At 35.6% G+C, this 261673-nt stretch overlaps 11 protein-coding genes across 18 annotated transcripts; 7 read left to right on the forward strand and 4 right to left on the reverse strand.

Annotated features, from left to right (window-relative positions):
- Positions 1-17243: 17243 nt before the first annotated feature.
- Positions 17244-54840, forward strand: LOC128996191 (probable cytochrome P450 303a1). 2 transcript variants are annotated; one of them, XM_054421331.1, is made up of 11 exons: positions 17244-17264; positions 29942-30027; positions 30567-30824; positions 31502-31764; positions 33715-33876; positions 36179-36287; positions 37193-37373; positions 38374-38491; positions 39446-39584; positions 39852-40050; positions 54785-54840. In XM_054421331.1, the coding sequence occupies exons 2-10, from the start codon at positions 29943-29945 to the stop codon at positions 40037-40039; spliced, it is 1503 nt and encodes a 500-aa protein (XP_054277306.1). In that variant the 5' UTR covers positions 17244-17264; position 29942; the 3' UTR covers positions 40040-40050; positions 54785-54840. The 2 variants fall into 2 exon arrangements, with proteins under 2 accessions (XP_054277306.1, XP_054277305.1); XM_054421330.1 differs by lacking the exon at positions 54785-54840 and having other exon boundaries at positions 39852-40539.
- Positions 41252-64511, reverse strand: LOC128996190 (zinc finger protein on ecdysone puffs-like). Its single transcript, XM_054421329.1, has 14 exons — positions 64486-64511; positions 59593-59869; positions 59094-59237; positions 58148-58329; positions 56513-56570; positions 56070-56141; positions 55311-55412; positions 54416-54562; positions 50634-50735; positions 49827-49920; positions 48808-49029; positions 48164-48300; positions 46437-46571; positions 41252-42932 (listed from the first exon to the last, which is right to left on the reverse strand). The coding sequence occupies exons 2-14, from the start codon at positions 59863-59865 to the stop codon at positions 42672-42674; spliced, it is 1929 nt and encodes a 642-aa protein (XP_054277304.1). The 5' UTR covers positions 59866-59869; positions 64486-64511; the 3' UTR covers positions 41252-42671.
- Positions 64512-68669: 4158 nt separating this feature from the next.
- On the forward strand, positions 68670-111628 carry LOC128996771 (negative elongation factor B-like). 2 transcript variants are annotated; one of them, XM_054422234.1, is made up of 14 exons: positions 68670-68791; positions 74886-75020; positions 77308-77406; positions 85368-85556; positions 87123-87305; positions 88733-88906; positions 100744-100842; positions 101232-101378; positions 101948-102022; positions 103723-103873; positions 108565-108746; positions 109252-109449; positions 110105-110245; positions 111243-111628. In XM_054422234.1, exons 2-13 carry the CDS (start codon positions 74895-74897, stop codon positions 110243-110245), a joined length of 1764 nt encoding a protein of 587 aa, XP_054278209.1. In that variant the 5' UTR covers positions 68670-68791; positions 74886-74894; the 3' UTR covers positions 111243-111628. The 2 variants fall into 2 exon arrangements, with proteins under 2 accessions (XP_054278209.1, XP_054278208.1); XM_054422233.1 differs by having other exon boundaries at positions 68708-68913.
- An 837-nt stretch (positions 111629-112465) lies between these two features.
- Positions 112466-122310, forward strand: LOC128996940 (juvenile hormone epoxide hydrolase 1-like). Of its 2 annotated transcripts, none has more exons than XM_054422481.1 (7): positions 112466-112582; positions 114933-115122; positions 116290-116535; positions 117379-117686; positions 118662-118864; positions 119186-119420; positions 122027-122310. In XM_054422481.1, exons 2-7 carry the CDS (start codon positions 114934-114936, stop codon positions 122259-122261), a joined length of 1416 nt encoding a protein of 471 aa, XP_054278456.1. In that variant the 5' UTR covers positions 112466-112582; position 114933; the 3' UTR covers positions 122262-122310. The 2 variants fall into 2 exon arrangements, with proteins under 2 accessions (XP_054278456.1, XP_054278457.1); XM_054422482.1 differs by lacking the exon at positions 119186-119420 and adding an exon at positions 121116-121350.
- A 3542-nt stretch (positions 122311-125852) lies between these two features.
- LOC128996732 (uncharacterized) lies at positions 125853-169702 on the forward strand. Of its 5 annotated transcripts, none has more exons than XM_054422179.1 (4): positions 125853-125943; positions 162952-163038; positions 167907-168159; positions 169002-169702. In XM_054422179.1, exons 1-4 carry the CDS (start codon positions 125918-125920, stop codon positions 169251-169253), a joined length of 618 nt encoding a protein of 205 aa, XP_054278154.1. In that variant the 5' UTR covers positions 125853-125917; the 3' UTR covers positions 169254-169702. The 5 variants fall into 5 exon arrangements, with proteins under 5 accessions (XP_054278154.1, XP_054278157.1, XP_054278156.1 ...); XM_054422178.1 differs by lacking the exon at positions 125853-125943 and adding an exon at positions 152106-152243; XM_054422182.1 differs by lacking the exon at positions 162952-163038 and having other exon boundaries at positions 125859-125943.
- A 740-nt stretch (positions 169703-170442) lies between these two features.
- On the reverse strand, positions 170443-183492 carry LOC128996638 (integrin-linked protein kinase-like). Its single transcript, XM_054422056.1, has 9 exons — positions 183289-183492; positions 180246-180411; positions 179774-179966; positions 179153-179233; positions 178808-179003; positions 177725-177968; positions 176819-176918; positions 175774-175904; positions 170443-175147 (listed from the first exon to the last, which is right to left on the reverse strand). The coding sequence occupies exons 1-9, from the start codon at positions 183375-183377 to the stop codon at positions 175001-175003; spliced, it is 1347 nt and encodes a 448-aa protein (XP_054278031.1). The 5' UTR covers positions 183378-183492; the 3' UTR covers positions 170443-175000.
- Positions 183493-185810: 2318 nt separating this feature from the next.
- On the forward strand, positions 185811-198036 carry LOC128997290 (protein lin-7 homolog C-like). The gene is made up of 5 exons (XM_054422920.1): positions 185811-185972; positions 190432-190473; positions 190829-190941; positions 192692-192937; positions 195714-198036. The coding sequence occupies exons 1-5, from the start codon at positions 185936-185938 to the stop codon at positions 195867-195869; spliced, it is 594 nt and encodes a 197-aa protein (XP_054278895.1). The 5' UTR covers positions 185811-185935; the 3' UTR covers positions 195870-198036.
- A 19153-nt stretch (positions 198037-217189) lies between these two features.
- Positions 217190-218248, forward strand: LOC128997514 (uncharacterized). The gene has a single exon (XM_054423154.1). It carries the CDS (start codon positions 217190-217192, stop codon positions 218246-218248), a length of 1059 nt encoding a protein of 352 aa, XP_054279129.1.
- A 15250-nt stretch (positions 218249-233498) lies between these two features.
- On the forward strand, positions 233499-251671 carry LOC128997225 (rho GTPase-activating protein 8-like). The gene is made up of 9 exons (XM_054422834.1): positions 233499-233720; positions 241238-241351; positions 241631-241931; positions 242980-243198; positions 243706-243804; positions 246061-246254; positions 247453-247653; positions 248415-248521; positions 249436-251671. Exons 1-9 carry the CDS (start codon positions 233669-233671, stop codon positions 249604-249606), a joined length of 1458 nt encoding a protein of 485 aa, XP_054278809.1. The 5' UTR covers positions 233499-233668; the 3' UTR covers positions 249607-251671.
- A 239-nt stretch (positions 251672-251910) lies between these two features.
- On the reverse strand, positions 251911-254679 carry LOC128997515 (kinesin-like protein KIF11-B). Its single transcript, XM_054423155.1, has 2 exons — positions 254469-254679; positions 251911-253103 (listed from the first exon to the last, which is right to left on the reverse strand). Exons 1-2 carry the CDS (start codon positions 254677-254679, stop codon positions 251911-251913), a joined length of 1404 nt encoding a protein of 467 aa, XP_054279130.1.
- Positions 254676-255971, reverse strand: LOC128997516 (kinesin-like protein KIF11-B). The gene has a single exon (XM_054423156.1). The coding sequence runs from the start codon at positions 255969-255971 to the stop codon at positions 254676-254678; it is 1296 nt and encodes a 431-aa protein (XP_054279131.1).
- Between the last annotated feature and the right edge of the window lie 5702 nt (positions 255972-261673).

Below are 261673 nucleotides of genomic sequence, written 5' to 3' on the forward strand. Positions count from 1 at the left end.
TACAATAGGTAAATAAAGTTATATTGTAAATGAAATTCTAGACTTGGTTGATTTTACAAGAAACGTATGTATTTAATTGTAAGTGTGTTAATCCTTTTAACACCTTGACGTGCCTTGTTGCAGGCTTATCACTGTGGTGTCTGCCAGTCTTAACAAAACCATAGCATGAGATTTAACGCAGCTGTATTCCGTCCAACGTCAGGATCCTCAAACACTTTCGTCCCAGACGGTAACTATCCTACACGTGATTTACTGTTTGAAACAAATAAGTAAATAGTTGATAAATACATGGACACTTTAAAAGGTCTCTTAAAGCTTTTTAAGGTTCTGGGCCATATTGAGCTGATCTTTTTCCCGTATGAGGTTCAAGAACAATCTTGTCAGTGGTGAAGCAAAACACCAAACTAATAAAATACTATAACCTGTTGGACAATATGGATGGAACATTTAGTAAGGATAGGTTTGGAATCAAGTTCTCCTCTATAGTTTGGCGATAGCTGTTGAGAAACAAACAATCATGGAACATGGTGGAAGCGTCAATTATATTTTACTATGTTTTTTAATACTATTACATTACTCATCATCCTATAGTTGTGGGACCAAAAAAACTATAGAATCATTAAACACCGGTAATTTAAAATAAATGGCTGTCAAGTAGGATACGTTATAACAATTCTTTGTAACTGTTTTAGATCTTTCTGACTGTCGTGCGCGTGTTACAACTTTTGCGAGAAGATCTTCATAGAATGAAATACACGCATGAACTTCCTTTGCGAAGATTTTGACATCAGGTTTTCGGTTGCTGTCATACCGAAGGTAGGAACTTTCCTTTTGCGTGTATTGTTCTGCCATCATTCATCGGATTGAGTCTTCACTTCACTGAAAAAATCCCCATCGTTTAGTTTTAGGTTATTACAAAGAGGTTAGGGATGGATAAATTGTATTTGGTTGAGACAATATTTTGTTTACAGATTAGAATTTCAAAATTCAAGCAAATAGGAGACAATTGCAGTAGGAGGATATCTCAGTTAACTAAATTTATTATTAATCAGGGTTAAATTTATATCAGATCAGGGATTTTCAGGTGTTTTTATTAGATAGTGTTAGGCGAAAATTTACTAATTTTTTTAATGAATATGTTAGCCATAGGCCTTTAGAACAGATTAGGGATTTTCAGGTTCTTTTTATCAGATAGAGTGTTAGGAAGATAGTTCAAAAATTATTATATTACAAACACATTATTAGTTATGATAGGTTAGTATCAGGCCCTCCTCTACAAGACATCTTCGAGTGGATCTTCAAATTCAAGATGCTTCATTTTGTGTGTGTGTAGTTATGTATTTCCATGCCCAGTTTCAAATCATCATATATATTGTTGCACGAACATACAAATGAATGTCGATTTGACGCGATTTCAGATATAAGTCATAAAGTTGGATAGTTGATTTGGTTGTTAATATAAGTTTAAAGAATCAGAAGAAGAAAAACAACAAGAAAATCATGCATAAAAAAGCAGGCGTAAGTTGTGTAGTTTTACATAAATTAAAATTTTATATTTGTTCTAATAAATAGGTGTTATTGATACGCCTTCTTTAAGTTAGGGGGTAGTTTTAGGATAGACATATATATTTTGTGCTAAGTGTATTATTAAGATATTTTTTCAGTAGCCTGGTAAAAGTTTTAGAAGTTTAACCATGAAAAGCAATAATATAACTCTCAAGGGTTATCTACTTAAGCAAAGCCAGTAAGTGGGGGGATATGGGGACATCAATTGACCAAATCAAATCAGTCTATATAGGTACCAGAGACACCAATCAACAGAAATCATTTAATTCTGTGTAGGCTGTGTCAATATAGTCAACAAACAATACAAATAATAAAATACTTTACATGTCAAAATATTCTATTTTAGGTCTAAAAACAGTGATTTAATAATAACAAATTCTTAACAGCTATTTTTAATTGATCTAATGGTAACAATAAACAGCAGACAGGCAATAGTGGAGGCAACTTGTTGGCAAGGACTAAAACCTTGATTGAATTGCCAAGGAGGTATTAGTAAGGTAAGTTAAAAGGGATGTAAAACTAGATTCCTATGTCAGGCTTTGCATGATTAAACTTCTAAGATTCTTGCCAGGGGTGGTAAGGAGGGTAAAATGGGCTTCGGCCCTTACAAAATTTCAAAACTCATAAACCGTGCGATATACATTTAATTAAATTCAAAATTTTTATTTTGAGTTTTGAAAACAGGTTTTGATTAGTAATATGCACTTTAAGCTTGTGTTACGGCCCTGCCATACTACGGTAACATTGTGGTAGAAACGGGAGGCCTTCCAACCGAACATGGCCGAGGGGGTCCTTGGGGTCAGAGAGAAGGGGTATTTCAAAAACATTTTGTCTAGGCTCCTCTCCCTATTCCGGGTGTCCTTTAACCAAAGTATCCCTTGCACCTTATTCCAACCCACTGACATGATTTCCTTACTCTCTTCTCACCATCCTGCGAGCTTTCATCAAGGCGTCATCAGAGAGGGAGGGAGCTGTATTCTGCTACCTATGTAAGTATCTTATCTACCCGAGGAATATAATAATCATAGGGTAAAACAATCTTTATGTAAATAGATAAACGGAATCTTTCTAAAGCACAATAATAGTAATTGCCAACATTTATGGCTATATTGCTACATTGATCTGAGACCACACATTTCTTTGCTCCATGAGATTAAATCATGGAATATTTTGAAGTAGTCATGCTGTGAGTTTACTACAATGGAAAGAATGGATATCAGCAAATAAGATTGTAGGTGAAAAATTCTATTTCATGTTTTGAATTACTACTCACAACAAGAACTGTCGAAAATTAATCTGTCTCTTTGGAAGTCAAGACCTTGGAATTTTTGAAGCAACTAATATTGATTTTTACAAATTATACTAATAGACAGACACAGATTGAATCACACAACACAGGTAAATAGAAGTAAGTTCTGGTCAAGATAGGATAGGATTCCATTTAATAGTTCGTGGGAATGTTTCAGATATTGCCGATTGTAGTGGGTGTGAACTTTTGCGAGAAAACCTCATAGCAAGTAATAGGACTACGTACTTCCAAGCATGAACAAATCCTTCGAGAAGATGTTATTATCAGCTGTCTTTTTTATCATTCGGAGGTAATTTTTTATATTTCTCATAACTAAATTTTTATATTGTTAAGTATACGATACACAATGAATTTACAAATCAGCATTACTAAACAGTAAACTTGTTTAGTATAAATATGTAGTATGTAAATACTAAACCCATGTATTATTTGGAAAAAATTTAACAATTAAAATAGACCTCATGATATATTTAAATTATCTAACCGAGTACTGGTGTTTGTCCCGAATAATCAGAAAAATCAGTATATATGTCAAAGTACAATAGGTAAATAAAGTTATATTGTAAATGAAATTCTAGACTTGGTTGATTTTACAAGAAACGTATGTATTTAATTGTAAGTGTGTTAATCCTTTTAACACCTTGACGTGCCTTGTTGCAGGCTTATCACTGTGGTGTCTGCCAGTCTTAACAAAACCATAGCATGAGATTTAACGCAGCTGTATTCCGTCCAACGTCAGGATCCTCAAACACTTTCGTCCCAGACGGTAACTATCCTACACGTGATTTACTGTTTGAAACAAATAAGTAAATAGTTGATAAATACATGGACACTTTAAAAGGTCTCTTAAAGCTTTTTAAGGTTCTGGCCATATTGAGCTGATCTTTTTCCCGTATGAGGTTCAAGAACAATCTTGTCAGTGGTGAAGCAAAACACCAAACTAATAAAATACTATAACCTGTTGGACAATATGGATGGAAAATTTAGTAAGGATAGGTTTGGAATCAAGTTCTCCTCTATAGTTTGGCGATAGCTGTTGAGAAACAAACAATCATGGAACATGGTGGAAGCGTCAATTATATTTTACTATGTTTTTTAATACTATTACATTACTCATCATCCTATAGTTGTGGGACCAAAAAAACTATAGAATCATTAAACACCGGTAATTTAAAATAAGTGGCTGTCAAGTAGGATACGTTATAACAATTCTTTGTAACTGTTTTAGATCTTTCTGACTGTCGTGCGCGTGTTACAACTTTTGCGAGAAGATCTTCATAGAATGAAATACACGCATGAACTTCCTTTGCGAAGATTTTGACATCAGGTGTCTTCTGTAGAATTCTGAGGTAATTTTTTATATTTCTTGTAACTAAATCTTTAAATGTTTCAGTAAATGATAAATAAAAATTTGATAAAAGATATTTTAAAAACATACCTAAGTAATACGACCTTGGTACCATATTTGAATAGCCTCTTCGGCTAGGACACCTGCTCAATGTAGACTTTTTTGTTACAAACAGCCTCATAGTTTTAGTATCAATCCGTACTTAATTTGGTTTCAATGGATCTTATTTCATGGGTTTTTCAGTGGAGAGTTCATGTTATTTGCAATAATGGCATGATTAATAAAATTGAGTTTGTAAATGCTAAATATATATAATTTAAAAGACAACATTTCAATATCTTTGTAAAATAAACTGACAAAATCTATCTTTAAACTGATGTTTTTTGCTTAAAATGGTTTATAATACCTGCGTATAGTAATCTTTTGTTGCTGATTTTGGCAACTAGTTTTGGTTCTTCTGAACCATCTTCAGGTCTAGAGGTGCCAAGTAATAACTTCATTAGAAAGTCGCTAAGAAACAGAGTTCAATAAATTAAACATATACAACACACGTTTTTTTGTAATGTGTGTCCGTTCCGTGTTATCGTGTTATTTTAATGATTGAACTCTGTTTCTTAACAACCTTCGAATGAAGTGATTACTCGACACCTCTAGGCTTGAAGATGGTTTAGAAGAACCGAAACTAGTTGCCAAAATCAGCAACAAAGGATTACTATATGCAGATATTGTAAACCATTTTAAGTATAATACAGTAATCCAGAGGCTAAACGACTATTTTTAAATTATGTTTTTTGCTCACTTGGACTATGCTTTTTGCAGGTTTTCGGTTCCTGTAGTACCAAAGGTAGGAACTTTCCTTTTGTGTGTATTGTTCTGCCATCATTCATCGGATTGAGTCTTTACTTCACTGAAAAAATCCCCATCGTTTAGTTTTAGGTTATTACAAAGAGGTTAGGGATGGATAAATTGTATTTGGTTGAGACAATATTTTGTTTACAGATTAGAATTTCAAAATTCAAGCAAATAGGAGACAATTGCAGTAGGAGGATATCTCAGTTAACTAAATTTATTATTAATCAGGGTTAAATTTATATCAGATCAGGGATTTTCAGGTGTTTTTATTAGATAGTGTTAGGCGAAAATTTACTAATTTTTTAATGAATATGTTAGCCATAGGCCTTTAGAACAGATTAGGGATTTTCAGGTTCTTTTTATCAGATAGAGTGTTAGGAAGATAGTTCAAAAATTATTATATTACAAACACATTATTAGTTATGATAGGTTAGTATCAGGCCCTCCTCTACAAGACATCTTCGAGTGGATCTTCAAATTCAAGATGCTTCATTTTGTGTGTGTGTAGTTATGTATTTCCATGCCCAGTTTCAAATCATCATATATATTGTTGCACGAACATACAAATGAATGTCGATTTGACGCGATTTCAGATATAAGTCATAAAGTTGGATAGTTGATTTGGTTGTTAATATAAGTTTAAAGAATCAGAAGAAGAAAAACAACAAGAAAATCATGCATAAAAAAGCAGGCGTAAGTTGTGTAGTTTTACATAAATTAAAATTTTATATTTGTTCTAATAAATAGGTGTTATTGATACGCCTTCTTTAAGTTAGGGGGTAGTTTTAGGATAGACTTATATATTTTGTGCTAAGTGTATTATTAAGATATTTTTTCAGTAGCCTGGTAAAAGTTTTAGAAGTTTAACCATGAAAAGCAATAATATAACTCTCAAGGGTTATCTACTTAAGCAAAGCCAGTAAGTGGGGGGTATGGGGACATCAATTGACCAAATCAAATCAGTCTATATAGGTACCAGAGACACCAATCAACAGAAATCATTTAATTCTGTGTAGGCTGTGTCAATATAGTCAACAAACAATACAAATAATAAAATACTTTACATGTCAAAATATTCTATTTTAGGTCTAAAAACAGTGATTCAATTATAACAAATTCTTAACAGCTATTTTTAATTGATCTAATGGTAACAATAAACAGCAGACAGGCATAGTGGAGGCAACTTGTTGGCAAGGACTAAAACCTTGATTGAATTGCCAAGGAGGTATTAGTAAGGTAAGTTAAAAGGGATGTAAAACTAGATTCCTATGTCAGGTTTTGCATGATTAAACTTCTAAGATTCTTGCCAGGGGTGGTAAGGAGGGTTAAATGGGCTTCGGCCCTTACAAAATTTCAAAACTCATAAACCGTGCGATATACATTTAATTAAATTCAAAATTTTTATTTTGAGTTTTGAAAACAGATTTTGATTAGTAATATGCACTTTAAGCTTGTGTTACGGCCCTGCCATACTACGGTAACATTGTGGTAGAAACGGGAGGCCCTCCAACCGAACATGGCCGAGGGGGTCCTTGGGGTCAGAGAGAAGAGGTATTTCAAAAAAATTTTGTCTAGGCTCCTCTCCCTATTCCGGGTGTCCTTTAACCAAAGTATCCCTTGCACCTTATTCCAACCCACTGACATGATTTCCTTACTCTCTTCTCACCATCCTGCGAGCTTTCATCAAGGCGTCATCAGAGAGGGAGGGAGCTGTATTCTACTACCTATGTAAGTATCTTATCTACCCGAGGAATATATCATAGGGTAAAACAATCTTTATGTAAATAGATAAACGGAATCTTTCTAAAGCACAATAATAGTAATTGCCAACATTTATGGCTATATTGCTACATTGATCTGAGACCACACATTTCTTTGCTCCATGAGATTAAATCATGGAATATTTTGAAGTAGTCATGCTGTGAGTTTACTACAATGGAAAGAATGGATATCAGCAAATAAGATTGTAGGTGAAAAATTCTATTTCATGTTTTGAATTACTACTCACAACAAGAACTGTCGAAAATTAATCTGTCTCTTTGGAAGTCAAGACCTTGGAATTTTTGAAGCAACTTATATTGATTTTTACAAATTCTACTAACAGACAGACACAGATTGAATCACACAACACAGGTAAATAGAAGTAAGTTCTGGTCAAGATAGGATAGGATTCCATTTAATAGTTTGTGGGAATGTTTCAGATATTGCGGATTGTAGTGGGTGTGAACTTTTGCGAGGTAACCTCATAGCGCAAGTAATACGACTACGCATTTCCAAGTATGAACAAATCCTTCAAGAAGATGTTATTATCAGCTGTCTTTTTTATCATTCGGAGGTAATTTGTTATATTTCCCATAACTAAATTTTTAAATTGTTAAGTATACGATACACAATGAATTTACAAATCAGCATTACTAAACAGTAAATACTAAACAGTAAACAGATACTGTCGTGTCCGATGAAGTGTCCTCTGTCTGTTGGCATCATTGGTAATATTGCTCGCGGACGTATTTGTCCGCAATACAGCCGGCAATAGATTTTATCGGGCGCGCGCACTACTTATTGTTGGTTTTACCCCCCATAACAAATCCCCCAGGTACACATGATGTTGATACTGTCGTGTCTGTTGAAGTGTCCTCTATCTGTTGGCATTATCGTTAATATATTGCTCGCGGACGTATTTTTCCGCAATACCGTACGGCCGGTAATAGATTTTATCAGGCGGGCGCACTACTTATTGCTGATTTTACCCCCCATAAAAAATCCCCCTGGTACATGATGTTGATACTGTCATGTCCGTTGAAGTGTCCTCTATCTGTTGGCATCATCGGTAATATTGTTAGCGGACGTATTTTTCCACAATACGGCCGGTACCTAATAGATTTTAGCAGGCGGGCGCACTACTTATTGCTGGTTTTACCCCCCATAAAAAATCCCCCAGGTACATGATGTTGATACTGTCGTGTCCGTTGAAGTGTCCTCTATCTGTTGACATCATCGTTAATATTGCTCGCGGACGTATTTTTCTGCAATACGGCCAGCAATAGATTTTATCGGGCGCGCGCACTACTTATTGCCAAGTTATTGCCAGGTTCACACAAGTCATGATCATACTTAATAGTTCTAGAGTAATTTGCATGCCAAAGTTACCTATTTTTTAGAAGTCGTACCATGGGGAGTAAAGTATGTTTAATCTATGGTCGTACTCACCAGGTTTCGATGTAGGCCTAGTTCTATTAATTAGGTTTCACTAGGCAGGCAGGCATAATAGGGCTTGCGCTAAGTACCCAAACTATTTTCATCACAATGTTTATCAGAAATGAAATGAAATGAAATGTCTTTATTGCTTTTAACATGATATAACATGCATTGCAATCGTCAAAATGCTAAATCTGAAAACAGAAATGCTACGGTAAATCTGTTCCCTATAGATTGATTTCCAGTGACATTCTTAAAAACAAACGCCTTTTACACTGTAGAAGATTTTTTAAACTTGTAGGTTAAGCCACCAATGTCATGTGGATAAAGTAGTATCTAAGTTGAAACACTCAAAAATGCTACATACCTATGTGTTGTACTGTTTGACGTTGCCTAAGTTATTACTGTACTAAGTTTAATGGCATTAATAAATTCTTATTGAGTCTTTTCCCAAAACGCTTTATTCTAGGTATGTTTGAATTCAATTTTCTTTTCCTATTAAACACTACCAAATAATAAATAACAAACACTTCTGCAACAATACAAATAACCAAAATCAAATATTGGATGAATAGGTTAGGTTTTGTTTTAGTACAAGTAACAGTAACAGTAACGTAATAACGTTGCAGAAACAGAAACAGTATTACGGTGATGGAAGTGCAAAGTGCAACAGCTGCAGCAGTGTTTGTTTTGTTTACAAACAATGATGCCAAAAAAAACGAATACAAAATGGTATTTTACACGATTACTAGAAATGTTAGATGCTTGTAGCCAACCACACAACATCTAAAGAAATGTTTACAGCGTTAGTAGCATATAATAGTTGAGGTATTTTTTTTTGCTGTTTCTCATAAAAATATCCTTGCATGAGTAAGGTAACCCCAAAATAAATTCGTATTTAATTTGTTGCCTTATAAATAACTGGTTTCTGTGGATTCGGAATTAAATGTAGAATTAAAACACAAAAATAAAAATAAAACTGAATTTTCTTTCCGTTTTTGAGTGCACCCCAGTGTTGCCACCACCACCTCGTTGTTGTGATTTTACCCTGTTTTAAATGCTTAAATGCGAGCTACAATTACCCGAATAATCTATACTTTTGAGTTGCCCTATGATAATTACCCTAAATGTCAATATTTTTTAATGCTGTATAACCAACATTTAAGTTTACTGTACATAAATGAGTTAATTATCCAGGGTTTCCATAAAATAATGGTGGGGTTTATTATGAAATAAAAATAAATACCCCCGCCGCAGCAAACCTGCAGACTAAGTGAATTTCCATTAACCTGATTGGATTTACACTAAATTGCCTCCATAAAAATATCACATTTATTTCCTATTTAAATAGAATTAGTTTAATGAGTACTTAGTACTTATAGGTTTGCTGCAACAGGGAGGGTAAAAGTGTTTTTGTTTTTTGTTTGTAAAATGTTAATAGTTTAGTAAGAAATTAAAGTATTATCCAAATTCGATCAAAATATGTTCATAAACAAACAAACTACAACAGTTGACTTATTCTCCACAAGAATAACATAGGAATTTTAAATTTACAATTTCTTGGAATTTTCTCCGTAACCATTAGGCGCACAACAAGCTCTACAAAATGGTTTGGGAAGCAATTGTAAAATTGTTTTGTGTTTTTAGAATCAAAAATGGGAAAACCCTATTTTTACCCCATAAAACCCCATGTAAAACCCCGTTCCCATAGTCCGATCATGCTGGTTTGCGAACTCGTTCGAATAAATGTAGCTTTACACGTAGCTTTATACCAAATTTCATGAAAATCGGAGGTCCGTGAAGTTAGCCCCCCCCCCATAAAAGCACTAACAATAAAACTAGTATTAATGGTTAGTGCTTCGTTAGTGCTGGTTAGTGCTTCAACTCCCATCGTTAGTGCTCTTACGGTTCAGGAGCTATGACCAAAAAACTGTGGGTGGGGCCAACTTCACGGAAGTTAGCCCCCCCCCCCAGTAGTAATATGTGAGCACTAACTTTCAAAACTGTACCAACGGTTAGTGCTTCGTTAGTGCTGGTTAGTGCTTCAACTCCCATCGTTAGTGCTCTTACGGTTCAGGAGCTATGACCAAAAAACTGTGGGTGGGGCCAACTTCACGGAAGTTAGCCCCCCCCCCCCAGTAGTAATATGTGAGCACTAACTTTCAAAACTGTACCAACGGTTAGTGCTGGTTAGTGCTTCAACTCCCATCGTTAGTGCTCTTACGGTTCAGGAGCTATGACCAAAAAACTGTGGGTGGGGCCAACTTCACGGAAGTTAGCCAACCCCAGTAAAAATATATACAGTACTAACTGTTTTTTGATAGGCTAAATGTACTAAAAATGAATCCTGGCCCCATGTGAGGAGGGGATAACTTCCCTGGGAAAATATTACCTTTTATTTAAAGCTTTAAAAAATGTGTGGAGTCTAGTTGATATAATTGAGTGGAGCTGTCTTTCAATCGCCTTAAAAATCTAACCTCGGAACTAGAGCTTTTCATTAAAACTCCAGGAGCATTCACTAACCAGCGCTGACCATTTACACTATTTTGAAAGTTAGTGCTCACCTATTACTACTGGTTGGGGGGGGGGGGCTAACTTCAGTAAAGTTAACAACGCAACAGTTTTTCTAGTTACAACTCCTGAACCGTAAGAGCACTAACGATGTGAGTAGAAGCACTAACCAGCAGTAACGAAGGACTAACCGTTGGTACAGTTTTAAAAGTTAGTGCTCACACTATGGGGGGGTAGTGAGTCGGTGGCTGAGTCGATAGCGTCACGGACTTCGGATGTCGTCGGGTCGGATCCTGGTCACTGCCACTAAAATTTATCAGTACGGTTCACCTTTGTACCGGCTCACCCCTTGCTTTGCTATAAACGTTCCACGCACGGGCGCTTTTAGTCTATGTGGACGGGCAAATGCAAGGTTAAAAGAGGCCACCAATCTCTTAAAAAAAAAAAAAAAAAACTTCCGTGAAGTTGGCCCCACCCACAGTTTATTTTTATAGCTTATTTTTTTATAGCTCCTGAACCATAAGAGCACTAACGATGGGAGTCGAAGCACTAACCAGCACTACCGAAGCACTAACCGTTGGTACAGTTTTGAAAGTTGGTGCTCACATATTATTCCGTGAAGTTGGCCCCGCCCACAGTTTTTAGGTCATAGCTCCTGTACCGTAAGAGCACTAACGATGGGAGTTGAAGCACTAACCAGCGCTTTTGATCATTTTTGCTCGAGTTATCGCGATAACGGACATATATATATGAATTTGAACGGATGGTGTTTTTGACCTCTAGGGACATCAAAACGAAAAAGTAAATCGGTCCCGGGTCCAGATCTTACCATGAGTACTACGGTAATAGCTTATTTGCTATATGGGAAATTCGCTAAAACTAGAAAGAAAATAAGATAGAAAAACACTATTTGTTTTGTTGAAATCCTGACATCAAAAAGATTTTATGCATAGCTAATAAACTCAACGTTCTTGCTCTAGAGGCATCCAGACGATGATCTATTTCAGCTCACATGTTGTGCAATATTTTTCTCGTTACAGTGGACGTTCTCTTACTGGGCCTAATTTTGAATCTTTTGAGGATAAACAATGCTTTTGACATATCTCCTCATAAAGAGTCGGGTTCGTGCTTCTTGGAGGCCATGCTATGCTATATAGGGCCACATCTGCCAATCCACCTGTTTAGGAACTTAACTTTAACATTTAAGGTATACTAAATATATTGGTATATAATATAAATATAATATTGGTAGTATTTGTTTTAGTGGTTTGAATACCAGAAAACAGGGAACTTTTTTACTGTTTTTACTGTTCAAGCTGAAAAAATACAACTTTAGCTTAATTCATGCCGGCTTTCTATGTTTTAAATGTTAAAGACACCCTGTTTTCTGGTATTCAAACCACTAACAAACAACAGAGGTGCGTTGTCCAAGGCGCGTCTGTTGCGTCTGACGCAGAGCGATGATCGCCGAGCGATGATCGCTGGGCGTCGATCGCTTAAGGCTAGTACTCACTAGGACACCCGGTCGCTTATCAACCGGCGACCTGGTTGACGAGCGACTAAGTTGATGATTGAACGTTTTATTGCTGGGTGGTACAGACTAGGATACCTAGCACTTTCAACCAAGCTGGAAATCAATCAAAATTTGGTGGGGATAGACAATTTGTTTTGTTCTGGTTCACGCTTAAGCCTATCAAAGTGTGAACCTCAATGACAACACCATGCCCCCGACGAAGAGGAAATAGCTGCCGAAGTTTTGATTACATTTAAAACTGTGGGAAGTAGAGAAGAAGAAAGAAATTGTTTAGAAGATTTTGGGTTAAAGGGTGGCTTTAACGTAGAAATAGTTACAGCCACATGACACTCCTACGAGCTTTGCGACTTGAGAATCCTCAGGATTTTAAGAACTATTTACATATTTCAGATGACAGTTTCCGTCATACTAAGCAACCAGTGACACCCGTAACACCTCACATAGAAAAAATGACGTCAGATTGAGATTTTAGCATGGTTTTGTTTCGTCAGTTCATTTTTCGTTGTACTGCGCATGCGCTAGCCGTCTTTAGTTGATCAACTTGGTCGCTGAAGCGTACACACTCTAGTTTTTTGAGAAATCTGATTGCCCGGCGATAAAATGGTTGATCGGAAACCCCCAGGTTTTCGATACATGTCCGAAAACCAAAAAGTTGCCTGGCAACCTACAAATCGCCGTCAACCAAATTGACAGACACGTACACACACGGCGATATTTGTGCAATTTGGTCGCTCGTCAACCAGATCGCCGGTTGATAAGCGACCGGGTGTCCTAGTGAGTACTAGCCTCTAGGCCGGGGCCACACGTGGCGGATTGTCCGCGCGGCTTATGATCGTACGATCATAAGCCGCGCGACGATGTCCCGGCCACACGGAGCGGATGAACCGCTTCCGGTTGAGGTTTCCCAGCCTGAGATTCTAACATGGTTTAATTCACTCGTTCTCGTTGTAGTCATGGAAGAAACACGTATGTTAGTTTGTGCATTAGAAGCGTGTGGTGAGCTAGAGCCTAAGGCAAACCGAAATCATTGGGTCCATCATTTCATAACCGATAAACCATTTGTGTTCCAAACCTTTTACGAGCACATGCGAAACCATAGTTCGGAGTTTTTTTTTTGTTACTATCGCATGTAGATAGCATCGTTTGACGAGCTACTTCAATTGCTTTGACCACATATAACTAAGGAAGATATACTCATAAGAAATGAACAACATGAGAAATCCCACATTGTCTTTAACAAGTTCTATTGATTTGTCTGTATCAAACATTTTACACCTATAAACCAAAACGCACAAGCACAAACTAAAAAAAACAACTACAAATGCTTGAAAATGAGCTCCAACCGCGCGGACAATCCGCATCGTGTGGCCACTCTCATAAGACTACGTGTGTCGTCCCCTACAACGCGGCTTAAGATCGCGCGGACAATCCGCGACATGGCGCGGACAATCCGCCCAGGCGGCTTGGGATCGCCCCGTGTGGCCACTCTCATTTGATTCAATGTGTTGTCGGACCACGCGTATCATCCGCGTGGTCCGTCCGCTCGGATGATCCGCGTCGTGTGGCCCCGGCCTTAGAGGTCCGTTGTCCAAGAACGCGTCTATTCAGTTCAACAGTTGGTTGCTGACTGTGTTAAATAAAATTTATTTTGCTCTAACTAAACTTATTACTGTTAAGAGCAAAGTGTTGAAGATCCTGTTCATCGAAGAGATAGAAAGCGAGAAAATTCTGGTCCTCAAGTGATCCTCGATTGTGTACCCACAGTGTTTTCAAAAAGAGATGTGAGGAAGGATATTTTAAAATACTTATCAAAAATCACTTAAATGCAGACGAGAGGCTGTTTAGTGACTTTTTAACTTTTAAAGGAAACTGTGTATGTTCCTTTAAATCCTTTAACGTTTAAGTTGTAATAATTTAATGTAACATTAAATTATTATTATTTTGAAATTTGTCTTTAGTTAAAGACACATATCCCCTATTCTAAATAACTCCCAATATGTAACCCATAGCTAAAATAAAAGTCAATACTTTAGTGCATTATTTAGGACTATAAAGAGTTTTGGGAGTTATTTAAAATTGGGGATATATGTCTACTAAGACAAATAAAAATAATTTAATATTAAATTAAGGTCTATGACTCATTTTAAATTTTTGTCAGAAGTGATTAATCAAATTAAAGCCAAACATTTACAGAAAATTTTAAGACCAGAAAGAACTTGGTGGCGTATTAACAACCCGATTTATAAATCTTTTAATAAATACAAAATTCTAAAAAAAAGTTAAATTTACATTTGTGTTTTGGTTTGTAGCTGGTCTCTAACTCGTCCGATTTTAATGATCAATAGTGAGCTACAATGGACATGAGCTACAATCAATGGAAGTTTTTACATTACTGAATAATTTAAGGCTAAAACGAACTGCAAGCGTTAATAAAAACTGGGGATATAAAAAAATAATTTTAAATTTAAATTTAAAATTTAATTTGAAGTATGAAACGTCTATAAGAAATGTGTGGGGGAGAGTTTTCGTTTGAATTTATCTTTAAAACAAAACAAAAATTTAAACTGATTTCGGAATTCAAATCAGCATGAAAATCTACTTTATAATGATGTGTCACAACACTATCATTACATAGAAAAATATGTATATCCAATATGGCGGATCCAAGATGGCAGCCATAAACGCGTTTTCTATCGAAATAAAGTACTTACCACCCAATAAATAGTGGTGGTGGTCCTAAGCCTAAAAAATGTGCATAATAATGCATGTGGAATCATTTTTTGTATTTGTCCAATGTTGGGGAAAACTGTTATTTTTTATCATGATTTTAGGGGGTTACCCATGGCCGATTTTTGTAAACTTTTAGAATGTCACTTAGCAGACCCAATACTACAAAATAAAATCATAAAACATTTTCTTGCAATTTTTTAAGGTCATATCCTATATTTATTTGACTATAGTCATTACATTAAGATACAGTATATTATGGGTTATACGGGAGAACACAGAAACAATAATGCAATAGACGCAATAGACGCTGGCCATCAGCGATCCCGTCTGCTCCTGGAGCAGTGCCCCGCGTCAGACGCTCCCTTGGACAACGGGTCCATTGAAATCAATGCTAAGCAGTCACCGAGCGTCCATCGCTAGCGTCTATTACTCAGCGTCAGACGCAACAGACGCGTTCTTGGACAACGGGCCTTAAACCTCAATAGTGTATCATATGGTTAGAAAGCTTATAAAATGGCGCAGTTTTAACATATTCGGACACTTTATTGCATACAGGGTGTGAACAAATAAAATAGACCAATGTTTTTTTAAACTTTTATCAAACATCTTAATTTTTATCTTTGAATCTATTTACAATGGAGGTTTTACAACTGATCCCCGTCATTTTCAATAATTCTTATTTAAAATTTAATGTAGAACACGAAAATGACATTGTCTACTCAAATCCATTTACAGGTAATTGAGAAATAGCTATATTAGGTTTGAAAACATAGTTATTTTTGGAAAAACATAAAATAATTCTTTGGGAAGCTAATTTTTGGACTTGGAACCTTTTATATGCTTTTATATGCACTGCATTTACTTTGTACTTACGCCAAAAAAATTTTGTCACACTGATGACCAGCCACCCTGTATAACGTTTTATTTTAAATGGAATACAATAGAAAATAGTATTCGCTACTATAGCAATCAATTTACCACTAAAGGCTAAACTGATCTTAAATTTACTATTACCCTGACTATAAAAAGGCCTGATTCCTACAAGTTTCCCTCTCCGCTCCGCATCAATGTATATTTGACCATGTGTCTACGTCCTGTATATATTTCCACGGTCGTAACAACGGTATCACGGTAAACACATCAAATGGTTATTTCAACAGATTATCATTGCAAAAGCCTAATAGTTATTTTACATAACTTACTATATAACTTAAACTTAAACAAACTAAGTTTATGTACACAATAACTAAACACTATTTTAAGAATGATAATGTTTTACAACAATATTTTTATTGCTGTGGTCGTGGTTAAGCTATGGTAATTATTATTCTGCGATAAGCAGAATCAAGCAGAACTAAAAGGCAACTGAGCAAACTTGCAAAAACCAGTAAAGATAAGAATTTTATAGCTTACTATAAGAATGACAGGAAAATTTTTAAGACTGTATGTGATAAAGCTAGGAAGATGTATAATTGTGAAGTAATATCAACTGCTGATAATAAAAGTCAAGCTGTGTGGAATGTTGTTAAGTCTGAGCTCGGATCTTCTGGTAATAAATCCTTAGATTTTCCTGACATTCAAGTTGGAAAGAAGCGCCTGAATGATGGTCAGACTATTTCAGATTATTTCAATAACAAATATTTAAATGTTTTGGGAGACAATAGATGCTATTGTAAAAACTAAACAATTTGTATTAAAGATGTTGAATGATTTTCCATTTAAAATACTTTTATTGTAATATTTAGTGTTGCTACAGATTATATGAGTACAAAGTACTCTTCAAAAGATAAATGTGATAATTAAATCATCTTGCATATCTAACACAAGAAACATCCGTTTCCGTAAATGTATGATTTTAAAATAATCCCCCATCGGAGGTGGTGGGGCAAATCATCATAAATTCTCATCACATCTACAGATTTATTTGACAAAAAAACAAAGTTGTTCACTGCTAAATTTGAAAATATTTTAGGAGAGTGCCCCCTTAAACCATATTAATTTTTAAATTTCCCCACCGCCGTTATAATTTCTCTGCAGTAGTCCAGTAAAACGGGGATCAATGTAACACTGCAGTATACAACTGCACCTGTTATACATATTTGGGAGTTTTTTACCCCCTTTACACAAGTTTCAAAGTGGGGAGAGTCTATATAAGAGACGGCACCGGCGGCCGCCGCGTAGTGAAAGTGCTTGGATAAACAGTGCATAACCATCAGGTAGGCTACCAGGTCTTATTTAGTAATATTTTGTACCTGGACTTTTTCAATTTTCCAAGTCTTCTATGACTACAACTCTCAATGCATCAAACTCCGAATTTAAAACTCGTTCAAAAGTGTGCAATATTTTAACAGAGTTTTATAGAAAATTGTTGCCAACATAATGTTTTCAAACCGGTTTCAGATCTGTCTCATACAATTGTAATATTGCCTTCAGTTGCATATCTTCGTTGACGTTATACACGCTATTTTAACTACGGGTTAATAGTATTAACAAACAATGCTTTAAATGCATACAACTATAGTATACAGTTATACTGTTCATATTCCTACTTACTTTACTTTCATGACATTTAACAATGTAATTCAATATGACAAACTCACTGAAAACATTCAACTTTAATAAATAAAAGGTTGAAATACCTGCTTGTCGCCTTGTGGTCCAAAGTATTGTCCCAGTGGATTATGTACATTTTGGCGCGAGCGCCATCGTCGGATCCGTATAAGAACTATTCACTAAACTTCCCTGAAGAGGTGCGTAAAAAGTTCACAACACAAAACACACATAAAAACCGGTCGACCGTTAATTAACACTAGGTGAAACCCGTCGAAATCGACGGTAAGGGGCCTCCTCGTTTATATGGTCGTGTGGCTTCATTGGCAACAAATAATGCAAATGAAATAGCAATGTGGTATTTTCAAAGAGAAAAACTGTAAATTGGCTGTTACGTAAATATTGACGTTTACATGCATTGTTAATCAACGTATCTTATAATGGATAATGTGATCTAGTTTAAAAGGATTATGACCTTTCTGTCATGACAGTAGCTGCTTAAATAGTATTTATTCTTACAGCCAAAATATCATGTTACTTTCAATAATGTTACCAACCCAGTGTGCCACGGATGGCCACGGTCCGTAATATAGACCACTGCAAATAATTTTGTCAAGATAGGTACCATTTAGGCAAGGTTTTTGTGTTTAGATGTTATTAGACACGATAAGAGCACACTGAACTTCTTCTGCAGATGAATAAATGTTGGAGAAATATAAGCCGAATCATGAATGTCACAATGCGAGTTTGAGCATTTTGTAACTATATGAGGAGGTTACATCGTATTTTTTAGGCTGCTGCTCAGTGCACTTTAAGAATCTACTAGGGGTTTTATAAAATATTAGTAAAGTTTATTGATAAAAGTATACTGAAATGAGTAGGCCCTATAACAAAATTACCCCCACCACTTTTCATTAGTGTTTGGGAAAAATAATATTAAAAATTGTATTTTTATTTGATTAGGAACTAAAATGCATTGTGAAATTATTTTTTTCAAACAATGTGGGACTTTCGAGCCTTGATTGAACATTTTGGGTGGTTAGCGTTCCGGACTTGGGTGCGGGAGGGACGGGTTCGAATTCCCGGCTCATCCTCTAAACGTGAATGTCTTTTGCACCGCAAACAGCTGTTTATGATTGACTTAACTTGCCACTGGCGTAGAAAGAAATGTTGGTACAAATTTAGAAGCTGGACTTAACAACTCTACAAAACTCACTCTACAAAAGTGAAAATTTTCAATTTGACCTATAGGCTTATCCTGCAATGCTTATCAAATAAAATTAAATCAGTCAAATAATTTGATTGCCTTCATCCATTGAACTAATGTATTATTATCAATTTCATGCACCCAAAGTTTTTCGTTTTAAATCCTACAAGTATTTTATACTCTCCACATATTTATAAATTATTTTCAACTTTTTTAGTTTTTAATGTGTGTGGATGTTAAATCTATTTCAGGCATCTAAATCAGGTTAAGACAGAGGCGTGTGGGAAATCTAAGGTTTACTTGAGTTTGTTTTCATATAATTATGCATTAGATTGAATGTATGACCTACCTACTAACTATAAATATATCAATATATTTAATTTATTGTTTACTTTATAGAATACTAAATAAATAACAAATTACATTATTAACAAACACCTTTATATCAGCAATCAGATTGTTTATCTTTATTTTGAAATGTTTCTTTGTGTATAAAGAATCTCTGCACAATTTTTATTTCAGCTGCAGTTCCTCTTTACCTCTGCTCTTCGAACTGTCAAATTTAAGTATTTACAGCTGACTTATATTAATTGATATATATATATATATTTTTTTTATTTATTTACTTTACAATCTGTTCTATTATATATTGAACAATAAGTAAATACTATGTAATACGAAAAATTGACTTTGGAACATTAAAAATAGCTGTTAAGCACTCTCAACAACAAATTTTTCAATAAAAACACTTTACAAAAATCTGTAGGGCAGGTCGAGAATTGATGGCCTCTTAAGTCTGTAAATTGTATCCATGTTGTTTAATAAGTTAAGAGCTGAATGACTTTGATGAGATTCCAATTTTGTAATATAACGTTCACTTATGGTCATGATTTCGTCCTTAACTGTAGGCATCTTAAGGTCTTGATGTAGTGTCCTATTGCTGACATACCATGGTGCATTTGTTATCTTCCTCAGCATTGTCGATTGGTATCTTTGGAGAATTTCTATATTAGAATTACTCACCGAGCCCCATAGTTGCACTCCATATAACTATATTGGTTTCAATATAGTTTTATATAGCAATAATTTATTTTCTAGACTAAGTTTTGATTTTCTTCTGATGAGCCAATTTAACTGATTAGATTTTAAATTTAGTTGTTGCCGTTTTCTCCAAATGTGTGTTTTCCAAGTTAACTTCCTATCTAAATGGATACCTAAGTATTTAACCTCAGTTACTTCGGGAAGTTGGGCGTTGTTTATTGTGACAGGAGGATAAGAATTTTGATTTAGAGTAAAAGAAATGTGGACAGATTTAGTTTCATTAAATGAAGTGAATCTAGCAAAGGCAAATCTAAATATTTCTCAACTGAAGCGTCTCTACTCTGCTACTGGAGTGTTAGAGAAGGTAGAAGCTGTTCAGTACGATGAGATAACAGCTCTTATCACTACCACCGTGAGATGATAACATTGTGAGTTGCATCAACTTGCACTGATACAAGCTGGATTTTACAAAGGATTTTTAATGTGTGTGGATGTTAAATCTATTTCAGGCATCTATATCAAGGTTAAGACAGAGGCGTGTGGGAAATCTAAGGTTTACTTGAGTTTGTTTTCATATAATTATGCATTAGATTGAATGTATGACCTACCTACTAACAATAAATATATCAATCTATTTAATTTATTGTTTACTTTATAGAATACTAAATAAATAACAAAATTACATTATTAACAAACACCTTTATATCAGCAATCAGATTGTTTATCTTTATTTTGAAATGTTTCTTTGTATAATAGTCCAGTAAATCTGTCAGAAAATATGGGGTTGCTGTGCAAAAGGTCGGGTAGTTCTGATTTTTGGATATGTTGTTAGTATTGGGCCCATAACATAAAATCCAAGTTATCCACCTCGAGATACTGCCGCTCGCCGCGGGGCGCGCCACTTGTTATCGAAATATCAAAAATATGGCAATTCCTATTGTTTTTCACTCAATCTCTCGAACCGTTGATTTTACCGAAAATTTTATATTATTACATTAAAGAACAATACATTTGTGACAGTTTAAGCCCAACAGCAAGTATGTAGCGTAAATAATGGTCAAAATACAGACCATCAAAATAAATAAATTTTCCAAAAACGTATAAAAATTGTGGTTTTTCCAATATTTCCACAATATAGTTGTTTGAAGCAAACACCGTATTGATTTAGAGAGTATGCCAGTTTATTTGCTATTAATAGAAAATAAATGAAAGTATGAATAAAAATACCCCCACCTCAGCAAACCTGCAGACTAAGCGAATTTCCATTTGCTTGATTTGATTTTCACAAACCTATTTAAATAACATTAGGTTTAACTGGTGCCTAGGTCTGATGCTACAGGGAGGGTAATATAGTATATAAAATAATAATAGTATGATAAGAAACAAATAAATTTACCCAATTTTATAAAAATGTGTCTATAAATAAGGAAAAAAACAATAATTAAAAATCTTCGCTCTTGGAATAACTTGAGGTTTTTTAATTTACATTTTTTTAATTTTCTCCGTAACCAATAACTGTAAACAACATTTTAATGTACTAAATTATTTCTTTTTAAGCTCTACAAAATTCTGTAATGATACAATTGTAAAATTGTATGTTTTGAGGGTTCAAAATTAAAAAAAATATTCTTACCGGCAAAATACCTATAAAGCAACCGTTCCTATGGCCTTATCATGCCGATCATGCTTTGCGAACTCGTTTTAATAAATAAATGTACGTGTGCATGATTCAATGATTCGATGACTTATATAGGCTATTAAGCAAAAGCAATAGGCTAAGTCACTTACAATACAAAGTAAATGATAAATAGTCCATCTCTTAAATTCACAAATAAAAGTAAAGTTTGTAGGTACCAAATTCCACTAAATCGGATGATTTTTGGGAATCATCGTGCTAACGGACGATAATAAATTTTTTTGAATACAGTTTAGTAAAATCTTTAGTTTTTTTTTTTTTTTTTTTTTTATACAGGTTCTCCAAAAAACTTACCTAGTTTGAAAATTAATTTATTTATTGTACTAGATACAAACTACTGTTCAACGACTGATACCATAGAGAAGGCTATGCTGATACATTAAATGAAAGGTAATAAAATAAAAGTTATTTTAACACTATCACACCTCAATATGCGAACCATTTGTAGTCCTGCAGACATGCAAGCTATTTTTACTCATTTTTATCATTAATATTTTATTATTTGTATTATAATTTATTACTAAAACTATGTTCAAGGTCAAATAGGTGTACGCAACTCATTGCCAACGTACGAAACTAAAACTTTGAAGTATACTCTACACAGCACGAAATGATTATTACTCATCCATTTGAACAATAGTATCGTGAGGTATGTTTAAAACTATGGAGTCTTTTTCGGACACCCAGTATATATATATTTATATATGTTATAACAATTTGAACCAACAGTATTTTTGGCCTCTTGGAATACCAAAATGAAAAAGTAAATCGGTCCCTAGTCTAGGGCTTACCATGAGGCCTACTGTAATAGCGTATTCCCTATAAGGGAAATTTGCTAATAATCAGCATATCATTTATATTGAATGGTGTGTGTTGAGGAAACCACTATTGAATATTTTCATCAATTTCGTTGTCTCAAGCAATGCGAGAATGGCGCACGTCAACATGTTGCTCACTTTTAATGTTCAACTGACGTCATTTTTTATAATATTTTTCAACTTCCTATCCTACAGATTTGATGAGGACGGATCATCAAGTTACAACATTTTGTCTGTTATCCCTCGTCCCCGAGTCAATCCACCAGAGCTTTTCATTGTCTTTATGAGGGCCTGTTCGATGGCCTAATCAAACCAAATTCCACACCAGAACTTGTCTGTACGTCTTGTAGTGAAATTTCCGATCTTTGTGAATTGTTTGTGTTCTTCAATATCAATCCTGTATTTCAATTCATATTCAGCATGTCCTGTATAGATGGGCGCACTTGGCGTGGAAAAATTACCCGCTGCAAGGAAGATCTGTAGAGTGATTGTAATTGAAGGTCTTATTTGCCTGATCTTTCAGCCTCAATAAACTGTTAACTATGTTAAACTGTTTTATTTTGTTTCCATGAGAAAGTATTGTACCCAAAGCTTAGCTTAATGTTTATGTATAAACATTTGACAGCTTTGGGAAGAGTAGTTTTGCCGTTGAAGGTATATTTTGAAGGTATGTTTTTCGGCATGTAAACCTACATTTATTAAAATGAGTTCGCGAAGCATGATCATTGAAGTATATGACAAAACTTAGGAAATTAATTTATGTTTTTAGAAACGTACGCGAAATTCTTAACATTAATGAAATAAAAATGTTATACTATGCATTTGTTTAATCGGTACTTCAATATGGAATTATAGTATGGGGAGGAGCTAGTAGCAATATTTTAAAGCCACTGTTTGTCATACAAAAACTAATTATTAAAATAGCTTTTTAATTCAACAGGCGTTTCCCTACAAATTTATTATTAAAAAACACTCAATTACTTTCGGCGCGTCAACTTTTTATCAAAACTTTACTTGTATATACCTACTCCAATCAGAATCAAGATTTGATAGTGACGCCAATCACACATAACTGTCCCACCAGAGGAGCTGTAAATGTAGGTATGCAGGTACCCCGAGTTTTCAAGTCTGCAAACCTTACTAATGCTTTTTATATTGCGAATGTTTTGTATAGGAATATACCATCAGAGATTAGAGATCTACAGGTATCTCTTCCAGTTTATAAACGTTCGGTAAGCAGTTGGCTGTCGGAGATTGGGCTCGATCAGTCTGAGACACTTATCAGTCCAGTATACAATACATAACAATAATAAATACACAAGTATGATCACAAGTGATCACAAGTATGAGTAAACAATATTTAGCGTACAGACATTAGTAACTGCAACTCCATTAACTCGACTACCTTTTACTTAGCACTAACTGTTCCTGTAGCTGTCTCATAGCTTAGTTGTAAATATTATTTTGATTAATTTAGTGTTAATTTTTAAGAATATTTCTAATTTGATTTGTAATAGAGCTCGTCCTACGCACATGTCTTTTACGGCCTATGCGGGACCATTGTTCGTATTTTGTATATGTATATATTGTAAACAATTTTGGAAATAAAACAGGTTTTGATTTGATTTGATCAGGCCATGGGAACGGTTGCTTTATGGGGTTTTTTGTTAAGAACGGGTTTTTCGTATTTTTGACCCTTAAAACATACAATTTTACAATGAATCTCTAGACCATTTTGTAGAGCTTAAATACAAATAACTTAGTACATTAAAATGTTTTTTTACAGTTATTGGTTACGGAGAAAATAAAAAAATGTAAATTAAAAAACCTCAAGTTATTCCAATAGCGAAGATTTTAAATTATTGTTTTTTCCTTATTTATAGACACGTTTTTATAAAATTGGGTAAATTTATTTGTTTCTCATCATACTCTTATTATTTTATATACTATATTACCCTCCCTGTAGCAGCAAACCTAGGCACCAGTTAAACCTAACGTTATTTAAATAGGTTTGTGAATATCAAATCAAGCAAATGGAAATTCGCTTAGTCTGCAGGTTTGCTGAGGTGGGGGTATTTTTATTCATACTTTCATTTATTTTCTATTAATAGCAAATAAACTGGCATACTCTCTAAATCAATACGGTGTTTGCTTCAAACAACTATATTGTGGAAATATTGAAAAAAACACAATTTTTATCGGTCTTTGGAAAATTTATTTATTTTGATGGTCTGTATTTTGACCATTATTTACGCTACATAATTGCTGTTGGGCTTAAACTGTCACAAATTTATTGTTCTTTAATGTAATAATATAAAATTTTCGGTAAAATCAATGGTTCGTGAGATTGAGTGAAAAACAATAGGAATTGCCATATTTTTGATATTTCGATAACAAGTGGCGCGCCCCGCGGCGAGCGGCAGTATCTCGAGGTGGATAACTTGGATTTTATGTTATGGGCCAAATACTAACAACATATCCAAAAATCAGAACTACCCGACCTTTTGCATACCAAAATGTCTTATTTTACTGGACTATAAAGAATCTCTGCACAATTTTTATTTCAGCTGCAGTTCCTCTTTACCTCTGCTCTTCGAACTGTAAAATTTAATAATTTACAGCTGACTTAAATTAATTGATATATTTACATTTTTTCAAAATGTAAACATGGATAATTTGGAAGCCCAAGGGGCTTGGCCCAAGGGAAATATGAAAATTGAATGATATAATATTGCATTGTCATCCATTTGTGAGCTATGTTTCAAGTTTCAAGTCTCTAGCTCATCGGGAAGTATCACAATTTGCAAGAAAGCGAGTTAATAAAAACAAGCCTGTGGGGCGTAGCCCAAGGGAAATATGAAAATTAAATTATATAATGTTGCATTGTCATTCATTTGTGAGCTATGTTTCAAGTTTCAAGTCTCTAGCTCATCGGGAACTTAGTATAAAATTGATTGCAAAATTTGTACCGGACAAGAAAGCGAGCTAATAAAAACGTTTTAAAAACTTGACCCTTTTGAATAAAATTTAAAACACTTAAGACACTAGGGCCTATAAGCAACTCCAAACCACGTGCGATTAATAACCCCAATAATCTGATTAAGAACCGTGTAACTTAAATAATGGAGTTGGTTATAGCAGGAAAACAGCTTTGTAACTAGGCCCTAACTGTTAATTAAATAAACTGACTATATAGATAAAGTACCCACTAAGTAAGTCCAAACTTTAGTCCAAATCCTTCCGCTGGACTCCGAGAAAATATATGCAAACAATCATGCCCACAAACACACATAGCTCGAATTAAAGTAAAGTATTATTTGCATCGTGTATTCATTTTATAACAAACTAATTAACTATAAATGTTAGACCGTAGCCAATTTTCGTTGCCTACTTAATAAACAAATTTACCAAATAGATTATCAACTTTTCTCCACAAACTCCTTAAATTGCTTTTATTAAATTGAACAACATGAACCTCAACAACATAAAAACCCACGAGTGCAAGCACGTATGACACTATACTATAGGTGGATTTTTATGGTTCGAAACTACAGTGGGCCAGTCCAAAGGTGCGCTCTACCTCAGCTCGGATTTCTCAATACGAAGTTGCTGAACGCCGATGCCCCTATATGCCACCATTGTATTGAACAGCGCCGTGAAGAGAGCTTGCAAGCCTTTCGAATCTGGTTGATTACATCGTTATTCTTAAAGTTTTTAATAAACTACCTGCAGATTCTTGTTTATAAGAATCTATTGCACTGTCCCCATGTTTTTATTTTTTCTCTAAAAATTATTTGTATGATTGTATGCGTTAAAACTTATTATAAAAAACCCGTATTTTAACATTTTTACCAACATTTGAGCCCCACATTTTTTTTCAATTATCAAAATAAAAAAAACTGCAAAACTAAAATAATATTACCGAAAAAATATGTCACCAAGATCTTTTAAATCGGCTCACAATTGGGCATTTGCGCGCAAAGATTTGTTGTAGGATGACGCTTGATCTATGTTATAGGTAGTTTATATTTTATACGTGTTAACTAATCTTGATTCTGAACATTGAAAATCCCCTGAAATAAAGTGTTTTTAATCAATATTAACCCTAAAATTAGTTACCTAATTAAAAACATTATCATTCGATGGTGTTTCTTTTCACATAGGCAAAATACCATTCTACTTCCGACACCTAAAGAGTTTCAAATAAAGAAAGCCTATCACCATTAATCAATACATCAAGGGGTACTTTATGTAACTAATAATTCTCACGTTAGGCTAGGTTATGCCTTTATAATTAATTTTATTTAGACCCAACACATTTTTAATCCTTAACCTAGTCTATTAATACTTGCTTTACCCATCAAAGATGAGTCGTAAACAACTTTTTCACCACACTATGATGTTTTTGGCTGTATTACATACGTTAATTGGTGGCTGAAACTGAAAGTTACGTTTTGCTGGCCATGCCAGCTGTCATCGTAATTTGGGGACCGAGCAGGTTTTTACAGGCCGGGCCGCAAAATCAGCTGTCCGCTTACTTACTTAACATGAATGCATTTTAAATACACAATCAAAATCCATAGCATTGCATTAGAATTGTGTTATTGTCACCGTTGCCTAGCAACTATTTATTTTTATTTTTGCTGATTCCTCAAATTATTTGTTCACATAACCTTAAAGTTATAGTTGTGTTGACTATCAGTGTGCATTATTATAGTGGTGAATAGTGGTAATAGGGTATAGTGTGGTGAAAAATAGTGTTCTTACCACGGACCGAAATGGTTTTGCCGGCTCGAGATAGTTTTTAAGTTCGAGACGAAGTCTCGAACTTAAAAACTATCTCGAGCCGGCAAAACCTCATTTTCGGCCCTAGGTACGAAATATACTATTTCACCACTGTATGATGTTTTTAGCTGTTTTACATACGTTGATTGGTGGCTGAAAGTTACGTTTTGCTGGCCATGCCAGCTGTCATCGTCATTTGGGGACTGAGCAGGTTTTTACATTTTACATCCCTAAGGCCGCAAAATCAGCTGCCCGCTTACTTTCTTAAAACATGAATGCATATTAAATTAAGTATCCATAGCATTGCAAGAGAATTGTTTTATAGCTACAGCTGCCTAGCAACTATTTATTATTATTTTTGCTGATTCCTCAAATTATCTCTTCAAATAACCTTAAAGTTGTAGTTGAGTTGAATATCAGTGTGCATTATAATTGTGTTGAATAGTGGTAATAGGGTATAGTGAGGTGAAAAAGCGTTCGTGCCACGGACCGAAATGGTTTTGCAGCTCTTGGTCGTTTATTAAAAACTATCTCAAGCTGGCAAAAACCTAATTTTTGGCCCTAGGTACGAAATATACTATTTCAGCTTTTTGCAACTGCACCAAACTGGATATTTCCAACAAGGAATGAACGAAATACAACATAGAATAGGCTATGAGTATGGCGGCATTGGATCATTCCATTCCCCTTTTCCCTGCAAACTCGACCCCATAACAGGTGCAGGTGAGGACGGAGCTGCGGTGTTCAAATTTGAAGGCTTGACCCACACCTTGGCCGTCACAGTTGCGTAATCTCTGTGTTTGAGAACCTCAGCCTCTTCCGGCCCAACCACTTTCTCTGACTTTCTTCGGTAACAGCCCAGGATCAGGCAATCAGCTGTTGTATAATCTGTGATGTAACACGGAGGCTGAGTTCCGGACTACTACTTACGTTCATGTTTAGTTGGCGGAGATAAAACTGGATATTATTTTTTGTAGTTTTTTGTAATGTTGGAATTTATTAATTAGTTAAGAAGCTTCGTCAGGGTCGGTTCTGCTGCCTCTGTCAAATTGTAAAAATTAGGCTTTTAGACGTTTTACCATACAAGAATATAAACGGTACCAGAAAACTGGACCCATGTTTTTTCCATTAGATTTTTGAATACTTAGTCGGTGTCCTCTTCAAATAATACGTCAAAAATTATTGTCAGTTATTGTGGATTTAAGATTTAAATTAACGGTATCAGCAATCTGACACATACTTTCTCCCATTAGCTTGTCAACAACCTTTTTGGGTCAAACTACAAAGGTGAGACTCAGATGGGAGTAACTATGATATTACATAGGGAAAACGAACCATAATTTTTACAGCAATTGGGGTTTGCAATATTTTGTTTGGAGTAAGAAAGGACCACAACATACTAATTTTAATCAAAAATCAAATTTTTTTCGAAAATCCGATTTTTTGTTATTTTATGGGAAAATAACAGAAGTCACAAAAACGTATATCTCCAATTGCTGTAAAAATTGCAGTTCAAACTGCAATTTTTACAGCAATTGGAGATATATACGATTTTGTTCAGAATTTCATGGGGTTTTATGGTGAAATCACCATTAAAAAACCTCTGTGCCTTATCCAAAACTAAGGCTAGGATTATACTAGGACGCTGGCGTCCGAGAGGCCAGCGTCCGGGACGCTAGCGGGGCATTGAATCAAATGGGGGCGATAATACTATGGATGCTAGCGTCGGATGCTAAAAAAAGCCACCGAAAGCTCGAAGTTATTACCGTAGGTGGCATGGTAAGACCTAGGCCCGGGACCGATTTACTTTTTCATTTTGATGTCCCCAGAGGCCAAAAACACCATCCGTTCGTATAGATTTAAATATTATATATATATGTCTGTAAACGCGATAACTGGAGTAATTTTTGTTCTATTTTGAAGAAATTTGGTTTTAAGGTGAAGGGTTGGACAAATTTGAATGAGTTCGCGAACTAGCATGAACATACCTTGGAAACAGGGTTTTATGTGCTAAAAAAAGGGGGTTTGTCATTTTTGACCCATAAAACTAAAAAATTCACAATTTCTCTCTAAACAATTTTAATGAGCTTAAAAACAAATAATTTTTAAGTGTTTTTGTAATTTTATTAGTTATGGAGAAAATTAAAAAAAGAGTATATTAAAAATTGCCATGTTATTCTTATAGAAAATGTTGTTAAGTGTTGGAATTTGCTTGTGTATGGATATATTTTGATTAAACTTGGCCAATTTGTTTTATACTAAGCTAATAACACAGTATTTTACTAAAAAACACACTTTATTAGCCCCTTAAAGCATCAAACCTTGGTACTCATTAAACCTAATGTTATTTAAATAGATATAAACAAAAAGTGACTAAACATTGAAATAAAATGGCATTCCGAGAGGCTAGCATCCCAACACAAATCACGTCATTTTTCGGCTCGAGGTGGGACGCTAGCCTCTCGGATGCCAGCATCCCGGATGCCAGCATCCCGGACGCCAGCGTCCTAGTATAATCCTAGCCTAACATCATGTTGACAATATTTAGGCGGTTGGGAAAGCAATTCCATCACCTCCACGTACCTCACCCTACCTTAGAAACCACAGCTGGCCAGATGTTAATAAGCCCAACCCCAATCAGCTGTAAAATGGATCAAGAAAACAAGTGGTGGGGGGGACCCAGGAAAACTCCCCCTCAACCCCCCTAAATATAATGGACTATGAATTAGTGTGTACATTAATCTCACATACATAGGATCTGCATTCAAAGTGTACATTCATATTTAAATATTTCAGGATGTGGATAGAGGCAACACTCTTCATCTTCATCCTGGGACTTCTTTTGTACCTAGATTCGAAGAAACCGAAGAACTTCCCCCCTGGTGAGTACCAAATATGTTAAAAATTGCGGGAAGAAAATGTCACTGACAATTCTAGTTTGTGGCTCTGTTTGCACACATAGTCCAAAAAGGTTTAATTTCAAATCAATCATCTAAATTCTAATTGATCGACATAGGTACTGTATGGGTTGTGTTGACTTGCATGGCGAGTGGGAGTGGAGGGAAATGTTACCAACAACACTGATATACACACTTCTATGTACGCTGGTGGTATTAAGTTAATCCTATGGCAATTAATTGTTGAGATGACTGTACAAAATAAGAAAAGTAACGGTGGTGGGGGAAGGGTTCTTGTGTACATGAGCATCTCACTCGTCACTATACTTGACACTGACTTTGACTTAGTATTTACTCCATGTTGGCGAATGGAAAAACGCTCATTTTGCTGGTTTGCTATCATTTTGAGGTATTTTATCATCATTTGTCTCTGTCGCCTACTTTATTTGGTTTATATTTTCAATTTATAATAAATCATATAAAACCAGTCAATTTACACATATACACCAATCCGTGTTTTCCAGGCCCAGTATGGTGGCCCGTGGTAGGCAGTGCGTTGGCCATTCATCGGCTAAGGAAGGAGATGGGAGGATATCTCTACCTCGCCTCTGTCAAGATGGCCGAGCAATATAAGACTGGCTGTGTGGGCCTGCGTATCGGTAAGGACCGAACTGTCGTCTGCACCAGCTATGAGGCGGTTAGAGAGATGATGATGAGGGAGGATTTTGACGGGAGACCTCACGGACCGTTCTACGAGACTCGTACTTGGGGAGTTCGGAGAGGTGAGCAAGGTTTAAATTCCATTTATTTACTATAATAAGTAGAATTTAACAATTAACTATGCATTAGAAGGTAATACACAGTATTATCATCAACCTGTAGGTATAGGATGAAACGTAGCCCTTTATGCTCATGAAAGATAAGTTCAGATTATTTTTCTGTTGATTATTTTATACTGTGTGTTTAGGTGTTAGCTATTTATTCCTATTAGCAAATTTTCCTAGGGGGAAATAGCTATTACCGTAGGTGGCAATGTAAGACCTACACCCAGTACAGATTTACTTTTTAATTTGGATATTCCCAGAGGCTATAAGCACGATTCGTTTAAATAGTGAGAGAGGCGAAGCCCTAAAGTAAATTACCTTTTTAATAAGGTACCATGCACAGTTGCACTAGATGATATAAGCTGTAAAATTACACCTGAAACGTAAAAATCAGTTACGTAGGAGGGTTGGAAAAGGGATGTTACAAGGAAAACACTTATTGTAATAAGTATATAGATAAGGGTTCAAATCTACAAATGAGGAATGTATCATTAAAAATCCCCATTCTTTTGCCATTTAGTTACTTATTGATTTTCTTATATGTAACCCCTAAAAACCTATACTAAACATTTTCACATTAAGTACTTCTAAACATTTTTTATTAATTGTTTGAAATATTCAACTATTTTTTTCAGGTTTGATCCTAACTGATGAAGAGTTTTGGCAAGAACAGAAGCGCTTTGTCCTTCGACACTTGCGGGAGTTTGGTTTCGGTCGTAAGACGATGGCTGGACTAACAGAGGATGAGGCTGCGGCTCTGGTAGAATCATTTGAGAAGAGAATAGCAAAGAGTGGAAAGAATGGGATCTTGGTGGAAATGTCCAACGCTTTCAATGTGTGTGTCCTCAATACTTTGTGGTCGATGTTGGCTGGAATCAGATACAACCCTGAGGAAAAGGTAAAGTTTAAAGTATAGGTTGAAATACAGAATTGTGCTTTTTCCATTTCAAAATCAAGTTTAGTTTGATTCGAAGTTCTTTGTGACACATCCAATCTAAAGGTTGATTTTAAAATAAAGGATGAGCTGGAGTGTGTGCTGTGTGGTGTTTCTGGCACTGATGTTCTCTTCAACTGATCGTGTCTCTTGCCAATGTAACCGTTGTCCAGTTTTACATTGTAGTGCAGGGCTCCAAGTTGAAAGATAACTTTTCCGATCTTCCAACCGTCTATGGAACGTACCAATATTCTTTTCCCCACTTTAAGATATTATCTTTTATGTTATGATTTAATTTTTTCCTTTTTCTTTTTATAAATAAAAACTAGCTACTATTAATAATTGGATTAGAACCCAATAACCAAAAAGTATTGGAAAATGTATTGTGTATGTCCTGTTCCAAGTTTACAAGTAAATAAATAAATTACAATTACAACTAAAACAACACAATATTCTGGTGACTTAAAATTTCTGTAAATTTAAAAAAAAAGTCATGCAAATGGGTCAATGTTGGCACATCTGATTTACAAATTTGATTATTGCAAATTGTTTGTATTTGTAACACCAACACATTTATTATCATTAATTGTCAGTAGACTACAAATACAAAGGAATGTGGCCACTTTTTTTCCATTTGTTTGCGTCGAAAGAGCCGAAGCCCCTCAACTGCAACCCGGTACCTAATAATTAAACATACCCGGGCCCCATGGTGCAGGCCAGAGCATACCTTAGGCACACCATGGGCGGATGACTTAAGGTCATCAGCCCGGCTGCCGAAGCAACCCTTCGGAAAGAGGGTTGCCCCTCAATCCTAACCAGGGATACCGGCTACTAGGTTAAGCGTCACTCCACCTGGAATCCAGCAGGTACGAAAACCTGAAGCCCCATAATGAAATGCCCTGACGCATTTAGTGCAAGCAACACTCGGGACCTATCCAATCCCTGACAGGCCGAAACCCGCCATCAAAGCCAAGAGGAAGGGGACCGCCAGCAAGCTGACGGGGGAACCCCAACCCCCTATTTCCACCACTACCCAGTTGAGGCCATCCCATTGCTGGGAAACCAGGGATACCCAGGGCGATAGATCCTCAGATACCCCTAGCGGGCTTGATTTCAACACCCGATCTACTTCGTTTGCCCATCAAGCCCAACGTCACTGTCAGGCCCTTAGGGTTTCCCAAAAGGAGGCGGGTTTAGAAGTGGGACCCACCTGGATGAACCTATCCACCAAAGGTGGCGACACCCTTAACTCAATTGAGGTTCCAGAGAAAACCCCCAACACTCTAGATAACCATACCTTCCGGGCTCAGAGACAGGGATTGGCTGATGGAGTGCGCCCAGCCGTTACCCTCACACTGCGGAAAGTTACGTTCCCCTAGAGTGTCCCCGTGAGCTTACGGGTACTTGCCCGATTTCACCTCCAGGAAAGGCTACTTCCAAAGTCGAGGATTTGCCCCACATAATGTTGATCGCACACAGCAAGCGGGCCGAAGCCCATAGAACCATAGCCACAGGCAGGTGAGAGATTGATGGCGCACTTCCTCCTCTCGCAGAGCTGAACATCCCACCAACCTGGATGGAGGAATGTCACTGGGTACTCTTCCCTTAGGGGCTAGCTTAGGAATGGATAGCAGGAATGGATGACACTAATGGGAAAGGAATGTGACCGAGTGAACATATTAATCAAATGTGTTGTAATTTTAGCTTACTAGTCCTCTTTAATGTGAACTCAGGGGCTGTAATAAAATACTGGCCATTGTACCAGTGAACAATACATAACTTAGAACACAGACTCAACCTTTACTTCATCATAAGCTGTTCAGAACTAAGTACCTTTTTGATGTTTAGCAAATTGCTCTCTACAAGTTGATGGTACTGCTATGCTATTTTGTGTTACATTACGCTGTGTTACAGGAGCTGCAAGACCTTCAAACTCTACTGACCGAGTTGTTCGCCAACATAGACATGGTCGGAGCTCTGTTCAGTCAGTTCCCTGTCCTGCAGTACCTAGCTCCCGAGATATCTGGCTACAACAAGTTTATGTACATTCACAAGCAACTGTGGAAGTTTTTGAGGGTAAGTTTTATAAAGGCTCACAAGAATTTCTAATGGCATTGCAGGGCAGTAAAGAATGTTTAGATGACAGTTTAAATAATATACCCCCGCCGCAGCAAACCTGCAGACTAAGCGAATTTCCATTTGCCTGATTGGATTTACACTAAAATGTCTCCTTAAAAATATCACATTTATTCAATATTTAAATAACACTAGTGGCTTGAAGGGACATAAGTCCCTGAAAAGCTCAAATGTAAAACAAACTATTGTAATACAGTATAAACAAACTTAAATAAATCTAATACATATATCAGATATATATCCCAGTACAACATCTTTAGTGTAAAAAATAGTTTGTTATTTGTCTTTGTTTGCTTTTGTTGATGTTATTTTTAATAAATAATTTAAATTACTCCAAAGGTTTAACTCTGCTAAAGGCAGCAACATGTTTGTGAATAAATATTAGTTTAATAAGGTAGCTTTGGTCTTTTGATAATAAAAAGGCTTTCCTGATTAAAATATTGGAAATTGTCTTCGTCATATATGAAAAGGCAAATAAAGGTGTGTTGAGATAAGCTTAGTTAAAACCGCTAAATTAGCACCCCGACCCAGTTATTATTTCTAAGTGCATGCTCCTTTTGTAAACACTACAATAAATCTCAAATTAAAAATGTTAGTAAGTATACAAAAGATTGTAGAATAAATCTTGAAAAAATTTTTTGAAATCAAAGAAAAGCAGAAGTTTTAACAATCTTGACTTAGGTTTGCTACAACAGGGAGGGTAAAAAGGTGTTTTTTGTAAAATGTTAGTAGTTTAGTATGAAATGAATGCATTTTCCAAATTTGATCAAAATATAATCATAAACAAGCAAACTACAACAGTTTACTTATTCTCCATAAGAATAACATGGGAATTTTTAATTTACAGTTTTTTTGAATTTAATTTAATCTCTGTAACCATTAGGCGCATAATAACGCTTCAATATACTAAATTATTTGTTTTTTTAAGTTCTACAAAATGGTTTGGAAAGAAAATGCTAATTTTTTTTAAGTTTTTAGGGTCAAAAATGGGAAAAACCAATTTTTGCCCCATAAAACCCCCATAAACCCCTGTTCCCATAGTCCGATCATGCTGGTTAGCGAACTCGTTTGAATAAACGCAGGCTTACACGTTTGTACCAAATTTCATCAAAATCGAATTATTTTTGCTCGAGTTATAGCGCTAACGGACACATATATATATATAAATATATTATATATGAATTTAAACGGATGGTGTTTTTGGTATCTAGGGACCTTAAAACGAAAAAGTAAATCGGTCCCGGGTCCAGGTCTTACCATGAGTACTACGGTAATAGCTTATTCCCTCCTATGGGAAATTCGCTAATAAATGTGGTAACCATTAATTTCTGATAATGATTAACCTAGAATTCGACCAAGAAGTTTGAGTAACACCTATCTGTAAACTATTTCAATTATCAATTATTTAAGATGGGGACGCCACTATGTGCGTATTTTAACCGAAATATGAATGAAGGATGAGTGGCGCGATCTTGTAGTCTTGTTAGTGACTAAGGCCGACATGTTCCTTAGGCACAGCTGTTAATTAATAGCCCATACAGCTAATGGAAACTAAGGGACCTACAGTTTATAGTGGAATCCGAACCACATTTTTTCCTTGTAATTTATGAATTGGTCTAGTTATCGGGATAGTACTGCGGATTGTCGTAGTACTCACTATAGTGCAGACGTTAATTCACACCAGGGAGCATCGCATCCACAGTGCATCCCTATAAATATCCACAATTCATGACCTCCTATAGTAGCTGGATTACAGGACGACGCCATCCGTCCCAGTCAAATTATCAAAGTTTCAACTTTATCAAACTTTAAAAAATTATCATACAACTTTATGTGGAGAGTATTCTACAATACAGAGTGTTCTCATAGTTTAAAATATATCTATATTATTATGCTGCTTATGGGCTAAGAATCCACTTTAACATTACCACACAGCTTAAAGTCACTGGTGGGATTGAATTGGAACCTGGGTTTTTAGAATTATTTTGCTTCAAGCCTTGCTTGTCTCAAAAATCTAATTTGTCTGGGTAGCAGGGTAATCTTAGTGTTCCCATTCAAATCTGAAAACTGCTGGTTCAACCTGTAGCAGGATGGATTTTCGATCCATAGATGAATTTATTTGTGTCTCAATATAAATTTGCCTGTTGGAGCATACAAAATGGAAACATCAATTTGTAAAAGTTACAGTCATTCAGAAAAAATATAAAAAGACAGTTTAATTTTGTGATGCATTTTTCCACAGGCAGAGTTAGACAGTCACAAAGCAAGTTTTGTTCCTGACAAGCCCAGAGATCTCATGGACGTTTATCTGCAAATGCTCAACTCACCTGATCGCAAACCTAGCTTTTCAGGTATATCAAGTCTGTTGTTACCTTTATTAATATAGTAAGAGAAGATATAATTCTAAATTTCACTTTGAACTGTACTAATTTCTTGTAACAAGTATTTATCCTTGGTATCCATTTTGACAGACAACTTAAGTTTATACATTTACTAGCTGTACCCGCGGGCTTCGCCCCGTTTAACTTCATAAGTATTCGCATGGCTCATTCACGTCCTGGTTGAAGTTCGTTCGCTACGCTCACTCACCTTTGGATTGGAGCTCGTTCGCTGCGCTCACTTGCCTTCAGGTTAGCTCGTTCGCTACGCTAACTCGCCTCCAGGCTGAAGTTCGTTCGCTACGCTCACTCACCTTTTGGTTGGAAAGTAGCTGTTGTCATAAATAAAAAAATAATAGTGCTGCACCCTGTTGGTAATACTTGTAACTTTTATGTTATTGAACATCATAGAACAGAACCAACTTGTTTAATTGTAACAGCTGTTAAGATTCATTAATTACTTTAAAATATGAAAAATCATAAGATTAACATGGGGAACTACAGAGCCACTGGGGCGGAGCCCGAAAGGGTTTTTGAGATAAGAATATGCTTTAATGTTAATCGGGAATGTGAGCTATCATCATGCCAAATTTCAGCCCAATCCGTCCAGTAGTTTATGCGTGATTGAGCAACACACACACACACACACACACACACACAAACATACACACAAACTTTCAGATTTATAATATTAGTAAGATGGAACTTAGTTTGAATTTAAAAGCAAACAAAGTAATTTGGCTTATATGGTCCAAAATTATCCATTGTAAAAATGGTTTTTGTACAAAATTATATTGAAACTAATTTGTGGCTAGAGTATCCAACTCTGGGGAGCCACTTTAGCCCTTAGGTTTTTTGTAACTTGTAATATTTTCCAGAGGACCAGCTGCTAGCTATCTGCCTGGACATGTTCATGGCTGGGTCGGAAACAACCAGCAAATCTCTCGCGTTCTGCTTTCTCTACATGTTGTTGTTTCCTGATGTACAGAAGAAAGCTCAGGAAGAGATTGATCGAGTGGTTGGTAGAGACAGGCTGCCCAACTTGAACGATAGGCCAAAGTAAGATTGTGTTCTTAAGTAATTCACCTACATTAGTAAATCTAAAAAACTTCTTTATCAGCCTGTCTTCCATAAATCTAAAAAGTCAAGGAAATTTAATTTTGAAGATAAAAATAATCCCTTGTGACATAAATTATGTAATGAAGTATGGATTATATGTCCCTATTATATGTCGTATGGATATCAGAAGTATTTTTTCAAGCGTCTTAGTCAAATCAACAGAAATTTTAAGAGAAACCACAATATGGCAAATTTAGTTAAAGAAAATTACTTGTTTTTATTGGGCTCCCAAGACTCCTTTAGTGTGAACAGCAGCATTAAAGGACCTGCTGTAAAACCAGTGAACAATACAAGGTACAGGAAACAGACCCCACTCTTTGGTCCATGACTATAACCACTGCATTTGATATAATTTATTTAGGCAAGCATGCTGACCAACTTGCTAATTTAGCTGTGTTTACATTCATATTAGCATGATCAACATATTGGTGACGTGGGAATAGTTATTTGTGCAACTAGTGAGCAAAGAGAGCAATTGCCTCACTCGAGAGAAATCCTTATTCACGAGCCGTAGGCGAGTGAGGAATGGTTTCTCGAGTGAGGCGATTGCACTTTGCACATTATATTTTTCCTACAGTTACCATAAAACAAATAAATTGGAGAAGAAACGTGCCTTCACGTTGCAAATCTGGAGTGAGATAAAGTAATTAGAGTGAGCGAAATGATGAGCGAATTGGCCACTTTTCTCAAATCAGTGAGAGAACATGTACATTGTTGGGTAACTGTAGGGAAAGTATTTTTTAGAAACATACTCTACCATTGAGAACAGTAGAAAATTGAACTGAGTTCTTTCATAGAGAAGTATGTTTTTTCCTTACTTCTCTATGGTTCTTTCTTATTCCAAAATAGCTACAACCTTGACATGGGATAGTATGTCTACTGCATGTAGATTATGTCCTCAGTGGTGAACACTGTTTGTAAGTAGATGTAAATGTTCCAGCATGCCCTACATGGAGGCAGTGGTGTTAGAGTCAGTGAGGATGTTTGTGGGACGAACGTTCGGCATTCCACACAGAGCTCGGAAAGACACCACACTACAAGGATACGACATTCCTAAAGTAAGTGGTTGGATTGGTCAGTTTATATGGTTTTATAGGAAATCTTACATAGAGAAAAAGACAACCTAATTTTATTCAATTTAAGATACCCCCACCGCAGCAAACCTGCAGACTAAGAGAATTTCTATTTGCCTGATTAGCTCGCTAAAATATTTCGTTAAACTTGGCAGATTTATTGACCAAGACAGATGTGGGTTTGGATCCTGGTACCTGCCACTTCTTATCAGTACACTTCACCGTTGTACTGTCCCGTCTCCCGCCTTGCTTCGCTATATAGGTTTCACTTACAGTTCCACAGTCTACGTGGACAGACGTAAGGTAAGGTTATAAGAGGCCGCCAACATCTTTTTTATAAAGAAAAAATATTTTACAGAAAAAAACTGTCAGCACCCTCATGAGATGGTGGTGAGCTAATTGTACTTATTACTTATAAGACATTACCTATGCATTTAGGGGCGGTTCACGAGCTCGGGACTTCATAGTAGCGACCAGACGTGGGTCCCGGACTATATAAGAGACAATAAAAAACTGGTTCACGAGACAGGGCGTAATGATGTGAAAGCCGGGCTTATCTTTGGTCAAGACCAAATCGATGCGGAGCCTAATGGCAGAGATTCGCAGGGAATCTTTGATGAGACGTTGGTAACAACAGCCTGGAAACACATGTGAAGCCACTGCTCCTGACTTACGCACTTCTATACAATAGAATGATCGTGAAAAAAGGCTAAATTAAAATTTCCAAAGTGATCATTATTCGCGTATGCTAATGTATCAATGTTTGTTGATTTACAAACACAAGCCTGTATGAAAAGTTTGTATGAAATCAGATAACTGAACCTGATTTTTTAAGTTGCAGCACAAATACCGGTTATTTCCGGCGGATTACGATAAACCCGAGCTTGTGAACCGCCTCTTAATGTTTTTCACATATTATGAACTCTTAATTTGTTTTAGGACACAATGCTTGTAGTGAATTTCAACTCGTGCATGATGAACGAAAAGTTCTGGGAAGACCCCCACATCTACAGGCCGGAGAGGTTTTTGAAAAATGGAGTCTTAGAAGTGCCTGAATTTTACATTCCATTCGGCTTAGGTAAGCAAGTTCCTTTATTTAGCCTACTATATGTTACACACTCTGTATTTTCTCTATTGATAATCATTTGTTCCCAGGAGTGACACAAACTGCTGTAAAATCTCCCAATCTCCCAACTCTAAAGATAGGTTTGGAGAGAAAGGGCTAATTGCCTGAGAATAGGTGTGAGAAAGGTCACACCTATTCAACTCTAAAGATAAATTAACGTAAATTTAATCAAGGATTTGAACAATTTTATGAGAAACTCCTCATCTATCTGTGTTGCAGGCAAGCACCGATGTATCGGCCAGACACTTGCTCGCTCCAACGTGTTCCTCTTCACGTCTAGTCTACTACAGAGATATGATTTCTGTGTCCCGCCAGGCCAGGCTCCCCCCTCCACCAAGGGGGTTGACGGGGCAACACCCGGCACCGGCCTCTACACAGCACTCGTCAAACCTAGAGTGTTTACTTAGATTGAGAAAAGGTTAATTGAGAAACAGGTTATTTTCCGATCCGTTTATACCGTTAAAATATTGCTAGAATAGTATTTTTAACTACCAAACTAGACGACTGAGTACTAGGTCTACCTTTCTAGTATTTCCAAGTAAAGTAAGGAAAAGGTAGAAGACAAAAAGAAAGTATTTGCTATTCTGTTTTTCACTAATGAGTTGATTGGAATGTAAGCGTTGCTGAAGTTTACACGTTGTATTTTCAGTTTCCGTTAGTTATTAAAAGTCGGTGTTCATAAAAGGGATACAGTAGTTTACAGCTGTATTTTCCGTCAGTTTTTTTAGCTGAGAACCAATTTTGTTGTTTTATAATAAAAATGACTAATACAGGAATGGATTGTGAGCCTACTACAATATAGCGTACTATACTGCATATTAATAATTTTATTCAGTAAATGGTTTTCTGAAAATGGAATAATTAGTTATTTACTTCGTTTGCACACATGGCAAAACTGTCTTTCTATTTTTCACAACATTTCAAAAGAGCTCTTATTGCTTCTCAGTGTTAAGAAAAGAAAATGATTATTTGAAGAAACCGCAACACCGCAAACACAATATATAAATAATTATAAAATAAATATATATAAAAAGTGTAACCTGGGATGTTAAGCTGTAAATATAGTTTTATTAATTGATATTTCTCAATTTCAAAGACTGTAAAAATAGTTTATTTCACTGTAAATAATTAAAATACTATTTTTAGAATTATGTTTTTAGGAAAAAGCATTTAGCTTGGATTATTTTTAGAATTAATATTTGATTATTTAAGTCTATAATTAAAATTATTTTTAGTTATGTTTAGGTAAATAATTGGATTTTGAGGAATGCTATTTTCATATAGGCTACATCATATTTACTTGTACCCTATTGATACAATATGAAATTTGTGATTTTTATCGCAAGATTGCATTTCCTTTAATACAGATTTACCCAGTTTGTTCTAAAATCTTTTGACCAAAAGAAGGATTTATTTTGTTCTGAACCAAATTTTGAAGAAACCTAAAATATTTCATATAAGAGGGCATATTTTTTTATAACTTCACAATTCTCTAATTTTCTTAGGTTGAACTTTCTATTCTTCACATTCCCATATCAATTTTCTATATTTGAATTTTTTCTAAATATAACTACAGTTTTTTTAGTGACACAACAAAAAAGGTAATAATCCCACAAACATGAAATTCATAATGATTTATTTAAAGTAAAAAGTATAATTGCCGATTATAAAATCCTTGGTTGTCTCAAATAAAATGTTCAATTATGTTGCTACAAACATATTTAAAATAAAATATACAACAACACAAAATAAGATAGTATTCTTCACTAGAGCGTAAAGTGACTCTTTTCGGCCCAAACTCTCAAGTTTCACGATCGAGGCAAAGCCAAAGTCGGAAATTGAGTGAGGGTTGAAAAGAAACTTTTTGACCATGTGCTGAACAATAGTTTTCGTCATATTGCATCATAATTTAAGCTAACTAAAATAGAAAACCAAATACTTTCATGTTAAGATATTTTTTCAAAACGACTTCCAACTTGGTTTTAATTTTGCTAATGCAAATAAGCAGCTGTTTAGAAAGGGGTTCAATCATTTAGTACATGATGATTTTGTTAGTGTAGGTACATCATCCTTTAGATATGTTAACTATTGAGAAGAATGCAAAATAAGCTACAACCAATTAAGTAAATCGATCCATGAAAATGATTCTGGAAGAATCAAATGTTTCAACTGAGTGTACAATAGCTGACTTACTCCCTAGGGACTAAAAAGGCTTTTAGGGAGTAAACAAGTTACTTTATACCCACAACGCATGTATTAAAACGGCTGTTTTTGCTGCAATATGACGAAAAAGTGATCTATAAGTTGCAAATAGCAATTATGTCTCCTAACCTAAAGATTTGGGCATTTAGTATTAATACATGGGAATTAATTTTTTATTTATAGAATCTTAAAACAATGCACTATACAAAAGAAAACAAAATGGAGGTTTTTATAAGCAATTTGTTTGGTCTTAGCTCAAATTATGATCTACACGAATCCTTCATTCATATTTGAATAAAATACACCCAGGGGCATCCCCATCTCATAATAATAATTCCCCATACATTTTTTTGTTCCTTTGCAGGTGGAACTTTTTAGGTATTGATTGGGAATGGTTCAAACTGTGGTCTTGTTACAATTTAAAGTTGAACTTTTGTAGAATAGCATCATTAATTGATAGCCAATGAAAAAATTTGTATCTGGGTCCATAAAATTATCTTGCTTGGAATCAAACCAGCGACCTTCAGATTCGGCTACATTCAAAGGGGTTTGCTGGTGATTTAATTGAAATTTGTCAAGAGATTAAAACAAAATTGTTACCACTAATTAACTTTCAACAGAAAAATTCTGAGTTAACCAAATAAAGATTTATAATGTGGTTTGATAATAGGACACCTGGTTCCCATTAGTGCTTCAAAAGATGATTAATACATTCTGCCCATTACAAAGCATACTGCTAGTCTTTAATAGAATCTGAAAACAATCTATGTATAAATTCTTAAAAATGATTAAAACTATGCTTCTAACATTGATTAAGTGGATATTTGCTCGTCACATTTATTTTCCTCGCCCTCTTCCGCGACGGCCTCCTCTACCACCACCTCCTCGTCCTCTCTTGACAGGAGCCGAGTCTTCTTCTTTAGCTTCCTCCGTCTCCTTTGTAGCTTCTATTGATTCATCTATATCCTTATCGACTTCTTCCCAAACACTGTCCGGTATGTCATCCTTCTCTTCTGTTTTGCTCTCGTCCACTTCCATAGATTCATCCTTGTCGCTCACTTTGCGCCTTTTCCAGTTCCCCTCGTCATCTTCGACAGCCTAATCAACACGTAAAAGAAAAATGAAAGAGTTCTACTGGATCTAGACGAGTGGTTTTTAATATTAGTAACACAGACTCAGAAAGCTACTTTCTAGAAATTAATATGGTGCTTCTAACAAGTTAATTCTAAATGTTTATAACACCTTGTCTAAGGTATTTTAATCAAAGTAAATTTTACGGGGGGATATTGTACAAGTTTTCTTGGCAAAACTCAATTTGGCAAAAATTAGGCGTAGATCACAGATCATTATTTAAGTAGTGAACAAAATAGTTCAATTTAGGCCTAATTATTCTTTACCTAATGGATATTTATATAAAATGTACATCAAACTACATTTAAATGGTGTTAAAAATTACTTATTTATATAGATTTGTTCAAGGAAGCCTCTAGGCCTGGATTTTGAGTTGGAGAATAAAGAGAATAGCAGCTATAGTTCGGCCGCTTAGAAAACGACCTGCGCACTAATGTTAAACCAATGCTGGAGGAGGTCGCTTTCTAAGCGGCCGAACTATAGCTTACTTTAAGTACAGGTAGGCCATAGAACATTATAGAAGGCACAAAAGACACACAATATTTCACTTCTCTACGCTTGACAAAAATCCCAAAGGGGACAACTTTGGGATTTTTGTCAAGCGTAGAGAAGTGAAACAAAATGACATGACATATTAGAAAATTCTCCCGAAAAATATTGTATATTCTGTAGGTGTGTTCTATGTTCTAAAAAGCATACTGTATTTCTTCAAGGTAATCCAACTGCTATCCTCTTTATTCTACAATACAATCGAAATAAAATTCCTAATATAAACTTTCAATCGAATTGGGACTTAGGAAAAAAATGGCAGATACATATTTTATTATTGTTGGTTAGTTTTCTCTAGAAATTCTTTTTGAGGATAAATGGTCATGTAATAAATGGCCGATAATAAATGAGTGAGTGAGTAATGGCCATGTTTATTAGGAAGTATTTGAATTATGTTGGATCTTTTTCATTTCTAATTTTTATGGATATATTTTAGAAAACTCTTACCAGCCAGGATTATGGTTATTTTCATAAAACTTCAATGTGTGCCTTTTTGACATTGACAGATTTTTTCCTTTTTCTCATGTTCACCTGTGAAGCACTCTACCTCTTGTCCTCAACCACCTTCTCCTTTCTCAGTTCAAACAAGCCTCCCGTCGATTTTAGGTATGTTTTAGTACAGTACACTACTGATTATCCTAGCCCCTGGGTTATCCAAGGTCGTTATATGACTAAATATTTTTTACATTTTCAGTTGGAAAACAATGAGAACTTTATTATGCTGTTCAACAAAAATATTATGTTTCTAGTTTCTGTTTATAGAAAAGTAAAAATAGCAAATATAATTTGGGATTTGTTAAAATGAATACTTTAAATAGCCACTTTGATGTTAGAGTGACCCGCAATACCGAGAAAATATATTGCAATATACTATACTATATTATATTGCAAACTACTGAACTAGATGGACTAGCCGTTTGCAAAACAAGAACAAAAGCAGTGTTAGTCTTTTGTCATTACGATGTTTTGATGTAGACATGATTGTGCCAAGTGATAGCTCAGGCCAAACTCAACCAAAATGAAATTTCATGCTTTTAGACTAGAAAGATCCATCTTATTGTTCTGGTTCAAATACTATTGTATCGGTTTAGCAAAGCTCTAATAATGCTGTTTGAAGTTTTCAAGACGAGACGACCGATGAAGTGTTGGGCATGTTTGAATTATTATCTTAGATAGCACTTTTGAAATTGTCGGTTTTTACATTTCAGAAGTTTTAGAAATATGTTTATGGTGAATAAATAAAATTAACTTTTTTATTTATCACCCAAAATGTGTAGGCTAGTTAGTTTGATTAATTTGTTTTTTTGGTTAGAAATAGCCTATTTATTACCTTCTAACACCACTTTATCAAAAGATTAATCAAGGATATTATCCATAAACTCGGTTAAAGGATGAAATCTATAAGAAAATGTCTATGCATATCAACACTTTAAGGTTAATCAATTGAGAACTCATGCATTGTGTTGAAATAATTTACTTTACATTGACCACCACAAAACATTTTTACAAGGAAGATGAAAATTTAACACACGTGGAAATAAGCAGATTACAATACTACAGTTTGTAACATCTAAAAAAATAACAAACTTTTAATCCTACTTAACAAAAACCACACATATTATCTAAAATGATGAGAAAAATATTACTTGTATGTTACCAAAGTATTTGGCAATTTAGAAACAATATAAAATAGAGGAAAGTGCAACACGGTAGCTTACATTAAAGGTTATAATGTACAAATAGTGCTATTAGCAGCTTAATATTGAACTCGCTAAGTTTTAAAATCTATGGTTGTCAGTAAACTCCCTAAATAAACAAAAACAAATATTTTTTAATACTACAATGGTTTCAAATTAAAAAATTGTTAAGAACAGAAATTAAATATTTCCTTCTGACACACAAGTTCTTAAAAACGGTTTTTCTGAGATTGAAACATGCAACGTTCTTATTAGTAGCCTACACCATCTCCTGAAACAAGGTAAAAATAGTAGTAGGTAAATAAAATAAATTACAAAAAATAAAATAAAATTATGCACTTTTATTGTTTTTATGTCATTTGAGAAGGTTTCAGGCCGGATGTGAAACTTTTTTAAAGCAAATCAAAGGAGGGGAACAGAAAAGCTGATAGAGATAGAGAACAACATACATAACACATCAAACTATTTAGTAGCAGTGGCCCCATAGTTGCATGCATGCTATTAGTATAATAGCACTCATGGCGAGTTAATTTTTTGTTGTAGTTAATTAACTTTCTTCCAACTCCATCAACAACCAGAATAATCCAAACCAACAAACTAACAAGTAACAAGTTAGTAACAACAAATTATTACTATTTTCTTTCGTATTTTTTTATACTTCTGTTTACAAATTTGTTTTCTCCAAATTTTAACCATAGTTCAATAGAAAATAACCTTATCGCTACACCACTGTGAAATTACCTGTTTTTGTTATATGTTTATCACCTGCAAAAATGCATCAATCCTTTGTTTACTGCTGCAAAAGAATGTTTACTCTCTTTTTTTGGATTTTGCCGACGTAAACAAAGCTTTGTTTTTGTTTTGTCAACAGTTTCAAATTTTCAACAACCAAAGTAATATACTGTATTAACTTAAAATTGAAGGAATAGCCTAAAAATTATAAGAGTTTTGTCAAGTACCTAAGTGTAATGAAGAAATATCCAATGTCTGATTTAATTAAGGAAATAATTAGTCATTGTAGTGTAGCGAAAAGCATCATTCAAGAGACAGGTGGAAGTGGGTCTTTAAAAATTCTCGGCCATATTTAAGGTGCTCGATAAATCTGGCACTTCAAACCTATGGTCTCAAATATGTAATGACCCCCTTACTACTCTTTGTTATGAAATATAGTATAAAAATAATATTTTAGTGATACACATAAATGTATAGAAAAGTCTTAACTTACATTATCATTGTCACCATCAACTGCTTCATCCCCTTCAGTTTTGACAGCAACTTTTTCATCTTCTTTATCTCCATCTTTAGTCGGAGACAATAATGATGAATCGTCATTTCTCTTCTTTCTTCCCATGATACGAGCCTAAAATGTAAAACATTAGAAATAGTATGTTTGATTAAAAAATAAACCATCCCATTTGTAGTTTTCACACTAACTACGTTGTAGTTTCGGAAGGTGGACCTATTTTAGAAGATACTTTTGGTGGGAAAATTCCTTGATGCGTGAAATATTCTATCTAAATATTAAATCTTAGCCATTTCCACTGCTAACGGAAATCGGGCAAAAGAAACATGATGCAACTCCAGCAACAGCCAAGATCATGAATTGAATTCAGTTTTTGTTGAGTGTCACAAAGGATTTGATACATCCATTACTATATCAATAGTTTTGTGGCATGGAACGTATGGCTTGGTTGTTTTGTTGGCAAGAGGTGTTAGCATTCCGTGTGACCTCCAAACCGAGAAGAGTGGGAAGTCAAAAAGAGCAGGAGGGGTGCAAAAACTCACATTTGTGAACACACTCTATCTTTCCCTGCCTTCTGTCAGTGGCGTAGGGTTCGGAGCGCCTCAGAGCAGGGATGGCCCAAGCCTTCCCCCATTACTGGGGAGTATGGATTACCCCCTAGGTAGGCGGGGGGTCCGGGAAAAACTTTGAAATAATAACGTACCGTAAACTAACGTTTTTATGCAATATAGATAACATAATAATTTTTAAACATAAATTGGTATTTTTATTGGTTATATTATATTTAACCTATTAGGATAGGGTGTTAGAAAATAAAAACATAAATTTAAATTAAGTTGATTGGAAGGAACTTTTCCTTACTTAGAATTAGACATCACCTCAAAACAGGATAGCTTTACCAAGTGCACGTTAACAGCGGGGACTGAGCAAAGTACAAGAATTAACTAATGGCGGGTAGATGTCCGTGACGTTTAAGCACTTAGTTTAGATAGAAGATAATGCCCGTTTGGGCATAATTGAACAGTACAAACATAAATCCTTTCCTACTTTTAGAGGATTTTTGACATTGTGTAATAACTAAATCGGGTTTTGGCTGGCCTAGAAGCTTTAACTCAATTCTCTGTTCAAAACTTACCACCTCACCACCCGCATACTTTGTAGAAATATTTTTAACCGAATTTATAGTTCATAATTAGCACTAAACAACACTTCTAAAGAAAAAGTGGTATATTAATAAATGAACAAGAATACCCCGAGACACTGCACCAAATCATCTCGAGCCATACCTCCCCCTCCCCTTCACCTTCCTTCCGCCCCTACCACGCTTGACAACATAGAAAAAATACTAGCCTGGCGCCGCTCCCGCCCACTAGTATTATTTCGCTCATTATTCGTCTTGCCTGCATGGAACTTCTCCACTGCCTGCAGTTATCACCACCTGGTGTAATAAGTCACATCCAAATTTTTTTCAATATTGGCAAAGTGCTCGGGATGAATTTTTGTCACATAAACTAAGTATTTATATATCAAAAGTCTTTGTTTGAAATTTAATTTTTTTCCTTCGGTGGTGACACAAAAATAACCGGTAGTTTAAATTGAACCCGACATACACTAAATTTTACACTACATATACACGGATACAATGTCTGAGGCTCTTTTTTAACTCATCAAAGTGACAATACTAGGTTAACCAAAAAGGATTTGTTTACCTTGGCTCGTACTGTGTTGCAGTAGTTGTTGTAATGAGACAATGTGCGACAGTGGACTTTACACTCTTCTTCGCTCTGAATGAAGCGACTGCATACTCGGCACATGTAACCGGTCACTTGTATCACCAAATCTTTTCCTGGAAAAAATATTGAATGGGTTATTATAATATCCACGACTTTTGAGATGGGGACACAATTTACAGAGAATTTCAACAGAAAGATGCCCTATCTAGATTAGAATTTAACACACAATGTCCTGACTCTACAACTATTAGGTGTTGTCCCATTATTCCTCATTACCGTTATTACTTTGTTTAATCTTTTTATTTTTATCGATTTATCATCTGAACATTTGCGGTTTTAATGTTTGTGAGTCTCTGTTTACATGTTGAATGTTAGTTTATGTGAATCAACCAACTTCTGATAAAGAGATTATGACATCCTTCATTGCCTGAAGAATATACTTCATGACAAGTTGAAACTAGTTGCGACACATCCAACATTTGTACGGCGCAGAATCGGGTATTTAAACCATTTTAAATAGTGTCCATCACACAAAACTTGAAAAAAGCGTTTATTCCTAGACAAATGTTTAGGCTTTTGATTAATTCTTCATAACCTAATATTTTAAAAATGTCAATTACCAACAGGAACTGAGGGGATGTACTTGGGGAGTTTACTCGGCTCTATGTCAATGCCCTGAGCCATTTCATTCTCTTTCTCTTCTTCCTTCTTCTCCTCTCCTTCCTTGCCGTCTTTCTTGGCGTCCTCTCGTTCCTTCAGCGGTTCTTCTTTCAACTCTCCAGTGATATCCTCCTCGGAGTGAGAACGCACCAACACCGGGATCTCCTTGTTCACCATCTCACCTGAGCAAGTAATCTCATCAAAGTTTGTGATTCAAATTACATTTTAAATTTACCCTTGTAGTGCTACTGCGCTTTACCCAGTACCTAAGTGCGAGGCCAGCTAGGCTTTTGGAACCAACATCGCAAGGTCTGAGAAACGTCACAACTTCTTTTGAAGGGAACCCCTACATGGGGTTTTTATAAGAAAAACAAGACTTTAACATATTTAACTTTATTAAACCAGAAAAAAGGGAAGCAAAATTGTTGGCTCTTCATGACTAATTTTATTTTTATACTAATTTCCAGATCCAAACTAACCCAATTCATAAAATGAATTTAGCAACAAAATTATTAACAGCTATTTATACACAGTAACAGCTATTGTACATGCTTAAGTCATGAAACTATCACTGGGATGAAACTGTATTGTTTAGACAGCTCTCATGTGTGATATAACTAGATTTTCTTGACCCAGTAAGCAGAATTTTTGTTTTAATAGTGTGGAAACACTGCTTTGGCAATTCATTATCCATGGTATTCATTTGCAATGATCTACGCCACGTATATATTTAAGGAGGAAATAATAATAAGGAAATAATAATTAATAATAAGAAGGAAAGGAGCACACTAATTTCCATTCACAAAAAATAAATTTGACAGCTTAGTTCAGTTCAATTCAATATCGTGCGTTTTAACAGGTCCCTGGGTATAAATCTTAACGGTAAAATAATTAATTGAGAGACTGTCAAACAAAGTCTGGAACGGTTATGCTAATAAAATACAGTATCCATTAATCCATCAAATACAATTTTTCTTACCACAGTTGACACTGTCAGGATTCACAAGCTCATCGATGTCAAAATCATCATCCTTCATGTTAGGTTTTGTAGCTCGACGGAACTCGGCCACTTTCTGTACACCAAAATCGTTATTGGAAAAAACTATGCGAAAAAACAACAACCAACTCCTAAGAACAACTGAATATAGTCTTGTATGTGCTAGCCTAGAAGTATTAAGTTAAATCGACAATATTGGAATAGAAAATAGGCCTACAATTTCTGTTGATGATATTGATCTCTAAACAACATCTCAAAATCATAACATCACTATATCCATTTCCCATTTACCTGATCTCGCTGGTTCGCAAATTCAATCAAGTTTATCCAGCCTTACACATTCATGTCAAATTTCATCAAAATCAAACCAAAATTAATCGAGTTAACATGTTTATTGAAGTACACATATAAAGATATGTACTTACTCTGGTCACAATATTTAGATGAATAAATAGGAATAAATCTATCAACCTTTAAAATAATAGCTTAACAGCTGAGGTTTGCTAACAGCTAGAACAATGATATAGGATTAAGCAAAAAAGTAGCGGGGGAACTTTAAATTTTGTGATTCAACTATATAAAAACATTTCAACGAATAGCGTTTTTGGTCTCAGGAGACATAGAAATGAAAAAGTAAATCGGTCCTGGGTCTAGTCTTGCTGCGCCACCTTTGGTAACTTTCTCCCCTATGGGAATATTCGTTAATAACTCGATGGGTTGGATGTTTCTTAAATTTCAATGTCAAACTACAAAGTTAAAAACCCCAGAATAATGATTCAACCTACTTACCTCGAGATGAGAGAACTGTAGACGATGCTCATCCCACTCCAGCCGTGTAGAAAACTCCTTGTTGCAGTGGGAACATTTGGGGTGCAAAAACGCCTTCAATTTCTGTAGAGGAAATAAGCCCCTTAATCCAATATTTATTTTATTTCAAAATCAACTAAAGTTACGTTTAAAAATCATTTTAGTTACAGATTAGAAATGTGGAATAAAACTTCAAAAGCAAAATAAATACAAAGCACACACACATATATATATATAAGTATTAATTTTATTCTATTAATTTTATACACATTTTAACAAAATAGCTATGCTTATAAAAAAATCCACAATTAGGCCTATGATATTTTTTTAAATTTTATTTACTAATTTATTTTTTTAACACATTCACTGCTAATGATATGTAATACTTTCATAAATGGCTAAAAAACATAAACATTAACATGATCATGTTAATTGAGTGACAATATATCTTTAATTAAATAAATTTTATACTATAAATTGTGGATTAAAATATATTATGTAATTATATACATCATGTATTATATATCTGCTAATATACTTATGACGCACAAGTGCGTCATTAGCAGTGAACGTGTTAAGACACAAGAGTTAACTGTTCTAAATTGTGCTTAAATGTAAAAGCTTTATTCCATGTCTTCTAACAATTAAATACCCAACATTTTTTGTGTGTAAAATGATTAAAATAACAAATAACTTCATAACACTTAAGAAGATAAATCCCTGTGTTTTTAATCAATCTCTATAGACTTATCTATTCTATAAAATAATCATACAATTTCTCTGTTTTGTATATTCAGGGTTGCCACCAAAGTGAGATAAAAAAATTCATGCATAATTCAAGGTTTTCATTGGTAGTTTTGAAAAATTCATGGGGTATATGCTCGCACAATTTCACCATAAAAGAGTGTTGCCTAGTTCAGAATTGTACATTAATTTATCGACAATATATAGTTTTGTGTGCTACTATCAAATAAAACACATTTCATGCGTTTATTTTAGAGTTAATAATAAGAATTTAATATAATTTATCCAGTCTAAAAAAGTAAAATCACAGATGAAAAAGGATATTAATAAAAATCTTGTGTGGGATAATACGATGTACGGTAATTATTTAAAAAAATTGAAACATCTGATTTAACAACATCATAGGGCTAATGATAAATTCAAACGTTAGAAGAAATAATAAATAAAAAAATAAGTCGGATTGGTAGTTAGGTCTAGGCCTAACCTAAAAAAACATTGCATCCAAACATAAAAGGTTTAACTTAGTTAATCCAGCAATGGCCTAGAACTTTACTGTCTAAACATCAAATTAAGATAATAGGCTACTATAAAAACAAATGTTAAGAACATGATCAAGAAACGGTTAACTTAGTAATGGGCCATATCTAGGCCTACTAAAACGCACATGCACTTTATTACTTTATACTGTAACACAGTAGGCTAGCCTACATTGTAATCCAAAGCTGAATCTAGGCTAAGTTAGGCCTGAACCAACTTTTATTTATTGAGAAGATTAAAGGTTACCGACTGACTGATAAAAACACACTAAAAAGGTAAGATTATGTAAATAAATATTTAGTTAAAGCTAAGAACGAAACAAAAGTTATGGAATGTATGTAAGTTTAGACATAGGCTAACTTACATTAAGTAATAAAAAAATAATTACGTTACAGAAAAGGTTAAAATAAACTTAGTTAGGAGGATGTTTCTTCAGATTGGATCAGATTATATATTATTTTTTGCCTACACAGGTTTAAATCACAGTTAAAACAATTATTTAATTAAATTTACATCTCATTAGTTAGATTGGTATTGACTGAAAACACCTAGTTATATGCTTCAACAAAACATTTACATTTACCTTCCTCAGAACGAAATCACCATTTTTCAGCACAACATTGACTTCTTGCAACTTAGGCCTAAATAAATAAACTTAATCTCACGTTGTAACACATTTACTCAACACTGACAGTAGTTTGAAATGACGACATATTTGACCAAAACAAACACAGAAGACGATTAAGTTCCAGCCGGCGCAAGCCATTTTGACCTTTATGGCAAGGCAAGGTACTTCTTATTTTAACGTTGTAAAGTATCGGAAGTAGTAATAAAAAATATTTAATCTGAACACTTGTTCCACTGAATGTTGGGTAATCAATTATAAGAAGCACAAAACTGAATCACGAGTGCAACAAGTGATCTTACTGTCCAGTGTCCACCACTACTTCAAACGTTTGACTCGTTTCTAAGTTTCAGATCAGTTTAAAACTTTTAGGTTATGGTTACTCTGTATTTCCTTCCACACGAACACTAGAGTAGAGAGTAGAGAACACGATTACTAGAAAAAACCCGGTATGGATCATAAACATCAACAAATGACGTTTTTGGCCCGAAAATAAACATGATTTAACATTGGTTAAATGGAACTGCTAAAACATATGTTCAATGCTATTAGTATAGGATTTAGGATTCGGGCTAGTAATCGTGGTAGAGAATGAGAGCGAGTATCAATTCCGATTGTCGATGTTTTCGAAACATCGATGTCTTTTCTATCGATGTTCGAAGTTATTTGTTTACATCGATGGTAGATTACCGAACCGATGATTTGGTTTGTTACATCGGTCTTTTAGGCCAACAAAAGTAATGAAATATTGATGTTTTCCGTAACTGAATTGTATTGGTTTTAGGTTAATTGGCTGTGTTAGTTTATTTAGACCAGACGAGAAACTCGGAACAAACATCGATGTGATCGATGTTTTAGCTCCGAAAGCATCGATTTTATCGGTAGATCGGTACTCGGTAGAGATGGGCGTTATAACATAACAGGATGAATAACAGTGTTGCGGCCACGGCAACGTTATCGCGGCAACACGTTGCGGAGAACTCCCTGTTATTATAATAACGTATCTATCTACACAATGTTGCAGGAAAGCCGCGCGACAACGAAAACGAAATCATGCATTGCCATTAGTGCCGTTGCCGCAACGCTACCAGAGCAACGATAACTTCTGAAACGAACTAGAATAACGCATCCTGTCTGGACAACGCGGCAACGCCCGACTCCCGACTACAACTGAAAACTGAACTGATCAACCGACAATGATAACTGAACGCCGCAACACCGACCGGCGGACAACGGTTTATAGCGGCAACGAGTTGGCAATCGTTATTGAAATAACAGGTTGCCGCAACACGTTATTGGGCAGCTGCGTTATCGTTATAACCGTTGCCGGAAAACAACGATAATTCCCATCTCTAGACTACTCGGCTGACGTCGGTTACGATCGGATTTGACCTTGAATAAACTACGCAATCGTTTCTGTTCGTGGCATGGCAACAAAACTTTTTATCTCGACACTCCCACTTTGACGTTTTATCTCGGTGTTCATTTCGAGAATGGTTTTAATACGGAGTATTTGATTCAGCACATTTAGGGGTTTTGGCTGAATTGTTAATAATGATTTTGAGAATTCATGGTCCAATGACGAAATTCACGCATAATTCACGCACTTTTTCATGGTCACCTAAATTCACGCATAATTCACGCTTTTCAAGGTTTTCATGGCTGGTGGCAACCCTGATATTTCTATAATTAGTAGAATAAACTACACCAGTTCTCCCTTATGGTTCTGATTTTGGGGAGATTAAAAATGATAAATTAGGGATAAAAACCTGTCTCAGATAATTTTAAACCTGTGACTTAATGACACTTTTAATGACCAATCCCTGTTAAACTAACTGACAAGTCAAACTCTGAATACCTGGTGGCGCACGTTCTTGCGGTGAGAAATCAGGTTTCCGTAGAAGTGGAGGTCGCACATAGCGCAGTATTCACGAGGATGGTTGTAAATCTTGAGTCCCTGACGCTGCTTGCGTTCCAATTCCATCTCGCGCTGTTGTTCTGCCAGCTAAACGGACAAAAGTTATCAGTTCAGGGTCCAAATTACACATTGCAAATTTACACATCAATCCTTATGGTTAAATCTTAGGTTGCCTCGTTATCAAAGATTTCATCTTCCCTGTTACAAAATGTTATAGTCTATTTACATTAAACACACACAAACAGGAGATATATTTTATATACATTAATCGCACAAAATATTTCAAATTGTTTTTGTTTGTTTGGCCAGCCAAGACTGAACGGGGGAGGGGGTGTCGATATGACTTAGTCGGCCAAGGACTAAACACTTCTACAACCAATGCCTGTTGGTGTCGGAGTGAGTGCAGCAGTGTGTATGTGTGTGTGTGTGGGTGTGTGCGCGCGTGTGTGGGTTCGGGTTAGTTTGGGTGTGCTTGGGAAGTACAGTAGCAGGTTATCTTTTGGGGGTAGGGTAGGGGGGGGGGGTGGGGGGCACCATTCGCTCAGTCCTCCAGTGTAACTTTAAACTTTCAACTTTTAACTTGTTCTAATTTCCTTTTTTTTCATAATTTAAAAAAAATCTCTAATAATATAACGACTCTCTCCCACTCACAGGATTAAATTATCCTTTGTGGGGGATAATTTCGCTTGATTTAAAAAGCTTTTATAGAAAATTAAATATAACCTAGGAAAATAAATAATATTGTAAATACTTTTGTACAGGGATCATAATATTATGTTATGTCTGTTTTTTGCGAAATAAATGATATTTTGATTTGATTTGTTTGGAAACTTACTCTCATCTCATGACGGAGCAGATCCACTTTCAGCTTGTACTTTTCATTCAGACCATCCATCATCAGCTGATGAGGTCTTCCTTTCAGATGCTTAGTGAAGGACTGAAAAAATAAGAAATACGAATATAACATTAGGCCTACATTAGCATTCATTTTTGAAAATTAGAAAATGTGTGTCAGTCTTACCAATGGGTTTTGAAAAAAATTCACATTGCTTACTAACAACAAAAAGAAACCCAAACTCTTCAACCCATTGTAAAAGTATTAAAGTTTTTAAAGCCGTTGCCATGTATTAATTAAATCTCTTCAAGATTAAAAAATATACCGGCACTCAATCATTTGCCTAAATGATCTAAATAATCTATCATTTTCTTTGATGATAATGATGATATGCCTGCCTAGAGGTGATATCTCGTTACTAAAAAAATATGTTTCTATTTGACTAATTACACACAAAATATTAGCTTTAAAAATGTATATTTGCCTAAAAAAGCAGCAGTGTTGTTGTAAGTGGATACTAAATGTAATTAAAACTTACCTAATAAACTAAAAGAAAATAAACAAACGGCTATTTGCTTTGGATTTTGTCAGTGGTTACTCAATATCTAAATTATAGGAAATCAGTCTCTATACAAAATTTATGGACATTTTCCAGTCATAAAAATGTACATACAATTTCCGATTCACCTGGTCGGCTAGATACCCAATTATGAGATTACTTTTGCCGACCAACACAAAACTTTGTCAGAATCAACTTACAATTTCATCCCACATGTTCTTAGAGCAAACGTGGCAGTAGAGCAGAGCTGCGGGAATCGGAATCGGTTTGGTCTGAAAAAAAAAATACAAATATATATTTAGCTTCAAAATGTAATGCATTTTTCATATTTTTGTCTGAACACATTAAACACTTAAATATTAATAATATTAAATATTAAAACATTAAATATTATGTTTTCTAGGGTCAAAGAGAAATATATAAAACTGAGTTGTTTGAGTCAATTAAATAAGACTTGCTCAAACTTTGCTTCAACTTTTAATTCTTTTCTACCACATGGACTTTCTACTATATCAGCTTATACCTTATTTTTTTCTAAGCCTTTGTACTTAAAAAGAATGTAAAAAAGTCATTAAGTTAATTATTTTTATTAGCCTACAAATTTTTAAAACCAAACATGGAGCTTATCTAATATTAGGCCTACCTCTTTTTCAGCCTCTTTGGGGTGGGAAGATTCGGTTTCTTCTTCCTTCTTCTCTTCCCTAAATAAATCAAGTACAGATTTGTTTAAGAAAGGGCATGTAACTTAAACATTAAACTGCTGCAACTTAGATTACATTTTGGAAAAAAAATATTGCTTCACAGATAGACTATCACGGACCGTGGCCTTTTGTGACCAGAAAGAAGTCAAATGTTTAAAAAAATTTAAAAATAAAAGTGTATATAAGTTTAGGAAAAAATCTTAAGATTACTGTTCAATAAACAGTAAGAAAGTTTTTTTATTTTTAATATAAATAAATAATTTTTGATATTCACATAAACCATAACAAATCTGCAAAACTAATGTATACAGGGTGTCCGAAAAATTTTGTTGTTAATTTCCATGACCATTTAACATTGATTTCCATGACTCACGAACTTTGCTCAAAATTTTCATATAACATACACACACGAATAATACTGCCTGGACATGTTATTTTGTAGAAAATACTGAAATATTTAATAACAGATGACAATGGAGTACAATAGGTACAACAATGAACTAAAACAAACTCAAAACTCATAAAATAATACAACTGTAATAAATTGAACTGTCACATTTGTGAAAAATCCTGAAAAATGCTACAACAGTCGGAGTTACGGCTGACTAGAGCATTGAATGGTCCCCTCAAATCCATCCATCATTGGAAATTTTCATGACTTCTTGCCTATTTCCGTGACTATCCCTATAGTACATGGCCAAGAGTACTTCTAACATTAATTTTTAAGAGCGGTGTTTATTGAATTAAAAAAACTTACAATCAATCATTTAAATATTACAGTCCAATACAAGTCAGAATGTTAGCAAACAGCTAACGCCTCTTATTTGTGAGTAAAGGTAAGCATACAAAGAAGAGTATTTATGACATAGCTTTTTTTTATACTTTATTAAATGGAGCAGATTGCGCTTACAGTCTGATTTCATATCTGATTTCTTATTGTCAAAAGATTTGCCACCGAAGCAGCTGTTTTGGACTCTACGACAATTGCTTTGAATGTTATTGCAGTTCAAATAATTTCAAGTTCATATTTCCTTCAAATACGGTTTCATTATTCTTATAATATAATTCCCTTTAAAACTACATACATACCACAAAAAATGTAGATTTCATCGAACATCAACTTCTTGTAGTGAGCCCAGACAGAATATTTACGCACAACGTAGCTCCAATCAAGAATCAATGGATTTTGGCACTTATTGATTTTAGCCAATGAATGATGAGTTTGGTCAAATTTCCATGCAACCCAGGAATAATTTGTTCTCAACAGAAATGGAACTGACGACAGCCTTCAGCTCGAGTAAAATAGCTTTGAAAGAAGCCAACTTTTGAGCAAAAAGGGCGGTTCTTAGATAAAAGCTTGTAAATGTATATAAAACAATTGAACATTAATTGATTGAGGGTTTTGATGTACAATTTTTTAACAGGAAGCATTTAATGGCCACATAGAAATCATTAGACACGCATATTTTGATTGGTGGACAGTTATTGGAAGGAGATAACGTAGAGAAAATGTCTTTGTTTTTCAAAGAAAAACAGAAACTTTGCTGATAGAGGGTGAAAATTCCCATCCGACTCACCTTTTAGAAACATCAGTGGGTTCAGTTTTAACATCTCCATTGGGTTTCTCAGCCTCTTTATCTTTCTTATTCTCTTCTTTCTGAGCTTTGGGAGATTTTGAAACAGGAGTCTTGCGTTCGTAACCTGTTCGGTTACGGCCTAGATTGCGACGGTCACTATCCATACGTCGGTTCATACCCGACTGGAAAGCATAGTGGAGAACCATACAAGTAAGTAACAACCTTTTAAAACAAACTTTAAGAAAATCAGTGACAGAAATGTATAATAAATATTGAAAATATGAAAAGGATTTGTATAGGAATTCTTAATAAACTGATCAAATTGAAAAGCGATTTAACTGTTTGCCTAAAGTTAAGCAATCCAGAAGAATGGACATGTATGAAGACTTAACTGTCTCAATTATGCTATTTAACATTTAGAAATCAGTTAATGCCTACTGAGATGGTATACAAAAAATATTTTGGAACAAGATTTCACTGAAAATGCATAATTTTATAGTACGGTAATAGCTGGATGAAAGAAGTCAACAGCAATAGTGACTGTTTCTTAAAACTTAAAATTTTCACTGAATTTCAGTAGAATACAACAAAATGTTCAACATTTATCTGCAAGAGAAAAGAGATTAAAGGAGGTCTAGGGTATTTAAGTAGGTTGATAGTTGAGAATAGGCCTACAACTGTGCTGTCAATGTTTTTCATCGAGGATTTAAAACAACTGACTTAAAGAAAACTAGGCTGTACTTTAGGGAAGAAATTCTGAAGCGATGTAGAAAATTATAGGGGGTCTAAATGATGAAAAAAGTTACCTGATCTTGTGTCATAAAAACTTTCTTGTAAAACCATATTCAACTAGACCATATTACGATCATTGTTACTCAAAGGTATTTAAATAACTTGAGAGAAAAGTAACAACTAAGCTGATGCATACCGTAATTCCATACTATACCTTATTATACGGCTCTGTTCTGCGCTGGTCCATGCGTCGTCGACGGTCTTGGAAGTTACGGTTGTTACCATAGCTATCATTGAAAGAGGACATGCCTCCGCCTGACCCCATGTTGCCCATGTTGAGCAGACTTGGAACTGACTGCTGCAGTGAACCGAACAACAACGTTAAATAATGTCATCGGTAATCAACTACTGGTAAGATTATAGCCTACTGCAGAAAGTTAGTAATAGCTAAAACAATTAGAAAATCATACTACAAAAGGTGTGCAGTTATTTAATAGTAGCACTTCAAAATTATTTCTGACAGAATGCCCAAGTAACTTCTGTGGGAGAATTGAAAAATTAAATGTGATATTGATTCAAGGTAATCTTTGGATTTAAGAGAACATTTTAAAATATTTTTAAATGAAGGATTTTTTTAAAGATGCAAATATAAAGATAGGCTAGAAGTGTGTGAAAAAGCTTAATATGAGAACAATATTGTAGGCTAGCTGTACCTGCTGGCTAATCAACTTGGTGATCAAGTTGCTTGCTAGAGCCAGCTGTGCCTCTGGTGAGGTCAGCTGAGATAGAAGATCGCCCTGCCCTTGGCTTCCAAGCATGCTGCTTCCTGAGCGGCCTGGGACCATTCCTCCCTCCCACGGATTCATATTGCTGTTATAGTTATCGTAGCTGCTCATGTAATTTCCACCTCCCCTACGGTTGCCTCCGCCGCCACCAAACTCAGATCTTCTGCCACTGTCTCGGCGCATCCCTCGATTGTACGACATGACTCTGTAAAACTACAGAATCAGATTAGCAGGTTTGCAGAACGTGTCTCATCTGCCTACGAGTTATCTGTAGACTTGTTACAAGTTTATGTTAGAAAAGTATGACCTGAAGTGAATCCTCAGTTTGAATTGTAGAGTATGATTTCAATGTTTCTAGAACCATTAAGTTGATTCTGACAAAGATCTAGACGTACTCAAGGCAGTTTGTAGTGGACAGAACAAAAAAACCTCAAAAACCGGTTGCAGTAAAATTTTTAGTCTCCTGCTGTCTTAGTGATGTTGTACAATCACTTTCCGCAATCATGGAAACATTCCCCCGCATTCCCCCTATTTTATGTATCTGTGAAACGTGTTTTATTCCCAAGCAGCTAATATATAAGCTACATCTATCCCTGTTTAATAAAAATCTCACCAAAGAGACATAGGATTTCTATAACTAAAGTTTTTTTTTTTTTTTTTTTATTTAGGCCTAATAAAGTTCAAATTTAAAATCTTAATGTTTTGTCCATTCTAAAAACCGGAAGAAAAAGAAACAATACCTACAAAAAAATCCCTGGATCACCCTAGGAGTTTCGGTTTCACAACAAAAAATAAAATATTATTCTCTGATGTATAAAACAACCAGCGATGAAAAATCCAAAATATTTTTTTAAAAGATAGGCTAGGTAGTAGGCTATAACTTAATAACGTAACCTTTCTAAGTAGTAGGCTATAACCTACTACTTAGAAAGGTTACGTTATTAAGTTATATACAGTACAGCAAAGGCTTAACTTATGCCATCTATAAGAAAATTTAGAATCCAGAGAACGTCTAAAACACAATAGGTATAGGCCTCATTTTCATTTCATTTCATTATTTGTCATGAGAGCCGAAGCCCCCTGACTACATACCCGGTACCTGTCGTGAGACTTACCCGGGCCCCATGATGTAGGCCGAAGCTTACGCATCAACCTTTTGCACATCATGGGCGGATGACTTAAGGTCATCAGGCTCACCGGCTGCCGAAGCAGACCCTTCGGAAAGAGGGTTGCCCCTCAATCCTAACCAGGGTTCCCGGCTACTTGTTTAAGCGTCACTCCACCTGGGTTCCACTAGGTCGGGACCTAGAGGACCATGGTAGAGCGCCCCGACGCATTTAGTGCAAGTAACACTCGGGACCTATCTAATCCCTGACAGGCAAACCCGCCATCAATAGCCAGAAGGAAGGGGACCGTCAGCACGCTGACGGGGGGAACCCCAACCTCCCATTTACACCACTACCCGATCGAGGCCTTACCCAGTTGCTGGGAAACCAGAGATAACCAGAGCGATAGATCCCCAGATACCCCTGGCGGGCTCGGACCCAGCACCCGATCTACTTCGTTTGCCCGTCAGACCCAACATCACTGCCAGGCCATCAGGGTTTCCCAAAAGGAGGCAGGTATAGAAGTGGGACCCACCCGGATGAACCTATCCACCAGAGGTGGCGACACCCTTGACTCAATTGAGGTTCCGGGAAGAACCCCCCACACTCAAGATAACCATACCGTCCGTGCTCAGAGACAGGGATTGGTTTGCATAAGTGCCTACAAACCGTTACCCTCACACTGCGGAAAGTTACGTTGCCCTTGAGTGTCCCCGTGAGCTACGGGTACTTGCCCGTTTTCACCTCCAGGAAAGGTTACTTCCAAAGTCGAGGATTTGCCACGCTGAATGCTGGTCGCACACAACAAGCAGGCCGAAGCCCAAAGAACCACAGACACAGGTAGGTTAGAGAATATGATGCACTTCCATCTCTCCTAGAGCTAAACACCCCTCCATCCTGGATAAAGGAATGTCACTGGGACCCAATGCCCAGTCGTCCATGTCTGTGGCCTACTTGAAAATGCCGATGCCAACACCGAGCATTTACCTCCCCTTTGGGGGCTAGGTATTTCACCTCCCAGGACGAGGCTACTTCCAAAGTCAAGGATATGCCTCACAAAATGTCAGTCGAACACAACAGGTAGGACGAGCCCGAAGAACTCAGTCACAACCACAAGCTACAGGCAGGTGAAAGATCTATGAACTTAATCAACACTAGCAGAGCTGAACACCCCACCACCCTGAATGGAGGGAATGTCACTGGGTACTCTCACTTTGGGTACAACCCAAAGAGGCTGGCTTGTCCAGTCGTCCATAGCTTGTGGCCTACCTGAAGTGCCGGTTCCAACACCGGGCAATTACCTCCCCTCTGGGAAAAATAGGTATAGGCCTACCGGTAACTTAACTTATATGGAGTAAGGTATTAAGTTATAAACAATACAAAAAGTCTAGCCAATTATGATTATGATTAGCTTCTGCCAGTGAGGTTGATGTGGCACGTGTCATTCACGATCTTCCAGCAAAGAAAATCTGACAATAGGCAATTAATAACATGTCAATGTGGACAGTAGAGGCTACAAAATTATATTCACCCAGGGTTTAAATGTTAAATATTTAGGCCTAACTTAAGGGTTTCATGTTAAATGTTTAGCCTAATTAAAGGTTTTTTTTTCTTCCGCCTCTTCTAATTTCTTATTAACACATTGAGTGGGGCTGTAAATATATCAGTGTCCTTCACCAGGACCTAAAAGTTTTTTGTTGTAGGCTACATGAAATGTTATTTTTTGTTGCCAGAAGTGAGGATCCAGGTCAGAAATAGTGTTTTGAGCAGTTTTTTTCCAATAAAAATGTTGCCCGAAATCGCCTGTCACAAGTGACCAGCCCGGCCAGTGCAATGAAGTTTGAAGGCAATATGACGAAAATACCTACTCCATTTTTGGTCTCACAAATGCTGTTTTTCACACTAAAAATGTTATAGCACTACAGTATAACTAATAACTTATTTACAAATTAATTTATATAAGTTACCTAGGTACCAACCCCTTTCTCCCACCCAACCATTGTTAATTTTAATTACAGTGGAACATGGAACTGCTGATCTTTATTAAAAGACACATTAAGTTAACAAAAATAATAAACTAATAAAATCAGTTGGAAAGGGCTTTTATGTCAAATAACTTAACTTAAAAAGCAATAACTTAACACAGAAGAAATAAGTTACCTAAGTAACGTAATAGTTATTTGTGAAACTAGTGAGAAAAGTGAGCAATTGACTCACTCGAGAGAAATCCTTACTCACGAGCCGTAGGCGAGTGAGGAATGGTTTCTCGAGTGAGGCAATTGTACTTTGAACTCGAGTTGCACATTATACTTTTCCTACAGTTACCATAAAACAAATAAATTGGTGAAGAAACATTTAACCTATTTTTACACAGAAGTGAACTTTTAATATAACATTTAATGTGAAGTGACAAATACAACAGTACAACAGCTGACCAGCTGATTTACAGCCAGTGCTGCCAATGTATTTCGCGCGCATACGACGTTGCCTGCATGTTACGCGCTCACTATTTCATGTCTTCACGTTGCAAATCTGGAGTGAGACAAAGTAAATAGAGTAAGACAATGTTAACATTGTCTCACTGATGAGCGAATTGGCCACTTTGCTTTCTAAAATCAGTGAGAGGACATGTACAGTGTTAGGTAACCGTAGGAAAATAAATGTGTAAAGTCAATACCAGTAACTTAACTTAAGAGGTACCGGTAACTTATGCAAGTGGGAATTTACGGGTCCCGGGACCGGCACCAGTCCGCAGGAACGGCGGGCGAAAAACACACAGTAGGCCAATAGGTTATATAAGTTTACCGCTAGCAACGCACATACAATCTCCACAATGTAGCGCTACACTGAGTGATCAATTTCAGCGGGACCTGGCTGGGCGCAGATGACCAGGCCAGCCTGGTCGGGTGTTTGGAGGCCAGCATGATAGAGGTTTGGTCCTTGGTGATCAGGCAGCACTCAATGTGTTAAGTTAGGCTATGCCTTCTCTATGACTTAGTCCTCGCCACCCTAACTTAAGGCAGCCCAAGGCTGCATGCCATATATCTAATGCGGCCTTGGGCTACCTCAAGTTAGGGTGGCGAGGACTAAGTAGCCTAACGTAGGCCCAAATATTTGCCTATTGCTTTCCAAAGGTTATTTGTTAAGTTTATTAAAAGTTATAAATTTTACATAAGTTAGGCTATGTTGTGCTACATTGTTATTGATTGCTAGGACAAGCTATTGTATTTGTAGTATTAAAAATATTAAGTTTGCTACACAATGTTAAATTGCATTGAGTTAGGCCTAAATAAATCACTGTGAAATCGGCTGCGTCTCCCGCGACCGCGGCAAAACCATGAATATCTCCCGTGATTGTGGTGAAATCATGAGAATACCGGTAGTCCGGTACTATCAAACATCCGTCACTTCTCACTTCTAGGAAAGGGGAAGCTTTCCATAATGGTTAATTTAAGACTACACTGCTGATGAATGAGATGAAAAATAGCCCATCTAGCTGCCTGCCTAAGCTTTTGAAATGGCTGGCATTTATGATTCTATTGCGTGTTGCGTGGAGCAGAACTCATAAATGCCTTATCCTATTAACATAGGCTACTTTGAAACTGATAAGCTGATTCTTAGTTTAATACATACATCGAAAATTTGCCCTTTGAGCAAAGTATCTTCAAAATAAATTAAGGTATAGGCTAGGGCTTATAGATAAAAATTATCTTACCGGTTAGCTTGCGTGTAACACGACGTACGGTTAGTGAAAAAGAAAATGGCTGACACAGCGTCACCCTCACCCAGGTCACCCACACTCCCCACACACCACAATCACAGATCAGGGGCCCTATTTTTGAAATGGTTGACAGTTGAGTCAATCGTCAGCACTCAACTCAACCAACAACATGATTTGGTATTTTTGAAACCCAACAGTTGGGAAGCGAGTTGGGAATCACTAGTTGAGAGACTCGTGGTGGAAATGTAGAGCATACGACCGTTAAAAATTCAGATGACGTCATTTTGAACCAATCACAATGCAGAGTTCTTGCGGACTTCGATTTAACCCTTTTCTTACTCTAAAATCTGGCAGCTAATCTCAATCTGCCATATTTCGAGACACTGAGGTAAACTGTCAACTCCGTTCTTGAGAGATTGAGATTGAGGTTATGTCTTGCTTAATCTTAGTGATTGCAAAGTACCTTAACTTAAGTAATAAACTAAAGTAAACTAAATAAAGTAATAAACTTAAGTATAAAAAATAAAATTTACTATGGATGTTTGTTTTAGGGTGTAGCTAATTATAAGTTTAGGCATAGGCTGCACTTTACTTTAGGTCATACACTCATCCTAAATACATTATTATTTGCTTTCTTCGTCTCTATTTTGGAACACATCACCTTATTTTAGTTTCCTTCATCGGTTTGTTTTATGTTATTTTTAATTGTTTTTTATTTAGGTTAAAGCGGCTATTTGCCATTGCACTGGAAGCATATCGTAACTTAAATAAATTTGATCCCTTTATTAGGTGAATGGTATTGAAACAAACTATGATATTGTTTCTTTCTACCACAATCTTTAATACTAAATCATAGGTCTAATAACAATAATTATCTTATAATAAGTTCAATTAGTATGCCTAGTCTATTTCAAACATTCCAACAAGAATAAAACCCTTGATTAAATAGTCTAGTATTGACACAGTAAATAAAATTAAAATGTGATTATTCTACAGAAAACAATCGCATAATTGGGTGCTAATACATTGACAACAAATACATAACCTCTAAATCGCAATTAGTAAATTAAAGCAATAACAAAACAATATGGCGTCGTCTCAAAAAGAGTAATTTTTTGCCGAAAAGAGGAAGAAGAAAGTGCAGTCAACCTCCACTCAACAGCTCGATAGGTGTTGAGTAGTTTTTGTTGTATAAGTCCACCGTCAACCGTTTCAAAAATACGAAACGATTGGAAATAGAATGACTCGACACTCAACTCAACAGTCAACCATTTCAAAAATAGGGCCCCAGGACAGAAACTAGTACAGTACAGACCAAGGGGTAGCGGATTTTCCCCCTGGAATTCTACCCCTGGGAAAACGTGACGCCACAAACCAGGGGCCCATTTCATAATAAACTACAAAATTTCCATTACATTTGCATTGGGCGATCAGCTGATTTATTAATAATATTAGTTTGTACTTTATTATGAAATGGGCCCCAGGGGGTAAAATTCCGGCCGCGAACTTTTGAGTATCGCGACATCAGTTCGATGGATTGAACGTGGAATCTATATTTTCACGGTTGTGAATTTAATCAGACCACATCAAATTGTAAAAACCTAGATTGTACGGGCCAGATTTTTACCCCCAGATTTTACCCCCGAAATTTTACTCCCCGGATTTTTACCCCCGGAATTTTTGGTCTAATATATAAATTAGGGAGAATGGTTAATTATCTTCATTCACTTTTAATTTAAAAGTAAACATTTTATTAAGACTTTCTCAATTTATTTTTAACAAAAACTAATCGAACAGGTTTTTTAATTTTAGTTTTGAGATTCGAGTATCAGGATTCGATATTTGAAGCCAAATGTTGGTTCATTATGATGACATATAAACAAACATCTGAATGGTTTTTCGAAGATTTCTTTAACAATTTATTATACAACCGTGGTAAAACAGTGTTTTTGTTTTGTGTTATTTTACAACAAAATAAATACATCGTTTTTCATGGTGGTAGAATAAAGTCGTGAAACGTTCACCCTATTGTTATTTAAATGAGCTACTGAGTTTACGTTACATAAAGTACTTATAACATAACAGTGTTGGCCCCAAACGCAAATCCCGAACATCAAAATAAAACAGAAAATTCTGTTTACTAAGTTAAGATTACAAAATAAATAAATAATGATAGGCTACTTAATAATAAAATGTTTACAATTGAATTAATACAGAAACAAGAAAATCAATCATTCTTAATTATAAGCCCGGGGGTACAATTCCGAGGGGTAAAAATATCCGGGGGTAAAATTCCGAGGGTAAAAGTCCGGCCCGTTCATATCTTCAGTTGTCTAAACGCTAGTTATATGTACAGGGGGTAAAATTTCGGGTTTTATTGATAGTCAAATTAATCACGCTCTGTCTATTTTCATTAGACTTCCGAGTCCGTGGGGGTAAAATTCCACCCGCGAACTAACTTTTGAGCACTCCGGTTACTACGTCGTAGTGACGTCAGCTTTGACCAGGGGGTAGAATTCCAGAGGGATAATAATCGGGCGACACCAGACCAAGAACCAAACAAGCACTGAGCTAAAATTATAACTGGAGGTAGCACTGCCATGGCAGAAGTCTGTCAAAAGCGTGTCGCTGATTTTGTTAGGTTGGTATAGCAGCAGGTTTTTTCATCCAATAACATGGCTTCTATAACTAGGTTTGCATAGCAGTGAGTTTTTTCATCCAATAACATGGCTTATTTATAACTCACACCTCACGCAAACATGGCGGCTGGCGACACGCATCGTTGACATTCAGTGCTACCTCTAGTTAGAATTATAGCTCAGTGCAAACAAGCAAGCATGTCGAGCTTGATTGTTTTCGTAGTAGTCTACCGAGTGTTACAGTACAGTACACAGTACTGTAGTTTATTTTATATATAGTAGGCCTATATTCATATGCACATTTTGCCAGCTTCTAAGGAATCTTCAGAGCGTCTTTCTTATGTTGTGACACTGTTACTTCTTTAATCTAATATATATATATATCATTTAGTAATAGACCAACTATACTATCATTTAGTATCATCACTATAATTTAGTGATGATCTTACAGTAAAGTATAAGAAGACGCCCTAAAGATGTCTCAAAATGCTCAAAAGCAGTCAAAGGCTTCTTAGGAATTTGCATAGTATAATATTAAAAACTAATAGTAGTTTTGAATATTATACTATGCATTTCGAAGAAAACTTCGACTGCTTTTGAGCATTTTTTGTTGTGCAGACAACAAAAGAACAGATAAAAAATAAAAAAGACAAATAAAAAACGGTGTCTACAAACTGAAAAATTGCAATAACTTTTGAACCGTTATTTTTACACCACTGGGAGGGGGCCATTTTGTATAGAGTTAAAGCTCCATTGAATACTCAATTTAATCAATACGTTTGAGTAGTTTTGATGAAAATCCCATTTCCGTAATTTTATATAGGGTTTTAGGGTTGAAATTAGTATTGAACATCTAAGTTAAAAAGAATCAAATAATACCTGATATTACCGACCCGCATACCAAATTTCGTTAAAGTTTTAAGAAAACTTTTTATTTGGTAGTTGCCTTATTTTTCTTATTTGGTATATCATAATCTTAACATTTGTTTATTTGACATTGCAGCGGGCAGCCTATTACTGTAAATGTTTGAATAAACAATTTGAATTTTGAATTTGAAGAATTGTAATGTTCTGGGTTATACGATGCGCATTTCACCTCACTGAGACATCCTTAGAGAATCTAAAATATTAAAACTAATTGTAAAGCACTTATTATTTATTTACATAAAACATTGATGTACATTTTATAGTGATGTAAATAAACAACAGTCGTTTCCAAATAATAAACGTTCAGTAATTAGCCTACTAACTTTCAGTATAGACTTTATATTTTATTTTTTACTTTTTATTTTAAGGGGTATATTATAGACGAATAAGTTTCCTCTTTGATTTATGTACTTCATTTTATTTTTTAATATCTGTTCACATACTAAGTAGTCAGTCCCAGTTAATAATAAATTGTGCAACGGGAAAAGTTATAAAATTCAGCGCTTGGTTAGGGCGGTAAAGGCGGCCATGGTGGTAGCCGTGGTTACTGGTTTGTTTTGTAGCTGTTGTTAGTTGGTAGTAGTGGTAGATCAGGCCATGGCATCAGGTTTATATGGTTTATGTTTTTGTTTTATGTTGTACGTCATTTGCTTTTGCTCACTTTTTGTAAGCGTTGTTGTTTTTAAATAATTGAGTTTTGAAGTCTCCTTTTTGGTTAGGTATTGGTTGTTGAAGTGAGTAAAAATGCTAAAACTTAAATGGTTAAAGTGATAATATGTTATAATTTCAGGTTAATTTCAAGGTCATTCCATTCGTGGTTATATTTTACATCTCAACTGAAAATTAACTATTCGCAGTGAGTATAGCCTACCAGGCCTTTGATACAAGCAAACTATTTACCCTGTGGCAGTTAGTTAGTGTTACTGTACAACATTTCTCCCTAAATTATTCGAAACGTATCATTAATATTTCTACAAGGGATCAATAATGAGATAAGTTAATAATTTAGCTTAAAAATAAAAATGTACAAAGCAGTCAAATGGCCTCTTTCAACTGAGGCCTAAATTCACATTTGCAAAGTTTACCTTTTGAGCCCTAGGGACATTTAGATACGTTATTACCTTATTATTACCTCCTCTTCGTCTTTGACCAGCCAGAGCTGTATAGACAGTGTCAAACATTAAAAAAATAAAACTTCTTGGATTAGGCTAGAACAAACATGTTAGGCATATCTACATCTTTTGGTTTTAATATGATGGCGGTGGGCAGTCAAGAGCTTGTGCCTCCTCAAAATACTCTTATTGGAGTAGTATCGGTTTCACAGGAGGAGCTTATTGATCCTTTCCTGAAAATTTTTGTCTTAACTTCTCTCAGGTGAGGTCAGCGCATTGAACATTTGCACTGCAACTGCGGGAAGCCATTCCTTGTCGGGGACGGTCTAGGCCTATATCAAGAATCAAGAATTTTTATTTCCACAAAATGCAGGGTTACATACATTACTGGAAAACGTCAGTACAACTACAGCTAAAATAAAAACTAAAATAAGAGAATAGTACAAGGTTTCTTACTTACTTACTTACTGCCAAGGCTCTTGGTACCCAAGGTGGTACTTTGCCTTGCCAACCCACTGCCTCCAGATTTTTCTATCCATTGCATTTCCTCCTCTTCCCTTCTTCCAAGTCTTCTTAGGTCTTTTCTATCCTGGTCTCGCCATCTCAACTTGGGCCTTCCTGGTGGTCTTCTGCCCTCCGGATTGTTCAAAAGGACGTTCTTTACTAAGGAGTCGTCCTCTTTCCTTAGTAAATGGCCAGCCCATCTCATTCCTCTCATACCTCTCACCTTGGCCACTATGTCTGGGTCCATATATAATTGCCTCAACTCTGCATTGTGTTTTATCCTCCACTCTCCATCTTCAAAGGTTGGACCATATATTTTTCTCAATATTTTGTTCTCAAATACTATCAAACGTTTTTCTGTTTTTTTACTTAACACCCAATTTTCTGAGCCGTAGAACTGGTCTTATAATGGTTTTATATATAGGCCTACGAAGTTTTGTTTTGTGTGATAGTATTTGAGAGCTTCAAAAATAGTTTGTGGGATGCTGATAAACTTCTGTGTGCTGCATTTATTCTTTGTTGTATTTCCATATCTTCTTCATTATTATTCGTCAGCATTACTTCCAAATAAGTGAAGTTGTTTACTTTTTTAAAGTTGTACCCTTCTATTTCTATATTGTTATTATTGTTTATTTGGGTTGCTCTCCCACACTCCATTATCTTGGGTTTCCCTTCATTTATTCTTTAACCAACTTTCTGTGTATGGTTTAGGAGTTTTGTGACCAGCGCTTTCAACTCTTCTTTACTCTCCGCTATAATTGCAACATCATCTGCAAATGCAAGGACGTTTATTTTGGTCCCTATTGTAATTCCAGCTTCTGTTTGTCTTCTTGTAGTGCTTCCTAAAGCTAAATTAAATAGCAATGGGGACAAACCATCCCCCTGTCTTAGGACTGTGCTTACTTAAAATTTTTATGAGATTTCGCCATTTATCTTAACCTTACACCTAGATTCTGATATGCTTAATTTTAATAAGTTTATTAATTTTTTGGGTATTCCATATTTTTCCATAAGTTAATCTTCCAGAGTCGTCGTCTACTAATCGATTCATATGCTTTGGAGAAATCCATAAAAAGGCAGAGAAAGGGTTTATTGAATTCATAGTATTTGGCAATTGCCTCCTTCAGTATGAATATTTGATCGGTAGTTGATCCACCTCTTGTGAAGCCTGCTTGATGTTCACCTATTATATTTTATACCAATTTTTTTTGTAAAATCTTTGATAGTATTTTGTAGGTGCAGTTAAGGAGAGAAATACCTCTGTAGTTGGTGCACTCTTTTTTGTCACCTTTCTTATGAATAGGAATGACTATCGCTTCCTTCCATTCGTTTGGAATCCCTTCTTTTTCCCAAATATTCAGAATCAATTTGTGAATCTGCTTCGCTAGTCTTGCCCCTCCTGCCTTAATCAATTCTGATGATACTGAATCCTCTCCTGGAGCTTTATTGTTTTTTAATTCCTTGATTGCATTTTCTACTTCTTGTACTGTTGGGTCTGGGACCATTGGTTCCACATTTTGATACACTTCATCGGTTTCCTCTTCCTCTTCTTCTAATTCTTCTACTTCCAAGAGATCTTTAAAATACTCTTGCCAAACCTTCGTACAATACAAGGTACAGTACAAGGTTTCTTACCAATATAAAATAAATTCAATTCCTGAAAGTCTCCATGCAGAGAAGAAAAAAAACAGCACACAATGCTCGGTTAACTAAAAAAAAACTACTTACATATTCCTCTTTCAGATAAAAAAATTCTTTATGTTATTTACAAAGGGTTTGCCAAAAGGAGCCCTTCAACCTCTTTTCTGAATTTTGGGTCTGGCAGGTTCTGAGCTTCAAAAGGAAGTTTATTAAAACTAAGAATATCATTCGACATCTGAACTTTACTTAACCTAACATGTGGTAAATTGAGATCATTTTTCCTACGTAGGGATGGATGTTGCCTCTCAGCTCAAGAGAATCCTTCTTCATTTTGATCAAAGACTGAAAAATATAGGGGTTACAAACCATCATTAAGCTCTCAGCTACAAATATGGGTTTACAATGACCCGAGTAATCAACACCAGCTAGGCCTACTACTCTAACTGCTTTTCCCCCCTCGTATCTAGGTCAGTGGCAATTTTATTATGAAGTCATTTCAAACACTTTTAAGTGAAAGCGGTCCAAACCCATTAAAGTTTTGTAGATGTGCCGGGGATTGAACCCGTTGTAATGGTCAAATTTTATTAGGGCCCTACCCGAAATAAACACCTCACACCGTCCCTCCCGCACCGAAGTCCGAGATGCTAACCACTAGGCTAGAAACACAACCAGTTGCTTTCTTTTAATAGCGCAGAACTCAGAGGATGTTTTCCAAGTAGTTCTAGGCCAGAGGTAGGGGGATTCCAATAGCGAAACGGGTCTGTTGGACCGAGTTCACAAAATATTCGCTGAACTCACTGGGTATTAGGCTGGTCGAGTGTTAAGGCTTTGTAGGGACCACTTCTCTCTTTACAACAGTCTCAGCTGCAGATTAAGGATTTTGTGCAGATACAATGAATTTAACATTACTGTCAAATCTGGCAAGCTTAAGGCTTTCTTCAAATCAAATCAAATCAAATCAATTTATTGTTGTAGACATTTCACAATGTTTTAACAATCGTCATAAAATACATAAATTAATACAGCAAATGAATACTTAGATGTAATAAATCAATATAATAAGTTCTAGTATTAAAAAAATATATAAATATATAAATACAGGCACAATTAAATAGAAATATTTTGACATGTAAACAAATCCTCCACTGTATATGTGCATTTTTGTATTAAATATGTTTTCAATTTTGATTTGAAAGTGTTCAAGGACAACTCCCGAGACTCCACTGATAAATTATTAAACAATTTAGCTGCCATGTATTGAATGTTTGTTTGACTCTTTGAGTATTTACAGAGCACTGTTTGCAAGTTGTTTTTAAATCTGGTTTCATAATTATGTCTATTTGAATTTTCTGAGAACATTTCTAAATGATTTTTTACATACAACAGAACTTGAAGAATATATATTGCAGGCAAAGTTAAAATTTTGAAATGTTTAAATATAGGTTTACAGTGAGTTCTAGAGCGTACACCACTTACGTAAGCCTTATCGCTCTTTTTTGCAATTTAAATAACTTTTTGGTATATGATTGGAAACCCCACACCAATATTCCGTAACTCAATAAACTATGTATCTGTGCATAATACACTGTTATCAAAACATCTTGTGTTACACAACCTTTTAATCTTCTTAAGCAGTATACACCTTTCGACATTTTATGACTTGGTATTTATTTTTGATTCGCAGATATCTTGCTTTAGCTTCAGGAGTTTTGGACACCTTGTACATATTATAGGTTAAAAGTTTCCACATTCTTAAAGTTAGTAAAGTGGGATTGTCTGTATAGGGCTGGATGGAGTTTTTTAGATTATTTTGGGGGTCGAGGGGTTTTATGGGAAACCACTCGTTAACCAACATTAGAAAAGCTGGTTAAAATTTTGGTTAGCATTACCACCTTGAAGTAGAACATACCAGTCTATGTTAAAAAGATCACGCACAAAGCTATGTATTTTACTTTCAGGGAAGGGCCTACACAACTTAGATATAGCACCATGCTTCGAGACGTTCCCATCTGCCTGCTTAACCCTTAAGGCCCGTTTTGCCAGAAGCGTCTGGTGCGTCCGACGCTCAGCGATGATCGCTAGAGCGATAATCGCTCAGCGTCTATAGCTCGTGCCTGTTTTGCCAGAAGCGTCTGTTCCTTGCGATTATTTTATCACTGATCAGTAAGTGGTTTACTTTGGTGGCAAAAGGAGTGTTTCTGGAAATGACCTGTAAAAAGCAAATAGTAAAGTATTGGTTAGCTGAGGAATTAGAAGATGATGAGATACCTATTAGAAATGTTGTGCAAACCTTGGGAAGAAGTGCGTACTATGTTTTTTTAAGAGGCCTGAAGAGGGATATTTTAAATTGTTAATTGAAAATCAATTAAAAATTGACTTAACAGTCGTGTGCTGAAATGGTTTCAATCGGTTTTTCATCTTCTTCACTATTGAATCCCCACTTTAATTGTGACATGTCACTAAACTTGAAAACACAACTTATTTAAGGAAACAAAAGTTAAGTCAACAACTAAACACGTGCTTATTCCAGTAATAATCGCTAGCGACTGCGTCTCCGTCTGCTCCAGGAGCAGTGGTCCGCGTCAGACGCTAGCGTCTCAGTTACAGACGCTGGCGGCTGTAGCGATAGACGCTTCTGGCAAAATAGACTAACCTAAAACAATGCAAAGCAGTGGGCAGCGATTGACGCGGAGCGATAGACGCTGAGCGTCAGACGCACGAGACGCTTCTGGCAAAACGGGCCTTTAGGCTAAACTTAATTTATTCATGATCTGCAATGGCATAGCTAAGGACCTCTGCCTTAAAACGATCATTAGATAAATCGGTGGCTACATTGTCCAGGCAGTGCCCCGAGTAGGCTCCCACACAGAACAATAAAGGTCAAGGGACTTTAAAAGGTGTAAAAAATCTTCGGTAAGTCTGTTTCTTACCAAGATGTTCACATTGAAGTCGCCACCTATGACGACACTGTTCGCAGATCTTCTCTTACTTAAAGAGAGGACTAACCTTTCAAGTCTATCTAAAAACCTGTCGGGATCACCGTCAGGCGACCTATAAACGACAATTATACTGCAACTGTGCAAATGAACGCAAACATATTCATGATGCAGCTCAATGCAAAACTCGCTAACATCAATAACAGTGATTGAGTTCATTATATTAGGTGTTCCAAAAAGAGCAACCCCACAGTGTTTCAAAGATGTTCTGCAATAGGCTGAAACAAGGCAGAAGCCACATATGTTTGTACACTTGAACCCTTTCGATGTTAGAATTTTTTTTTGTAATTTCCCAAAAATTCTTGAGTTATGAATTGCTCAATCGTATGAGGAATCAAATGAAACAATCGCTGTTTCGAAACAACAACCGAGTCAACCAATATGCCCATTTAAACTCGCACGATCGAAAGTCGCGCCGGCACGATATATCGTCGCTTAGCACTTTTTTGATGAAACACAAACAACGATATATCGTTCCATAGCACTTTTGGGAAAAAGATGCACAACATTTATCATCGCATATCACTGAAAGGGTGGCTATTTATACCCTGTAATTGAACCAGTTTTATTTTCAGGATTCAAAAATGAGTGCTAACGAAAAGAAGATGCCTGGGACTGGATTGGAAGACATCGGAGTGCCGGGACAAATGTTCCTTCGCGATGCTCTCACTAGCTGCACCGATCCGCTCAAAGCAATCGAGGAGTTTCAGGTAAAATAAACAAATCAAATTTATTTATTAAACTGGATTGTCCAACAAGGCAAAATTCACCATTTTTAGTCTGAGATGTTTGGGTTTCAGCAAATTCCTGTAAGGTACCAAATTTTAAGGGGGGTCAAAACGTACTGCGAATAAATGAACATCAGAACTTACCCGATTTTTATCCACAATAGCCTACTCCTAGGCCTATGTGTTGGCCATAGCTTGGGCTAGGGGCCAAAGAGAGTAGGCCTATTTTTATTCACAGTGAAGTACACAAACACATCCACAACTACATATTTATTCATAATAGCACTTCGTTTCACATAATAAAGCTAAACCGGCCGATTTTACAGATATTTAACGCCGCCGACAATAACCCCAAACTGGTGTTTATTTGTTGACAGACGACAGACGACAGACGAAACTAGACCAGCTCAACAAGTGAATTCGATCAGCTGTTATCTAGTAGTACTTAAGTTCGCCGCTTGAGCTCGTAAGCCTCGAGCGGGCAGGAATGAAGGATTTTACTCAAAGACAGGATTTTTCGTTTGAACGCCGTCTTCGAAGTAACTTCGTCGTTACATCTACGCTTGCACGATAATCGACAATTCGTTTACTGACGGTTAGATATACTAGTTAGGCCTTTTTTACGTTTTATTTTATTTTCGTTTCACACGGGCATTCTCGTTTTACGACTATTTTCGTTCCAAAATTTGATTCTAAATAACTTAAATTTCGCCAACTTGATTCTAGACCCGCCAGTTCCTGCTTGCCAGTGACTAGCGGTGATTATCGTTTGGTTTGATTTAAATCAATTACTTTCAAAATTATGATTTCTACGAATGATTATTATGTACGTTTATTCTAATTAATTCACCGTTTTAATACCCCGAGACTTGTCGTCTGAGTTCTAAACCCCGTCATTGGCGGGCGAGAGAACCTAGTCTTGGGAGTAGGCTGATTTGAATAATCAGCCACGAATATTAATATTAAATTTATTTCAAATCATATCACGATAAATTCTACGTTCAATTATAATAATTAGGCCCAACGACTCTGTAGGAATTGTTTTATTTACATTCAATATTAGATCAATTACCAACATCTTTAACTAATTAGTTTACAGCTTAATACGAGTATTTATTTCAAATCGGCTTATGATTGGATACTCGTCGGCCCTCCAGAGTCATTCTAAAAGTTAGGCAAAATTTACCAAAACACTTTAGCGAAGGCTGGGATGATATAGCTCCAACTGGGCGTCTGCAGGATTTCCGGAGCGCTTCTAGAGCTCTGAGCCTTCGATTAAATTTTAATAAATTGATCAGTCAAAGCCGAGACAACTTCGTATCGACCCCTGGATTTTTCTCGGCTCCTTCTGAGCACTCCAGGGAAGAAATATGAGTGTGGCCGGTTCTAGGGGTAGGCCTAGCCTGACTTAGGTGAATACTAGTTTATTCCCCCCCCTAGAATTTTGCGTCACATTCCCTTGTACGGAAATAACTGCAGTAGAACCTCTTTAATCCGAACTAATTGGGACCAGGGGTAGTTCGAACTATTGAATAGTTCGGATTACAGAACATATTGTTGTTTTTACATAACAATAGCTAAAACATGGCTAAAATTGATCAACATTATTTTAGGATAAGTGAAAAATGTTTTATAAAGTAAAATACAGTGTTTATTTAATCCAGTAGTAAACATGGTGAATAAACAGTACTGTAAATTATACAGTAAACAATAAAGAACTGCTGTACTGTGTATAGAGTACAGCAATGAGGGGTTCGGATTAGTGGATGTTCGGATTACAGGGATTCGGATTAAAGAGGTTCTACTGTATTGGTAGTTTCCAATAAGATGGTTGTATAAGAATTTTTCTCGTCTAAAAAGGTGTATTAAAAGTTCACAACAAAATACTTAAACACATAAAACACAATTGTTTATCATAGTTTAGTAAATTATAAACTATGCTAAACAGTTCACACTATGCTAAATGCCTAATCTCTTCCCAATCAACATGGTAGGACGATACCGTTGGTTGGTGTTTTATATGACTATGAGTTAATGAGTTTTGTTTCAAACTTTTGACACACCTCTTCAGGCAAGATAAGTTCCTTTACAACAATTTGATGATGGCTGAAGAGCCAAAATGCACATAATCTGTCAGGACAAAACTTTGGTGATAAGGCGACATCAGGTAATGAAATGTTTTTTTATTTGTGAGTTATAATTTACCAAATAAGTTGTGTCCTGGATCCTAATAGACTAGACTTTATGAACTATATTTTTACATTTTCAGTTGGAAAATGGAATTCTTCTGCCGTCTCTGAGACAAATGCTGCCTTTGCTGGACCTTCACGGAGTCAGGAGGTTAGACTTCCACACATCAGTAATGGAGGTAATTTTTTTTTTATTTATATTAAAAACGGTTTTAAATATTCCATTGTGTAGACTAGAGACCTATGTTTTGCGAACATATTTTTTTCAACGTAGTATACACGAACACCTATTTGTTTCCAGTATCAAAAATGTAGGATTGACTACCTATTGAAAAAATGTTATTTTTATCTAATAGTAGCCTACACGCTTATGATCGTCTCCTGAGATCACAGTTACATTGGGGACAATGAAACTGCCCCGATATTTTAGGTAAGTTTTAAATGATGAAACTGCCCCGCTCATTACAGAGTATCAAGAATGGTCACCTCGCCATACCAGAAATGCTGAAATTGCCCCGAGCGCCTGGCCAGGTAGCCGCTACGGGTCTGGGGAAAAGGGAATTTTTGTTGCCCCTACGTTATGTCAGTGACTGCAGTCTTCTAATAACTACCACCAATATCAGGAATTCACTAGCTGATTTTAGGTTAGGTATTGGTACAGAAACGAAAAAGAGGGAATTATTGTTGTCCCTGCGTTCTATCAGTGACTGCATTCTTCTAATAACTACCACCAATATCAGGAATTTCTAGCTTTTTAAGGTTAGGTTAGGTTGGGTTAGGTTAGGTTAGTTTAGGTTGGGTTAGGTTAGGTTGGGTTGGGTTAGGTTAGGTTGGGTTAGGTTAGGTTAAGTTAGGTTAGGTTAGTTTAGGTTAGTTTAGGTTGGGTTAGGTATTGGTACAGAAACAATTGGCTTGGTAGGAAAAGCAGTCGACGGCAGTTAACTGCAGAAGAACTTAGAAGACTGCAGTCACTGACAGGACACAGGGACAAAAATTATTCCCTTTTATCCCCATTCCTGTAGCGACTACCTGGCCGGGTGCTCGGGGCAGTTTCAGCATTTCTAGTCTTGCGAGGCGACCCTTGCTAATCCTTTTTAATGAGCGGGGCAGTTTCATCGTTTCAAAAGTACCCAAAACGTCAGGGCAGTTTCACTACGCCCGTTACATTTGTGATCATTTCTCTTGGTCTCCTCAGCGACACGGTGATTGTAACCCATGAACATAGTAATACTCATGAGCAAATGAGCATATCTCGGCAATACCTCGATCGGGATTTTTTACAAAATTAAAAGTGAACGTCGTCAAGAATAAAGGATTCCTGACATAAAGAACCAGCCAAACTTTTCAAAACTGATATAATTTTTAACCTAAACCTCAAGATTCCTGACATAAAGAACCAGCCAAACTTTTCAAAACTGTTATAATTTTTAACCTAAACCTCAAGATTCCTGACATAAAGAACCAGCCAAACTTTTCAAAACTGATACAATTTTTAACCCGAACCTCAAGACTCCTGACATAAAGAACCAGCCAAACTTTTCAAAACTGTTATAATTTTTAACCTAAACCTCAAGATTCCTGACATAAAGAACCAGCCAAACTTTTCAAAACTGATACAATTTTACACCTGAACTTCAAGACCCCTGACATAAAGAACCAGCCAAACTTTTCAAAACTGATATAATTTTTAACCTGAACCTCAAGATTCCTGACATAAAGAACCAGCCAAACTTTTCAAAACTGATACAATTTTACACCTGAACTATGTCGAAGAACAAAAAAGTTTCAAAATATCCCTGTGGTGAATGCAACATCGGTGTAAAATACTCCAGTATAAAATGTAGGGTGAAGTGGGGTAAGAGTAACCGGGGGGCTAGTGTAACCACGGCTTATCACTCAACTAATAAGATAATTTTGGACCTAAATACTATCATATCTTGTTATTTGGACCTTCCTTTGTTATATTTAGCCTTAAGAATGCATATAAAATATGTGCAAGTAATAGTTTTAGAATGTTCAAAAAAGGCTTACATTTCCACTCCATCGGCAAGTGCCGACCTCAAACTTTGACAATTTTTCACACTCACATTTTTAATGTAAATTTGACAGTTTTTGGTTTACAAACTAATTTTTGCATGTAGAATCTGAATATAATTTCAGATCTGTGCTATTTCCTATTGTTTAGATTTTACAAGCGTGGTTACACTTACCCCTGAAATTTTGAAGTCGGGCAAGTGGCTTTTTGGATTCGGGGCAAGTGTAACCAGGGTGTAACTCATATAATATTCAGTATAAAGAAAAAAAAAAACTTTGTTGTAAATATAAAATTAGGAATTTAGAAGATGGTAACATTTTACACATATTGTTACTGAGTTAAGTTGATTTGAAGAAAAACATAATTGTTTGTGAGTGAACTGCTTAAGGGATTATATAACTTTTACGTTTAACTTACCCCGTTTTATAATTTAGGATTTTCTTGCCCAAATGTAAATAAAAAAACAATATTACTGTGAGATTTATTCTACACATGTTAAACAACATTTAAAACCATGTAAGTACCAATTAATGTTGTGTTTTTTATGTTTTAACAGTAATCTTTCCGTTTTGCATGTTTTGCGTTTTTCACAAAACGCGAGAAGAGGTTCACGAAAAAGTTCGTAACTTGAGTAAAAATTAAGATATTTTAATAAGTCAAAAAGTCTTGGAATCAGCAAAAGATTTGGAATCTGGCCACTTGCCCCATGTCTCTTTTTCAATGGTTTATATATTTTTAACAGGCAGGGGTTACACTTGCCCCGAACCCTGGGGCAAGTGTAACCACAAAACGCAAAATTTTTAGTCATTTTTTTTTACCAAAAAAGATTTTATTTTTTAATAACAATGCATATTGTTTTAAAGCCCATTAGTCAAAGTTTATGCATAAAAAATTTCAGAACTGTATCCTGTATAACAAGATGGCAATTTGAGGTCAAAGCTGAACTATGCCAAAAACGTGGTTACACTTACCCCACTTCACCCTACTGGTCCCTGCAACTCCTGGTTTCATGGTGGATGTGTCAATATCACAGAAAAACAATTAAAAAACCTTTCTAAAGAAGACATTTTCCTATGGAGGTGTAACAATTGTAGTGATCTTTCCCTCACCTCTGGAAAGCCAGCGTTACAACTAAAAGAAGACCAAACTCCCACACCCCCAAATCAAATATCCTCTGAAAGTCAGGGTAACAAAATGGGCGAGGTAGAAAACAAAATTCTAGAACTAGAAAACTCAGAAGATCCCGATTTAGAAACTTCTCTAACACTTGCAGCAGAAGTTGGAAACGCACTTCTAGCACAAAATAGCAAACTAAGAGAAGAAGTACTCAACCTGACTCAACAAAACTCGAGTCTGGCCCAGAAACTAACAAACATACAAACCATCGACATCATGAACTACCACGCTCAAATTGAACAACTAGAAGATGAGAAAAATACTATTCTAATTAGAAACAACGACCTAATCGAAACAATAACTGAACTAGAACACCAATTGGAAAAGGAAGTAAGCCTGAGAAACACTCTCACAAAAACATTTGAAGATTATGACAAAGACAGGGAAGAAACTTTTTATAGCTTCAACACAAAAATAAAGGACATGGAGAATGAAATTAAATGCCTTAGGCAAAAAAATACATGCAGCAGAATAAACACCGGAGAAGAATCTACAAAATCATTCAGAGAGACAAGCACACTGGAGAGGCGAAGGACCTCACAAACAAAACCACAGTTTCAGACAACAAAAATCCAGAAGCATCAAACACAGAAACACTAATTCTACTTGAACTAAAGGCCCTAAAAGAAAAACAGAATAATATGGAGTCAAAAATGAAGAAATTAGAAGATAAAATAACAGTAGAAGATTCCCAGCAACTAATAACTGAGAAAAAGGAGACTCCTTGCAAGCCAATTAACACACCAAGACGAGTTTCATATAATAAAAACAAATTGGCAACTACTAAGAAAACCCATTTCAGTGTTTCCTTGCAAATAGCAAAGAGCAAGTTGAGGAAAGAAGCACCAGAACACCAAAGTCAACCACAACAAACACAAAATCAAAATATTAAAAAACCCAAGGCCATCAAAATTCCAAAAGGAGTTTGCTCTACTTTCAAGGGCACTATATCTCCCCCAAACAAATCAACTAAACCAAAGAACACAGGGAAACCCCCGATCACCGCCAAGCTTCTTAAGCCGGGAGAGACCATTGAAGACTTCTTTTGGAAAAATATAGACCTATATAAAAAGAATATTCTGTCACACACCAAGCGACTAAACATGACCGAGATGGACTGCCTCTCTTCTCAAGGAGAACAGAAACATGAGCAGCTGCAAGAACCCAATTCAAGTCAACAATCTAATAACTCTACAGTGCCCCATACTATAACCCCTTTTTTAGAAACAAACAGCCTGAAAAAAGCAAAAGAAAAATCTGCAAATCTCCAAATAATTCTTGTGTAGCAATAATGCACCAAAATATTAGAGGACTTGCTACAAAGACGAACAGACTACACCATATTCTCAATGACACAAAACCAAGCATTCTAGTCTTGACTGAACACGGACTGAAAAAAACAGAGCTAGAAGCTACAAAAATTCCCGGCTACTCTTTAATTACCCACTTTAGTAGAGAAGAACATAAACTTGGAGGTGTTGCAATATATTCCAAGGAATCCCTTGCTGATACAGTATCAGCTATTAACATATCAAACACATGCCAGGAGTTAATTTTCGAAGCAGCAATGATTCGCATGCAGACAACAAAGAAAAAGGATATCTACATTCTGGGAATCTATAGACCACCAATCGAAAATGCAAGAATTGCCCTTGACCTCCTATCAGACACGCTAGAACTACAAGAAGTACACAAGAAAAACCTAATACTTATCGGTGACATAAATATCGACAGGCTCACCCAAGATTCCAAAAACACCATGCTGGAAGAAGAGTTAACCACACAAAACATCTGGAGATTTCCTCTAGAGGCCACCAGAATAACCCATGACACAGCCACTTCAATAGACTGTATATGCTCAAACATACCATGTGCGTATATTACTGGACAAGTTGTGCATACTGGTCTATCTGACCACACTGCGCAGCTGTGCCTGCTGAAAACACACCAAGAAGACACTTCCCAAAGATTTGTAATGAAAAGAAGCCTAAACAACACAAACCTAAACAATCTGAAGGCCCACCTCCATCTACAAAATTGGGAACATGTTTACTCTTCACCCAATCTTGAAACCTCCTACAACAAATTTCATAATATTCTTCAAACAGCACTGGATTATACATGCCCATTAAAGAAAACTAAAATTATTAAAAACAAAAAACATATGAAGTACTACGATCCTGAAGCAAAATACCTTAAAGAGAACTTTTTGAAAGCTCTGCAAAAGTTTGAGTTAACGAACAGAAATGAAGACAAATTAGAAATGATTAATAGAAAAAGGATATACGATATGAAACTAAGAAACCTAAAAATGTCCTCAACAGCTAGCTTCATAGAACAAGCTGACAACAAACCAAAAGCACTATGGCAAGTTATAAACAAGGAAAGGAAAGGAAAATGTGAAGAGAAAACCCTTGCAGAATTAGAAATAAATGGCAAACTCACAAACAACACAAAAGAAATGGCCGAACACTTCAACACATTCTTCTCAAATATAGCAGAAAATACCCTTGACCAAAACAGAGCAATCGTTATAGACCCTGAAACAGTGCTGAATGGAGAGGAACCAGTCTGCCCAATACACCTTACCCTAACTTCAACATCCTATAAAGAAGTTAAAACGATAATAAACTCCCTAAAAGCCAAAACATCAAGTGGAATAGATGAGTTTTCCTCTAAGATGATAAAGCACTGCTCTCAAGAACTCATCTCTCCTCTGGTTTATCTTATAAATAAATCATTTAAAGAAGGCAAATTCCCATCCGCCATAAAAGTCAGTAAAATATACCCCAAACATAAAAAAGGACCAACTGAAAATGCTCAAAACTACAGGCCCATTTCTCTCATCTCCAGTTTCTCTAAAATCATAGAAAAAATTGCTCTGGCTAGATTAATGGCACATCTTAATCATAACAAACTCTTAACTGACAACCAACATGGCTTTCGGAAGAATAAATCTACATCCTCAGCTATAACAGCACTAATTGAGTACGTCCTAGACCAGATAGAAAACGAACAATACATTTCCGCCATCTTCCTTGATTACAGTAAGGCTTTTGACTGCCTGGGCCACGACCTGATATGCAAGAAACTTGAAAGACTCGGTATAAGAAACTCTGCGCTAGAATGGTTCAAAAGCCACCTAACAAGACGTTCACAAGTCGTGGAACTGAAAAACTCATCAAATGAAGTCACAGAAAGTTTCAAATCTTCAAAAAGCAAGCTGACGAGAGGAGTTCCACAAGGCTCTGTATTAGGCCCGATTCTATTCATCTTATTGACTAATGACTTCCCCAAACAAATTGAGAGTGAAAATGCTGTTGCAATCATGTATGCAGATGACACAACCATTTTGATCTAGGACAACACAGCCCAAAGCCTTTACCTTAATTCAAAATCGATCTTAAATAAAGCTATCCTCTACTCAAAGAACAATGACTTAGCAAAAAACCCCACAAAAACTACAACTCTGAATTTCAGTAAGAAAAAAGACATAGTCCCTCAATTAGAGGATGTAACAATAGAAAACTACACAAAATTTCTCGGTGTTATCCTTGATAACAAACTAACATGGAAAGAGCACATCAACCACCTAAGCAAAAAAATCAGTACTGGAATATATGTCGTCAGAAGGATAAACTACATAGGCGGACTCTCTGTGGCCAAAACAGCTTACTTCGCACTGGTAGAGTCGCATCTTAGATATGGCTTGACAGTGTGGGGAGGAACTTCAACAAAAAATATGAATCGAATTCTTGTCCTTCAAAAGAAAGCCATAAGAGCCCTCGCCAACCTTGTACCACCACAGACTTGCAGACTAGCATTCGTAAACCTAGGAATCCTCACAGTGGTGTCTCTCTACATACTTGAAACCATTAAGTATGTGAATGAAATAAACCCCCCAAGAAACCAAGACCTGCACCACTACAACACCCGTCATGGCTCCAAATTTGCACTACCAGTTCATCGAACAACTCTTTGGGAGAAAAAACCTTCCTACACCGGCTGCAAGCTGAGGAACCATCTACCTGACTACCTGAGAGACCTGACTGGCAACAAGCTACACCAGGAGCTGAAGAAGTGGCTAATCGCAAAACCCTTCTACTCAATAAAGGAATTTTATGAAAATTAACATGTACAATTCACTATTGTTTTGACACTATTGTAATTCTTGACGAATTAACAATAAAGAATATTGTATTGTATTGTATTGTATCAATCATAGTCATAGGGTAAGGGTTATTATTCTGGAATCCAAATTTAAGTTCATTTTCAGACTTTTTTTCTAGTAATTAAAATTCACCTACGATTCCAGGTTTTCAGGTCGGCTGGAAAACCTGTTTAAATATTAGTATCAACTTAGTACATTTCCTTCCTCCTTAGTACATTTTTTTCTTTACAAGTGAAAATTAGCTGTAAAGCTTTATTCACACAAACATGCAATCAATTTTAGTTCGCCAACAAATCACATGTGAGGAAAAGTATAGGAACAATAAATAAATAAATAAGCGAGAAAATATAAAAAACCACCACTGAACTATTGAATAAAAATTATTATATATGTATTGCTGGTTTATTGGGCTAAGATTTCTGTAATCAAATACTGCTGGCTCCTCTTTCCTCCATAGACATACTATATGGCCCTCCTCGAGTTAAACAATGTCCCTGTTAAACAATGGTTACCACTTTGGTTGCAATCTTCCTTTCTTTGTGATCAACAAAGTGGTCAGTGACCATAAAATATTTTAGTTTTGTGTGTGCAGGCCTATATGTGTTAATATTTTGAAGGACTCATTTAGGCATATGCCTGCTCTCCCTCCTACCCTAAACCAAATAAAACATATTCTGTTCAAGAGTCCTCTACCAAGAATTGTTATACTAATAAGCTGTTTACTGGTTGGTATTGTATATGATTTTATTATTTTGCAGGAAATAAGAGAAAGACTTATTCAGCACATCAATGACATAGGCCAGAAGGAAGGCAGGGAACGGGACAAGAAGTTGAAGGAATTGTTGTCGAAAAGTTTTCCCCTGGTGAAGGTGAAACCACTGAGACCAGTTGTAATGGCCATCCTACGTAACACAACACACATAGATGATAAATACCTGCGGGTATTGGTGAGTAGGCCAGTTGTAATGGCCATCCTACGTAACACAACACACATAGATGATAAATACCTGCGGGTATTGGTGAGTAGGCCAGTTGTAATGGCCATCCTACGTAACACAACACACATAGATGATAAATACCTGCGGGTATTGGTGAGTAGGCCAGTTGTAATGGCCATCCTACGTAACACAACACACATAGATGATAAATACCTGCGGGTATTGGTGAGTAGGCCAGTTGTAATGGCCATCCTACGTAACACAACACACATAGATGATAAATACCTGCGGGTATTGGTGAGTAGGCCAGTTGTAATGGCCATCCTACGTAACACAACACACATAGATGATAAATACCTGCGGGTATTGGTGAGTAGGCCAGTTGTAATGGCCATCCTACGTAACACAACACACATAGATGATAAATACCTGCGGGTATTGGTGAGAAGGCCAGTTGTAATGGCCATCCTACGTAACACAACACACATAGATGATAAATACCTGCGGGTATTGGTGAGTAGGCCAGCATCAGTCTTCAAGTTCCACTTCAGACTTAAGATAATTTACTCTTTTATCTAGCAGTGAGATTTTTACTTGTAGTTACAAAGGTCTACAAAAAACAGAAAGGGCTACCTAAGTAAATATTTTATGTATTTTATTTTGTCGTTTGTACTTGTGTAGGTAATGTCAATATTTAAACATCCACCAAAGTAGGTCTATATCTATCTTTGAAATTAGTGTAGGCCTAAAAACTAAAACTTTATCAATACGATAATTAAAAGTATTTATATTAATACCTCTGTAACATCACACTTTCAGAGTAAGTTGATGTTTAGTTGTTGAGTTTTTATTAAAACATATTCATAATAAAAGTAAAAATACACTTTGATATACGTTAGTCACAAATATAGGTCTCACTATGAAGACTATGGTAATATCTACTTTCCTTTACAAATGTTTGCTTATAGACCATTTTTAGATTCACTTCTTTTTTAGTTACTTTTGCTACCACATTCTTAGCGTAAAAAATTGCTCAAAGTGGTAGGCCTAAATAAAAACAGAACCAACCAAGAGATTCATATTCTTGTCAATAGATTTAGCAGCTCCGTAACTATCCTTCCTTTCCTTGCATTGTAATCATAATGTCTTGTTTTGCTTATAATCATCATTGTAATGTCTGTAGGAGGTAAAGCTCCTCCTCTTGCACTCACAGTTAAGTTGAGATTATGGCTGATTCTCGTGTAATGATCATGTATGTCGGATCAGTAACTGTACTTATCAATATTCTCTTTGACATATAATGGGCTTTTTTATATTTGGGGGGGGGGGGGGGGGTAAAATATAAACATGGAAGGGTTAAACCATTTAAAACCTCAACCTCAAAACCTGCTTTGCAATTTTCACTGAGCTTAGTTCCCCTTAATCCATATAACTTTTAAATGCATCTTGAAAACAGTTTTGACTTATGTTGAAATACCCTTTAAGAGATTAACATATTGTACATGGGAGAGGAAAATGCAAAATTATGAATGTAATGTCTTGGTACTACTGGTAGTGTTTTGTTCAATTTCACAGGTAAGGGACCGAGACTTGTACAATGACACGGACACCGAAGTGAAGCGTCAGATCTGGAAGGACAACCAATCTCTGTTTGGAGACGAGGTGTCACCGCTGCTGTCGCAATACATCAAAGAGAAAGAAAACGTCTTGTTTGACCACAACAACTTGACCAACCTGTTTTTCACACCGTCACCAAAGGTATGCTCTTAAAATTATGCTGTAATTTTTAGTTTAGAGACAGACAGTTTTAAGGGGCACTAATCCATTATGGCGGGTTTTCCTAGCTGCCAAATGCGGTGCAGGATTGTGAATGTCGTGCAGGTTTTCTAGTACCTGAGTTTTTTTCGGCAAGGACATTTTACTAGAACTAAAATATTCAATAGCAGTGTTGGTAAATGTTTTAAGGATATTCTTGAAATCTGAATGTGCGGTGTTTTTTTTCAAATTCATGTTTCATTTTGGTGTAGTCTCGAGTCCCTTAACATATCTAAAAAAGTCTAATCTATATAAGAGGTAAATTTTCCTTAGTTTCGTTTTGTGACTTATATACTTCCTCTAAGGTTGGATGACGATAGTTTTGGCAACATTTACCTCTTATCTACAAATTCATGTTCCGCAACTAGTTCTGGTTTGTTATGAATAAATAGTAAGAGAGAAAACATCTGAAGGAAACATCTGTTGCTGATGTACCGAGCCACAATTGCGTTGCTCAACTTTTATGCCTACCATTTTTACGACATGCAGCTACACGATCCAACACAAACAAAGTCTGTGGCCAATGTTATCATACTAGATTCACAAAGCCAGCTGGAGTGTGAAGGTGGACTTGGCAATATGGTGTTTGGACTTGAGGGTAACACCATTTGTCTCTTAGGAACCCAATCTTGTTATTTTATAGCCACACCTTATAGTATCGCTGAATCTTTTTCTCTTACTATATTAATCAGAAGCTTCTTCAAGCTCTTGTTGATTAAAAGTCTTTTTAACTGATGAAGGACAAGTGATTTGGTACATCTACGTGGCAAAGTATGAAGATCCTTAAACCTTTTCAAATAAGATACATAATAATATGATATATTTTATAGCCTACGTGTTCATAAATTAACATGTTGACTGCGGCCTACTGTTATAGCAGTAGCGCGGCACTGGCACTGCTCGTGGCCTATTGCTATATAAGTAGTGTGCTTGCCTGCCAAATATTGCGTCTGTCTAAGCCCAGCACTTGGCCGGCGACAATGTGATTGTTGCCACGCTGTATCTCCCCTACAAGCTTTATTTTGGTGTAGGTTGGTATTAAACATTCCCGTAAAATCCCGTCAAATAGTATAGTTCTATTTGAGCCATATTACTAAGACTCTGGATATTGATCAAGGCAATGCTGCTCCCTGCGTGTTTCGGTGAACTACGTCCACTTTCGGGGTAACGCAGAACAATCACCATTGCTCTTTTGTGATTCGTCTTACTGAGATTTTTCAATGTTAATAGCAACCGCGGATTCAGTTGCCTTGCAGCAGTTTAGGAGCGCCTGTGTAAAGGTTTTCAGCAGTCAACGTGTTAAAATAGTTTCTTTTCATATCCTATGGGTTATGACTATTCACTCATCGCCACTTATACTTTGTCCCTAGCTGAGGAGACAGGGAGACGTTGTTCAGAAGTTGGCTCACATGATCGGCAACAGTGTGAAACTCTACGACATGGTATTACAGTTTTTGCGCACGTTGTTTCTGCGCACACGCAATGTTCACTACTGCACTCTGCGCGCTGAACTGCTCATGGCTCTGCATGATCTGGAAGTTCAGGTGAGATATGATAATTATTATATTTTTTGTATTTCAAGTATTAAGTTTATGAAGGCGTGTGGCAGTTAGAGCTTTTACGTAAGGTAAAATTCTTGTTTTGCCAAAGTTGAATATCGAGCCATAGTTTGAAAATGGAATTTCATAGTCTTGTAACAAACAGCTACTGAACTACAAAATCCTAAATCAATTTGACCATTTTTTTAATCATTGGTATCATTTTGAAACATTATTGTTTTGAGTTAACTGTAGCCCAATAATTAAATTTGATTTTCAAAAGTACGAGGCTTGTCCAGAAATTAAATACCGTTTTCGAGATAAACAAACAGATAGTTTTATTTTCCAACAAAATTTATTACTAAAAGAAAGAGGATATCTTAAACTTTTTTACCTACGACCGTTTTTTAAAGTAGCCATTTCAGTTCAGTTCTTAGAATTGAAAAGTTTCACTTAACACCTGTTTACTTTCATATCAGCATAGTTTTTCTCATATCAACACGGGTAACGGACCAATGAGGTTCAAGGATTGAGAGAAAAGAAGTACAATTGTAATACTTCGAACGTCAACTAATCAGCTGATCAGCTGATCAGTTGACAATTTTAATTGTTGATCCGGCTTGTTCCTGTTGATACTCGCGTATTCTTAACCTAAGTTGGTGGAAGTTAAATGAAGATTGATTTTAAAATATCAGTTAGTAAAAGTGATGTTGACGAGATAGAAATGAGAGCACAAACTGTTTGTGCTAATCTTTTGCCACCAAAATCAAAACAAAGGTACCATATGCAATTACATACCAGCAATTCATTAAATGGACGAAACAAAATAAGGTTAAATTGATAAATGAAAATGTTCTTCTGGTTTATTTTGAAAACCTCTTAACCACTTTTTCACCCAACTCATTGTGGACCACATATTTGATGCTGAGATCTAACTGTAAATTAACTGTTTCACTATATTATTCAGTTGTCCAAAAATATATGCAATATTTCCCTAATTGTACCTGATACAGTATTTATGGTAAGAATGCTGCTAGCAGAACCTATTGCCTGAAAAAGTAATGTATTATTTACATACTACTATTTTTACTCTGTTGAGTAAAAATTTCAAAAATATTGTTATAGCTGGAGATATTAATATCAATGTTTTAAACAAAGATAAAACCTACAAATCCTTTGTGAATGTTCTAAAATCTTATAATATGGAATACAAAGTAGATTTTCCCACTAGAATTACCTCAGGAACAGAAAGTGCCATAGACAACATTATAACTAATATTAAGGATAAGAAATTAAAAATATATGGTATTATAACATGCATTTCTGATCATGATGCACAGTTGTTTGAAATGGTTGATGTAAATAGTTGTAAGAACTGTGTAAACAAAGTTTATACAAGAAGAAGCTTTTCGGATACTAATACAAACGTATTCCTTACACTATTGGCAAAAGTTAACTGGCATGAAGTTTACCAAGCAACAGTAGAAACAAAGTATGACACTTTCCATTCAATTTTTTTACACACCTTTGAAAATAGCTTTCCTAAAACGTTAAAAACTCAAAAGATTAACAACAACAATCCATGGATATCTCTTGACATTAAAAGAAAAAAACTGAACATTGTGGAGCTTGAAAAACAATACAGATTATTTAAAAATGATGACACTAAACACAAAATTAAACAGTAAAAAAAAGAGTTAAAGTTTGATTTAATAAATGAGAAAAAAAAAATATTTTGATAAAAAGATTTCAGAAGCTACAAACATAGTTAGATCAACTTGGAAAATAATCAATTCTGAGATTAACAACAAAACAAAACCAAACAGTAACATGAAAATCAGATCAAACGGTAAGCCTGAGTCAGATCCTGTTTTGGTTGGAAATGTAATAAATGATTATTTTATAAATGTAATTGATAACTTAGTTCTTCCAAACATCAACAACAATAAACTCCAACAATTGAACTTTGATGATCCACCTAAACCCACAAGCTACTTCAAATTCAAGCAGGTTGATGAAAGGGATGTTGAAAAAATAATAAGGTCCTTAACCAATAAACTGTCAACAGGTATAGATGAAATTCCAGTTGCTGTAGTTAAACAGGCTTTCCCACTTATCTCAAAACCATTAACCCATATTATTAATTCTTCATTAATTTCCTGCCATTTTCCTTGTAAATTAAAAATTGCTAAAATTGTGCCAGTCTATAAAAAGGGGGATGCATTCGAACCTTCGAGCTATAGACCAGTATCATTATTACCGGTTTTTTCAAAGATTTTAGAAAAAGTGGTGTATAACCAACTGCTAAACTTTTTAGAAAGTAATCTGTTGTTTGACAATGAACAACATGGTTTTCGCCCTGGTAAATCTACGATTACTGCGGGAATAAACTTTATTGAATCGATTATAAACTCAATCAACAAAAATGAAAAAGTAATTGGGATCTTCCTTGATTTTTCAAAGGCATTCGACAGTGTGACTCATGATAAGCTGCTTGATGTTCTTTCTAGTTTGAATATTGATAATAAGGAGCACAAGTGGTTTTCTTCTTATTTAACAAATTGGCAACAAAGTGTCCAAATTCAACATAAATTAAATTATCCCAATAGTAAATACACTTATACTCAAAACTATTATTCTGATTTTAAAACAATAAAACACGGGGTTCCTCAGGGATCCATCCTAGGCCCTCTATTATTCCTTTGTTACATGAGAGGATTGCCAAAAGCTATAAATGCAGGAGGTTCTGTATGCCTGTATGCTGATGATACCAGTATCATAGTTACAGGGGAATCCCAGGAAGAAATAGAGCTTAAAACATTTTTAAATCTTATATCAGTCAGTGAATTTTCAAACAGTAAAAATCTTTTAATTAATTCAAATAAATCAAATTTTTATCATTCAATACAAAACAGGCTAGATTAAAATTACAACCAAACGCTCAGCTAGATGGATCAAAAATTATTCAAGTAAACCATACAAAATTCCTTGGATTGGTTCTAGACGAGAATTTGAGTTGGGATAAGCATGTTGATCATGTAGTAAATAAAATGTCAACTGGCATACATGCTTTCAGACAAATGTCTCATGTATGCAATATTAACACTCTCAAATCAATCTATTTTGCTCTGATCAACTCGCATATGGCTTATGGTATTGCTATATATGGCGGGACTAGCAATAAAAACCTTAAAAAAATTCTGAAACAGCAAAAGAAAGCATTACGAATTATTTTTAATATAAAAAATAGAAAATCCACAAAACCATTTTTCCAAATTAGGAATCATGACGGTTTATGACCTATATATATTTGAAACCATTTTACATGTAAAAAAAATTAAACACACAAAAATACAGTAAAAAATCACATACATACAACTTGAGAAATAACAGATATGTAGAACTGCATAAATTACAGATTTTTGAAAATAAAACAACTTTTATTGGTACTACATTTCTTTATAATCTACCTAAGAATATTCTTTGTGAAGAAAAATATACCAGTTTCAAAACCCGCCTTAAAGAATACCTATTGACTCATCCTATCTTTTCAAGTAAAAATTTTTTTAATTTAAGGAATGTAAAAAAAAAAGAATTATTAGTGTCATTGTCATACAACAACATAAAACAGTTTTATTTGTAACCATCATATTTTAATTAAGGACATTAGTTATAAGAAATGTGACTCTATTCAATGTATTCATGTAAATACAAAAAAATGAATAAAGATTATTTGATTTGATATTTAACAAAGTTTTACAAACACGTAATTACATGAAATCAGCTGATTATACAATAAGTCGTTGCATCACAGTGCATTTCAATGACAATGACAATAAACGAAAACATTAACCTCTCTAGGAAGTTATGAGTAGTGATTGTGGGGTGGCGGAATTGTACCCCCCTGGAATTGTACCCCCTGCAGGTTAGTGACGTCACGATGACGTCTCATTTTCTCGACCAAAACGGCGTGTACGGGCTGGAATCGTACCCCCCTCATAAAACTTTGATATTGTTATGCGTGAGTGGTTTGATTAAATCCACTGGCATCTAAATAACTGTACGGACCGGAATTGTACCCCCCTGGAATTGTACCCCCTCAGTCAGGGCTCACTTTTATTTGGCCAGTGTACGGGGTGGAATTGTACCCCCCTGGAATTGTACCCCCCGGCAGTCTAGCTCTTCTTATAGGACCGGAATTGTACCCCCCTGGAATTGTACCCCCTGGTGACCGCAGAAGAAGATGTACGGCCCGGAATTGTACCCCCTGGAATTGTACCCCCTCATTTCACCCAGGAGCTTGTCTATTATGATTACCAAGTAAAATCAAAACAATAATTATGTTGGACATTAGAGGGGAATCACACGAAAGTGAACTGAACCAAGTTACCGGACACCTAATGAATTGCTTGTTGTGAAAGGATATTCTAAGAAACTGCAATTAAGGCCATTCGGAGTGCGAGAGGCCTAACAGACTTCTTTGTAAGTTATTCATTTATATTTTTTTAACCTTCTTAAGTAGGCTACTAACTGTTCATGGTTTAGCTTAAATTCACAAAGGTTAAAACTTTGACAAACCGTGAAATACTTTGTACCAGATACCTAGAACTAAATTTTACAACAGGTATTTGTCCACCTTTGCCAGTAATAGCTGTTCATAATTTGTTACCGAATGAATAATAATGCATATTATGTTTGAATGAACAAAAATGAAATACGTTAACTTCTTTTCACGTCCATATTAAATTACGTTGAAAAGAGTGACGTGAATAAATAACCATTCCATTCCTATAGCATAGTTATTGTATACAAACTAGTTTAGCTTAGTTATTAGGCCTATGTGCAGTAATCAAAAGGTAAGTATTTCAAATTTATATAACTTAAGCCGAAATTCGCTGCTTGCGACTCCTCTTGAAAACAAAGTTTGTTAGGATTAACAGTAACAGCTGGTTTTGTTTGGAAGCAGCTAATGGTATTTTTGTTTTTACGAAATATTGATTACTGGACTATGACCATGGTGGAAGGAAAAAACATAGGTGTGCTATTCCCACATATTCTGACGTCACTCGGATTGCAAACAAAAAATCACCTGATTGTAACTGTCAAATTAGTATATGTATTTGTTTTGATTTGGTTCTTATTGTTTTTATTATTATAAAAACAATAACAATCAAATCAAAACAAATACATACTAATTTGACAGTTACAATCAGGTGATCTTTTGTTTGCAATCCGAGTGACGTCAGAATATGTGGGAATAGCACACCTATGTTTTTTCCCTACACCATGGACTATGACAATATTGACTCTGCTTAAAATGTACAAATATAGATTTTTTATTCATATTGTTTCGGTTTTCAATTCTGTATGTTTTATTTACAATATTTTAATAACAGTATGTTCTTAATTTTAAATCTATAAATCGCGAATTAATGAGCTGATGTTACCTGTTCGCCATGTTATCTTATGGGACGTCTGTCACTAAACAACACCACTTGCGACGTTGCCAATTCTACCAGGCCGCGGCCTGTAGTTAAAGGTGGCCGTCGTACGTGCCGGACCCTGTTTTTTTCACACAAGTTGTTTGTGGCTTTGCTGGGTGCAATTTTTCAGTGAAAACTATGTCTGTATAATAACAAAGCCAATAAAACAACGTATATGACCATATCGTTTAAAACACAGTCTTCAAAGAGGCTCTGTAAACATGTAAAAACGTAGCTTAACATTATATTTTGAATAAGTTAACTATCCAAAATGTAAACCCACGTTAATTCCTGAGGTAAGGACGCATACTTAAATCAACGATGCGTTTACTACCTAGTATTAACTGCATGATGTGTACTTGGACGAAAGCCAGGATAATAAATCAAAAACTCCTAAACAAACTTGAAGAAGACATTCTGTACAATAACGGCTACGTTAAAACTATATTATTCAGAGATAATTGTTTCTTAATTATTTCTGTAGTTCACTTGAGAAAAAACCTATAACTCCAAGATTAAATACTATATGAAAGTATCTAAAGACAGGGGTTGGTGTAGTAATCATTACAGAAAATTTGGTAAAATTGAAATGATCAGTATTAAGAATTTATTTTTCAGGTGTCTGTACAGAGATTCAAATAAATTTTGCATATCGACATATCACTATTTCTAAGAAGTTATTGATAAATTGCAGGTTTAAGCATTAGTTTTTAATTTTCGGATGATTTAATCAGGTATATATAAAAATTGAATACTTGTGTCGGGCAATATTACAGTAATCATAAATTTTGTTTCTTTAACTGAGAATGCCTTATCCGATTACTAAAATAGCGAGCTGTAGCGCTAAAACAGCAATGCGAGAGTTGGCGCAGAACACGTTGGAAATTTTAGTTTGAAAAGTACGAACTGAACTACCGGTACTGGATTTTTTTACTCATGAATTACTCATGATTTTTTTTTTTTTTTTTTTTGGCCTGGTGGACACCCTGTCTGGATATAACGGCTTTCTCGGTATGGTGGTAGATTCACTTTTCCTTTATGGCAGCAGGATGAAAATCCTTCGCCTCGTCCTCTTTTTTCTTCTTTAAAATGTTGCGCACCACATTTCTGACATTTTAATGCCATCTCGCCAAGTGAATGCTGCTGAATTCTTGTATTAGTCAGTGCAATTTTGTAAGTACACGTTGCCACTACTGTTCCAGCTCCTCGTCTGGGCTCCTTACGTTTTGCATTGCTTGCCGTATGTTGACTCGCCGTGTCCGACCGGCAATATTTCTTTTTCTTCGGGTCCTTGGCATGTATAATCTATATAAATAAAATTTGAGTTTTGTCTGTACATTACTCAAAATTATAATTTTTTAGATTATTTTTCCGTTTTATAAATTAAAGAAACCGAAACAAGTCTCATCTCTATTTCTGTCTGTCGGTCTGTCTGTTACGGCCCAAGAGGCATTTTACGCGGCCTTCTCCTGAAAAATGAGAGTACCTATCAAGATCCAAATCATTTAAAGTATTCACTGGATTGGCGAGATTGTCTTTAGCCATTAAAATGTGGTCTCACTATTTCTTAAATAAAATGACGGATGTTTAAAAACCCGATTTCGTGCGGTTTTTGTCAAGTTTTCTCCCAATGTCCATCACATAATCGTCTATGAAATAACAAACAGCTGTTCGGATCAAGATTATTTTTTCTAGCTGTCACTGATATGTTTACATTAAATGTTGTTTACAAATACCGCTAACATTTCCAATCACGTTTTGAAAGCAAAATCCAAACCAAGTGAGATTAAAAATGGTTTTCCTTACATAAAGGATTTAATTAATCAAAAGTGCAATAATGTGTATTGTCACCGTAAATGAAATTAGATATTCTTTGTGTATACAATTTTTCTGAAGTTTTGATAACCGGAAAAAAGACCTTGAATCAGTGTTGTATAGGGCTGGGAACTTACATTTATAAAATCCATCGTCGCCAGTAGCTTTCATTGACGGCGTTTCAATGGCGGTTGTGTGAAGTGTAAAGTGAAAAATCATAACTGCAGTTTGTGATTGTAACAGAGGTTTGCCGGTTTACGGATGATGCTAAACTCGCTTTTCCAATGTGTCACTTTCGGTTTCTACTCACCGTTATGTGCTGCAATCGCTGGACCATACCACCAATAAGCCCATAGACTGTATCTTGGGTACGTAGGCCTACCCAATTATTCATGACAACCTATTCGACGACGATCCTTGATACCGGTACTTTTCCCTACAATACATGGCCTACCTACATAGGAAATCAAATTAAAAACGTTACAAAACACAACATAGTGAGATTTTTTCACAATTCCTTCTTATGTTAACTACGTATACGAAACATAGTTTAGAGAATACGCAATCTTTTAAATAACAAAAAGCTGTTTGGACGAGGTTGTTTTGTTCAAACTGTCACCAAAATGTTTAATTAAAAGTTGTTTACAAATAATTCAATTAATGGGAAATAACTTTGATTTTCGATAACTTTTTGTCAGAAAATCCAAAACCAAGAGAGATCAATAGCCTCGAAACTGGATTAACGCATTTAATTGGTCGGATGTACTATAGTTCTTAACTGTAGGCCTAAATGTTGGTTTTTTGTACCGGTACTGGTTTTTTCCTTAGAACCGGTGGTATCAAAAAGAATAATTTTTACGTACCAACACATCACTATTTACAAATTAGTTATCGTTAGTGTTACACCTTATTTATTACAGTTGTATTCAATTTAACTGCGATATCTTACTGTATACGTTTTGATTTTTCTTTATATGTCATTATATTAGGTTTATATATAATAGTTTTGCCAGCACATCTGAAAACATGCAAACCAACTGCTGTTCTTTATACAGTGTGGTAGAAAGGTCCCGGAACGGTTAAATATTTAAAAAAAATAATGCGGATAGAGCTAAAATACTTGGTACAAAGTTACAAGGCATAACACTCTATTTTAACACATATTCAGTGATCCAATAATTCTTCAGAGGGACCGCAAGGAGTCGGAAGAAAATCTTAAATGGAAGCATAGGTCAATATGCACATCAAATTAAAGGCCTTTTTTAGTAGAATACAATGCCGCAAACCGCACTTCAAAAGGTTGATCCTGCGCAAAATGACAGTTGTTCAAGTTATGAGGCGACAGGGCCTCACTCTCTAATTATTTACCTAAAAAAAAGTTTCCTGCACAACTTCACGTTACGCTCTTTCCAATGACACCAAAAACATGTCAATCGGTTCAGTAGTTTCGGAGGAGTAATTGTCACAAAAAACCTGTTTGCGTATTAAATAAGTACTAGTGTCCCTGTTGCTCGAATTCGAGCAATTTCTAAGTATTACATGCGTTATTTTAAAACGAATAACATTCATAATTTCTGATGACTTTGACTCAAAGATTATGGAAATACTCAAGATGTACATAACAGATCGATATAATCAACATTTCTTGTAAATATCTTATCATTTTTCCAAAGCTAATCTTGTTTTTTAGTGTTTTCTACAAATAGCCTTATTCATAGCCGCATTAGGTTGTCCATAATAACGATTATAAATTCTAAAAAAAAAAATCTATTTCTTTTCCTTGGTGGTGTTCTATGACTTTTCTATGTTTCCATAGTTTGCAAATCGGCTCTTTCAATGATTACTACAAAATGCAGCACAGTGTTAATTCATTTTCTTTTTAGTATATCAATTTATTCAGGCTCTCTAGTTTTTTTCCATTGTAATATTTACGCCAACCCAAATGAAAAAGTAAACTATTTCATTTAAACCAAGTCAGTAAATGTTTGTAGCAAACTGTTAAATTAGCAATCTTGTTGACTTTAAAATTAACATATGTTCTTCTTCTCACTTTTAATTTCTGACAACAGCTGGAGTTTCATAACTATTTTTGTTTCCCATGTTAATCTTATGGAGAATATGAAAATTAAAAGGGCCCTAGGGCCTCGCTCTCTAATTATTTGCCTAAAAAGAAAGTTTCCTGCACAACTACACGTTACGCTCTTTCCAGTGACACCAAAAACATGACAATCGGTTCAGTAGTTTCGGAGGAGTAATTGTCACAAAAAACCTGCTCTGCGTATTAAATAAGTACTAGTGTCCCTGTTACTCGAATTCGAGCAATTGCCAAGTATTAGAGGCGTTATTTTTAAAGGAATAACGGTCATAATTTCTGATGACTTTAAAAGATTCGACCAAAAGATTATGGAAATACTCAAGATTTAACAGAATATATCAATTTACCCAGGCTCTCTCGCTTTTTTCAATTGTAATATTTACCATAACCCAAATTCAAATAGTAAATATTTCATTTAAACCAAGTCAGTAAATATTTGTAACAAACTGTATTTTTTTAGCAATCTCTTTGGATGTTTAGAATTAACATATGTTCTTCTTCTCACTTTTAACTTCTGACAACAGCTGAAGTTTTATAACAATTTTTGTTTCCCATGTTAATCTTATGGAGAAATACGAAACTTTAAAGGGCCGCAGGGCCTCAATCTCTAATTATTTCCCTAAAAAAAAAAGTTTCCTGCACAACTTCACATTACGCTCTTTCCAATGACACCAAAAACATGTCAATTGGTTCAGTAGTTTCGGAGGAGTAATTGTCACAAAAAACATGCTTGCGTATTAAATAAGTATAGATATAGATATAGATATAGAATAGAATATAGATATAGATATATAGATTAATAAAATTTGCATTTGGCCCGAGGCGAAGTAAAGTGGCGAAGCCAGATTTTTGGATAATCTCTTCACAATTATAGTTTCTTAGTACAAATCAACTATATTCTGTACAGGTTTGAAAATCCAACATATGTCACTGTAGAAGGCATTCTCTACTACTTCATTTTCATAATACCAATTAAGTTTATCGAGTGGGTGGGGGGTACAAGCCAACACCAAGCCACGTACACAAGCCAAGCTAGCTGTCCAAGAGGGGGGTACAATTCCGGGGGGTACAATTCCACCCCGTACACATTTGGCTTTCTGATGGGGGGTACAATTCCAGGGGGTACAATTCCACCCCGTACGTAAATATTTTGATGTTGGCAGGGGGTACAATTCCGGGGGGTACAATTCCAGGGGGGTACAATTCCGGGCCGTACATCTCCTGTTCTTTTTAATATCTAATATAATTATCCGGTTCACTGATCACTTGCCCACATTAAATAGATTAGATTTCGTTCAAATCAAAGTGTACGGGGTGGAATTGTACCCCCCCTAGGCGTGACGTCAAAATGACGTCAACGATCACCGGGGGGTACAATTCCAGGGGGGTACAATTCCGGCGACTCGTGATTGTTAGTAATAAAAAACCAGATTTTTAGTAATTAAAAAACGGTCGTAGGTAAAGTAGTGTACGCAATTCGCGTTAATAGTCTTTACGACACTCGTAGAAGTTTTTAAGGCACTTGCCAAGGCTCGTGCCTTAAATTTTCTACTCGTGTCGTAAAGACTAACTTAACGCAATCGTTGCGTAAACTACTATTTCTACATAGTTTCCACCATTGTTCAGACATTTGTCGTACCGGTAGCGAGGAACCAACTTTTCTATACCCTCTTCATAGAAAGATGCCGCCATTGAATAGAGCCATTGCTGAACACCGTCTTGAGCGTCGTCATCACTGTCAAAGCGGCGCCGTCCGAAATCCCGCTTCAAGCAAAACACAAGTGGATATAAGATTCAGATCAGGGTGGTATGGCGGATGGTCAAACTGTGCTCTCAACCAAATCCATGAATACGGTTTTGAATGGCACCAGCAGAATGGGGACTCACAACAGATGGCCGCCCGTTGCGAGCCTCGTCATGAACATAGGTTCGCCCATAATTGCATTACCAAATCCATTTTCTTACCATTCCATCACTGATAACTTTTTCTCCATAAACTTCTGTAAGTCGGCGATGAATTTCAGCAGGCTTCACGTTCCTTGTGTTCAAAAATCGTATTACAGAACGCACTTCACAGGCCAGGGTATCAGAAATTGTTTCAAACATTTTGAGTGCACACTTACCAATGTAAACACAACACAATTTTGCCGTAATTGCGTCATCTGCTCAACAATGAAACAAGGAGACTAGTGTGCATGCACGTAACATCGTTGTTAGGGCTGTGCAGGCGTTATTTACTTTCTGGACAAGCCTCGTATGTTACAATAGATAGTTTTTGGTTTTTTATCTACTTCTAAAGACCACTTACCACAATCACCACTCGTTATCTTTTATATGTATTTATTGGCTTTTAAGAAAAGAGTATAAGACAGTGTGAATATATGTTCATAATTTTATTAGACATATTTTTTTTTTCTGTGGTAATTGTAACATGTGATATTGCTTTGCAGGACATTATATCAGTCGATCCTTGTCACAAGTTTACGTGGTGCCTCGATGCTTGCATTCGGGAGAAAAATGTGGACATCAAACGATCTAGAGAACTTCAGGTAGGTACAGCTACTAAACTACAAATTTTAACTTCTTTACGAACATTATTCATGTATTATGCATTGCCGGTTAAGTGTAAGAAAGTAGTACTTTGTGACCTATCTAATTAATGTTTTTTTGTCTTAATTGCATTACCAATTTGGTATATGCTGTTGATTTTATGTTTTTAACAGTATGTGTTGGTATTAGAATATTATTTGATATACTCTAGAGGCTTTGAGGTATTAGTTTCATTTTTTAAATTCCTCATTTCTGACTTGTCTTCAGGGCTGATGTCAGTACGGTAGCTATGCAACTTTCTTTGTTCAGTTTTTAAATTATTTGGCCAGTTTAATACTTTCTTTGATACAATTTTGAACTCTGAAGTTGTTGTTTGTCGTTGTTGTAGGGATTCCTGGACAGCATTAAGCGAGGTCAAGAACAGGTCCTGGGCGATCTTTCCATGACCTTGTGTGACCCTTACGCCATCAACTTCCTCGCCACCTCCGCCATGAAGATACTGCAACATCTCATCAACAACGAGGGGCTGCCCAGGGTATGTGACGTGTGTCGGATTGCTGTTGAAAAATAACTATAGAGGCCACTTATCCAGCAGAAAAGTTGCTACGCTTTGTTATTGAAATTTTATTTGAGAAAAAATCGAATCAATTTAACTTGTTTTCAGAATAGTGAAAATTGGGAGGCAAAGCAATTATCTTTTTCAGAAAACTAAGCTGACTTTGAAAGGAATTAGATCATTAAGTGTTTATCTTAAGTGTTTTATGATGTGCTTTAAATATCTGTGGATAATTATGAAATGTTACAAGGTTTATACCTATATTTTTAGAAGTGCATGGTTAACTTCACAGGGTCATTGGTCTAGTGATAGTGTGGGACTTAGGTACCAGGTTCAAATCATGCCAATCCCCAATGCTGTTAAGCTATGTGATAACACAACCACAAGGCCTAGCTAGAAGTTATGTGTAATTTACACATGTGTCTTAGAATGTGAAGGTAGGTCAAGAAATGAGGTAAACTTAACAAGCCTACCTGTAACATTCGGGTAACGATTGCAATACAATTCATTCAAGAAAGGTTCTTCTAAAATAGTTAATTTGTTTTCAGGAAAACACCATCCTTATCTTGCTTTTAAGGATGCTGGCTTTGGGGCTCAGTGCTTGGGTCATGATCGATTCTCAGGTAAGTGAGACTAAAATTAAAAACCCCATCCAAATACAGTAGAACATCGATAAACCGGCTTAAACAGCTGGGTCACAGGTCGGATTTAGGAAAAGGCCAGACTATCAAGAGATCTACAGATAGAGAATTACAGATATAGAATTAATTATTATTGGATAGAAAATTACAGTTATTGTTTGTGAATTTGGGATAGGTTGCCAAAGTTGCTGCAAAAAGTAACATCAACATTTTTATGCACTGCTTTTTTATGTTCTGAGCTTGAAGTTGATGACCAATGACTATAATTGCTGTCTAAGAGAGATGACCTTTTTTATGAGCAGTGGCAAGAGCAAATCGGCCTATGTGAACTCTGAGTTGAATTTAGTCCCCTGATTTGTTGCCACTTGCCAGTTAGTACTGTAGAAGTGCAGTTCGGCATTGCAATTCACCACTAATATACAAAAATACAATGTTAAATTATTGTAGTAAATAAAGTACAACTAAGCACCCTAAATATTATAATTTTTTTATTTTTTATTACCTACTAGCTGTAACCCGCGGGCTTTGCCCCGTTTAACTTCTTAATTTTCAAGATTATCTCGTTCGCATGGCTCAATCACGTCCTGGTTGAAGTTTGTTCGCTACGCTCACTCACCTTTAGGTTGGAGCTCGTTTGCTACGCTCACTCACCTTTAGGTTGGAGCTCGTTCGCTGCGCTCACTTGCCTTCAGGTTAGCTTGTTCGCTACGCTAACTCGCCACCAGGTTGAAGTTTGTTCGCTACGCTCACTCACCTTTTGGTTGCAAATTAGCTGTTGTCATAAATGTAAAAGAAATAATAGTGCTGCACCCTGTTGGTAATCCTTGTAACTTTAATGCTATTGAACATCATAGAACAGAACCAACTTGTTTAATTGAAACAGCTGTTAAGATTCAATAATTCCATTTCTCATAAGATTAACATGGGAAACTCCAGAGCCACTGGGGCGGAGCCCGAAAGGATTTTTGAAATAAGAATATGCCTATATGTTAATCGGGAATGTGAGCTATCATCATGTCAAATTTCAGCCCAATCCGACCAGTATTTTTCGCGTTCACTTGTCACAAACATCCAAACTTTCTCATTTATAATATTAGTAGGATTTTAAATTTTTTTTTATATAAGTCTTAAATATTAATTTTTTGTATTTTACAAAAACACAATGATCCAAAAGTAGGTACAGTAATTAATGTAATGTTTGTAATTGCAGAAAGAACAATTGAAGCATGATAATATATTGTTTTGTACTTTAAAATTAAATTACATTATTTACAAACCATGTCCTTAAGGCTATGATTTCTTTGAGAGATGGGATCGAGTCAAATTACTGGACAGACTGGATTATCGATTGCCAAATTATCGTGATTCTACCTTATAACATTTTAATCTCTTCAAATCCGAATTCATTTTAGAAATCATTTTCTGTTTTTTGTAGTGTTATACTATTAATTTTACTTATTATGTTACTAATTAATTAAAACATGTAATTTCTGTTGGTGTGATATAATATACCATCTAAAACTTATCATTTGATGAGTATCTTTTTTGCATTTTCGTTAATTTATGAACCAAAACATATATTATTCTTTCATCACTCTTAGTTAGCTATCTACCACAGCCGTGTGTTGTTAGTGAATCCTTTAATATGCAACAACTTATTTTGCATGATGTTTCGTTTGCAGGAGTTTAAGGAACCTAAGCTGGACTCCCAAGTTGTCACTAAGTTCCTGCCTGCCCTCATGTCTCTGATAGTCGACGACCAAGTCAGATCACTCAATTCTAAACTGCCTCCTGACGAGAGGGAGTCCGCCATCACTATCATTGAACATTCAGGTAATGATGGGAAATACTGCACTGTTACTTTGCAATATCAGGAACGTTCTTTAGCTTTTCAGTAATAGGTGAAATTATTATTTGTGTCACCTCGTACAGTATATTTCTTAACGCAAGGTTGCTTTTACTCCCTGTTCTGATTATCAGTAGTGCCTCAGACTGAATGTTATTATTGTGGTTTCACCCTTTAATTCCATTTTGATGCTCAAAACCTAAAACAATGGTTTGAAGTTTGGGCTTAAAGAGTGGTCAGTTCTAAGATGTAAGTAGCAGAAATATATGTGTGATGTGGAAAGCGAACAGGGACCTCTTGTCGGGAATTTTCGATTTTGAGTTGTATATATATTTGAATTCTTATAGCTTAGCTGAAAGAAAAAGAATGTTTAGGCTTCTTAACCTATATAGGAAAACAAATTCAAAGATAGTCAAACTCGATTATATAAAACAGTCAAATATTTATAAGACATTGTGTGTTATAAAGAAAAGGTCTTATTATGATAAAGTTATATTTGATTTAAGTAATATAAAATGTGACAGTAAATCTTTTTGGCGGTCCATAAACACATTAAAAAAGAAAGGTAGTAATGTTGTGGGAGAAATATCGCCTGAAAGATGGATAACACATTTTAGGAATTTATTGAATCCCCCAATCAGAGCAGGTGCGATCAGCTATGCGGAACCGCTTATAGATAACTGCCAATTAGATAGTGACTTCACTCTTGCTGAACTGAAGAATATTTTGAAAACATTAAAGTGTGATAAGGCCCCGGGGTCAGATAGAATTCCTTATGAATTTTTCAAAAATGCACCCGAAAATTTTTTGTTTATTTTATTAACAATCTACAACAAAATTTTAAAAAGTGAAATTGTTCCAAAATCTTTCAAAACCTCAATTATTTTCCCTCTACACAAAAAAGGAGACCTCGATTTAGTTGAAAACTACCGTGGACTATCTTTTATTGATAGCGTGGCCAAAATTTTCACAAGTCTCATAAACAATAGAATACAAACGTGGGTTCAAGAAAATGAAATATTAACGGAATTCCAAGCGGGTTTTAGGAAAGGTTACTCCACCATTGATAACATTTTTAATCTCGCTTGTATGGTTAAGTTACGTCTATCACAAAAAGGGGGGAAACTTTATGCGTTTTTTGTTGACTTTAGTGCGGCTTTTGATACAATCGATCGAAAATCAATGTTTTTTAAACTGTCAAGTTTGGGATTATCGACGCGCATGCTGAATGTATTAAAAATCTACTACAATAACACCAGTTCGAGTGTGTGGTGTGAAGGAGGTGTAACTGACAGGTTCGAAACTAACACAGGTCTGAGGCAAGGCTGCAATCTCTCACCGACTTTATTCAGTTTATTTATCAATGACCTGCCGGAGGCGGTAGGAGGTGGATGCCATTTTGGTGGATCGAAAATAAATATGTTGCTTTACGCTGATGACATTATTCTTCTGTCTCCAACTAGTACCGGGCTGCAGCACATGATAAAAAATTTAGAAACCTACTGTGGGACATGGAATTTAACTGTAAATTTAAATAAATCAAAGATTATTGTTTTTAGAAATGGTGGGAAATTGAAGACGAGCGACAAATGGTGGTATATGGGTAAAATTATTGAGGTGGTAAATGAGTACAAATATTTAGGAATCACGTTCACAAGTTCCCTTTCATGGAGTAATCATTTCAAAGAAAAAGCCAGAATAGGTCAATTTGCTGTTAATTCAGTCAGGAGTGCTTTATTTAAAAACCCAAAAGTACCGCTAAGTCCTAAAATGTGTTGTTTCGAAGCGGTAGTGCGAGCTACAATCTGCTACGGAGCTCAGGTGTGGGGATGTATAGAAAGCGATCAAATAGAATCTGTTCAAAAAATATTTCTCAAAAAATTATTCTCTTTACCTTTTAACACACCAAATTATGCATTATATTTGGAAACATGCTGTGAAAAGTTATACTTTTATGCTTTGAATGTAAATCTAAATTATTTATTGAAATGTTTAACGTTACCAGCAGGGAGATTGCTCAAAATTTTAGCTAAACAAATTATTTCAAGGAATGTATTTTGGAGTAAAGAATGGAAGCTTCTGGGACAACAATTTAATATAAATATTAATTTTCAAAATGATGATTTAGCGGAGCTTAGCGAACAGTTGAGGTCGGTAGCGGAGGGGCTACGTTGTAGATGGAGGGGGGAGTGTGTTGGTCGAGCGCGCACCTCCGTCCATCACAGCCAGTTACTCACGCTCGACCTTGAACTTGGAGATAAGAGTCCCCTCAAACTCAACAATACTCGTACCATTTCGTGGATTCTTAAAGCAAGATTAGAGCTTATCAACCTGAACTACAAGCCTTGGCTCAATCAAAATTATAGATGTTCTTTATGTAACCTAAATGAAAATGAAACAGTCTTATCATTTTATTGCACTTTGTCCGATTTTAAAACACATAAGACATTTGTGGCTGGGAAAACTTTTTTTAAACGAAATAGAATATCATCAATCTATAAATGGGAGGAATTGGCGAGCTTTAGCTAGTTATCTAGAAAATGCTTGGAGGTATAGATGGGAGATAGTGACAGAATTTAACTTTTGAATCTAAATAAGTGTATATGAAACTCGTCTACAGATAAGTTAGGATCAGTATGTTTTTTGTTTTTTATCACTTATGTAATAATATTTCGTTCTCTCTTATATCTTTTCTCTTATGTCTTTATTTCAGAAATATTAATTAATCTTTTTAGTGCTCAATAGGTCTACAATTCTAATCTTAAGTAATGGAACAACTCTAGTGCCAACAAAACAGACGGTTATTAACCATTGTTTTTATGTGTCTGTGAAAAAAATGTATTTGTGTTCTAAATTGTACAATAAAGCACATTTTCATTTCATTTCATTTCATATATTTGAATTCCCTATTAAATTCCGAATCAATTGGTGCAAGTCCCACGCATGTATGATTTTTTTTTGTTTAAGTTATAGGACTTTGAAATTTTGTTATGGAAAAGGGTAATTTTGAGAAAAACTGTTATGAAAATTTCAAATAGGCATAGAAACAGTGCTTTTCTTATTTAAGAAACAATTTTGGTATCAAAAGAAAGCTTATAATGTCCTCTTTGAAAGCAATACAAATGTTTTTCTTAACTCACGGTAGTTTTCATTTAATTAACTGTTTTATTGAAGCATGTCTAAAAATAATATTTCAGAAAAGGGACCTCTTGTTGGCCCTATGTTATTTCTCCATAAGATAAGAAAAGGTACATCTTGTCGGGACCACAAAATTTGTAAGATATTTTGACGTAGTTTTCTAAATGTCCACTAGAATGCAGGACAATTCATTTTTTGGACCAAAATCTATTTAAAAAGTGAATATTAGAAATGGGACCTCTTGTCGTTATGGCGAAACAACATTGCGCGACAAGAGGTACCTTTTCTCAGACCGTGCATAGGCTAACAAAATGATTTATTTCGACCTTATGCATCTTATTCTTCAATTTGATATTTTAACCGATACTGTCATGTTATGCTAAATGAGGTATAACAATCGATAAAACCCCAAAATTTGATATTTTCGACCTAAATTACTTATATTGGTCGTACTGAAAATGTTGTATCTCTGACCAAAGGTCTCTTTTCGCTTTCCACATCACATATACAAAATTTGCCGAAAGATTGTACAGCAGAGATCCAAATTCTTCAGTGATGTTTCAGCAACATATTTTCCTAGAACTGTGTGAATTTATATGACTTTCTCTACCTCAATCAAAAACTCTCAAATTTACCCTCATGTTATTAGCAAAAGTAGCCATGGAGCGTTCTAAGTTGTTTTTAGGGAATTCCTTTTTTTTAATAAGGAATTCAAATCAATTTTAGATTCTTACCTTCACCAACTTGTACATACACATCATAAGCATCAAAGATAAGTTGTGAAGAAGTAAGTGGTGCCTAGCACTAGAGCTGGTGTCTAGGGCATAGTCCAACACCGTCCCCCTCGCCCTCACGTACTGCAATAACGTTAACAGTGGAGGAAGACCCTCTGCCATGTGCAATAGGAATTTCTGTACAGTACTCGCTGTTTGGGCTCCTTGCTCGTCATAAGTATATTATTAAAATGGTATAAAATTACCTGATGCCTTCTGTGATCCTAAATTGTCGTAGTGAGCAACCGGTTTCAAGGGTATAACCTCATCATCAGGCTCTTATTGTCACTTTTGCGAGATCATCGAGTTTAAGAACACACAAAGACATTAACATTTAAAAAATATAAGACGAGACATACTGACAGAGGATTAACATAAATTCGGGAACTAGTTCCACACACGACGTGGCACGGGTAGACGTTTTGTCGTGACAAGTATATTTTTGACACAACATAAGCGAAAAGCTCATGGCTGTCCCATACATATTCCTCTATGGCTTATTTCTCTATGGTAGCATTAAGGTAAACCTCAACAAATACCCTACTGTATGTTCTAGAAATCCTTATGTACATATTAAATAGCACTGGTCTCAAATTGCTAGGTGTAGGCTGTCAAACTAATATTTTTTTTCAGTGATCGGCTATAATATGTTTAACAAATTACCACCCTTAAAACCTTCCACAGCTTTCAGAAGAAAATCAAAATTTACTAAACAACCCTTGGCAATGAAGTGTGAAAGACTTGCATTGGCATCTTTGTGTTGCCAGGTCCGCCACCTGATGCCTGCCAGGCCTATGTTCAGGAGAGCTCAGTAGCCAGTATCATAGCTATGTACTACACTCTACAGACAGCCAAGCAGAGAGACAGGATAGGACTGATGAGAGTGCTAGGCACTCTGGCCACCTGTGATAGCGACCGAGCCTTCGAAGACCCCTTCCTACACTTCCTGGTAAAGTTTAAACAACATGTTTACGTTAGCAGATTTTGACAGTTTTTGCCTTTGGAATAGTCCTAAGCACAATAAACTAAAAGTACTTTTTGAAACTGAGAATAGGTTTAGGCGTATATGTAGAATTGATATTTGTAGAACTGTCCAATGTTTTCCTAACATCGACCATTCAATACAGTTCTACACAATGTTGTTCTCAGAATAACTGTTGTTGCAAGATGTTGTTCTCAATACAGTTGATGTTCAGAGGGTATTTTCAATGGTAAAGCTGTTAACAAAAATATGTCTGACACATTTTAAATCCCTTCATAGTGTTGCATTGTATTCTTGTACAATATAACTAAAAATTAGCTTAGATTATATTTTTACCACTTGTAAAATCTCAGGGTGACTTATTAAATTATTACTTTTTTTATTGTTTCTCAGTTATATTTAAAACATTACTAGAACCCAGCAAATTCAGCTCAGCACAAGTAAACACACCAATTCACATGTTTGTTCCCAGATATCCTTATTGATCCACATGGGAGACGAGTTCTCCACTGAAGACTTCTGCACTGTGATATTCGACGAGTTCTTCTACGCAGGTATCAGCCGAGAGAATGTGGTGAGACACATGTTGAAGCTGCTGTGGTACGTTTACCCCAAGTTGTCCAGCACTCGGCTACATGCTATCATGAAGGTGTTACAGCCTAACGCACAGGTAAACAGTGTTACCTTCATTTGTACTCACCTTGTGAATTGGTGTAAATAACATCTAGGTGCAGAACATTGGTTCTCACTCACCCACTCCCATGGCCATTTATGCCCATGGCGGAATTTGGCTGCACCAACATATTCCTTATATCTTTTTTTTTGTTTGACTTTGGTTCTAAGGTGTCAAATTTAATCCAATCAAATCAATTGTCACTCATAGCAATTGAATTTCTTTAACCAAATGGTTTTGAATTTTGCTTGAATTAAGGAAAACAAATTGTCAAGCTTTTTTATTAAAATTATTTTGCGTTCATTATACTTAATTCCTTACAAAGTAGGCTATACTACATCTAAAAGACAATTTAGTCCACATTATGAAAAAATATAAAAATTTAATTTGATTACTTAATTAGTCAGTCAAAAATCTTGAGTTTATTACAATTGTTTAAACTCCTTAACAAATTCAACTTCTCCTCTCAAATCTGACATTACGTTTACCTTATCAAACCTTACCATCTTACCAAATACAACCTCCCCTTATCACCACATATGCCCAGAGCTAAACTCTCTAACAAAAGCAGCCCTACTGTGTCTAACACAAATCTTGTCTAAAAAATCCTGTTTTCCTTGGTTTTTTTGTATTGTATTGATGATGTTTGTAGCACAATGACGCGGTCCACTCACTGTACAAGCAGCTGACAGAGAAGATAGGCAGCGAGCAAGAGCCTCCTGCTATACCTGAGAACTTGGACTATCTAGAGTCACCACTGATGTCTGTGCCTACTCCTGCGCCCATCTCATAGGTAGGGGATGTTGGCATACTCGGATGTACATTTCTGTCCCACCACTAATACATAGACGGACATTGCTACTAGTTTCACATTATTCCGAGGGATGGCAGCACTTGGTGAATCAATAATCTTTTATATGATTGTGCAATAGTTATTGGATGTACTTTCAGTTTCTTCAATCAGTTCAATCAAAATCCTTGGTGACTTAGGTAAAATTATTATTTTTAAAATTTATAACAAATAATTGAATGATTATTGCACGATTTATATAGGTAAAATAGTGGTGCAGTGGCTTCAACGCTGCAATTGAGTTCTTACAAAGACTTCACAAAAAGACCAGAAACAGCATTTTATCTTTTAAACTATTGCATCTAATGCAAAAAATGTAATACATGTACTAAAGCTAAAATTTAAGGATATACGAAAAATCGGGTCAGATTCGGTTCGGTTTGGATATCCATAACCAACCATTAACCGGAGCTAGGAACACAAGTTTGCAGTTAATGTTCCTAAAAACCAAGAAACACTACTTTTTTAACAGAAACATTTTGAAGTTTGAAACAGTTTTTTAGTGTTTACAACAGAAATGTTGTTTCCCACTGGAAGTCGGTAAAGATCAAGGAAGAAGAATCAAATTATTTCCTCAAAAACATAGTTTTGACAGAAGTAGTTCACTCTCAATAGTAGTTGTGGTCAGTGTACACAAAAACTTATTGTTATCAGCATGAACGGTCTCTATTAGCACAACACTGTCCAATACAACAAAACAAGCCCAAATTTGTGATTTAAAATCACCACTGTTTTGGCTAGGGTGGATTTTTTGAGGGTCAGGTTTGCGGTACTCTGTTCCCCTTATAGAGACCGTAAATTTAATGACCACATCATATTCTATCATTTAAGATTTCCTTCATACTCCCAGTATGATGATCAGAATTTATATTTGCTTGAGTAGTCACAGTTCCCAGATATTTTGGGGACCCTGTATAACCTATTATTAATTATGTTCCAGACTGAAGAGTAATCTCTGCTCCTGATCTCAGGCACAACCAGGCCGGGGGTGCCAAGGGCTGCTGTAGCACTTCCCCAGCAAAAAGGGGGTCGTGAGAATATTTTTTTTCACAAAAATAAAGCAGCTTAATACTTTTTCCAAATTAATATTTCTCTAGAGTGGAACTTTAAAACAAAACTTATCAAAACAAAATTGTAAAAATTTTTGGAAATATAGCGCCCTAAATAATTTCCTCTGTGGGCTATAGCACAGACAGCCCATAATACAAATTGGGACCTGGTTACTCAATATGTGCCATTCAACAATGTAAATATTGTAAAAATATTTTTCTTGTTTTAAAAAACACGTTATATGAGTAAATAAAATATTATTTTAATGTTTGAAAACCATACCAATTTATTCATCCTTTGGTTATATTCTTCTAAACCTGCACCAAATTTTGAAACTTATATTTATGTGGAACTTAAAGGAAGCAATAATTAGTATACTGTATTCACATTTTTCTAAAACCGATAAAAGTGTATTTTATATTATTTTGAAGTGTCTTACAAAAAAATGTTATATAGCCTCTATTTTTACATTATTCTAAGAGTTAAGAAGACACTATAAGCTCTGTGGTTCAGAAATATCCCAATCACAACATATATTATTCAGTTCCCAAAGATTAATATATGTTTGAAATAATTTAATAATCTTTGCTATTTTTTTTTTTACTATAGTAGGTTAGCAGTAAAGGGAAAAGGGTGACCTTTTCTTATTGTCATAAAAATCGTTGTGCACCAAAAATGTGACTTCATGTGTATGATAAATCCTTTTTCAACTACAAGGTAGCATTTAATTAAGAAAGAAATTTGGTTTTTAAAATCTTCATCCAAGTCCTATGAAATATTTGAAGGTATAACTGTTAATCCCTAATAAAAGAATGATGAAAATTAACTATATAATAACATTTTTCATTGTGTGTTGAATGTATTAATTTCAGTGACCTAATAATTGGATTCTTCACTGAACAGTTTTGTATTGTTTTTAAACAGCCCCATTTTTCCTCTCCAACAAAATTATTAAGAATAAAAACTACCAGTGAAATGCAATTTGTCACTCAGATATTACTGTAGTAGTTAGATTCCTTGCAGCTAAATCAGGCAAGATAAACATGTCAAAGGATGAGTCAATTCCAAAGTGCAAGTCACCCATAATAAGAGCTCCAGACTAGACTGTACTAGTCATAGTGTTTATCATACCAGACTGTACTCCCCACTCCAATCTTCCCAGCAGTACAGCTGTAGAGAGCAGCACAGCCACAAGCCACAATCCTTGGACATAACCTAATCATCTACAAGGTGAGTCCATGAACTTGAGTTTTAGTTCCTTATCAGTATAGAAGAAAGTTACTGTACATCCAATACAATGTAATATTATATCTAACATTGCTATTAACATTATGTCATAAGATACAGTTATTAAAATACATTTAAAATAACATTTTATTTTAAACCAGTGTATTAATTTAAAAATAATTGTTGTATTGGATTATGATTATGGTAATCGATGCATTTGTTTGTGTGATTGTTTTCCACTTTGACAGTATTTTCAAATCCAACAAAAGATGTATGAGTGCTTGGATTGGAGTTTGGGTTTGTTTACACTGAAATTTTGTTGGAAATAACATGAAATACGAGTGATTATTTTGTTACTTTATTTGACTGGAAGCACAAACTAATTGCCTCCACCCAAATAGCTTGAGTTGGAGCAAACATGTTTTCCTCCCTGTAATGACTTGGAATTTATTTTAATTTGTATTGCTACAACACAACTCAACTGGTTGGCTGATTGAGTTGTAAACTGTGTGATATAAAACTAAAAAAAATGTTTTATTTAAGATTCTAAAGTGTACTTAAAAAACTCATTTTATAATTTAAAAAAACTTATGTGGATTTCATAAATCTGATTGATCTATATAATTAATACGCTACATGAAACTTTGTCGGTTGAACTCCTCCGCCATTTCCTAACCGATTTTATCCATTGACGTCTCATTGGAAAGAGCGCGTCACGTAGATTTGCAAACTGGCCTTGAATTTTTGAAAACGTCCCTTGGGAGTGGCTTTGAAAGTTCCCGTGTTATCCTTATGGAGAACATAATTGTTTACATTTTGATCAGCTGTATAATTTAATTGCTGGTATTTATTTACTTTCAATTCAATGAAACGCATTGAGTACATTTATTTACTATTTGAGTTTGTGTAAACATAACCCCCAAGACGGATCGTGTTAGTATGGTTGTATCTTAAATCTATGTATTTATCGTTGTTTTGTGTCGCTATGACGGATCGTGTTAGCATGATTGTAACTTAAATTTGTGCGTTTATCGTTGTTTTGTGTAGCTATAATTTGTTTATTTGTTGTTTTTCTTTTAAATGCCCCCGACGTGACGACAACGAAACATAGACAGGAGGCGTAACCGTGATAACGACCGCAGCTACAGAACAGTGGCGCGTAATAGGCTTAACTCATCACAGTCAGCACCTGACCCTGGACAATCTCAACTATTAAGTTACAAATGCGCCCTAACACTACCCCAAAACAACTTTTCGTTCTCAATTGGCCCTCAATGACCTGTGTTGCCTGTACAGCGAGGCATTTTGAGAAGGAGAAAACCGGCTGAAATGCTTTAGGTTTATCAATAACGAAGATAAACATGGTCTGAGTTACACCAAGGGAGTATGTTTTATCTATGGTTACACTCCGGTAATCTTTGAGTTGACTCTTTTAAACTCATTGTAAATATGACTGTTATTCGTTTCGAAATAACTCCTGTAATACTTTCCAATTGCTCGAACTCGAGCAACATGTACACTAGTAATGATAAATCTGATTAATATCAAATGAGTTAACTAGATTAGGATTTAGCCTTTTCTTCTCTGTCCCACTTTTAATAAAAAACAAACGTCACAAATAATGTGTTGGAATATTTTAAAGTAAACAAATTAATCATTTTATCTGTAAACTCGTCATGTCCAGGAATCATTAATCCAAATCTCAGAAAAACTACTTGCAAAAGAAAATTTAAATACAGTACCAGTTTCAAATATCAATTTGTGAGCTGAGTCTTTTCCTACAGTCACCTGACCAAGTGGCCTTCCTTGCACTGATTGTAGCACAGAAAGTTACAAATTGCTACATCTACTTACTTTTTCCGCAAACCAGTATTCCTTCTTAAACAACACAAAACAGTGTGCTTTTATTAGGCACGTAATACGAGTACGCTTGAAAATAAGTTGGCAAACCCTTAAAAGATATTACAACTACGATCCTCTGGTGCAGCTCTTCCCATTTCGTTCAATGTTTGGATCCAACCTAAACTAAAAAAATGTTGTGCAATGTTTGAAAGACTAATTGTTTATGCTTTATAGTAACTGTAGGAAAAATATAATGTGTAACGTGAGTGCAAACTGCCTTTGCTGCACTCCAGAAATTTTCCACTCTCGCCTAGGGCTCGTGTGTAAAAATTTCTCTCATGTGCAGCAAAGTGCCACTTTGCCCACTAGTTACACAAACAACTACTGTACTCAACAAAAAAAAAAAAAAAAACATTGAAAAATATCACAGTTGCAATAAAAAACAAACACTAGTATATGAAACACCATACATTGATAAACTTGCATACTACAGCCATTTATTGTTGGGCAGGATGGTGGTGAGAGGGTTGGTGCTGAGTGTTGTGATAGTTCTGCTAGCAGTTGGCGCAGGTGTCTACTATGATCACCTGACAGCATTCTCAGGCGCAGTACCTCAGCTGACTGAGGAGTGGTGGGGGGTCGGCCCTTCTAGAGCAGACGACACCTCCATCATCCCCTTCAAGATCAACTACCCTAAACAGGTGTGTTTATCCTAAAATGTGTTAATGCTGTCCTGACTTAATTTTAAAATTGATGACAATTCATTTTGATCATCATATAGATTCTGCATTTGAAATAAATCGTCTTGAAATGTTATTAATGAAAACTTGATTTGTTACCTATAAAAAAAAAAAACAGGTGTTTTGTTAAGAATCCTGAAAACGAGACTAAATAATGTAAGCTGTCACCCTATGATGTGAATTTAAACCATGAAGAGTCATTATGCAAATTCTTCTACATAAATAATTCATTACTAAAGTAATTTTTTTTTACAATCCAATAAAAAAAGAAATATATTCTTACTTATGGCTTGATGTTTATGATAGGGACAGTGATATGATATGATATGATCTTTCAACCATAAAACTGATGGACACTAGTTCTGTACACACTTGTCTAATATTCCATTCATGAGATAATAGGATTAGACCTGTGATTAGTGTGTAATTTGCTAGTTGTCCTTGGTTATCTTGCTTCTTCAAAGACTGTTATCTAATACTGGATAGTTGAATATCTAAAAATTAACCTTTCATAAATTACAGTAGACAGTAGGCTATGTTTTCATCTGTAAAAATTTTATCTTTCAAATAAGTACTGAGAAATCTTGGCTTCAAGCCTTCATTGACCTGGCTCTTTTGGTTTCAGTCACAACTGTTTTGCAGTTAGAACTGTTAGTACAATGATTAGAGATTATCTAGTGAGGGTCACGTAGTAAATGATGAGTCATTGTTTTGAGACAAACAAACATGTTTCTCCTAAGTTTCATAAAACTTCCTAAGCTATTCTAGCTTTTCGTTCTACTAATCTTACTTTATATTTTGCTGCCTTATTTCAATCTGTTTAAAAACCTGAAGTTTTGAATAATAATGTTTTAGAATCCTCTGGTAATATTTCTGAGTCAATGTCGTTCCAATTTCGAGTTGCATCTAAACTATTTTAGTTGTAGGATACGCACGTGTTCAAGTAAAATCCATGATTTACTAAACAATCAAAAAGGTTTCAAAATATACATTCAATTTTATCAGTGTTCCCTTAGCACACTGCACAATTCAAAACTATTCCAAAAGAAATAAACAACTTTGATTATATTGTAATATTGTGTCTGGATTTCCCTATTTGGAAATTATAAAATAATTTTGATTTCTTAGGTGCTTGATGATCTCCATATTCGGCTGAACAACACCAGAGTATTCCACCCCCCACTGGAAGGTGTTGGGTTCGAGTATGGCTTCAACACTAAGTTTCTTCAAAAAGTACTAGACTTTTGGAAGACCAAGTATTCTTGGGAAGAACGCCAGAAGTACTTAAACTCATTTCCACAGTTCACCACAGAAATCCAAGGCCTCAAGATCCATTTTATTCACGCAAAGATAACACAGACAAAAAAACCAGGGGTAGGTTGGATCATAGGATTTTAAATAAATAACTCCAATTTGTAACATTATTAATTTTTACAATTTGTATTAACTTATGTTTTGCAAGGAAGTGAAAGTCTAAACCCTGCTTTGTTTTATCTAAAGTCGACCTTTTGTTAGATTAATTGTTAACCAACGGCGAAGGGCATCTCGGTCCAGAATTGATACCACTCAGAATCAAACTTACGACCTCCAGATTTGGGGGCAAACACTATAATCAAGACCACGTTTTCTCCGGGCGCCGCCAACCCTAGGAACGGCCCTGTATTGTCTCATGGACAGTTCCCAAATTGCAATAGTATTTTTACTTTACAAAAAATAGCCATATGAATCTTAGTTGATACTGAACCACCCTTCTTGCAGCCACCTTTTTTATTCAGATGAAACTCTCGTAAATTTTCTTAAATTTGGCACTTTAATAAAAAGAAGTTATGAGGAATTAGTGTTCATTAGAGTCATTGATTTAATAAGTAATAAAGGACTTATCTGCAATACCCTGTGCATAGAACAGCTCTTTACGTAGGGCCGCCCATGGCACATAGGAAAATGTACAATCAGCTCCTAGAACAAATTAAAATTAAAGAAAATAAAAAAATAAAACTTAAATACTATCTCATGTTCTTGTATACTTGTTCCTTAGATGATTTTCTAAATTAATTTAGCACTAGTTATTATTTATTGGGTTTTAAAAATTAAGTAATTATTTGTATTGACATGTCATTATGTTTATATGTGAATAATCAGTCTTTGTAAACTTGACATGATGACTAAACCAAACCTCTCATTTAATCTAACTTACAATGATGAGTCTCCCTGTTGCAGTTGAAGGTGGTTCCTATCTTGCTGTTGCACGGGTGGCCGGGTTCAGTAAGAGAGTTCTACGAGTTGATTCCCAAGTTGATCACACAAAGACCCGGACCAGACTTTCCCTTTGCCTTTGAGGTAGTAGCTCCGTCACTCCCAGGCTATGGTTTCTCGGAGGCAGCCGCTCGGCCGGGTCTAGGAGCTGCTCAGATGGCTGTCGTTCTCCACTCTCTCATGGAGCGACTCGGCTATGACAAGTATTTCGTCCAAGGAGGAGACTGGGGAAGTATAATAGGCACCAACTTTGCCCAGATGTATCCTGACAAGTGAGTAGTGCCATTGGCAACGAGCACTTGCACATAGATGCTGGATTAGAGTACTTTGACGGTGAATATAATGATTTTGTAAAGAGAAATTAATGAATGGTAAAGATAGTAAACCAAAAGTGATCAATCATTATACAACTGTTTGCATATTTCAATAATAAGCCAAGTAGATGCCATGCCACCGTTGGCCGAATGTGTTGATTACCACTATAAGTACACAACGATACTACCTAACTCCTGCAGGTTAGATTCAATGAACTACTATAGCGCTAGTGAATTAGCAGTATCTTAGAACTTCTTTAATCCAAACCCCCATAATCCGAACATCCAATAATCGGAACGCCTCATTGCTGTACTCTATACACAATACAGTTGTTTAATATTGTATACTGTATTTTTTTTTATATTCACCATAATTTTTTCTATTGTAATTTACAGTAGGCCTACTGTTTATTCACTATGTTTCCCACTGTATTTTACTCTATAAATCATTTTTCACTTTTCCCGTAACAATTACGATCTATTTTAGCCACATTTCAGCTATTGTTACATAAAAACAACAATTCACTTGTTCAGTAATTCAAACTATTCAATAGTCCGAACTACCACTGGTCCCAATTAGTTTGGATTAAAGAGGTTCTACTGTATTTGGCTAAAATTTGGTGACGCGCTACACTCGTAAGTCATCGTCAGTGGGTTAAAACATATTGTTTAAAAGTATTTTACTTCCTAATGTGAACCCTTACCTCAAAATCTAAGCGACCCTCAAGTTATCCAAGATGCTTGGTTACCGAGATAGTCTCAATCCCAATAACCTCAGTTAATTGGGAGTGACAGCTTTGTGGGAATAATATGTCTACTTCTAAGAGGGTCTTTTTTAAGTTATGGCCGTTTGTGCGTATAGCTTCTTATTTTCTTGTTATGTAGCTATTTAGTCTCCTACCAGTAATTATAGATTTACCACTTAATTTACAGTGTCATCGGACTACACTTGAACATGGCGAACGTACAACCAACAATCGGTATACAACTGAAGCTGATGGCCGGCAGCTTGTATCCAAGACTAATTTGTGACGAGGGAGAAGAGAAGTTCACTTATCCTATGCTGGACAAACTATCTTTCCTATTGGAGGAGACCGGATACTTACATATACAAGCCACTAAGCCTGACACTGTGGGTGAGTTGTGTGTATTGGATCTGAGTAAAAGCATTGATTTTTGAATACTGAAGTAGACATCTCATCTATACGGACGACACGGTCGAATTAGCCAGTCACAGAGAGTGCTAGTGTTCTAAAATTGTATTTTCTGCCATAGTTTATGTTACTGAGATAGTTGACGTGTCATAAAAGATGCAATAGCCTACAATAAGTCGTCATATCAGTTTAACCTGGTAAGTGAGAGAAATAAGTAATTTACATCACGTTTAAAAATACAAACAAAATATTAACCTAGATAAAAAATACAAATGCAATTTAACTGTCAGCTTGTTGCCACAGGAGTTGCATTGAGAGATTCTCCGATCGGATTGGCTGCTTACATCTTGGAAAAGTTCTCCACTGGGACTAACCCTTCATGGAAGAGTTTGTCTGATGGAGGCCTCTTAAAAAAATACAAACTGGAGGATCTCTTAGATAATATCATGATCTACTGGCTCACTGGATCAGCCACCTCATCTATGAGACTGTACAGCGAGTCATTCAACAAGAAACATATGTCTATGGGATTTAATAAGTGAGTATGAGAAGTGGTGTGTTGTGTTCGAGCCTAGCAGACCTAATCAGAGCCCGGATGGTAGCTTAGTACCTGGAGAGCACCTACTTGAGTTGCGTGTTGTCATTCAATGTGGAAGAACCTCATGATGAGAGTCATGGTGAGAAGCAATGATCAAGTGTCATTCCTCAAAAGTACAGCAGTTGTGTTTTTTTGTTGTTGTGATGATGATCATTAGTTTTCTGTTTATTGTTCCTACCATTAAATGAAATGAAAAAGTGCTTTATTTACAAATAGGTCTAAACTCAGTTATCTTCATTCATTTGTTGAAAATTAAATTTTTGAACAATTGTTAAACAAACTGTCTGTTGAGTTGGTTCTTAATTTATACCTACACAAAATAAATACTCACTTATCAAATTCCATAGTCATATGTTTCTTGTTGAAAGACTCGCTGTACAGTCTCATAGATGAGGTGGCTGATCCAGTGAGCCAGTATATCATGATATTATCTAAGAGATCCTCCAGTTTGTATTTCGTCAAGAGACCTCCATCAGGTAAACAATTCCATGAAAATTTGGTGCAAGTGGAAAAATTTTCCAGGATGTAGGCAGGCGATTGTAGAATCTCTCAATGCAACTCCTGACGAGGTAACTAATGTGACTGTTAAATCAATTTTGTGTCTTACATAATATGTTAAAACATAATTTGTATCAAGATCAACAGAGGAACTAATTAAATTATTGCAGGAATATAACTCAGGTTTACAGTGCTTGCAATGTGTTGATTAACTTATTTCATCTTCGCTCTTTAACATACTAAAAGATCATAAGGAGTGATATAAGTTTGGTTCATCTATTATTTAAACTTGAAAAGTTTGTAAATTATTATATTTTCAGTGTTTTCATGGAGCAGAAATTTTACGTTTTTTGATACGTGAACAGTCCAAACTCTAGTGTTAGTACTAACCATGACTTTGTAGGACATTTAATCAATAGTCCGCTCATTGACAACTGACATGTTGTGTTTCACTAAGGGTATTACTAACAACAATGCTTTGGATATGATGAAAATCTACATTATTGCGATTGAATATAGTTCATTCCAAGATTATACACAAAAATAAGCTCTGTATGGCCTCCAATACTATTCTTATGGAGAACATTTTACGTTATATGAACATTTTGGTTAACGTTTTGGGAATTCCACTATTTTTCCCGCCTTCATGATATAGAGACCTTCAATTTGAGCCCTCTCTCATCGTTCTAGGACATCCCAGTCGCCCACCATTTTGACGCAAAGAATCACCTTACGTAATTAATACATAGATTCTTCACAATGTCATCACAAGCACAATCCCATCATATTCTAGGTTTCTTCCATTCTTCAGAACTAGAAATTTTGTAATTCTGTTTTACTAATCAGTGATGGGGAATTTACTCAACTTATATCGCTGCTTAAAATTTTAGACAATCTGTGAAAGAGGGAAAATGGAATAAGTCATCATAAATGCTGTTGATAAGCCTGATCTGTATTCCTGCAACAATTAAAATCAAATCAATTTATTTCAGAAATTCTACATAAGAAAGAATTTGTACAATAAACCCTCTGAAATTAGGAAATTGATTTCTCTGTACATTTTTACTAAACCTGTTTAAAAATAGCAAACATGTTTAGCAAAGACACCCGTTTTATTTCACTGTCACATTTTTACAGGAGTTGCTTTGAGAGATTCTCCGATCGCATTGGCTGCTTACATCTTGGAAAAGTTCTCCACATGGACCAACCCTTCATGGAAGAGTTTGCCTGATGGAGGCCTCTTAAAGAAGTACAAACTGGAGGATCTCTTAGATAATATCATTATCTACTGGCTCACTGGATCAGCCACCTCATCTATGAGACTGTACAGCGAGACTTTCAACAAGAAAAGTATGACGTTGGGATTTGAAAAGTGAGTATGAGAAGTGGTGTGTTGTGGCAGAGACTTGATCAATCGGCAAGTCCGGAAAGTCTAGGTAGGTTTAGTTTTAATATTATTTGTACAGGGTGTTATTTTAAACGCAACCCAAAATACAAATACAAAGAGTCATTGTGTACACACAAAAGAAGCTCATAATTTGGCAGTCCTGCTTCCTATACTTCATTAACAATCAGCTGAAATGCATTGCTGTCTACTTGGCCAAGTAATATTGAGATTTTATTGTGATAAAACTCAACGTGTGTTTCTATAAAACGCGAGAAGAATTGTATAATCGATCTTTACACTTTATACAACTTTTGATTTATTAAGTACCCAACTAAAATCTTAAATGCAAAAATTCTTGTGGTAAAATGTAGGCCTATAGTTTACTTTTTGTATATTCTTCTACAATACATACTCTTTGGGCTTGTGAAAGCACTATCTTGAGTCACAACACAATTAATTTCTATTAATACTAAACTGTATGGATAAAATCGCCAAAACTTTTATCACCTGATCAGTCGGTAATGTAGTAAACAAAGCCAATAAATGAGGTTGTTTGTCCCGTAAAAATTAATTGTACTTGTAATTTGGGCTGTGTTTAGAAAAACTTAATTCTATAATCTATTTTATTAAAGTTTTTTGTCTAATCAAAATCTGTTTTCAGGGCTCCAGTCACAGTTGTTACGGGAATTGCTCGATTACCCAATGAGATTGCTAACCAACCTCGCTCAATACTCGGTCTCAAGTTTAAGAAAATCGTCCATCTGACGGATTTTCCCACTGGTGGACACTTTGCTGCGTTTGAGGAGCCAAAACTGCTCGCTGATGACATCTGGAAATTTGCCTCTATTGCAAACCACACTCTTACTCTTGAGCATCCAGATGTTAAGTGGTTTTAAGTGTTATTTTGTAGATGTCTGTAAAAATAAAGTTTACATTTTAAATTTTTCCCTAGTGTAAAACTAATCGATGTAGGTTTAGTCTAAGATTACATATGTTTAAAAATAGTTTAAGTTGGTTATATCGGCAGCCTGAAGTCAATGCAAATAGCGGATTGAATGGTTTGAAATATAGTTTGGGATTGAACATGCCTCTATTGTACAAGCTCTCAAAATTTGAAAACTATATGTTTTTCAATGATTGTGTGCCTTATGTGCTTGACGTAACAGAGCTTGTAATTTAGTTTAAGTTCCATGTGAAAAAGAATAATTCACGTATATTAAAAAATGATTTTGTAAATACTATGAAAATTTTGAAGTTTTAGTTCATCCAGAACATGGTTTAGATCTTTGTAAATATTTTACCCTGTATTTCAACTTCAACTCAATAAACACTTTAATAACGCCACGAGAGTCTTTTATGTAGGACTATGTTTACGCGGTAACCAGCCGATGGGTGGAACCCTCTTAATTTTTAATACTTTATTCTGAAATGGCAACCATACGAATGTATGTATTTTAAGCCCCAAGTTTGAATAGAGATGAGTGGCGTGATCTTGTAGTCTCTTGTTAGTGATATGTTCCTTAGACACAACGGTTAATTAATAGCTTATACAGCCAATGGCAACTAAGGGACCTACAGTTTATATTCAAATTTAAACCATATTTTTGCCTTGTAGTTAACAAATCGGTCTAATCATCAGGATAGGACAGTGGATGTTGTAGTACTCACAAGTGTGGATGTTAATCCACACCAGGGAGTATCCCGTCCACAGTGTATGCCTATAAATATACGACCTTCTAGTAGCTGGATTACAGGACGACGCCCCTGTCCCAGTAGTTTCTTGGTAGCTACTAAAGAATTTGTGGAGAAACTGAAGAACATACAGTATAACAAGAAAGTTTTCCTTGGAGAATCTCAATTTTGTATGTTGAGCATTACAAAATAATGATACTGCTAATCAGGCTACAATTATTATTGTAAATAGCCTAGGCTATTTAAAATCCATTTGCATTAACTGGAAAATCTCTTCATTAACTGTTTCGACTCTTGTTTAGAATCTGACTGTAGCAGAGCCGGCCTTAGGCGAGTGCGAAAGGTGCGGCCGCACATGGCCCCGCACCTCAGGGGGCCAAAAATAGTCTGTTAAGTTTAATTTAGTTGTGTCAGTTATGAAAAAACGAAAAGAGGGAGTATAAATTAGTAAATATTAATTATTCATTTAGAATTTTGTTAGTCTTTATTGTTCTAAAACTACTTTTTCCCACTCTGATTGTTTGTAATGGGCTCCGCACTACCCACAGAGTTGTCTCTGGACTGTGGTTATTTAACTGATGGGTCAGCTGTTTATTTACAATCTATATAATTTAATACGCTACATGAAACTTTGTCAGTCGAACTACTCCGTCATTTCTTAACCGATTTTATCCATTGACGTCTCATTGGAAAGAGCGTGTCACGTAGATTTGCAAACTGACCTTACATTTTAGAAAAAGTCCCTTGGGCTCTGCCCCAGTGGCTTTGAAAGTTCCCACGTTATCCTTATGAAGAACATAATTGTTTACATTTTGATCAGCTGTATAGTTTAATTGCTGTTATTTATTTTTCAATTTAATGAAACGCATTGAGTACATTTATTTACTATTTGAATTTGTATAAACATAACCCTCAAGACGGATTGTGTTAGTATGGTTGTATCTCAAATTTGTGTATTTATCGTTGTTTTCTGTCGCTATGACGGATCGTGTTAGTATGATTGTAACTTCAATTTGTGCATTTATCGTTGTTTTGTGTAGCTATAATTTGTTGTTTTCTTTTTCTTTTAAATGCCTCCGACGCAACGACAACGAAACATTGACAGGAGGCGTAGTCGTGATAGCGACCGCAGTTACAGAACAGTGATCACAGTCAGCACCTGACCCTGGACAATCTCAACTATTAGGTTACAAATGAGCCCTAACACTACCCCAAAACGACTGTTCGTTCTCAATTGGCCCTCTATCAATAACCTGTGTTGTCTCTACAGCGAGGCATTTTGAGAAGGAGAAAACCGGCCGGAATGCTTTAGGTTTATCAATAACGAAGATAAACATGGTCTGAGTTACACACCGGTAATCTTTGAGTTGAATCTTTTAAACTCATTGTAAATATGACTGATATTCGTTTTGAAATAACTCCTGTAATACTTTGCAATTGCTCGAATTCGAGCAACATGTACAATAGTTAACATTAATTTAAACTGTTATAAAATAAATTTATCAGCATCACTGGATCTTTTTAAGTAAAATTTAGAAATACATTCAACACTAGTGGGGGGAATGGGGAATCAATACAGAAAATTACCTTTTTACTTACCATTTGTCTCTCTGCTTGATCACTCGCTTTAAAATCTTGAATCTTGAAATTACACAATAATGGTAAAAATCAGTTTACTAGGACGGATTTTTTATCCACCAAGTACTGTCTTTTGTCCTGTTAGAGCTAAGGGGTAAGGAGACTCTTACCGTCTTCAGTTAGGCCAGTGCTACTTTACGTCACAGGTGTGGCCAGATGCACTCATCGAAAATGTGTATTAGTCGAGGCTCCTTGGACCTTGAGTGCAGCGTCAGGTGGCCCTCAGGGTCACTTCTGCATACATCACAGTGTCTGAACCGGCTGTTATGGTGATTGCTGAGGTTATTCCTGTCCTAATTATTGGCAGCAAAGAGGAAGGCAATTTAGAGACAAGGCTTTGTAGGTAAGGAAGGATGCCACACCTTCCAGATATGGCAGGAGAGTTGGGAACAGGAGACACGAGATTGAGGGACTGCCAGTCTCGGGAACTGCACTTTAAAAATTTTGGTTCACCTGGCTGTATTTACTGCCTTGGTGCTCACAACGCCGAGGAACACCTGTTCTTCTGTTGTCCACGTTGAGATATGGTCCGCCTTGAGACCACTAAACATCTTGGGATGCTGTTGGTTCAATCAATTTTTGAGATCATGATGGAGGGCGAGGACAATTGGGACTGTTAGGGGGTAGGCAAACTCGGCTTGGATTTGATGAAGCACAACATGTACCATACCAAATATATCCTCAATGCTACTGGCATCCAATGAAGAAAATTCAGATTGAACTCCGCCAATCACCAAAGGATTTTATCTAAGTGATAATGCCATGGCCCAGTAATGTGTAAAATCCGGGTTGGAGCCAGCATCCTAGGATGTGAATATATTGCAGCTTTGGTTTGGTACCGTGATGTGCATTGTTCAAATTTCAAAACTTAGCCAACAAGCCGGTCTGTTTTCAGTGTGGTAAATCCAAATTTTTATTGCTGAACAATCATTGTGAAATATCTTCATGTGAAGCACAAATTACTTGAAATAGTTATTTTGGCGATTATTAAATACTAAATCATTTTACAGTCGGCCTCGATTCCTGGCAAATAGAAGCCGTATAAGACGTGTGTAAGAGAGAGAGAGAGTGAGTGAGTGAGTGAGAGAGATATATACTCGACCTTGACTACGCCAGTCCATTGTTGGATTGTTGCTCGTTGCGCGCCTTCAGTTTAGCGTCATCAGCTGTTCAGTGTTCAGTGATCGTGCGTTATCCACCATGTGTTCTTTTTCTTGTGGATATGACTGTTTCACCCCTTCGATCAAGGTAATTTCGGATTGGTTTTGGTTCTTGATACCATAAAGTTAACGGTTTGGTACACTAGACCACTAAACGTGAAGTTTAGAATCAGCTGTTCAGAGCATTGTTGACATTTCGTTTGATGAGAAATGTCTTTGTACTTGGTAAAACTGTGATTTTTAGTCATCGGTAATGTTTGTTTGAATAATTGTTCCAAGTCCAAGCAGTGACTAAATGTTTCATTTACATACACTCGTTCATTATTTTAGCTTAGTTTTACCAAAGGTTTTACCATGCATTTTGTGTTTCCATCTAGAGTAATTTTCAATTCTCTACCATGACTAGAAGAATCAACAGATATTCTTCTAAGTACTTTTAATTACTTCGCTCACCACTTAAATTAGTATAATTGTCAAAATAGATCGTCCCGTTTGAGGCGTCGATAAAACCTGAGATCGACGATTATGCTGGCAGTGAACATAGTAGTCTTCGTTCTTGAGGAGGCTGTTAAATTACATGAGATAAGCTTAGACCGCGCCGAATACAGTATTGCATTACCGGTAATAAACTATTATAATTTTGACTTGGTTGACCATGATCATTGGACATAGTGTTTCTCTTGGTTAAACAATGATTCATTAAACTGAGAAGGCCAATTACCGTAATTACTTATGTATGTGTGGAGTGTGGTTTACCAAAACAAATACAGCGTGTTGCGTACACGTCCAGGCACTTGCGCTAAATAACCTTGATAAATCAGTCGCCCGTTTGCCTTTCCTGTAAACAAGAACCAACCCTACGATATTTGTCACATTAGTAGCTTTCAATCTTTTTGCAATAAAGGGGGTTTTCACTATTCAAGATGACGACTCAACTAAGTACGTTGACCTATTGAATGCATTATAAGAATGGTACTATGTAGTGATTGCTGAGACTTTCTTCAGCCAGGGTCATTAGTTTATAACAATCATCGATTAATGGATGCTATTTACCATACTCCGAAAACCCGAAATATTATGGATAAAGATAATATGAATCTTATGCCACAAAAATATTCAAAAACACGATTGTCAGGAACGTTTATTTTCGGATTGTGAAGAGTGCGTTTTGATGGGGATTGCCCAACTCCGCGCAGTGGTCAAATTTAATCCGAGGAAATGTTTTATGGCCCCCGAAGGGTTCAGCCCAACTCCGCGCGGTGGTCACTTTTAGGGCCAATTCCAACTCCGCGCGGTGGTCACTTGTAATATTAAGGTTACCCGTCAATTACAGACCCATCAAAAAGTGTTTGAGACAGGGTAAAAAGTGTGAAATGTCAATAGTTAAGTGTAAAATGAATTCATTTGACAATCTATATATCTAATTCCGTAAGCCCAAAATTTTACAATGAAATTGTGAGCGAACGGGAGGCCGTAGAAAGCTGGGAGAGGTCTCATTTTAAAGGTCTGGGCATGAAGTTTTGGGGAAAATTATTCATTTTTCTTAATTATGCACCAAAAGGTCGTTACGTAATAAAATAATTTACATTTAAATAACATGGGAATCCAGTCCATGTCTGCTTTGGTTACTTAAAAACATGTGGTTTATTTAATTTAAATCATATGGTAATATGTACTGTAATATGTATACTATTATAAAGCTGAAATATAGACTTTTTCCAGGGTCTGGATTAGTTAATGGAATAAGATTAGTTGTGTTAGGTATGTCTGAAAAAAGTGTAAAGTTAGAAGTAATTACTGGAGTAGGCAAAGGGAACATATTTTTCATGCCAAAAATAAAACTAACATCTAAAGATCCTAATATGCCGTTTAAGTTTAGGAATTCAATTCCTATTGCGATTAGCTTTCGATATTACTATAAATAAAGCGCAAGGCCAAACCTTCAAAAAGTTGGCATTTATTTGAAAAAAACCCGTGTTTACCCATGGTCAACTTTATGTAGCTTTTAGCCGGTTAAAGTTGCCAGATGATGTTAAAATAGTACTAGAACAAAATAAAGACCAAGGGTTCGATTAAAATGGATACTATACTCTGTTGTTTTCAGAGAGATTTTGTTATAATTAGCATTATACAATTTGGAGGATGACATTATCTCTATGTGTTTTATTTAAGTGAATTTGTCTATATTCAAAGGAATTGATAAATATTTAATTAATAGTCATGAAGATTATTATTGAAAATCTTCCTTAGATGTATATAATGATTAGAAAGTTTGTATTATAAACACACTACATGAACAGTCCTTTGGAATCTATATTTTAAACAGAACAGACATCAAAAAATTGCATTATGCAGGTATGTAATAACTTTTATACATATTATAATATACAAAAATGTTAAACGATAATTCAAGGTAGGGTAACCCATGAGACTAATAATTTGTACAAAATATTTACTAGAATATATATATAGGGGCTATTGCCCCTACAAGCCACTAGTTTAATCAAAATATGTTCCTTTTACAGGATTTTACAACAGTTTACTCATTCTCCAAAAGAATAACATAAGAATTTAAAAATAAGAATTCTTTGGCATTTTTTCTGTAACTATTCTGGCGCTTTTACGCTTCGATATACTGAATTATTTGTTTTTAAGCTTTACAAAGTGGTTTCAAAAGAAATTTATAAACGTTATACTTTCATAATATATACATAAGCCCCAGTTCACATGGTTCAATCGTGCTGGTTTGTGAACTCGTTCGAATAAACGGTTTACATGTTCACGCCAAATTTAATCAAAATCAGATCATTTTGCTCGAGTTATCGTGCTAACAGACTTACATATATACACATAAAATATATATACCGGTATATATATATATATATGAATTTGAACGGATGGTGTTTTCGGCCTTTGGGAAATAAAAACGAAAAATTTAATCAGTGAGTCCAGGTCTTACCATGAGACCTACGGTAATAGCTTATTCCCTATATATGGGAAATTCGCTAAAACCTTGGTCTGGGTCTAGATTCAATGAAAACCCTCTTCATAGACGTAAAATTCGCCAATTTTAATAAGATGTAAAAGAAATATGCTCGTAAACCAATTTCAGCCAATTTTCCCCCCAATTTGAGGTGTATAGCTAACTGTTTTATGAAACAGAGATTACAGCCAATTTGTTGAAGCAATCTGTGTTTGTTTACAAGACTAACATTTTTGAATTTGGTACTCAAGTTTATCAGCAAGCTCATAAACCCAGTGCTAAAAAGAATGATTGAGTATTGTAGACATTGGAACATATAAATTTACAGTCACTCTTTCTCACGGGCTTTTTAAAACTTCTTATATTAGTGGTTTTTAAGCTTCGTCTCCTGTTTTGGGTAGGCATATACTTTTTACTTTTCCTTTCTTATAAATGATGAAAATATATCATAATTTCAAACTTAGAACACAAACTCTCATCCGCCAGGGCTGTGAGAGCCAAAATTGACCACTGCGCGGAGTTGGGCATGTGCCGCGAGGGACCCGAAGTGACCAGTGCGCGGAGTTGGGGTAAGCCCGTTTTGATGTTTGCCATTTATTGTAATTTCTGTAATTTCACCAACTTTAACTTCAATCCTATTTTACCCAAACAAAACGATAGTCTTAACACTTGTATTGTCCTGTCGGTATTATGGCAAGGGTAACGCGCACACTGTAATATTAACCCTAAGAAAAACAATTCAATTATCTAACATCACTGCACCCACCTAGCCATACATGAAACACTATTAAAAAAACTACAGTATACAATTTTACAATATGAGAAATCCTACTTGCAGTATCCAAATTCAGTATTTTAATCGTTTCACAATTGCGCTGCGTGTCTAAACTGCAGGCTTGATATCATTTACACATTCAGCAATGGAGAAGTGACATCCAATACACTTGTGATGATTATACAACAGCTGTTCACACTAAACTGCTACTTGTGGTGGGGATGTCAACTCACACAGACACACTGACAATACAGTTGTGAGTTGCCGGTTGTGTGTGTGTGTTGGTATGTGCAATGGAATACAAGCGAGGGAAAAACGATTGGTTCGAAAATCTCAAACAAGATTCGTATTGGTGAGTTGCTTTTGACATTTTCTGATACGTGTTTTTGTTTGTGTTTTAGTTTCTCGGGTTGGTTAAGCTAGAATAAGGTTGCGGGCTCAACTCTTAGTATTGTACACATGCGAGAGAAAACTAAAATTGATATTTCTGGATTAGGAATTTTAGTGAAAGTTAATCACAACATGGCCAATAAAACTGCGTTGTGACGCACAGTCCTGGGGCGTGATAACATTGATTGATACAAAAAACAATTACTTTTTTATTTCAACTACTAAACTTCAGTCCTTTAATTTAATAAATGTATTCTAGTACATTGTACTAACGAGAACACCCGAAATTGACATATACCTCAAGTAGTTGTTGGCGTATAAGTAAGTAATAATTTAGTGTTCAAATGTAAAAGCTCAACTTGATTCGTGCAAATTCATACAAAGATGGTTTCAAACATGACATGTTAAATACGTCCTTTCAGTTTCTCAATGGATAATCATTGCATTTTGATTTTTAGTTACCGTATACTATGTGAATCAAAATATTGATGGTTTGGAATGTAACCGAGTAAAGTCCCAGGTAAAGCGAGGTCCTCGAGTCCTTGTGTGGTGGTGAAAGCGTGGGAGTTTATTATCAATAAGGACTATGGTTTTTCCTCGGGCAAGAGCGCGGGCTCGTCTACATTCAAATTAGACATTGGGTGGTCTAGGGAACAGTGTAGTTGCTTAATTATTTTCTGCAAAGCTAGACGACTGTTTATTGTAACTTTATACTGCCGTGTTGGCTGGAACGTTTTTCATTGTTGAAATGCACTCGCATTCAACTATTATAGTTTACTTTTTACCAATTATTGATCAACGAACTTATTTTGTAGTTAAAGTTTTGGCCAACTTTATTTGCATGGTTGTTTATGCATTTTTGTGCTTTATACAATCACTTACTTGAGTCCCTTGTGAAGTTTTCTTCTGAAAGTATGGCTTTACAAAGTTATTCCGTATGGAGTAGATAAAATAGTTCCACAAGTGTATTATATTAAGGTATAATCTTTAAAAATATGATTTATTATTAAACGTATCAGGTATAGGCTATTCCATTTCCAACTTGTTCCCAGTCAATCGCATGGAACATAATTAAGATCGTCGGAGTTGTCAATCCTATTCGGGTTGAGCATTAGTTTTAACTAGTGAACTTGTACAAACACTTGTTACATTGACACATTACCGAGTTGGTTTTATTGTAAGATAATTTCTTCAAGGTAGATGTAAGGGTTTAAAACAGTCTCCCCATGTTATACCAGAGGACAAGTATGTGTTTACCAATAGATTTTATTATTTTGATCATATTTGGCTTAAGTTTGGTGAAATGATAGGAACTGAGTAATGAAAGTTAAACTGTACTCGATTTTGATATACACCAGGAACAACTGAAAATCAATTAATTGTCTAGAGACGATCGACAGGAATACAAATGTATACATTAGTGTATTTAATTATTGACTATTACATACTAATCTATGACAGAAGACCATTCTTCAGATTTACACGCTGGTAGGAGACCGGCTTGTCTTCCAAAGTTATGTATGGCCTGATTAAGAATTATGTTTCTATTTTAATCTATATCTATAGGTAATTAAGTTAATGTCTGGTCAGGGTTTCATTGTCTGATTACCTCTGAAATGCACTCCTAGCTCCCTAACTGTCTCAAATCAGGCAACCTCAATTCAATTCAATTCAATTCAAACATTCTTTATTCATAAATTTGCACAAAGGTACAACAAATAGTGTCAATGTTTACAAAAAGAAATAGTAATGACAATAAACCTATATATAAAAACAGTTACACTAATTTCGTCTAAATTAAAAGTAAATTAATTAATGTGTATGGAGGGTTCATTTTCTTATCAATTATTGATTTGATTTGTTACTCATCAATTACTCTAAACTCTGTGGTTTTCGAAAAAATTGGTTAATGAGTATGGGGCTAATTTTACCAAATATTCCTTTAAGTCATTCTTGCATTTACTTAAGTTTTGTTCACCAAGAAATGACCTTGGTAAATGAAACAAAAATTTTGTTCCCATATATTTCGTTTTCTTTTTGAAAAATTCTAAATTATGTGGTTCTACCGGTCTATTTAATCTGGTGTTGTACGGGTGAACGTTGTTTACAAAATTTAGATTTTCAAGTTGTTTCACATACATTACAGTCTCTAAAATGTAGAGAGCATAAACCGTTAGGATTTTTGTGGAAGTAAATAAATGTTTAACAGATTTACCCCTTTTCAACTTAAACATAATTCTTAACGCATTTTTTTGTTTCCGCAAGATTTTATCTAAATTTTTCTGCGTTGTTGCTCCGTAAATGCTTATTCCGTAGGACAGGTGAGAATGAATTAAAGAATAATAAACTGTTTTTAATGTTTCTAATTTACAAAATTTAGCCATTTGTCTCAAGGCAGACAAACCTGTTGACATTTTGTTAACAACATGTTTTGTATGATCGTCCCAGCTCAGATTAGCATCAATGAAGAGTCCCAGAAATTTTGTAACTTCTACTTGGTCTAATTGATTGTCATCTAAATAGATTTCTGGTTTTAGTTTGACCCTCGCTTGTTTCGTACAAAAAGATATGAAAGTGGATTTACTTGAATTAAGAAGAAGGTTTTTACCATCAAGGAAATTTTTAATAATTGAGAGACTAATAAATGATGCAATTTCAATACTCTCCTTGGAATTCCCTGTCACAGTGATATTAGAGTCATCGGCATATAAACATACGTTACTGTTTACGGGTAGTAAGTCAGGTAGCCCTTTTATGTAACAAAGAAACAATAAAGGTCCTCACAATAAAACCTCATCACAAACATCCAGTTTCTAAAAATCCCATAAATACAATTCATCATCAATCATGTGCGGTTACGACTTTGAGAAATTTTCCTTTGAGCAGCTCAAAGGACACACATCTTGGACTATCTTTTGGCTATTTCGACATCCTCAATGTCTGATTTACAGTTAGGTGACGTTAGGAGACTTGGCCGTCATAGTTTGTAGTCCTTTCTGTTCATACTCATAATTTTGTCCAGTTCGTGTCCTCTTCACTTTGACTGGTAATGTTAAAGGACTAAATTGCTTGGCAGTCCTAGTTTGTAGTCCTGCCTAGCTGATGTTGTAGTTGCCCAGTCCTTGTCCTCAGAAGTGTTTCCTGGTGGTCTGGAGATGTGACGTCACGGATGTACGATGTACTCCCAGGTTGGCCGATGACCCCGCAGTTGTCGCTGTCGTATCAATCCTCCGGTCAACGTCCGACATGTCAGCCAGTTCTGCTTCTTAGACTACGTGCGATGCAAGTCCAATTTGATCGGAGCCGATTTATTCCGCCTAGGAGCCAACAGCAAAAGGTTTATCTACAGCTACAGTAGGTTACGAATGTTCAATTAATTGTCAAATACGAGCACGTCACATGAGTTTATGGACAGAAAGATACGATTGTTTCCAGCAGGTCGACAAGTATTGGAAAGCTATACAAATGTGTATATGTTTAATTTAAGACGATACCATTTGCCGGGGAACCATTTGAGACGATGTTTTTTTTTACATTTAAACTTGACATTTGAGATGGAATCTTTAAACCTTTACGTAAAGATCGTTCATTGCTTATTTTTCGCAAAATATGCTTTCAATTGTGGAAAGCTATATCTATTATATTATTAAAGTGATACAATCAAATTTTATGTAAACGGTTAAGGCCATCTACCAAATAAAAATATAGACATATTGCACATCAAAATGAAGCTTAGAGTGTGTAGATTTGCCGAAAAGTATTGATATGGACGAATTTCCTAAGGGCTTTGCCCCACAGGCTGATTTCTAAAAGGCTACGCCTGGCATGCTTCCAAATTTTAAATGATTTAATTTAGTTAATGAAACAGCTGGTCAGTGGTACAGTGCACTGGTTTCTTTATTTACTCGAAAAAGATGTTTGTATGGATTGAGGAGGGTTATGTTTGGTTTTAGAAAGGTTGTATATACGTTTTTTGTATTGCTCAGAGTTTCATTTTGTAATTTATATAGTAAGCTACATGTAAAAAGGCTTGACTAAAATTGAAGAATTAAGGTCATTCATGAAGCATCAATATGATGCAATTGATGCTATTGCTACACTAAGGTATGTTGTCATATTCTTTTGGATCTATCAACATTAAAAGTAGGTGTTTGAAAGTAAGTAGGTTTACACTTTTAAATCAGTTTATATTTTCTAACTAAATCATAGAGTTGCTGTATTTTAAAACACACATCAGCACCACTTTAATAGTTCTCTAGGTCACATTTTCTTCCCGTTGCAAAGCATGGGTATAGCAGCTTGTTTCGTATTAAACCCCAAATCTTACATTTCGATGTGTTCCAAAAATGTTCATGACGACACTCTTTATCTCATCATGGAGTAAATTTAGATCTGCAATCTGAATGCAGATAGGCTAATATGTTTTGGATATCACCATAAAGGCAATGTGTGCAATCGCGTCACACCTAACAGTGTAAAGCAATGAAGGGTTCCAAATAAATATTTCGGCGTAGATTAAATCTCAGAATAAGTTGTGAAACACTGTTACGTGCTATTAGAACTACTGTTTTTAATAACATGTCTAACATAATAAGTGATGTTTTATCATAAATTCTTTAAAAATTTAGGATATGTTCTCTGGAATTTCAATCCAAAAAGCAAAAGAAAAGCGAGGGGGAAACTCAAAAGAAACTTAAGCTAGGAAACAACAAAAACTAAGAAAACAAGTTTAGAAAGTAAAAGAGCGAGGCTCAACTGTTTTCTGTTCGAATAAAAACTTGTCCCAGCTGTTCATAGAGATGGGATGTCCAATTCAGTATCGACAAGTCAATGTGGTAACACAACGTTGGTTTGCTTGAGCTGCAATTAGCAAGCAAATCAGTGGTAAAAGCTTCCGTTCAGTCGGCGTACAAAAGCTCAGCAGATAAAATCTACTACTATGTAATTTACGCGGCAAAACCTAATAATCATTGTACAAAACGTGACGAGCGAAATCGGCAGAGAATTTGTATTGATTAAAACTTCGACGTTCGTATTACATGTTGATCTCATCAGAGATAAGCACCCACTCTACTTGTTACATAATTTGGAGTAAACCTGTATTCAGGGTTACATAATAGGTTTGTGTATTAACACTTATAACATTTTCTCAACACTCATTGCTTCAAATGCAGCAGGACTTGGTTTATACCACAAATTTAACTCATTTTTTTGTCGTTCTCAAGCTGAAGATTATCTTGGTTCTATCCAATGTTCGTAAAGAGCGCCTATATCTTTTATTGTTTCTTTTTCTTCCACCAACTCGTAGCTATTAAAAAACGTTTTTATTGGATACCATTGCCTTTTTTCTGGTAAGTAAGCGAAAAGGTACAGCGATCACTATGAAACTTATCCCAATGTAGAAAATGTGTTTGGTCGACTCAGTGTTTCAAATGTGGCAAATCCAGCGCCTTACTAACCTAGGCCCGGTCTATGATAAGTATAATTAATCAGATCAAAGGTTTTAATAAAATTATAAAGATTGGAATGGGATCTGGGATCGTATGTTAAACAGTAACTTTGGAAGCTTAGTATTAGCAACTTGATGAAAACTGATCTAAATTGTGGTAAAAATTGTGAACCTCCCAGGGCTTTAATTTCGCCTCCGAGTGATGAGCTAGAAATTTTTCATTTGTCCCGGAAGAAACACGGCCTACAAGGATCTTACATTTGCTTTGACTGTCTTCCACATCACCTGACCTTCAGATAGATTATAGCCTCGTCCGTGCAGTTCCCCCATTGTAAACATCCGTCGGTAATGTTTAGCTTCTGGCCTTGACTGATATGTGTCATGACCACACCATTGCTCCGGAACTGCAGCCACTGCCTTGCTTCCAGCTTTTGCTTACACCTTGATGTATTAGATCCTTTGGTTCTGAAGAAGGGGTTTTCTTCCTGAAGTCACGTGTATTTACTTGTGACAAACTGTTTGTGTTACGTCAGACAGCCGCTAGGTAAATTTCAATTCGTAAAAGAAACGTAGAGTACAATTTACTTGCACTCTTCTGTAATTAAGACCTCCTTTCGTTCTTTGAAGTCTGGTCGATCCAACTGGAAAATATATATAGAATAATAATAATTATGACTATAGTGATTCATCGATAACATTCCGCTCCAGAGCTGCATGGTGGAACGTCTGTCATTCTCCAATTCAACCAAATAACATCTACCCACATCAGAGCAAAAGGTATTGACAGACCAAATTATTTATATTAGTCAGGAGAAGACCTGGCCTACTTGGAAACTATTCTAAACCTGTGACTTCGTGGGTCAGAAATTGGCAAAAAGTTTAGTAGTATAAAAATAAACCGAAACTCCACGAAATAATCTAATTGGTGTACTTGATTCAGCACTTTAAAGTTGCTGTGAGTGTGTATAGCTGAGGAGCTTCAAAGAATGTATTTTCTGAGAGCAGACTTCCACACCATTGACATGGTAAAGTCTGTGGTGACGATGACGTGGTGCATTTCACCGTGGTTTATGCACAAACACGATCCCAGAGAGAGAAAGGACATTCCTCCGTCTGGAACAAACCGGTTCTTCGATCGCGAACCGCGCATCCTCCTTCTATGGGGCGTCTGGTCATTACAGGACCATCACCTCGTGACTCCTGGACAGTGATTGTTGTACGTCAGACAGTAGCTGTTGAGAACCACAGATCCTCCTTCTATGTAGTGTCTGGTCATTACAGGACCATCACCTCGTGACTCCTGGACAGTGATTGTTGTACGTCAGACAGTAGCTGTTGAGAACCACAGATCCTCCTTCTATGTAGTGTCTGATCATTACAGGACCATCACCTCGTGACTCCTGGACAGTGATTGTTGTACGTCAGACAGTAGCTGTTGAGAACCACAGATCCTCCTTCTATGTAGTGTCTGGTCATTACAGGACCATCACCTCGTGACTCCTGGACAGTGATTGTTGTACGTCAGACAGTAGCTGTTGAGAACCACAGATCCTCCTTCTATGTAGTGTCTGGTCATTACAGGGCCATCACCTCGTGACTCCTGGACAGTGATTGTTGTACGTCAGACAGTAGCTGTTGAGAACCACAGATCCTCCTTCTATGTAGTGTCTGGTCATTACAGGACCATCACCTCGTGACTCCTGGACAGTGATTGTTGTACGTCAGACAGTAGCTGTTGAGAACCACAGATCCTCCTTCTATGTAGTGTCTGGTCATTACAGGACCATCACCTCGTGACTCCTGGACAGTGATTGTTGTACGTCAGACAGTAGCTGTTGAGAACCACAGATCCTCCTTCTATGTAGTGTCTGGTCATTACAGGACCATCACCTCGTGACTCCTGGACAGTGATTGTTGTACGCCAGACAGTAGCTGTTGAGATCCACGGATCTTCCTTCTATGTAGTGTCTGGTCATTACAGGACCATCACCTCGTGACTCCTGGACAGTGATTGTTGTACGTCAGACAGTAGCTGTTGAGAACCACAGATCCTCCTTCTATGTAGTGTCTGGTCATTACAGGACCATCACCTCGTGACTCCTGGACAGTGATTGTTGTACGTCAGACAGTAGCTGTTGAGAACCACAGATCCTCCTTCTATGTAGTGTCTGGTCATTACAGGACCATCGCCTCGTGACTCCTGGACAGTGATTGTTGTACGTCAGACAGTAGCTGTTGAGAACCACAGATCCTCCTTCTATGTAGTGTCTGGTCATTACAGGACCATCACCTCGTGACTCCTGGACAGTGATTGTTGTACGCCAGACAGTAGCTGTTGAGAACCACAGATCCTCCTTCTATGTAGTGTCTGGTCATTACAGGACCATCACCTCGTGACTCCTGGACAGTGATTGTTGTACGTCAGACAGTAGCTGTTGAGAACCACAGATCCTCCTTCTATGTAGTGTCTGGTCATTACAAGACCATCACCTCGTGACTCCTGGACAGTGATTGTTGTACGTCAGACAGTAGCTGTTGAGAACAACAGATCCTCCTTCTATGTAGTGTCTGGTCATTACAGTACCATCACCTCGTGACTCCTGGGCAGTGATTGTTGTACGTCAGACAGTAGCTGTTGAGAACAACAGATCCTCCTTCTATGTAGTGTCTGGTCATTACAGTACCATCACCTCGTGACTCCTGGACAGTGATTGTTGTACGTCAGACAGTAGCTGTTGAGAACAACAGATCCTCCTTCTATGTAGTGTCTGGTCATTACAGGACCATCACCTCGTGACTCCTGGACAGTGATTGTTGTACGCCAGACAGTAGCTGTTGAGAACAACAGATCCTCCTTCTATGTAGTGTCTGGTCATTACAGGACCATCACCTCGTGACTCCTGGACAGTGATTGTTGTACGTCAGACAGTAGCTGTTGAGAACCACAGATCCTCCTTCTATGTAGTGTCTGGTCATTACAAGACCATCACCTCGTGACTCCTGGACAGTGATTGTTGTACGTCAGACAGTAGCTGTTGAGAACAACAGATCCTCCTTCTATGTAGTGTCTGGTCATTACAGGACCATCACCTCGTGACTCCTGGACAGTGATTGTTGTACGCCAGACAGTAGCTGTTGAGAACAACAGATCCTCCTTCTATGTAGTGTCTGGTCATTACAAGACCATCACCTCGTGACTCCTGGACAGTGATTGTTGTACGTCAGACAGTAGCTGTTGAGAACAACAGATCCTCCTTCTATGTAGTGTCTGGTCATTACAGGACCATCACCTCGTGACTCCTGGACAGTGATTGTTGTACGCCAGACAGTAGCTGTTGAGAACAACAGATCCTCCTTCTATGTAGTGTCTGGTCATTACAGGACCATCACCTCGTGACTCCTGGACAGTGATTGTTGTACGTCAGACAGTAGCTGTTGAGAACAACAGATCCTCCTTCTATGTAGTGTCTGGTCATTACAGTACCATCACCTCGTGACTCCTGGGCAGTGATTGTTGTACGTCAGACAGTAGCTGTTGAGAACAACAGATCCTCCTTCTATGTAGTGTCTGGTCATTACAGTACCATCACCTCGTGACTCCTGGGCAGTGATTGTTGTACGCCAGACAGTAGCTGTTGAGATCCACGGATCTTCCTTCTATGTAGTGTCTGGTCATTACAGGACCATCACCTCGTGACTCCTGGACAGTGATTGTTGTACGTCAGACAGTAGCTGTTGAGAACCACAGATCCTCCTTCTATGTAGTGTCTGGTCATTACAGGACCATCACCTCGTGACTCCTGGACAGTGATTGTTGTACGTCAGACAGTAGCTGTTGAGAACCACAGATCCTCCTTCTATGTAGTGTCTGGTCATTACAGGACCATCGCCTCGTGACTCCTGGACAGTGATTGTTGTACGTCAGACAGTAGCTGTTGAGAACCACAGATCCTCCTTCTATGTAGTGTCTGGTCATTACAGGACCATCACCTCGTGACTCCTGGACAGTGATTGTTGTACGCCAGACAGTAGCTGTTGAGAACCACAGATCCTCCTTCTATGTAGTGTCTGGTCATTACAGGACCATCACCTCGTGACTCCTGGACAGTGATTGTTGTACGTCAGACAGTAGCTGTTGAGAACCACAGATCCTCCTTCTATGTAGTGTCTGGTCATTACAAGACCATCACCTCGTGACTCCTGGACAGTGATTGTTGTACGTCAGACAGTAGCTGTTGAGAACAACAGATCCTCCTTCTATGTAGTGTCTGGTCATTACAGGACCATCACCTCGTGACTCCTGGACAGTGATTGTTGTACGCCAGACAGTAGCTGTTGAGATCCACGGATCCTCCTTCTATGTAGTGTCTGGTCATTACAGGACCATCACTTCGTGACTCCTGGACAGTGATTGTTGTACGTCAGACAGTAGCTGTTGAGATCCACGGATCCTCCTTCTATGTAGTGTCTGGTCATTACAAGACCATCACCTCGTGACTCCTGGACAGTGACTGTTGTACGTCAGACAGTAGCTGTTGAGATCCACGGATCCTCCTTCTATGTAGTGTCTGGTCATTACAAGACCATCACCTCGTGACTCATGGACAGTGACTGTTGTACGTCAGACAGTAGCTGTTGAGAACCACAGATCCTCCTTCTATGTAGTTTCTGGTCATTACAGGACCATCACCTCGTGACTCCTGGACAGTGATTGTTGTACGTCAGACAGTAGCTGTTGAGAACCACAGATCCTCCTTCTATGTAGTGTCTGGTCATTACAGGACCATCACTTCGTGACTCCTGGACAGTGATTGTTGTACGTCAGACAGTAGCTGTTGAGAACAACAGATCCTCCTTCTATGTAGTGTCTGGTCATTACAGGACCATCACCTCGTGACTCCTGGACAGTGATTGTTGTACGTCAGACAGTAGCTGTTGAGAACCACAGATCCTCATTCTATGTAGTGTCTGGTTATTACAGTACCATCACCTCGTGACTCCTGGACAGTGATTGTTGTACGTCAGACAGTAGCTGTTGAGAACCACAGATCCTCCTTCTATGTAGTGTCTGGTCATTACAGGACCATCACCTCGTGACTCCTGGACAGTGATTGTTGTACGTCAGACAGTAGCTGTTGAGAACCACAGATCCTCATTCTATGTAGTGTCTGGTTATTACAGTACCATCACTTCGTGACTCCTGGACAGTGATTGTTGTACGTCAGACAGTAGCTGTTGAGAACAACAGATCCTCCTTCTATGTAGTGTCCGGTCATTACAGTACCATCACCTCGTGACTCCTGGACAGTGATTGTTGTACGTCAGACAGTAGCTGTTGAGAACCACAGATCCTCCTTCTATGTAGTGTCTGGTCATTACAGGACCATCACCTCGTGACTCCTGGACAGTGATTGTTGTACGTCAGACAGTAGCTGTTGAGATCCACAGATCCTCCTTCTATGTAGTGTCTGGTCATTACAGGACCATCACCTCGTGACTCCTGGACAGTGATTGTTGTACGTCAGACAGTAGCTGTTGATAACCACAGATCCTCCTTCTATGTAGTGTCTGGTCATTACAGGACCATCACCTCGTGACTCCTGGACAGTGATTGTTGTACGTCAGACAGTAGCTGTTGAGAACCACAGATCCTCCTTCTATGTAGTGTCTGGTCATTACAGGACCATCACCTCGTGACTCCTGGACAGTGATTGTTGTACGTCAGACAGTAGCTGTTGAGAACCACAGATCCTCCTTCTATGTAGTGTCTGGTCATTACAAGACCATCACCTCGTGACTCCTGGATAGTGATTGTTGTACGTCAGACAGTAGCTGTTGAGAACCACAGATCCTCCTTCTATGTAGTGTCTGGTCATTACGGGACCATCACCTCGTGACTCCTGGACAGTGATTGTTCTACGTCAGACAGTAGCTGTTGAGAACCACAGATCCTCCTTCTATGTAGTGTCTGGTCATTTCAGGACCATCACCTCGTGACTCCTGGACAGTGATTGTTGTACGTCAGACAGTAGCTGTTGAGAACCACAGATCCTCCTTCTATGTAGTGTCTGGTCATTACAGGACCATCACCTCGTGACTCCTGGACAGTGATTGTTGTACGTCAGACAGTAGCTATTGAGAACCACGGATCCTCCTTCTATGTAGTGTCTGGTCATTACAGGACCATCACCTCGTGACTCCTGGACAGTGATTGTTGTACGTCAGACAGTAGCTGTTGAGAACCACAGATCCTCCTTCTATGTAGTGTCTGGTTATTACAGGGCCATCACCTCGTGACTCCTGGACAGTGATTGTTGTACGTCAGACAGTAGCTGTTGAGAACCACAGATCCTCCTTCTATGTAGTGTCTGGTTATTACAGGGCCATCACCTCGTGACTCCTGGACAGTGATTGTTGTACGTCAGACAGTAGCTGTTGAGATCCACAGATCCTCCTTCTATGTAGTGTCTGGACATTACAGGACCATCACCTCGTGACTCCTGGACAGTGATTGTTGTACGTCAGACAGTAGCTGTTGAGAACCACAGATCCTCCTTCTATGTAGTGTCGGGTCATTACAGGGCCATCACCTCGTGACTCCTGGACAGTGATTGTTGTACGTCAGACAGTAGCTGTTGAGATCCACAGATCCTCCTTCTATGTAGTGTCTGGACATTACAGGACCATCACCTCGTGACTCCTGGACAGTGATTGTTGTACGTCAGACAGTAGCTGTTGAGAACCACAGATCCTCCTTCTATGTAGTGTCTGGTCATTACAGGGCCATCACCTCGTGACTCCTGGACAGTGATTGTTGTACGTCAGACAGTAGCTGTTGAGAACCACAGATCCTCCTTCTATGTAGTGTCTGGTTATTACAGGACCATCACCTCGTGACTCCTGGACAGTGATTGTTGTACGTCAGACAGTAGCTGTTGAGAACCACAGATCCTCATTCTATGTAGTGTCTGGTTATTACAGGACCATCACCTCGTGACTCCTGGACAGTGATTGTTGTACGTCAGACAGTAGCTGTTGAGAACCACAGATCCTCCTTCTACAGTGTCTCGTCATTACAGGACCATCACCTCGTGACTCCTGGGCAGTGATTGTTGTACGTCAGACAGTAGCTGTTGAGAACCACAGATCCTCCTTCTACAGTGTCTCGTCATTACAGGACCATCACCTCGTGACTCCTGGACAGTGATTGTTGTACGTCAGACAGTAGCTGTTGAGAACCACAGATCCTCCTTCTATGTAGTGTCTGGTTATTACAGGACCATCACCTCGTGACTCCTGGACAGTGATTGTTGTACGTCAGACAGTAGCTGTTGAGAACCACAGATCCTCCTTCTATGTAGTGTCTGGTTATTACAGGACCATCACCTCGTGACTCCTGGACAGTGATTGTTGTACGTCAGACAGTAGCTGTTGAGAACCACAGATCCTCATTCTATGTAGTGTCTGGTTATTACAGGACCATCACCTCGTGACTCCTGGACAGTGATTGTTGTACGTCAGACAGTAGCTGTTGAGAACCACAGATCCTCATTCTATGTAGTGTCTGGTTATTACAGGACCATCACCTCGTGACTCCTGGACAGTGATTGTTGTACGTCAGACAGTAGCTGTTGAGAACCACAGATCCTCATTCTATGTAGTGTCTGGTCATTACAAGACCATCACCTCGTGACTCCTGGACAGTGATTGTTGTACGTCAGACAGTAGCTGTTGAGAACCACAGATCCTCCTTCTATGTAGTGTCTGGTCATTACAGGGCCATCACCTCGTGACTCCTGGACAGTGATTGTTGTACGCCAGACAGTAGCTGTTGAGATCCACGGATCTTCCTTCTATGTAGTGTCTGGTCATTACAGGGCCATCACCTCGTGACTCCTGGACAGTGATTGTTGTACGCCAGACAGTAGCTGTTGAGATCCACGGATCTTCCTTCTATGTAGTGTCTGGTCATTACAGGACCATCACCTCGTGACTCCTGGACAGTGATTGTTGTACGTCAGACAGTAGCTGTTGAGATCCACGGATCCTCCTTCTATGTAGTGTCTGGTCATTACAGGACCATCACCTCGTGACTCCTGGACATTGATTGTTGTACGTCAGACAGTAGCTGTTGAGAACCACAAATCCTCCTTCTATGTAGTGTCTGATCATTACAGGACCATCACCTCGTGACTCCTGGACATTGATTGTTGTACGTCAGACAGTAGCTGTTGAGAACCACAAATCCTCCTTCTATGTAGTGTCTGATCATTACAGGACCATCACCTCGTGACTCCTGGACATTGATTGTTGTACGTCAGACAGTAGCTGATGAGAACCACAGTACCTCATTCTATGGGGAGTCTGGTCATTACAGGACCATCACCTCGTGTCTCAGGGACCTTTTTTTCCTTTAGGCGGTGATGAGTTGTTTTTAAACCAAGAGTACCACAACTATAAGAACTAGGCTACTTAATTATAAATTGCTTCTTTATTAATTCTTGACCTTGGAATATCTTATTTCTTTATTGTTATTACCAGTAGAGCTGATCTCTGCTGATCTAAAAGCGAGTCATAGATGACCTAGGATGATTTAATCCTCCTATAAGATGACCGGCAGCTTTTTTCACCGTCATGGTTGATATTTTCAACCACACTTTGATCGCGCCATTGAGCCCGTGGTAATTACGTGTACTGCCTTAATCAATTTATTATCAGGAGTTCAGTATTTTCTTTAATTACTGAACAGTCATAGATCGAGTCTACTTTCACCCTCGAACGTCAGTGGTCATTTGAACAGAATCTAAAAAAAAAACATCTCAAACATAAATTAAAAACCACTTTAATAGTTTAACAGGTAAATTTCGTTAATTCTGAATCTAATTATGTCCCTTAGTTAATGGATACGTGTCATTCCAAGGCATCCTTTCTGAAACCGGTACGCTGCATTTCTCCAATAATCACTGCTTCCAAAATAATGTGTCCGGTGAGTTACTATATCGAAAAATAACACATCGCTCAGACACAACTACGGAAGGAATAACTCGGATAAACCCTTCTCTTCTCTATAACTGTTTCGGACCAGTGTTTTTCGAAGTAATGTCTGGATCGCCCTGACACAGTCGTTCACACGAGGTTGGCGACCTGTCTCCGTCTCGCCTTGTGTGTTCGATTGTGCAACACCTCCTGACAACGTTTGCATACATTTTCAGTTTTCTTTTACTTTGGTCTCGACAGTCGGTGCTGAGTGGCAGACTGATTGTGTCGCTGACCGCTGAATGTAAGCGGGTTGAAAAATTGAAAAGATCGGGTGCAAAGGTTTTGCGAGCACAACATTATCCATTGTGTGCCCTCGTTACATTATTTATACGATTCAAATGCCATGGAATAAACACATTTTAGTAAATAAATGTTGCTGATTAAGTGTACTCTGCAATTTAAAAATTAAGTATATAAGGATTTTGTTAAAGTTCTCCAGCCTTACATCAACTTAGACATAGTAAACACCTTTCTACCAATGTCGACGCTTTAACATAAACCATAAGTGTTTTTATTAATGTGAATGCATTAACAAATTCGATGCCATATTTTATCAAAGGCGATGCCTTTTAACCGATGTTTAGTCTACAATGCCCTAATGAGTGAACATGTAAACCAAGGTAATAAACACACATAAATCGCTTTCGTTTATCCACTGCGTTGACAGGTTGAGATCGCTGCTATAGTCTAAATCACGCTCTTGCTGCATAACTCCATGAGCCAAGTTTGTGATGTTTGCAGTCGAGTCAGCTGTTTTTCATCTCAGCTGTATAATAAATCAGCTGTCGAGCCTGCTTATTGAAACAATGGTAGCTGTGCATATGTTCCGTCACAGATGTGTTTCCCGCCCAGATATGTTGCGACTTAGGATGTTCATAAATAAAATCTCCTGGTTACTCTGATAATAAATGTTCAGATTCAGTTAATGGGTAAGGTGACTGTAGCGAGAGCGCCAAGGTCCGCGGTTAATAGGAGCATAGATACAAGGAGTATAAAAATATAAAAAATAAAATAATATAAATAATATAAAAGTATAAAAATATGTAATAGTATAGTCTATAGATAAAAGGAGTCTATACGCCTATATGATAGGAGTCAATAACATTGGCATTGTGAACAGAGGCAATTCTACACTATTATACCTATACTAATAATTATTTATACACAGCAAATTGGCTTTGAACATTTGAAAGCTATGTTTGTAAATAGTAGTCACCTAAACATCCACAGATTGACGATCTTCGATTAGTGTTCAAAAGAAGTATAATAAAATAATAACCACCATAGTAAAACTTGGGCTATTAAACTTCACTCCACTTAGTTTATAACACCACTGTGTTGGAGTTCAAAGTCTACACAATTAGTTATTTTCAACATAAAACACAGCGCACGTACTGTGAAGTGTTGAGTACTTGGAAATACAAACATCAATAAAGTGCGGTTTTAAAACGAACCGAGTAAAAAGTAGCGGATTTCCAGCGTTAATTTAGTTAGGCTTTACTAATAGAGGTTACCTACACGATCCGCAATCAGCATTTACGACGATAGAGTGATGGATTCGATCCCAGTCACACCTTAAAAAATACTTATTTACCTTCGGCTGTATTCAGGCAAAATTCGGTTCATAAGCACTAGTTATAATATGTTGCATCGTTTTCGTAGGCTTTTCATGCATCGGTTCAGTAATGGCAATGAAGACCAAATGTAGCAAGCCAAGCATTAAATCAAACCATGTGTTCGGGTCCGTTGCGGCTCCAATTCATCAGTTACATTCTATAGCACCGGTCCTGCTATTGAAGTTTCATATGAGGACTGACGTTAGAAAGTAGACACATATTTGCACGGCTCCAAGAGAAACCCATCTGACTTGTTAACCTTTGACCGCGGCCGGAAACAGGAAATTGTAGAGATGAATCTGACGGCACGCATCTCCTCGATACGTAGAATAATGATTTTACACAGAGTAATGTATACGGATAATGACTTTATCAAGACAGTGCAGTATTATACCGCAGCTCTATGTGATATTGGCATAGATTAAACAAGGAAGTATGTTTAATCTATGATATTGATGAGAGGCGTTATGTTGTATAGTTCAGGTGATTATTTTCCCAGGGCTATCCTACTGGATGAAAGGGAGAATACGTGGCAGGTTTCTAGGGTTGGGGGGGGGGGGATTTCTGGCGCCTGGATTCTGTGGGAAAATTTCTGTGCATCCTAGTAAATAAGACATTATTTCGTAAATCGAGTAACAAATTAGAAAACAAAACCAGTTTACAGTTCAGCCCGAAAGTTTGAATCTAGTTTACCAAAAATCAAGCACATGACTCATACATAGTAGTTGTAATTACTGTACCTGATTAAAACATTACGCTGTTAGTCTAAAACTAAAAAAAATACACAATCTCTCAGTTTTAAATGAATAAAATACTTATCAACGAAAGAAACTTGTTAAATTGTTACTGAAAAATTTTTAATTTGCTAGTATAAATATCAAGTACATATATTTACAACAACTCTTTACATCCAACCCAACCACAAAATCTCCCGGTGTTCAGAGTCATTGAGTCATTCGGTAGTCAGAGTAGAACTATTACTAGAACAATAATGTCCGATATTTGAAATATTAAATATTTATGGAAAAACGTTTACAAAATTATGTTTTGTTTGATAGCGTTTGTTGATGCTAATACGTTTTTTTGCATCGTGCATAGTGTGCACTCCGTACGCATAGTATACTATTATAGTAACGGGTATGCATATCATACCGATTATGATACTGTATAGATTTTCTATTGTGTGTTGTGCCTATTGTGTCCATCAGATCCATTACAGCATGTGCCTCGGCCTACTTATACAGAGTGTGGACCACAGTGACCATACAATAACATTTAAAAAAATCTAGATTTATCAATTAAAGAGATTGGTGTTTGCGGGAAATTATAGCATAACTTGTATACATTACACATATTTACGGTTCATTTTTAGCAGTGATGCAACTGCTCTTTGATTTCTTATACACTCCTGGTTAATTAAGCGAATGAAAATGAATAGTAGTAATCCTTTAGGCTGTTATTCCACCCTCCTAAATTTACCGAAATTATGTTCAAACTCCCGCAAGCACCGCGCCAGTGGTGGGCGGGACTGTCGAGGCATGCAGCTCCACGGTTACTGTGTCAGGGACAACGCGGATTTCGGAGTAAATTACAAAGCGGACTAATTGGGATACATGACCATCGTAACTGAAATTCCCATTCTCGGGATGAATGTGGTTTCTTTACAAGCTGTGTCTAAGGGGTAAGTAAAATTCAAAACCAGAGTTAACAATTTATTTTAATTACAGGTTCTAGGTTCAGCAAGTAGACTTGTTTGTGACTAAATCGAAAAAAGGAATTCCACTTCTAAGAATATTTTAATATTTATTACTGTCCTAAAATGTAAAGGTACTCTTGTAATTATTTAACTTTTTGGTAGATTTGGTGTAAATCGCATAATTTGTGATACGAAAAAGTGTCTAGTAAAGTTTTTTCTTGAGTAAATTCGTTAAAACAAACAACGACCGCTAGTTGAGCTGTCAGAAACTAAGCTCTTGTTCCGAAATACACGTTCAGAATATTCAACGTTGTAATGATGGTCATTGTTAACATTTCAAACCGTCTCCGAGTCAAATGAATTCAGAAATTTTAACTAAAATGTTTCTTGCCTTTATGACAACACAAATGAGCGCAACTAACTCGCCGTTCGTGACCAACTGGAGATAAAGCGAGTTTTATGTTTTGAAAAAATGTTAAACATTTCTCATCGGGGATTGAACGTAGTACTCGTTAAACTGATTTTATTTAAAAAATAGGGAATAAACGTAATAGACATTTTAGTGTAAATCCAATTAGGTAAATGGAAATTCGCTTGGTTTGCAGGTTTGCTGCGACAGGGGTACATTTTGTTGTAGCAAGTAAAGAAATATTAACTACCACTTATCACTTAGTATTATAATATCAAAGAGAAAAACACGCACGATTGTCTCCAACCTCTAAAACCATAGAAAACATTTTAAATTGATCGTCACATCTTGGCTGTTGGGTCGAAGGTCACCATTTGATCGACAAAATGTGACCATTTAATCGTCAGGCCACATGACTGTCTTATCCTAAAATAGATAAATGCGAGAACCCACTTTGCCGTCAGCTGCGTCAATGTTGTTGTACGTAGCCTACTTTTATTTACACCTTTGTCAGTCATTGTGTCTGAGACGCAAAAATTCCACTTTATGAAATCTACTCCGAAAAAACTTGAGTCGCGGATCAAGATTCAAATCGTTTTATTGTATTCTTTGGATAGCTGAGAATGTCTTTAGCTATATCAACATGGCCTCTCTACTTTGGAAGTAAGACAACGAACGTTCAAAAACCTAATTTTGTGCGATCTTCGTCACATTTTCTCCTCATGTTTACCACATAAGTAATTCATCAAATACCAATCATCTGTTTAGAAAATACTTCATCAATAAAAAATAAGCATTTGTTTGGACAAAGATTATTTTTTCTAGCTGTCAGTCACTGACGTTACATGAAATGTTGTTTACTAACTGCAATCATTTCCGATCGTTAAGTTTACATTTCCGATGAGCAAATCCAACAAGTGAGATTAATCAACTTGTGACTTGTTCAACTGATTCAATTGATCGCAAGTACAATAGTGTATAAATGTAAACAAAATGAAAATACTGGTGCCATGCTGACCGGGAAGCCGGAGATTCTTCTTATACCAAATTGTACTGTACTTGAGTTTTGATAACCGGAAAAAAGACCATGAATCAGTGTTGTGTAGGACTGGGCAACTGGAAATGTTTAAGTACTCGTCACTAATAGCCTACAATCGAGGTTTCCACTCATTAACGACGTTCCGATGGCTGTTGTGTCAAATAAAAAATCACAACTGCAGTGGGTGATAACAGATATTGCTGCGATCTCGGAAGATCTTTAAGATTCCGTTGTGATCGTAACAGAGGTTTACGTATGCGCCTTCGGGTACACTTTCAGACCTGTTGGCACAAACAGCCGAATGAAAATATCGAACGATATATCGATTACTCGATACATCGTTTGGTTTAGTTAGTTAGGTAAGGTTAACCGAACCTAACTAACCAAACGATATATTGAATTAAACAATCGAACAATCAATATTACTCATTCGGTTGTGTAAAGAAAATCGGTACAGTTGTTTAAAAGTGCCAAAAGATATGGAAGTGTACCCTCGCTTTTCAAATGTGTCTAATTCGGTTTTGACTCACAATTATTGTTCTGCCATCGCTAGCGTAGGCTTACCCATAACACTAATTTGTGAGGTATTTAATTGGTTTGCCTTAAAACCTATCAGATATTTTTTTGCGACGGTTATGTGTAAAACAATTTGCCTGTATATCTGGAAAAAGCCAAAATTGGTATGAAACAAACTGCGTTCTAAATATAATAAGGTTTCAACTTGTTTAAATATCCCCTTTCGAAGATCGAGCACACTGCTAGTACCAATACAACAACATATTCCAATTAATTGTTTTTAACTTAATAAAACATAAGTCCAGTCTTTGTAATTGGTGCATTGTTTGTAAGATGTGATGAGTAAATAAAGAGATATTAATAAGGTAGTCTGGGAGATAGGACAAGAAATACGTGGAGATATGGAGGCATAGTCATGGTTTCCGTGGTTCCCAAACAATCAAAGAATCATTAGACCTCATTATCACTCGCTCCATAACGATCTGAGACGTCAACATCTTCACAACACGTCGGTCTCCAAATGTAGAGCGATGGCTGCACAATTTCAACTTTTATAGTACAGTAAGCCTACTTTAATATTCAAAGATTTCAATAAAACACACTGGGAAACGGATATTGAGCACCGTGGTATGTTTCAAATCAAACATGACACAAAAATTACACCTTTCACTCGGCCACGTAGTTTTGTTTGGTTAAAACTGCTTACAGTTTAAACATTTAAAAGAACGTAACCTTAGTTAGTGTTTTCCCTAACTATTCTTATGTTAATGAAGGTTGGGGAGTAATTAACTTAGGATGGATGTATTTACAGTATTATGTACTATAAATACTATTTAAATTAACAATGGAAACATTGTGAATAAATTGCTGAATAAATTGACAGCGGGATCCTACCTAGTCGATTTTTCTACAAAGTTTGTTACAGACGAAATTTATGCTCTTCCATAATTTCGATGCTGTGATATAGTGGATGTAACACTAAATATGCTGTTGTTAGCGATTCGCTATTTCCTTTTAGGTTAAGTTTAAATTTTCGACAGAACTCGGTAATTTATATCTGTTCACTCTACTCTGTTTATTTCAATCTATGAAATAATATAGCTGGGATATTTATTTACAGTACTGTTAAGCAAGAAAATATCCGTATGATACAACTACTGTTACTTTTTGGCCCCAAACAGGAATAACATTGTACGTTTTTGGCTAGTATTTTTTAGGATGTTCTATCATACGGTATCATAAGTGAGATATGCCTATATTTAGAGAAACCTCTCTTGGTCAACTATATGTATCAATAGTTGAAAGAACTCATAAACAAACGCAAAACTTGATATAACACGCAGATCTTAATTTATATCCTCTCAACAAATTGTACGGATAGTCCTAATGTCACTGTAGAAGAGGAAATGGAAAAAAATTAAAAAGAAACAATACTATTGGACTATATAAAAATAGTTTATTTATAACGTTTTCTAATTGAAACAAGGACAAATCAGTTAAATAACAGACAAATTAAAAGGAGTAATTAATTTTTAACACAGATCCGCCGCGCGCCGTGCCGTGGAGCGCCCGTACAACGCATGTGTGTTGGGTTTGGTATTCCTCCCATTGAAGGCGACCCGCTCTACTGTACTATTTACATTTGATGCATAGCCCTCCATTTGATCAGTTATTTTGGCTTAGTATGTACTCTTATTTTTAAAAATCAAACCATTCAATTTTCGAAGGGTATCATAGATTTTAATCTATGCTTGTATTTGTATTATCATTATCCTAAACGACCCCCTAACACCATCGAGTGGAAAAATGTCCAGTTGTCCACAACTAATTCGGGGAGTACATTTATGTCTATTTAAATGTAATTAATTTATCACGGACTTTTGGACACAAGTAGATTCCCCATCCCCCATCTTTATGGACCAGCTGTAACAATTTGATACAAATAAAACACCTGCTGATGACTGTGCTACCGAGAAAATTTATATTGCCTCCCTTAGTTTTAGCAATAAAAAATAAGTGGCAAAATATCCCATGTCCTCAAATACATTGTTCTCGTTTTAGTTGATTATCAAAGTTTATATATCTGTCAGAAGTCAGTTATTTATTGAGCGCTCTCTGCCGGCGGCTCAATTCTACACTTGTGATTAACCGGATTCGAACCCAAGACCTTCGTACGTCTCAGCTCCACCTCGGTATTGTATAGTAGTGAGTGTAGGAGAATTGAGCTATTAGACTGTTAACAGCGGTGTGATGCAAGATCGCTCTACGTAGGCTCAGTCGCTACTAGAGTAGTCCAGTAGTTGGGGAGTAGCGCTGGTGCCATGTCGCTACCGTTGTATGTTTCTTGATGTTTACTATCATTGTCTTATTCACTTGTAAGTTCAGACGAGTGTCATGGTGATTAGATGAAGTGTACTGTTGGAACGGCCAGGCTAGGATATCCAGGAGAAATGGCTTTGCAATGGACCCCGCTCAGGTGGGAATCACATTTTTTTTACATTGTGTTGTTTTGTAGTTTGAATCATCAGGTTGTTGGAATTTCAAATATCAATTTATCATTGTGTTAAGTGGGGGTTTGAAAAGTAAAACACGATTCGTAATGCCGAATAATTTAATTATATTTATTGGAAAACTATACAAAAAATGTGTAACAAAACTAAATTTTGATTTGTATTTTTTTATTGACAACATGTATAGTAGGCTACTTTTGCTATTAGTTATTTGCTAAAGTTTGCTCTAAATAGCATTGAATGGTAAATGTAACAAACTTGTTTGCTATTTTGATTTGTAACATTGTCTAAAGTAATGTTTTTTTCATATTACAGATTTATGATTCTTTTCTCGTTTCATATGTAGGGACAATACTGTATATAAACATCTTAATGAACTCAATCGCTATTAGTTGTTTTACGATCAACTTGTTTGAAAGCTATTAGCTTTATCTTTACGGTTTCGAATGAATGGGTTTAATTTGTTCCAAGTTAGAATAATTCAGTCACGTTTATTCTCAACTGTCTTCATAGTGTGCGCGCGTTATTATTCAACAGTTTGCGCACTAGTATTGTTATAAAACAATGCCAGTAGAGAGTTTGTTAAAGTCAAATCCCTAGAAATTTGTCAGTCGTACGGAATTCCCGTATTGTGGACAGAGTGATATATTCGGGAATGTCCGGTTTTATTCAGAGCTGCCAACATGAGGAAAATGTGAATGAAAAATTAATCGAAACCAGAATGACGCACAGAATTTACGCATCTATTTTTCTTATCTGAGCTTATGCAATTGGCCAATCGTACCAAAATTTTAAAATCCGGGACAACCCCCGCTACGCTACAGTATTTTGCACATGTAATTTTGTCTAAATTTGCATATGTTGTAGCCACGTGTGAATAACATCAGTCAAGTGTTATCTACTTACTAAGTACACGTGTTGTGTTGAAGTACGCTCTAGGAGAAGTGATCTTCAAGTACATTATTTACATACCAGACTTGTTGAACTGTTAATCTCACATTCGTAGCTTGCATTCTATTAGTGACTGCCAGTTAATAAATGCTTGTTAGCAGCGAATGAACTAAACTTGTTGTACAATTCATTATTCAAATGATCGATTTTATTGAGGGAGTTTGCAAAAAACAGAGAGAGCTCTTTTTCCTACGTGCCCTATAATTATTTGTTTTCCAGATATGTAACCATATAAGTTAGGCTCTGAACTACCAGTTGTCATTATTATCAAATACATGTATAATTAAAATCAGGTGACTGGCATGAATTGAACCCGAGCAACAGTTCTGCTCTCTAAACAATAAACCAGCCGTTCACTCATTGAAGATTTTAAATTGTTCATCGTCAGTATTAATGGGAGTATGTTTTATCTATGGTATTACTGTATAACTGTCCAAAGAATTGTCATTTTCTGACCCTCTGGTATAGTAATTGTAGCAACGAATTATATAGTTAACACAAACACTTTAATAAAAAAAAACATCAATTTAAACGTATTTCAGGCAATACAAACTGCAACTAGTAACAATCTTACTAGTTCGTGTACTGAAATCCAAAAGATTGTAATATTTTTAGGCCTTGTATGTTTGGTTTATTTATTTTAAAACTGAAGTCTTTTATGTGTGCTCACTTGCAACTCTGTAGGGCCGCAACGGTACCCGAATTCCATATCCTAAATTTATCATATAGCTTTTATTATAGTGAGTACTCCAATATAGAGAAAGTACTCTTTGCTTGAGAGATTTGTCAGTTTTTGTTTCCTCCAAACACCAAACTATCTTCTCATTTGAAGTTGAGTTGTCTTCAACTCAATCAATCCCTTATTTAGCCGTAATTTTATAGATAAAATATATGAAAATAGACTAAAATATAGCCATTAAATTGAAATACATTTTCATCGCAATTTCAAAAACATTTACACAACGCATTGCATGTTTCGCATTCATCTTTTTGCAATCCTGGTTACGCGTCTTCTACATATGGCTCGAGATTGGTACTAGGCTGGTCTGCTGGTAGTTAACCTTAGTTGACTCATGAACCTTTTGTGATGAATCATTTGTCATCTGGCGAAATGTATTTGCCGAGGAATTCAATATATATTTATTGGCATTGATTTAAAATTTTCACTGGAGAATTTATAATTCCATTATTCAGTTGAAGACAATTCCTTGTGTTTGAGTTCGGTAATGCTTGGGTGGGTTAGTTTATTCTCTTAATTTGTAGACTATTTCTGTAATTTGTTAAATGGTGACAGAAAAATGAAAAATCTTCGACTTTGAATACTGTACTTAAAGAAGACTTTTCACCCTGTTGTAAAAACTTTCTGTTGTAACACATGTGTATCATGTTCGTTTACCTATGAGTACTTTAAGGGCGCTTTGCTCTTTACTACAACTAGAGGTCAAGAAATCCATTTCAACTGGGTAGTTTTATTTTATTAAAATAGTTTTGAAGTTGTTTGTTACTTATTCAGGTATCATTCAGACGTTAATTGCGATTTCTCAGTGGAACTGTATGCCAACCTTAGTTTTGTCACACTCGATACATAGAATAGCAAGATAGACTACATTATTAACTTTCTTCACTAAAATAATATAAATGAAAAAGACGTGATGAATGCCTTTATGGCAAAGCCCATCTTATGAAATGGTCTGAAAACCACTTGATTCTGTTTCAACTGTTGTATTATGTCAAAGATTCTATTTATAACCCTCTATAATATTTGTAACCCCACACTGAGGGGTCTGACTTAGGGGAGGTACAAATGAGGCATTTAGTTCAAAATTCCTCCGTGAACAGCGCTGTAATAGAGAGCACTTTGGCAATAAAGGTTTACTAATCTCAAAAATAGTTCTGTTCATAAAATAAAATTATAAATGCCTCAAATTCAATTTTACTATTTTTTAATTATAAAATTAAACTATCATAACCTAACCGAACTAACCAAACTTGCTGATAAAGAAATAATATAACAACAGTTTAGTAATCGGAAAAATAATTCTGTTTATTAAATAAAACTAGAAATTGCTCAATTAAAATTTTATAATGACTTAATAATAAAATTAAACTGTAATAACCAAACCAAACCAACCAAACTTGCTGATAATAAAAAAATCTTGGGCAAAAGGTTTAAGCTACCAGCGGGATTCGAACCCGGGTCCTACAGTATACCAGCCCGGCACGCTAACCATCAGACCACCGATGCCGATGGCTGAAGAATGTTTTGTTACGGCAATGGCGTTCCCTCAGCTAATAAGAAGCCCTCAGCTGTCATCGTAGCCTCTTCTATACCTCCCCTGAGTAAATACCCACACTGAGCTGGGAATGGAACTCAATGGGATGTGGAACACATGGTCAGTCTATTGTTTACACATAGAGTATAAAAGCGAATATTTGGGTGAACGATCCGTTACATAACAAAAGCTTATCTCGATTCACTCGGAAGTATTCTTATTGTTAGAGTTTATAATCAACAACGCAAAACATTAAACAAAATTTAAAGTTTCGTTATTTAAACCTTCTTATCGTACACACCTACTGTATATATTTATGAATTATTATTGTTCAGAATCAGTTACGTTTTACTTTTCCCCTAATATAGGACTCTGTTGGAATTTGTAGGGTATTTAAGTTGCACTGTAAACTTATTTAAGCTACCTATTTGTTTGATAACTTACACAATTTCTGTGACGAAATGAGATTTTAAACTATTTTTTATAGACAATTTCCACCTTTGTAACTTAACTAATCAGGACAAGACTACTTAGGATGCTTGTCCACTCTCTGCGAAGTATATACAGTACTTTCAACCAACAATGGATTGCTGTTAAATGTAATTTCTTAAGATGTAATTTCATAGTGAAAAATTACTTAATTCATTGAACTATATATAGAGTGTAAATGTAAAATGCATTGTTTCTTTCTTATGACACACTAAAACAGTATCCATATTTTATGTCCCCATCCACTTCAGAAATCCAAAGAAAACTATATACAGTGACTCCAATAGTAGTATAATAAAGTATGCTCAGTCAATATTGACAACTGGCTATAGCAGATGCATATTTTATGTTTATTTCAGTATCCATAATCAATGCTTCAACGAAACTGGTCACTTGGTTAATGCTGTAGATTGTGCATGTATGATTATATTCCATGAAATGACCAAACAAACCGCACATTCTATCGATGGAGGTTTTATAGGTTACACTCAGAAATAACCAACATTAAATTCCACGCTTCAACGTATATTTCATTGTTGAGAGTGTTAACGTTGTTTGATAAACGCCCGTGATATATCACCACCAAGGTCTAGCGTTTATGCAGATGTTCAGAGACGTAATGGTAATCTCTTGCTGTAACCCAGTGGTAGTTAAACTCGACCTTTCATCTAATAAGACGTCATTCGCCAATTTTGTAACTTATTGGTCTTGTTTCAAACAAATAGAACCTATACACTTTTGTAAACGTATTTCACACAGTAATAAAATGTGTTCTTGCCGTGGTAAGGCGTTACTATCCACAAGAAACACGACGTAAAACTTAAGAGTAGTCACATACAAAATCCATTACAACCGCATAGTAAAATGTGTCCTTGCTACCTGCTCGCAACTAGCAGACAAAAATGCATAAGAATGCAAACTGAATTGCACATTTAAGCACTTGAACAAAGATCTAACCAAGTCAACACTATCTAAAGTATAGTTGGCTTGCACATGCCGGCTCTATCGCCACTATTCATCGCACAGTATAGATTTTCAGCAGAAACGTGTGATTGTTTCTGTTCTTTGGTTGTTTCTTTGTTGATTGTGGCATGCTTCTTTGTTGTTTGTGCAGATTGACTTATGGATTGATTGTATTTTCTACAACAATAAAACTAATCGAATTTTTTAAATTCACGTCGTAACGTATCATTTCATACTTCAACGTGTCACAGCATACTAGATTTAATTACCATATATTTATATAATATTATATATACAGGGTGTCCCGGAACTCTCTACCAATATTTTAGGGCATTGTTCCTGGGTAAGAAACATATCTAAATATCATATTTAAATTGTCCGGAAGTCCTTATTTACTCAGATAGCCGCCATTTTGTTTTTTTCACTTATTAATTTTTTTCTGAAGATTGGTTAAACATACGAAGTTGAAACTTTGCACAAACATTTATGACAACTAGACAAAGCTACAAAACAATTATGACGATTTTTCAAATTCATAAAACAAAATGGCGGCTGTTTAAAATTTTGTTTCTTAAATTACTCGAAAACCGTTGATTTTACAAAGATTTTAAAAGAATAACTTTTTTAAGGCAATTTTATTACAAATCGATCGACACCTTAATCTTTAAGATCGGAAGAGTATTAACTGAGATATGGCAGTTTTAGTGATACGTGACCGCTTTCAGCATGCGCTGCAACTAATATCCGGCGGTCACGTATCACTAAATTCTGTATACAGCGATCGTAGCATGTCTTCTGGGATATCTTAACTGTTACTGCCTTTGCTACATATGCAAATGCCAGTTTTGACGAGAAATTCATGTTAGAGTGTAGTTGCCTTGTTAATTGCGATGTTTGGCCTTAACTACTCTACTTGAGTACCAAATTTAGCAACATGGGACCATTACAACAAGCCGCAACTACAAAATCTCTAAACTTTATGGCTATTTATTTGTTGAGCGGAGTAAGCGAAGCTCTTATACTACACTCCTGCTTTTGTAATTTGTATAGCAAGAAAATTAGGTATTATTTTGTCAACGTTCAGTCGTGCGTTCACTCGAATCAGCATCGAATGTCAGCAAAATCTGATATTTTAACATTATATATTGTACATTGGTTACAGTATCATATTTCGTAACATATTAATATTGATTTAAAATTTTGAACAATTTGCAAACACAAATGCCGATAGTGTTGTCGTCAGCCAAACCAGGATATGATGTCATTCAGACCAAAAGCTGAGTCTACAGTAAATTGTTATGACTTCAAGCTCAAGTATTTGGTTTCTTGCTCGGGATTTTTTTAAAATAAAGAACATATTTTATTTCAATGTTTTTACTTTTATAAACTATCATAATCATCAACTATCATAACACAAAAGTGCTTTGCAATGCCCCAAATGAACGTATGATTATAAAACATTCAAGCTCACAAGGATTTACTATTGTTACCAATTATCATAGAGTTTTACGTAGGCTGTTTTCAACAATCAGTTGCATAGCATACGTATTCTATTACTTGACTTCTAGTGCTAAAATCCAAAAGTACGGCACAAAAATTTAACCTTAAAAACATTTAGTCGACCTCAGCGAACGAAAGATCAACAACTCATCTTAAGCAAATGCTTGCGATTTCCGATTTTACAAATGGTCAAGAAGTCTACTTTTAGTATACACAGTTATTCATAAAATGGGGAGCTTTACGCATTAACCAAATTTACAATTCAAATGTTCAAAAAATTAACTTTGAACTTTTCTGGTGCAAACCGATTATAAACAGAGGAGGTCCATTTGTCCATTAACTGCTTAGCCTTGAGAGACAATTGAGACAAAAGCGTAACTTGATAACGATTTTCCTCCGCTGACGAATAAACCACAACATTACATGTAATTGGAGACTGCCATGTAGACTACTTAAATCGGTCTATTTTCCCGTAAGTTAATAGTTATTAAGTCAATAAAACTGTATGCTAGTGAGCCGCCTTAGCGTATATAAATATTTATATTTATCAAATTATCGTATGTGATATAATTTTTAAGATAATGAATAATCTACAAAGAAGTTTGATTATTTCATCACATTAAATATGCCAAAAAACTGTGTTTGGTTAGATTTGAATTTGTAAAAGGTCTCTGCTGGCCCCGCAAATGGCTTAAAACAGTTAACATTTACAATGTTTGAAAGACAGGAATTACCGGTATTTATATTTCCCCCTGCTTTTGCTTTTGACCCTACATGTTTATTGGATATTTTGGTCGATGTGTTGTGGCCCTCGGACTACGGAACGAAATGTCCGGTCCAGCATGAAGGACGCCGTGGCATTTCACCCAATTTGGAGGAAATTGTGACCGTGGTTGTTATGGTATATGACGGCATCAAGGACATGTCGTCGTATATTGAACCCTACCACACCAAACCGAGTTAAAATGCAAGTTGTGGTTGAGTAAGACAGCTATTATGTACATTATGACAGCTATTGGTAGTATAATCTACATCAAGGACCTCTTCATATTGAACTTGCAGCAACTGAGGAAGCTAATTATTTGGACTTAAGGTCTGTTTGATCCAGTTTAAGCATGTTGATCCATTTCAAGTCAAAAGCTTATCACCACAGTTTAAATACCATTAATAATTCATATTTACGATTGTTTTTGATCTGGTTTCGATAATTAAGCCAGAGAACCTGTGCAGTAAGTTGTGATCTAAATTAAATTTTACTTAACAAAAAAGTAATTAGGCCTACTTTAAACGTCATTATTTTCGTTGTGACAAATCGTTTAGGCCATTATTCTTAAACGAAATCTCAACAAAAATATTCGGAAAGGTTGTTTGTCAAAGAAAACATTAGATGTGATTTATCAATAACGCGGCAAGGACGATCTCTGCCGACGGCGCTGTGCAATATTAATGTGATCTAGATCTAGACTATCCCCTAATGTATATCCAGTGGCATATTTGTGAAGGAAAGTAGAGAAGAGAATGAAGAAACAATCTGCATTAACTGCAGGTAATGGCGGTGAACAATTAGTTGGCAAATGGTATTACAAATGTGCGATCGAATGTGAAGCTCGTGCGTTTTATTACTTCTCTATAACAGGTCCTTAGGCCGTACGTGCAGGAGTGGATAATGGATGGAATTAATTACCATCGGAAAAAAACTGTAGCCAAACTATAGTTATAGTGTGAAAGCAGCCATGAACTCTAAAATGTTTGAGCAAATGCTGGGGATTGAATACGTCACTTTCACACTGAGACACTCATCATTGGGGCTAGCAGCTTCTAGCGTCATAAAATGAGTCAATTGCGTTGTCCTTACAAAGTACTGTACAACAAATTTGACCCTCAAGTTTGAAATGTGTCTATTTCGGGTTATGTATGACCCGACCGACCCGGCGCTGTTCATACAAACTACCATTCATCAGTGCTCTGTAATGAGGACCACGAACATGTATCTTGGTTACCTATCAGCCAACATGACATCGTGTGAAATTAATATACCGGTACACTTCAACTAAAAATCTGTTAAATATGAGGGAACCATTTTCACCATTTTGGTTCGATGGTTTGACTTTTTAAGAGAGTCATAAATATGTTTGATGTATAAATGTCTGCCCCTTGTATAATTTTATTCTATGGACATCATAAAGTAAAACTACACTGTGTATACAGTAAGGTTGGCGCATGGGCTATCAGCAACCCGGGACATTATCTCTCCCCTCTGCGCCTGCAGCCGTTTCCTAGAAGAGTGACCAGTTGCACCTCCAATGCAGTTTCAATTTTGTTTTATTTCTCACAATACCTCCATATAAATATAAAAATGGTAAAATAAAAAAAAAAGTAAGAAAATTATATGGAACACAATGTATTTCGATTAAAAATAACAACGTATATACAAATTTGTATATTATCCTACTCTTGAAAGTATACCCTAATCCTATAATAATAAGAGTCCTTTCTAGGAACTGAGAGAAATGCCCAGACTAAACTACGAATGGGTTAGTTTGCATTTGCAGTAAGTGGCATTCGTTGCCAACTTCACATAGAGTAATGAAGACAAAGTGACAAGTGTGAACAAACATGTCAAAACAGCTTCATTAATGATGATCAAGATTGGTAGCAAAGAAACTGACATCCTAGATCACATTGCACTTGTCATGCAATGGTCGGTTAAATAAATTGTGTTGGAAATCCAATAAATAAATCAGTTTATGGCTTTCAAATATTCCTGAATCAGAAAAAAATTATGAGATTGAAAACCAAATTAACAAAGTATTCAACAATTAGTTAGACAACTTTCAACTACCCCTTTACTTACTTTAATCTAAAATCTTTCGCAAGGCAGTTAAATTGATTCTATTTGTTATGTTTAATAAAAGGGGCATTTGAATTTATATAATAAAATATTGAAATACTCTAACATCTCTTATATAAATTAATTTTGATTAAAAACCTCTCATTTTATATTATTAAGTATTAGGAATGATTATAGTGAATTTTTTATGTTTTAGACATAAAAAGTTAATCATGGCGTGATGAAAACAAACATTTTCACTACATTAGATACTACCAATGCATTAAAAAAATATTAACTGTTGCAATCACTTTTACAATACTTGACATTTTAAGCTACAACAAGTACAGCTAGTTTTTCTAGATTGGTTTAAATAATCTTGAAGCCAGCAGTCCTCGGCCATCATTGCTGTGGGATTCTCTATTGTCTAAGTGTATAACGACCACATTGATATGTTGAATTGTTTTGTAAAAAATTTCAAATTGTTATGTATAATTGATTGTTGAATAAGATGTTTAGCATAGTGACGAAAGTTGTTCTGAAAAGCTGGTGTACCAGAGAAACGCTGAATAAAGACATTTTTATTTATTTATTTATTTATTCTAACAAATTATATTTGCTAAGGAAACATGCAGTTAATCTTATTTTCTAACAATCTACTTTTGAATCCCTCAAATTTCACTGTCGTCATTAAAATTTATACTATTTGAATTAAAATTGAACCATTTGTATATCCATCTCAAAATAGTGGTAATATTTATGTTGTTACCTATAGGCCCTACATTACAAAACAATTAAATTCTCTTGTTAAAAGTATTTTTAAATGGAAAAGGTGAGATAGTTAAAAATTAGTTCGTTTACATTACAGTTAGGATCTCTATTGTTACTGAACTGAGCAGATTGAAAGAGCCAGAGCGATGGCTACAGACGGAATGACTGATTGTGATTGTTTAATCATGCAAATTGTATTATTTTGTCTGACTTAATAGGGATGTCATCATTGCTCATCAAAGTTGATAAAGCGACTTGCACTGGACATTGGTTGATATTACTTTTATAATTCTTTAGTTGCTTTACCTGTGCTTCGATTATGGTGAGGGCTTTCTAAATCACTAGATTGATACTCCTTCACTCTATCAATATCAAATCACTTAGTTAATTTCACTTTATCCGCTACTCTAATGATACACCTTTGATCCAGTCCACTTTATCTAAGTATTGGTCTTACTCAATCAATACAACATCACTCTATCAATGTTTTAACTTAATCGATACCACTATACTCTATTGATACCACAAAAATACATCGACCTAAGTCCTACCTAAATCAATACCAGTCCTTCCTATCTAAGTATAGGTCTTAATCAATACCGGTTCAAAATCAGTACTGATTAACTTTTTCATAATATCCTAAAAAATGCATACCATTTCACTCCGGCCGATACTTCTTTAACTCAAACCACTTCACTCGATCGAGATGTCAATATTGCTTCCCTCAATCGATATAACTTGAGGTTGTTGATACTTAACTACTTTTACTCTAATCAACTTCAGTCTATAAGCTATCGTTTCACACACCCCGTAAGTCACCTACCCTCATTGTGCATGTTCTTTGTACCATCCTGGCACGCCCGGCATGTCTCACTGTACAGTCATGTTTGTTTGCAGACGCAGGGGAGGTACCTTGGTTAGAGCCCGACAGAACGTTGAAACTTTGGAACACCAAACGCAGGCCAACGTCTTGCTTGCTTTCAAGTATGCTTGCATGCTTCTTTCTCTCTGTTTGGGTCTATGCAAGTTGTTATAGAATCGGTGCATGCGATCTTAGATAATTAGCTTTACTGATGGAAATTATTCATGATTTTTAAAATTTATTTTGTGTTTAAGATGAATTGAGGCAAATGTATCTGGGATATTAGGTTTCAGTTAATGCTTTTGGCTCTCTCTCTACCACTTTGTACTTTTTTTAACTATCGTACACATCGTCCACTCAAGTGATGTTTTGAAAAAGAATAGTTTTTTTTTTCAAAACTACTATTGTTAAGTTTAGAGACTGTCAGAAAATATTTGAGCTGTATAGACAAAAATAATTAAATATAGACCGTCAGCTGTGCTGCGGTTACCATTGGGTCTGGCGCACACCGCTTGGAGCGCCATGTAGTTACGGCGTACGCGCTATGTAAACTAGAGCGGTGTGCGCCGGAGCCTATGGTAACCAAGGTAACTGCAGCACGGCTGATATTTAATTCTTTTTGTCTATGATAAAATACAATATGATTTTAATGGAAAAACTTTGATTAAGAATTCAAAATCAAATAAAACAAGCTCACATGAAGATGAAGTGGTTAGTGCTGTGAATGAAACTTAATACAGAAAATGAGCAATCAATTGTGGTTTTGTCAAGTCGTGTCAGACAGATGAAACAACTCAAATGCAGTATCAATTGCTAAGAGGAGATCTTTTTTATAGTTATTCTGACCTAAAGAAACATTTTTACTTGATAACAACATAATTATTAGCACCGGGTAAACCGTAGACTTTTTGACATAGGTGTAATCTCTACTTCATTTGTCAATAAGTACCAATCCAAATAAACAAAGACTAGTTGCTGTACCCGTGCTTCGCAACGGGAAAATATGTTTCATAATCATTGAAATAGATTTAAAATAAATAATCCATCATAAAGTTTAAGATTAAATAAACCTACCTCATAGTTGTGTAAAAAATGTTATGTTATTTTTTTTATCAGCTGTATGAAATTGTGAAATAGGCATTTGACAGTTCTGGTTGTTTACATTTAAATGTCAAAGCAAATGTAAACATTGTGAATTTTCTCATGCTTCCATGGAGACCATACTATTTAATTTCTGACAACAGCTGGAGTTTCATAACAATGTTTGTTTCCCATGTTAATCTTATTGAGAAATACGAACCTTTAAAGGGCCCTAGGGCCTCACTCTCTAACTATTTCCCTAAAAAGAAAGTTTCCTGCACAACTTCACGTTAAGCTCTTTCCAATCACACCAAAAACATGTCAATCGGTTCAGTAGTTTCGGAGGAGTAATTGTCACAAAAAACCTGCTTGCGTATTAAATAAGTATAGATTTCAGTTACATAATCTTTTTTAGATAGTTTGAACAAAAATGACCACCCTTATATTAAGCAGGAGTTAAAGGTATGTTCCAATACTTGAAGATCTACTTGGTACTTGTAGTTATGGAGAGTAAAATGTAATTAACTATTTTTACTCCCCTCCCCCTTTTCCCCCAATTAGCTCTTCATATTAGACAGATGTTAAAAAGTGCAGTATGGTTCATAATGTCAAGAAAAACAAATTATCTATAATTTCTTCTATAAGCCCCAAAAATCTCTGATATTCAAAACAGATATCAATTTGACCCTTGATGACAATTAATTTTTCTGTCTCATTATATACAGTTATCAGTCTTGCCTCTTGATGGGTAAACAAACAAGGGACAGTTGATTTTGGTCACACACTGTACACAACTCCCACATGAGAGCAGATCAGCTTTTTCTTTATCACAGCTTCTCAGTATGTGTTGGTTTCACAACATGTTTCCTATTTATCTACTGATACTTTTGTTATATATTAACTTGATTTTGACTTGGATTCATAGGTATGTTATGGAATAAATTGCAAATTATTTGTTTATATTTGGCGTAGGTATTTCTAACTATTTGTATGTCCTTTTGTAGCAAAGAATCTTGAAGGTTTATTTTGAGATGTTAGTAGGATATTTTTGAATTATTTGTTTGTCAAATACAGTATCATTCAAATCTTCATAACTGATTTCCACTACGTAATATCTGTGACAATTTGTATGTGAAACATTTTTCCTTGGTGTCTCCATCAGCAGCATTTTTTTTGTGGAGAAACAATGGCCAAAAGATTACATAATAAAGATTAATAATAGTTATTGAATTAATTTCAAATTATTCTACCAGGCATTTTTAAGTAAGTACCGTTTTAAAATAACCAAAACCAATATACTTTATTGTAATAATTATATTTTTATTTGAAAGCCAGTGTCTTAATCAACTTTTAGACATAGTTTCCGTCAATAAGTCATACATCATATCGTTCCACGAGCTTTTGTATTCCTTTCTCAAAGAATTCTGCCGCCTGACTGGATAACCAGTGTGTGTCACAGCCGTTTTGACTTCATCATCGTTGCCTAGGTGCTGACCACCAAGATGTTGCTTTAAATATAAGAAAAGGTGGTAGTGGGAGCTAGATCCAGGCTATATGGAGGGTGGTCAAGTTGTTCCAGCAAAATGATTTGATTAGTTCTTGCATTCGATTAGCCACATGTGGCCGGGCATTGTCGTGCAGTAAATGACCCCATTGGACAACATTCCACGCCACTTGTCTTGGATTGCCCGGTGCAATTTTTCCAAGGTCTCACAGTATGATATTGAGTTTATTGTGTTACCACGAGGCAAAAAGGAAAAAAATGTACCAGTAACACCCCCTTTCTGTCTCAAAAGACAGTACAACTTCAGTTTCTTTTCGCCATTCTATGGATTTTTTTTACTCTGGCGTAACTTAAGACACCCATGTTTCATCGTCTGTAACAATTTGACCAAATCATTTTCTTTTTCCTCGTAGCGCTCAAGAAAAGTCAATGCACTGCCTAACGCTTGGTTGCTGTTACCCAATTGCGTACCATTCCGTCACTCATGTTCTCGCCACACACTTCACTAATTTGACGATGAATTTCAATGGCTTTCACACCTTTAGCTCTAAAAATCTAATTACAGCATGTACTTCACAGTCGGCGGCAGTCTCAATTAGCGGGACCGTTTCAAATGCTTGAAACCGGTTGTAAACACGGCCGATTGTTGCCGAATTTTTGGTGCAGGCTTGCCAATCGATGCACATAACAGCGCAAATGTCCAAAATGCCAATCAAAGCGCTGGAACCGAGAAATTTAAAAACGGTACTTCCTTAAAAATCATGCCTCGCATATTTATTATATATTAACTGTGAGTCATACTTAAGACTCAGTCTGATATAAATTAAATTATATATAAGACTGGGACGGGTGGTGTCGTCCTGTAATCCAGCTATTAGGAGGTCACGAATTGTGGATATTTATAGGGTTGAACTGTGGATGCGATGCTCCCTGGTGTGGATTAACGTCCGCACTAGTGAGTACTACGACTATCCGCAGTACTATCCTGATAATTAGACCAATTCGTAAATTACAAGGAAAAAATGTGGTTCGGATTCCACTATAGGTATAACACTTTTCAACAAACTAAATTACACCTCTCACCATGTTAGTTATAATGTGTTTAAGACTACTTTGTACAGATGGTTAACTAGCCACCCTTTTTACAAACTAGATGAGTTTTTTAAAAGCGATATTTCAAAATTGATATTTGAAAAGCAACCGCAATGTCCCCAACTTGTTTAATTCTTTGATTCATTCTAGTCATATTATTTAAGTAACTTGTTTCTGATGTTAACCATTTTGATATAGTCATATTTTTATTTACCTTTGACAATTTGTTTCAAAATCAATTTTTATCATTTTGCCATGTTAGTATTGTTTCTATGTACTCGTTCTATTTTGACTTGTATTTTGCTCATATTTTTTGCATTGTGTTTCACCATGCCATTAGTAGACTAGTTTTTAGATTAGAATCAGGCCAGCTTGTCTTAACTTATTTGATAAAATTATCTTTGTTACTATTTCATGTGAAATATTTAATTACATTTTAATATTATGTAGCAAATGACGAACCCTATTGCACTGTAAAATGTTTAAAGGGTAATAAAGATTCTTATTCTTATTCTTATAAACTGTAGGTCCCTTAGTTGCCAATAGCTGTATGGGCTATTAATTAACGGCTGTGTCTAAGGAACATGTCGGCCTTAGTCACTAACAAGACTACAAGATCCCGCCACTCATCCTTCACTCATATTTGGGTTAAAATACGCACATGTGGCGTCCCCATCTTAAATAATTGATAATTGATAAGATAATTGAATAATTGAACTGCAAAAACTATTGCATGAATATAAAATCATCACTCAGCTGCATGTTTTAGTCCTTTCACCTTTCAATTATGTTACAAATCCTTTCTCAGCTGTTGAGTAAAGAATTGTTTCTTTAAATTTACAGTAATTTATGGTTACACCTATTTTTAGAGAAATAACTTATAACTAATAAATCCAATTATTTTTGTATAGTTAACCTCTTTCATTAAAATGTGCATGTTCAAAATTAACAACTCATTTCTGCTGAACAGTATTCATCATACACTAAGATAAATTTAAAACTATACAAAACAAAGATAAAAGGATTAATGCAAACAACTCTTTCACTGATTTGTAAAAAAGATGTTTTACGAAGCTTGAATTGCGAAATGTGACTCCAACTTCAGATAGAAAGAAACTTTATAAATAAGAACATTAGGACACAAAACGGCAATGTTGGGAAACACAATATCTTAAAAAAACTATTTTACTTCCCACCTGAATACTAGGTCATATTCTGGGATGGAAAATGTCTGCAACAAATTGATAACCATCATTGAACTTTAAAAGAGAAACAATATCAATGTTATGTACTAAACAGACCCTTACGTTGCAGGTTGAGCATGGTATCAGGGAACGGGGTGAACTCAGTACCTCGCCCTAGTTACCGGACCTACCGCAAGATGGCGGACGCCGGGGTGCAATACGAACCCCAGGACGTCGAGTTCAATGGAAATAGAGACACAGAACTGGAGTCAAGCTTCACCAATCAGACGGTCGCTGAGATCAACACTTCAGGAAACATCTCTGAGCTGGACCAACCATCTTACAACAACACAAACTATGAGCATCGCCCGTTGTCACTGCAGGTGGACTAATTAACAGTTTTTTTTACTAGTAAATAACTTTTAGAACACACTTTTTGGCGCTTTTATATAAATACAATTTACAAAATACCTACCTTATTCAAACGCTATCCAATATATTTACACCGATACTGTAAACCTTAACAATACGTTAACATTATGTAAAAGATGTTACAATGACAATCGTTTTCAACCAGACATTTGGGTTATTATTATCAGGCCCAATAGAATATTGAACGAATCTAAATCGCCTTTGCTTAAATACACAAGGTCAACGGAAGTTTCTGAAGTGAACTCAGATAAGTTCAGGCGGATTCAAAGTTTATTTATTTATTTATCAATTTTTCCCTATTTTTACATGTTTCTTTATAAAATATACAGCTCTTTCCAAGCGTGTATTACCTTTCCTTTTTTACATACTTGAGGATTTTACAAAATTCTTCGATATCTTCGGCTTATGTCAAATTAAAATTGATTTATATAACCTTAAATATGGGTGGATCCAGCTAGTCAAAAAGGTAGAGGCTGTTGAGAATGATAATCAATAATCAAAGATGAAGTTACAGCTTGATAACAACAAGTTAGCTTTTACAAGTTAGTAAAATAACTTGACTGTACCCTGGCATTTTGTGGCAATCTGGAGGCGTAATGTATAACAAAATCCAAACCTAGAGGTGTACACTTATAAGTTTTTGTTTTTATTTTTTACAAATATTACCCCAAAAAGAGTCTGCCCCTCTGGCGGATCCTTGGCCTAAAACATATGTACTTCATTCAGTTAATAAACATTTTTTTCTGTCAAAATTGGTTTGCAGATTTAAAAAAAAATTACTACTGTTTTTCAGAGCTCTTCAAGTTCGTCCAGTAGCAGTAATGAAGAGCGAGGGGAGAAAAAGCGGACTTTGAACCCGAGTGAGCAAATGGATGTTGACGCTATTTGTGTCCAACAAAGTGCAGTCGAGCTTACTTCACCTGCGGGGAAAAACATTGAACTGACCGAACCGGAGAAAATAGACATTCCTGAGAAAGAAGAATCAAGTTGTGGTTTGGACTGTCTGTACTTTACAATGCAATGTTGCGAGTGCACCATTCTGTAGATTGAAAACTCAACAACGCACAACAGAATCTCTATGTTTTGCTGATCTTTGTTATGTATGTTGTTTCATTAATCAATTGTGATTTTTCGATTCCACATCGCTCTCTATTCGTACTGTGAATCGTGTGTGGTTTGAAATGTGATATTTTTGTATGACTGGGAACTATGAAAGCAACTAAGTTGCACGACTGTTGAGTTTATCTGAACTAAACAAGCGAGACATTGTTTGTTCTAGAGATAATATCGTTCCTAATGTAAGTGCAAAGCTAAAAAGTATTTTACTTGTTAAAGTAATCAAAGTTAATTTAAAATATATTGTTATTTGCTTTGAGTATTTATTGATTTTGTAATTTGAAGATACATTCTGTATTAAGTGTATATTAATATTTTTGTGGCTGAATGCTGTGTCTGTAAATATGATTATGTATAAACTGTTATCACTTTAAGGTTAAGTTTTAATATTAATTTAGTTCTAATATTATGTGCTGATAACTTTTATACTATAAATACATTGTATTATTAACATCTGTTGAATCAATCCTGCATCTAGACATTTGTCGGTTGCATTTTTTATTGGTTGACGACAACTTTAAATGTATTATAACCTAGGCCTACCACTTATATTTGATGAAGGTAAGTTTATGTTGTTACAGGGACAATTGCAGGTAAAACTTTGGTTTCATTTATAAGTCATGGGAAACGTTTGCAATAATATTTGACACGAAAACCTAATTACTATTTATTCCTTAACACTTGTCATTACTATGTAAAGTTTTGACGTATATCTTCTATGGTTGCCTATAGAAAAACAGTATTAAGTTTTGATATCCATAAAAGTGGTGTAGTGTGCATTTATCATTTGTCATCACTCATCCTGAATATAATTCGCAGAAAAATCATATCCATCCCACACAATGGCGAAGACATCATCATTTTCTCTAGCAATGCCAGCAAAATGTTGACACATCTGCAAGAATCACGAAGATGTCATCATTGTCGCCCTCGACTGCGGAAAATTCTACAACTTCTCTTACAATCGTATTCCATAATGACGTAAAATCATGAATATATTGTCCCGCGGTCTTGTTGGAAGTTAAAAAAATATTCTAGTTCACAAATCTCAATAGCAATTCTTAACATTCATTTTACTATCAATGGTGGAAAACAAGGTGTAAAAAAGTAAAGAGATAGTTACATTAAACATTTATTATAATTAATAACAGAACAATAAATACAAACTAGAGTTATATACATAAAACAAAATTGTAAAAAATACAAACCAGATTAGACGCATAAATTAAGATTAGAGCCTACTTAAAGACTTAAAAGCGAGAGTAAAAATGTTTATGGTTAAAAGAACTAACTTAAATATTATTAAAAATACAGTTGACATCATCTCTTTTGGTTGTAAAATAAAATAGTTTTCGCTACACTACTGTCAAATGACCTGTTTCCGTTACATGTTTATCACCTGAGAAAATTCATCATTCGATTGTTTTTTGGATTTTGCCGACGTAAACAAACAAATATTTGTTATTGTTTCGTCAACTGTTTCAATTTTTAACAACAAAATCTGTACAACCAAAGTAAATATCACCTTTAAATTGAAGGCATAACGTAAAACTTGCTGTGAGTTTTGTAACTTAATGTTCTTTAATAAGAAATATCCAATGTCTAGGAAAATTATTAGTCTTTGTAGTGTAGCGAAAAGTAACGGTCAAAACAGGAGTGGAAGTGGGGCTTTACATATTCTCGGCAATATGGTCGGGTTTATAAACATGGTCTCAAATATGTAATGACTCACTTTCTACTCTTGTTACGCAATATATACTATTCCATCCTTATTCGGAAGAGGAGTACATAATAAATTATTGCATTGAGTTTATGTTCATGGTTGAAAAGAAAACTATAACTGGCATAAATTGTATGTGCTAATAAGCACTAAAGGCACCAAATGTTTTAAACACTGAATTGACATACCAGAGTATACTATTCTAAAAATTATTTCAGTAAACTAAAGGTGGAAGTGAAATATAAATAAAGACTAGTAGAATTCATAAATAATCCTGCGTATGAGGAGGAAATTTATACAGATATTCAGTATAAATTACACTCAAGCTTTTGAATTTAAATAGAAAATATTGGTTTAGTTAAATAACATAAAAAGTAGGGATGGTGAAGTCTCGAAATTTCGGGAAATTTTCGGGAAATTTTAAATCTCGTTACACGAGACGAGATTTTTTTTTGGCCGAGATTTTTATCGAGACGAGAATTAAAAAAAAAAAAAATTAAAAACGCCTGCAGAAAGTCAATGCAATACCCGCAATACAGGAGCGTGTTGTAGTTGCGTTTCCTTTGTGAAGGCGTTCTTATTTAATTAATTCTTCAAATGTAAATATTACTTTAATTATTTTAATAACATTTGAGAAGTTTTGTTAAGTGTTAGCAGTGTGAGGAATGTTTTATTACTATAAAAAAGTCAAAACAAGTAACTATTTTATAAAAATTAATATTTTATTTTATGATTTATTTTATTTTAGGATAAGGTCTAGTCTTCAGTTCTATCCTAACTGATATCACTATGTTTCCTCATCGTAGGCATTTTTAATAATTTAGGCGTGATTAATAAAAAAATGTTATGCTGATGTTTTTTAATAAAAGATTGCAAATATTCTTGCCTATTATCATTATTTTTCTATTTAAACAGTCATCTAACAATGATACAAAATCAGGTAAAAATTCCGAACGTTTATTTCCCGTTGTGTATGAGAAGGGAAATCCCGTCTCGATCTCGTCTCGAAATTTTATGAGAAATAAAAAAATCTCGTCTCGTCTCGTCTCGAACTCAAAATCCAATCTCGTCCATCCCTAATAAAAAGTCAAGATTGTAAATTAATTTCTACTTTTGAATGTAAAGAAATTTCAACCAATTTGTTCCAAAACTCAGCTTAGTTTTACCATCGGTTTAGTTACTGAAGTAGAAGTAGACATCCCATCTACATGGATAATTTTAACCCTTTTCCACTCAAAGACACAGTCAACTGAAGAATGAGTGAAATGATACTGTATTCAAGTATTTTAGTCTCTGAAAGTTGATGAATAGATACAAGATGTCATAGTTAGTATGAAGTTGCCCATTCCTTTTTGTATAATCAAGAATTATTTGGGTGTATATAAGAGAAAACAGTTGTTACAGCAGCATTGTTGGCTAAATTGCATTAAGTTATTTTTAATTCTAAAACTTTGGAATGTCTACTTCACATAATATATATCTATAATGAGCAATTATTTTACTGTAAGTTGTTGACCTTTTTAACAGTTAAATTCTACACAGAAAAATTAATTATAAAATTTACCTATCCATACATTATAATTTTGACAGGAATAAATACTTAAATGTAAAAGCTTCTACAATACATAATGTTAAGTTATAACATAAAGTACTCCTAAACATAAAATAAATAGGATTATTATTAATGAACACAATTCCACAGTTACATTCATTTATGAAAACAAATTACAGCAAAACATTAACTAAACTAAACAAGTTAAATATTTAAATTGAATTATAAATTCCCTAATATTGTGACCACTTAATTATGTATATTCATGTAATTTTTGGGATTTAATATTATTTATATCTAGAGTTAAAAGGTAATAATAAACCATCAAAGAAACCAATGGTAATAGTCAGAATATTAAATATTTTAAAAGATGTTATTTACCAACCAACAAATAAGTGACCAAAAAATTTAAAGTAAATAAACAATCTTAGACTGAAAGATAATTTAAATATTCATTACAAACTTTTAGCTTTAAGTACAATTTCATGGACACTTAACATTTTATAGATGAGACGATATTAAATCTTGGCAAGACAATGTAAAATTAAATTGTTTGAACACTTCAAGCACAGCCTATTCTATTCCAAAATTCGGACTTATAATTGACTTCTATGCTAAGTATCAAGGCAAAATACGACGGAGAATGTTTCCTGTAGTTATTGGAAGCAGAAAAGTTTGAACACTTAAACTTGAACTTTTCTGATAAAAATCGTCAGTAGCCTAAATCTAGCTTTTAACTAATATCAATTTCCCAATGTTTCTTAAGTAAAAAATCTCATCCGGGAACACACAGTACTCAACGTAATAGTTAAAAACTTTATTTTATATATGTATATATATATATATATATATTTATATATAATTTAACATCTGAATAAAAACAAGAATGTTTAGCGTAGACTATGTAATCCTTACAAAAATTGAGAGACCTAAAAAACTAACAAGCCACTTTTAGTACAGTTAAAAAGTCAATCTGTCTTCCTTTTCAAAATGTTATTGAAATAAAAACATCTGTCAGATGAATAGTCCTTGAATAAAACAACAATACACAGAATAATACAAGTAAAACGACTCTACTAAAATATCTTTTGTGCTTCAAATATTGTTAACATTTGAGCTAAAATGTGACAGAAAATTTGAAACTGTACATAAAATTATTACTAACATTGAATATAACTGTATATAATATATATCTTAAACTCTATAAAACATCATCGCATTCCAATACTGTATGACTGATATTTGTACAGACAGATAAATGTACACTTTGTACCAAACATACGTTCCCTGCATAACTACAGCACTAAAAAATAATCTGAAACTGCGAATGATTAAAAATCAACAATAACATTTTAACTTCTAAAATGATAGAAAATATAAATTCCTCCTTGAATTACCTTGTTATCTTGTTAGAAACTAACCCAAAATGCCAAGTAAAGACCACACCAAAATCAAATATAACCACTATAATACTGTTGATTAAAAATATTAATTGTAATAAATGATCATTAGTAGTCTGAAAATTAGCACTGAATCTTACATCATAAGCATGAGTAAAATAATCATACTAAAAATGTTATTGTTTTTTGTTGAATGTTTGGATTAGGCTAAAATATACAAATTAACAAATATGTATACATGGTTAATTTTTTTGTTAAACCTACTATCGTTTTTGTAAAACCAACTATAACCTCAATCGATCAACTCCTAGGAAAATAACAAAAAATATCCTAATTTAAATGCTTAGGATTATTACACTTGCAAATCTTCGTAGCCATTCTAAATAAATTACTACACACTTAAGGAGGCAGGCTATTTGAAAATCATTACTACAAAGCTTGTGGTTAATGTTTGTTGGCAGTATATTCAAAATTTTGAAATTAGCTAAGTGTACTTCAAAGTATTATTTTTGTTCACTTACTCTCCAGGTTAGTTACGGGGTAAAAACAGCAATTCTCAAACTTTTCAAAGTGTGACCATAAACCAAAAATGCACATCCACCGAGCACCATTGGCTGTTTAAAACTTTGTATACATATTGAACCAAAATAGATATTAGTTCAGCCATTGATTTTACCTTTTTGAACAATTACAATGTTCACAAAATGTATATAATTTTTTTATACTTTAAAAATAAATCAGGCTAAATAAAATTCTCTAGAAATTGTCAACCTAAATCGTTAAAATATAAATAATCTTGCAGCAGTACTCAAACAAGGTAACATGATAACATAACGTAAAACTAAAGTGTTTGAACTAGGCTACACAAAGTGTTTGAAATTATGGACCTTATGGCACAATAAATAAAATCATCTACAATCGATTGGAACAAACCTAAGTTTGAGAACTGCTTGGTTAGGGGATGCAAAATACACCGGAGATTCTACGACAGGTCGGCAAGTGACTTATCGCTTCATCTTATCCAAAATCGGAAGCACCATGTCGAAGGTCGGACGTTTTCCAGGATCCTCGTTCATACAGATCCTGATCAACTTGGCCAGGTGGGACGAGATGCCGGGGGGAATACTGATGCGGAGACCCTCCAGAGCGACCTACAAATAACTCACTTGTAAGTTCGTGAACAAGTTTGCGATCAAAATAAAGAGGAAAACACTGTCAATGAAAGCCCTCACCTTACTCAAGGTGTAAACATACTCTGAATTTTCTATTTCCTGCAAAGGTTTGACAGTTTTTAACCCTCATACAAAGTTAGGCCTACTAATTTAGTTGTGGACACATAAAAGAATACAAAAAATTATAGTTATCTTAAAAAATATATTTATGTGACCTATATGCAAAATCAAGTATATGTAAAATTGTACAGTTACAGTTAAAATATGTTTGAAAAAAGAGCACAAAAGTAACTCTCTACACAGTTACGACATCAATTTATTTCAAGGTTTTTTATCACTAAATCATCTATGACATTGATGAATTACCAAGTAGGCTATATTCATAATTTACCAGTGAGTTAGAAAATGTCAATATATATGTTACCTTTAATATTTTAAGACTGGCGGTGCACATAATTTTTATTAGCTTTAACTTAAATAATTACACAAATAAAATTTTGTGATTTAATTTTTATTCTGTACTTTCAAATGGAAACAACACGGGTAAACCAAAGTTTTAGTTTGTTTTGACACAACATAAATTAACAGCTTATCAATGAAGTTACCTTCATTCCCACTTCCATGGGGGACAAGTCAGCAAAGGGAACCTCACGAGTAGCGAGCTCCCACAGAAGTACGGCGAAACTCCACATATCGCTAGCCTCAAGGTTGATCTCGCTAGGCTTCTTTTGAAGCGCTGCAAAAACACAAACCATTGCAATATAAAAATTACAGAAATTAGTCAATTGCAAGAAGTTTGCTTTTGCATATCGGTATAAAATCCATACCGTACCTAAATAACGTTGTTTCGTGGGACTAGGTATGGAATATTACTTTGTGAACCTTGCAATCTTTAGTTATTTTCACATTCAAAGTTGATGATATTTTTAAGTGAATTTTGTAAAACTGTTTATAAAATGGTCAATGAAAAGTGACCAACTAAAATCACACAATTTTGCTTCATGAGTAGAGAAAAGTAGTGTCAAATATTGTAAAGAGGAAGTGTTTGGCAATGTTGTGTGAGTAGGCTGATAGTGTTGTTAAACAATAACTTGTTGTGCTGACCTACTGAAGGCTGTTGCTTTAAGTAGGCCAGTGCACTTGATCAAGGGGTCAGTTTTGTGTGGAGTGGTTTGTGTGGTGCACCAGAGGACGGGGTCCTGCTGGGGGAGCTGGAGCCCAAGGCCCTTGGCCTTGGGTCCAGGTAAGAAAATGTTAAGGGTTTTCAAAATTGGGGTTTAGAGTCTTTTCAAAATTGGGGTTTCAGTTTCTAACTAAATGATTACAGTTCCAGTCTACTCTACCTTTTTTGATTGTTAGTTTAGCTTTGTGTTCTTTGTGTTGTTTTGAGTAATTAATAAAGTTGGGTTTTGTAAGCGAGTGCTGAGTTTCATTCCTGAGCTACGTCACCCAAAGTAACAGTAGGTATTCCAAAGAGGAAATACGTACCGTTACAGTAGCTTATGTAGCCTACTTGATAATTTAAGTGACCTTACTGAATCCAAACAAATCATAAGTTCACCAATAGCGTTACTAAGTTTTAAAATAAAACAAAACCTAAAACAAAGTCATCATAAACTTGCTAGGCCTACAGTACTAATATTTGTTTACCCTCAGGAGACATCCAAGCTGGATAGTAGACACGGCCTTTCTCTTGAAAAGAGAACTTAGCATCGGCCATGTTGATTCTTGCTGTCAGGTCCTCGTCGATCTAAAACAGAAAATTGGAAAGGTTATGTTTGATTTTCTTCTTGAGATACTATGTTTTAGAGGTGATTTTAAAGGAAATTTTCGTCTTTAGGTAACGGCTGATTTAAAATGGATGAAGCATTTGATACTGTCATGTGGCTTCAACCAATGAATACACAAACTATAAAGATATCCTATAGAATATATTCTAACAGTATTTTCCAATTTGGCACGCGAAATATTTGTAGTTCTGCACTGAACCAAGATCCAGCGCTGGCGTCAAGTTTAGCACGCGGTGAAGTGCGAGAGAGAGCGACATACACTGTTTTCGTCCCCTCTCTCCCTCTCTCGTGACCTGGCCCATAGGGGACGAAAACAGTGTATGTCGCTCTCTCTCCCACTTCACTGCGTGCTAAACTTGACGCCAGCGGTGAATGGTGGTTCAGTGAAAAACTACAGATGTTTCGCGGGCCAAATTTGAAAATACTGTTAGAATATTGTCCATAGGACCTGTTCTCCTTTATAGTTTGTGTATTCATTGCTTCAACTTAATGTTTGTTCTTTATTTTTTGATTTGTTGGAGGAATTGATAGCTTACTTTAGTAAAAGAATAGGCCATAGAACACACAACACTTCAGGACCAAATATTATGTTTTATCGTATCTCCGTGTGCTTTATGGTGTGCCTGTACTTTCAAAGGTAAGCTAGCTGGCTACCAATTCCTGCAAAAAAATAAAAAAATAAAGCTTATAATTATTTATAAAAAATAATGATCATTTCTGGACCCAGTAAAACTACAAGTTCTCCTAACAGTGTACCACCACCTACCATGATGTGTCGGCTGTTGAGGTGGTAGCGTGGGGTGAGGCGCTCTAGACTGTGTAGGAATGCCATCCCTCGGGCGACATCGACAGCGAACCGCAGAGCCTGAGCGGAGTCTACCACCACGCCAGCACCCTCGTGCAGTAGAGTGAACAACGAACCCCACGGCATGTGCTGGTTGATCACTACGAGGCTGGGCGGAGAGTTACAGCAGCCAACCACAGGCAACACATTCGGATGAGAGAAGATCCTGCATAGAAAGATTGGGAGTTACAGAGTGTTTAAATATTTTAATGTTCAATGGTAAAATCCAGTATCACAATGTTCAAAACTAATGTCTACAACTGAGCTGTTGAAAAATGTACTACATCTTATTTATTAACCGTAAGGAAAAGCCAGGTGGCTGGTTTGGGAAATATTAAAAAAATGATCGTTCTGGCTTACACTCTGCAATATGTAAGCTGATATTACCATGCTAACCAATCATGACCCTGATTTTCACCCTAATGTAGGACTTCTTACAAAACTAGATTGAACAGTGTAATGATTTGTGATTTGTTATCTGTGTAACTTTTGATTCTGGCTCTATTTTTTTTTTTTTTTTCAGATAATCTAGCTGAATTTTATTGGTTTACAAAATAATTAGGACCTTAATCGCCTAGGCTACTCAAGATTTTTTTTTAAAGGGGAAGAGTTCAGCTAGCTTACCTAAGTCTAGGGGCTAGATAATATATTCACAGTAAAAGGGCACAGATCCTTTGATATTGCATCCTATAGCACTTCTCCAAAGAGTAGATATGGAAAAGATGAACTTTTTGTGTCTTTTCCTTTTTTTGTTTATAGATATATCAGCCACTGGGCTCTATAATTTTCACCTGTAAGCTAGCTATGTAAGCTTATCTCTCCTTGCAAAGTAATTCCCGTTCAACCACTTTTATTTAAATTATGTCACTTAATTCAGACAGTGACATACTTTGTATACATACCAGAAACTGAAGGTAAAATTTTGGATGAGTTTATAACAGAGTCAAATAAGCTACAGCTTTGTTTCTAAGATCACAGCTGACTGACTGATTCCATCGGACTCACCTTAGTTTAGGAAACTCCTCATTGAAGTCCCTAGAGATACGAGGAGTACACTCTCTCACAGCCAGTATCTTGGCTACAATGTCGTTCTTTTGCCATCGTCCACGCCAGGTCTCGCCCGAGGGGGATACAGCAATACGAGTGTGTAGTGAGAGATCTGAGATGTTGATACCTTTGTGACGAGACAATGTAGCATCACCTGTGACAACAAGTTTCTTATAGGCTAATACTCGTAAAGTGTTGACAATATAAAAAAAAAAAACTTTACAGATAGGGCCTACATCATCTCAATCACTACTAGATGCTTGCAAAAAAATCTTAATTTGCAAATTATTCTCAAATACTTACGGCTTCGGGTCTTAAGTCCAAGCCAGCTTTGGTCCTTGAAGTTAATTTTCTTCAAGTCCTGTCCAGTCTCAACAGCCAAATCTAAAAAGATTAGAATACAGTAGTATCAAATGTATGAGGAATATAAAGGATCTGTGCATTAATTAGTTATCTTTTTATTTCTTTAAAAAAGACATACTTTTACCAACTATTCAAGCAAATCATCATTAAGGTACAATTTATAATTTAACACTTTGGTAATCAGTAAAGAAAAGTCTTATTTGCGTTCGAGAGGGTGAGAATGACATAGGCCTATCCATTTGCCACAAGGATAGGTCTACTGGAGAAAATTATCTTCCATACTCGACAGGTTTTTCCTTTCCTCATCTACACTTTGAAATGGGAAAAAAACTACTTTGCTCTCTAAAGATACTACTAGCCAATATGTTTTTAGTAAAATGAGTTAGTTGGACCTTTTCTATCGCTTGAGTGTTCGGTTCGGATACTGTGTAGCCCATCAGGAGGTACAGAAAATCCTCCAAGTTAAGCAATAAAGAGGGCCAAACTGTCAAACTATTTTACTTTAAAAAAGTATCCCTCACAATAATGAACTTTAAAAACATGTTTCATGTGTTTACTAACCATGTAGCCGTTTGGCCAAAGGCCCCCGTGCCTTGTCAAGCGGAGTGTCACCGTCTTTATTGGCCAGAGACGCTAGAGCACCTTGTGATATGAGGTCCTCCGCGAGTTGTTGGTAGCCCCAGAAACATGCATAGTGCAGCGGCGTGTTTCCGTGCTCGTTTGTGAAGTTGATGTCCGCACGATTACGCAACAACTGCAAAAATTAATTAAACTTTAAAATGGTTTCTCAAATCAGAATCAATTTGAAATTGTAGGCATTTCTATTCCAGTTGGTTGTATTAGAATATGTTTTGCCAACCTACCAAGATGATTAAGTTAGAGACTAAAATTAGTGATATTTCTGAAATTCAATTTAATTTGTACCGGTATATGCCTTAATTCATTTTTACAAGATTTAATATGTGTAATGGTTTTTTATGATTATACCCTAACAAACCACAAATGATATCAGAGAGTAGGCTATCTTACATACCATATGGACAATTTCTCGATGACCATGTGCAGCAGCCAGGTGAAGAGGCGTATCGTCTCCGCGATTAGTGGCATTAACTCGGGCACCACGCTGAAGCAGCAACTCGACAATTTTAGTGTGCCCTTCTTTAGAAGCCCAGTGCAACGGACTGAATCCATGATCATCTCTAAATTAAAATGGTAAGTTATTAATTAAACAGTTAAATATTTTATAAACCTGGGATTGACTTGAACCATAGGCAAATAGAATAAATGTTGACCGTCAGCTGTGCTGCGGTTAGCAGAAGTTCTGGCGTCCACCACTAGGTTTGCCGTGTAGTTACGGCGCAAACCGCTGCAAGCGGAAATCCCGGCTGTCCCGCTTGCATACGGCTCATGCGCTTCCCGGAAGCGCAGGAGCCATATGCGACCGTCAGACTCTGCAGCGGTGTGCGCCGTAACTACACGGCAAACCTAGCGGTGGGCACCGGAACCTTCCTTTGACAGTCTATATTTATTCTAATTGTCTATGCTTGAACGAATCTAGAAATCCCGGGGTTGGATTAACTTAAAGCCAAATAACCTTTAAGCCAAACTTAAAGAATCAAATGTTTATTTCTTCTTTCTAGTAAATCTTAGACAAAACATGGGCATGCAGCTTGGAAGATTTTATCTTAGAAACGTTGGATACTGGTACCAATGATAATTTGTAAAGTTATTGTATAAGTTATGTTAGTAAAAATAATTAACAGCAGTTTCATAAGTTAAGTGTCCCATAGAACAATTGAATGAAATTTTGATAGGGATCGATTATTTCATTTGATAAGTTATGTAACTTATAATATATTTAGAGTTAAACTTAAGTTCTGGTACTGGTACTCGATTTTAACTAAGTTAAGTACTAATTAATATCGTAACTTTACTCTGTAAAATAACATATTAAGTTAACTTAATCCCTTTCAATTATTGAAGCAAATCAGCCTAGGCCTACTAGTTACAAATTTCAATAATTAGGCCTACTAGGGCCTAGGCTAAAGATTGTACACACTAGGAATATAGGACCGAGCCTATATTATGTTGATTCTATACCATGTGTTGAAAGCAATGACAATCTGAACTTTGGAGAGGCCTTTAATACAAATAATCAGTTCACCAGATGGAGACATGCTAGCCCAACTCATGTATTGAAGGTTATCAAATCCTTCAAGAACTCACATAGTCCGGATGAATGTAATTGTGCTCAAGTATATTGCTGATGTGATAGCCTACCCCCTTTCAGTTGTAATTAATACCTGTGTTGAACAAGGGGTGTTCCCTCGTGTCCTCAAGACTGCACGTACTGTACCAATATTTAAGAAGGGCGACCCTCATCTAATGTCAAGCTACAGACCTATCTCTATTATTCCAGCACTGGCCAAAGTGTTTGAGACTGTTATGTAGGACCAGTTGGTGTTCCACTTTGAAAGGAACAAGCTATTCGCAGAAGCACAACATGGATTCAGGGAGCAGAAATCAACATTGAATGCCGTGTTAAAACTGGTCTCTAGTATTTTGGACACATTTGAGGAAAGAGGTTCAGTATCCCTTATTCTTGCCGATTTAAGTAAGGCATTTGAGTGTGTTCCTCACAAAGTTCTATTACAAAAATTGAAGAAATATGGTGTCCAAGGACCAGTCCTACATCTGCTGTAGGTACTCCTATCTCCAAGACGGTAACTCTAGCAGATAGTCTCAATACGAGGAGTCTCATCTTCCCCCCTTCCAGTGAGACATGGTGTCCCACAGGGCTCTGTCATGGGTCCAGTGCTGTTTATCATTGTGATAAATTACTTAAGTTTGCTAGGTGATATACTACTCTTTGCAGATGACACCACCAATATGCTCAAGGGGTAAGTCACCAGAAGATTCAAGTCTGAGGGCAAATCAAATTTTCAACAAGGCAAAGGCCTGGTTTGAAATTAATAGGCTAAGTCTCAATGCTGACATAACCCAAACTATGACATGCAGCCTCAGCCAGGTTTGCCAGCCTGAGACGGTGAAACTGTTGGGATTCCAACTCGACTCATGACTAATGTGGAACGAGCATTCAGAAAATGTCTGCAAAAAGCTATCAAGAGTTGTACACCTGCTGCGTAGGCTTATGTATGCCACTTTTGTTAAAGGAACATCTAACCATTATCTATCATGGGCTCTTTCATAGCCATCTTAGCTGTGACCTGTAGCTGTGTAGCTTCTCCAGAAAAAAGCTGTAAGGATAGCGTAGTCGGCCGACTATCTAGACCACTGTAGGTTAATTTTTCGGCAACTGGGAATCGTCACTGTGTACAGCAATTATATTTTTGTAAGCCTACTACACGTCAAGACAAACATAAACACCTTTTGTACAAGAGCGGAGATGCATGGCCTGAATCTTCGACATAGCATCAGATTAAACCTCCCCTACTGCAGACTCACAAAAAAAGGACTGTTTCCCTCACCTGGCCCTCAAGATGTTCAATAGGCTGCCAGCTGGAGTTAAATCCCTGGATGACAATAACTTCAAGACCAAAATTAAGTCCTGGCTCATTGGTAGAGCATACTACTCACTGAAAGAGTTCTTCAAGGACAACTTTAGCGACCTCGTCTAGCCAAACAAACCATTGACGTAATCAATCCAGCAACGCTGGTCGAAGATGAAGACTTCAATTATCAAGTAACTTAAGTAAGTAAGATACTTAACTTAAGTACCGTATGTTTTAACTTAATTTTAATTTAAGTTAAGACACATTCAGAGGAGTGGAAAGTTCACACAAAATTATTTTCTGTAGCATGCACCTTACCAATAATGTGCTAAAATAGGCTACATAAGTTTAAAAATTCAATGTCATAAGGAGGTGGAGCATATAAGCATGTCCTTATAAGGTTATATCCATTTGATGCATAGACTACTTGGCATTTAAAGATTGTTTTAATAAGTTATAGTTATTAGCAAAATTTAAAATTTACTTTGGTCTGACTGTAGTTTGTGTCAATTATTAGGGAAAGATTGAGTATAAATCTAGCTTTAATGTATCTCATAGGCCTACCCTTGGTTCATGTCATTTTCAGTATCATCCAACCAAACACGGACTTGCATTGCATTTCCTTCCCTGCACCAATGAAAAATATCTTCCATTTTGATTTGAGGATTTTAAATTTCAAAAGTAGAAAAATATTGTTTTAATGAAATAAATACACAAATGAAAATTAGTACACTCCCAAAAATAAACAACCAATTTCATTCGTTCATTCCATTCCACTAGACTTAGTTAGACTAGGTTTGTTGTGCTAGTGCTGCCATCTCCCGGATAAATTGCCAACTACAACTACTAGGTGTGTATTCGTGTATTTGGTAGGAGAGGCGGGAGGTTGGTTCTAGCAGACCGCTTGAAGCAGCACTTGTCTGATTGTTATGAGGTTGACGTGACAGCTGTTGCACTCTAGTAGGAAAATGTATAACTATTGTTGCTGGTTGGTGTTGGTTTGGTTTGGACTTTTTATTTGTTTGGTCTTGGTTTGATAGCCTTCTGTCACTTGCTGTCACTGAGCTAAAATTATAACTGGAGGTAGCGCTGCCATGGCAGAAGTCTGTCAAAAGCGTGTCGCTGATTTTGTTAGTTTGGTATAGCAGCGAGTTTTCTTATCATAGCAATAACATGGCTTCTATAACTAGGTTGGTATAGCAGTGAGTATTTTTATCCAATAACATGGCTTCCTTATAATTCACACCTCACGCAAACATGGCGGCTGGCGACACGCATCTTTGACATTCAGTGCTACCTCCAGTTAGAATTATAGCTCAGTGCTTGCTGTCCGAGACGAGGGGTCGAGGTCCGGGTCCGACAGCACACCTTCACCTTCGCTAATGAATAAAATGGTAGTTGGTTTGGGTAGCCTGCTTGCACTTGGTAGTTCAGTGCTGCGCGCAGAAGCTATTTGTATTAATATAGTATTAAAATATGCGATTGGCGACTATTATTACTGGGAGGGGAGGGGGCGCCACAACCACGTTTGCTCGCTCAAGGCCACACTCCGGGTGTTGCCAACCCTAGGGACAGCCCTGAGTGCTCTGCTCGCTCACTGCACTGGCCAGGGTATTCACTCAAGGGAGGTATAGAAGAGCCTTCGATGAAGTCAGCTGTAGATCTCTTATCTCGAGGGAAATAAAATGGAATGAAATGAAAAATTATTTATTTAGTCAGGCAAAGTTAGGGCCACATGGCCCTCTCTTACACTTAACCTGTTTATACAAATCTAAACATATAAAATACAATACATATACAATACACAATACAAATACTATAATCTATTTACAATATTTAATGAGACAAGAAACAATAAACTTTTAAAACATACCACCCTACAAAACACCCACACACACACACCCACACACACACACAAACACACACACGCACACCTGTCAGTGATCAACCAAGCGCACGCCTAGGATATACCTACCATGGCCATACGTCCAGAAAACAGATTTTTTAGTGCTGTCACAAACCGGGGACGGCTATCAAGGTTTTTTTTTTTTGCTAGAGGGAGATCATTCCAAAGGCGACAAGCAGAAAACAACAAACGGTCTGTCATAAACTCCCGTTCTATGATGAGGCATACGCAGTTTCTTACACTTTCTTCAGCTACAAATTTAAAGTCGTTTAAAAAATATTTTGGAAATTTTGTTTTTAATATTGAATAGGTTATCATAAGAATTTTTATTGATATTAGCTTAGGTCACAACCCCATTAGGGGGGAACACCATTAAACCAACGATACGGTACTGAGTCATCGGCCTCAATGGTGTAGTGAAAGCGTTTTTGATCTGAAAGTGCCGGGTTCGAATCTCGCTGGTAGCATTAACTTTTTGTCTGACATCTTTTCATTATCAGCAAGTTTGGTTGGTTTGGTTACGTTATGCCAGCTTGATTTTATAATTAAAACATTATAAAATGAAATTTAAGCCATTTATAGTTTTATTTTATGAAAAAGAACAATTTTTTTTAAATTAGTAAAACCTTCATTGGATTTTTTCATTATCAGCAAGTTTAGTTAGATTATGACAGTTTTTATAATTTTGTAAAACTAAAAGAATCAAGAATCAAGATCTTTATTGTCATTGACCTTTTACAAGGAATAGACATAGTCAACAATAGAAATAAAAACTAAGGCTATAAAATACAGTGGGTTCTAAATTAAAAATTAATATTAACATCAGAAACTAAGTACTCTGTTATACGGTAATATGGATTTTGGACGAGCCACTCAAACATTTCAGACTTAAACCTATTAAAAGGAATTGAAAAAGATTAATTTTATAATTTTTCTTAATTTTATAATTAACTTATAGCATCTTATAGAGATATAAAGTTAATGCTTATATAGTGACATAAAATTACTGTGCTCTCTACTACAGCGCTGTTCACGGAGAAATTTTGAACTAAACTATGATTTCATCGTTGCCTCATTTGCTCATTTATACCTCCCGTAAGTCAGACCCACTGGCGAGGCCACTGCTCAGCGTTTATCCAGTTGTTACAGCTACTAGCAGACGAGTTTGTGTATTGTGGAATTGTGGAAATAATAGATGATCTACATCTAGTCTTTAGAGGACCAAAAAATATCAGAAATTAAGTGAAGTGGAATTCAATAGGCTTACACATTACACACGGACACGATACACGAACCGAACCGAGCATGGCTGCAGTAGGAGAACCATTATCTCTTGCTAGAGGTAGGGGCCTAGTAACCTAATACACCAGCTTAGTGTATTCGTATTGTTGTTTTAGTTATCAGGGCTAAAAAGAAACTGTACTAGTAACTACGGCCAGACGGCCTAGTTATTCTTTAATTTTGTTAATTTTCATACCTATAACTTAGCCAACGTCTAGCCTAGGCTATTTGTTTTGGTTGATAGTTTCATTGGTATCAAAAATTGTTATTAAAAAACGTAAACAACCCATAAATCAAATTCAGTGTTTAATTTTTTTTTTATATTGGAGAAACAATAGGTAGCCTAACTTATATCCAAACGACGCGGGATCTCGTCCACATCACAAATCGTCTCCTCGTCAGTATCCCTTCGTTCACACCAGGTCGTCTCCTAGTCACCATCCCCTTCGTCCACACCACATGCCATCTCCTCGTCAGCATCCCTCTCGGCCACATCACATGTCGTGTCCTCGTTGAAGGGCATAGAGCCAGAGATTGGCCCAATGTCCAACACGGTTTGCTCCGTGGAATCCATTCGGTGATCCGCCAAGTGGTCCAAGACCATTCTGTCCTTCTCCACGTCATCCTGCCTGCTGCTAAGCATCGTTCCAATGGCATTGACTCTGATCTCCAAACCACTTGATTCATCAGTCACTCCATCTTCCAGCTTTGGATATTTGATAGTTTCAATGACAGAATCTGACTCTAATGGTCCAACTCTTGTATTAAATTTTGAATGTTTTTGAGTAAATTTTCTTATTGAGGACGTAATTTTATTGTCAATATCTGCCAAATAAGTATCCATTTTTTCTGACTGAGCCTGTACTTGTGTTAAAATCTTCTCTAGAAAGAAACTCACCGGGTCCGCTGCTCGTGGTTGCTGTACCAACTGCGTAGTTCCTCCTACCAGTGATGGCAACTCGCAGGTGTCTTCACCTTCTCCCTTAAGGTCCAGACGAAGGCGCCTCTCCAAATCACATCCGCCTCCCGAAGCCGTTAGCCTAAGTCCCTCCAGAGCTTTCCCCTGCATTGCCGTTGAATCATCTTCTAGTTTTGTCATTTCTTAGCCTATGTCAGTCCTGTCACGGTCGCCAATTGTAGTCGTCACTGATACGCGATTCACGATTAATAGTGATATCACGGACGGTTTAGGTAGGGCCTAGTAAAATTAATAAAAATGACAAAATACTTGATAAATTTTAACAGAAGAAAAATGAGCTTGTGTTCAATGCAAAACAAAACAACAAACTAAACTTTATTTAAATTAAACATTAGGCTACAAGTCTAAATCACTTACAAAGTGATATAATAGATTGTTTTTACGAAAAACTACTGAAAAATAAGTGATTTGTATATTTTTCCCGTGTAGTGGGTAAAAAAGGCCTTAAAAATAATAATAAATAAAAAGGCCTTTATTTGCAAGCGAGTTTCATCAACTCATTTCAGCATTATTTTCAAGTCAACTCACTTAAGTCAAACTAAAACTAAACTAGTAGCTAATATTTAAACACAAATATAATATTAAAATAACTACAAAGAAATAACATTTACATTTTAATTTTTTTTATTTTCATTTTAGAGGTTAGCAAATGACAACTCATTTATGAAGAAATAAGGATGTTATGGCATACCAACAAAAAAAGCACTTATAATATTATATTATTATTATATTATAATATATATTAATATAAATTATAATATACGAGTTGGTGGCCCGCCCTACGCACGGGAATCGAGTTGCCAATTAAAGCAGAATAATTTAGAAGATCTAGTTTACACGCATGGAGACAAATTCTGACAGTTATAATGGGTACGATCACCTTATAAACAAATGTCACGTGACCACCTATTTCTTCCATCCGAATATAGACCTATAATATAGCGATATGCATTTTAAATCCGATAATTTTACCATAAAACAGCATTTGTTTCGATTTGAAAAATCTTGGAAGTGAGATTGGCGGCCGATTCACACTGGTTTTGAGTAGAGTAGCTACATGCCACCTCCAATTGCATAGACTACTTATGTACTTACCATAACTTATCTTACCTCCGTGACCACTGAAACCTTATGAGATTCTTGCCTCCCATTCTCTTCTATCCCCTGTCTCTTCAAAATTTAGATCCCAGTCTGAGGATGCATTTCATAACTTGGTATTTACCGTCTGTCTTGCGGTACTCCTTTAGATTATAAATCCTTTCCTAAATTGTATTTATTATATCTTTTATACATGGAGCAATGAAATGCAAATAAGTTTTGGATTTATTTTTATTTTTGCTGATATATAAATTCTACATATAGTCCAGGACCTGACTAGGGTTCTGTGTGCATGTCGTGTATAGAGAATTTTGCTTTTGCATTTCAATATAGGTGTCTTAGGAAGTGTTTTCCACTCGGGTGTCAAGTTCGCACCTGGTACGTTTTCGAGCTATGACGTCATCAAAATGGCGGCCATTGATTTTTTTTAATCGTATATTTCGCAAACTATTTGTCGGATCGGAATGAACTTTTTTTTGTTTGAAAGATAATTTTAAATGCTACCTGTTTTACATTTACACATTTGTTGTATGTTTAGTAGATTCTTTGTAATTTTGCAAAAACCTGTATTTTTTAATATTTTTGTGTCATTTTTGTTTGTAACGTTTTATTGATACAATTTATCAAAAACCACCAATGGGAAAAGTTGTAGAACGTTTAAAAATCTTTACAAAAATACCAAATTCGATATGTTTTCCTCAAAAGATTACGTCAAGAAACTAGATAAATCTCATGAAAACACAAATTTTGGCGCAAAAACGCCTATTAGTCCGGCATCTAGGGCAGTTCGCAAGTCTTATAAAGACAGTTTTACCATTCAATTTTCGAATTTGGCTCAAAAACGAAAAAAACAAAAAATTAGGTTGTTTTGTACGATTTTCTAGTTTCTTGACGTGATCCTTTGAGTAAAGCATATCGAATTTGGTATTTTTGTAAAGCTCTTTTAACGTGCTACAACTTTGTCTTTAGGTTATTTCTGATATATTGTATCAATAAAACGTTATCGACAAAAATAACACAAAAATGTTTAAAAATATAGGTTTTTGCAAAATTACGAAAAAGGTACTAAACATACAACAAAAGTGTAAATGTAAGAAAGATAGCATGTAAACTTATCTTTCAAACAAAAAAAAGTTCATTCCGATCCGATACATGGTATGTAAAATATAGTTATTTTTAATATAGCCCTTTCCGCCATTTTAATGACGTCATAACCGGAAACTGCAGTGGGTGCAGACGTGACACCCGAGTTGAAAACACTTATTTAGACACATACATCAACATTGAATGGTAAAACTGTCTTTATAAGACTTGCGAACTGCCCTAGATGCCGGACTAATAGGCGTTTTTGCGCCAAAATTTGTGTTTTCATGAGATTTATCTAGTTTCTTGACGTAATCTTTTGAGGAAAACATATCGAATTTGGTATTTTTGTAAAGATTTTTAAACGTTCTACAACTTTTCCCATTGGTGGTTTTTGATAAATTGTATCAATAAAACGTTACAAACAAAAATGACACAAAAATATTAAAAAATACAGGTTTTTGCAAAATTACGAAGAATCTACTAAACATACAACAAATGTGTAAATGTAAAACAGGTAGCATTTAAAATTATCTTTCAAACAAAAAAAAGTTCATTCCGATCCGACAAATAGTTTGCGAAATATACGATTAAAAAAAATCAATGGCCGCCATTTTGATGACGTCATAGCTCGAAAACGTACCAGGTGCGAACTTGACACCCGAGTGGAAAACACTTCCTAAGACACCTATATTGAAATGCAAAGGCAAAATTCTCTATACACGACATGCACACAGAACCCTAGTCAGGTCCTGGACTAATAGGCCTAAATTTATATTCACCACTACCAACAAGGTTAAACTCTTTCACAGTTAATATCTCTACATGGAGAAAGAAAGCCTAGAGGTGGAAAGTAGCTATTTAAGTGTATTATAAGAGTGCAAAGTACGTCATTGCTGTTAGAGAAATTTAGATGGGCACATGAAGCTTTAGCTGAGAGCGGCCCTACATTTCGAGAGAGGCAATGACTGTTTGTACCTGTAATAAGCCAAAGATTTTTCCTACAACCATAATTAACTTACCGTAACACACAGATTATCTTTTTAGTTGTAGATCTTTAAAACGTCATTTAGGTTAGATTTGCTTTTTTAGCACATGTTATTTGATTACCGGATGTTGGGGGTTTTATGTAAATGCCAACAGTTATATCAGCTGATTTAGCAATCAGTGAGCAAGAACGAATCAAGCGTAAATGAGCTTTTTACAGGTGAGGCAATTTGATCATTTCTATGTAGTGGTAGGAAAGAGTTCATTGTAATATCAAGGCTTACTGTTAAGAAAAGCTATTCAGAGTTTTCAATATAAAAAGAAACTCTCTAAATTAGATATTTCAGCTTGTATATTTTTATTTTTATTTCAGATGTCAACAGAGCTGTAGAACTTTTGGAGAAGCTACAAAAGAGTAAGTAATGTCTGTAAAATATATTTCCTTATTTTTTAATGCAGACATGTTTATTTTTATAAATAAATTCTTTTCTCCTGCAATAGGCCTACACCCTTGAATAATTAAACGACTATTTCACTAAACCTAAAATATTAAATTTTATGGAGAGTAGCACCATCGCCATAGTTGATCGCAAGAAATGCTGTGATTAGCTTTGAGAATCATGGAAATGAAATTAGTATCCTAACACAACTTTCTTTTAAGTTTATGTGGAGAAAACTTAACTAAATATTGAGTCAAAAGCATCAATTGAACAGAAAATATAGGTTGATATGATTGAAAGGTCTACTTTACAGAGCTTTGATTGTTTCAGGTGGTGAAGTGCCAGTGACCAAACTAGCAGCCCTCCAGAAGGTTCTACAAAGTGACTTTCTCAATTCAGTCAGAGAAGTCTATGAGCACGTATATGAAACGGTAGATGTACAGGTAATTGTCAAATTTTCCAATGTAATGTCCAAACCAAAACTAAATCTATGGAATAGAAATTCTTTTGTCCCTACCTCACTTCCTAGGGCTTTAGACCCGAACCATGCTGCACATTACCTCAGGATAGGCCTAGGGGTTGTGGCATTATCACACTTAGATGAAATTAATTGGTGATTGGCTGGGTGGCAGGATTTGAACCTGAGACCTCAGGGACCAAAGTCCTGTGCTTGACCACCCCCTGACAATAAATAAATCTATAAGATAGAAATAAAACACTATTGCTTGGTACTTTGGTATTACATTGACAAAACCTACACAGGGTTGGTTACGTTGTGTTGTAAATTTCCAAAGTGGGGTGTTATCGTAAGAGTAAAGCCATTTCAGGTTCATTGGTACACTGTTTTAGTTTGAGCAAAAACTCTGTTGCAAATTGCCTCCCACTCCTAGACAAATCCCCAATTTGTCACCCATCATTGCAACCAAGCCCTATGTTATAGCCATGGACAGAATGGGCTCTAGACCAGAGTGTCAAATTTCCAATTTTTTTTAGATTATTGTTTTAAACTAATAATACTTGTTCAACAACTTGTGTTGTTGGAACAATTGTATGATGGGTACAATTGTTCCAACAACACAAGTTGTTGAACAATTATTATTAGTTTAAAACAATAATCTTAAAAAATTGGAAATTTGGCACTCTGGTCTAGAGGCCATTCTGTCCATGTATAAAATAGGGCTTGGTTGGGAGGTAGTAATTATAAAAAAAAAACTGTTGTCATTGCAAAAACGAGCTATAAAAATCATGTACAATGTTGATTTTAGAGTACACACAGTAAACCATTATTTAGGGAGGCTAATATTTTAACTGTACAAGCAATGTATATTTTAGACTGCCTTGTGTCTGCAAAAAATAGTTTTTTAGTAAAACAGGCACACATGAATATGTACACAGTTGCATCACACGAAACCGCTGCAATATTATATCTAGACAGTGTCGATACAGCAACACAGCTACTAGTTTTATTGAAAAGTCCAAACAGTATTATAATATGTTACCCTATAGAATAAGATGTTTTAACTGTTCTAAATTTAAAAGAGTACTTAAAAACTACCTATTAAACCCGTGTCTGTATAGAGAAATAGACTTAATAAATGATGTTAAATTTAACCTTAGTTAAAACCTTAGTTCTAAGACATTTCCTTGACTGTGCCATGCATGTAAACCAGTTTAACGGCAATAAAGCATTCTTATTCTTATTCAAATAAATCCAAAGAACTAGTTTTTAGTAAGATCAAAAGGGAGTTCTCAATGAATCCAGTTCTGCTGACTACATAAATAGTTTATTTGGGAATACTGATCACTCGGAATTGTGATTTTCATTGGTTTTTTTTGATAGTTTGGAGTTGTGAGTGCTCTGGGTAACAATCCAACAGAATCCTTAACAAAATTACTCAGAAGTGAGAATATTCTATTTAGTTTACCCGTGAATACTGATGGCTTGGAATTGTGATCAGGAATTGTGAGTGATCGGAATCATAATCCATTTAGCTTTGGGAATTCTGATAATTCCGAACTAATTTATACATAGGCTATTATAGCTAGAGCCTCTATTTAATCTAATTCAGAGAACGATACTTGGAAACAAAATACTCTAAATTATGGAATAATCTCTTAGGCCCATCTAGATATTCAATTGTTGTTTATATTTAACTAAAGTTAATGATTATCTAAGTTTTATTGCGGCTTTAGGGCTCCCAAGATGTACGAGCGTCAGCCACCGCCAAAGCAACGGTTGCGGCTTTTGCTGCCAGCGAAGGTCATGCTCACCCTCGTGTGGTAGAACTGCCCAAGACCGAGGAGGGGTTGGGCTTCAACGTGATGGGAGGGAAGGAGCAAAACTCTCCTATCTACATCTCGCGTATCATCCCTGGTGGTGTGGCCGACAGACACGGGGGTCTCAAGAGGGGGGATCAGCTGTTGTCTGTCAACGGCGTGGTGAGTAGCTTTAGAACCTTAGTCACTCTTGTAAGGCTTTTAATATTATGGAAATACATGCAAACACTAGGGAAACTAAGAAAACTGGGAGTTGTTCCCTCATTGTATAGCATTAATAATAATACCGGTATTATAACACTTTTAGCCATCACAATTATTATATAGAATTCAATTTTACAAATTGATTTACAGTTCACAACCAGTGGTGTAACTAACGCCAATGCAACCAATGCGGTGCATTGGGGTTCAGGCCTTAGGCTGCTATTAGCCGTGAGCAACTGTTGGTGACACCGGTGTTCCACAGCCTTTCGGAACCTTTCAGTATTATTTCAGTAACCACTACTAGTGTCCCTGTCGTGCGGTTCAGTAGTGTTATTTGTTTTATAACAATACAAAACAAATTTTGTCGGTGTATTTGTTACAGTGTTGGGAAGTAGCGCGCTACAAGTAGCGACGCTACAGTAGCGCGCTACAAGTAGCGACGCTACAGTAGCGCGCTACTTTTTTTGTAGCGTTAGCTGTAGCTACGCTACTTTTAAGATTTTGTAGCTTTAGCTGTAGCTAGCTACATTTTTAAAGTAGTTGTAGCGGAATTTTAGCTACTTTTCTCGCTACATTAACATTGTTTGAGATAGTGAGTTTTATCATAACCTCAACCTTACGTGAAATAACCTCTTTCAAACTGAGAAATTAGATTTTCAAAAAAAATTAGGCCTACTTTCTTGGCTTCATACAGCTGGTTGCAGCCGTTTCATTCCCTATTACAACGTTGTGTGGACATGGAGGCCATTAAATGAGTGTTATCCACATTTTTGGCTCTCATTTCCTTAATTTACTACTCTATACTATGATTACTGTCAGATAAAATAAAATCGCTAGATGGCTAGAAGCAGACGACGTTTAAACGTTACCGGTGACAAGAGAAGCTATTGAATGCTTGTAAGTGATTGACAGGGAAATTAGTAATCAATTTAGTTTCTTTATTATATCAATAGTGTTTCAACTAGGGTTTTAATGGAAACCAACACTAAACCTTAAAATAATGAGAAAGCTGGTCAATCAACCTTTGCTTCAGCTGTTGATTGTGGTTCACAATCATCACAAGCCCTTCCTTAGTTAGATTACGAAGATTTTTCAAGGGTTTACTAAATTAACAAGGAGGAAATTACCTGATGAGATTTAAGATATGCCTAGACTACATGATAATTGTAACAAAAAAATCTCCATATAACATGAAACTTGCATTGAAAAAATAGCATAGTTTGCTCCTGCTAACAGCTCTTGTATAGGACTATTCCTAGGCTATGCTATGGTGTAAGACGAATACCAAAAGTTCCAAGTTCAATTATTAGGAATATATCTGTTTAGTCCTTACAAGAACAAGCCTACTATAGCCAACTTGTTACATAGCCAAGTAGTCCTACATGTTATTTTTACTTTACAAATTTCAACATGTTTAAATTAAAAAGCCGATTTCAGGATAAGTTGCTGAATATACTGTTTTCTGTACCAACTAGGTTGAAGCAAAATTTGCCCTATGCATAATGACAATAAAGGACGATTTCTTGACATTGAAAAGTGTTATTCATAGAACAAGTAACTTATCACTATGGTTAAAAGTTATAGCAATGTCGTTTTTAACATTAAAAGTAAAGAAAGGCAATAAACTCCAATTTAGTAGGCTAGGCTCTGTAACACAAAAAGTATTTTTAAATAATCGTTTTACAGTTTTATTATTGGTCTTAAAAGACATCTATACTATAAATGAATCTATATTAAAGAAATAAAATTAGCTTTTAAAATATAGTTTGGATGTATGTCCTTTGAACTTAATGAAATTTACATTTAAGATGCTTAAAAATAATGCAATATTTAAAAATAAGTAGCCTACTAAATATGATGGGACACCCAACTATTTGGTTCTGTTGTTGTAATGTTAGGTTTATAATGCCAACAAATTAAATACAATCTAGGAATAATTTGTTTTCCAAGTAATGTTAGATACAATACTGACATTTTTTTTAATGTTTGTTCAATAGCCTATGTAAATGTAGTTGCAATTAATTTTACATTCACGTAATGTGCGTGGAATAAAAAGTAACGTCTTTGGAAAAGTAGCTAAAATTGTAGCTGTAGCTACATTTCATTGTAGCTGTAGTTGTAGCTAGCTACTTTTTCGTAACTGTAGCTGTAGCTGTAGCTAAGCTACTTTTTTGGAAATGTAGCAGTAGTTGTAGCTAGCTACATTTTAAAAGTAGCTTCCCCAACACTGATTTGTTATACAATTGAAATTAGTGGACCGTTTATTCGTGTGTTTTAGTGGATTTCGTTATTATATACTGAACCAAATGTAGTAAAAGTTTGTACAAAAACTCATCTTGTAAAAAAAATAAATCAAACTTTGAGAAACGGAACATGAACATTATATTGTAGCTTGCAATATCATCTATACTGGGTAGGGCACTGATTAAATATAAAATAATAAGTAAAGTGAGAAGTAGTCTATATTTTATCGTTCTAAAAGGACATAAACTAATTTTAAGTATGTAATTGTGATCCTTACTTTAGTGATGTTAATGATGTTTGAAAATGTTTAGTAACTTAATTTTACTTTAAATTTATTTGTTTGGATAATATGTTTTTGATTACCTAACTAAAATTACTGTACATAATAAATTATATTTCTTTGAATAATCCAACCAATGCAAACAACCAAAATTAGTAATTCTCCGTTCTAAAAGGTGTATAAACCTTTTCTTATTTCTGTCATTGGCAGTCAGTGGAAGGTGAAAATCACGAGAAGGCGGTGGAGTTACTCAAGCAGGCAGTGGGCTCTGTGAAACTCGTCGTCCGCTACACTCCCAAGGTGCTTGAGGAGATGGAGATGAGATTCGATAAGCAGAGAGCTGCACGCAGGAGACAACAGTATTAGAGTGTGTCAAATGATTAGCATTCATGTATTTGTGACTTTATTTTACCTACCAAAATAGTAGAAAACTCTTTTAAATAGTGTACATAAAATGCAATTCAAAGTTTGCTGGTTTGATCCTGAGGAAGGTTTGGTTGCTTTTCGATGGTTTGTAACTGGACCCAGCTGTCCTTGATCATTGTGTTTAGCCAGTAACCAAGCTTTACAAGGCATCTCACTTCATTCTAAACTCATTCACTCATATTTGGGTTAAAAGACACACCTTGGTGATGTCCCCATCTTAATTGGTAATATAAAACATCTGAAATTAGATCCATACAACGATAAATTATCAATGAAAAATTGATTGATGATACGTGCTTTCTAATCAATTATATCGATTATTTAAGATGGGGATGCCACTAGTTGTGTATTTTAACCCAAAAATGAGTGAATGACGCGTTTAGGATGAGTGGCGCGATCTTGTTGTCTTGTTACTTGTTAGTGACTAAATGTGACACGTTTCTTAGACAAGCTGGTAATTAATAGTCCATACAGTCAATGGCAACTAAGGGACCTACAGTTTATAGTGGAATCCGAACCACGTATCCATTACGGTAATATTAATCCTCGTAGCAATTAATTGGATTATTCATAATATGTATTTGTAGCAAGGTACCAAATGTCTGTAATTTTCAGTTATGAATTCATAAGAAAATTGTTGTCTAAAAGTTACATATTGATCAGTTACTTTTATCAGTTAATTTGAATTGTTTTTTTAAAATTTATTTATGTATTATTTTGAAAAGATACTTTCACAGAGTGAGTTTGTAAAACCATTTTAACCGAAACCATTTTAATGCAAAATACATTAATTTGCAAATTTTCCCAGTTTTTTTTAAATTTTGTTTTTATTATTGCCTACACTAATTGGATTTTGTTTTAAAGGGATTGGTCTGTTTGTAAGGAGTTCTAATATTTTTAATTAAAATACAGATTGGAAAGAACCAGCTTTAAATAGATCTTGTTGTGTCTTAAGAGAAACTAGAGAAGTTTTTGGTCCAATATGGATCTTTGGTTTAACCCCAATTAACAATAGTTTATCAATCTATGTATTTAGGGTGTTCATTCATGAATCTTCTAATGTTAATATTTGTTTATTTTACAGTGCGGTATGTCACTTAAGGCCGGCCACACACAGAACCAGGCAAGGCAGGGCGCGACAGGGCATTTTGCCCCGGGGCGTCTTGTGCGACGGGAATTGCACAGGCTTTTATGGAGCCCCACACACAGGACCGGGCGAGGCAGGGCACGTCAAAAAGACGCCCCAGGGCAAAATGCGAAGCTCTCCAAAATTATGCCCCGAGGCAAGTCGATGCCGGGCAGAACTTTCTGCGCATGCGCGTTCATGTGATTTATTCCCTTTCGGGCAAATTTTGATAAGGATTATTTTACAACTGATAAAATTTACATATAAGACTGTACAGTAACAATTTATACACACCCTTTGATCTATACAAGTCGTAGTGAAGTAGTGATATTACTACAGTGGTTGAATAAATAATAATTTATCTTGGTATTGATAACTGAGGAAATAGAAGGCCAACGTTCATATCTTAAGGGTTAAAAAAAAAAACTCTTCTGGAGGTATGGCTGTTTGAATTTTGTTTCCTATTCTGCTCCCAAGTATAAAGTCCAATTTAAACGTTTGCTAAATCGGCTTAGGGCTCAGAAATAAAAAATCCTATGTTAATTTTCAGGTTTATGGGGGCTAAACTTTTTACTTGACGTGCCCCGCCTCATTCTGTGTGTGACAGCAGCAAGACAGGGCTTAAGTCAGGCGTCTCGTCGCGCCCTGTTGCGCCCCGCCTTGCCTGGTTCTGTGTGTGGCCGGCCTAACTTGACCTTAGAGAGTTCTATCCAAGCCTCCTATTTTTAATTTACTTATAACCTCATCTTGTCTTCTGTTTATTTTTAATCTGCTTTGTGTAAGCAAGTGAAAGTTTCTACAATTTGTTAGTCTCTATTTTGCATGTTTCATATTTTTTAAATAAATTAATTGTTATTTTATACATTTTGTAGTTTATATTATGACTGTTACTGATTTTAACTAGTGTATCTCCTATGTGTTCATATTTATTTTAGTGTTGTAAATTTAATAAATTATTGAAATTAAAAATTGTTGATAATGTTTTTCTTGAATATGTTGAGTACCATATTGTCCTGTTTGAGCATTTTCCCACTAAATGTAGGCCTTGTCATTCCAGGGTTCTTGAAAATATTATCTGAAAGTAATGGTTTATTTGTGACCCTAAGCCTATGTTAACTTTGTAATCAAAGTTATTACAACAATATTAAAACTCACACCATATCTTGTCTCAACCCAAAACCCAATAAGTTCTGTAATTACTAATTTAACAACGGTTAAAGATTGTATGATGCATTTATTTATAAAATGATTGTGGATTAAAAGGTGCATAGATTTCAATAAAGGGTTAATTTTGGAGGTTTAGTGTCCAATATATAAATTTACTAGCTGTAACCCGCGGGCTTTGCCCCGTTTAACTTCTTAATTTTCAAGATTATCTCGTTCGCATGGCTCAATCACGTCCTGGTTGAAGTTTGTTCGCTACGCTCACTCACCTTTAGGTTGGAGCTCGTTCGCTACGCTCACTCACCTTTAGGTTGGAGCTCGTTCGCTGCGCTCACTTGCCTTCAGGTTAGCTCGTTTGTTACGCTAACTCGCCTCCAGGTTGAAGTTCGTTTGCTACGCTCACTCACCTTTTGGCTGCAAATTAGCTGTTGTCATAAATGTAAAAGAAATAATAGTGCTGCACCCTGTTGGTAATCCTTGTAACTTTAATGCTATTGAACATCATAGAACAGAACCAACTTGTTTAATTGAAACAGCTGTTAAGATTCAATAATTCCATTTCTCATAAGGTTAACATGGGAAACTCCAGAGCCACTCCCGAAAGGATTTTTGAAATAAGAATATGCCTATATGTTAATCGGGAATGTGAGCTATCATCATGCCAAATTTCAGCCCAATCCGACCAGTATTTTTCGAGTTTACTTTTCCCATACACACATACAGCAACCACCTCTTTTTTATAATAGTATAGATATAGACAGGGGTGCCCAGAGGGGGGGTACTGTGGCGCGTTTGCGCCACAGGAATTTTTGGGGGGGGGGACTTTTTTGAGGGGATTTTGGGGGGGGATGTTTTTTGCTAGCTGTCATAATGAATGAATAATTTTGTATAAGCAGCCCGAAAAAGTGTTTCTAAGTAGCTCACTATCAACACCAATAACATTTTGCCATTCGTAATTAAGATTTGCTTCTAAGAATGGTAAAAACGCACCTTGTAAGACAATCCTTAATATACCAGTGTCAGTGTCGAATTTTATTTGCTACATATGTTTTGGTGGTTCTTTACCTCCACCACACAAAACACGAATCGATTACAGATAGGCCTATCAATTCACGCGTATATATTGCCGTCGTCAGAACTGGAAGTAAACTGAATCAGGTTCAGGTTATGACGGACAGACGTGGTCTCTGGATTGTCGTCTGCATTGTCACCAGCTGATATAGGACTATTGTAGTGACTGAGAAGAGTGTTAAAAGTATAATTGGATTCATAATTAATTGAGTGTTTTCACTCAAAAATTTTGCGCTGTCCCTAGTTTTATGTATTTATATATTTCAAACTCCTCAAAGTATTTAATAAATTTCCTTTCGTGCAGTACTGTAGAATTTCGAGACCATAATTTATATCCAGCAGATAAATTGGTTATTATTGTCAATAATTTTAAATGGAAAACTCAATTATGAATCCCATTATATTTTCAACACTCTCCTCCGTCACTACAACTAGTCCAATATCAGCTTTTGATAACACAGACGACAATCCAGAGACCACGTCTTTCCGTCATAACCTGATTCAGTTTACTTCCAGTCCTGCCTGCGGCAATATACTCACGTGAATTGATAGGCCTATCTGTTATCGTTTCGTGTTTTGTGTATAAACAGATTGTCTGACAAGATGCGTTTCTACCATTATTAGTCATAAAAGGCAATCCTGGGGCTATCAAAATTAATTATAAGATTACTTCGTCACAAAAACCTTTTGTGGGTATTTTGCCTGGCAATTTTTGTAGAGTAAAATCGAGTTTTTGGAGTGTGTTGTTTGGAGTGGCGGTGTTTGTAGAGCCAGGGAGTGGCGAGCAACAAGTCTGTCTTATTTCGTGACTGCCTATAATTTTGAAAAAAAAAACTTTGCCAAAGTATTATTAATGCATTTTTAAAGCGGTTTGATTTCTTAAAATTCTTCTCTGAGATTCTTTCTCTGTAAAATTTAACGCCACCTAATATATTGTACAGTTACAATACTGTGTTGGAGTAGAGTAATTCACCTAGTACAGTATATTGTTGTACGTTTTGAAGACGTTATTGCAGTACTGAGCACATGTTAGCTGACAATAGAGATTCTGAAATGTAAATTGAAACACTTCTAATTCGTCCATTAGTTAGATATACCTGATGAAGTATTGTTAAATGTTGTTAACGTTTCCTATTAAACATTTAATTTTTATTATCAGCAAGTTTGTTTTTCTTTACCTCAAGTTTACTAAATACTAAATTGGAATGCTCGTTTTATGAGGTAATGGGAAAATTGTCAGATAAATTGGTGGGGGGGAGGGTAGGTTTAAATAGACGGCAGCATAAATTGGGGGGGAGAACTACTCCTTTGGCTTGGGGGGGGCGGGGGTTGCGCCTCTGGGTTTGGGGGGGATGGGCACCTCTGGATATAGATAGATTTAAAAGTAAATATCAGCCTGTTACACTCACCCCTTTAAGGAAGAGGTATACAGGGTGTCCCGTAACTCTCTGGACATATGTATATAGCGTTATTCCTTAGGTCAAGACGAAGACAAACACATTTCACCATAGGAACATGGGTCTGTGGGGTCTAGTTTACCGACTGTCGGTATTTATGTGTTTTTTACAAAAAAACTAATAACTCCTAAACGGTTTGAGATACAGCTTTGATATTTTGCAAAAATGTTTATCTTATTAAGACCTTTTATCTTTAGAAATTATACTAAAAAATCATTAACCGTTTCAAAATGGCGGCCATTTAAAATATTTGATGCCAAATTTCACGAAAACCGTTAACTTAACAAAAAAAGTGCAAGAGACAAAAAAGTTTGTAAATTTTATGTAGTTTTCAATGATACCTTATTTGTTAAGATTGGATAAATAATAACAGAGAAATGTCTACTTTTCCAAATGCCACTTTTCTCCATTTAAACAATGCTAATACTCCTTTAACGTTGTTTAGCATTGTTTAAATGGAAAAAGGTGGTCATACATTACGAAAACAACTAGTTTCTCTGTTATTATTTATCCAATCTTAACAAACAAGGTATCATTGAAAACTACATAAAATTTACAAACTTTTTTGTCTCTTGCACTTTTTTTGTAAAGTTAACGGTTTTCGTGAAATTTGGCATAAAATATTTTAAATGGCCGCCATTTTGAAACGGTTAATGATTTTTTAGTATAATTTCTAACGATAAAAGGTCTTAATAAGATAAACATTTTTGTAAAATATCAAAGCTGCATCTCAACCGTTTAGGAGTTATTAGTTTTTTTGTAAAAAACACATAAATACTGACAGTCGGTAAACTAGACCCCACAGACCCATGTTCCTATGGTGAAATGTGTTTGTCTTGACCTAAGGAATAACGCTATATACATATGTCCAGAGAGTTACGGGACACCCTGAATAAGCTATACCAGGCTGTTTCTGTAAAATGTGTATTATTTATATTTAAGTGTTACAATATTTATATACTAATATAATTTGGTAAATAAGTCATCAACATCCAGCTTTAAACCCAAACCAATATAGTCCGGCAGTGTGTGGGCTAGCAGGGAGGAGCCACCAATAAGAGGTACGATGGATTATTACCTACATACAAAATTTCTTCAAAATCTGACTTCAGGTGGGTGATCTGTAGCTCTGTACACAGACACACGGACAGAGATCACTTCGAAAACCATTTTTTGGGCTCAGGGGGATATATTCACAAAAAACTCTAACTTAAAATTTTTGACGAAAACAATATATTTTCTCCCTCAGTTCACCTAATACAAAGTGGTTTAAATACCTATAATGTCGACAAAAAAATTGAAATAATACAAAGAACGAGGGGGGATAGATGTTTAGATTAATTTATAATTGGTAAGTCTATGTGTTATGATGTCATTCCAGGAGTTTTTTTCTTTTTTAGCGAATTTCCAATATAGGGAATAAGCTATTACCGTAGTACTCATGGTAAGACCTGGACGCGGGACCGATTTTTTGTTTGTTTTGAGGTCCCTAGAGGCCAAAAACACCATCCGTTCAAATTCATATATATATATATATATATGTGTGTGTGTCCGTTAGCACGATAACTCGAGCAAAAATGATCCGATTTTGATGAAATTTGGTACAAACGTGTAAACCTACGTTTATTCGAACGAGTTCGCGATCCAGCATGATCGGATCATGGGAACGGGGGTTTACGGGGGGTTTAATGGGGTAAAAATAGGTTTTCCCATTGTTGACCCAAAAAACCTAAAATTTAGCAATTTCTTTCCAAACCATTTTGTAGAGCTTAAAAAAACAAATAATTTAGTATATTGAAGCGTTATCATGCGCCTAATGGTTACGGAGAAAATTCAAAAAAATTGTAAATTTAAAATTCCCATGTTTTTCTTATGGAGAATAAGTAAACTGTTGTAGTTTGCTTGTTTATGAACCTATTTTGATCAAATTTGGAAAACATTTTTATTTCTTACTAACTATTAACATTTTACAAAAAAAAAACAGTTTTACCCTCCCTGATGCAGCAAACCCTCCCTCTCAATATATATATATACTTACCCTCAATTATAAATACTTACCCTCAATATATATATATATACCCTCTAAATACTTGTTAAACTAATTCTATTTAAATCGGGAATAAATGTTATATTTTTAAGTAGACATTTCAGTGTAAATCAAATCAGTCTAATGGAAATTCGCTTAGTCTGCAGGTTTGCTGCGGCGGGGGTATTTAAAAATTTTGTTTTTAATGGTGATAACCGAAAAATTTAATTTTCTCGGAAATGGCGCTTACTGGTTTGATAAAAAATAGTATGTAATTGTCCTTTAAATTCTGAACAAGATTGTATAACTTTCATTGCTCTATAAATTTCAGTTCAAAAGTAATTGTAACTTAATTGTGTTATTTAGCCATAAAATAACGGAAAATCGAATTTTTGAAAAATGCCGGTTTCTATTCAAAGTAGTTTTCTTATAATCCTTATAACTCTAAACAAAATAGTGCACCCCACCACCTGTAAAAATTACGGTTCACAAGTTAGTTAATGAAACTTTTGTGAGTTTCCCTATAAAATAATTATACTCCCCACCTCACCTTACTCGGGAGAAAGTATGAGTCAGATTGCTGATCAGATACCGTTTATTTGTCTTGGTCGCAGTCATCAGATTTTTATTGATAAGAGAAATAGGTCGAGATTTTTAGCTTGGCAAAATGTCCAAAATTGGTCTATATAGTGCTATTTCTGTATTAAAATAAAAATGCATGTATATCCTGTATGCATGCTACTGCCTTGTTGATTATAACATGGTTTAGGTAAAGTTATGGAACCTTTTTGATTTTCCCGTAACGCCCTCAATTTGATTTTAAAGTCTGCATATTATTTACTAAAACTATTTAATCATCATTGGAGGTTAACTGTAAGAAAGGACCATAAGGTCCTTTTAGTTCGCCTCAATCTCTGGATGCGAGTTAGCGTAGCAATAGCGAACGAGCTAACCTGAAGACAAGTGAGCGCAGCGAACGAGCTCCAACCTAAAGGTGAGTGAGCGTAGCGAACGAACTTCAACCAGGACGTGATTGAGCCATGCGAACGAGCTCATCTTGAAAATGAACGAGCATTTGGCATGAAATCACATTAGGACAGGACGACGTCTGTCGGGCCAGCTAGTATTCAATAAAGAAGCATTTTCATTTCATTTCAATTATACATAGAAAATTAACTGGTTGTAATATTTTAACTCGTTGGCCATCAAAATATAAACAGAGCAAATTTGGGGGACAGCTCACTTACTCTACAGATCATAGACTATACGAGCTTTTTAAATAATATTGAAGGTTCACTTGCACTACAGGCTCGTATACTATACGAGCCTATCGAAAATAAAAAATAAATGAAGAGGGTTCACTTACTCTACGAATCATTGTGCCTATGAGCCTCGTGTATTATATTTAAAAATACAGTAGGAAGGTTCGCTTACTCTACAGATCATAGTGACTATGAGCCAAGCTTACGAATTATTTGATAATTTAGGAATCGGCTCGTATAGTATACGAGCCAAAATAATGAATAATATAAATTATAGGAATAGGCTCGTATACTATACGAGCCTGCAGAAAAATATTAGATGGCTCACTTACTCTACAGTTCATTGGCACTATGATCCGTAGAGTAAGTGAACCCTCTTCAAAATATTAGATGGCTCACTTACTCTACGGCTCATTTAGCTACTCGTTGCGCGGTTTGCGTTCGTGAAACTTTAGGCGCTATGCCCGGATTCGACTGCTGCGACTGCCTACATAAGTGTATTGCATCACCTCAATTATTTATTAAAACGAAATAAATATGTATGCACAAGTAAATTTATTACATTTTTGGACTGAATACTTTAAAAATGGAGGGAGCATGACTTTTATGTTTAATTAAATTAAACGTTATAGAATAAAACATATTTTGACTAATATCAGGTTATATAATACACACTTGTATGATCCAGATACAGAGCTACAGACAAAACCTGTGGTCCGATTTAGATTAAATTTTGTATCTGGATTTATCCACGAGTCACTAATTTTTTAAGCACGGGTTGAGAAATAATGGCAAAAATTTATAAAAACAGTTCACCAGTTTAGAATATTTCTCAGTTACTGTGAGTTGCAAAAAAAGTGTATACAGAAGCATTTGTGTACACAGAAAATATAGAGGACTAGATGTATACAGAAGATATATTAAAATACAATACGCACACAACTATCAACGTTTACATATGTAAAATTAATGAATTTGTTGTATTGAGTATTTTTAACATTATGACGAAGCCTTAACAAAACATATTTTTTTTAAGGAGTTCTAGGGTGTTGAACTATATTGTATTTATCTTTTGTGGAGGATTCTGTCCACGATTTATGATTGCTAACAATTTAATACAAAGATTTAAGTCTCTGTACGTGAAGACTAAAAACACGAAACAAACTTTAAAGTGATAGAAAAGATTTGATCAGGAGCTGGCGTTTGATACCTTTTGGGAATAAATATAGCCTCTACTTCAAAGGTATACATGGTGAGGTAGCCTCTGGAAGTCCAATTTGGTTAGATGACCTATTGACGTTTTCTGAAGATGGACTTATTTTCAAGTCCGAAACTATAGTAGTGTAATACTGAAGAAGGATCACTTGACGAAGCCAGGTAACTTAAACCATTTAGCTTAAAGTTATACAAGTTGGTTTCACACCAACATTTCATGCACATATGAAATCTATATAATTAATACGCGAACACTAAGTTTGTCGGTTGAATCCTCCACCATTTCTTAACCGATTTTATCCACTGACGTCTCATTGGAAAGAGCGTGTTGCGTAGATTTGCAAACTGGCCTAATTTTTTTGAAAAAGTCCCTTGGCCTCTGCCACAGTGGCTTTTTAAGTTCCCATGTTATCCTTTCGAAGAACATAATATTGTTTACATCAGCTGTTTAATTTAATTGTGTTCTTTGTTTTTCAATTCAACGAAACGCATTGGTTACATTAACTGATTTTGTGGAAATTAAATATCTATCTATATATTAATTACGAAAGCCGATTCTTTGCGTCAAAATTGTGGGCGACTGGGTAGTCGTAGAACGACGGGAGAGGGTTCAAATTAAAGGTCTCGATCCCGGAAAAATAGTGAAATTCCCCAAATTTTAACACAAAATTTGATAAAACCTTTGACTTAGTCAATAATATAACGTAAAATGTTCTCCATAAGAATAGCATTAGAAGCCATTTGTCTGTTGATTTTTGTTTACCTCAATACAGCTTATCGTGATTCATCTAAGCCAGTAAGCAATATTACATTTGGATTTAACTCATTTGCCAGTAAATTCTGCAATGTACTGTATACTATATAAAACCAGGGATGACGTTACCTACAATTGAGACTTTTGTCGTTATGTCTTAGAATGTTGAAATTAATTTTACTGTGCAATTTGCAAATTTGTGTATTTGTATGTAAATTAGCCAAGCGCATGAAATTTAGTAGAATCGTGGGAGATGGTTAAAATCAAAGTAAATGGAAGTAGAATGGCTGAAACATTTAAGATTTGGTTTCTTTAAACATATGTTCACGAAGTTTACAAAATTATTTTACTTTGATTACATTTCTTCACATTAGTAGGTTATTGTTGTGCTGAAGGAATGTTTAACATGAAATAGCCCCATTGACTAAATAATCAACGATGCAAGATTAGTTAGAAAACTTCTGTTTTGTTTTTATTTCAAAACATATGTTGAAAATGTATTCAAAACTTTTGTTTTAAATTTCATAACATTTAATTTGACACGTAATTGTAGTGTTTAATCTATGATTTTATCGAGTGGAATAACCTTAACAGTTACTCTAGAGAATAACCTGGGAATAAAATTTGAAAAAGGTTTGTACAGGCAATACATATATTCCTTTAATTAATTACTATAACAAATTCCAATGGGCGGAAAAATAAAATTGTTTGGAGTAGATTTTAACCAGGTATCAACTGTCTGTTGCTCCAAGGAAAAAAGGTTAAAATAATATAGCCCAACATGCATTGTATATATATACAATCTATATAGATAGTAAAGATAGAATCTATAACAGTAAACCCTGGAGGTAGTTTCTGATTCTTTATGTTTCACTAACCAAAAATATGTACCTATATTAATGCTGATGAATTTGTTTTCTTGATTGGTTTCATTAACATGATAATGGAACCCTAACCAATGGCAAGTAATCAGTCGATGATTCGCTTTTTTAACTGTAGGCTAAATAAATAATATAAACGGTAAAATGTTTTCAAACAAAATTTACATCCATTGAATGAAAAATAATATACTATTAACATGACTATAGCTGATATGGCTTAGCTGTCGGCTATCTGTACATTGCATCATAACATCAGACAGCGCTGTGTTATTAACTTAAAAATTATAACGGATTAGCAAATAAATACTTTACTATGGTCTTAACAAACTATGAACCCATTGAACGTTTAAATTGGCCTATTTTAAAGAGTGTATAAAATCAACCACAGCTTTAGGAGGAATACCACCACATAAGCTGACACAGAGAGAAGTTTATATTTTATGTTGATCAGAAACGAAACTATAATCAACTATAACTATCAACTATAACTTATAGGGCAGCCTTTACACTAATTCAGTTGTGCCTTTACAAAAGGAGTAGAGCTATAATATTAGAAATAATAACTGGGCCAGGGTACTAATATGAGTACATGTAGTATTGTAGCACTGTATCGATTCTGACACATAGATAATTTTATTCTGAGTTTGTTTAAATATTACAATAGTTTGTTTTACATTTGAGCTTTTTAGGGACTTATGTCCCTACAAGCCACTAGTTTATCAATATAAAGCCCAAAGTACACATGAACTTTTGTGAAAACTACAAGTCATACCCCCATAAACCATATACTTAAAATGTTCGTCATGACGAGAAAACTAGCGCAAAATTATCCATTATTTCATAAACTGCCCTTAAAGGTCGTAATTGCTTTCCAAGGAAACATAGGAAAGTCATAGAACGCCACCAAGTAGCAGAAATCGAGATTTTTTAAAAATATTATCGTTATCATCCTATATAAAAGAAGAACACCTACAATATGAAGATTATCCCACAAACAATGAACAAGGATGTTATCGGAAGTGCTACTATTTTGTTGGAAACACGGACTTAACTTTATGATGATTTGCAAAGGAAACCCCTCTAAGGCTGAATTAAACTGGTACGGCAAGGACATTATATATGTTTTCATAAAAGTCAAGTGATTTTAAAATAATATGACTACATCCAAGAAACCTTATTAAAACTTGCATTGAAGGATTCGCATTATTCACATTCAAGGGAAACAAAAACCCATCTGAACAACAGTAGGCCTTACAATTCTGCATATTTTCAGGTAAATATAACTTACGTTGTAACAGTAACTAGCCAAATTAATGCCAATTGAGGCAAATAAAATTGTGACAGAGAGGTTATGCAGAAAATCAGGCAGTTCTTAAGTACCTATTGTAAACAAAATTGTATCTCTATAAAAAAAATACTGAAATTTGTACTGGTGACAATGGGTAGTACCATGCTGACTACGTTATCATTGACGAAGATCAACATGGACTACCTAATGTGGCTATAAGTGGGAAATATTTGTAGAATACACTAAAAACCAGATCAGCTTTTGAAAAATGGTAAAATATTTACAAGAAATGTTTAGGCTATTATATGGAAATGTTAGGTACGTTCCATCTATGAGTTTAGTCTTTTAAACTCATCGGAAATTATTACTTTTATTCGTTTTTAAATAAGTTAATAATTGTTTTTAAATAACTACTTTACTTCTTTGCAATTGCTTGATTTAGAGCAACATGTACACTAGTCGTTAATTATACTAGCACATTTTTGACGTGAGATAATAGCACGTTTGAAAAACAATGCTAATGACATCAATACACACAGTAGGAATTTATTCGATAAGAAAACTCCTTAAACGATCTATTTTTAGCCTTTAAATACTACCCTGTGTACGCCACTATCTGCCCTGTATTTTGCTCATTTTCTTTACGCTGCCTCTACCCTAATCACTAATTCAACTGAACAAAGGAAAAATATGTGTGTTATAACATTTTGGATCTATGGTATTGCGTTTTAAACCATAATAAAAGCTAAAATACCATTTAAGAGTGTTACTGAGAGAAAGTCACGTGACCCTGTAATTTTTCTACCTTTTTTCTATCCCACCAACACATCTTACGCTAGTTCTAGCCCGTAATAGTTGAACACAATATTTCAGGCAAGTCCTAGATCGTACTAAGAAATAATGTACAGACAAAACTCTAATTTTATTTATATAGAAGATGTCTCGTGTTCACATAATCTCTCAGTGAACTGATAATTTGTCACTTAGTAATGCTATCATCCTTCATTTAAATATTGATATCAGTAAACCAAACTATGAACATCGGTTTTTATATGTAATTGTTTTGGCAGAGCTTTGCTACTGCTAAAAAAAAGAAGTTTCCCTACTTATATTTATTTCAAACTAATTAATAAAACAAATAATAAATAAACATGCCTTTATTTATCAAGCCGTTCTCTCAAATTAGTTGAGACAAAGTTTGACATTAAACATTTCGAATCCTCCATGTTAAACTTGGTGTGTAATAATATCAAATGTTAATAAAAATATCTTATGGTACTCCTTATATACTGTATAATACGTGAAGGTGATTTCTACGAAACACCACTCCTCCGTTAATAATGGATGGATTTTTAAAAACGATGTGTCAAAATGAATCGACATCATTCAGTTAGTCTATATAACTTTAAGTACTCGGACTCCTTTTACCATCGGCACAGAAAACATACTACTATCTGATTGGACCGTTAATACCCTCTAACATTGAACCAAAGTATGCCCAACTTTATGTATACGACGTAAACACAGCTGTTACTTACAGAATGGGCCACAATCCGTGAAATGCGAACAACTGCAGATGCTTGATCTAAGTGAATCTATATATTAACTAGCTGTGTGCCCGTTCTACGCACGGGGATCTTATTGTAGTCAGTTGAAACCTTATTATTAAGAACAGAAGTTGGGTTTGCATATTTTCAGATATGCTGGCAGAACTATAAATAAACCTTCGCAAATACAGTATCTGACAGTTTCAAGCCAAAACAAATGCTTTTAAATTAAATTTAGTCTGGGTCGTGTTGGTCCATATGTTAAATCCAATGATTAAACTAAAAAATGCTTTATAGATCTATGAGGCATAGCCCTAATGTAGGCCTATAATTGAAAGTTACCTTCCACAATGATTAAAAGTATTTAAGGTACTACCTCAACCTCACAATTTAACACTTTATTCGGGTTGACATTTTTATTATAAAGGTGCTTTTGTCCTTTCCGTGAAACACTGAGAAATAAGGACATTAATGCGTTACCAACAGACATACACACAAAAATACAGAACTTAATTAGGGAATTTGCTACGTTTTAAGCATAACAAAGTACTTATACAATTAGTATCTGAAATCTTTGTTAATGTCATCAAATTTCATCATAACAATTTATATTTGCTTGGACCGATGATGACCCGAAATGACGGCTTACTATAATATGAAATGAAGTACTATATACGATTTAGATTGGTAATTTATAATACAAATTACCAAAATAGGCCACGAACTATTGATACATAAACAACGTAAAGCGTTTAAACAGTTCATGATGGTTTGCTGAATGAATGTTTTACTAAAATGCGTTAAGTTTTATCGTTTTCTTAGCATAAACTAACATTTTGGAATCAAGAAAGAAAAAGCAAAAATTGTACAGTTAAGACATCAATTAAATTGAATACGCCTGTAATAATAAATAAGGTGCAACACCAACGATAACTAATTTGTAAAGTACAGTGATGTGTTGGAACTTAAAAATGATTCTTGCTGCTACCAACAGTACCAACGGTTCTAAGGAATAGAACCGGTACCAAAAACCAACGTTCACAGTTGAAAACTATAGTAGGCCTACAGCAGACCAATTATATGACTTAATCAAGTCCCGAGGTTATTGATCTCTTAGTTTTGGATTGTCTCGTAAAACGTTTTAAAACGGCAATCAAAGTTATTTCCCATTAATTGCTTTATTTGTAAACAACTTTTAATGTAATTTATCGGTGTCAGTTTGAAAAAAAAAAACAACCTCATACAAACAACTTTTTGTTATTTAATAGATTACGTATCATCTAAACAATGATTGGTAAAGGCTATCTATTAACATTAGAAGGGAATGTAACAAAAATCACACAACGTTGGGTTTTTGGACGTTTGTAATTTTATTTCTTAAGTAGGCCGTGTATTCTAGGGAAAAGTACCGGTATCAAGGATCGTCGTGGAAAAGGTTGTTATGAATAATTGGGTAGGCGTACGTACGTACCCAAGAGATGGGCTATGGGCCTATTGGCTGTATGGTCCAGCGATTGCATCACACGGTGAGTAGGTACTATTGACTATATATGTATAGTCAATGGTAGGAACAGAAAATAACACATTAGAAAAGCGAGCTTAGCATCATCCGTAAACCTCTGTTACAATCACCCACTGCAGTTGTGATTTTTTACTTTACACTTTACACAACCACCATTGAAGCGCCGTCAATGAGTGGAAACCATGTTTCTAAGCTATTGGCGACGATCATTATTAAATTGAAGTTTCCCAGCCGTATACAACACTGATTCAAGGTCTTCTTTCTGGTTATCAAAACTCAAGAACAATTTATACACAAAGAATCTCTGGTTCCTGAACTGGATGATGCATAGTTATTTAATTTCATTTACGGTTACACTATTACACTATATTATTGCATTTTCGATTAATTAAATCCGTTATGTAAGAAAAACGTTTTTAATATCACTTCTCACTTGGTTGGGATTTGCATTCAAAACGTGATTGAAAAAGGTTGCGGTATTTGTAAACAACATTTGTAAACATATCAGTGACAGCTAGGAAAAAATAATCTTGATCCGAACAGCTGTTCGTTATTTCATAGATGATTATGCAATAAAAATTGGACGAAAACTTGACATAAATCGCACAAAACTGCATTTTTGAACGTTTGTAATATTATTTACAAAGTAGTGAGGCCATATTTTAATGGCTAAAGACAATCTCGCCAATCCAGTGAATACATTAAAATGACTTGGATCTTGATAGGTACTCTCGTTTTCCAGGAGAAGATTGCGTAAAATGCCATCTTGAGTGTTACAGACAAAGGGAAAGACAGACAGACAGACAGACAGACAGACAGAAGACTCGTTTCTGCTTATTTAATGTATAAGACGTAAAATTAACCTAAAAATATATAATTCTGAGCAATGTACAGACAAAACTCTAATTTTATTTATATAGATAGGCAAGCAGAAATCTATATATAAAGCCAAAAGTACCCATGAACTTTTGAGAAAACTACAAGTCACACCCCCATAAACCATAAACTTAAAATGTTCGTCATGACGAGAAAAACCTTGCGCAAAACTATCCATTATTTCATAAATCACCCTTTAAGGTCGTAATTTCTTTCCAAAGGGAACTTTCCTTATACATAATGTTAAAAAAAACCTCAGCTGTCTTTATTTGTATGTTATTCTTTCAATGTATTTCCTTATTAAAATCAGGTGTAATTATTTGTTTGTATTTCTGTATTCTGTTTTGTTTATTCAAGTTTAACTTAACCAATCAATAATTTTATTAATACTTATGAATTAAAACGGGGTGGGTGAAGCCCGTGGGTAACAGCTAGTATGCTTTAAAACCTTTTTTCTCAGCTTATGTGCATCGCAGGGAAAATCTACGCATACTGTTAGAAAGATAGTTTCCTGTGGATGTGCAGAATGCCTTTATAAATTAAAATACAAAAATAAGCACAAAATTATAAGTGCTTCGCTCAATAATATAAATGGGGTATTTGCATTTTTGTGACGCTTAACATCACGCACACTGCGCCTCTGCGATGAAATCAAGCAGTAGTGAGTAGACAGACACAGCAAAAAACCGCCAACCGGGCGCTCGAAGGCTTGTACAATAGGAAACAATGCCATTGTTTGCGCTTCCGTTGGTAACGCAAATATTTAGAGCTCGATATACTAGGAGCAGCACACTACTATAGCAGGGTTTATTGAAATCGTATTGGTGGATCTTTTGCAGTTAAACACTTTACCTGCTCTGGTTAAAAAAAAATGCTAAATTTTTATAATTTTTTAGTAGTGATTTCTATATGTCCGCTATTTTACCAGTGTAAAGCAGATTAATCTATGATTTTATATAAGAAAAAATATCTGTTTATTGAGAAGGCACGTTCTAACTTCAAAGGGATGTATATCCGTTTTTGATTTTTCCTTCGTCTTGTCGCGTCAGTTCATATCGTACATATGTACTTCTGTGCAAATAAATAACCCTCTATCATAGTTTTGAGAAATTGGTTGTGGGGTTACTGTTAAAGCTAAAATTCATTGACATGGGGGATGTCAGTTAGTTGTCTCAGCCTTATACATAGGCTACATAAAGTTGTCAATTAATCTCTCTACGTAATGTTAGGGGCTTACTCGTTTATATGGTCATGTGGCTTCTTTTGCAACAAATGATGCAAATAAAATAGCAATGTGGCATTTCCAAAAAGCAAAATAAATACTGTAAATTGTTTGTTACGTAAATATTAATTTTTCTGTATACGTAACTAGCCAAATTAATGCCAATCTATCTATCAAATATGACAATATGTATAATTTTACACTACTTTTTAATGAAACAGTATGTATTTCTTGTAATTTCAAGCAATACATAATGGTAATTTGTAGGAAATTTTATTCTCTTTCAGAATATCACGCTCCACTTTGCTCGATTTCCTCGCCATTTCAAAGTTATTTGCAAAAACGTTAAGCAACCTCCAAATGTATAGTAGTGAGAAAATACTGAATTAAAGATGTTGTTCTTAAGCTTTGTACAATTAAATCTACAGTTCTACTGAACCGATTTTATTAATTAATATGTCATTGGATAGCCTAATTTGTGAATACACTGTATTTGCAAATAATTATGAAAGTACTGTTGAGGTTGCAAGCAAGATCGTTTGGATATAAATCGATGATAAAGAACTCAATTTTTTGAACAATTTGTGTTGGTCGTGATTTAGCTGTGTGCTTTAATGAAATGGGAGTGGTATTTCAATGAAGGTTCTTAGGTCAAAACAAATAGAATAACGTAGTTAGAATTAATTAAATATATTTAAAACTAAATTCCATATCCAAGATATAATGCAATTTATACTTTATGATTGAGCGATACAGTATCTTGAACTTAATTGATTAAAACTATCAATATCTCAAGTGAAAGCTTTTGAAGTATTTTAAGACATATAAAATAACTTAAATAAAAATAGAGTTACGTATCATTGATTGCAGATAGGTAATTATCGTTGATTCGTGATTCAGCAGTGTGCTTTAGGTAGTCCGATCTCAATAAACAATACAGTAGCTCAAATAAATCTGCGGTACGTCCTTAGTTGGCCAAAATTATGAAAATCGGTCGGGTAGAAGAGCTAACCCGACTCGGAAAAGAAAAACCAATTATTTTTATAGATGGTAATAATAATTGGTTTACCAGTATGTATAATCTAATCATACGAAACATGTGTTAATAATTCAACAGCTTATTGTTATCTAATTAATTTTTCTTTGATTAAATTTTCTACATTCTAAACATTCTAATGTTATGTGCTTAAACTGTACCATTAATATTAGTGAGTAAAGTGGTGTATGGATTTCATAACCATTATTTTACTAGAGACCGTTGTGTTTAACCATAACGGGCACTGTTGCTAGTAGATCTATAAAGCAGTTCCTTTGCTTCCTTCATTAGATAGATATAAAATATGGACTAACAAGATTGGGTAACATTTAATTGCGAAGCATTCGTTTTGGCTTGAAACTGTCAGATATTGTATTTGCGAAGGTTTATATGTATTCCTATACAGTAATAGTTTTCCCAGCATATCTGGAAAAGTGCACACTAAATATGGAAACCAACTCCTATTCTGAATTTAAGAAATTTCTACTAATATTCCCATACGTAGAATGGGCACCAGCTACCTAATTCCAAATCAACTAATTATTATTTATAATTTAATTATCGTCTTCAAATTAAGTGATGGTTGCTCTTAAAATAATAAATTTAACATAAGCAAATCCATATATCTATTACTTATTTAATACGCAAGCAGGTTTTTTGTGACAATTACTCCTCAGAAACTACTGAACCGATTGACATGTTTTTGGTGTCATTGGAAAGACCGTAACGTGAAGTTGTGCAGGAAACTTTCTTTTTAGGGAAATAATTAGAGAGTGAGGCCCTGGAGCCCTTTAAAGTTTCGTATTTCTCCATAAGATTAACATGGTAATAAACACAAAAAACCACCATGCTCATGTAGGGTGTGTTTTGTTGACATTGTTATGCAACTCCAACTGTTGTCAGAAATTAAAAGTGAGAAAAAGAAAATATGTGAATTGAAAACAGTCAATAAGTTTGCTAATTTAACAGTTTACTACAAACATTTACTGACTTTGTTGAAATGAAATATCTAGAGTCGATTTGCAAACTATGTAAACATAGGAAAGTCGTAAAACACCACCAAGGAGTAGAAATAGAAATAATTTTTGTTTCGTTTATAATCGTTATTATAGACAACCTAATGCGGCTATGAGTAAGTCTATTTGTAGAAAACTCTAAAAAACAAGATCATCTTTTGAAAAATGATAAGATATTTACAAGAAATGTTGATTATATCGACCTGTTATGTACATACTGTATTGAGTATTTCCATAATCTTTGAGTCGAATCTTTTAAAGTCATCAGAAATTATGAATGTTATTCGTTTTAAAATAACGTCTGTAATACTTAGCAATTGCTCGAATTCGAGCAAGAGGGACACTAATCTATATATTAATAGGCAAGCATGTTTCTTTAAAACCTTTTTTCTCAGCTCGTGTGAATCGTAGGGAAAATCTACGCATACCGTTGGAAAGCTATTTTCCTGTAGGTGTGCAGAATCCCTTTATAAATTTAAATAGGCTCAAAGATAAGCACAAAAAATGAGTTTAAAAATTTGAAAAAATTAACATGGATCTTATGCGTTGCTATGCTGGTTACGAAATAACAACGAAATATAAACAGAAAATCAAAACAAATGGAGGAAACTCCAATCACATGTTTTATTTACAGTGTGGGGTGAAAATAGATAAGTGAGTACATTACATATTTTTGGTCGAGTTTCGACCACTGGACGACCTCTCGTACTTATTTAATACGCAAGCAGGATTTTTGTGACAATTACTCCTCCGAAACTACTGAACCGATTGACATGATTTTGGTCTCATTGGAAAGAGCGTATCGTGAAGTTGTGCAGGATACTTTCATTTTAGGGGAATAATACCTTTTTATTGTTATCTTGCAAATACTGTCATGGCATCCACTTAACCCATAAGGCCCATGTTAAATTTCTAAAAGTTTAAATTCACATAGGGAAAACCCCCGTGGTCCGATTTGTTCCATTTCAGATTTATACCTTCCCGTGGTTGGGTACTATAACTGTGCTAAATTTCATGCAGATCGCTTCAGCCGTTCATGAGGAGTATTTGTAAAACTAAAGCAGGAGTGTAGTATAAGAGCTTCGCTCGCTTCGCTTCGCTCCGTTCAAAAAGGTAAACAAAAGTTGTAACATGTGTTTACAAATAAATCATCTAAACTAGCACATTGCAAAATAGAGAACAAAAGGGAAGAACAATCGGATTGATACCGTTGAGCATTATTTGCTACAAAATGTATAACCAATAAGGATTATGCACCATTGGCTTTTGATGTTACAAGTAGACATTTTTCATTTACGTGAACCAGACGTACAATTTACTTTGAATACTGCACATAGGGATTCCAAATTATGTGAACCAAATATATCATTGACTTTGGATAGGTACTGCAAGTAGACATTCCATTAACTTGAACCAGACGTGCCATTGACTTTAGATACTGCAAGTAGACATGTAATTTATGAGAACCAGATGAACCATCGACTTTAAATACTGCAAGTAGACATTTCATTTGCGTGAACCAAATGTGCCATTGACATTAGATACTTCAAGTAGACATTTAATTTATTAGAACCGGATAGACCATTGACTTCGGATACTGTAAGAAGACATCAACTTTACATATAACACATTTGGGTTCTGCAAGTAGACATTGAGTCGTTATCTAGCAGTCGATGAGGAAGGACCTCGTTATCAGTTAACCCACTCGCTCGCCCGGTCCTGCGTGCCTCGCTGCTTACCATTATACAGTACCTTTAGTACGGTAACATTCAACATTTGTAATAACGTATTTGGGACATGACGGAGTGTTGTAAGTGCAACGTTGAGTGCAACGAGAACTCGTCCGACGTAATATCGTGCGTGGAGTGCAGTGACGTGATGCACGTGCAGTGTGCGGGACCTGACCTGAAGAGGAAGACCCGTAACCGTCCGTTCAAGTGTGGCAAGTGTAATAAGGAGACCGCATCAATGTCAAGTGTAAGTGATACCGAAGATTCTACTGTCCTCAAAGCAATTAACAGCTTACACGCCAAGTTTAGTGACACCCTTGATCAGAAACTTTCTGGTTTAGAAGGGAAAATTAATGACTCGATTTGTGAAAAACTTGACGTAATCAATGAACGAATAAATACATGGCAAGAAACAATTACGTCATCGTTAAGTGGCCTAAAATCAGAAAACATCTTATTGAAACAAGAATGTGTGAATCTCAAATCACGTTGCGACGACCTGTCTAAACAAGTAGACTCAGTGACGGAGCAGCTACAAGACTTACAGCAGTACAGCCGGATTGACAACCTGGAGGTCGTAGGGGTGCCTTTAACCAAGAATGAAGACGTGTATGCCGTTCTAAAGGCAGTTGCTAACACCATCGGTACGCCCTGGAAGTATGAAGACATTTCAATAGCGCATCGGGTGCCTTCAACCCGCCAGAAACATCCTAATATCATCGTAAAGTTCACCCGCAGAGCTTCCAGGATGACGTGGCTACTTGCGGCTAAAGAAATCGACCTAACCGCTAAAATGGTGCATCCGAGCTTTCCTGATACACCAATATTTATCAACGAACATCTCACAGGCCATGCCAAAGAAACTCTAAACTGCGCCAAAAAGCTCGTCAAGGAGAAGAAACTAGCGTATGCATGGGTCAAAGAAGGCAAGATCCTGGTGAGGAAGACGGCAGATGGGAAACCAGCACGTGTGAGGAGCCCCGAGGACGTCAAGGTGATAGCGGCTCAACCAGCGGCTCAGTCTACGGCTCAACCAACGGCTCAACCAACGGCCCAGCGACAGCTCAGCGGAGGTGTCAATCAGCGCGGCAACAGCGGCTCCAACACGGACAATGCTTCATCGTAATCATTATGCAGTTAATGGGTTGAATAATGCACTCAGCCTATAAGGTACATAGGTATTTTTAATTTGCTCTTTAGATTTTTATAATGTGTTTCATGGTTAGGTAAATTATTTTAAATTAACAAATATCATTCTTTCATGAGCTGTCAAGTAACTTGATGTCATATTTTAATAAGCTAAAGTAAAAATATTTGACCATAAATTGCAAACTTTTTCCCATTAAGAGTAATAACGTTCATTATATGATAAAATAATATTTGAAGCACCATAATTTGCTGAAACAGGATATTTCCTATCAGTTTTAATAATACTACTTTAAACCAGACTAGACCTTTATAATACTATATATATGATAATAATTTAATATCACCAATCATCTTAAACATAAATCAAAAATTCACGTTCTATTGTCATAAAAAAGTTACTATGTTCAAGATGTATTATTTTTTGTGAAAATGTACTTTATTTTTATTGTGTTGGTTATCCATAATTGAAGTGAAACACATTAATGTTTCAATTATTATAATGTTTCAATTATTATAATGTTGTTAGTTTATAAGTCATGTTAATTTTGCAAAAGTAATTAAATTTTCCTCATCACATTAATCAGTAAAATTATTTATCTTTAATTTATTATAACAAAGATGTATGAACCGTTACGTATAAGAGTAAAAAATTTTTATGAACCTTTTTATTATAACACACTTTCTGGTACAAATGACAAGGTTTTCTCACAGGTTATCTAGTTTTAATTATTGTTCATTCTTATTAACTGTAGGCTTATGTAAAATTACAAGTGTTATTGATTTTTTATGATTCGCAACAGTGGCGTAACAGTATTTCCCCGGGCCCCCCCGCAAATATGTCTGTGGGCCCCCTACTACCCCTCCCATTCCCCACCACAGCACTATATACCACAACCATCACCACACCACAACTATCACATGACGTAGGTGACGGCAGGCATACGGCCTACACGATCAGACTGGCAGAGGATGGTCTCTAGCAATATCAAGTATTTACCTATTCTTCAACCACACGACCAGAGTCGTCCTTGAAACATATTTTATATTTTGTCACTGTCACAGTGATATTAAACTTGGGAGTTATGTCCGTGATTAATATATATGGGCTACTCCATTACTCCACCATTCACATTCATTACTAAACTCAACCAAGCTTCCAACTATAATTTGAGTCGGGACCACGAAAGTTTGCAGTTGAGGGAGTAGCATATTTACCATTTGACTTCAAATGAGCCAATGCGGTGTTGCCAAATCGAATAATACCAGCTGTTTAAAAAATGTTGTTTAGTATTTTAATTAGTGTCGTCAAAGGGCGATATGGCAACGTCGCACTAGTCTTGTGATTGGCTGCCGCCAACTGCAAACTTTCGTGGTCCCAACTGTAAATGTTAGTGCTTCACTAAATTAGCCCAATTTAATGACATGCCACCTGATTGAGAAACTCTCGCGACATGCACTACTGACGAATCACTCGCAATCCGCATGGAATGGATCTCCAAAATCAGGTGATCTACGGTCAGCTGAGTACACGTGAGCGGTTATTGGGGGAGGGGGGAGGCGGAGGGGCTGGCTCCGAGTGTGTGTCGCCACGGCGCGGCGGCAGGCCGGCAGGCAGGCCCGGCACACAGCTCCTAGCGCTAGCATGAAGCTACACAACCACACTGACAATACACATCGTCGGGTGATCGTAGTGAGCGTTGGCGTTTCGTTAACAATATTGTTAATTAAAAGATAAAACTTTAGTAGATTTGGCAGAATAAAAGTATCTACCAACACATCGTTTTTTTATTTATAATTTGTCAGGAGAGAAAAACATTTGTGAACAAAGGATCGGTTTTACGGACGGTTTTATGAGAAAAGGGTATCTTAACCTCGCGGGCCCCTAAACCTCGCGGGCCCCCCCGCACCGCGGGGTCTGCGGGGGCGGCTGTTACGCCACTGATTCGCAATGAGGGAAATATTATTGTTTTAGTTCTCATTATGATTCATCTTTAGTACAGAATTTGTTATTGTAGCGGCTGCAGGATCCGCACAGTGGGTTGTTTTTGTTTGTTTTGTTTTTCTCGGAAAATAATAAATCTCATACTTTTTTTTCCTACAATTCGCATACAATTATTTTACTTTTACTTCATGGAGGATATTAATGTCTTTAGCGACAGCTACAGGCACATTGAGTGTACAACAATAGAATACTTAAATGACATAGGATTAGCTTTTAGCAAAGATAAAAGCTTTTTAAACATTTTCTACATGAATATTCGAAGTTACAATAAAAACTTTGAGTTACTTCTTATCTTGCTTCAATCGGTAGTTTTAAAGTTTGATATTATTGCGCTGGGGGAAACGTGGTATGGGGGTGTTGGGGAGGGGATGCATTTAGAGGGGTATAAAATGTTTCGCACTACTAAAGGGAAAAATCAAAATGATGGGGTTTTGATGTATATGAGTGAGAGAGTGAATGTGTGTGAATGTAATGAACTGGAGCTGGGCGACGTGTACGGGTTGACCTTAGACTTTGTTTATCAAGATAAGCTGTGTAATCTGCTATCTGTGTACAGGACTCACGACAGTGACTTGGACAATTTTACTTACGCTCTCGAAAAATACTACGAAAACAAAAACAATCAAAAAACCTATTTTTTAATAGGTGACATCAATGCGAATCTGCTGGAAACTGACAACAAGACAGAGCGTTATTTGGATGTCTTGTATGAATATGGTTTTATGAATGGTATAAATGTACCGACTAGAGAGGTAGGCGATAGTAAGACATCCATTGACCATATTTTTATAAGTCACCACGACTTTACTGCACTACGAACTGCTGTTGCGAAGACTGAGATAACTGACCATTACAGTGTTTGTCTACAGATTAACTTCTCCAACAAAACAGAACATACATTACAGGAACTTCACACCTACATAGACAAAACGGAACTGAGTACACACATAAAAGAATGCGACTGGACAGACATTGTACAGGCAAATGACACAAATACATGTTCAAATATCATGATTTCAAAAATTCAAGATCTTGTTAGCATGTCAACAAAAACTATTAAAAAACCAAACTCTAAACTCAGGAAATTAAAGCCATGGATCACACATGACCTGGTTATTAAAATTAGAGAAAGAGATAAACTTAGTAAACAGATTAAAAAACAACCTTTTAATACAGTTTTGATTGATAATTTCAAAAGATTAAAAAATGAACTAAATAAAAATATTAGGGAAACCAAAAATAAATATTATAGGGAAAAAATTTTGGGGTATAAAGATAATCCGAAAAAGTTTTGGGGGGTTTTAAATGAATTGGCGGGTAGAAGCACTAAACATGACATTTTCCCACTTTCTCAATTCACATTAAACAAACCATACGCAAAAACTGACGACGATATGAGACCGCTGGTGGCCAACGAATTCAACGCCTATTTTACCCAAGTTGGTTCAAACATGGCAGCTAGAATTGATTCGAGTGGTCCACCTGTGGTACACGACTCTGACTATGCTGTTGACTCTGTCCTCGCACTGCACACTGTTACTGAACATGAACTGTACGGCTACGTCACCAGACTGAGAGGAGGCTCAGCTCCAGGGTATGATTGTGTATCAGCTGATTTACTCAAGGACAACTGGGATTCAATAAAACAGCCACTTTTACACATCACTAACATGAGTATCCGGAGGGGAGTTTACCCCGACGCCTACAAAATCGCTAAGGTTGTTCCTCTATTCAAGTCAGGAGACTGCTCTAAGACTTCGAACTTTAGGCCGATCTCATTGCTGAGTGTATTTACCAAGGTTTTGGAAAAAATAATTAAAGACCAGTTAACTAATTACCTTAATCATTATAACATTTTAACTTCACGTCAATTTGGATTTAGGAAATCGAAGAATATCTCTGACGCCTTGTTTGAAGTTAACAAAGATATTAATTTAGCTGTCAATAAAGGAAACAAGGTCGTGCTGGTATTTTTTGATTTAGCTAAAGCCTTCGACTCTGTCGACAGATCAATACTATTAAAGAAAATGGAGTTAATTGGAATAAAAAACGTTTCATTAGCATGGTTTAAATCACATTTTTTAGATAGAAAACAATTTGTAGTCATAAATGGAGTTCAGAGCAATTTAGCTGAAGTAGACTATGGTGTAGTTCAAGGAAGTACCCTTGGTCCTTTATTATTTCTAATATATATAAATAATCTAGTTAAAATCGACATTGAAGGGAAGTTTTATCTCTTCGCAGATGACACTCTAGTATTATTTGAAGGTAAAGACTGGGAAACAGTTTTCAACCTCGCAGAAAGAGGTATTTCAAAAATTAAAAAATGGTTTGATCAAAATGTTTTGACACTCAATGTAGATAAAACTAAATTCATGCCAATCGCTTTTAGTCATCGTGGTGACACACTCATCAATGAGTTAAAAATTCATTCTTGTCCAAATTTTGATCCGGCTTGTGACTGTCCAGTGATAGATAGAGTGCAAAAATATAAATACCTTGGCGTAATTATTGATTATAAACTTTCATGGGCAGATCACGTATCATATCTAAATAATAAACTAAGAAAATATATCTATGCTTTTAACCAGTTACAGCAGATTTTGGAGTTTGAAGAAATCAGAATTGCATATTTTGCTTACGTGCAGTCCCTACTTGACGGAGGAATAATAGCCTGGGGCTGTGCATATGGTTATATTTTAAAGCCATTAATTATCACCCAAAAAGCGATAATAAAAGCAGCCTTAGGCAGGAATCGGCGCTACCCTTCGGATGCTCTCTTCAATGAAATGAACGTTCTTGACATCAGACAATTGTTTATTCGAACCATGACTATTTACATATTCAAACACTCGAATGACATTTTTGAAAGAGTAACACACGAATACAGAACCAGACATGCACTAGGTGGAGGAATTTATTTGCCGAGACTAAATAGAACTTACTCTACAACAAATTGCTACTATGTTGCTCACACTATCTACAACAATCTGCCCTACAACTTACGCGAAAACTATTTTGGACCACTGGTCAAATACAAAAAACAAATTACCCTATGGCTACAAAGCATTGGGAGATCAACTGCTCAAAATTTACTGATCTCAACCTACAGACAATGAACAACCTACAGGCAACAAATTTACACTCACATCAGCTGATAGAGTGAAAGAACGATTGTATGCTAGCACGTATGTGAGCTGTTCCCGATTCTGCGCCACAGGGACAGAGCATTGACGGCCCTAGGGCTACCAGCCGCCTGTTGGTGTCGGAGTGAGTGCAGCAGTGTGAGTGTGCGTGTGCGCGTGTGTGTGTGTGTGTGTGTGTGTGTGGGTGTGTGCGCGCGCGTGTTCGGTGTGCTTGGGAAGTACAGTAGCAGGTTATCTTTTGGGGGTAGGGTAGGGGGGAGGTGGGGGGCACCATTCGCTCAGTCCTCCAGCGCAACTTTCAACTTTTAACTTTTTTTTGTTCAAATTTCCTTTTTTCATAATTTAAAAAAAAATCTCTAATAATATAACGACTCTCTCCCACTCACAGGATTAAATTATCCTTTGTGGGGGATAATTTCGCTTGATTTTAAAAAGCTTTTATAGAAAATTAAATATAACCTAGAAAAATAAATAATATTGTAAATATTTTTGTACAGGGATCATAATATTATGTTATGTCTGTTTTTTGCGAAATAAATGATATTTTGATTTGATTTGATTTGATTCCATTATTTATGTGAATCATACGTACCATTGACTTAGGATTCGTTAAGGAGACATCTCATTACGTGAACCAAATGTACCATTGACTTTGGATACTGCAAGTAGACATTCCATTTACTTGAACCAAAATGTGCCTGTGCCATTTGCATTGGATACATCAATAGACATTTAATTTATAAAAACAGAAAGACCATTGGATTTAGGTACTGCAAGTATACATCTCATTAACGTGAACCAATTGTACCATTGACTTGGGATACTGCAAGTAGACTAGACATCCCGTTTACGTGATATAAATGCACCATTGACACTGGATACTGCAAAGAGACATCTCATTTACGTTAACCAAAAGGAGCATTGACTTTGGATACTGTAAGTATACTTCCCATTTACGTATAACAAATGTAGCATTACCTTTGGGTTCTGCAAGGAGACATTACATTGTTTATGTGAACCAAACGTACCATTGAATAAGAGGATTCGACCAGGAGATGTCTCAATTACGTGAACTAGATTTAGCATTGACTTTGGATACAGCAAGTAGACATTCCATTTACATATAACAGACGTAGCATTGACTTAAAAAATGATTAATATACTTGCTCCGCTCAATATTGCAAGCATACAACTGCATTGCACACCTAGTATATATAGATGATGATGATGATATTTTGTTCTGCATCATCTGATGTTTTGCAATATAACGATCAATTACGAAATCTTTGGAAAATCTGAATACTACAATAACTCTTAAAATAATTTCTTATCGAATTATCTTATATCTATTGTACGTGTTGGTACAATAGATATAATTGTACTGAGATATAATTACCAGGATTACTATATATTTAGCTAAGTAAATTCCCTCACCTCATCACATCAGTAAGCCTCTCTATGAGTGATTTTGATCTTTTTAAACCATGGATCTTTCATATAACGTAACACACTAAAGAAATTTACACAGTTAGTTCTTGAGGGTGTAAAACTCTCTAGCCTCTACTCCTCTGTAGAGGTAAAAGAAACTTACGAAAACCTTGACCAAACAAAATTTACTTCAAAGGGGGGAATGTAACTAGGGTAGAGTACTCACTAGGTGGAGGACCTCTAGGATCGTGGAATAAGTGAACACCAGTTCCAGTATACTAATTATGATTTAATAAAAATAACTAAATGTGCACACATAAAATAAGTATAGGGTGGGGCAGGGAAGTATCCCTAATTTTAAAGGTAAATTAAAAGACAACCAAAAATGTTAGAACCAAACTTTTTATTGATATTAAAAGGTTACATCTGGGAGTTTATTTTAATATAACTTTACTTGGTTTTAAACAGCATATCCTGCAAGTGGTGTCCCTAATCTTAAATGCATTGCTGTATTCTGGTTCTGGAGTTCATAATAACTTTGTGAAGCATGTTTTGTGGAAAGAGGCAACATTCAAGGTGAATTGCATCCTTCAAGGCATCTAGGGTCTTCCCTTGAACTACCCTAGGCTTAGCATCACTCCAATAGAGCACATTCTGCTTATTTACCCGCTCCAGGAATATGGAAGTGTGCCTCGTCACTAAACAAAACCCGATCAGCATGAGGTAGTCCCGCAATTAAGATTTCACATGCCTGCATTCGTTGTTGCCAGTCCCGTTGTGTGAGTTCATGAGCAACTACCCTCTTGTATAGGTGGAGGTGTAGGTCCTCATGGAGAATACGAGGCACAGTACGATTAGACAACGCCAGCGCGGATGCATACTTACAAGGAGAACTTTGAGGAGACTGCAAAATCGATCTTCTGACAAGGTCAATGTTTTCAGGACTCCGGACGGTTCTTTGAGCTCCAAATATCCTTCGCAATACACCACCGCATACACGAAAGTAATTCACCCACACCAAATTGTAACAGCTTTGCGACAGGCCACCCGATAACCCGACAGCCAATCGTAGCTGCACAGCAACAATAGACTGATTTTTGAAAAAAAAATACATCTCGAGTGCAAAAGCACATTGCTCACTCGAACAAGCCATATCTACTACTGTTAGTGATATCTTTAGAAATTCCCAAAACAAAAGCTTCATTTGAGCCTAACCCCATTCCTCCAGCACACCCCCACTACTCACAGTGCCATCTTAAAAGTAGGGATATTTCCCTGCCCCACCCTGTACATAAAATGAAGATAATTGTTATACAGTGATATTATTATTATTCAGAATAGAAAAATTACAAATAAAATTGAAATAATATAAATGACTATTTACAGCCTATTTTGTTTTTATACTCTGTTTCTTGTATAAGGATATTTAAAGAAAATTTCCCTTAACACTTAAATTGTATTTAAAATTTCTTTATACAAAATGATAAGAAATAAAATATTTCCCTTGACACTTAAATGTTATTAGTTATATGAATCGTAAACACTTAAAACATTCTAAGCTAAATTAAACCCAATATTTACATACAAGTTAGTTCATCCCTCTGATAATATATATTAACTAAAACATACATTTAAAATACGTGCTTACGTGGTTAACACCCTAATTTTCAATTATTTACTCATATTTGAAATTGCCTCTATTATTATATACACGTCTATATTAATAGTCTAACTAACAGGTTTATTTATTTGGATTCGTTTTGAATCCTGTTTTATTCAAACTTCGAAATTGCTCTTGTTTAGGTTGACCCCTTTTAGTTTAGTTGAGGGTTGAAGTTTATATGAATTTTAAAGTAACTCTACTTCGTCTGCCCTATTTTTATATATTTACTTTATCTTTCTTATAGTTTATTTATTTCATTTATATATAGATTTTGTTATATCTTATGGAGTTTCTCCTTAACATTTAAGTTGTGCACGCTACCAATTGAGTGAAGATATTTGGACATACCACAAGACGAGGCAGTTGGGCAACGATTGGAAGGTTCCCCGGGGCGTTCCTTTGGTGCGGGCGTAGACTCCGGGGTTGTTCGCTCGAGACTCAAGGGTTGATCCAAGCGTAGTCCTACCTCTCGTCGTCGGTCGCTCGTCCTATGGACCGTCCTCTTCGGGTTGCTTTGGTCCTTGGTAGCGTGGTAGTGTAGTGGTGCCTTTGGTCTTGAAGAATAGCCGTGGTTGTGTCCTCGTGATCTTGAGTCTGGTCGGGATCTTAATAGGTGCTTCAAACTACCCTGTTAAGTCACTGTCCCTACTCGATCCGGGACTCCCGACGGTTTCTTCTTTGAAGTGCTACTTCTTGAGACCTCTCCAAGACTGATTAACACTTTTCTTCCCCAAGACCTCCTTTCCCCTCCTGGATTATCGGTTCTTCCCCCCGATGTCTTCGGGAAACGCCTACCCTCCAATCATCGGTGGAATATCTTCGATCATCGTCCTCATGACCAGCCTCCAGATGGCGTGGTGCTGACCGTAAGTAAAATTATTTCTTTATGCATGTAAAATTTCTCGGAATCGATGGGAACAATATTGTTTCTCGTCGATTGTTCCCATCGGTTACAATTTCTTCTACGATGCATTCCAGATCGAAATTCAATCTATGCCTGGCTTGTTCTCAGCCAGGACTTTGCCCATGAGAACGTGACTTGAACTTGAGATCTTGCGATCATCTTTACTTTTCATTCCTATGAGGGGTCAGCGAACGTTTTGTATTGTTCATGAGTTTGTAAAGAAAATGATTTAATAATTTAAATTTTTAATTTCCATATGTTTATAAGGGCATTTAACAACCGCGCAATTAATAAGTACTGTAAACCATATTACTGTAAAAGGCCGGTCTTTATAAATTATATAGTTCTAAAAGAAATTTCTATTTGACCTCTTTGTCACAAAAACATACTTCTTTGTATAATGATTGTTATGTAAATGCAGTTGTCATCGTAATTTACAATTATTGATCTGTCTAAGTGTTATTTTTTCAATAAATGTAAATATCTTGTTTGGTAAACAAAGGATGTAATTGAATCTGTAAGTTAAGACAAGTATGCGAAAACTACAGTTTTCCATTAGCTCAAGCCTAAATTATATTGTATGTAATGTAGCTTGTTATATTTCGTTATTTTTGTCACGTAAAAACATTTAAATTCTGTATGATGTATAAATATAAAAAAAATTTAACAACAAATTCATTTGAAAGTAAAGTTTAGACATTGGTACGGTCGACATTGGTACATTATCATTGGCGAAAATGCACATGCACATTAACATTAATGCGGCTATGTTCAGTTCAGTTCAAAAATCTTTATTCACATAAAAAACATTTTTTTATACAAATATTCAACCATGTGTTGTAAAACACGTGTGGTTGAAAAACTTAAAACTATACTTATATTCTATAAACACTGTCTTGAGTAGGTTCATTTTATTTTAACTGTCTTTTTTTCTGTTTAACTTTAAATTCACTGTCACTGATACCTTATATCTAATTAGATTTTTCTCAAACACTTATGGTTCATCCCTTCACTGGCTATTCACTCTTACATACTATTTTATATTTACAAATCGTTTAACGGTATATGCTTCATTCGATAATTAATTATATCACTTTGTTTGATTGAGTTATTCTTTATCAATTCCTTTAATTTATTTTTATATAATTCAATTTTCATATCCTGCATATTTTTGAGTACTCTAAAATTAAAGTTAAAACATTTTACTACTTTATGGTAACACTGTAACCTGCTTGTGTCTTTCATAACAGGTGGTATCATAAGCATACCCTCAGTATAGTTTCTCGTACTCCTATTAATAACAACTGTTTGAAATAAACTAGTAAACTTTTTATCCTACTAATATTATAAATGAGAAAGTTTGGATGTATGGATGTATGTTTGTGACAAGTGAACGCGAAAAATACTGGTCGGATTGGGCTGAAATTTGGCATGATGATAGCTCACATTCCCGATTAACATATAGGCATATTCTTATTTCAAAAATCCTTTCGGGCTCCGCCCCAGTGGCTCTGGAGTTTCCCATGTTAACCTTATGAGAAATGAAATTATTGAATCTTAACAGCTGTTTCAATTAAACAAGTTGGTTCTGTTCTGTGATGTTCAATAGCATTAAAGTTACAAAAATTACCAACAGGGTGCAGCACTATTATTTATTTTACATTTATGACAACAGCTAATTTGCAACCAAAAGGTGAGTGAGCGTAGCGAACGAACTTCAACCTGGAGGCGAGTTAGCGTAGCGAACGAGCTAACCTGAAGGCAAGTGAGCGCAGCGAACGAGCTCCAACCTAAAGGTGAGTGAGCGTAGCGAACGAGCTCCAACCTAAAGGTGAGTGAGCGTAGCGAACGAGCTCAAAACCTAAAGGTGAGTGAGCGTAGCGAACGAGCTCCAACCTAAAGGTGAGTGAGCGTAGCGAACAAACTTCAACCAGGACGTGATTGAGCCATGCGAACGAGATAATCTTGAAAATTAAGAAGTTAAACGGGGCAAAGCCCGCGGGTTACAGCTAGTAATAACATAAAATCCTACTTCCTACTAATATCATAGACTAACCAACGTATGTTTTATCTATGCTAATATTATAAATGAGAAAGTTTGGATGTTTGTGACAAGTGAACGCGAAAAATACTGATCGGATTGGGCTGAAATTTGGCATGATGATAGCTCACATTCCCGATTAACATATAGGCATATTCTTATTTCAAAAATCCTTTCGGGCTCCGCCCCAGTGGCTCTGGAGTTTCCCATGATAACCTTATGAGAAATGGAATTATTGAATCTTAACAGCTGTTTCAATTTTAACAAGTTGGTTCTGTTCTATGATGTTCAATGGCATTAAAGTTACAAGGATTACCAACAGGGTGCAGCACTATTATTTCTTTTACATTCATGACAACAGCTAATTTTGCAACCAAAAGGTGAGTGAGAGTAGCGAACGAACTTCAACCTGGAGGCGAGTTAGCGTAGCGAACGAGCTAACCTGAAGGCAAGTTAGTGCAGCGAACGAGATTCCAACCTAAAGGTGAGTGAGCGTAGCGAACAAACTTCAACCAGGACGTGATTGAGCCATGCGAACGAGATAATCTTGAAAATTAAGAAGTTAAACGGGACAAAGCCCGCGGGTTACAGCTATTTGAATATAAATATATCTTCTCTAGCTGCATTACGTCTAAGTACTGAAACAGTGGTGCAGCTGAGTCAAATTTCTTTACACCACAAATAGTTTTTAATGTAAGTTTTTGCATTATTACAATTGGTTTAAGTATTGTTGAAAACGTCCCTCCCCAATGAATTAAACCATACTTAAGAGTAGATTCAAACCAGGATAAATATAGCGTTCTAAGAAGTTTAGGAGTAATAAACTGTCTCAAATGAAAGAAATTATAGTTAATTTTTCTACGTTTTTTACATAGTTGATTAACATGTGTATGCCATTTTAAATCTGAATCTATATGAAGGCCAAGATACTTGACCGAATCAACAAAATTAATTTTTGTACAGCAACAATCACGAAAACAAGTAACTAAATGACAACGTAGATCGATCTCTTCTTTCAACGACTCTGTCAAATGAGGTTTGTAAGTAAATATCATTGCATTAGATTTAGAAGTATTGACGATTAATTTGTTTCTTATCACCCAATTTGATATTACGTCCAAATCATTATTAATTTTCATCCTCAGTAAATCATAATTGTTAGCACTGCATACTAAAGATGTATCATCAGCAAAAGCATATATCTTCGATTTTAAATCCATTGATAACATGTCATTAATATAAATTGTGAATAAAATTGGTCCAAGCACTCCCCCTTAAGGGACGCCAAGCCTTTGAGAACATACATCTGAGTAAACGTTTTTTATTTTAACCATCCGTTTTCTTTCATTTAAAAAAGTCTCAAACCACTTAAAACTATTTCCCTGAATTCCATATAACTTTAGTTTATGTAATAATATGTCTTGATTAACTAAGTGAAATGCCTTAGTAAAGTCAAGATAAACTCCTATTGTTGGTTTACGCTCATCAACATGATTAACTATCTCGCTTATATGTCTTTCAACTGCTAGGTCAGTATTTTTACCTTTCATGAACCCAAATTGATTATTTGAAAATAAATTGTTATCTGAAAAATATTTAACTAATTGGCTTTTCACACAAGTTTCTAACAGCTTAGCAAAGGTATTTAAAAGTGAAATCGGTCGGTAATTATTCATTTGCAATGGATCAGCTGCCTTATATACTGGAACAATGAGTGCTGTTTTTAGACTAGAAGGAAAGTAACCTAGCTTTATACATAAATTAAAAATGTGACGTAATATTGGGACAAAAATCTTAACATTTTCTTTTATAGTATTTATGGAAATACCATCAAAGCCAACAGACTGTTTATTTGGTTTGCTTAAGATTAAACTTTCTAATTCTACCTCAGTAATTTCAGATAAACGTAACCTTGAGCTGCACGCTAGACCGATATCCGGCATGGCGGGGAATCCCGGCCCATACAATTCTCTAATCAGCTTATCCGGCATACCAGTAAAATAGTTATTGAATGAGTCAACAACTATTTTTTCATTACCCTCAACCTGTACAATTTTATTTTCTATATTAATAGATGTTAGTTCATTTTTTGACTTTCTCATAATAGATTTGAATATATTCCAATAAGACTTTGATGCAGCCCTTTACTGCTTCAATTTTAGATGAGTAATAATTAATTTTTTCCCGTCTTTTCAAATTAGAACATTCTCTAGAGAGTTCTTTATATCTATTAAACAAATGTATGTCATAGTGCTTTTTCAATCGAGAGTGAAGTCTGTTTTTTTCATTTATCTTTTTAATTAGTGTGTCCGATATCCATGGAGTTCGATGCCTATTTTTACTGTTAATAGGCCTTAAAAAACTTGATTGCTCAATACATTTATTATAAATATCGTAAAAAACTGTTAGAGATTTATCAACATCCTCACAATCAAACACTGGCATCCAGCTCACTTCAGCCAACCTTCTTTTTAAAATTGAATGATCTACAGCCTTAACTCCTCTTTCAAAGCACTATCACAACTTGTTACGCAATTTACATTAACTCCAGCATGATCAGTAAAGTCATAGTTTTCTAAATTACTATGAAAAATTAAATTAGTCTTACTTCTGATGAATACATGGTCTAAACACTTTACCCAATTTTCTCTCCCCCAAGTTGGCTCATTTATAAACGACTCGAAACCAAATGAGTTCATTATACTTAAATAATCAATAACACTGTTATTTTGTTCTAAAATGCATAAATTTATATCTCCTAACATAATAGCTGTGTTTTTACAATTACTCAAAATACGTTGCAAATCATTGCGGAAAAAATAAAAATCATATTTATAGTTTCTATACAAAGCTATTAAGTCAATTTCAAAAGGTTTATCATTTATGGTAAAAACTAATGTCAGTTTAATTAATTCAACTTCACGTGACTGAAAGCGTTCATAATTTAAAGTTAAATGATTAGAAATATAAATTACCACTCCACCAGTCTATGTGTATAAGTTGAGACACGTTTGTAGAAAACACTAAAAAGGCAATCTTCTAAACAATTTTAAAATATTTACAACTTTAATTATATAGAAATGTTCATAACACAGTAAGTAATTCCATTAGTTGCATAAGCTTTTACGTGAGTCTTTTTAATTAATTGAAAATTAAGTCTGTAATAACTCTTAAAATAGCTCCTGTAATACCGGTACTTGATAATTGCTTGATTTCTAGCAACGAGTACACAAGTTAAAAATTCAACAATGCATTAACATAACAAGCTCTCTTTCACGCTGCAAGACTAGTAAACGGCAGAAGTAAGGCAGAACGGCAGAACTGCGGTATTGGTTTACCATACACGCCTGCAACGATGCGCTGCAAACCGCGCGACGAGTAGCTAAATGAACTGTAGAGTAAGTGAGCCTTATAATATTTGTAGAGGGTTCACTTACTCTACAGATCATTGTGCCAATGAACTGTAGAGTAAGTGAGCCATCTTCTATTTGTGTAATAGTTATCATGAAATAGGCTCGTATAGTATACGAGCCTACTCCTGTAATTTATTTAAATTCAGTATTTTGGCTCGTATACTATACGAGCTTATTCCTGAATTATTCAAGAATTCATACGCTTGGCTCATAGGCACTATGATCTGTAGAGTAAGTGAACCCTCTTAATTTATTTGATATTTTTGATCGGCTCGTATAGTATACGAGCCTGTAGTGCAAGTGAACCTTCAATATTATTTACGAAGCTCGTATAGACTATGATTTGTAGAGTAAGTGAGCCATGTGTTTTAAGAATTACATATTTGGAGGCTCATTGTGTCAATGATTCGTAGAGTAAGTGAACCCTAACCCAAATTTGTACTCTTTGTTGTTTTTTCCTCTTCAGTCCTCACCTCTCAAGCTGTCTCAAGTTGTTCCAGTCAATCAAGTCCAGTCTAGTCCAATCCACCACGACCAAGGTCCATCTGATTCTGATCTGATCTGATTGTCCGTCCTGTCAAGTCAAAGAGAAGAGACGTCAAGACTCAAGTTTAGTGAAGACAAGAGAGAGTCAATCTTGGTGATTGTGCGTATCAAAACATGAAAGTAGGAGTGTTAAATAATTAGAGGAAACCTTTCTCCGTTTAGAATGTTTTGTTCGACGTAAATATGTGTTTAAACAGCGTAATTGCTTAAAAATTCAACTTTTCTTTAATGTAAAAATACTTGCAGCTTGGAACATGGAAAGCACTTCAAAGTTAAACACAACACCCAATAAAACAACTACTACAGGTAGGCCTATGCAATCAAAACCATAAATCCTAAATTTAAGACAAGAACACTTGGCCTAATGAGGGCCATTAAAATCACAGATCACCATTTATACTCGAATCATTGTTGGTAACATAACAAAACTTGAGTTTGTAAAAAATAAATTTAAGCTTAACAGCCTACACAACGTAGGAAACATATTCCAACAGCCTGGAGGCATGTAGGCCTAATTTAGAATTTACATTCTTGTAAAAAGGTCTTAATTGAAATGAAATGATTTATTGTCGTTAAAACTATGTACAAAGTTCATGACAATCGTCAAAATAAAAACAAAACAATCAAGATGGCTCTGGCAACTAAAATATCTAAAACTCTAAACCAAAGTACTCTTCATGTTTATACAGGCGAGCCTGGGTTAGAGTAGTTTTTAAAACATGTTTGAATTTTAAAACACACAGGTTTTTGATGGATGCAGGCAAGAAATTGTACATTTAAACACCTTGGTACTCAAAACTATTTTGAGTGGCTGTATACTTATGCCTTAGTGTAGACAGATTATCTTTTGATCTAGTACAGTACCGTAGTTGTGCACATCAGATATCTTTTCAAAGTGAGAAATGTTTTCTTTTACATATAACAAACTTGCCAAAACATACAAAGATGGAAATGTTAAGACCCACTAAAAGGGGCTTACAATGTGTTCTTCTATTCACACTACAAATTAACCTCACCGCCTTCTTTTGTAAAATTGGTTATTGGAAATAGGCTATATTGGCCTTAGGGTAGCCTACTAGGAATGGGTGTGTCTTCACAATTTAGCATTCTAGGGCATGGTAATAATTCCGTATAGGTGCCTCCAAACAAATTTTTAATTTTGATATCTTACTTTATAGTTTTTTAAGTGTACCTCCTGAATCCAAATATACCATTATTTTTCACAGCTGATGGATATTTTTCAAGATATTGCCGTAATAATATACAACATTACAATAAACAAGGTAGGTTGTACTGTATGACATTCACAAGTGGATTGAACTATGCATCACTCCCATTACTTATTATTTTGTTTGGTCATCACTAAGTTCCATCAGAAATTTTTTTATTATTTTAATGAGTGTTTTCCACAAATTACTGTTAGAACAGGCTCCAAAAAGAATTGCTGGATGAATACTAGGTTAAGAGAAGAGAGGGAAACTATTGTTAGGCTAAGTAAGTGTGCAAGAAATCAAGACAAAGAGTGCAAAGAGCTTAAAATTCGTCAAAGAAAATTTAAATTCGATCTTTTCAAAACAAAAAAAGAATATTATAACAAAAAAATTAAACATTCATCAAACATTTCAAAAACAACATGGTCAATTATTAACAAGGAAGTCTTTAACGGCAAAAAACAAAAAGAACAGGAAAATATGTCATTAAAAGTTAACAATAAGATAGTTAACAATCCAAAAGAAATAACAAATAATTTTAACTCATTTTTTACAAAATCCTCTACGTTACATACAAAATTTTGTAATACTACATCAGACACCTCTTCAAAAAATATATGGCATACAAAATTGTATTTCGAACCAGTAACTGATACCGAAATAATAACTATTATACAATCTTTAAAAAATAAAACAACATCTGGCTATGACAATTTATCAGTAAAAATGTTAAAAGAGGTGAAAGATGAGATTAAATTAATTTTAATGCACCTAATTAACTCATCATTTGTAACAGGAATTTTTCCAAATGAGCTTAAAATTGCTAGAGTGGTACCTGTTTATAAGAAAAACTCTAAGAAAGATATTTCAAACTACAGGCCAGTGTCAATTCTCCCGGCAATATCAAAGGTATATGAGAAGGCAGTGTACAATAGGTTGAACAGTTTCTTGAACCAATATGATCTAATTGATAATGAACAACATGGTTTCCGTGCTGGTAGATCGACAGTTACATCAGCGGTTAATTTTGTTGAAGCCGTGATAAATTCACTAGATAAGGGTTTAAATTCAGCTGGCATCTTCATGGACATGTCCCAGGCATTTGATAATGTAGACCACCATCAATTAATAGCTAAACTTGATAATTTGGGAATTAAAGGAGTCACTCTCAAATGGTTTAAATCATACTTAGAGGAACGTTACCAATTTGTGGAAATATCAACTTTGTCAACAAATAACATCATCCAAAAAACAAGATCTAATTTATCAAAGATATCATCTGGTGTCCCACAGGGATCGATTCTTGGTCCTCTTTTATTCATATGTTACCTTAAAAATCTTCCAAATTCTCTAAAAGACCCAGGTAGTAAGATAAGTATATATGCAGATGATATTAATCTTAACACAACTGGGAAATCCCTAACTGATTTAGAAATGTCTGCTAAATCAGAATTAAAAAGTCTGAATCAGTTTTTAAAAGACCATAATTTAGTACTTAATACTAGTAAAACTAATTTCATTCTTTTCAAAACAAAAAGAGACAAAAATGATCAAAGTATTAAGTTAGATATAGATACAAATTCCATTGCTCAAGTTAAAACCTCAAAACTATTGGGTTTGATAATAGATGAGGATTTAAGCTGGAATAAACATGTCGAGTATTTAATAAAAAAACTAAATTCTGGTATATTCGTCCTAAGAACAATGTCATATCTCTGTGAAGGATCAGTACTTAAAATGATATATCATGCTCATATTGAATCACATATTAACTATGGAATTAGTATTTATGGTGGGACAAAGAAAAAGAATTTAAAAAAGATTTTGAAAATAAAAAAAAAAGCTATCAGGATAATACATAAATTAAAATACAACCAGTCCGTCAAATCTTATTTTAAAGGGATGGGCATTTTTACAGTTCACGCCTTATATATTTTTGAAACAATTAAATATTTTTTAAATATTGCTGAGACTCAAGAATTGCCTGTGCATAATTATAATACAAGGGGTAAAAATTATTTAGCTAAAGAAAAACCAAGACTTGAACTTTTTAAAAATAAACCTTCTTATATTGGAAACTATTTTTTTAGAAAACTTCCTAGCTTTTTAAAAAAAGAAAAAGACAAATCTAAATTTATGAAAAATCTGAAGGCATTCTTACTTGACCTTGCACCTTACAAAATAGAAGATTTTAGTAATTTCAATTTAAAATAATGTAGCCTATAGTATTTTGTTTAAATGTTTCTTATTGCTAATTTAGGTAGTAAGTAACAATAGACAATAGACACTATTCATGTACGAAAATTTGTACTGTGTGAATAAAGACTCTTTGAATCTTGAATCTTCATTCTACATTACCATTACCATTACCAACTCCTATGTCGTTGCCCAACACTTGTTGGATAGACTGTGTCAAATAAAATTACAGTAATAAAACTAATAAAAAAAATAACAATTCTTATTCAACCAATATTTACAAATAGAAAAACTAGTGATGGCGGTGCATATTATATATTCGAGAAGTACTCGCCAGACACTTCCTCAAAAGAGTACAGCGGCTCATTTGTGAGTTTGTTAAAAATCCGCATGGAGAAAGCTTTCATGTCTACAGATGTTTTGGATACTTAGGCTAGCCTATTTTTTATTTTGAAGCTTTTAATCTGATGGGTACACTTCCATATCTGTTGGCACAAACGAATGAGTACTAATACTTCGATCGATTGATCGATTCGATCGATATATCGATTATTCGATATATCGTTTCGTTAGTTAGGTAAGGTTAACCTAGCCTAACAAAACTAGGCCTACATATATATTAACCCTCCGAGCGTCACTCGTCGAAAAATCGACTCACGACACACGAACATAGTTTACGGCGAAGGCTCTATGACTGACTGAATCGGATTGAACTGGATCGAGTTAGGTATCGTTCTTTTCGTCAGATTCTAAGCTTTCTCCAGAGGTCTGTCTCTAAGCGCTTTATGTTCTCTGAGCCAATTGTAATTGTAGCAGACAGCTGATGTGCGTATTTGTAAACAGCTAGATTACCCTCGGACCGATGACTGATGTGTTTTATTAACTTACGTTTATCATTGTTTTAGTGTTAAAAATCAAAAGTAGTGATATACGTGGTGCATTATAAGAAGATTTAAGTGATTTTGAAGGGCTGTTTGATGATCCTGAAGAAGTAGGTAGTGATATTGATGTAAATTATCAGCCAGATTCCTAGCTATGGTTAGGCTATGCATTCTTAGCTAAACGCTATGTACTGAAATCTGTTTATTGCCCATAACTTATTTATTTGCAAATCTACTTCCTTATATTATTATATATTTGTAATCCTCATAAAATTTAGAACAAAGTGGCTATTTTCAAATATTTATAGGCCTATAATTTATACAATTTCATTGAGCGCAAACTTATTTTTTTTTGAAAATTTTCCAAAATATTTTTTTTACCTAAAAAATTTTTTTGAAACAAATGTTCCTTATGTTTTATGTATAATATTGAAGCCCATGATTTTCCAAACAAAATGGTATATAGAACAGTAGAATTAACATTGTTTCAAGCTTCTCAGATCCGTTTTAATAAAACCTTGCAAATGCGCCAAAAATAGGCGGACATTAAGGCCTAAACTATGGACACTCGGAGGGTTAAATTAAACAATCGACTAATCAATATTACTCATTTGGTTGTTTATGCCAACAGATATGGAAGTGTGCCCAATCTGATCCATATAATCTTTCATAAATACTCAAAGACTCTACTTTAAGTTATTGGTTGTAAATTAATATTCAGTCATAGAATAGGCCCACTGTATGATAACTTAGGCCTACAGTATTGGTAAGTAAGTTAAAGCTAAGTTATATAGGCCTAGCGATGTTAGATCTATTGTGTTGGTACCCTTACTGTCAAGTTTTACCTGTGCTTCGCAATGGAAAGATGTACTATACCAAACACTTGTTAACTAAGTAGGCTAGGCTAGTCCAAATTTATAAACAAAAAACCACAAAATTTGTAACTTACTAAAAGGTATCATCTACATCGTAATTATCCTACTGTTTACATAAAAATCTTATCAATAACATTTTCATAGCTTAGACACTAAATCGAAAGCAGAGCAGGGTTAATAAGTTAAAGCAATGATTTTAGAATATTTTTTTATTATTTCCATAATCAATGACATAAGTTAGTTTTAGAATAAAACTAATTCATGACAAAGTTTTAGGATAAAAATAATCCATAAAAAAGTAGGTAGGCCTACACACATCTGAAATTCATTGGGCCAAGATGAAACGGTTGTGTAACTTATTATTGAAATGTTGGCTCAAAAATTGGCCATGTCTCACGTCGACCTCTATAATTAGGCTATAAGGAATCCAGACGTCTGAATGATGATTCCTTAAGTAAGGTTAAAATAATTCGTCGTCTTCCTCGGTTATGTTGCGGTCTTCCACCCACATTTGGTGTGACTATGCGTTCAATTTTTACAATTTTTTGAACATATAACTAGCCTATACCTAATTTCCACTTAGTTAAAAATTACATTTTTAAAGTTACCGTAAGTTAAGCCGAAATAAACTAAACAGAATACATGGTATTTATTGCGACTAATGTGGCCTTGGGAACCTAACTTATATTGCTATACATCACCAGAAACTAGATTTTTAGCTGACAAAAAAGTTGCAAAAATGTTTAGTATTAACGGAGTTACAACTGTTTGAAGTTTTATTTACTTTGTTTTATTGACGTAGGTAACCTATTTGTCAGCCTACGAAATTTTCTCACCAGATAGTTCCTAGCCTATTACGTTAATTCTAAGTGATTAAAGTAGAAGACTCACTTTTTACTAGGAAATAACAGTACAAAAATGTCTCCGAGGCTACGAATATTAACTAAGGTGACTTATTTTATCGTTTTGATTTCCATGATGAGGAAATGATTTAGTAGCACAGTTAGGGTAGTGATAATGAATTGTGATCATGATACAGATAAAGTTTTACAAAACTACCTAGCACAGCGTTTTGTGTCAGCTGCGATTTTTGTGTAAATCTAGCAAGCAGGCGATTAGGCCTACTACCCTACTTACTGAGTTGTTTTCATGAGTAGGTACGCTTACTCTTACCAGGCATAAGTATTAACGATTTGTTTCGATGAATCCAAAAATCTTTTGACTGGCATATCAAGGAAACGTTAGCAATTGAGGATCATCTGAAACGTAAGGCTATTCCGTAAGCTCTCAGAACATAATTACCTAGTCAAACAAAACAATAATGGCTAAATAAAACCAGGATGTTTATCACTAAATGAATTGAAGGATGTAGTGTGATGAATATACACTTGCTTATTTGTAGACACATTTTGCTAGAGAGGAAAAGCAAGTTAGGATGAGTTGGAGTTCTATTCAACTCTTATTTACATATGAATTGAAAGATACAACCGAGAAGTGAAATGCCTGCAATCTTTATACTAAATGAGAATATTTTATCATCGTACTGTTTTTAACCTGTTTTGTAAAGAATCTTTGGTGGGCTTTGGGCTAATGTTTCTTACAACGCTCGCTACGCTACGCCACAACTCAGTAGAGCAGACGAGCAAAGTGCGAATGCTGCTAGAATAACATCACTGTTTAAGGTTATGTTATAAAGTTGATTTTTCTTTTACAACAAGAAGAATTCTGTCCCTTATTTTAGTAGGCCCTCTTGTTCTTGGTATCAAAGTGTTATAATCTTTATATTCAACTTCTTCGAAAATGTCAATTAACTCTTCCATTTGAGTTAAGGCAAATACTGCAATTAATAGTAGCCTAACTTGCAAAAAAATAAATTTACAAATAAAAAGAACTTAATAAACAAAATAAATTAAAATATAAATAAAACATAACTTAATTATAGGTCATTACTATATAAGCTAGCCCTAAGCCAAGCCTATTTTTGTCTAAATAAATTTGTTGATGCTTCAATTATTAACCTACCTATTGTTTTGGAATTATTTGAGGTTATGTTACTGTTGTAATTTACTAATTTGAACTCAGTTTATTTTATCTCCAGTAGTTAAACCAAGTCGAGAGGTGGTTTAAGTTTGAACATAGATTAATACCTAGTTTAAATTTGGAGAAACACAAATCAAAGTTAAACTAAGTTTAAATCACCGTTTAACTTAAAACTAACTTTAAATGAGTTGGGGAAACCGGGCCTAAAAATTGGCAGTTTTTGTCTTTGATACAAAATAAATTACCATTATTATGAACTGAAAACCACACCACTTTCCATTTTATTTTAAACTGTACTTCATAAATACATTTACATGCTGCACTTTGGTCAGCATTGGTTGTGGTGAGAGTTTGGACGCAACAGCTGTTACAAATTATCAGACGATTTTCATGCAGTTTTTTAATGGCTGTGATTTAAAAATGTTATCCGTATTATTTTTTGTCGATCGGCTAATATAAAAGGTAGTTAATTTAAAATTAAAAAGTTAGTTAGGCCTATATAGACTAACATATTTAAATATAACAGAAACAGTACAAATGAAGGTTTTACAGTTAATGCTTGTGTCACATGTGACATTCAGTGGTCAGAATTACAGTTATAGACTCTTGGTATTTTCCAGCTGGAGTGCACAATGACAATGAAGATCCTTACCCAAGCCTGTCCGACTGTCATGATTACGAACCCAATTTGGAGTTTGATGACACGGAACTACAACACACGGCAGGAGCTCCAGGTAAGGGAATCATACTTTTAACATGACACAGAATAAGATTGTTTTCTGTTAATATAATCTATTAGCCTGTAGTTTAGGTCAGTGGTTTTCCAACTATCAGTATAGTTTAACAGTCGTTGCCAGAAGACACTGATTCTACAATAAGTTACTGGGGAAGCTTTAACTTAATCCAGGAAGATTAATGTATGTTTCGGTCATTTAATGTGTTTATTGGCTCACTGTTTTTAAAACGAACATCAATAGGCCTAATCTCACATTTTTCCCACTCTCTTGTTCCAGAACTGTTACAAGATGACATACTGTCGCTGGGTGGAGGTCTGGACTATCTGGAGTCACCCGTGTCGGACGGAACCATCGAGGACAACTTTGAGGCAGAGTTGTTGAATGCTCCGACGAGGGCATTCGATAGTCTGTCTTATCCTTATGTCGATGAGGAGGAGGAAGAAGAAGACTTCAGCGATGTGTCGATGTACGGCATCGTGGAGGTTATGGGGGATGATACTGCGGGACGGAGAGTCATTGTGGTGTCGGCCTGTCGTCTGCCCAGCAACAAGGAGCTGGACCATCAGAGATTACTTAGGTAGGGTACATGTATACATAGACAAACTACAGTAGAGCCTCAATAACAAGAAAATAAGACTTTTATTTATGTAGATGAACACAGTTGAATCTAGCTACAGAGTTTGCTGTCAAAATTAACACTGTTTCTCTAGTTTTCTGAAACAGTGGTGTTCGTTGTGGCATAGGCTAAAAGACACTTTTAGCCTACAATAAGGTTTGGTTTAAATTTGGCTTTTTCATAAATTGACTTAAGTATTCAAAAGAAACCAATAATTGACGTCAGCTTACTCTGTTGGCTTAATTGAACTATAGAACGTAGAACATAGTAGAACGTCAAAAATCCAAACCAATTGTGACCGTAGGTAATTCAGATTACCGATTCGTTCAGATTTTCAAACAAGCCTAGAAATGCTCCTAATAGACACATAATTAGGCCTACAGTATTAAAAATACAGTTCTAGGATACAATGAATGGAAATAAAAACAATTATTTTTGTACATAGGCCTACTTAGGTATTTTTGTTACATTACTGTTATTAGTTTCTTGAAAAATATATAGAGTTTGTACATTGGAAACGAACAAAACACCAACTGGCTCGGCTCGTTCACTCATTTCCCTGTCGAGCGCCGACTATATGGTCGTAAAACATCTGTTGTCTCTGTGCTAGTTCAATACTTTAAACCCCTCAAAAACGGTTTGAGTTTGTGACGTTAGGATTTTTTACTCTCACTCTACCGTACATCTATTTTAATCTTATAAACCACTATCCACAGTTTAAAATGGGAATGAGATGACTACTAATCATTGAAGTCAAGCCCTTAGTCAAAGATTAAACCCATTTATGCAAATAAAACTTTTCTAGTCTTTATAAAAACAACATAGTATCAAAGGTTTTTGATTTCAACATAAATTACATAGATTGGACATAGATACAAATTAATAAACATCTAAATGACAATAAAAATCACATGTAAATTAAAGTTAAGTCACACTACTTGCATGATGTCTGATAGATCTGCATTTGGAACTAAAAGGTTTAATGAAGATTGTTTGATCATGTTTCCAGGTACTTGATGTACACACTGGACAAGTTTGTGGAGCAGGACTACAGTCTAGTGTACTTCCACCACGGACTGACCAGCAAGAACAAACCTACCATATCCTGGATGTGGCAAGCTTATTGCGCCTTCGACCGCAAGTACAAGAAGAATCTGAAAGCCTTGTACCTCGTACACCCGACCAATTTCATCCGTATTATTTGGAGAATATTTAGAGCTGTTATAAGGTTGGTACATTTATTTGTTATTGCAAAACAATTATTATTGGACGAGACAATAAATTCTTAAGTTTAAAGTACCTATAATAACGTTTCCTTTAGGAAAAAATTCAACATTTTGACACTTTTGTACAGTTTTTAATTAAAATTATGCAAAGGAAAAAAACTGTTTTCTAGTGTGCTAAAATCAAACAAATCCAAGATAGGCTAGTTAGGTAGAGGGGCCCTTGTTAATTTAACATGGTATGTCCACCAGTACCAAGGTAAAAACGTGGTTCGTATTCCACTACAAACTCTAGGCCCAAGGTTGCCATTAGCTGTATGGGCTAGCCTATTAATTAACAGCTGTGTCTAAAAAATATGTGAGCCTTAGTCACTAACAAAAGCTACAATATCGTGCCACTCATCTCCATTCATACTTGGCTTAAAATACCTATTTTGTATGGTTGCCATTTCAATAGTGGTTCACTAAGAGTTGCAAACAAAAATTTTTAATGGTCTTAATTTAATTTTCAGTGTCAAGTTTGGACGCAAGATGATGTATGTTAATTGCCTTAATGAGCTAAGTCAGTACCTAAATTTGGACCAAATCAGTATACCTCAGCCTGTGCTAGAGTAAGTATGTTAGTTTTTTGTCTTATGTTAATGGTAGTTAATTCATAATTTTGAATTGGTAGGCCTACCAACTTACAAGTCACCAATAATGTTGCAGCAAAGGCACATTTCTTGCATATGATACTTTGCTAGATTTTTTGTTTGAAAAGGAAATGTCCAGACCGTGGTCAACCTAGCTTGAGAAAGCATAATTATTAATTAGTCCAATGACAAATTACCAGGTTCAGCATTTATTCTGTAAGCCTTTTAAGATTTGTTCATTATTACTAGTGACATCTGGATTAGAACATGAACGTTAACAAATTTATGTTTTGATTACATCCAATGATTTTGCATCAAAACTCGAAAACATAGTCTGGTTTTGTTGATAAATAATTATCTGTTTATATTCAACTATGTGGATATAATGTTGTGCATGAAGATGACACTCTTTATTAAAGCTGAAACGTTGGTGAAAGTGATTTTTGTTGATTTTTAGAGTCATTAGGTAGCTATTTTTTTTAGATAAAGAATCTAATCCAATAGGTTTGACACAATTAAAATTTGAATAGGTAGTCACTATTGATTGGGGCATGAAAAGGTCTTAGACTTGTCTTAATCCATAAACCAGCTCACAACACTGAAAAGTTAAATTTTAAGTTTAAGTTTTTGGTTGGTAAACAACAGTGATTATTCTGCCATTGTCCACTAAAATTTCAATAAAACATACTTTTTTCACTTTGAAGGATAGTAAATAAATAACCAATTAACCCTCCAAGTGTCCATAGTTTAGGCCTTAATGTCCACCTATTTTTGGCGCATTTGCAAGGTTTTATTAAAACGGATCTGAGAAGCTTAAAACAATGTTAATTCTAATGTTCTATATACCATTTTGTTTGGAAAATCATGGGCTTCAATATTATATATAAAACATAAGGAACATTTTTTCAAAAAAAAAAATTTTTAGGTAAAAAAAATATAATTTCGAAAATTTTCAAAAAAAAAATAAGTTCGCGCTCAATGAAATTGTATAAATTATAGGCCTATAAATATTTGAAAATAGCCACTTTGTTCTAAATTTTATGAGGATTACAAATATATAATAATATAAGGAAGTAGATTTGCAAATAAATAAGTTATGGGCAAAAAACTGATTTCAGTACATAGCGTTTAGCTAAGAATGCATAGCCTAACCATAGCTAGGAATCTGGCTGATAATTTACATCAATATCACTACCTACTTCTTCAGGATCATCAACCAGCACTTCAAAACCACTTAAATCTTCTTATAATGCACCACGTATATCACTACTTTTGATTTTTAACACTAAAACAATGATAAACGTAATAAAACACATCAGTCATCGGTCCGGGGGAACCTAGCTGTTTACAAATACACGCACGTCAGCTGTCTGCTACAATATTTTCGGAACTAAAATGAATAGCGCTTAGAGACAGACCTCTGGAGAAAGCTTAGAATATTACGGAAAGAACGATACCTAACTCGATCCAGTTCAATCCGATTCAGTCAGTCATAGAGCCTTCGCCGTAAACGATGTCTGCGTGTCGAAAAATCGACAAGTAACACTACACAAAGTGTGCTGCTTGTCGAATTTTCGTCAAGTAACACTGGGAGGGTTAATCTTGAAACATAAATAACTAATAACACTTTTAATTTAACTGTATACAACACTAAACAACTCACTCCCACGCACGGGTTATCCCTTGTGGTTTTAATTTAGTTAGTTTCTATTTTTGTAATTGCAGTCTAAGTTGTGCATGTAATAATTGTAAAATGCCTATAAATTGTTTATTGGAAACTAAATAAAGTAAATTTAGATTCAATTGGATTTGAACTCCTTCAATTTGATTTAGTTGATTTTATGCGGTCACAGGAAAATCAAAAACATCTTCTCTGGTCACAGTGAAATCTTGAACATCTTTTGCAGTTACAGTGTTATCACCATCGTGGCAAAACCATGAACATCACCCTTGATCTTGGCATAATAATGCATTTTCGATACTCTTTCTGAAATAGCAAAAATAAATCTTGGGCTTGGCTCTACACAACTGAGCTTGGGGCAACAATTATTTTCGGCCCAAACCGACCCCTCCGACAAACTGTTGACCCGACCCCAAAAATATCGGGGAGCTGCAAACCTCTACTGAGGTAGGCCGAAACTTCACCACAAATATGTTTCTGTCTATTACCCAGTAATTCCAAAAATACCTAGTTTGTTTGACTTGTTATGTTGAGTTGTTTGTTGTATGTCACAGGCATGATGAGAGGCTGATGGCCAAGAACAGCAGACTGAGCAGCGTATCTCCCACTCCAGCAACAACACAGTCTCCTCCACCACTACCAACACAACAGTTCGGAGTCTCTCTACAGTTTATCAAGGAGAATCATGACAGAGAAGTCATACCTCCCCTGGTCAGACAGTGTGTGGAGTATCTCAGCACTCCTGATGGTAAGTACTTCTACTTTGCGATTATAACCAGGAATGTGCCTTACTTTCACTGACTATTATTTTTGTCGCCTATTCGACCTCGTCCAGCACGTTTTGGATTTCTGTTAATAGGAAGGTGCAATGAGCGTCATTTTACTCGCTTGTTCTAACGATTTAGATGATGTTTAAAAAATAAAAGGGTATTCTCAGTAATCTATTACCAATAGGGATTATTAGGCGACATTTTGGCAAAAGTATTATTCATCCTATTATTTTAAAACACATATCTCTGGTGGTAGGCCTACGGTAAGTGAGAACTGTCTTCATCACATACTTTTTCCGTTTTCTGCGTCTTGAGTTCTACATTCTGTATTCTGGTAAAATGTTGCTTTCTAGTTATAATGCTTGGTCACACATATTCAAAATATTGCCTGATTGATTATCCCATGTTGACCTATTTATATTAGGGATGTAAGAATTCAACTTTTGAAAAGTGCGATCCTCCATCGTTTGAAATACCGGTACCCAAGTCTTTTTTAAATCATTGTAATTTGTACCTACAGTTGAGAAATAGTTTGTCAGCTTTTGAAACTGAATTTTAACACCATGTGAATTTCTTATCTTCTCATTCATCTTATCTAACCTTTTTCTCTTGCTTCTATTTGTTGACTTTGTCCCATATATCATTGACAAGTTTTTACTATTGAAACAAAACTCAGTTAACTTTAAATCCGATACATTTGCACACCTTCCCACCCAAAAAAACTACATACAAGCAAATTAATTTATTGAGTATGTAACAGAGCAGAAGGTTGTCTGGATTTTTAGTGAGGATAGTAGCTTAGATAACTGAATGGGAAAGTGTCCAAACTGGCACAATAAACACACAACTGTACACTATATACACACACAAAACATTAGCATCATTTCATCGTCACTAACCACATTTTTAACTCAGGAGGAGAGAGTTTTCTTAATTCCTAATCCATTCCTGGTTAGGCCAGAAGAAAACTCTTCCTTGGTAAAAAATGCTGTCACTGACAGTGGAATATTCTCATGTTTTCTGTAGGCTATAGTGTAAAGCTTTGTCTTCATTGTGCCAGTTTGGACTCTAAATTCAGGTAACCGTGCTATCCTCAATAAAATCTGTAAAACTAAACTATCAGTTGATTAATAAGCTTACAATATTTTCCAAACTAATGGGTTTCACTTGTTGCAGCCTTGGAGACGGAAGGTTTGTTCCGAAGGTCGGCCAATGTCAGCAAAGTGAAGGAGTTGCAGGCCAAGGTCAATCAAGGTCAGCCGATAGAGTTCAACGGTGATGTCCACATTGCAGCTGTTCTTCTGAAGACTTTCCTGCGAGAGCTGGAGGAACCTATCATGACCTTTGATCTGTATGATGAAATCACTCAGTTTCAAAGTAAGCAGATTGTTAAGATATTTATTGATTATTTATTTAGTTCATTATTTTTTTTTGCTTATTAATGCCAGTGGCATTTTTCAACATTTTGAAAGGGATCTATCATAATCAATTAATGGTAGCCCAATGACAAATGGCATCACGGTCTGTTAACGATTATTATGTTTTCTTGTATACATTATAAATTTAGTATCAAATTTCCCAAAAATCCTTAATAGTCTGGTTAGGGTCCATTGTGTTCTTCACCACAGGTGCTTCTCATTTCAATATCTTTAATACTTTTAATTGAAATGGCGACCATACGAAAGTAGGTATTTTAAGCCAAGTATGATGAAGATGAGTGGCGCGATCTGATAGTCTTGTTACTGACTAAGGCCTGAACCTGACTAATTTCTGAATTGGTCTAAATATCAGGATAGTACTGGGGATAGTCGTAGTACTCACTAGTGTGGACGTTAATCCACACCAGGGAGTATGGCATCCACAGATCATCCCTATTTATCCACAATTTGTGACCTCCAAGTAGCTAGATTACTTAGGTACGACGCCATGGTCCCAGTTATCACTAAAGGAAAACTATCCTACCTAACCCTCAAAAAAGTTTTGAAGGAAACATTAAAAAAACTTGAAACTTGAAAAATCATTATTGAAATAAAAACTTACTGCAGGCAGAAATAAGAAGCATTGTCAAACCCCAGCCTATTTTTCAGAATTTTCAATAATAAGATGTGTTTTTTAGATTTGTTTGTTGATTGTTTCAGGTGTGCCAAATGATGAGAGACCAAGACATGTTAAAATTCTAATCCTAGAAAAATTACCAGAAGACAACTACCAAGTGTTGAAGTACATAGTGCGGTTTCTGTCAAAGGTGAGATGTCAAACTTAACTTACCTGAGTTTTTTAACAGAATTTCAGCAGATTTATATGGCAAGTTACTTGCCTCTAATTTAACGTTTTAAGTTGTCAATAAAATCTTTCTAACCTGTGCTACAAAATTTAATGTTTGATAGTTAAGAATTTAGCTGTGCTGCCGTGCAAATGATAGTTTGCACTGTTGGATGCTCAATTATCGTTGAATGTATGAGGGGCGTTTTTTAAGTAAGGTCTGTTTTTACATATAGCTCCGTAATTTCCGTGTTCACAACAGCTAGGCTGCTTCCTGCTTACTGGCACCATTGGTAAATAGAATGGCACCATTTGTAGTTCTGTGGGCGATGTGTACACTTCGCTGTGTGATAAGAAAATTTGATAAATTATCGAATCTCCTGCTGCATGTGAGATGTTTTTTTTTTTTAACACGAGAAACATAATTAATTATCTGATGCCGATATTCATGGCCAGATGACTGAAGGTAATGACCCTAATGCAATGAGTGAGGGTAAAGTGCAGAAATGGGTTAGGGAGTTCAAAAATGGCTGTGAAAATGTCAATTTTGCAAGAAATTGGGTGTTTGGTGAGTACCCAGACTTCTCACAAAAGACCACCAAGGAAAAGTTTTTGACGGCCATTTTTACACTCACTAACCCATTTCTGCACTTTACCCTTACGCATTCAATGAATGAGGCTATAACCTTCAGTCATCTGGTGATGAATGTCGGCATGGATATGTTTATTGTGGTCAAAAATCGTATCACTGACCTATCTAGCGTGCGACGGGAGATTCGTTCATTAAAAAAATGTTTCTAGATGCACAGCTGTCCATATAGATGAGATGTCTTCTTCAGTATTTAATAGTCAATGTAACCTTTATAGCTGTTTTTTGACGGACAATTATTTTTACAGGTGATGGACAGGTGTGACCTAAACAAAATGACGTCTTCCAACCTGGCTGTGGTCTTTGGACCCAACTTAGTGTGGTCTCAGTCCGGACAGCTGTCACTGTCTGCGATAGCTCCAATCAACGTGTTTACTGACTTTGTACTGAGGCATCACGATCAGATATTTATCATCTAAACAACAACCATTTCAGCTCAACTGTAGCTAAATTAGGAACACAAAATATTAACTATAAACCCCCATTGTGAAGGAAATGTCAGAAGTGGATGTCAATTTATGTTTTGTACATTTCAAAGATCTTTTAGAAAGGATTAGAATGTTTCAAATTTGTAAAAATAGTTTAAGTGGTTTTAGAAAATTGTAGTTGGTTAAAACCGATGGTATAAGATTTGGTGCTAAATATTATTGTAATGATTTTAAAAAAAAAAACCGCTTTCATTCAACTCGAGATATAGTAACAGGATTTTCAGTCTTAACGATTTGGCTCACTTATTCATAGAGAACCACGAAAACAGAAATTGGAAACTAATTGTTACAAAACCTATTTAGATTACAAAGTAATCAGTTTAGCCTGTGATACTGTTTACAAAACATTTTCTCTTGTGTAATAGTGAAGGATAAAAATATTGTCTTCATGTAAATTCTTCCATTCAACTCGTAGAGGCTAGGAATGTTCACTTAGGATTGTTTCAGTGATAGAAATAGATTAGAAATGGATAGACTAGGTCATAAAGTACCTGGGAAAGGGATGTGTAGGGGTGTAAAGGTTCTAGAATGTATTTTTAACTTGTGTCTAATTTTGAATTTCAATAATATAGTTTTTTACTTTATGGCAACTGTTGTACATATCATATAGTACAACAATGCAACTACTCTACAACTAATACAACTAGTATAGTACAACTACTCACTTTGGTCGGAGTTACTTCACATCAAAATTAGGATCAAACCTAGGGTGTTCAGCCCAGTGTAGGATTGTTTACTGGCTGCGTGGCAAAGTGTCCAGTGTCAGTAGAGGTATTTTTCGCTGAACTGATCGACAAAGTTGTTGATTATAATCGGTTTAGCAACAACTTCTTGATTTTGACGTCTTATAGCTTTAACTTCATCAACAATTTGAGTGGAAAACTGCATCAACGACGCATGGTGGTCCGTGATTTCAGAGATAAGCTTCTTTTGTTTGGTTTCAAACTTGGCGAGACTATTAAAATGGTATAAAATTACCTGTTTCCGTCTGTGATCCTATATTTGTTGTATAGAGCAACCGGTTTCAAGGTTATAACCTCATCTTCAGGCTCTTGTTGTCACTCTTGCGAGATCGTCGAGTTTTATAAACACACAAAAACACTAACATTGAAATAAATAAACACGAGACATTGACAGACGAAGACGATTAACATCAATTCGGGAACTAGTTCCACACACGACGCGGCACGGGCAAACGTTTTGTCATGAGGTGTTATTATTATAGGTGTTATGTCATTAGGGTGTTCAGCCCAGTGTAGGATTTTTTACTGGCTGCGTGGCAAAGTGTCCAGTGTCAGTAGAGGTATTTTTCGCTGAGCTGCTCGACAAAGTTGTTGATTATAATCGGTTTAGCAACAACTTCTTGATTTTGACGTCTTATAGCTTTAACTTCATCAACAATTTGAGTGGAAATCTGCATCAACGACGCATGGTTCTCCGTGATTTCAGAGATAAGCTTCTTTTGTTTGGTTTCAAACTTGGCGAGATTATTAAATTGGTATAAAATTACCTGTTTCCGTCTGTGATCCTATATTTGTTGTATAGAGCAACTGGTTTCAAGGTTATAACCTCATCTTCAGGCTCTTGTTGTCACTCTTGCGAGATCGTTGAGTTTTATAAACACACAAAAACACTAACATTGAAATAACTAAACACGAGACATTGACAGACGAAGACGATTAACATAAATTAGGAACTAGTTGTTGGATCCTGGGATCCAACTGGATCCACTGTTGTTCCTGGATCCACTTGGATCCTGGGAACTAGTTATACCTGTTATTCCTCAAATTGTTGATGAAGTTAAAGCTATAAGACGTCAAAATCAAGAAATTGTTGCTAAACCGATTATAATCAACTTCTTTGTCGATCAGTTCAGCGAAAAATACCTCTACTGACACTTTGCTGACACCGGTTGTTCTCTAAAACAAATATAGGATCACAGACGGAAACAGGTAATTTTATACCATTTTAATATTCAAGAAGTGATCCTGGACCAAATAACATCAATATGAAGTTGGCGAGATTATTGCTTCCCTCTTATGACTTTGGTGATGAGATTCAGCTGATCTTGAATGTTCTTCATCGAGGGCAGAATATGTGACTTGATCACGTCTTTGTAAAGGTTTACCGAGTGTTGTATTATTTCATCCCCTCGTGACTTGCAAGAATTGACTTGACCAGTAAACTCTGTTTGCTTATTGTGAAGTGTTTCATTCATTGACTGTGCAAGGGCTTTCATCTGGTTTTAAAAGATTTAATGGTTGATAAAACATTATGGTTCTCTTCTTCAAATAATCTGTTCACAGTGCTGGCATTTTTAAAAACTTCTTTCACAAACTGCTTTTTTTCATCAAGAAACGAATCAAGCTTGCTTTTGAAATCCGCAACCTTCTTGCTGGCATTTTCCTTGTAGCGACACAACATCTGCAGGTTGTCTGCCTCGTTAGACTGCTTTCTATCAATTTTGTCGTGCAAGCGATTGCTCTGGTCTAAAAGGTTTTCCAGCACAGACTTGCAAGTTTTTGCTTGCTCTGTCAGACTGCCTTCGGTCTTTTCATATTCTTTGATGAAATATTCTCTGACAACAACTTCCTTTGCGAATTCTTTCATCTTCTCTTGACATCTTTGGCTTTCGATTCTGAACAGATTATCAAGCTCTTCATATTCAGCACACTTGTCGTCAAAGTCGGAGCTTAAGGAACTGAACATTTCCTGTGATTGTTCGTACGACTCTTTGATGCGTGAATATTTTTCATGCCAGTCTTTCACTTGGTCGTCCAGCTCTTTCATTCGGCTTATCATTTCTTCATGAGACTCTTTAGAGATATAGAACCCCTCTCCTTGCCTGACTGCTTCCAGGTCTTTTTTGAGCTTCATTATTTCTTCAGACGCAACCTGCATAAAGTCCTTCTTGGAGATGGTCTGGTTTCTCACTGGCTTGTTCTTGATGGATCTCGCCTTAGAAGCATAGTTCAGTGTGCTCTCCGTTTCATCCAGGTTGGCCTGCGCTGGAGAGATTGTTCCGATGATGCAGGTCTTAGTCTTGCCACCAAGCGAGTCTTGTAAAAACTTTGTCAGTTTTGACTCTCTGTAAGGAATGTGTGGGTTGTTTTCCGTCAAGCATGTTATGACTCGGCCCAACGTCAACAGAGACTTGTTTATATTTGAAGCCTCGGCAAGTCTCTTGTCAACCCCCGTTGCAGATTTGTGTATGTTTTCGCTGGCTCCAGACTTGGACACGTTTTCACTTCCAGCCAAATCCACGAGGTGGAGTTTGCCACATCGCAGTACATCATCTTTGCCAGCTACAGCGTTCTCCTTGATATTCACGTTGATCGTAAAAATTGTGTGCGATCGGCCTGAGTTGAGGTTCATCTGAGTCGCCGCCACCTGTCTCCACCACCTGTCAGGTGCCTGCGCCAGGCGGACTTGACCCGAACATAAAATTAAAATGGTATAAAATTACCTGTTTCCGTCTGTGATCCTATATTTGTTGTATAGAGCAACCGGTTTCAAGGTTATAACCTCATCTTCAGGCTCTTGTTGTCACTCTTGCGAGATCGTCGAGTTTTATAAACACACAAAAACACTAACATTGAAATAAATAAACACGAGACATTGACAGACGAAGACGATTAACATAAATTCGGGAACTAGTTCCACACACGACGCGGCACGGGCAAACGTTTTGTCATGAGGTGTTATTATTATAGGTGTTATGTCATTAGGGTGTTCAGCCCAGTGTAGGATTTTTTACTGGCTGCGTGGCAAAGTGTCCAGTGTCAGTAGAGGTATTTTTCGCTGAGCTGCTCGACAAAGTTGTTGATTATAATCGGTTTAGCAACAACTTCTTGATTTTGACGTCTTATAGCTTTAACTTCATCAACAATTTGAGTGGAAATCTGCATCAACGACGCATGGTTCTCCGTGATTTCAGAGATAAGCTTCTTTTGTTTGGTTTCAAACTTGGCGAGATTATTAAATTGGTATAAAATTACCTGTTTCCGTCTGTGATCCTATATTTGTTGTATAGAGCAACTGGTTTCAAGGTTATAACCTCATCTTCAGGCTCTTGTTGTCACTCTTGCGAGATCGTTGAGTTTTATAAACACACAAAAACACTAACATTGAAATAACTAAACACGAGACATTGACAGACGAAGACGATTAACATAAATTCGGGAACTAGTTGTTGGATCCTGGGATCCAACTGGATCCACTGTTGTTCCTGGATCCACTTGGATCCTGGGAACTAGTTCCCGAATTTATGTTAATCGTCTTCGTCTGTCAATGTCTCGTGTTTATTTATTTCAATGTTAGTGTTTTTGTGTGTTTATAAAACTCGACGATCTCGCAAGAGTGACAACAAGAGCCTGAAGATGAGGTTATAACCTTGAAACCGGTTGCTCTATACAACAAATATAGGATCACAGACGGAAACAGGTAATTTTATACCATTTTAATAATCTCGCCAAGTTTGAAACCAAACAAAAGAAGCTTATCTCTGAAATCACGGACCACCATGCGTCGTTGATGCAGTTTTCCACTCAAATTGTTGATGAAGTTAAAGCTATAAGACGTCAAAATCAAGAAATTGTTGCTAAACCGATTATAATCAACTTCTTTGTCGATCAGTTCAGCGAAAAATACCTCTACTGACACTTTGCTGACACCGGTTTTCTCTAAAACAAATATAGGATTACAGACGGAAACAGGTAATTTTATACCATTTTAATATTCAAGAAGTGATCCTGGACCAAATAACATCAATATGAAGTTGGCGAGATTATTGCTTCCCTCTTCAATGACTTTGGTGATGAGATTCAGCTGATCTTGAATGTTCTTCATCGAGGGCAGAATATGTGACTTGATCACGTCTTTGTAAAGGTTTACCGAGTGTTGTATTATTTCATCCCCTCGTGACTTGCAAGAATTGACTTGACCAGTAAACTCTGTTTGCTTATTGTGAAGTGTTTCATTCATTGACTGTGCAAGGGCTTTCATCTGGTTTTAAAAGATTTAATGGTTGATAAAACATTATGGTTCTCTTCTTCAAATAATCTGTTCACAGTGCTGGCATTTTTAAAAACTTCTTTCACAAACTGCTTTTTTTCATCAAGAAACGAATCAAGCTTGCTTTTGAAATCCGCAACCTTCTTGCTGGCATCTTCCTTGTAGCGACACAACATCTGCAGGTTGTCTGCCTCGTTAGACTGCTTTCTATCAATTTTGTCGTGCAAGCGATTGCTCTGGTCTAAAAGGTTTTCCAGCACAGACTTGCAAGTTTTTGCTTGCTCTGTCAGACTGCCTTCGGTCTTTTCATATTCTTTGATGAAATATTCTCTGACAACAACTTCCTTTGCGAATTCTTTCATCTTCTCTTGACATCTTTGGCTTTCGATTCTGAACAGATTATCAAGCTCTTCATATTCAGCACACTTGTCGTCAAAGTCGGAGCTTAAGGAACTGAACATTTCCTGTGATTGTTCGTACGACTCTTTGATGCGTGAATATTTTTCATGCCAGTCTTTCACTTGGTCGTCCAGCTCTTTCATTCGGCTTATCATTTCTTCATGAGACTCTTTAGAGATATAGAACCCCTCTCCTTGCCTGACTGCTTCCAGGTCTTTTTTGAGCTTCATTATTTCTTCAGACGCAACCTGCATAAAGTCCTTCTTGGAGATGGTCTGGTTTCTCACTGGCTTGTTCTTGATGGATCTCGCCTTAGAAGCATAGTTCAGTGTGCTCTCCGTTTCATCCAGGTTGGCCTGCGCTGGAGAGATTGTTCCGATGATGCAGGTCTTAGTCTTGCCACCAAGCGAGTCTTGTAAAAACCTTGTCAGTTTTGACTCTCTGTAAGGAATGTGTGGGTTGTTTTCCGTCAAGCATGTTATGACTCGGCTCAACGTCAACAGAGACTTGTTTATATTTGAAGCCTCGGCAAGTCTCTTGTCAACCCCCGTTGCAGATTTGTGTATGTTTTCGCTGGCTCCAGACTTGGACACGTTTTCACTTCCAGCCAAATCCACGAGGTGGAGTTTGCCACATCGCAGTACATCATCTTTGCCAGCTACAGCGTTCTCCTTGATATTCACGTTGATCGTAAAAATTGTGTGCGATCGGCCTGAGTTGAGGTTCATCTGAGTCGCCGCCACCTGTCTCCACCACCTGTCAGGTGCCTGCGCCAGGCGGAGTTGACCCAAACAATCCTCCACTGGGCTGAACACCCAAGGTAAGATGTGAAGTGACACCGACCAAAGTGAGTACGGTAGCGTTCCAAGTAACCAAAAGTACATGGAGTAGAAGTTGGTCTAATTACTGGGACTATATACACTATATGATATGTAAAACAGCAACAACAGTTGAAATATTCAATTTGTTGCAACTTTGTTTCATATATTTTTGCTAGAGTGAAATGCAGTTCTGTTAGCAATTGAAACTTAGGTAAAGACAAGTTGTCTTAGTTTTCTAAACAATCAATGGCAGAAAGTGTTTTTTTTTTCTGTGTAAATTTTATGAAATTTTGCCGTATGATATAATAGACTCTGAAAAATCATTACAATTCAAGTTACTGAAACAAAAATTTCAGACAGATGATATTACACAGTTTTACGTTTAAAACTTTCAGTGAAACTAAAATAGCCCTATATAATAGGTTCTATTTGATTGTCCATTTTGATCTTGTGAATCATCAGTACAGTAGGTTTTGGTGATTCAAATCTGGACCCAGCTGTTCTTGGTCATTGTGGTTTTATAAATAATCCTGGTAAAAGAAACAGCTGGTCTGAAGAGAAACTACCTACTAAATTTCACCTTTCACTATTGATGCAATTATACATATTCAATTCCCATGTTAAAATTGTCACAAGTTTGTTAATCAACTAACTTCTGTCAAATACACAAACTTTTTTAGCAAGTCAAACTAATCGAATGACTTATTATGAGCTATAGCAACTGTTATGGACCTATAAACTTTGTCAGCAACAAAAAATAAGGTAGAAAATATAATTTTAGACACTAGTGCTCTCTGTGACTGGCTCACACAACTATGCTCTTTAAAAGAAAATTTGGGACAGCTGGTCCATATAGATGGGATGTCATTTTCAGTGTAGACCTCCCATCTATATGGACCAGCTGTAGCCAATTTTTAATTACAAAAGAACGTAGTTGTGTGAGCCAATCGCAGAATGCGCTAGTGACTAAAACTATATTTTCTACCTTATTTTTTGTTGCTGGCCAAGTTGATGGGTCATAACAGTTGCTATAGCTCACAAGAAGTCATTCCATTAGTTTGAATTAGTAAAAAAGATGTGTATTCGACAGAAGTCAGTAATTTAGATCAGCACAATCTGTCGGCGGCTCACATCAACTACAACGATTTTGGTTAAAAAAATTTCTACAAATTTAACATGGGGATGGAATTTCTAGTTGTAACATCCAATAGTCAATGATCTACACATTAAAGTTGTGTAATTTGTAATATCTCCCTTGACTATTATTAAAGTTAGACAGCTTCGTGTCACTGTCTTAATTTAATGATAAAATCGGTGAAACCAGATGGAAAAAGCACTAGTAGCGATTCATAATAAAACAAAGTTGCAATGTATGGAACCTTTTGTAAGTTTACTATCATCTCATTCTGTTTGTAGTTGGTTTAGGTCACGTAAAAATTGTTTTTAAAAATATCCAGTCCATTCTTTTTTGTAGACCTATAACAATGTGTTTAAGTTGAAACAGTACAATTTTATTGTTCCTGATTTAGCATTTAGTTCAACAGTTGCCTAGTTAGATTAGATGCCGTGTTTTGGGATCAAAATTCCAAAGCGAACTTAGCACCGACAAAGTAAAGCAGTATTAATCGATTCTGAACAAGACAAAAATCAAAATATTTTTATCAAACTCGTTAAAAAATAATTGTAACTAACCGTTGAGCCCACAGATTAATTGTTTGGTGGTTACTATATTTATATTTTCATAGTCTTTGTAAAATATTAACGCACATTGCGATGGAGTGAAGATATCATATTACTGTTCTCATTTATTACAATGTATCTCAAGAGTTTAGTACTGTACAATGTGTTAGTTTTACATATATTTTTAGGAATATACGATTGAATAATTAGCTTTTTGACAATTATTTTATGACAGCACTATTTACTAATTAGTTAATCTAAGGTTTTACCATTTTAATTTTTAAAAGCTTTAATTTGATGTACTAATTTGGCAACTATAGTTTCTTTTGTGCTGATTTATTGATAATGCAACATGTTGTTTTCTTGCAATTAATGTGTGAACTTGGTTGTATACAAAACTTATCATTTTAAAAGTTTTAAGAAATGCATGATATTCTGAGCAAACGTCATGACACTTGTGTAGACACTGCTATAAAAGTTATCCTTCAAAGATCCACAAATAGTACAAAATTGGTTATGAAAATTTGTGATCAATTGCATTTTAAAATGTATTAATGACAGACATTCCAGTTTAATTTTTGATTATGCTTCATTTTTGGGAAATCTATGATATAATTAGCTTAATTTAACATTTTTTAATAAATTATGTATTTTGTAATAATTAGGCTGAGTTGTATTACTTATCTTTCAAATATTTAATCATGATATATATTTTTTTTAATTATCAGTTTGATTTAAGTTACATGTACTGAAAAATAAATATATTATTTTAAAGAAGATACAGTAGACTCTCGCTCATCCAGACTAATGTGGTCCGGATTGCAAAAAAATCAGGACTATTGAGAGTCGAGCAGATGTTCGTAAATTTTGCCGCTACGTCGAGCAGTTTTGTTAAAACACGTGCTAATACAAACAGGAGTGTCTAAAACAATGAGAATTCCCGCAAAATGTATGCCATTAATGTGATGTTGGCTTGCTCGCACAATAAATGAAGGCGTTGAAACGTAAAGTTAGTTACGTTTTTATTTTATAATACTGTGCCGCTAAAATAATTCACAATTGCCGATCCGTACTAGCAGGAGGCCAGACAAGGCTGATCCGGATGAGTGAGAGTCTACTGTAGTTGTGTAAAGACTTTTTTGAATATAAAAAAATCATGACTCCGGTTTGGTGAAATAAATTATTATACAGCTTACAAATCAGAATTGTTGTATCATAAGTGTAGTGTTAATGAAAAAATTATATATAGGCCTACAACTGCCTTTTCAGTTCCTACATTGATTAATACAATATAAACAATGTGCACAAAACCCTTTTGTCAATATCACACATTTGTTATAAATACCCCTTAAAATGAATCGATCCGCACCTCTTTAATAATTTATTCTGTCTAGCATGTAACAGATAAAAGATATATTATACTTTTCAATTATCTCAATGCCACTTAAAATATTTTGTTAAACAATGTCAGTGAATATGAAATTATTTAGAATCATGCCGACCAGTTTTAGTGCTGATTTAAGTGCAATAATGTACACATTTTACAAAATCGAGCAGGTATATCACTGTATTAAAGATTATTTTAACTGATTATTTTGGTATTTTGATACACTTGTCCATTAACTTTGTTGTAGTTTTAAGTTAGTTTAAATTATTGATTGAATGACTTATGCTTATGGCCTAATAATTTAATTCCTTACTAAAGATATCACAATATGAGTAATACAGTAATAATTTATCATGAACTGTTTTTTCGCTGTCCTTAAGCAATGTAGCAGTGATGATAGTGTTTTATTATTAGTTTTCTAATCTGTTTAAAAGAAATGTGATTTTTAAATCACACCCATCCCAATCCAAACCAAAATTATTGATACGAGGGTTGTTTTATAAATAAGGGCCGTTTTTGGGTATACAATTATTTATTTACAATTATTAAATTTACGCCACAGCAAGGCTCCTTAGTCCTTGCTGTATACTGTCAAAATTTGCTAACAGAATGGAACCATTTGCAGCTCTGTAGGTGACGTGTACGCTTCGCTGTGGTTTAAGATTGTTTAAATATTATTGAATATCCCGCTGCATTCACGATAAGGTCAATAATACGTGATTTTGACTACAGCAAACATATATGATGCCGATATTCACCACCTGATGACTGATGGGTGATGGCCACAGTGCAATGAGTGAAGTGCAGAAATGGGTAAGGGAGTTCAAAAATGGCAGTGAAAATGTCAATTTCAGAAGGAATTTTTTAACTTCCTAAATCCTAACCCATTTACGCACTTAACGCTCTTTCTTTGCACTGGGGACCTTTCATCATCTGGCGATGTTGGCATCAAATATTTCTGTTGTGGTTAAAAAAAGTATCATTGACTTTATCTTGCATGCAATGGGATTCAATATAAAAAAAATCCTGAACACACAGCGTCACCTACAAAACTGCTAATGATTATATTCTGTTCACAAACTATACCAGTATACAGAGAGGAACTTCATTGCCTTGTACACAAACTACGGATCCATATGCAAAAACCGCACATAGGCCTACTTAAAAAACGACCCTTATATTCAGCGAGATTTAGATTGTAAATATTAAAGTTTGATTATTTTTAATGTTGTGTGAAATTTAGTTGTTTATTTTAAATCCTCTTTTTGAGTGGTTAGTCGAATCAGCGCACAACTTATGTGGTTTTTTTTTACTTTAATTTGTACTCCGCTGCCAGCTTTGCAGATTGTAAGCCAAAGATAAGATGCAAGTTACCGGTACTTAGTAATGTACTACAGGCATGGCAGTCATATCACTGTAGAAATCATTCCATCGTACTAAAATAAATTGTGATCACTACCTTGTAATAGTTTTATAAAATATGTAAATAACTCAAAATATTAATATAATATTTGTATGTACTATGTAACTTGTTACTATAAAATAAAAGTGTAATAAAAATATCATGTTTATTTTATTTGTACCCCCATCATGGTTGACTCAACAAATATGGTTTCTACTTAAGTTCTGCCAACCTGGTCCTCTTACACAAAATTGCAAATGGCGACTTTCTTATCAGGGGCAAAAACTGAGTGTCAGCCATTGTTGACTCAACCAGTAAGATTTTATATTTCCAGACACATTGATTGGCTCAAAAAGCAAATGTATCAGGAGGGTGGAAATCCACTTGCAGCCCAATGCTGTCTCAACCAGTAAGAATTCTAATATATCCACCTTCTTGATTGGCTCAAAAAGCAAATGGCGGATTTTGGTGTTGTCTCAACCAGTAAGAATAATTCTAATATATCCACCCTCTTGATTGGCTCAAAAAAGCAAATGGCGGATTTTGGTGTTGTCTCAACCAGTAAGAATAATTCTAATATATCCACCCTATTGATTGGCTCAAAAAAGCAAATGGCGGATTTTGGTGGCTAGAATAGAGAAGCAGTCGACTCTGATAGTAATGTTCCTACCAAGTTCTGCCACCCTGGTAGCCTCAAAACAAAAATTTGCCATTTTGGTGAAAAGTGGCCAATTTCGTATCCGGAGGCCAGAATAGAGTAGGAGCCAATATTGCTGACTCGACCAGCAAGGTTCCTACCAAGTTCTGCCACCCTGGTAGCCTCAAAACAAAAATTTGCCATTTTGGTGAAAAGTGGCCAATTTCGTATCCGGAGGCCAGAATAGAGTAGGAGCCATTATTGCTGACTCGACTAGCAAGGTTCCTACCAAGTTCTGCCACCCTGGTATCCTCAAAACAAAAATTTGCCATTTTGGTGAAAAGTGGCCAATTTCGTATCCGGAGGCCAGAATAGAGTAGGAGCCATTATTGCTGACTCGACTAGCAAGGTTCCTACCAAGTTCTGCCACCCTGGTATCCTCAAAACAAAAAATTGCCAAAAGTGGTCGATATCGTATCCGGAGGCCAGAATAGAGTAGGAGTCATTATGGTTGACTCGAGCTAGATTTATAATTTTGTCTGCCACCTTGATTGGCTCAAAAGAGCAAATGAGGATTTTGGTATCAGGAGGCTAGAATAGAATAGCAGCCATCATTGTTCATTGGTTGTTTAACTCAACCAATCAGATTTCTAATATTT

Source organism: Macrosteles quadrilineatus, unplaced genomic scaffold, assembly GCF_028750875.1.
Source record: "Macrosteles quadrilineatus isolate MER2022 unplaced genomic scaffold, UCM_ALF_1.0 Scaffold_6__1_contigs__length_79288215, whole genome shotgun sequence".
NCBI classification, from domain to species: Eukaryota; Metazoa; Arthropoda; class Insecta; order Hemiptera; family Cicadellidae; genus Macrosteles; species Macrosteles quadrilineatus.

What these genes read in the sequence shown, in the direction of transcription:
- LOC128996638 (XM_054422056.1), bottom strand. Translation starts at nt 183,377, where the DNA reads ATGGAAGATATTTTTCATTGGTGCAGGGAAGGAAATGCAATGCAAGTC. An exon ending in TCAACAGCCGACACATCATG is followed by an intron (nt 176,919 to 177,724) that starts GTAGGTGGTGGT and finishes TTTCTGTTTTAG; the next exon opens with ATCGACGAGGACCTGACAGC. An exon ending in CCATGGAAGTGGGAATGAAG is followed by an intron (nt 175,148 to 175,773) that starts GTAACTTCATTG and finishes AGTTATTTGTAG; the next exon opens with GTCGCTCTGGAGGGTCTCCG.
- LOC128997290 (XM_054422920.1), top strand. Translation starts at nt 185,936, where the DNA reads ATGGCTGCAGTAGGAGAACCATTATCTCTTGCTAGAG. An exon ending in ACCATTATCTCTTGCTAGAG is followed by an intron (nt 185,973 to 190,431) that starts GTAGGGGCCTAG and finishes TTTTTATTTCAG; the next exon opens with ATGTCAACAGAGCTGTAGAA. An exon ending in TTTGGAGAAGCTACAAAAGA is followed by an intron (nt 190,474 to 190,828) that starts GTAAGTAATGTC and finishes TGATTGTTTCAG; the next exon opens with GTGGTGAAGTGCCAGTGACC.
- LOC128996940 (XM_054422481.1), top strand. Translation starts at nt 114,934, where the DNA reads ATGGTGGTGAGAGGGTTGGTGCTGAGTGTTGTGATAGTTCTGCTAGCA. An exon ending in CACAGACAAAAAAACCAGGG is followed by an intron (nt 116,536 to 117,378) that starts GTAGGTTGGATC and finishes TCCCTGTTGCAG; the next exon opens with TTGAAGGTGGTTCCTATCTT. An exon ending in ATGTCTATGGGATTTAATAA is followed by an intron (nt 119,421 to 122,026) that starts GTGAGTATGAGA and finishes ATCTGTTTTCAG; the next exon opens with GGCTCCAGTCACAGTTGTTA.
- LOC128996191 (XM_054421331.1), top strand. Translation starts at nt 29,943, where the DNA reads ATGTGGATAGAGGCAACACTCTTCATCTTCATCCTGGGACTTCTTTTG. An exon ending in GATACAACCCTGAGGAAAAG is followed by an intron (nt 31,765 to 33,714) that starts GTAAAGTTTAAA and finishes GCTGTGTTACAG; the next exon opens with GAGCTGCAAGACCTTCAAAC. An exon ending in AACTTGAACGATAGGCCAAA is followed by an intron (nt 37,374 to 38,373) that starts GTAAGATTGTGT and finishes TAAATGTTCCAG; the next exon opens with CATGCCCTACATGGAGGCAG.
- LOC128996732 (XM_054422178.1), top strand. Translation starts at nt 152,173, where the DNA reads ATGAAGTGTACTGTTGGAACGGCCAGGCTAGGATATCCAGGAGAAATG. An exon ending in TTGCAATGGACCCCGCTCAG is followed by an intron (nt 152,244 to 162,951) that starts GTGGGAATCACA and finishes GTTTGTTTGCAG; the next exon opens with ACGCAGGGGAGGTACCTTGG. An exon ending in ATCGCCCGTTGTCACTGCAG is followed by an intron (nt 168,160 to 169,001) that starts GTGGACTAATTA and finishes ACTGTTTTTCAG; the next exon opens with AGCTCTTCAAGTTCGTCCAG.
- LOC128997516 (XM_054423156.1), bottom strand. Translation starts at nt 255,971, where the DNA reads ATGTACTTTTGGTTACTTGGAACGCTACCGTACTCACTTTGGTCGGTG.
- LOC128997514 (XM_054423154.1), top strand. Translation starts at nt 217,190, where the DNA reads ATGACGGAGTGTTGTAAGTGCAACGTTGAGTGCAACGAGAACTCGTCC.
- LOC128996190 (XM_054421329.1), bottom strand. Translation starts at nt 59,865, where the DNA reads ATGTCGTACAATCGAGGGATGCGCCGAGACAGTGGCAGAAGATCTGAG. An exon ending in GCAACACAGTACGAGCCAAG is followed by an intron (nt 46,572 to 48,163) that starts GTAAACAAATCC and finishes TTTACATTTTAG; the next exon opens with GCTCGTATCATGGGAAGAAA. An exon ending in TTGATGGTGACAATGATAAT is followed by an intron (nt 42,933 to 46,436) that starts GTAAGTTAAGAC and finishes CGTGTTGATTAG; the next exon opens with GCTGTCGAAGATGACGAGGG.
- LOC128997515 (XM_054423155.1), bottom strand. Translation starts at nt 254,679, where the DNA reads ATGAAAGCCCTTGCACAGTCAATGAATGAAACACTTCACAATAAGCAA. An exon ending in CAAAGTCATTGAAGAGGGAA is followed by an intron (nt 253,104 to 254,468) that starts GCAATAATCTCG and finishes GTTCGGGTCAAG; the next exon opens with TCCGCCTGGCGCAGGCACCT.
- LOC128997225 (XM_054422834.1), top strand. Translation starts at nt 233,669, where the DNA reads ATGGAAAGCACTTCAAAGTTAAACACAACACCCAATAAAACAACTACT. An exon ending in ACACACGGCAGGAGCTCCAG is followed by an intron (nt 241,352 to 241,630) that starts GTAAGGGAATCA and finishes CTCTTGTTCCAG; the next exon opens with AACTGTTACAAGATGACATA. An exon ending in GACCATCAGAGATTACTTAG is followed by an intron (nt 241,932 to 242,979) that starts GTAGGGTACATG and finishes TCATGTTTCCAG; the next exon opens with GTACTTGATGTACACACTGG.
- LOC128996771 (XM_054422234.1), top strand. Translation starts at nt 74,895, where the DNA reads ATGAGTGCTAACGAAAAGAAGATGCCTGGGACTGGATTGGAAGACATC. An exon ending in ATAAATACCTGCGGGTATTG is followed by an intron (nt 85,557 to 87,122) that starts GTGAGTAGGCCA and finishes TCAATTTCACAG; the next exon opens with GTAAGGGACCGAGACTTGTA. An exon ending in GGGTCATGATCGATTCTCAG is followed by an intron (nt 102,023 to 103,722) that starts GTAAGTGAGACT and finishes TTTCGTTTGCAG; the next exon opens with GAGTTTAAGGAACCTAAGCT.